This window comes from Chamaea fasciata, unplaced genomic scaffold (assembly GCF_029207755.1).
Source record: "Chamaea fasciata isolate MVZ Bird 193981 ecotype frontalis unplaced genomic scaffold, bChaFas1.0.hap1 SCAF_2, whole genome shotgun sequence".
Lineage (NCBI taxonomy): Eukaryota > Metazoa > Chordata > Aves > Passeriformes > Sylviidae > Chamaea > Chamaea fasciata.
The window spans coordinates 94,610,512-94,898,869 of NW_027094087.1; the positions used below are offsets into that span (position 1 = coordinate 94,610,512).

The 288,358-nt window shown below is 36.6% G+C and overlaps 2 protein-coding genes across 3 annotated transcripts; one reads left to right on the top strand and one right to left on the bottom strand.

Moving 5' to 3' along the window:
- Positions 1–60,965: 60,965 nt before the first annotated feature.
- On the bottom strand, positions 60,966–126,948 carry PUDP (pseudouridine 5'-phosphatase). Its single transcript, XM_066176789.1, has 4 exons — positions 126,658–126,948; positions 99,814–100,032; positions 89,582–89,811; positions 60,966–61,551 (listed from the first exon to the last, which is right to left on the bottom strand). The coding sequence occupies exons 1-4, from the start codon at positions 126,740–126,742 to the stop codon at positions 61,375–61,377; spliced, it is 711 nt and encodes a 236-aa protein (XP_066032886.1). The 5' UTR covers positions 126,743–126,948; the 3' UTR covers positions 60,966–61,374.
- On the top strand, positions 126,211–233,449 carry STS (steroid sulfatase). Of its 2 annotated transcripts, XM_066176787.1 has the most exons (11): positions 126,211–126,688; positions 127,531–127,711; positions 150,585–150,737; positions 152,449–152,570; positions 155,454–155,576; positions 161,221–161,644; positions 170,027–170,163; positions 192,565–192,702; positions 201,784–201,943; positions 204,513–204,634; positions 230,188–233,449. In XM_066176787.1, the coding sequence occupies exons 3-11, from the start codon at positions 150,592–150,594 to the stop codon at positions 230,568–230,570; spliced, it is 1,755 nt and encodes a 584-aa protein (XP_066032884.1). In that variant the 5' UTR covers positions 126,211–126,688; positions 127,531–127,711; positions 150,585–150,591; the 3' UTR covers positions 230,571–233,449. The 2 variants fall into 2 exon arrangements, with proteins under 2 accessions (XP_066032884.1, XP_066032885.1); XM_066176788.1 differs by lacking the exon at positions 192,565–192,702.
- Positions 233,450–288,358: the final 54,909 nt, after the last annotated feature.

The following is a 288,358-nucleotide window of genomic DNA, read 5'->3' on the forward strand; positions in this document are numbered from 1 at the left end:
TTCAACACAATAAGTCTTTCTCTTTGCTAATAGGCATTATTTAGTCAGAGAAGAATAATTTTTGTTTACTTATATGCCAATATGCTATTATATGCTAATATTTATTTTATATATATATATATATACTGCAAAGATTAAATGGGATACAGAAAGAAATGAAGATGTTTAGTGCAGCAGCCAGTACGAGATTTTGAAAAAAGTCGCAATGTAATAGGGAAAATGTAGGGGGTTTGTCCAGACAGAGCTTCTATCACATCTATAATACATTGTAAACTTTAGCCAGTTCAAGTGTGCAGACAGTGACTTAGAATGCACAGAACTGTCATTGAGATATCAGTGCACTGAATTCACATGACACAATCTTACAAGTGGCATGTGTCAGGAAAAAGATTGCTGACTTTTTTCTGCTGCAATATTTTCCATCAGAAAATGCCATTTAAGCAAAACCAATTCATTCTGCAAGACTATCTACTTCATTGACAATTATATCTAAGAACTATATAAATAATCCATTTCATAAGATCAAAGAAATAGATAATTTTGACTTCTATATTAATGTATACAATTATTTTGTCAATAAAACCAAAACAAAATATTTCAGCCTTACCAAAGCTAACTTATTTTAAATATACCTAAGCAGAACCTTTTAATAAAACCAAATGAAATGTTTTCAATTTTCCAGATTGCTACATTTGAATTCCATATTTTTAATTCCTTCAGGTTCAGCAAGTGTAACTGTAAGAAAACATTACTCTGTTGAACTATGTCTAGAGGAGAAAAAGTTAACCCTGCAAGAGACCAATGATAGGACCACAACTCTTTATAAGGTATTATAATGACTTGTGCTTCTTACTGTTTGATTTGCTTTGGAAAAGAGTTTCTTAAAAAGTGATAGGCCATATACACCAGAATTTCTCTTTAACATGTGACTTGTAAACTTCTTCAGGTCCTCCACAACTGAAAGGACCAAAATATTTTATCTTAGTTAAGAGATAAAGTTTAAACCGTAAAGTTAAGTCTATTTGTTAGTTAAGAAGTAAAATCTTTTGCCTCTTAGACTATGAATAAGAAGCACATGAAAACGCACTACAGAAAATTCCTGTGTTGCTGTTCTTCTGGTACTTAAAGAAAGTTTTAAGACCCATTAACTGTTTTTCAACCCTGGTGAAAAAGGTGATTGCTAGTTCCTTTTTCTTCCTCCCTCAGTGGATTGGGAGGCAATTTCAAAAGTTCTGTCCATAAATTACATCACATTTATAAATTTATTACTCTCAATCATCCTTCACAGAACCCATTGAATTAAAATATGAATCCCCTATATTTTAAATCATTGAATACTGAGTCAATATTTACTGAAGGCAACAGTGATGAATTCCATAAACTTCTACAGATTTTGCTGCTTTTTTTCAGAATGGGAGCTTTCATGTAAAAATAAATTCTCACGCTTTGGCTGTGAAAATAGCCTTCATTTCCTAAATCAGTAGATTTCTGTCTTGTTTGCTCTGCTGTCAAGACAGACTGAGCAACATAACACCTGCGTTAGTGTGGATGTCTTTCATCTGGATCGGATTTTAACTTCAAGGCTGGTACTGGAATCTTTAAATTATTAGAGCCCAATTTTCAGTTTGTAACAAAGTGCAGAGATATTGTAACCAAAATGACCGTTTAGTTTCCAGTTATTCCTGCTTCAGCAGAGCTAAATCTGATACTGCCTCCTTCCCAAAGCCACTGCAGGGAACAAGAGTCTCAGCACCTCCAGCAGCATTCAGGGAGCAGTTTTTTGCAGAGCTCATGATGCTCCTGCACTAGGGCCAGTCTGGCAGGGAGAGACCGAGTTCCTTCAGCCTTTTTGCTGCACAGGTCTGACAAGGGAATTACAGCCTTGTCCCAAGCTTAACAAGACAATTTAACAAATAGATTCCAGATGACCAAACCTGTATTTTTACACACAGCATCTGACACCTATATGGGATGTTATGCAATTCCCCTTTGACCAAACAATAAAATGTTCTCTTTCTTTTTGTTTTACACAGGTAAACAAACCATTTTTGAAAACCAAATCAAACTGAACTGGGTGATATTAATATTAATTTTGCCCTTCATTCTATGCAGTTCTTAACACTGGTTTTACAATGTTAAAAAATCATTGACTTCTCATGGAAAATACTGACTGACATTCAATTGTGGCAAACAATATGTCCTCTTATGAATTATAATGACAAACAGCTTCCACTCTACACTGGTGAAAACACTGATTGATATAATTTTGCTTATGTTTCACATTTGGGACAAAAATCTTTTTTATAGATTTTCTTATAAAAGCAGAGAGGCTATATTTACAAAGGTGAACATCTAATATTATTGGAAGACATCTCTGAAAGCACATAAAGTAGAAAGCTTTTGAAAAAATAATAAATGCCCCAATAAAATTGTAGAAGAACTTTCTGAGAAGACTGTAAAATCAAATTATGCTGAGATTGTCTCTTGGATTCCAAGTGGTGCAGGTAAGTATCTGAAGTGTGGTGCAGCGCCTCCGAAGCTAGTGTGTGCTTATGCTGTATGAATGCTTGGACCCCATTCATTCCCATTTTCCAGGACTGTTTGCATCTTGTGGATCTTAATTTTTTTAGGCACTACAAATTAACCTAGATTTCTGTGGACCAGTGGTGCAGGTGGACTTCAGCAAATGCTCCTGCTCTATGATGGAAACCATTCACCCCCATATTGCTGTGCACAGATAAGTCAGTTTTGCTGAAAACTGTGAGAGATGCCAGAGGCATTACTGTGGTAGAAAAAGCACTTGTAACACTAAAAATTTGAACAGGTTGAGATTTTATGTATAAATATTCATATAAAATATTGTGTCCCATATTAATAATATTAATATTATAATACTGATTATATTATTATTATCAATAATTTGATATGAATAATATTAACAATATTATTATAAAACTCATTTTTGCATAAATTTATGTTTTCAAGTAAAAGAAGGTATTTTTCTTTCAAGAATTTCAAAACTAGTTTTGAAAAACTGTTTTGTTACTGTGTTGGATTGACCTTGGTCAGTAGCCACATGTGGGTACGCAGCCACAATTTCACTCCTCTTCAACAGGACAGAGTAAGAAAAGAAAATGAAAAAGCTCGTGGTTTTGAGGCAAAGACAGAGAGAGATCCTGTAACAATTAGTGTCACAGATAAAACAGACTTGACTTGAGAAAATAATTTAATTTATTTTAAAGTAAAATAGATATGAATGGGGAGATACAAAGAAAAATTCCCTCCACCCTTTATTGTCAAGCTTTACTTCATTTCTTCATCCATAAGTCTCTGACCTTGTTCCATCCTGAGCAGCACAAAGGGAATGGGGATTGGGAGTTATGGTCAGCTCATAACAGTTTCTTTCTCAGTCCTTCCTCACACTCCCAGCTCCTGCATGAGCTCCTTTCCATGGTCTCCCCAGTGAGCTGCAGCTTCCTTCAGGGAATATTGATCTGCGAAAGCATGTGGTCCTCCACAGGCTGCAGCAGGAATATCAGCTTCACCATCCTCCTCCGTGGGCCACAGGGGCACAGCCTGCTTCACTTCAGCCACTCCATGGGCTGCAGGAATCCCTTGGATCTGGTGCGTGAAACACTTCCTTCCCTCCTTCTTTACTGACCTTGGTGTCTGTGGGATGATTTCTCATGCTTTTATTCTTTTCTCACTCCATTCCCTCACAGACTCTTCCATGAAGCACTTTGCCCTTCCTTCAATATGTTTCCTGAAAGCATCACCAGCACCACTGTTGGAACTGCCAGGAATGTCCAGCATGGGGCAGCCCCTGGCCTTCCTCATAGAGACCAGCACTGCAGTTCCCCCCTCTACTACAACTCCTGGACACCAATGCCCAAAACAAAATCTGACACCTCCTTCCTGAATAATGGAAAGTAGTTTTCAATCAGGGTTTTTTTCAGTTTTTCAGTTAAAACTTCCCTGAAAGGAGTGAGCTGCTTTTATATCATGCTGTAACTTCCTTCCTTACATTTTAATGTTCAAAAGATTGCTTTTTTCTTTTTCCATTTGCAAAATGAAAAAGCAGATTTTTCCTCTCTGTGATTAAAGGAATCGTAAAGTTATGGCTTAAACCCCCTTATGCATTCTATTCTGTATTCTGCAAATGTTTCTAATTAGTTCACTGGCTGAAGTGGCAAAATGCATTAAAAGACTGGGATTTTTGGTGTTTTGTTTTCTTAATTGGAGGTCAAAAATCCTCAGAACTGTAACAAAAAGAAATAGATGTAAGACACACCTATAAGGCACAAGAAATACACAGCTCATAGCCTTTGGAATATGTGGATGGGAAAAAAAAATTAAAATGTATTTTTAGAAGAAAGAGCCATTAGAGGCTGTTAGAAACAAGAATTTCACTCTGGCTTAATCAGCCAATAACATTATTCTAATAACACATAAGTGATTTTTTCTAAGTACAAGAATAATAAAAAAGCTAGGACAGAGCAGAAAATAAGGATAACCTGCTGTTCTGTTTATTTTTGTGACACTTATAACTCTAAAAGTGCCTCATTTTGTAGGGCTTAACTCACATACACACTGTTTTACCATTTAGGCAATTAAGAAAATTAATTTCAGAAGAGAATAACCCACAAAATAACTCTTTTCTCAAGAATAGAAAAGAGAAAATATCTATGCAGAAGGAACAGAGAGAGACTAATGGAGGAAGTTTTAAAATTATGAATAAAAAAGAATTCATCTTTCTGTGTCCTGTGCCTGATGGTGCGTTTCAGACTGATTTTAGAGGTGAAGAGCTGCAGTAATTGACCATGAAATCCTGAAGAAAAGTCGAATCAGTTTTTCTTTTAACCGTGTGTCAAATAGAATCAGTTCCTAATTACAGACCAGGTAAGAAAGTTGCTGTTGCAACAGTATATGCAGAGCCATTAATTTGGGAAGATATGGTAGCATTTTTTCTGTACTTTTAGTGTGTCTGGAAGATTGCACAGAGGAACTGTAGTCTATAACTACAGCCTCTGCTATAATAATGCAGCTAATTAATAGCAATCCATTATGTCATTTATACTATATAAAGCTTAACTTTTCTTTCAGGAGCCAGATGCACTGTTCAATAATCACTCAGAGCACAAGAGTTTTACACTTTTAAACCTTAGTGCCTAAGTTCTAGCTGATCAGCATTGTATGACTTCAACATCTGTGCACTCCAACTGGTTCCAAATGCCTTTTTTAAAAAGTTGTGGGGTTTTAATTTGATTTTATTTCATTGGAGTCATAGAGGCAATTTAGCATCCACCTTACGCTGCTATTTTTAGTCTCACTTTAGATTAAAACTTACCTTATTCATTCAAGCAAATCTACATCACTGGATTGATTAAAAATTGGATTAGTGACAGTAGCTACAGTTTCACTGGTAATGCTGAAAGACTAGAATGGTACAAAGGGCAAAATTTGCAAAGCAGACTTGGATGTGTATTTGTCTTGTTAGGTGCCACTAGCAATTAAAAAATCCAACTTTTTTACCCACTACAATCCCAAATTTCTCTTTGTGCAGGGAACAGTTGAACAGATTTTTTTGGTTAGTTACAGCTAAGCTTTTGACTTATTTAGAAAATTATTTCACTTACCCATATGCTCTGGTTCAGTAGGCATGCTCAGAGCTTCTAAATCTACATAAATAATGTTAATAAACTACTTCTTAATAAATAATTAGGGTCTGAATGATGCCTTAAGCTTTAGCTTTAGCTTTCATATTTGCAGATTCTATGTTACCTAGGGATGTAACTTTGAGCCTCATATTAAGTGTCAGTAAGCTTTCTTCACAGGGTAGGTAGACTAAACAAATTCCTTTTTGCTGAACACCAAGGACAACTCTCAGGCCCGAAAAACATAAAAAATGGTGGACTGAAGGGAGGAACAAGAAGGATAAGACCTCACAACCTGAAGCTGTAATTGGACAATTAAACCCCAATATGCAAATGGACCAAAACTGATAAAAATGTAAGACCTCGTGACCGGGTGGGTTTTTTGGGTGTAGTGTTGGTAGTGGACTCGGGGTGCAGCCTTGGTCAGGCTTCAGTCCTGTTCAAGGTGGATCCTGGAGGCCTTTCAAGAAATACCTGTTTTATTCTCTAGCTCTGTCCAGTCTCTGTTTCAGGTCAGCCTTCTAGGCAACAGTTTCTGGTGACCCAGATGAGACAGTGAAGCATCTGAAAAACCCCCCCTAGACTACAAGAACACCTAGCCCCTGCCGGTACCCTGAGAGGGTGGTGGCCCCAGCTGTGGCCCAGGAGGTACCAGAACCCAAGAATCCAAACCTCCGTGGACCTGACAGAGGCGCATGAGTAATTGAATAAAAACGTATTCTGTTTAACAGCCAGGTGCTGTTGGCATGAGGCCAGCAGTGGCACAGGGACTGAGTCCCTGCCTTGGAGTTGGATCTGGGTGCTGTTGGTGTGAGGCCAGCAGTGGCAAAGAGTAAGTCCCTGCCTTGGGCTCTGAAAGGTGAGAGTTCAAATCCTGTGTTTGATTCCTTCTCTCTCTCCTAATTATTTTTCCACTCATAACTGCTGAGGTATGGAGTGTGCATTTTCCTGTGAATGTTGTAATAATAACATCCCAAAAGATAGCCCCTTGGCATTAGTTTTAAGAAACTAGACTGATCTGACTGGAAGAGATTCCTTGTTCTTTAAATCTAAACTCACTAAACTCTCAGAAAAAATCTGGCTGACTTATGAACTAGATGATGACCAGAAATGGCCTGCATTTGGGAGTCTTGATAAGAATATCAAGTTGAATCTCTCGCATACGCGAAGATCGGTATTTCGATGAGCTAGAATATGCAAGGCTTTTTATGGTATTAGTTTGTCACCAAGAGCCAGAGAAAAAGAGGCATATATTTGTCTTAAAGAAAAAACAGAGGAGAAGTAAGAAAGATGATAACTTGATCCAAAATAGTGAATGTGGAAAAGAAAAGGCAAAGTTTGACCTCATAGCCCCTAATCTGAGAGGGGGCCCGAATCTGAGCGGAGCCCCGCCACTCCCGGGGGCTCCTCCACCCCTAGTCCTGCCCCTGCCAGAGCCACTTCTGCTGGGGCCAGCCCCGCCACCCCCAGTCCTTCCCCCGCCGGCACCGTCACCGTCCACGTCACAACAAGCGGGGGGAGATGGGCTTTGGCGGCTACCGCCACCAGCCCCGATAGAGCCGCTCCCCCCCAACCCCGCCACAGCCTGTAGTCAGAGTGAACGGGCCGCTGCTGCTGCAGCCTCTAGCTGGGTTAGCCCCCTCCCCTCCCCTCCCCGGCTGCCACCCCCACGCAGCTCGGTGCCGCAGCCACCGGAGAAAGGGGGAGCGGAGTAGGGCGTGTCCCTAGTGCGCTCTAAACCAGTGAAGGAGAAGAGGGGAGGAGACAGCCAGCGTGTGCAGCCTACGGCACCATCCCCAGAAGAGAAGGAGGAGGAGCCGGGAAGCAAGGCTTTCTACAAAGGGGGCAGGGAAGGAACCTCCCATGCGAGGAGTAGTTCTTCCTCTGCTCCCAAGCATGTGAGTTTCCCTAGCAACCCCGAATGCCAGGGAGCTGCCTCAGATGAGGTCATAGAAGCCCCTGGGCGCACAGCCCGGGACCAGCGGCGTTGTAAATCCTGTATGGCCCTTCCTGTAATCAAGACTAGGCGAAACAGATTATATGCTACAGCTGCAACAGAAACGACAGAGTCAGACAGCTCCGGAGGAGAGGATGGGACAGATGCCGAAAAGGAGGATAAGTTTGATCAGATGCCTGCCTCAGGCAGGCGGAAAAGAGGCAAAATAGAGAGACAAGCTATCAGAGAACGTAGTCTGATTGCCGGACGTACCAGGGCAAAAAAGACAGAACCAGTTTTGCAAGCTCCATTGAGGCAAGCTGTCGGTAACCAGGAACCAATGTACGTGAAAGTTCCATACTCCCTTATCGAGTTAGAGCAGTTGAAAACTACTGTAAGGAAATATAAAGAGAATCCAGATAAAGTAGCACTGTTAGTAGAAAAGGCAATTAACTCGCAAAACCCTGACTAGGCTGATCTGAACGCTATGTTAGACACATTACTTGACCCTACTGAGAGAGTGGTGAACAAAGCCATCATTACTTCAGTTGAGGCGGGCATTGCAAATGGATCAATCCAAGGTACTGTCCCACAGATATTTCCACTCAAAAATCCAGGATGAGATTCAAATACACCAGAACAATTAGCAAGGTTGAAACGATATCAAGGCCTAGTGGTATAAGAGTTAAAACATGGTGTCCCTAAAGCTATAAATTGGTCAAAGATTTACGAAGTAAAGCAAAATTATGATGAATCACCCATTGATTTTTTAAACAGGCTAAGAGTAACTGCCATCAAATATACAGATTTAGATCCAGAATCAACTGATGGCAAAGCACATCTGTTGTTTTTGTTCATGGGTCAAGCCTCAAATGACATAAGAAGAAAAATGCAAAAAATAGAAGGAGTTCGAGACATAGATAAAATGCTAGAAGTTGCCTGGAAAGTGTTTCGAGATAGAAGTTCGCATGAAAAGGTTAAAACCCATCCTAGTAAGAAAGCAACTCAAGAGAAACCATCCAAGAAAACTTCCCCTACAGAGAAGGACCAGTGTGCATACTGCAAAAAGTGGGGACATTGGAAGAATGAATGTCCAGCACTGAAAGAAAAATCCCCAGTTCCCCAACTTGCAGTGGTGCAAAACTCAAACAACTCGGGTTCTGAGTGACAGGGACCGAAAGTTTCTTCCCCAGCAGAACCTTTGGTTGTAGCTAAGCTGGAGAAACAAAACATTGAATTTCTGGTAGATACTGGAGCTGCCTATTCTGTGTTAAATGCCTTAGAAAGGAAACTGAGTCATGATACTGTACAGGTTGTTTGGGCTACCAGGGTAGCCGAGACACAGCCTTTCTTTCAACCCTTAAAATTTAAGCTGGGGAAGCACTGAGTAACCCACCAATTTCTTTACATGCCTAACTCCCCTCAGCCATTACTGAGAAAAGACTTGCTAAAGAAATTGGAAGCAGAGATTAAATTTTAAAAAAAAAGAGGTGTACAAGTTATAATTTCTGAATCTAAATTTGTCCAAGTTGCTGCACTTTTTCTACAGGAAAAATTTGATGAAATCCCAACTGACGTTGGAAATGTGGTAGATCTGATAGAATGGGCCAGTGATATCCCAGGAAGATCCAAACGAGCAGAACCAGTGAGTATTGCACTCAAACCAGGAGCCACACCAGTAAAGCAAAAACAATACCCTTTGAAATTAGAAAATCGTAAAGGATTAGCACCTGTAATTGAGAAATTCCTGCAACATGGTTTATTAATGCAATGTGAGTCCAAATTCAACACCCCAATTTTAGCAGTTAAGAAAGCAGATAGCAAGAGTTATCAATTAGTACAAGATTTAAGAGCAATTAACAAAATTACTGAGGGCATACACCCAGTGGTAGCCAACCCATACACCCTTCTGACCAGACTGACTGATGAATTAAGATGGTTTACTGTTGTATATCTGAAAAATCTCTTTTTCTGCATTCCTGTGCATAAAGGCAGCCAAGAGCTCTTTGCTTTTGAGTGGGAGAATCCTAAGACAAGGAGGAAAACTCAGCTCACTTGGACAGTTTTACCCCAAGGTTTCCACAATAGTCCAACAATATTTGGAAACCAACTAGCAAAGAAATTAGAAGACTAGAGAAAACAGGAGCCAGAAAGAATTATTCTTCAATATGTGGATGACATCCTGATTGCAACCAAAACTGGAAATGATTGCATTAAACTTACTGTAAGTTTATTAAACTTCTTGGGACTGAGTGAGTACAAAGTTTCTAAAGACAAAGCACAAATTGCCAAAGAAACTGTAATTTACTTGGGGCTTGAGGTCTTCCGTGGACACCGATGGCTCAGCAAAGAACAGAAAGAAGCCATCTGTCGACTCCCAGAGCCCCATACTGTGAGAGAGATGCAAGCTTTCCTGAGAATGGTGAGTTGGTGTCACTTGTAGATAGCTAATTATGGACTGCTGGTAAAACCACTGTATGGGGCACTAAAAGCAGCTGAAAGAAGAATCATCGTATGGACTGAAAACACTAGAGCCGCATTTAAACAGCTAAAACACTCCCTAATGTCAGCTCCAGCACTGGGACTACCAGACTTAACAAAGCCTTTTGAACTTTTTACATATAAAAGACTGAATATGGCTTTGAGGGTACTTGCACAGCACCTGAAGAATCAACGGAGGGCTGTGGCCTACTTTTCCAAACAGCTAGACAATGTTTCCCAGGGCTGGCCAAAACGCCTGAAGGCTGTGGCAGCTACAGTCCTTCTGGTTCAGGAAGCCCGAAAACTTACTCTTGGGCGACACATTATAGTGTATGTACCCCATGCCGTGGCAGCTGTATTAAAACAAAAAGAAAGGCACTAGCTATCCAGTAACCAAATGCTTAGCTATCAAGCACTGTTATTAAAACAAGATGATGTTATCCTGAAAACAACTTCTTTTGTTAACCCTGCCATGTTTTTGTCCTCCATTTTAATTGACAATGAGCCTGAGCATGACTGTTTACAAACAATGGAAGAGGTATATTCCAGTCGCCCTGGCCTGAAAGACACGCCCCTGGAAATTCCAGATTGGGAGTTTTTTACAGATGAGAGCAGTTTTATGAGAAATGGCAAAAGGATGACAGGTTATGCAGTTACCACACGAGATAAAGTAATCAAGGCAAAGGCCCTGCCAGCAGATGTTTCGTCACAGAAAGCCAAACTGTTCGCACTAACGAGGGCCTTAGACCTGAGCAAAGGGAAAAAGGTAAATATATGGACTGACTCTAAATATACATTTAGTGTTGTCCACACCCATAGAGCCATCTGGAAAGAGAGAAGACTTCTGAACGCTCAGGTTATCAAATCAAACATGCTGAACAAATACTTGCCCTCTTAGACAGCATTAAAAACCTATAGAAGTAACTAACATGCATTGCAGAAGTCACCGAAAAGGGAAAACCACTCCAGAATTGGGAAACCGCCTTGCTGACAAAGCAGCAAGAAGGATTGCAGAAAAAGGAATTCTCGTAGTAATTCCACAAAAAAAAGATGGATTTGTCGGGGTTTACCCCAAAATATGACCAAGCAGACCACAAGCTAATCAAGTTTCTTAAAGCTGAGATCACAGAAAGTGAGTGGGCTGTTACAGCAGAAAACCAAGTTGTAGTGCCACCCCCAATCCTGCGGGAACTAGCCCAAAGAGAACACGAAAACACACGCTTCAGAGTGGAAAACCTCCTAAAACATTTAAAGAAGGTAGTAATAAGAAAAGGAATAATTGACACTATTCAGTCAGTGGTGAGCAAATGTGAAATCTGCTGTAAAAACAACCCTGACACACAAAAAAAGAGTGGTATTAGAGGTAACTAAAGCAGGAGATCTTCCTGGAGATTACTGGCAAATAGATTTTTTGGAGTTACCACGCAAGGAAAGATACCAGTATATTCTAGTATTAGTTGACACATTCAGTGGATAGCTGGAGGCTTACCCCTGTCGCACTAACACAGCTAAAGAGGTGGTAAAAGTCTTGTTCAATCATATAATCCCAAGGTTTGGAGTTCCCTTAGGGATGTCATCAGATAGGGAGCCACACTTTTTTGCAACAGTAGTTAGGAAAGTTAGCCAGATTTTGGGAATTACCTGAGATTTGCATACACCTTATAGATCCCAAGCGAGTGGGAAGGTTGGACATATAAATGGGACTCTCAAAACACAAATTAGCAAAATTCGTCGGGATACTTCTCTGACATAGGTTCAGACCTTGCCTATAGCTTTACTAAGAATCCGCATACAACCAAGGCGGAGAGATAACATCAGTCCCTATGAGATACTATATGGCAGACCATATCAGGTCCCACGTATTCCAGGTGAAATTCATATAAAAAGAAAACTTGATTTACAGAGATAACTAATGGCTTTAAGTTCTACTTTGCAGAAGCTCCAGACGTACATCGTGCTATCCAGACCCATAGAACTTGACACACCTGCACATTCCTTCCAACCAAGAGATTGAGTCTATGTTAAGTGGTGAGACAATGATCCTCTACAAGCCAAGTGGAGAAGACCATTCCAAATTCTGCTGGCCACCCTCACCGCAGTCAAAATTGCTGGCAAAGGACCCTAGATTCACTACTCCAGAGTTAAGAGAGCTTCTGCTCCTGAAACAACTGTAAGAGCAGAGACTGATGCAGATGAAGACATGTTTTGAATGACTTCTCCACACCTAAAGAACTGTGCACCCTTATCAGAAAATACTACTATTAAATGTTTATTACTGTTTGTTTAAGGTTCATTAAAGTTAACTGTTTACTATTGTTAAATACTTATTTGTAGATAAGAGTAGAGACTCAAGAAGGGAAAGGCCTTGTTGAGCCTCTAAAGGGGGGAATGATGCCTTAAGCTTTAGCTTCAGCTTTCGTATTTGCAGATTCTATGTTACCTAGGGATGTAGCTTTGAGCCTCATATTAAGTGTCAGTAAGCTTTCTTCACAGGGTAGGTAGACTAAACAAATTCCTTTTTGCTGAACACCAAGGACAACTCTCAGGCCCGAAAAACATAAACAGTGGTGGATTGAAGGGAGGAGCAAGAAGGATAAGACCTCACAACCTGAAGCTATAATTGGACAATTAAACCCCAATATGCAAATGGACCAAAACTGATAAAAATGTAAGACCTTGTGACCGGGTGGGTTTTTTGGGTGTAGTGTTTGTAGTGGACTCGGGGTGCAGCCTTGGTCAGGCTTCGGTCCTGTTCAAGGTGGATCCTGGAGGCCTTTCAAGAAATACCTGTTTTATTCTCTAGCTCTGTCCAGTCTCTGTTTCAGGTCAGTCTTCTAGGCAACAGTATAAGAAATATGGAAGATCAGATAAAATTACTTTCTTTGATCTGAAGTATGAATTTGTACTTAAGTTTCTCTCATTCTCCTTCCTTGTATGCAGCACAGGCAGCAACTTATTTATTCTTTCTCTGGTCTGCTTTATGCATGCTAAAACACGAGGTTTGCCAGAAAATAAAAATGACTCTGTGGACAGATGATTAGCACAATCGCCAGGGCTCCAGATCCTCATTAATATCCTTCTTACTGCAGAGAAGTTTAACAAGAGAGATTGTGCCACACCACAATACACCTCAAAGAGACATACAGAATCAACTCATGCATAAAACCATGTTTCATACCACTAAAATAAAGCTTAAAATTAATAGAATATAGAAAAACAAAATTTTAATTAGGGGAAATGTCTGTCAAGACTATCCAGTGTCCAAAGTGGGAATATTGCTGTGCAGCCAGAAAGATGTCTTTCTAAAAGTTAGGTGTCAATTTGTTGGATTAATCAGTTTAATTGTGGTTGAAGTGGTCCATGATATTTCCTAGTAGCTGACCTCAGACAAATGACTCTCCAGTGAACATATGGATTTCCCTGAGCCTTACTCCTAGGTGTCTGCCTCCTTCTGCGTTTGTAAGGCATGTACCCCCATACATTTATGGACTTGTACACATCTGTACAGATATATCACCAGGTCCCTGAGGGCACTACCAGGCCTTATTCTGCCTGTCCAGCTCCACCTGCTCCCCACCCCACCCATGGGCCCAGGAGCCCCCTCTCAGCCCACATGGGGGTCAGCAGTCCCTGCCCAGCTAGGGTGTTATTCTCCGGTCCTCTCTCTGGCCCTGCCACTCAGAAGAACCCTGAGTTTTTTCTGCATGTAATTAATCTCATGGGTGGACTCTCAGGAGCCCACCTCCATTTGTCCCTTTCTGGTGTCCCTGGCTGACGTCTTACCCTGGTTCTTCCTTTGCTGTGCCTGAGGTTGTCAATGATCCTGTTGCTGGTACCTGGTGTTGGCCACCCTATGGGCCTGGCCGCCTTGGAGAAGGCACAACCTGTGATGTGGTCACCCTTTGCCCCTGTCCCTCAGAGACCATCTATCCTTTGCTGCACTCTTACACAGATACCTTTGAGCTAAATTAGGAGTTGTGTAATTCACTAGGCACATTATATTGTGATGCTTAGTAATCTTGGATTAAATTCCTGTTAGAATTATAGATCCAGATGTTTGCTGAAAAATCAAAGTTCCTCAGGAAGAGCAAAAGAAACCAAACTGAACATGAGTCTGGTCAAAGACAATAAACAGCTGGAAGCAGACTGGAATTAGATTCTTCATTAGGGAACAATTCACCTGTATGTCAGCAAATCCTTCTTTGGAGAAAAAACAAATCAGAAAAGTCCTTATTCTTGAACTGACAGCATGCCAGCTTAGTATCCCACGGAAATTGTTTGCATATTTGTGACATTTCTAAAAGGCAAAAGGTTGTAGGCTTCTTTCCAGGCTATACAGCAATGTCTGTTACATTCCCTCACTTTTAGTTATCTAAGTGTGAAACCATGTGTTTCAAAGGTAAACTGACAACCCACAACTTTTTGATTTTCGTTCATTTTCTACTGAAAAGAGCACTTAGACTCAAAACCTGTGCAAAGACTTATCTTGAGTAGCATTTGGGATGTGTGACCAGTTTACCATGCCCTGGGCTTCAGGACTTATGAACACTGTGCTAAGATCAAGAACAACAGTGGAGATCCTTATCTTTGGATAGCTGTCCCTGAAGCTTTGCAGTCAGCTCTGAAACCATTTTGTTCTTCTCTCAGGTATTGGTAGCCAATAATAGTTACTTCACACAACATTTAACTCTCCTCTCCTCTCCTCTCCTCTCCTCTCCTCTCCTCTCCTCTCCTCTCCTCTCCTCTCCTCTCCTCTCCTCTCCTCTCCTCTCCTCTCCTCTCCTCTCCTCTCCTCTCCTCTCCTCTCCTCTCCTCTCCTCTCCTCTCCTCTCCTCTCCTCTCCTCTCCTCTCCTCTCCTCTCCTCTCCTCTCCTCTCCTCTCCTCTCCTCTCCTCTCCTCTCCTCTCCTCTCCTCTCCTCTCCTCTCCTCTCCTCTCCTCTCCTCTCCTCTCCTCTCCTCTCCTCTCCTCTCCTCTCCTCTCTTTATTTTTTTTCACTTTTATGTGTGGCACTAGAAGGATTCTTTTGGCATTTTAAATTGGTTTGACCATTTTGGTCTGTTAAGTTTATATTTCATGAGAGGTGCATCCATTACAATAAAAGCAGCAGAACTGGCAGTTAAACAAGCAGCCTGTTCCTCTAGAATATTTGATGGTTCTGTTAGTAACTAAGACAACAACCTCACAAACTCTGTGGTAGCCTCACTCAAGTCACCTGAAGTGTCAAAAAATATCAATTAAAAGAAAAATTCCCTGTGGACTAAAATCTCAGACATTTTCAGCCATACAGGTACCTAAAGATCAAGTTTTACTACAATTCCTATAATCAGTGCCACCTAGTTCTGCTTGAAACCACATTTCTGCTGCTTGACATATGCAAAGCCAGTGCTGTTTCATGCCAGTAATTGGTTCAGAGTTTAGTTCAACCTGAAGCTCACACAATCCTTGAAACCATTTTTGCCAGCAGCCTGAATCAATGGCAAGTATTGAATACACCTAAAGACAGAATCTTCCTAAAGCACTGTCAGATATCTGATTGTGTTACCCTGGAAAAGTTATATATCTAAAACATAAAAATTTTCCACTGCAATTGTGGAAACAAGGAAAGCTTCCTGCCTAACTAAGAGCTAGTCAAATGATGGAACTCTTCTTTCTCTTCAACTCAATACTGGCTTGCATATGGTAACTGCCTTCTGAAAAATCTTGGCTAATATACATACCTTGTGGCAACAAGACATCTAGGTAATGGCAAAGCCAAAATGCCTTAAACGACCTGGACCTACAATATTATTTCCACTATTTTTTTTTTTCAGGTACATGTTTCACTCGATTTCTGAGCTTCACTTGGGAGCACAGGAAATTTTCATGTCCATTGAAGTTTCTGAACCTTGAGACCTTTGATACAATATACTCCAAAATTTGGTTCAGAATCCTGTTTTGTGACCTCCATTGATAATAAATTGTATTCTGACTGACAAAGGAAGCAGCTGCTGTTATGCCTTAAAACCAGACAGAAAGTCAGCCGCATAAAGTCACTTATTCCCTCCACCACCAGTGAGATGGAGGAGAGCATCGAAAAAGTGAGAAAACTCACGGGTTGAGGTAAAGACAGTTTAATAAGTCAAGAAAAAGCCACACAAGCCAGCATAGAAAAACAAGAAATTCATCCACCACTTCCCATTGACAGAGAGGTGTTCAGCCACCTCCAGGAAAGTCAGTTTCTGTTGCACATAATGGTGAATTGGGAAGACAAATGCCATCACTCAAAGCATGTTTCATCCCACTTAATTTTTCTTCACACGGATTTATATGGTGAGTATGGTGCCATATGGTATGGAATATCCCTTTAGTCTTTTAAGGCAAGCTGTCCTGGTTGTGTCCCCCCCTAGCTCCTTGTGCACCCCCAGCCCTCGCTGGTGGGGTGAGACGAGAGGTAAAAAAGGCTTTGATGCTTTGTAAGTGCTGCTCAGCAATAACAAAAGCATCCTTTTGCTATCAAAACTGTTTCCATAAAAATCAAAACCAGAGCTCCATACTAGCTGCTATGACTAAAATTAACTTCATCCCAATAAAAGTTAGCACAGTTACTTATGTTAACTGTTTTAAAAGCCTGCCATTCCACTTGTTGCAGTGAAGATAGGTCCACAGATCTTTTGGTTCTCCTCTACTCAAATATAAAATGTGTACATTCTGATGCCAAAAATATACTGCAGGCTGTTATGGGACTCCAGTTAGGTGAACAGAACACAGTGGCCCTTACTGTCACTTACTGGTGTTTGTTTGAAAATCTCCTAGCATTTTATAGGCCATAGAGAAAGTAATGAAACTTTTTTTCTGACAGATCTGCTGTCTTAGGGGATTCGTTGTTTAAAAGAAATGTTTGTCCTTTGTAAAAGGAATTATAATAATCCATCTTTTCTACTGTACTTTGACAATTAGTTTCAACATAGACGAAGAATAGAGACATGGCAGCAACTTGCAAGTTACTAAAATTTTTCTTTTCATTTAAACCTTGCATTTTTACATATCAGTCAGGAACTGCTGGTCAATTAATAGTTGCATATCAAGAAAAAAACATTTTAAGGAATGCTGGACACCAATAAAGTCATGGGTTGCATAAGTTTTCAGAAAAGGTTTGAATCAGAAGAAAATGCTGTTCTGCAAGCAAGTCTTAAAATAGTCTTAACTTGCCAGATGTCCTTAATGAATTGAGGATATTTAAAGCTCTTTTAGAAACCTAAGGGTATTTTTTCATCTAGGAGCTGGGTAAATTACAGAGTAGAATACTCTCAATTTACTAAATATCTGATAATTGTATCTCATCTGATTAAGCACCATTGTTTCATGGGTTTGTGTCCTATTTTCAATGTATAATATGATCAATGAATTCCTCTTTTAAAAATATTTGATACATTGAGGAAAAAAAATGAAAAATACCTTGCTTTAAAACTGGATGACAATACATACGTTTAAGAGACAGAGAATATCAGAAGAGAGGGTGGAGGAGTGGCAAAGTTGACAGGGAACAGTTTGGTTATTGTTATTGATGCTGTGCTTAATAGCACTCTAAGTTATTAAATTCTGACAGTGAAATATTCTGCCTGTAAGTCAGTCATGATTTTTAGCATGAACAAATATAAACAGGACAACATCTAATTTCAAAATTAGGTCAGTGCTATTTACCTGTAGGTGGCAGAAAATGGTATCATAAAACTTAGACTTTAGTTGACTTAGCATGATGACTTTCTTTGTGTTGAAATGTAATGAGTTTTGTGAGCTACTTGGATTTTAAAGTATTTGTACATAAGCTTTGTTTCCCTGTTTTTGTTTTGTCCTCAGAAAAAGTTTTATTGTGTATGTGAGTGTCTCCATATAAGTGAAGTCAGGCAGAAAGTACAAATCAGTGACTTTGAAACAGCAGCAGTCTCTCCTGAAAACAACAGGACCTGGGGACATGTAAGTCTCTAAAGACACACAATCACCTTCAAGCGCAGCACAGAATTCTTTAATGCTTGTTCACTGCAGTTAGACACTTCATGTGATGACTCAAAAAAATGATTTGGTGAACCGAGACATAGACTCACTAAATAGACTGGTAATGTCAGAAAATTTCTTATAGACTGTTAAGGTCAGAAAGCTGTAAGTTCTTAGGAGAATGTGTAAATTTGACTTGAAAGTTATTTGGCATGCTTCCTAGTACTATGCACTTCTGTAGGATATTAAAGAAATTAAAACTATGTAATTAATAAAATAGATTGTGAATTTTAAAAAATAAACCCACAGAATGGCCATTATTCTAGACACTATGAAATCAATGTAAACCATTCCAACACAAACCTGCCCCAAACCTTTCAAACTCAGAGTGTTTCTGGGTGTTCCCAGAGCATCCACTGAAATTTTACCTCCTCAATCAATTAAAGAATTATTAAAGGTGCAGTAATTATCTCTGTGCTTTCTGTTGCATATCAAGAGATTATACTCTTTAAAGCAAAATAGCCAAAAGGACACTTTGCTGTGTCAGGATAATAAAGTCTTCATTACATTCTAGCCCAATTTTTTCTTTTTTTTTCTCCTTTTTTTTTAATGGGGAAGATATAGCAATTTTTGCTAATGTTAATAGGCAGTGGAGAGACTTAAAATAAGCATTTACCCTAAGGACATGGATTAAAGAACAAGCTCATGCATTTTTTACCGTGGAGGATGTGTTCAGTTTGTGGGTCACTGATTCAGCAAGACTAAGATAGAAAGAGGAGACCTGAACAGCACATCTTTCAATAGGTAGAGAGAGAGGTTAAAGGTGAGCTGTAGCCTTTACAACACTAGCTCCTATACACAAATTGCATTAACAAAACTTCTTCCTGAAGCTGATGGCATTCAGTGTCATTTCTGTATCAGTGCATTCTCCTTCTCCTTCCAAAATAGCTGGAGTTTTAGTCTGTATCAACGAACCAAACTTTTAGTTTGTTTTTTTTTTAGCCCAAAGATGGTTTAAAAGGCTAACAAGAGGGAACAGTTGCCACATTGCTGCCAGGAATATTAATTTATTATGGCTGAAATCTGCACTGGGGCCTTCATGTCTTGGGCATGTTTCCCACATCTCCCTTCTAGGAGCAAGAGTAGGGCTTCACTCACAAGTATCTTAAAGACTTCTACAGATTTCAGTGAGGAAAAAGTTTAAACCTTTTCTTTTGGTCACCTTTTAGTTAAGCTTTTTTCTGACTTGGGAAATTGGCATTTCTTACCTTATCCAATAAATTCTTCAGTCTTCTGAAAAGCTGCTTGTGAAAATATGACCACAAGCTCTCCTCTTGTTCCTTTATGGCCTCATGTGATATAAGAGAAAGTCTGTGAATGATCTTGTGAGATATTCGTTTCTTAATAACTCTACTTCGGATGCAGACAGGCAATAAATAAAACTGAAATTTACCTATAGCTATTTAAGATTTCCAGAGCTTCTAAATCAAGACACATAATTATCCTTTAAAGAAAAAACTGATAATTTATTCACTATGATCTTTACTTTTTTTCAGAGGAGGAAAATGGCTAGAAAACCAGGGAAGACAAATCACAGAATCACAGAACCAGAGAATATTCTGAGTTGGAAGGGACTCACAAGGATCATCAAACTCCAACTCCTGGCCCTGAACAGGACCATCCCCAAGAATCACACCGTGTTCCCAAGTCCAAATGCCTCCTGAACTCCATCAGGCTTGGTGCTGTGACCACTTTCTTGGGGAGCCTGTTCCAGTGCCCAACCACCCTCTGGGTAAAAAACCTTTTCCTAATGTCCAGCCTAAACATTTTTTGACATAACCTCATGCCATTCTCTGATCACCACAGAGCAGAAATCAGTGTCTGCCCCTCCTCTTCCCCTCATGGGGAAGTTGTAACTGCAATGAGGTTACCCCTCAGTCTCCTCCAGGCTGAACAGACCAAGTGACCTCAGCCACTCCTCGTACAGCTTCACCTCCAGATCCTTTACCATCTTTGTTTCCCTCCTTTGGACTCTCTCCAATAGTTTAATGTCTTCCTTATACTGTGGCACCCCAAACTGCTCCCAGCACTGGAGGTGAGGCCACCCCAGTGCAGAGCAGAGGGGACAATCCCCTCCCTGCCCAGCTGGCCATGCTGGGCCTGATGATACCTGGGATCAGTTGGCCCTCCTGGCTGCCAGGGCACTGATAATTCATATTCTTCTGTTGACCAGGACCCCAGGTCCCTTTCTGCAGCACTGTTTTCCAGCCTCTCATTCTCCTGTTTGTCCACCCAGGGTTGCCCCATCCCTGGTACATAATCCAGCTCCTGTCTCTGTTAAACTTCATACAGCTGGTGATGGCCCATCTCTCTAATCAGTTGAGGTCTCTCTGCAGGGTCTCTATGCCTTCAAGGCAGTCAACACCTCCTCCCAATCTACTATCACCACCAAGCTTGGTATCCCATCAAGTCCTGAGCCCATGCCTCTTATGAACCTCGCTGTCTTTTCCTGATCTTCACATCATAATACTAGGGGTGCTAACTTACCACTTCCACAGTAGAAAACAGTGGTTCATGTGGCATTTTGGAAGTCATCACCTCAGCAGCACTGGAGATCTCTCTCCAGAACCACTACAACTGAGACTCTGAAGCCCCTTGAGTACAGTCATAAGTAAATTAGTGGTTGACAGAGCTTATACTGGAACACTGGTTAGAAAGACCCAAACCAAAGCACAACACCCTGCTGGTTATGAGGAATTCAAGCAATAGTTTTTGGGTACTCACAGATAAAAGAATAAGAAGTGAAATATTGAAGTAGTTGATTTTTGTAGCTGCAAAACATTGGATCTTATTCTTCTAGAACTGGAATTACTTTGATGAACAGAAGTTCAGCAATAAGCAATAATATTGCTAATTAAGCAATTTATTCTCATCTTCTCCACTTATTTAAATCAAAAGAGGTCCTTTGACCAATTTTTCTCACTGTCTTAATAATTTCTTTTAATATTAGTTTGTAAATAACTTTTTTATGAAGTAAATTAGTTTCAGTGTAAGTCATGCAAACAACCCAGTATCTCTTACAGCCCAGTTGGTAGCTGCCGTAAGGAAGAAATTGGTAGCAGCTGTAAGGAAGGAAAAGGCTTCAGAGACAAGACAAAGGTAATCTTAGTAATGGGTCTCCAGCATTCCATTCTAGTATCATAACAACTAAGTTGGAAGTGGAAGGGGAGATTAGCTCCGTAGTTCTGGTGTGACATGGAGTCTATAGCATTAAAACTTAATCATGCAGACCTAAACTTTTGCTTTTGCTAGATATGCCCAGAGGAAAAAAACCAAAACAAACAAACAACAACAAAAAAAACCCACAAAAAAACCCCTTGTCATAGACCATTAGATTTTAAATTATTTACTGATCAAGAAAGAAAGTTTGGAGTGAAGCAGAACTTCTTGGTTTCTTTCATTCTTTTTAGGTCTTCCTGAATAATTTTTACACAAACCTAACTTATATTGCCAGTAGTCTTCATTCTCATTATTCAGATGGGGGAAATGAATCCATTCGTTTCCTATATTAACTAACATTCATAAAATCTGATCTTTTTAGCTCAATTTTACTTAAATATTTATATCATTTCAACTTTTTTTCATAAGAAACCTCAAAGTACTGTGCTTCACATTTGGATTAGAAGGTGATGAATATTATGGTTTTCTTCTGTGTCTCCAGTCAATGAATTCCATTATTTTGTTTTAATCTCCAAAGATGTGATGACTTACCCACTTTCTCACGAAGTTAGGTAGTTAAATTCCGAAGGTCAGAGTAACCATGACCCTGCTCAGTCAACAACTGGAAAACACTAGATGAAACATTAAATGTGACTCAGTGTTCTTCCTATAAGGGGCTGTTGCCAAGAGCACAACCGTGGGTGTAGGTATTTGTTGTGTTCAGGCTTCAGTAAGCTTCATCATGATAATTAATTCATGAGATAGGGAAGGTATACATGATTAAGGTCATTCCATCACCAAACAAAAAGTGAGAAGTTATCTCTTAGCCCTGGTGTTCATGCTATTTATAAGTCCAAGTTCAGAGGGGAGTCTAGAAACCAAAGGCTGCTTTGATGATTTGTGCGACATGTCTTCAAATGAAGAAGCAAATATGATGGAAAGCTCCCTGGGGGGTTTCTTCTGCCTGCAGGCATAACCTCTTTTTTCCTTGGATTTAGTTTCAATTAACTCCTCGTCAGCTATGTGCTGAGCTCAGCAAGGCACCAGAGCAGTCAACAGTCTTCATAAATTGTGACAAAAAATATATTTGAATATAATCTGAATTATTCATTAGAGTCCATCATATCTTAGCCTTTCTTCCATGTTGTTTTGATAACCATGGGTATGATGATTCAGTATTACTTTGCATTTTTATATGGTTATTTATGGTCCCATACAGTGTCTGCAAAAGATACTTTCTCTAATGTGATCACATTTTGCATTCTTTTTTTCAGTCGCAGTGAATGGATCTCTAGATATTTGGTTTATATATTTTTATCGTCTACATTGTTTTACTTTCTAGCTTTCTTTAGGTTTTCTAAGTACCATCTAAATCAGTGTATCCTCAAGACAAGAGGTAAATCACTTATTACAGGTAGAGTCAGCAACTACATCTATATTTATTATTATAAAAGGGTTTGACCCAGATGACTAATTTAAATGCAGCCATAAAAAAATGTTTATCCAGAGGAAGATATACTTTAGAATGCATTTGAAAGCTGTCTGGAGCTGACTGACAAAAGGGACATCTTTAAATGTTACTTCTAGCTATGATTTGGTATTAAAACATGTTTTCTGTATTATACCTTGAAAGCCAGCCTCTGTTTTGATTTCATAGTTTTATTTGCTATGTCAGAAACTGCAATAAATGACACTGACTACGCTGAAGATTTCCAAAAAAAAAAACAACTCAGTGTTTCATCCAAGAACGTGATGATGAGACAAACTTTTTATAAACAAGCTCAAAACAAATCAGAAGGGTGTTAGCATACCTGGTGATCTGATCTTATCCTAGCTGCTTAATGGAGTGAGAACTCAAACAAGTACTCATACTATAGGAAAGATAGTTACTTGAAAAATTAGTACATAAGTCCTTTTATGGACCTGTCATGTTCCTACAGGCAATGTCCACTCATAAATTTTGCATGAATCTTCCAGAAGTCTGGTAAAAATCATTATGGAATTCCTCAGTATGTGTAGGCTTGGTTTTCTTTCATTGGTTAACACCTGGAAAGGTCCTAAGGAACCTAAGTGGTATTCAGCTTCTGCTTACACACCAGCAGGATACAGGGAAGTTACTGATCTAGTTGTAGAGGTATATTATACAGATAGTCCTATTCAGAAAGATCAAAATAGAAGATGGGAACAACATGTCTCCATTCAATGACATTTCATTTTAGTAAGGAGTCTAAAATACCACTTCCCTCCAGATATTATTCTTATTCAAATATTATTATTATATTCATTATACTCACTGTACAAGTTACTAAAAACCTAATAAAGTAACAAGATTAATAATTTCCAAGCTTGTTTGTTACTAGCTGTGCTTGTTACTGCTCAAAAGGTTGAGCACTCTATTTCAACTATTATGGAATGCAAAAACCTACAGACTGAATTTTTTACTGGTGGTGTGGTCTAAGTCCAGCTGGAAATTAGGCACAATGTGGCCACTCAGTCAACCCTCCTCTCTTGCCCCCACTCCAGTGGAATGGGGAGAAGAATCAAAAGTAAAACTTAGAGGTTCAGAAAAGAAGAGCTTAATAATTAAAAACAAAGTAAAACACAATAATAATTGTAAATAATAATAATGGACACAAACAAACAAGTGATGGACCATACAATCACTCACCACCCACTGACCAATGCCAGGCCTCTCCTTCCAAACCCACACCAGTCCCCCCTTCTGAGTAACTCCCCTGAGTTTATCTAATGGGTATGACATTCCATAATGTGGAGTATCCCTTTGGCCAGTTCAGATCACATGTCCCAGATGTGCTTCCTCTCAGTTTCTTTTGTGTATCTTCTCATTGGAACAGCATGAGACACACACATAAAAATGTCCTTGACTTAGGATAAACACAAATCAGCAAAACCCAAAAGATCGGTGTGTTATCAACATTATTCTCATTCTGAATCCAAAGCTCTGTATCAGCTACTGGGAAGAAATTAACTATCTCAGCCAAGATCAGGACAACTGGCTTTTGTCTAACATAGCAGTGAGGATATTGTGTGATGAAACGTGGCCTAAAAAAACACATAAAGCAAGAAATGAATATTACAGCTTGTCTTTGAGAATTTCTGCAGACCTGGTAATACCTCAGATGCCTGCAGAAGACGCCTTGAGGATGATGGCCATCGATTTCCTATTAAAGGGTTATTTTCTAAGAGATGTGTAATAACTCAATGCTATGATAAGGGGAAGGAAAGAGGCAGTGAAGCTTCAAGATACATTTACTAGCAGTCGTAGTACCTGCAGCAGCAACAAGGGAGAAAATAGATCAAATTGGCTACGACCAAGTACTACATCTACTAAAAGTGATAAGTATTGTTTGCCAAGTGGCAGAGCAGGATCTAGCTATTGCAGGACTATGGAAGTACTTTTTTTTTCTTCTTCTTTTTTTTTTTTTTCTTTTCCTTTTTTTTTTTGTTAGTCTGGTAATGCTCAGTATTTTCATTAAAATGCCTGGATAATGGAGAAAATTATGAGACAAAATGTTAAAATCACATTAATCAGAAAGGGAACTCAGGCTTTTTGGAAGACAGCCTCAGAGTTCAGAATGGTCCTTTGCAACTGATGGTCATCAGTTGTCTTGGTACCAGTGACATCACCAGACAGTACTTGCTAGGTAGGCAAACAAAGGGGAACAGGATTGCACTAAGAGGTAGATAATGAGCACTAGTAGCAATAGAAAAGCCTTTGATATGTATAATACATTAGTTTCATATAGCATTTATGAAAAGTTTAGAATGAAAATGGCATCATCAAAATGACACCAAAAACACTTCGAAAATTTGAATGTCAAGATAGGTTAAAGAAATTTGCCTCTGACCGAAAGACTGACTGAATTTTCTAATATAAGATGTTGCTATTAATGAGCATGATCAATTGTTCGTCGTGTCCCATGAGTGCAGTACATTAAGTATGCAGCTTCATTTACCGCAAAGAAATTTGGATGGATCAGGAAAACATGCTTCTTAATATAAGACTAGCCAGAACAGGTTGTTTAATAGGCTATAGAAACAGTATAATTTCAAGATTTAAAAGAAATCACAGAAGTTTCTGACATGGACAGGCTGGCTATATTTGAATTGCTGCAAAACAAGAAGGTAAATCACCTTTGAGGTGAGGTTTTTGCCTTAGTTTTGCTGGACACCCCTCCCCCCATTTCCATGATTTTTCTGTTTATAAAATTTAGTGCTTAAAAGAAAATTTTTTTTTCTGCCTAGCATTTCTGCCTAACATTCCACAAACCCATGATATTTTTTCATGTTCAAAACATCAAATCCAGTTTATCAAACAATTTGGGAACTATTAGTCTTATAGAAAATACCCACTGTCTTGCTTAGCTGCTCTTGACACAGCAGTAATAATGAAACCAATATGCTAAACCAGGTTTCTGCTAGATCAGCTACATGCAATCACTAATGCATAGAAAGATTCTAAACAAAATTATGAAAATAAATCATACAGATGATAAATTCTTGAAATGGGGCAAAAATTACATTACTAGTATAATAAATTCATTAATGAGGAACTCAGAGAAAAGATGATATAGGACTATGTGAAAAATCTTTAGAAAAATATTTTGAAACCCCATAAAAACTACAGCACAAATGATGTCAGCCTTTGAAACAACACCTGAGGAGGAATTATATAGCCAGACCATCATGTTTTCAGCTGGTTATCGACAAAATCTGAGGGACATATTCAAGAAGGAAATAAGCAAGCTTTAGAACTACATGCAACTCTTACTTAAACCATGGGTCATGGTAAAGCTCTTGGAGGAAGAAAATGTGGACAAAGAAACTGTGAGTCTTCCATAATGAAAGGAACAAAACGATCCAGCTTCTGAAAAAAACCCCACACTACAGGGGTTGGGCCAAGACAATGACTTAGAAAGGTACCCTGAGATAAAGCGTTAGAGAGGATCATTATGATTACAGGAAAAGAGAATGTCGTATCCACCTGTAAATCTTTACTTGAATAGGAGTTGACCAATAAAGCTGGCTATATCAGCTTAGTCATATAATAACTCGGCTGACCTTACTAGCTAAGAAGGGCTATTACTGTTTTGTCCAAGAAAATACTGGTGTTGCCTCTTTTCTAAGTTTCTATGAATCAAAGGGGAAAAAAGAATCAGATAAGTTACAGTACTTATATTTCGTATTGAAATCACAATGTGATTTTAGCCAGATTCCAAAATATTTGTAATATGAGGGTAATAAAAAAGTTTGCAGTCTACTCCTCTGATTATATAAGGCTAACTTATTCCTGAGGACCTATGCTATAACTCATGTTGGTAATATTAATTGCATAGAAATAGACTGATGAAAGAGAAGATAGTTGGAATGACTGTGAGAAGGCAAAAGCTGAAAGAAATAATCATAAATTCGGGGAAAACAATTTAAAAATTGCAAAATCTAAGTAGAAAATAGGTCTCAGAAGAATGCGATACTGACTATGTTAGACTCATATTTCTAGCTAAGTTCCTTCAGAAATGAGTATTCAGAAGTCTATTCAAAGTAATAATACTCAGGTAATATTGCTAAATATGAATCTTATGGAAGTTCGCATTACAATACTAACATATAAATCGGTCCCATTGTTTTTTTTAATTCAAGTTTTTCCTATTAATACAAATTTTAATACTCCTGTATTCTCAATCTTTTAAGTTTATCATTTAATATCACTGAAATTCAGTATGTAAATGAAAACTTTTAGTGACAGGAGAACAGATGAAGCCAACCAAACATGGACTTAGACCTTGAGGGAAAGAACTTGAAATTTTAAACTTCATCCTTCTATAGGGCCTTACATGTTCAAACTGTTGTATGGAATTCATTAGTGAAAAATGTCTCCTTTCATCATCTCATGCCAATTACTGAGAGAAGAAGCAAAATTTTAGTAGCACTAATGTACACTGCACAAGATAGTACCCTGCCATGTATTAATTAGCATGAGGGTAGGAAAGAAAACTGTCTTTAGGAATTATCCCAGGAGTGCAAAAGGAACAGGAAGGGATAATCCTGTTTCAAAGTACGTGAAGATAAGAAGAAAAAAAGCCAAACAAAATAAGCAAGTCTTAAGAAAAGAGCTGATGGCAATGTTTTGGTTTTGGTTTTTTTCTTTTTCAAATTTTCATAGTGAAAGGGGAAGTATCTTTTTAATGATGAATCTTTATTCATTCTGATTTATCGTGTTGCCTGTATTCATATAAAATAGTAACTGTCTGCACCTCAATTAAGTATTGTAACTAAGTCATCTTTGACTATAACCCTGTTTGTTCTCCATATTGAGCTTGTAAGTCATTTATGTTGAGCATTGTGCCTTCTTCAGATGCCCTGCAGGGTGAAGACTCATTTCTCAAACATTTCTTGGAATCAGTCTCTTCCCTTAGGCATTCTCCTACTGAAATTTTAATGTGATTTTCCACTGGTTTGTTCTGTTTTAGAAGTCTGTGGCAACATTTCCTATTTGTTTTAATCAATTTTCCCAGTGATTTTCTTTTTCAATGAGAAATGCAAAACTTCGCAATACTTTGAAGAACAACATCTGTTCATTTGCATGGAAAAAATTTATTTTGTCTGTTATTTTTCATTCCACTAGTAATTGACAAGTGAGGAAAATTGAAGTATCTTCTAGCAGAAGGAAAGGAAATAGGAATTATTTTTTCTCACATGTGTATAAAGTGAAAGATGTTGTATTTAAAAACTTTGAAACAAACAACCAAAGCTAAGATATTACAGAATTAAAGAATCACAGAATCACCAAGTTGGAAGAGACATTCAAGATTGTCAAGTCCAACCCATGCCCTAACACCTCGACTAAACCATGGCACCGAGTGCCACATCCCATCTTTTTTTAAACATATCCAGGGATAGTGACCCAACCACCTCCCTGGGCAGACAATTCCAGTACTTAATCACTCTTTCTGTGTACAACTTTTTCCTAACATCTAACCTATGTTTCCCGTGGTGCAGTAGGAGACTCTCTCGTTCTGTCAGTTGCTGCCTGGAGAAAGAGACCAACCCCCACCTGGCTACAGCCGCCTTTCAGGAAGTTATACAGAGTGATGAGGTCACCTCTTTTCTCCAGGCTAAACAACCCCAGCTCCCTCAGTAGTTCCTCACAGGGTTTGTGTTCCAAGCCCCTCACCAGCCTTGTTGCCTCCTCCGGACACACTCAGGTGTCTCAATGTCCTTCCAAAACTGAGGGGCCAGAGCTGGACACAGCACTCAAGGTGTGGCCTCACCAATGCCCAGTACAGGGGAGAAACTACCTCCCTGCTCCTGCTGGACACACCATTCCTGATCCAGGCCAGGATGCCACTGCCTGCCTTGGCCACCAGGGCACACTGCTGGATCATGTTCAGCTGCTGTCACCAGCACCCCCAGGTCCCTTTCTGCCTGGGCACTGTCCAGCCACAACATCCCCAGCCTATAACATTGCAGGGGGTTATTGTGGCCAAAATGCAGTAAAGAGTAAAAGCAAATATCATTGAGAAATATCCAGTTTTTTAAAAGCTTGGAAGGAGAAGAGCTAAACAGGTCTTATAATCAGGACTTTGAATTATTAAACTTCATCTTATTGAACTCTGCCCATTCATCCAACATTCCAGGTCTCTCTTCAGAGCCCTCCTACCTTCCAACAGATCAACACACACTCCCAGCTTAGTGTCATCTGCAAATTTACCAATGAAATATTCAATACCCTCATCCATGTAGTCAGTAAAAATATTGAACGGAACTGGCCCCAGCACAGACCCCTGAGGGACACCACTGGTGACTGGCCCCCAGCTGGATGCAGCACCACTCACCACCTCTCTCTGGGCCTGGCCACCCAGCCAGTTCTTAACCCAGCAAAGAGTGCTCCTGTCCAAGCCATGGGCTGCCAGCTTTTCCAGGAGTGTGCTGTGGGAGACAGTGCTAAAGGCCTTGCTGGAATCCAAATAGAAAACATCCACAGCCTTTCCCGCATCCACCAGGCAGGTCACCTGGCCACAAAAGGAGACCAGGTTGGTCAAACACGACCTACCCCTCCTAATCCCATGCTGGCTGGGTCTGATACCCTGGCCATCCTGTAGGTGCTGTGTGATGACACTCAATATAAACTGTTCCATTTCCTTACTGGGTACTGAGGTCAGGCTAACTGGCCTGTAGTTACCAGGATCCTCCTTCCTGCACTTTTTGTGAATGGGTGTCACACTGGCCAGCTTCCAGCCATCTGGAAGCTCACCAGTGAGCCAGGACTGTTGGTGAATGATGGAGAGTGGCTTGGCAAGCTCCTCTGCCAGCTCCCTCATCACCCTGGGATGGTCCCATCTGGCCTGTGACTGTTCAAAAATAATTTGCTCCAGAACAGGCATTTTCATTAAATAAAGATAAACATGGCTTACGTCCTTCAAAGCCACATGTGGAAAGTGCTGTTAAATTTTTCAATAACATGAAAGCTCAGTCCAGTAGGAAGCATCTTTTCTCCCATCACCTCTTTGAGGCTTGAAATCTTTATGGTATGGGATACTGCTTAAAAATGTAACTCACATCTGGCTTCCAAAGTTTTTAGGTGCATGAGGAAAGACAGAGTATCCTAGCAAAATTCAGAGTTGATTAAGAGAAGACTGCAGCCATGTGGAAAATCATATTACCACATGCGATTTAAAAACATAGATGAGGACTTAAACAAATATAACAATAATTTGATGTGGATTTACCCACAGATTCAAGGATATGCTTGAACACTGCAAACTAATTCAAGGCACTAATACTGTATGTATTAGTTATGCACATTCCTTCTTAACTGATTTGTCAAAAAGCTTCTTTCCTAGCAAAGAAACTGTTCTCTTATTTTTTAAGAGTCCTTTACAGCCTCCTTCATATCATATCTTTGTTAGCAAAAGGGTAAATTTGATGCCAATTGATCTGATACGTTTTTTTCCATAAGTATTTCATAATCTGTCATTTAAGGTCTTTCTAACACAAATATTTTGAAAACCAAAGAAAAAGCAAGCACAGAGAGTTCCCTGTAATGCCAGCATACATATCTATGATATTACACAAACTAATGATGAAAAGCAGATGTCATTAAATGGTGTGGATCGATATCTCAATGTATTTCAAATAACTGAATTTTGGATGAAGATCTCTGTGTTTTACAATAAGTCTACAGGGTATGAAAATAGCTGTGGTAATATTTTTTTTCCCACTGTTAATTATCTGGTTTTCCCAGGACAATCAAAAAATCATCCCCACTTAAAAAAAAAACAAGACATTACGTAGCAGAAGATTACAATGGATTTAGAATTCAATATTCAGTTTTTAAGTTTACTTTAGTGCACAAACCTTACACATTTTGACTTGACTAATTAAAGAAAAAAGCAAAATAAATTCCTGTAGGGATACTTTTCTTATTTCAGGTAGCAAATATATTTTATGAATTATTTTGAATGCAGCAGTAAAATCTCAAAAAAGTAACAACAAAAAAAGTCAATTTGCAAGTATTTTTCTCCATGTAAGTATTTGCAATTGTGAATAATTTGTGAATGTATTTTATTCTGGCATATTCAAAAACTAATTATGCACTTCTAAAATCTTAGGTTTGTAAGTTTCAATTTTCTGCCCATAAAATATACTGGTATACTGCTCTGAGTCCTCCTACTAGTGTAGCTAAATTATATTTTGCATGCATGTGAAAATACTTACTTTCAATATTTCAGTCACTTTGTCAACAGTGAAATTTAGAGCTCGGAAGGCTGCAAAAGAAACAAGCAAATGAATATATTTAGAGCACATCATCTTCTTTGTTTACATCATATATAGAGGTCTCACTTGTATCTTATAGATGCTGGTGGTATGGCAAAGCTCCAAATCATTTTCTTACCTGAAAGTGGACATTAAAATGTTTCAGTCATAATCAGGTGAAACACTGAAGACTTTTTCATTGCTCATATATTCATCGAACTGTACAATTTAACTCCCTTGTGGAGATGTTGTTGGTTTGTTGTTCGTTGGTTTGGGTTTTTGTGGTTTTTTTTCTTTTTTCTCCTTTGGTACTTAAAGGAAATTATTTCAAAGCAATGAAATAATAAAATAGATACATCTTTTCCTCTGGAATCTTCAGATTCGTTCATTTAAAAGCACATATATATATAAATGCTATGAGGATATGGACACTATTTTAAGAAGGCTCAAGAGACATATTTAGGACTTCATGTGACCATCAGTCTTACTGTCTGGAGTATTCAAAACGGACACCTTTATATTTTGAACTTGATTTTACTTTTGTTGTTTCCACATTGAATTTCTTGGACTGCAGCACTTATCCTATGTGGACAATTTAAAAAAAAAAAAAAAACCAGCTTAAAATAAATGCAAGGCACCCATAAACAGATACAACAGATGCCATCTGAAACATGCATCACCTGTATAAGAAGCTGTCAGACTGAGTATATCCATTGGAAAGTAGTATCATAAAAATCCACAACATTTTAATCACAAAGTCATTGAGATTTTGCATGCATCATCCTTGGTATTCCATCATCTGGAATAAAACCAGTGGAAAAATCCACAGACCTGGAAATCTTCAGTGTATTCTCTCTCACTGGAGACAGTAGCTAGCAGTGACTTTGCTTCAGTTCTGTGCTGTGCATTGTGCCAGGGTTTCTTTGCTCTGTTTATTAAGCTGGCCACATAGGCAATGCTAACTCTGGCATTGCAATTCTGTTTGCAATCAAAATTGGTTGTTCTAGTCAGAAAAGCCAAGCTGAGGAAGTGGCAGCATACTGATCATTTGTCAATAACTTTTCATCCAAACTTCCTCAGGGAATGTGAAGGAGGAAAGGGACTTTGATCAGAAAGACAGTTCCTGAATAGTTGAACCTGAAAAGCAAGTTTTCACTCAGCTCAGCCATGTCATCTCCTTTTAATCTGGGCGTGTGGTGGTTTCAATATGCTGGACTAAAAAGCAGTGGCAATAGAAAACTGAATGTGAAGATGCTGAATGTTGGGATGCTCAAAAGAACAAGATCCTTGTTGCAATTGAGTTTCTATGTCCTGTTACACCATATGCAATTATGCAGAGAACTAAGACATATCTCAAGATCCACTCAAGCTGTTCTAGGAAGAAGCAGTAGTTTATTTAGATTTATAAGTAACATGTTAATAAAGATATCTGGATGTCAGCTAGTTTGTTCCCTGGCCCAAAGGCAGGGTCTATTGAGAGGATGCAACAGGTGAAGCTGGTGTAGGCAGTACTGAGCTGCCATCTGCCCGACATGTCAACATCTGCTCTGATGTGAAGAGCTGAAACATAAAGGTCTTAAAAACAACAACAACAACAACAACAACAAACAACCTCCTTCCTGCTGTTCCTACATTTTGTTCTTTCTTGAGAAGCACAGTCCCTCATCTTATTGGTAAACCTTACTGTCACTGCAGTTCATTGTTAGTTACATCTGTGTTAGGAAATTAAATCCGGCAGAAGGACAGTCTGAAGTACAGGCGTGAGAGCATCTCATGTAGCGGTCAGCCTGCTTTCAGGCATGGCTGCAGCTTGTGCCGATAACCTCTGCCTGGCTGCTGTTCAAAAGATAGCACAAGCCAGAGATGCTTCCCAGTATGCAAACAGTAAAATCCAAGGAAACACAAGGGTTTAGTCACACAGACAAACTCTGCTGTGCCAGGGCCACAGAACAGGATCTGGTCATGTTTTTTTACATGAGTACAGTTATAGTCAGTAAGGAAATGAGCCAAAAATCTAATTTTCCTTCAACTTTTCTGATCTTTGGTGATCTGGGATTGATCATGTCTTACTTTTGGAGGTGATTTCCATATTTACTGTTGAAGAAACAGGGATACATCCTTGTCCCTCTATCAAAACATCTGGTATCACAGACATCGGTGGTCACAAATTTTCAGTACTTAGACCAGAAGAAAAGGAGGTTCACAGCAGAACCTGAAGCTGGGTCCATTTTTTTGGAATTCTCTACCAATACCGGAATCTCAGAACTGTACTTTATGTTACCTAACTAGTGTTTATTGTTTGATTCTGTCTTCATGGCATTTTGTTACAATGGTGATGTTGCATTTGTATCCCAAATCCCTTGCTACATTCTGAAATCTGTCAAATCAGTCATGTTTCCATATTCATAGCATGTTACAAACAACCTCGGTCAACTCAATGCATGAATTACATGCCAAAGCGGCAGAGTATAGTCACCATAACATAAACATAACATTGCTCATAAAATTGACTGTAAACTGGATGCAAGCATAGGGAGATGCTTATTAAAAGAAAATTATGCGTTGGGATAAGGAGATTGTTCATTACGTATATTATATGCAATAATTATGTTAACATTTGAATCTGTTCCAAGGAGTTCCATTTTACACTTGAAAAAAGTCCTTTAAGTCTGCCATAGCCCCTCTGAATTCTTCATAATGTTGACTTCTTTCTACTCAATAATGACATAAGACACACCACCATCAAAATACAATTATATAACATTCCTATGGCAAATGAAACAACTACTTGCATGGAAAATTAATATTAGGAGAATAACACATTTTTTGCCATCTTCTCATACAATTTTGCTGCTGGAAATCTCCAAGGAAAGGTACCACTGTGAGCTGGTGCAGCTTCTTGTGGCACAGAAAGAATTGTTCTTTGCAACAGAAGACGGCTTTGTTAAGTGGCCACTAGGTGCCTAATTAACATTTTCAGTCAGTACTGCTTTCTTAATCTGAGAGTCAAATCAGATTTCTATTCCAAGGCATTGCATCTAAAACAATAAATCAAACTGAAGGATTGCTTGGCCATCTTCCAATGGGCCGCTAAATGCTCATTCCTCCAAAAACTAGAGATCAGAATCACTACCAACATGAGGAAAAATAAGTATAAGCTTTGATCTGTGAGTATTTTTTTCTCTACCTATCTGAATTTTCCATTCTTTCTTACAGACATAGCCATTTTCAAATGTCTTGAAGTGCTGCTGAAGAACAAGCAACAGATAAAGACGCTAAGTAATCTTAATCTAAAAAAAAAAAAATCATTATTTTTCAGTCACTTCAAAACATTAGTCAGTCCTTGCACAAAACCCTCTGAACAGTAACTAACCAGACTTGGTATGTGCTGATTTAACAGCATTGTGCCAATTTGCACTGACATCTAATGCATTGCACTTAGCAAAATTTGGGGTGCATGCTGGCCCTGATGTTGAGTAGGCAAGTATTTGTCCCATGTAACAAACTCGTCTGACTCTATTTTTGTAGGTTTTGTGGGGGTTTTATTACCTAGTAGCCATGCACCTTAGAAACTCAGCCATTTACTTTAGCTTTTAGGAACAGCTTTTAGATTTGCTAGTCCCTAGAGTATCCAAAGTCTTCTAAATGAATCAAGCATTTGTGATAAATAAATAGCATTTTATGTCTGTGATAGATGAATTTTTCTCTCCAATAATGGTCTTCTGGCCAGTCTAGGAACTGAGAACTGCTGTTGAGTGAAAAATAAATATTGCAATACATTGTCTGAAGGGGGTTATATCAGAGAATGAAGTGAGGAAGGACCTTTACCATGTGTAGTCATACAACTGTAATTTTTTTTTTAATATTCTAATTGTGGGAGCTAATTTGGTTTTGAATCTTATTTGCATTTAAATACTAAGAATATTTTTCCTTACATAACTATCTTACTTGCACAAAATTCTACATTCCATAAAATATCTAAGGATAATATTAAAATCTTTAATTAATATAATAAAGCTCCACTGCCATGGATGAAGTCACAGTGGTTGACATCAGCTGAGAATCTATCACAGAAAGGAGATGTGGCTAATGGTTGTGAAATGCACTTCTTTTTGCAAATTGTGGAAGACAAAATGTGATATTTTTAGAAGCAATATTGTAAGAGACAATTTATGCATGCATGATATTAATGGCATAAGACATTAAGCTCTGAATGATTGCTTTTCCTTGCTTGCATACCAATGCACTATTTTATACTTAACTGATATAAGAGATGGCTATCTTCTTCCACTCCTTTATTTATGTAACATGTTTTCTCCTTTTTCTCTTTTGCACATTTTGTTTGTCTTGTTATTTTTAGGGTCTGAACATCTATTCTGGGTATAGGTTTTGCCTGTAGAATGAGTCATGCCCTACCTCCTTCTCTCATCCATACAAGCGCACATGCGGAACTGAAATGTCCCTTATGTCTTCAGAGCAGGAAGAGAGTCTCTTGGCAGCATGTAATTTATTTCATATAATAGAGCTCTTATCACAGGTGTGCAGTGAACAGCAGCTACTTTTGACTTGTGAGTTTGGTGAGTTTGAGACAAGTGAGTTTGGTTTTGGTTTTTTTTATTTAAAGTCCCAATGGAAATAATCACTACTAGATTCACACTTATGTCCTGCAGACTAATGCAAAACTGTTGGGTTCCTTATTGTTTAGTAAAACACATACTTATTTATTCTTATATGGTTTCCCCCTGTTTCTCATATTGTGATGTCAATATTCAGTGCATGGCCATATATTATTTTATAGACAGTGTGGTTTATGTCTCCATTGAGAACTTATCTTTCATGATTTTTGTTATAACAGTGAAGTTTTTGTTAACATTGTGCATTTCCTTTGTAGACAAATAATATTTCATTGAATTACATCTCTGTATTTCCTTTAATCTGAGATGCCTTCATGATGGCCATCAGTTATGGTAATTACATTATCTCTTGCAATTAGGATAGTGATCCTTTTGCTTCCTTGACACACGCTCACACATGTGATGCATATATGCATCGTACATACAGGGAAGTGGCAATTCCAAAAGAAAATTTCTTGGAATATATTGGATATATTTTATAAGTGTAGTTATTTTAATTAGCAATTTCGCCTTTTTTAAGAGATGTATTTACAGACAAAACTTCACATTAAAACTGGAGCTATTGAGAAGAATTAGAAAGTAGGTTTCTTTGTATAATTACATCAGCATAACCACTCTAAGCATAACTTGCTCTTTTTTAAAATTTCAGTCATGGTCACAATATGTAAGATAACCTTTTTTGTTCCACTTTCAACTCCCACACTTCACTCAATATTTCTTCTTAAATTGGATTAGAATGTCTTGAGTAGAAGCAATTACTTTGATTCCTTAAATTCTTTGTGAAAAAAAAAAAAAAGGTCTCTGAAACACAAGGAAGGAACAACATTCAGGATGGTTTTTCTTTGTTGTAAAATCTGCCAATCACTTTCCAGGGAAGAACTGGAAAGAAGAGGAGGACATGAGGAGGGAAATGAAGAAAGCATGTCAGAAACAGTACATGCATTTCTGTTTGTATTTTACATTTTTAACTTTATGGTCAAAAGCCCAAAACTATAACTATTTTAAAGCTGAATAATTTGTGATCTTAGTCTTTTTACTTTGTCTGCACAGATTTTAGTGAAGTAGGCTCTTTAGAACATTATGCTCAGCCTGTGTAAATTACGACAGTAATTCCACAGTGGATGTATGAAGTTTGTACGCAATTATATTTTTGGACCTTAGAGTCACAGACATACGCTGAAATAACAGACATGTAGGGAAATACAGCTTGGAGACTTCTTATAATACACATGTTTGTCCAGTGATTCTAACTGAACTTGAAACTAAGTTTGCATCAATTGCATACAGAAGGATCAAGAGAGAGATGTAGAAGGCAAAGCAAATGTATAATGCATATGCAGCAGTTCAATGCATAAAAGGAATCTAATGAATACTTTATAAGCCTAATTTATAAGTGCACCCTGACTCCCTTAGTGTGCATTGTTTAAATTAAAAGTTTGTACATCCTGGATGGCATTCTCGGATTGTATCAACGCCTCAAAGTTCTTTGTCTCATTCCTAGCAATGGAATGTGGGGTTTGTGCACATTTTGCAGAGCAAAATGAGCCCAAATACTATGATACGCAAAGAGAATGTGGCTGTGAACTTCAAGTGTATTGTCTCATTTCCTTCAATTCTTCTAATTGCTTAAAAATATAATACAAATGGGAATTTTTGTCAGCTTAGTTTTAACGCTACTGCTAAACACTTGATGTATAGGTTGCAGATGTCACACACAGCTAATGTAGGCCAAGACAGAGCAGTTGAGTTAAAAGGACTACATCAGTGAATGTATGATAATTTAGACCTACACTGCCTTCTCAAATAATAGTTCCTGCAAAATGACGAGAAGCTTCTTCAAGAAGCTTCTTGATTTCTCTAAGAAGCAACAGGATGAACATCTGTCTTTATGGAAGAGTGATACTTCCATAAGCTTAGCTTAAGACCACCCCCATTATGAGTGGCATGTTCTAAACCCAGAGTAAGTGAATTTTAAACTCCTCATCCAACAAAAAAAAGCTTAAGTAGTGCCTGGAAACTTACAGGTACAAAGCCTTTAGCTGGCATGATATTACATTAATCAGTTACATTAATTTTCAGGTCAAAAATAATTAACTATGTATTGAGAAGGATTCTCATCTTCTCAAGCTGAATCATTAACTACTGTCTTCACAAATGCATAAAATGCACCAAGACAAGGACACACAATATTATGGGCAAGTATATAGTTCTGTACATTTATCAAATGCCTGACTTTAGGTTTAGACATGTAATGAAGGAAAAAAAGGACCATGGAAATTCCAGACTATCACTGAAGGTAACTAGTGTGTTTACAATAGCACAAAACCCCCTCTGTTTCACTAACAAGATATTCTGTCAGCAAAAACGACCAACAGAAGGTATCTCTTTTGTGAATTGAAGAACACATCTTCCCAGATCTTTTCACACTGCAACAAGCAATTACAATTACTTTTAGATTTAATTTCTCTAAACCTGGCCATACCAAAACCCAATTTATTTTAGCTTTCCTGTCAAATTACTTTTTTAAATTTTCACAGTACTTTTTTTTTGCTATAAATTCTAAAATTAAATTTTCATCCTAAGAAAATTTCAAACCATAGTTATCTTTTTTGCATTAAAATTGTTTCATAGAAGGTTGTTTTATCCTGTTTTCCAGTGTCTACATCTTCAACCAAATTTGGCAACATGGCCTCTTCTCTGAGGAAACACTTAAGAATTAAATTCTTCATGGGTATGACACTACAAAATCAAGTTCATATAATTAAAATATAATATATTTGATTGTGAATCTGTAATATTTCAGTTGCATAAACCAGCAATAACACTGACCTTTTTTTTCTCTTTTTCATTTTTAAAAATTAAACAGTATTGCATTAAATTAGGGTGTGTTTACTTAGGAAATGTAATAACAGGAGCAGATATAATACTTTAATCACTGAAGCATTGTCTATCTGGCTAGTAGAAATTTAAGTGAAGACTTTGGCAAATCTGGGGTATCTCTCACCAGGAAGGGCAAATCTAGTGGTGGTGCCTCTGGAACGCTCCAAAAGAATTAGCAAAGTAATGCCTTTAGGCAAATGGAATAACAAACAATAGGCAAATGTAAAGAGATTTGATGCCAAATAGACACTGTGATGATGAGTATTAAAAGTCTCTAAAGAGAGGTATTTGACAGTAGTCTGTGAATGTTTTGTATAACACAGTGAATAAAATAATCAGAGCAGTGAGGCAATAAAGCTCCTACAGAGCAAAGGTAGAGCCTGAGTCCTCACACCTGTGCAAACTAAGTCACGCTATTCCCAACACACATTCAGATCTCCAATCTCTCAGCTTAGGGAGCTGGCAGCAATGAGGATCCTGTAACTGGTTTGGACCTGTGAATATTCAAGCTGCAAATTCAAACACTGAAAAACCATAGATCTTAGAAGATCCACTAGGGAGAGATATATTTTATGTTTCTACTGGTGAGATTAAAAGCTATACTTTCTACTTCATCAAAATGTGGAGAAAGATCCCTCAGCTGAATGTTTTTGAGTCCCTAACCCTTTGGAGGAAGATGACATTTTCTATGGAAATCTGTGCTACACTATTAGATTAAAATACATGAGGCAGGTACATACTGAAGGACATAATATATGCATGATGGAATAAAAGAGAAATGTCACTGTAGCACAAAGAGGTTACTAGAGGTTATTCTCTAAAAATCTTTTAATCTGGGGGAGGTGGAGAGAGAGGCAACTTTTATATCAAAAGGTCATTTTGGTCTAGAAGTCTAGGGCTATTCAGCTAGACAGTCTGTTTTTCTCTCTGTGTTTGTTCCATTCTTTCAAGTCTATGTCTTTAGCACTCAAGACCATCTGGAATGAAATGTTTACTTTTGAATGTCAAATAATTGCTTTTTCTCTCTTTCATAAACATGGAAATATGTATATGCAAAAATAGGTATAGTATGAAAACATGCATGCATTATATGCATGCATATATACAGAGAATCACTGAGGTTGGAAAAGACCCTTGAGATCGTTGAGTAAACCCAGAAATGCCAAGTCCACAACTAAATCATGTCCCTAAGTCCCACATGTCTTTGAAATACCTCCACGGGTGGCCATTCCACCACTGCCCTTGGCAGCCTGTTCAGGGCTTGACAACCCTTTCAGTGAAGAATTTTTTCCCAATATACAATCTAGACCTCCTCTGGCTCTGAGATTGTTTCTCTTGTGTTATCACTTATGACCTGGGACAAGAGATTGACCCCGACATTGATACATCCTCCTTTTACATAGTTTCAGGGAGCAAAAAGGTCTCCCCCAAGCCTTCTTTTCTCCAAGCTAAAACCCCCACTTCCTCTGCTGCTCCTTGTAAGATTTGTACTTCAGACCCTTCCCTACCTCCACTGCACTTTTCCGCACATGGTCCAGAGCCTCGACGTCTTTCTTGTAGTGAGAGGCCCAAAACTGAACACTGCACTCAAGGTGTGCCCCCAGCACTACTGAGAACAAGGGGATGATCACTGCCCTGGTCCGGCCAGCCACACAATTTCTGACACAGGCCAGGCTGCCTTTGGACTTCTTGTCCACCTCGACACATGCTGGGTCATGTTCAGCCACTGTCAAACAGCACCCCCAGGTCCTTTTCCACTGAGCATCTTTACAGACACTCTTCTCCAGCCTGTGGCATTGCATGGGGTTGCTGTGACTCAGTAGAAGGACCTGGCTCTTGGCCTTGTTGAGCCTCATGCAATTGGCCTCATCTTGCTGACTCATCCAGTCCAGATCCCTCTATAGAGCCCTCCTTCCCTCCAGCAGATCTACAAATATCCTGCCCAGCTTGGTGTCATCCAGATCATTCATGGGCATATTAGACAGGACTGGTCCCAACACGGAGCCTTGGGGAACATTCACCACCACTCTCTGGGCCTGAGCATCCAGCCAGTTTTTTACCCAGAAAAGGGTATGCCTGGCCAAGCTATGGGCTGCCAGCTTCTCCAGTGGAATGCCATGGGAAACAGGGTCAAAGGCCTTACTAAGTCTATGTAGATGACCTTTACAGCCTTCCCCTCACCTATTAAGTATGTCACCCTGTTGTAGAAGATCAGGTTGGTTAAGCAGGACCTGACTGTCTGAAACCCATGTACATGCCATGTGATGACACTCAAGATGATCTCCTCCATGACCTTCCCTGGCACCAAGGGCAGGCCTTTAGTACCCAGGATCCACCTTCAACCCTTATTGGAGGTTAGTGTCACAGTTTTTAACATCCAGTGAACAGAGATCTCCCTTGTCAAACAGAACTCCTGGTAAATAACGGAAAATGGCACAGTGGCACTTACACCAGCTTCCTCAGGACCTCAGGGTGGATGGATCCCATCCAGTCCCATAGAATTCTTGGATTATGGGGATTTCATGCTGGTCCCCATCCATCTCATTCCAGCTCAGGGGCAGGGTAACCCAAGGACAATTGGTCTTACTGTTAAAGATTGAGGTAAAGAAAGCATTAATTAACTCAAACCTTTTCCTCATTCTTTGGCTCTATGTTTTCCTCTACTACCAATAAAAGAGATTTTCCTTAGTCCCCCCTCCCTTTTTTTTTTTTTCTGATGCACTTACAGAAATGGTTTTTATTGCTTTTTATGCCAATAGAGAGATTAAGTTCTAGTTAAGCTTGGGCCCTTCTAATTTTCTCCTTGCACAACATCTCGATATCCTTGTAGTCCTTTCAAGTTGCCTGCCCCTTCTTCTAAAGATCATAAAACCTCTTTTTTTCCCCCTGAGTACATAGATAGTATTTATGTTGTACTTTGAATTGATTTAATTTATGAATTGTTATTTAATGTAATATTAACCTGACTAATTTGAATACAATACTGTGAATTTGATAATATTGAGAAACAGGAATCCACATCATCAAAATTTTAAATATCATTATGGATGAGCTATACAAAATATTTTCCTCTTTTCAACAACTATTGTATGACTTAATGCATTTTTTAATTATATCTACTGTAATAGAAATAAATAAGGGGTTTGGGAGATTTTTGCTTTTAAGCAAAATAAGAAAATTATCCCTGAAGTTTTTGCCTTCCCTCCCTCTGGTCGCACTTTTAAGTTTTTGTTAGTATCCTATTTAAAGCAAGAGCAAAAGGATTAATATTTTCAGAGTGCTTTTATGTAAGTGTTTGCATGAGATCACTATGGGGGCAACGCTTTCATTTACATTTTTATTTCTTTCTTATTTATTTTCTGAACTGAGAAATAATAATTTGTTTTTCCCTAGGAAGGCAAAGTTGATGGTTACATCACCACCACAGTTCTCAGCATTCTTGTGAGAAGGGGTTTGTCTGAAATTCCTATTTAGACAAAGAAACCCCACAAAACCCAAAACTATGAAAATTCATTTTCAAGGCATTTCCCGAGAGAGTAAGTTTGACATATTATACCTCTCTACCTTAGGAGATTTAAAGCTGAATCAGATTTGGAAAAGTGAGGTTGTATTTTATAGTGAAAATTTCACAATACAGCCATGTGTTCCTAAAGTCCTTAAAGAATGGTGGTTGTCCTGATAGCTATCTTATGGTTTCTAAAATATGATGAATTTTTGAGATTTATACATCTGGTACTAAAAATGCATGAAATGTTATGTCTGGATATTTTTTGTTAGAAGAAAACCCTTCACTTAGCAGAGCCAGACACGCTGTAAAACAATATTGCAACTCAATGTTTCAATGGCATGAAAGATTGGAAGCATTTTCCAGCTAGGACCTAACAGCTCCTAAAGCTTGTCTTCACAAAGTATAAGGCAATGTAAAATTACTATCTATGGTCTTCACATCCAAACTACTTTTTGATAGACAATTAAATGCTTCCCTGAATTAGGTCTTACATGAATTAAGCATTGATTGGAAACAACAATAACCACCATATAAAGAAAACCCAACCCAAAACCAACCCAAAAAACCTTCTAGTTTTGATTTCAACATTTGGAGAAATAACAAATTCACTACATCAATTGACAAGTTGTCCTACCAACAACATTCCATTCCAAACATGCATACTTTCTCATTTGAATTAATTTAGCTTGAAATTTAATGCTTCCAGATTACAAAAACCCTGCTAAATCGAAGATTTTCTGGAAATTTCCTTTATCACAGAGGTGGCACCAGAATCAAACTTAGAGGCTACTCTCTTCTTCTACTTGACATCCCATCTGCACAAGACTGGTTCTCATACAAGACTGGTGCACAGGGGAGAGCCTCAAGTACAGGTGCCTTTCTGTACATTGGGAGAGCTAATCTGGCAAGTGCCTTCCAGCCTGGGGACCAAGGATATTTCTGCTGGAAATGGGGACATGGTTCTCTCACATGTCACCAGAGAGAAGAGATCAGTGCTGCTCTTCTTCTTCTCCTCTTGAGGAAGCAGTAGACAACTACAACGGTGTGTTCCTACTTCTGGCTCAAAAGTGAACATGTCTAAAATTTACATGTCCAGACTGAGGATATTGTCTAGGTGAGTGGTAAAGGCTCTTGTGGCCAGCCTGGCTGTGTAAGCCCAGCTGTGAGAAAGAGCCTCAATGCTGACATGTATTTCTATATTCTCAGTAGCCAACCCTCACCCTGCTCAGGCAGAGTGGGACAGGTAGGATGAGTCCCTTTGCACTGCCTGTGCTTGCATGAGGGCTCTATGTGTCTGTGTGCATGACCTGTGCAACTGGCAGTTAACTGGACAATAATGTACTGAACAATGTGGCAAAGTCACAGGGGAACCCCGAAATAATGAAGGGGAGTTGGCAGAGCAAATGTAGGTCCAACCAATATGATTACTGCTACGTTTCTCCTTTTTTCTGTGTAAGATGAAAGGTTTTATACACTCTATATTGTTTACACTTTTAGATACATTCTCATTGGTACAAGGCACAGGGAAGAATGCAAACACTCATTGTTTAGTAAACTGTTTAAGGTAGCTACTATGCCCACACCAATTACTATACTTGTTAACTACTATGAAAGCCTTTGATGCTTGCAACACCTTAAGTGAAAATTTCTAATGCGACACACACTTGGCACTAATTTCTATCTGCGCCACAACCTTACACAGGCCTCAGGATGAGGCCCAGTCTGGATTATTCAATTATAGTCCATATCTGCTACAATGTGGTGTTCATGTGAGGTCTGTAGACACAGACCTGCTGGTTGGAATAGGGGGCATGCCTCCTGTCTGCAAGATTTGCCAACTCCACACCAATATGTTTGCTTCTGCACCAGAAACTCATTTCTGATCTCATTTTGGGATCATCCCATATGATCCCAAGTGTTTTCAAAGCTGTGGCTGACCAGGACAGTTCATTCTGTGCAAAAGGACTCTTTATGTTTAGGTGGCACTTAAGTGACTCTAGTCACTTTTGTTTCTGATTGGTGCAAAATTCTCTCACTTTTATCTCAAAGATACAGTCAATAAAACACAGAGCACATGCCCAGGGAGAGGTAGTCATATCCTGGACAGGGGTAAGTTTGGGATGGAGAAGTGCCTTGATATTACAATTAGGCTACAATGAACCAAGCTCATTGGAGGAGAGCAATTTTACCACAGCTGCTGGCTCACCAGCAGGCCATCTCCCCTGTCTGCCCTGGCTGACAGGTGCTGGGCCATTTCTCAGCTGCAAAGGAGCATCGAGTTTCCCTCCCTGCAGGGATTTCAACAGAGCTGGGCCACAGTGTCTCCACTATGCTGCCCTCTCTGTTCCATCTCCCTTAGCAGGTGCTATGGATGCAAATTATGGGTGTGAGGAATCATCATGGAATAGCTGTTGAGCATGCCAACTACATTCCATCCAGGGACCAGCAACTGTATTTTATCCTATAATTCCTGTATTATTATAACTTCTGTTAAGATGCAAATACAACTTCTCAGTTTCCTCTAATTTTATCCCTAGTCCAATACTAGGAATTTAACTTTTTTTTCTAAGTCTAATTTTATTAAGACAAGCTTATACTAAATAGGTTATTCTATTTTATCTTTTTTATATGTTGACACAACATTAATTTTTGTTCCAGATGTTTCCTGAACATCCTCCACGTTTCAATACTTTTGAAAATCAACCTTGACAGTGTAGAGAACTCCTCTGACACTTCTGTTATAATTCTTTGATGCAAATTACATAGACATGCTGGTGGTACATCCAAGTGAGAGGGAGAGGGAGAGTTTAACATCCTTCAGAGTATCTTTTGTAATGGATTTTTTTTTATAGTGAACTAAGAAGGGACTATATTATCTGGATGTTCCTGAAAAGATAACAGAGACACTGAAGGAAACCTTTTACTTTGTCCACTGATAATCATTGTGGATTCATTATATTTTATTTTATTCCACGTTCAAACACAGAGAAGCTATGCCCCAAACAGATAAAACTACCCGTATATTTTCTTTGCTTATTTGCTACCCTGGAAGCATTTTGTCCATAGCTTAGGACAGTGTGTTGAAACAGCTTTGCCGTGATGGGCTTGTTTGGGAGAATTCCCAGGAGGCCTTCTCATGCTCTACAGTCGCATTAACCCACAGAAATCACATAGCAGGAAAAGGCACAGAGATATTAATTTCACTAAGCAGCAGAAGGGTTGCAATTACATTTTACATTTCACTATGTCTTTACTTCTACATGGTGCTTGGTCACATTTACACTAGAATAAAGGTGAAAACGAAGAGGAATCAACAATCCAAAAAAAATCTACTTGATATATATCTTAACCCTACTCCATACACCTTAGACCTGATGTAGCCATTTCTCCCATCCTAGGTGTGGAAAGATAGCTCAAAAACATTGCTTCCACTTACCCTGGCTAGGAAAAGTGATTTTTTTTTTTCAGTCTGTAATGCTTGTTTAAAATTCTGAGATGCTAACTTCTTACTGTGCTGATCAGAGGGAGTACACTTAGTAATCCTGAGTTATTAAGCTTCATATTTGAAGGGATAAAAGAGAACAAGGGAGAAAGAGAAAAAGGGATAAAAGAGCAGTCTCTTCTCTTTGTAGATAGAAAGGACAGCTAGGGCTTTACATGTATTCTATTTAGGGCCTATTTCTTTGTTTGCTATTACAGGTTTATTTTACTTTATTTCCCCTTAATTTTAGATCTTAAACAGAAATTTTCATTTTTTAAATGTACAGCCATAATTGCAAAGTCAAATGGGCAAAATACCTTATTTTTGTAGATCTGACATCTTCTTTTCAACAGTCATTAAGCTGTGGAGTTACAATATTCCTGACACCAGTGGTCTTTTAAAAATAATTACAAATCCCTTACTTAAAGTATATTATAATAATATTAAAGCAAATTTCCTTTGAAAAGCTGAAATGCATCACTGATACTTTTCCAATATTTCAAATGCTGTTTGCACTCCAGCTTGTACGTTTTTAACTTATCACAATTATACTTTTTTGTTTGTGTTTTGTGATTAATTCCATCTGCAAAGCTCACGTCTGATGATTGTTTATGTCTGTAATCAGCTGTGCAATCAGACAACTAAAGGAGTTGAATAATTCAACTAGTTTGCATGCATTTCCTAAAAACCACTGCAAGTATGGGGAAGGGGTGGGGGAACAACACGACATCATCCTATCATTAGTAAATAATGATCGAAGGCTTCTCAGCTTTTCTCAGTGTTGGACTTTAGAAAGCGGTAAGGTTTTTGCAATGGTGATGATTCTTACTCCAAGCATTTTGAATGTCCAAACAGTTCTGCATTCCTGGGGCAGGGTGCTCTGGCACTAAAGGTGGTTCCTGGCACCAAAGGGGATTCAATGAGGTCTGAATTGCCATCTGGCCACTCTGCAACAATCACATGATCACAGATCATATGCACATTTTGCTCATGATCATTGATACCTTTTTCCTGTCTTTCCCTTGGGATAACATGATTAATGTCAGCTACTTTATGGAAGCTCTCCTAGCTTACAATAGTTTAGTTATTCATCCTGGTCCATGACTTTGCATTGGCTTTGCATTTCAGGAGTCCCAGTGAATTAGCTTTAATCTTCAAAATCAAAAGGGATTTTTTTTCAAATCACTAGCAATAACTGTGCCAGCATGCTGGGCTGTAAACTGAGAAATGCAAGGAAAAGATTCACTATAAAATTAAGATCTAGATGGTGTTTTCCCATAAAAATCTTCAATGAGGTGATAAATTTTACCTTTTGACAAATAAAACTCAGGTTGTTTTCCATTTAATTAGTAGAATGCACATTTGCCCTCTTCACATTTGAAGCAGCTTGTGTTTTCCTTGGGTATGTTTTAGGTTGGAGTCTGTTAACCAAAGATGTGTATTTAATAAATGCAAACAACCACGGGAACTTGGAATTCTTGGGATTTTTAGTTTTGAATGGATTGCATAAAAAATTATCAGACATTTCTTTGGATATTTTCTTTTAAGAAGAAAAGTTACTGAACAAAGCAGATAAGAACAACAAATTTTTGCTTTTTCTATGGGTACAAACCTCAACTATTAAGGTAACATTGATTTGGCAAGAACAGTTGAATTTTTTTGGTTATCAGGGCAAATGACATTAATTCAGATGTATGCATTTGAAGAGAGCATTTATCTTTTTTCTTTTTATGCAAACCTAACAGAACTTAAAAATACCATGCTAAGAATGACACATCATACATGAAACCCAGCAGGGAAGATGGTTTTAATCACCAATATTAGAGTCACATACGTGTTGATGACATCCTGTCTTCAAAGATGAACTCATATGAAGCATAGTGTTCAATCTTGCCAAACACGTTGATCTATTGTTAGTAATTTCAATATATATTATTCCTTACATTTAACTTGAAGCACACACTAAGCCCAAATGTTTATACCTGGCAGAGTGACAGGAAGAGGAAGGTAACAGGGGAGAGAGAGATGGGCTAAAAGGAGATTGCCTGCCTATACTTGTGTGATGTATAGCCCATTTAACGGAGGATTTTATGAGCTGCAATTACCCATGCTTCTCATGAGAGATATTTTTCCTTCATTCTAGTCATCCTAGTCAAGCAAAAAATGTGTATGGCACAATTTTAGTCTTATCACTGCCACCAAAACAGGTAGGAAGATGCTGTCATAATTTGTTATAAATCATTATAGTCTGCAGCATTTTTTAAAATTTTCTATAGAATTGTTCGCATCAATTAATTGCTGATGAACTTTGCCTAGCCTGATGACACAAAATGGATTGGATATTTAGCTATAGAACAAATTTAGTGCACAGAACTAATGGAAGTCTTCCAACAAAGCACAACCCTCCTAAAGCCAGATGTTTTTCTAGTCTCAAATGCTAATTTGTCCATATCAAGGTCTTAGAAACAGCACATATGAGAAAATAATTTTATTCTGTCCTGGTTCCAAACAAGGGTTAATTTTTGCAGTAGCCGGGTGGGGGTATGGCTGAGATCCACCTGGGGGCAGGAGAAAAGGACTCTCTTCCAGGGAGAAGGTGTTTCTTCCAGTTGAGAAAATGTGGCAGAGGGCAACATCTGATATTGTCTATTAACAGGGAGTTTTTCGGTGTGAAGAATTCCTTTTCTTATACCATTTGTTATTAATATTGTTGCTGTTACTGTTTGTTTTGTTGTCTCATTGCTGTTGCAATTCTTGTTTCAACACATGATCTTTACTTTTTGTGCCTCTAGTTCTCGTCTCCCACCCTCTGAAGGAGAAAGGGAGGGAAAAATTGGGTGGAGTGGTGACATGGGTTTAATGTGAGCACTAAATTGGAGAATACCATTCCTAAACCATGACCACTTGCATGTCTCTGAAGTGACTATTTTGTTTGGCAGTTACTTAACTCTTATAACCAAACACCAAAAATAAACCAAAAAACAGCAACAAAAACAAAAAGAAACAAAACCAAAACTGCCACAAAACCAAACAAACCAACTAAAACTCCTATTAAAAAAGACATTTTAATAACAATCAGATTTAAGGGATGGAAAAGTGTAAGCAGAAAACTTAGTAAATTAATGAATTTAGAATGCAGGATATTTTGTAAACATAACAGACAGAGTACAAGCAATAACTGTGAGAACTCTCAAAGGATGGTCTCAATCACCTTTGTAAAAACATCACAAATACTCAGTATGCATTCCTCCCATATAGGCTGTCTTAAATATGCAATTCAATTTTTGGTATGCTCAATATATCAATTAGAAGCAGATACAGTAGAATTACAGATTATTTACAAATTAGTTGTACTGGGTACTGATACCACCATAGGAGATTAGAGGTGGAGGTAGCTGTAAATCTTAGTCCACGACTGAGGTAAATGTTAATGCAGTTAGCTTGCTCTGCAAAGGATACTCCATGTTGGGTGCTGTTATTTGCTAAATATCAGTCTAGGTAGCCTGCACCTGGAAGTGGCAGCTACACTATCACTGGAAAAGGAAACAAAAACTTCCCTATGGGGTACTCACATTAAGTCCTTTAAGCAGTGAATCTTTGAAGCAAAGTTTATTGTAATAATTCCATTTTCTGGGGAAGGCTGGAAAGAAGTATCACAGAATCACACCATCACAGAATGATTAAGTTGGAAGAGACCCTCAAGATCATTGAGTCCAACCCAGCCCTAACACCTCAACTAAACCATGGCACCGAGTGCCACATCCCATCTTTTTTTAAACATATCCAGAGATGTTGACTCCACCGCCGCCCTGGGCAGACCATTTGAACACTTTATCACTCTTTCTGTGAAAAACTTTTTCCTAATATCCAACCTGCACTTCCCTTGGTGCAGCAGGAGACTATGTCCTCTCGTTCTGTCAGTTGCTGCCTGGAGAAAGAGACCAACCCCCACCTGGCTACAGACACCTTTCAGGAAGTTATAGAGAGTGATAAGGTCACCTCTGAGTCTCCTTTACTCCGGGATAAACAATCCCAGCTCCCTCAGTCGTTCCTCACAGGGTTTGTGTTCCAAGCCCCTCACCAGCCTTGTTGCCTCCTCTGGACACACTCAGTGTCTCAACATCCTTCCTAAACTGAGGGGTCAGAGCTGGACACAGCACTCAAGGTGTGGCCTCACCAGTGCCCAGTACAGGGGAGAAACTACCTCCCTGCTCCTGCTGGACACACTATTCTTGATCCAGGCCAGGATGCCATTGGCCCTCTTGGCCACCAGGGCATACTGCTGGCTCATGTTCAGTCAGATGTCACCTGTACCTCCAGGACCCTTTCTGCCTGGGCACTGTCCAGCCACAACATCCCCAGCATGTAACATTGCAGGTGGTTATTGTGGCCAAAATGCAGTAAAGAGTAAAAGTAAATATCATTGAGAAATATCCAGTTTTTTAAAAGCTTAGAAGAAGAACCAAAGAAATAATCAGAAATGTCCTCCACATCAATCAGCAGTGAACAGGCTGGCGCTGTGATCCATCCATCCATCCATCCATCCTTCCTTCCTTCCTTCCTTCCTTCCTCATCCTCTCAAAAAATTTCACACGGATGTGAATTTCACTAAGGATATAGCACTCTCTACTGAGGTTATAAAGGTTATTAATTTCCTATCAGATACAGAATTGGCCTTAAGAAGAGCACAGATGACAGCTGTGCGCCAGCTCCTTTCATCTAGATGTCAAAAAGGCTTTCGTACAAGAACAGGTTTGCAACCTACTCCTGATACAGCTGAGTCTTCACTAGAAAGCCAGAACTGAAAGGAGCCCTTTAGACAATTTCACAAGCCAAATTATTTCAACCAATAAAAATAACAATTATTTGATGAATGGCATGTATTTAGGACACATGGAAAGTGTTTAGGACACTTCAGACAAAAAATAAATAAATAAATAAATAAATAAATAATCAAATATGGATTTCAATCATAAGTGTGCTCCATAACATTGAATAAATCATTACTAAGAGTTACATAGGTTAAGGAGTTATGACAGGATGAAATTACATGATTAATAAATCTCCTCACAGTAAAATTTGCTGTAAAGAGGAGAAAAATCCAATCCACCATGTTTTCCTCTCTCATATTGCACTGAAAAACATAAAATCAGTTACCTAATATGTTTGGTCTGAAAATGCAAACGCAGTGGGTCTTGCAATGTTTCAGGTGCAGTCATCTGAAATAAGAACAATGTTGAGGGCTATAATGGGTCAGTTTACAAGGCTGCAGTCATAGGCTTCCAGGAAATCCATTTTGACTTAATCAGCTTTCCAATTTTTCAGGTAAAATGTAGCAGTTCTGGATCATATACACGAATGAGGACACAGTAATAAAAAGATTCAATACATTTTGCAGTTTTCACAATTTTAAATCAAGATGCTATTTTAGCAAGTATTAACACTTGCTTTCCCTCACGTTCCCTGTTTCTCCCCATTTTTTAGTACTATAATGAAAACTCTTCTCCCCCTACTTAAAAGCACATTATGATATCCATGTCTCTGCAGATATTCTGCAGCAAATTAAACACATGAAATGTTTCTATGTGACAAAACTACTGTTTGCTGAAATTACATTCTGCTACAGCAAAAAGACACTTCTCAAGGCACAGCACTATTAAATGTCTTTCAGCATCTTCCGAAAATGAAAAACATTCCCTAGTGTAGCACTTACCTTCTCTTTTTCAGTGCAACTACCATGGTCCAGTGCTTGACCATGTCTCAGCTGATTAACTCAGGAGCATGAGAAGAAGCAGCTGAGATAACCACTGAGAACAGAGGCTGTTCTGGTATGTCATAAAGTCACTTCTCTGCATTTCTGGCAAAGTGTACAGAGATTTTTCTGAAAGTTAAGCCTAACTGCATTTCACATATTTTTGTTTACCTCTAAAACTCATGTGCAATAGAAAAAACTGGAAACAGATAAAACTTGTGCATTTCTGAATTTGTTTGGCTAACAGCTAGAAGAGCTGAAGAACAGCTAGAACAGCTAGAAGACCATTTTCATGGTCTCAGTCAAAGAATTGGAGGAGGCTCAGAATGATTGAACTGTGTCTGTCTTCTTCTTTCCCCTACATGTTTCTACTACACTCCTTTGGAAAAAGTCATTGGGAATAAAACTATTTTGTAGAAAAACCATATTTACATTCTTCCCCAAACAAGCTGCATCATACTATGAGGAGCTGGTGACGAGTGTATTCTTTTATCAGTTGTAGATCTGCATGATCTCTTACTAAACACTTTCTTTTCACAAAAAGTAAAAGGGTTATCTGGACAAAGAACCTCTAGTTTGAAATTCCTAACGTTTTTCATTTTATCACATTGGAGGGTAAGATAGCAGTTTTACCTGCAGCCACGCAGTGATTTGAATTGGATACTATTACTATTAGACACATGGCCCACATTCTAGGTTTGTAGGTAGAAGTAACTAATTAAATTACTAGCAAGACATCAAGATGATACAGTGGGAACTGCTTTGTCAAATTTGCAAGAAACTTAGTTAATTTTGGTTCTCCAACTTCCAAAGGTCTCTAAATGAGGAAAATTTATTTCTGTCAAAGAGTAGTTAGTAACACCACCATAATACACTACTCAAGTAACCATGATAGCATGGATGAAATCAAAATCAATGTCCCCTTCTATAGGCAAATTGCTCTAGTTGCTATAGGGGCTGACTCTTACCTGTAGAAACCTGTGTTTCATAACAGAGTGCCTCTGCATAAGTTTTTGAGTTGAATTTTGCTCCTGTTAATGCAAAAAATTTGCCCGTCATAGTTACCACTTTTACAGTTTTGCTAATGACAAGTGGAAGACTTTACTGTTTCTCTTCTTTCGTTTCATTGGAGTGCTAGGTCCTAGATGGTTTATACCATGGGTCAAGTCCTTGCCTCCAGCTCCTTTCTTCTACCATTCTGTTCTTCTCCACTAAATAATGCCCTGTTACTTTTAAAATCACAGGAACTTTGGATATTAACAATGATCCTGTTAATATTTTATTTCATGTTCCAGTTTCATACTGCAGATATTCTGGGTAAAGAGCCACAAAGAGAGAAGAGAGCTGGAACGTTCTCTCTCTCTGCTGAAGCTTGTTTCAATCACCAGAGTGAGCAAGCACCTAATATTTTGAATATGATGGCTTAGAGCCCATAAATCAAAGGGTTGAAGAGTAGAAGAGACCAACAGACTTTCTTATGCTGACCCCTGCCCTCTAGTATATGCATATATATATAATTTTTTTATTTTTTATTTTTTTTTACACTGAGCTACCTGGTGTAAACACAGCCACTGGCACATGCAGTGGGCCCTCCTGCCGGAGATGGCTTCCTTGGCTCATGGACGGGGCTTGTTGGGGGTTGGGCTTCTTTCTCTTTTTTCACTTATAGAATTTTTTTCCCATAAATTGCTAGGAAACTAACTACTGAGTACTTATGGGTACTTAAGAAAAAACAAAAGAAGTTGCTAAGGTGGGGACAGGAGTGTAGCATCTGGCTACACTTTTTTTGTCTCTAGGAGTTTCTCTCAGAGGGGGAAGATACGGAGAGTTTGGGGGGGAGGGAAAGGACGAGGTGGGGGCAGCTGTGCTCTGTCACTCCCAGCATTGGAAAGAGGAGGGTCTAGCTGTTGTCTACTGCAGGGAGAATTCACTGTCACTGCCGGAGTCCAGTCCTAGAGACTTACCACCATATGCTCGTGTCCCCAGGAATCCTGAGCTCACCTTCTCCTGTCCCACCCCACCGCTTCTTTAGCGTTGCTCTGTGTCTTTGCTACACAGTAGCCCCGCACCCCCTGCTGTAGGGAGACAGACAGAGATTGGGCTAAAGGTAATCCTGCCTCTGATATATTGCATCTGTGTTAATTACCAAAGAGTGGGAACAGCCTTGCCCTCACAGCTGGGAGTGATAAAAGAGTGAGCTAGTTGGTTGTCAGTTAGTTGGAGTCTGCTAGCTGTGTTGTGGGGAGGAAGGGACAGGAGGTCGTGTGAGGGGCAGATCAGGTAAGCCACTGTACAAGGGAGAGACAGGGTTAGGCGGCTGTGCCGGGGGCAGGAAGCAGTGAGCTGGAACTGCAGCAGGAAGAGAGAAGAAGGAGAGAAAGAGACAGAGATGTGTGGAGCTGCCCATAGGATTGCTACATAGACAAGGTATGAAAGACTTCTAGATAACATGATGCTGATACTTGAGGCCATCTGAAGTTTTTATTGAAGCGCACTGAGTGCAGTGGCCATCTCGACTGTGGCGCCCTGCCCTGCTGGGACATTCTGAAGTCCCAGCTACCACTGTGGAGCTTCTGGCATGCCTCATCCACCAGCTCAGGATTTCTGCTCATTCCTGCTATTCCAGCTTGGTGCTTGTCAGAGTCCTGCAGAGGCACGGGGATCAGACTACCCCAGGGTTTGTGAAGCAAAGCCTCTCCTCCATCCCTTCCCGTCTTGGCCAAGAAGGCCCTCATGTGGTTTCTGGTTCTGTTTTGTTGTTAATGCCATAGTTATTGTTGTTTGTTTACCTTGTAATAATCACTAGTAAAGAACTGTTATTCCTATCTTCATATCTTTGCCAGAGAGACCCTTAATTTCAAAATTACAATAATTTGGAAGGAGGGGGTTTACAGTATCAATTCCAAGGGAAGCTCTTGCCCTCCCTTGAAGACACCTGTCTTCCTAAATCAGGACAATCCTTAGTTTGAGTCCTTGCCCTTCTGCTGTCCTTCATCATAATAAGGTAATTAGACCCGCAACTTAGACTTGTTGGCCAAAGGGAAGGTTAACATAAAGTGTTGATGAGAGTCATGTTTCTCCTGGGACAGAGAAGTGTTCTGAGAGAACTCCTTTTCCTCCATTCCACAATTTTCATTTATTTCCATTAGTTTGACAAAAAAAGCAGTCCTATTTCTCAGTGCCAAAACACAGTAAATTCAGCAAAGGTACAAACTGGTTAAATTAGGAATAAATGCATGGAAATAAATTGGGGGAAAAAAAGTTGCTATATTTTAATTGTTTAACATTATTATTAAAAAAAATAGTAATAAATTTTTTGATATGGCCTGTGGAATTTACTGCCCTGCCTAGCTAGCGTTTTTGGTGTCTAAATTTTCCTAGATTTAAAAAAAAAAAAAAAAAAAAAAAAAAAAAAAAAAAAAAAAAAAAAACCACCAAAAAAAAAAAAAAAAAAAAAAAAAAAACCCCACTAGATTTTGTATGGACAACCAGTATCTAGAGCTAGCAAGAAAGTGGCAAATTTCAAGCTTCATTGTCTAATTGTTAAAGATACATATCAATTTTAAAGCAGTAGAAAATAATTGCATTTTTTTCTTATTATGAATTTTCTTGCAATTTTTTTTTCTAATATGGATTCTACTGAAGATATTTTTTGGAATATATGCAACATGAGCGATTCTGGGCAGAGGCTTCATTGCTTTAAGTATAGCATTCTTTAGAAAGACATCTAATCCAAATGAGGAATGAATATCTGAGCTTTTTTTTATCTTTATTTGTAGAAGGCAAATGCCAAGCTTCACAGAAGTCAGACTGCATTTTAAAATTAATCCTGTTCCAGGGCAATGAATTTCTATTTGAATATATTCAATGAAACCCCATTTATGTAGATTTTTGCAACCTGGAAATTCTACCAAAATTAATCCCATTGAAGTTCCAGTAAAATGTAAATCCTAATTCACTTGTGAGGCAGAAAGGAGTTTAAGTTCCAGTACATTAGTTTGTACTTCACAAACTTGTATTTTTTTTTCTTTTTTCAATTTATTTCCTGACTGAATTTAGCTCCATTTTGCTGTGCTGATCCTATTTTCCAATGGTAAAAACTCGGTCATGAATTTTTGCCTTTATTTCCTGGAGGCTGGAATCCTTCTCAAGATATGCCTGAAGCACATGTTCTGTATTAAACCAAATAAAATTAAATGTATCCTTAAAATTAAGCTGGTGCTTATTCTTTGCTTAATAAAAATGAATTAAGCATGTGTTAACTATTTACTGGAATTGAAATCTGCTTGCTGAGTTAGAGGATAGACTTTTTGGATTAGTTTTTAACAGTCCTCTTCATAGAAACACAGATGGAGCATTCAAATGTCCTGATTGCTCACATGTTCTCATGATCTGTAGCCAGGATCTGGTATGGATTTTTTCAGTTCAGTCAGAACAGGACTTCATCTGGAAAGCAGCAGATGGAAGGAAGGGAGAGGATCCAAGTTTTTAATCCTTTTTTTCTTTTTTCTTTTTCTGAACAGATGTTGTTGAGATGATCGAGCTACAGAGCCACAAATCCAACCAAAAACTGGGTAAAGAAATATATACAAACATATGTTGATACTTGGTACATGATTAATCAGGCAGGCTACAGTCATCTACTGGTGACATGAATATCTCCCTCGAATATAATGAAAATGACAGGATTTTTAGAGCTACTGTAGAAGACGGATTTAATTTTTTGTGCTGTTTTGATTTCTCATTCAGTCAAGAAAAGCTAACAGTCAAAATTACTTTAGTAACAGTTAAATGGTTCAGCATAGGACCAGGAAGCTGGTGAACATCAAGCTGAAAAGTACATGGAAGAAATTTTACCAGAATGATGGGAAGGTTATGGCATATGGCTCAGGTTCACAGACTTCAGTTCAGGGCCATAATTTCACTGCCAACTGTCAGGTGGATTACTAAATAAATGGAAAAATAATTGTATGTGATAGGATTTGCTGATGACTTAAGGAGCAGTATTTTCCTGACTATTAACTTTCCTAAAGATAAGGCTATTAAATTAGAACTATGCTGGTCTTACATGGTGATCATAATGTAGTTCTGATTTTGTCAGGGAAAAATTTATTGCATCTGTCTTAAAAAACAAAAAAATTCATTATTTCAGTGACAGTTCCTTCAAAGTATAAATGAGACGTCTCACTTCTATTTTTTTGCAAAACTCACCAGTTAAATTTAATATATGCAAAACTTTGAAAAAGTTACTAATTACAGCTTATTAAAGCTTCTTCTACATAGTAACTTCCTTGTTGAGATTCAGTAATTATGAACGAAGGAGATCCCAACAGGCACCTGTTTTACACTTGAAAGCTCAGAATTACTGCTCTACAGTAAGACTTTGTGCTATGTAACATAAGTCAAAGGAGGAATTATACACCAATAGTTCTGTTATCTTGTCTGGGAAGACCAGAAATGGAGTTTAGGGTGTTGGATGGGACAGGTTGTTGTCTCTACACAGTTATGACAGCAATATCCATGGCCAGAAGAAACATAATATGGAGAATACTTAGACTGAATCAATATTTACTTTTTTTTTGGAAAAAATGCCTCCAGATCCTTAGAATGGAAAGCATTTAACTGCAAAGCATTATACTATATGTATAAAAAGTTTCTGGTATAATCTAGGTCATATCTAACTGACTGTATAAAATAAAATGTCCTTAAATTCTTGAGATATAAGCAGACTACTATAAAAGAAAATAATAAAAGTCTACATAAAAGATGTAAAATTTTGAGATTTTTATAAATGCAGAAGGAAGAAAATCTAAGCAAATTCACCGTAAATACTGAAGGGTCTTTAATTAATTTCTGTTCCTGACAAAACACCATTTAATCTAAAACAGTTAAACACCAGGAATGGCTATTTTTTGGGGGGGGAAGATCATATACAAACCTATAATATTAAAAAACCCAAGGTCAGAGCAGCCTTCTCATAATAAATAGAAATTATATGACTTAAAATATTTCAGGCCTCTCATCTTTATGGAGTTTGATATTTCACCAAGACTGTGAAGTACCTCATGGGTACTCATTAGAAATGTATGGATTTAAGTGCTGAAAACAATAATTAATTTTATAAAACTGTCATAAAACTACATAAGTACCATAGTTTTTTTTTAGAAAAGGTAAAAGACATTGCTTCCATCATGTCATACCTGTAATTGTGGACTCCACCAAAACATGTCTATGTATTCAGCGTTTTATAAAGAGGCCCTTACCCTTGTACTGACAAGATACCAGAAAGAGACAGAAGAATGACAGCTGACAACATAAACATTTAATGGAAATTATGATAGGCAGAAAAATAAATTTAAAGCATTTATCTTAACCAAATCTTCAATTTCTGCACTTTAAAAACATATAGCAAAACACTCTGTATGAAAATTGGCAAAAAACAAGGGTTTAAGGACAAGATAAAAATGGAAATTAAGGACAGCCTACAGAAAGCTATTTGAATAAAGGACTTAAGGCCATAACTTTATCAGAATTGAAGCACGGAGACAAGACACACTTATTTCACAAGAATGAAAGAGAAGGGTACATGACACATGGACCATAAGAAGGATATACAGAAATGAAAGAAATAAGATGCAAAGCATTTTGGCTAAATTCTAAGATCAGATAACTGTTGCAGTCTGTTCAAGTTGTAGTGTTACAGGACAGTTCTGTACCCCTAGTTTGGTCTGAGTTCGTGGCTTTGTCCCAAATGTTGTTTGCTCCTCAAGACCTGCAAGTTCCTGAAGTCAGTTCCCTTTTTCCTGAGTTTCTAAGCCACTCTTTTACTGGACCAATCTCTGTCAGAACCAGTTGTGGGAATTCCCCTAAACACCAGCATATCATTCATCCACATGATTTGTTTTCCTTTCACTGGTTTCCTATTAGTTTGAAACTCTCCCATGTTCTCCTCCCCTCTCTCCTTATTGGTCGGAAGTCGCTACTTGCCCCTAGAAACCCATCTGTTTATAATCTGCTGTGCCTGGTGCTTGGGGTCTGCCTGTTGCTAATGATTTGGGGGAATAAATCCATTTGGATCACACACAGCAGACCTTTTGCAGAGCATGTAAAAAGAGCTGCCAAGAAAGCTTTGATTACAATGCCTGCAAGGGACCCCAAATTTTGTTATGTTAATATTAAAGTCTCCTCTACAGTCGTTTATGGATTTTGTAGAAAGGCTTTGGATGGTGATTGAACAACAAGTGGAGAGTGGGTTGGTACAATTAGAAGTCATGACAGAGATGGCGCAGGCCAATGCAAATGACACTTTTAAACAGATCTTACTGACCTTGCCAATGGACTCACCACCAACCCTGGAAATGATGGTTGATGTGGGCACAAAAAGAGCTGTCATTCCGGAGCCACGGAAGAGAGGAGAAGAGAGTCTGTTTTATTTGCAGACAGGAGGGACACATTGCCAGGGTTTGCCCTCAAGGAGACAATCAGCATGATGGACAAAGTAACAAACAGGGTGGGGTGGGATGAGTCAATCTCCCAAAAAACTGAAGGGGGCGTGCAACCTGCCTCATGTGATGATAGAAATGGGGCAGGTCAAAAAAGGGCAGGGAGAGAACAAAGCAGTAAGGATAAAGTTTGGGAGCCACACCAACCATTTATGTTAACAACTGTAAAAAGGACATATTTTAAATCACGTCACTGGCAGCTGACTTTTGTCAAACCACTGGACATGGACTCTTTTCAAGGATTGGACTGTGGGTTCATTGTGGTCAGAGACACCAAGCACACGCCCTTGGAATTTGAGATTTCTCCTGTCATCAGAGCCAGGGGCACTCCTTCTCCTGGAGTGTTTTGTCCACCCACCCTATTTCCTCCCAGAGGGCCAGGTCATTGCCCAAGCCATCCCAATACCTATGAAACTCCCGGTAGGCAACTCGTCTCCAGACATCTACTGGGCAGAGGTGGTGGGGTAGGACAAACCAATCATAGGGTGTGGAATCTATCGAGGTGATGAGTATTGTCACTTAGATTGTTGGACACGAGGGCAGACATGATGCTCATTCCCTCTAGGTTATGGCTGTCACATTGGGAATTGCAACCTGTGCATGGCGAAGTACGGAGCATTGGGGGTGCTCAATTTGCGAAACAATCTAAGACTGTTGTACAAATTGAGGGGCCAGATGGGCAATTGGCAAGTATTTGCCCTTTTGTTTTGGATTATGTGGTTCCCTTACGAGGAAGGGACACCATGGCCCAATGGGGGGTGAAAATTGAGATCCCAGAAACCCCTAGGGATTTTCTAATAGTGGCCACTGAGGAGCGCCCTACTCAGAAATTAAAATGGAAAACTGATCTCCCAGTCTGGGTAGACCAGTGGTTGCTAGCTAAGGATAAATTTAAGGTGCTCAGTGAGCTTATGGAGGAGCAGTTGGCCAAAGGTCACATCATGCGAACTACTAGCCCTTGGAACTCCCCGGTTTTTGTTATTCGGAAGCTGGGGAAGGACAAGGGGTGGCTCCTGCATGACCTCAGAAAGATTTATGAGGCCATTGAGGATGTGGGGTCCCTCCAGCTAGGGATGCCCTCCCCTTTGATGCTCCCCGAAAATTGGAACCTGTTGTAATTCTCTAGGGGTATGGTTTCTCCCTTCTGATCCCCTGGAGTTTCCTTACCACATAGAAAGACCTTTCCTTCCTTTCTTGACCTAATTGGCTGAGTGCCAGCCATCCTCCCAGAGTGGGAGATTAGATAAGACCCCTGTACTTCCTTGTTCTCTCTCGGCCCCTGGAACCCTTCGAGAATAAACGCCTTGGAATAATCCTGCGGTAAGAGCCTCTTTTGGAATATTTTGTCCTGTCCCTTTGAGATATCCCTCCAAAACCTCTCAACAGCTAGTCCCAGGGAGGGCTGCGGGGGAATATTTCAGGAACCTAGCAGTCATAGACATCAGACTGTTTTCTCCAAACTCCCCTTGACCCAGCTGATGCCCCATGGTTTGCCCTCTTGATCCCTTCCATCAACCGAGAAGCCCCAATGAAATGCTACCATCGAACTGTATTGCCTCAGGGCATGAAGAACTGCCCCAGCATTTGCCAATGGAAAGTACAACAGAATCCCTGTTGCAAAGACGTGGGGGAAAAATAGAACAAAGACAACACATTTCAGGTGGAATAAATAGATGGGCAAGTATGGTGATGCCTTAAGATTTTAACCTTTAAATTCTTCAAATCCTGTGCTGCATTAGTGCATAACTCAAAACTTCATATAAAGTGTTAACTGCAGTCGTCACAGTGTGGTCAGACAAAACAATTCCTCTGGACCTGGAATCCAAGGACACCCTACAGCCACAGGCCATGAAAAGTATAAAAAAAGTGAACTTTGCGGGGGAGAGTGAGCTGGGAGAATACAACTTCATTACCAGAAGCTGTAATTGGACAGGTAACCCCTGATATAGACCAAATAGATCAAACTTATAGGTGTCTGGAAAACTCGTGACCATTGTCCATCTTGGGTGTAGCCTCTGGGAGGCTTTTGACTGCCCCAGGTTTGAAGGCAGTCAAACCTTTATTAAACACCCACTTTATTCTCTTAACTTTGTCTGGCCTCTGTTCTAGGTAGCCACTCCAAGGCATCAATGGGATGAGGAAAAGAATAAACATATTGATAGCAATACTGGTGTCAAAAACATTTTAATGGGATAAAAGGCAATCCAGGACAGATTTCTGTTTAAGATGTAAACAGTAAGTAATTCAAGTGGAAACAGAAGCTTCCAATGAAGTTACAATAAATCGTCTAAATAGTTCCATAATCCGAGAAAACATTATGATATGAATAGAATAAGGCTGGATTCACTTAACAGAATCTTTAACTGCTTTAATTTAGCATTTATCAAAAGGACAAACCATAAACATTCCATGTACTTTATCAAAGGTAATGTGTAAAAGACTGAGTGTTAACAGGATTTTTGTGCTCTAGTTTTGAGGAAGAGAGTAAAAGATGAAAAGCAATTATAAAATCAAAATAAAATTTCATTTCACTTTTAATTTTTCTCTAGTCAAGAACATGTTCATAGGCATTAGGCATCAATCATATGCTGGTAAACCAAACAGTTCTGGTCGGAAATCTTCCATGGACTTCAGCACCAGTGTTGCGTCCTTTTTAAATTCTGGTTTTAAGTTTTCATCTGGAATCATAACTGCTTGCATTCCTCCTTCCCGAGCTCCTTTGACTCCCTGAGGCGAATCTTCAAACACAAGACACTGAGAAACAAGGAGGTGAGGGGAAAAATATTATAATGTTATTATGAGCTTCTGATATCTTGTTTTAAAAGAGAGAATGATCCTGAATGAAACTTAGTAGGAAAACTAAATTTTGTTCTTGGCTTAGACACCCCTAATTAGAACAAGAGTAAATCTCCCAGTTTGAACATCTGCATGGTAATTAACCTTTAATTAATTTCAATTCAAAAAACATCAATACATTTACTTAAATCCCAGAAACTGGTTATCCAGATGTTCCCAAGTGCTTTTATAGGGATGTGTTTAATCACAAGCTTAAAGTAAAATTAAGCAAGTGCCTAAATACCTTTAAAAGCAAGCAATTTAACTTTTCCAAACCAACTTTACAACCTGCAAAATGGCAAAATCAGTGCTTTCACTCACAGGTATGGCATTTCCTACATACACAAGGTATGAGGAACAATAAACTACCTCGGTCAACAGTAGGACTTTGGATGAGTAGGGATAAACACTACTTATCAGAAGAGTGCTGTCAAAGTCATGCTCTATTTGCTTAATTCTTTCAAAGCAATGATGAGAAAGAAAACAAGCTATTATATCAGAAGGTTACATTAAGAGGAGGGAGACTCTAGTCAGATAGAACTTCCATGCCTTACAATAGTTTGAACCATTCCAGATTGCGGTTTGGAAGCAAAGCTGTTAAAAACAATCATACATTATTTATGTGGATTTTGTAATTTAATGTCAGAATATTGAATAATAAATCATTTACAAAAATCATATAATCTGAAATTTTATATAATGAAAGATAATGTTTCTGGAGCTCATTCCAGAATTTTTATAATGAAGCATCTCTTCTTGCCCCCTCCTGTCCATGACATGCAAATTCAGTTTGAATTTTTGGTCATGGATAACCCAAAGCAACTTTTGGCATCCAAGGACCTGAAAAATTCTGACCAATACTGTCACATGGTTTCTAACACTTGTCCTATTCATACTGCATTTATTATCAATATTATTAGCACTGCTACTACTACTGATGACAAAATCACTAGTAATTTTAGTAATTGAAAACAGATGTTCAGATGGTTAGGGCAGTTTTCCTCACATCTACCAATCACTGCTCTCAGGCACATCGTGTGATTCCTGAGGCTGTCCTGTGCAGGGCCAGGAGCTGGACTTTGATGATCTTTGTGAGTCCTTTCCAACTCAGAATATTCTATGATTCTATGAACATACAACATCATACTGCACCTTTTAGGTTCTCAAACACATAACTATTTCACTGCAGAACATAAAGGATGCACAGTGTTTGTTTCAGCCGTGCTCTAAGGGATCCAAGTTGCAACTGACAAAAACTTCATTACATTCAAAAAAAAAAAAATTGAAAGATGTATTAAATGTCTGCCCTATATATATCTATCTATCAGAAACTGTGGAAGGGGAAAAATGAAAGAACCCTCTTCTGATTTCCTTTCAAAATATTGATTCTTGCTTTTCAACATGTCAGTAACAACTTGGAGTCTGTCAACAGAAAAGTAAAAGGTGCTTTCTACCTTGCATGTAACAAAGTAAAACTTAGTTTATGATTTTTAGTGAGCTGAAGGAATCACACCAATCTCTTTTGCGCTCATTTCCTTCATACAGTCACGGCATTCCAGTTTGAATAATGTGATACTTTTAAATGTTGATCATTATTACTGTTATTAACTACAAATATGCAACCAGCTGATCCTGGAAAGCTTGATACAATTGCTATTAGAATGGAAGCATGGCTCTGCCTATAGGTTTCGTTCTTAACAATAGCTTAGTTAATGACCTTAAGCACTCTAAGGACAATAAATGAAACTCTGACAGGCTTTTGCTTTTTGAAGAATAAGCTTAAATGTTGCACAGAAGAGCATTATCAAGGCCTTTCAGAAACCTTTTCTGATCCAGCTCATACAAAAGAATGTACTTCATTGCTCTGCCTTGAAAGACCTAATTGACTTCCATGATGTCACTAAGCTTACTGTACAAGAGGAACCAATGATTATGGAAAGCAATATGCATAATGGAAAGCTTAACTAATTCTCTGGAACAAGACACAATTAAAACTCTTAATTACCAAAAAAAACCCAGGCAAATGACCCATAATTACAGTGTCTTGCATGTTACAGGAAATAAGTATACTAGGTCTTTCTTAAGTCTTTCTTTCTACTGAAACTTATTGTCCACAGCACAGTCACATTTTTAATGGATGACGGAAGGTTTACAGAGGTTCACACACAAAACAGATTTATTAATACATAGAGATTTTATAAAATCTTCACTGTCCTGGACCACCCACACACTAAATTTAGAGATTTGAAAGCAGCCAAGTTCTTTCCCATTTTGCATAAGTATTGCAACATCAGCATCACTCCAACTGAGAGACAGATGAGATTTATACAGACTTCAGCTGAGATTCTGGCTGCTTCTGTGCATTATTTCGAAAACTTGTGTCACTGATCAATACTATTCCTATGAGAGCTCTCAAAAGGTCATACTAATATAAGACAGTTGTCACTTTGGAATGAACTAAACACTTAAAAAAGTATAGCAAAGTATATTAATTTATATTTTACTCTATGAATCTAGAAAAAGAAAAATTAATCCCTTAACCAGAGGAAGAAATAATACTACTGCAGCATCTCATTACCTCATCCTCCTACATTAAATGTAAGAATATAAGAAAAGAGTGTTTGTTAGGCTCTTGGTATGTACAGCAGTCCCTCTCTATGCTATATACTACTAAAGTCTGGATGGAATAATTATGTGACTAACAGAGATATCTGTAAGTGTTATTGTGGTTAGTCATAACAAAGAAGGCTAGAAGGATAAAAGATTAAAATCAGTTTTAAAATTAAGGGTTTGGAAGACCTGTGAATGTAATATATATGCATAGGGAGTGCTTATCAAATAAGTATCCTTGACCACATATGACACTACTATATCAGCTCTAAAAGAGACTGAAGGATGAAACTAAAGATGCCATGATTTATATGCACAGAATTCATCCGCAAGTTTAACACTACCATCTATTGTTCTGTAAAGAAAGAATGAAAAGAAAGTTTTCATTATCTGTCCTCAAATGGCACAGAAACATTTGGTATCAGAATGTGACATATTATGTTTTGGGCTTCTTATGGATTGCATCTTATACTCTGTAACTTCTTTATTTTTAATTGATGTTTTCCCCTTTCATAATCTAATCAACTGCTCAAAAGTGTGATGGGTGATTTGTAAAATTTGCACTGTAGAAATATTTGGTACCCTTATACATTAATTTATGTATATATGCTCAATACAGTCTTCTCTAAGTGTTTAAGGACTAATTTAAATATCATCGTATCTCTAAAAAAAGCCCCAAGACAGACTACAGGAAGAAATTCACCAGGTGCAGCCAGGTCACACAGATATCAGAGTGACACTTGACTTCTGTAAACCAGAAGGTGCTCTGACCTTTCATTTCTACAGATAACTCACTGACTGTTCACTGCTGGAAATATTTTTACTTTTATCTTTGTGAAAAAGTAGCCCATACTATATGGTTAAAATTCAAAACAAAGCAGCATGTAAGAAGTAAATTTTCAGTCTGAAAGATATTACTACTGCAATCATGGTTTGTGGTTTGTTCAACAACTTTTGTAAGTTTTCCTTGCTAAATTTTTTTTTAAATTTTCAATATAATTCCAGTACTAACCAACTGTGTTAGTCATGTAAGTGACCCAGAAATTTTCAAGAACCATATTATAATTCAGAATACAACACAGATCCACCATTTCCCATACAGAATGTTGAGATGCTTAAAATGTCCTGTTCGTCATTTGTGAGAGATGGTGGAAATTCACAAAAAGAGAGAGGAAACAACAATTTAACATCATAACAACAGATGCTGGGCCGTTTTTTAGCTCAACATGTGTTTTCTTATTTCCTATGTTTTGATTTTCCAAATACCTGTGAACAAGACGAATATTGACCCATTTTACCATCAGAGTTACTTAAGCATTACTGAATGAATCCATTTTAAGCAGCTGCAACATTTTCAATTTTGGTCTCCTACTGTGTTAATTCTCTGATGAATTAAGAAAAAACAATAATGAAATAATGTGATTAATGTTTCTCTCCTAATCTTTGGATTTATACTCCTTCCAGAAATAGTTGGGAAAAATTCCAATAGTGAATACAATAATGAATCACATTTCATTTTATTTTAAGGATGTGCCAATTTGACCAGCCAGGGATAATAGAATCATATTAAATATTCCGTTAAGAAAGTAATGCAGCTTACAGCTTCAAAACTTAGTTTCATTAAGGAAAATGAGGAGTAAGCCAAGATGTTTTTAAATGCTATAGCAAATGAATAAACTGGAAACTTGAAATCAAATGAATTAAGCACCAGAATATTCAGCACACTAACTACAGCTACCATTCTTTATGAGTCAATGATTCATATTAAGAACTGTTTGGAAATTACATGCACATATGCTTTTTAATTCAGATTTTTATTAACTCACTACTAGGAGTATATTGCAGACCAATATAAAAATCAGATTATTTACTAACTAACAAAACAAAAAATCATTAGCACAATTTCAATAAAGAAAAAAGAAAAAAACAAGTGTTACATCTGCACATAATTAGATCACTCTGGGTTTCTAGCTCTTACATAAATGCAACTTTACATTTCAGACCACACTAGCAGTTCCTCTCTCACCAACCAGTTCACAGAATGTTATCTCAAGGAAGGCCAGAAGGAATAAAATGGTTTGGATCCTTGGAGAAGGAGGAGGAGAAATATCATATTTCTTGCTTGTTTTCAAGACTTGATCAAATGAAAGGAAGTGTTTCTGTGAGTGACAGCCAGCCCCAGACACAGTGGCTCTGTGAGGCAGGGAGAAGGTCACATTTACATGCGGGGTCACTCTGATCATTCCAGATGGCTGGAGCACTCTTTTCACAGAGCACTGTGTGTTTAGAGGACAGCACACTGGGAACTTTGTATGGTAACTTGTGTTACAGGCCTCAAGAAATTCTCAGGCGTTTCTGAAACAGTGTCCAATTATCCCGGTGGCAGAAATCTAACTCAATCAACTCCTGCTTGGATTAGCCATAGAAGGGTATTGTTCTTTTATGGACAACACAAGGCAAATGCTCAAGATGTTCTCTCCTGAGGCTACTCATATTGCATAATATGCTGGAGTTTTGTGTCACTTATCTCTAAAAGTGGCCTAAAAGGTAATTCTGTACAATGAAATGGTTAATTTGTGCTGCCTTCCCTTCCACAGAGAACTATCTTTATCAAACCCACTGACCTCCTTGACATGTAATACACAACATATTCAAGCAATGCACCTTGCACACAGAACTCAGAACTGTAGGACAAAATATACTGAGGGGGTGCCTGAAGGCCATTTAGAAACATCCTATTCAACACATGTCCAGCCAAAGCAGGCTGCTCAGGTCCTTGGCTAGGTAAGCTTTCAGCATTTTTGAGTATGCGGATTCCACAGACCTCCTGGACACCTGTTCCCCTACAGTGAAACCATATGGTGAAACCAGCTCTATGGTGAAAATGGTTATCCAAGATTCTAGGAGTTTCTTGTGTTCCACCTTCTGCCTGTTGCCTACTGCATGATCACTCTACACCTTGGAGAAGAGGCGAGGCCCATCTCATGAGCAAACACATCAGAGATACAAACCAGGTACACCCAAAGGAGGAACTGTTTTGATGCATCCTAACTCTAAGTCTCAAACTGAAACTGGAAGTAGGTACCAAAAGTATTTCTTGAATAAAAGCAATGAGCTTTTTGCCACAGGGAATGTGGACAAATCCACAGGGGCAGGCTGCCAGAGCAGGTACTCTTCTTGTTTGTTTTGGGTAACAGGACATCATCACTTGCCTACAACTGCCTCAGCAGGTGCTGCAGAAGGTACTTGATTTTCATGGAGCAAGCTAATTTTTAAAAAAATTATTTTTGCAATAGTTTGTTTTTGTTCTATAATGCCTCCTTGACCAGTGTTATTTTCCCACAAAGAAAGATCAACCGGCATAGTGAAATTTACATGAATTTTATCTAAACATTATTTAATGACTGTATGATCTTCGATAGAACCATTAATGATAGCCCACATATACTTCAGACATAATGTCATTTCCTAATTTCTTCAATAAAGAGAGAAAGGGTGAGAAGAGGCATTAACCTTTAAACAGGTTTTCATTGGGAGTGCAAAAACATCATGGAAAAGGTCCTTTTTTTTCCTGTTCAGTACAAGCTTTTCACTGAACTGTAGACAAGAGTGTCACCAGTCTGAAGTGACTTGGTGAGATACAGCTGCATTACACTTTAACTCTTCCTGGTCAGGAGAAAAAGAGCCTTTCTTTCAAAATTCAAAGCTGAAAGTTATTGTAGAAAATACTTAAGATTATTAGCATAAAACTCCAAGCACAAAGCCACAAAGTATCATCCTTAAATAAAACAAACAAAACACTAACAGAATTCTAATAATTTTTTCTATATATTTCAACTACAGGAAAAAAACCCCAAACCCAACATTAAAAATGGCAATTCTCCCTTCTCAATATGGATTTTCAGAGGAAAGCAGAAAAGAATGTACAAAACTAAGTTGGAAAAAATACTTACTCCTAAAGTTAGGAAGAATATAAATGTTCCTATTGAACAGTATCTGAACCATACAGATTCATCCTTTCAACCTACCATCTTATACCTGGCATGCCTAAAGCTGATTGTCCATGAAAACCTACAGAACAGCTGTGCAAATACTTATGAACTTGCTCTTTCAACAGTACCCCACCTGTGGGCATTGGGTTATGGCTAGGAATGTCATAACTTCATAATTTATTTTTGCAACAGCATTCTAAAAATACCACATCTGAAATGAAAAGCCTCATTACATTGATAACCAGATCTATTTAAGTAACTGTCCCTGTGATTTCAAAAGACGATTTCTCAGGCTCTTTGTTTGCAAAGCTGCTTTGACTCTGCAAGAAAATGAAACTCAGAACTCAGAATTTCTCACATGATTCCCTTTACCTGAGAAATTATTTGTGTGCTAAATACAATATTCCTGAAGAATGTGAAATCTACCACTGAAAGTAAAAGAATTAATTATAAAACTGATACTTCTACATACAATATGTATGATGTATCCTTTTTGAACTATGTATTATGAGAAATAATTCATTCAGTGGACCCATTCTCCTAACCCTGAATGAGGGATTAACTGTAAGTGCACTCAAGTTCTACTAGATCAATACAATGATTCTTGGTAAAACCAAAATTTTTAATAAGAATGTACTATGTATTAAGAGGAAAGTTTAGAAAAAATAATTATTTTTTTAAGATTACAGTAGAGAAGTTGTGTTTTTCACATTAATCTCTAGCTTGTTTTTATCTGCTTCTTTTGTTTATTTTAGGGAAGCAATAGTTACCTAGGTATTTCAAGCTATGAAAAATGCAGAGAAGGAAAGCAAATGAAGATCAAGCAGTGTCATGTGAATCAAAACAGACTGCTCCTCTAGAAAATTTCGATATACTGTACACTCCAAGCCAAACTATTTCTGTAAATAAGAAAATTAATATACACTTAAAATGAATTCACATGTAGAAAGTTATTTAAATCTTAATCTCAAAATATTCCAACATCCTTTTGTTGAAATTCCCCTAATATGATCTAGCTATTTTATATACCACTTAGAAACACCTTTCAAAATGCATTGATGACACACAGTTATCAAGTTGTGCCTATTTTTCTATTAGAACAGATCTACCCAATAAGAGAATGCTAACAGTCACTTCAACCAATGCTCTCAGTTCTTATTTTTACTCATGCATGCTTACAGGAAGAGTAACAGGTCATTTTCCATGAAAGGAATAAGGTGTGCATGCAAATCAATGTGTAAGAGTAAACAGTGAACAGAAATAGAAAAACATGCTTATTTAACTCTGTGTATGCATGCATGTGGATAAATACACGGTGTATATGGTCCCTATACAGATAGTTTCTCTTTGGCATAAGGCTTATTCAGTTTAAGATAGATCAGTAGCTAACAAAGCCACAACGCTGGCTTAACAGGAACATTACTTTGGGACTACCAGCCATGGTATCAGCAACTAGTTATTATGCTCGTCACACAACTTCTGTCACAACTTTTTTTGGGTACTCAGTTCTTCAAAGAAACAAGTTTATCAGTATCTGGGTTCTCATTAGTTTTCTTCTTCATTTTTATCTAAAAACACCTCCCATTCTGTATATTTCAACCACAATTAATGTTCAGATTCAACAGGGTATAAAGTTGACAGATGGCAGACTAATTCAAAAGGAAAACTACATATTTGCCTGTAAAACAACCTCTCATGGGCAAAGTCCTCAAAATACTTCATAAGGCCATATGCTTAAGTGAAAACTATTGTTCATCCAACACAATAATGATTTTATATTAAAAGTAAGAATCACTTAGTGAATCTGCTGAAGTACCCTGCATTTGCTGACCTTCACCAGTTAGAGTCTTTAGAAAGGGGAAGAAGGCTGATTTCCCATTTAAATTGTGTCCACGTCTCTGAGACTGTTTGAATCGTTATTTTAAAGCTTGCTACCACATTATTCTGCTATGCAATTATTAACTACTTATTGCTACGTAATGGACCCCACATAATATACACATATACAAAGAAAATAAACAAATTATATATAAGCATTGTATAGACTCAGAATCACATGATTCCAGAATGACTTGTTAGTGTATGGTGTTAATAAAGCCAAGGTTGTAGGTCTGATCCCTGTATGGGCCATTCACTGAAGAGGTGGACTCATGCTCCTTGTGGATCCCTTCCAACCCAGAATATTCTGTGATTCTGTGACTAAGACTGGAAGCAACCTCTGAAGGTCACCTCGGCCAACCTCCTGCTCAAGCAGGGACACCTACAGCCCAGGAAAAGATCCAGACAGTGTTTGAGTATCTTCAAGGAGTGAGACTCCACTACCTCTCTGGGTAACCTGCAAGAGTGCTCAGTCATCTTCATGGTGAAAAAGTGTTTCCTGATGCTCAGAGGTAATCTGTCTTTCAGTTTGGGTCCATTGCCTCTGGTTCTGCCACTGGGCACCACTAAGAAGTGCCTGGCTCTTTGCCTGGTTCCCTTCAGGTATTTACTTATATTAATGTTTCCCTGAGCCTTCTCTTCTCCAAGCTCACTTTGCCTTTCCTCAAATGCAGTATGGTGAAGTCCCTTAATTATCTTGGTGTCCCTTTGCTGGACTCCCTCCAGCAGCTCCATATATCTCCTGTACTAAGAAGTGCAGAATTGCACCCAGTATTTTCCAGGTATGGCCTCACCAGTGCTGAGTATAGGGGCAGGATCAATTCCCTCAATTTGCTGGCAAGACTCTTCCTCATCAGCCACCTTGGTTGCAATGGCACATTGCTGGCTCATGGTCAACTCACTGTCCACTAGACATCGTAATTACCTTTTTGTCTGACCACAGGAAACCAACTGGGTTTTCTTTTCTGTTCAAAAGTGTGCACCTAGATTCTTTGGTGCACAGACAGATGGCACTATAATGGAATTTCTAAATTTAAAGGTCTGAATGACAAATGTGCAAAAAATACAGACAAAATGTATTGCTAAGTGACCATTAGAAAGCCTATGATGAGAATATAAAACACTCCATTAGGAAGTGTCTCAGACACCCCAATACTGATACAAACACATTTCTTCACAGTTAAGTCAAAGACAAACTGTCTTCTCTGCAAATGCCTGCAGTCAAATTACAGGGAAGCACCTACATGAGAATTAATGTGTTTATAACACACACTTATTTGGAAAAAAATCCAAGTTGTCTCTGCGTAAACACAGTTCGTTCTGCTTTTCTTCTATTTAAAAACAAATTATGTGTATTTATATATTACTTAGACTACCATGGCATACTGGAAAGAGTGATTTTATATTGCTCTAGCCATCATAACACATGACTTGAAAGAAAGCACCTCTAATACAGTAATACAATCACTTCAGAAATAGAAGCCAAGATGTTGCCAAGAATCTGGATAAATTGAAAAGCAGCTGAGTGCTACAAGCAACATTTTACTGATAACTTGGAAGCTTCAGCACCCGGACATTATATAAAGATTCCCTAGGGAAACCAGACTGCAGCAGGTGTGTCAAGGTGAAAAAGTATCACTGCCACACAGTCCACTGAATTACATGTTCTGGCTACCAGTTAAGATACGCTGTAACTACAAAAAATAAAAGAGGATAGGCTGCCTGTCAGATGACCAAGCAAAAGAGAATCTCAAACTTTGTGATTCAGCACACAGGAAATTGCACAGGTGATTTTTTTTTTCCTTTTGCTTTTGTTTTCTTAGTAAGTTGTAGTGGTCTATTATATTCTATTTCTATTATACAAGTCTTTGCTAGTTGAATCCGGCTGCTTCTAGTGAGCTATAGGTAAGATGCATCATTGAATGGAAAAAACTGATTAAATCAAATAGCAAATATGTCTAAAGACTGAGGATTGAATATCTCATCCACACATAAAGACTGACTCTGGGATTTATGTTCTGAGTCTGCAGATCTTGAAGGTGTGGCTAAAAACACCTGTTTCATAGTCTTCAAAGTTTTGTACATTCTAGTCTTAGCAAGCAGAACAGCGTGAGAAAAGGCAACTAAAAATTCTTTTTTCTCTATTGACCCTGCATCTGCAGAAAAAAAACCCACTTCAAAACATTTAAAACCATAGAGAACAGTCTCCTCATTGAAAACAAAAGTAGGAATTTAACAGGTAGTTCTACCTACTAAATACCAAGATGATGGCTTAAAACTGGGAAGAAACAATTACTCTGTCTAGAAACACTGTTATTATATGCTCAACTAGGTCACCTTTTAACTTTGTTAGCAAAAGTAACAGGAAGAAAATCTTACAAAATTAAATGACAATTGTCCTTTTGAGCTAGTTCACATCTTGCAATGACAATTGTCTTTTTGAGCTAGTCAGTATCTTACACCTCGATGAAAAGCGAAGATGTTGCTCAGGACACTCAAAATGTTTTTCTCAATCAGCTGTTCTTGTGCTTTCCAGTGGTACTGCCACAGGCTTCCAGTCAGGGTTCTTTTCATGTTTTTCTACTTCCCTTATAAACTAAAAGAGTTTTTCTCTCTGCTTTGGTTGCCTTTCTGACTACCTTCCTTGAAGAAAAGAAGCACAACTCAGGTAGGCTGATCTTAATAAGAATCTTTCCTTCCTGTGGTTATGAAATATCATATAACTGCTAATTTCAAAGAACATGTTTGGAATATAAGCATTTAGAATTGTCAAGTTTCTACAGAAAAGGAATCTGTACATTTTCATATGCAGAAATACATACATATATGCACACACACATCAGTTTATATGATATGTACAGGGGGAAGAATGATAGGAAAAATAAGGGCAGGTGGGGGGAGCCTGAAACACCCTGGGCCAGCTACTCCCAGATACACACTCCATCAGCCTACCAGAAGCTCATTCCTGTGCTGCCTTATGAAGCAGGATGAGCCTCAGCAGCCCCGTGAGGCCCAGGTCCACCCATTCCTGGAGCCACAAGGCCAGACCCACACAGACTCACCAACAGGAGAAGCTCCATGGGTCAGGGCACCCTGTGGGAATGTGAGACAGAGGGGGCTGGTGGGGTATCAGTAGGGGCCATCTGTTCTTGGCCATACCTGCATCAGTCTGTGTAGTCTGTCCTGTCTCCTCCAATTAAACTCCATTTCTAACAGTTTTCGTGGACAAGGGCTTACTGTTGTGCACACACATGTGCATGGAAGTCCCAGTGCCCACAGTGCAGCAGTGCAGTGATGGGCAAGTGAGAATGTGAGGGCTAGCAAACAGCATGCTGAAGTAGCTAGTTAGTAGTAGAAGTGTCCTGAAAGCCAGGCATGACCCTATGGGCAAAAGCACAGTCAGTTCTGGCTCTTGGAGGGACAGGGTAGGCACAGGGCAGCCCTGGCCAGCTCCTGTAAAGACTGTGGCACCTGGGGTTGTCCAAGAGATCTGTCTGTGTGTGCACAGGAGAGACTCTGGTATGATGGAAGTGCGAGACTGGGATCCAGGGACAACTGAGTACCTAAATCCAGCTGATGGAAGGATCCTTATTGCAGGGTAAATATAGGGTAGACTCACCTCATATGTCTATGCATGAAAGTGATGTAACAGTCACTCTCTGTCTCCCACAAGATCAATCTAGGTATAGGTTTGAAAACACTCATTTAAATTCTCTAAAATTCCTAGGCTTATTCATAGCTGCAAAAGTTAATGGAAGGTGTCTACACCATGAACATGGGTACTTGTTGAAGAAGTACAGCATTTTAAATATTTGGCAATTAAGGTGATTTTGGTTTATGTTTTCCACACCAAACAAACACACAAACAAACAAAACCCACCCAAAAAAGCCATACAAACTGTATGGAAGACCCATAAACCAAGGCTTTGCAAATAAAATAAGAGCCATGGTCAATTGAAAAATACTGTCTGCTTTGTTGTATTTATAAAGAAATGCAAAAAGATGGTTGGCTTGTTTGGTTTTGTCAGGCAACACAAGCTTTTAATATCTCTAATCATTCAGACCTTTGACTAAGATTTATTAACCTGTCCAAACAAAAGCAATTTTACAGCATATACAACTGCAGTTCATTTTAGAACATTTATTGCTCTGTAAACAGAAAATCCAGATTCTGCTTAAACAATCTATTCCTTTCCTTCCTTTTCAAGCAAGAAGGAAGGCAGGGTAGTAGGAGAAATTCTAAGTGAAAAAAGAAAAAAGTATTTACAAACTTATTTGCTCAAATATATAAAAAGAATAAAGTTAGAGAAAATATCCCCCACCTTTGGGCAGTATGGAGAGGGGAAGGGGAAACAGAATAGGGGCAAAATAGGGGCACAGCTCCATGTTTACTTTGCATGTTTTCTGCTATGCAGCTCAGATCAAATGGCTCTGAGAGATGTTTAGAAAGGAGGCAGTTTATTAGGAGACTGAAACAGGAGCATGATGTCTACCTGGAACATGACCAGGTTATCCAGTCTCCCTTTATAGAGAGAGACACGTGATGCTAGGAATGGGTTATTGCTATTTGGGGATAGAGCCTCATCTAAATAGCCTGATAAAGGGTAGGCAGCCACAGCTCCATGCCTCCAGCCCAAACAGTAGCAAGGCTGAGCACGTGTCTTCCAGAAGGCACCAGTAAACACACACACACACACATACATATATATAGGTGTGTATATATTTATATATATACACACACACACATATATATGCACACATACATACATACATACATATATATATATATATATATATACACAAACACATAAGGCTAGATACACAGATCAATCCAGTTATACTCAGCACTCCCAAGGACCCTCAGGGTCATTCAGCTGCCTCTTCACTAGTGCTCACACGTGTGCACTCAGCCTGGCCACTGGTTCTGCAGAAGCCTGGGCTAGGCCCCTGTGACCTGCAGTCCCAGGCAGTGGGCTGGCACCTCATTTTGCCCACTTGCCAGCACCCAGCTCCATGCTCACTCCAGCTGCTGGCACCATGAACACATGGGCCTCTGCCTGGGTCTGGCTGCTGGCCACACACACAGAGACCACAGACCAGATGCCCTTCAGCCAGGAAGAGTTAAAATGGAATTTGCTAACACAGGATGGACTGCACTGGTAAAGAGCTGTGCATGGCCAGATAAATGTGTCACCTGTTTACACATCCAATGGTTTTTATCCTCTTATCCCTCTATTTCCCTATAATAAATCCCGATCAAATCCCAAATTCTTTTCTTCTGCATCACATATTGAGCACCACACCCTAGGCAGCATCTCCCCTCAGTCCAAAAGGATTGATCCAGCACTGATTTACCTTGATAGCATTTCTGGAACAGCCCTGGGAGGGCCCCAACAGTCTGTCCCTCCCTCTGAGTCCTTAATCTGAGTTTCTGTCTACCTTTGGGACTCTCTGGTGCCCTGACCATATGGAGATGGGCATCTGATGGGATGATGACTTCTGTGACAGATGTGGGAACTGTTGGGGAAATGTGATTTGGGATCCCCCACCTGTTGTCACCTCTCTCAGCTCTTTTGTGGGTCTGCAAACCAGCTTCTGCATCTGGTTGCAGATCTTCCTTAGGATCCATCCAATTCTATGCAAGTTTATGATTCCTAACATGCAAGGCCAGGAATCCAAGTACTTTCTTTTACAAGTCTTTATAACCAGGTCCTGACATGCCATACACTATGCTAAATACAGAAATCAATAGAAGAAAAAGTGATGCTCAAATCAGACATCCTATTTTTTTCTTTCTTCTCAATGCTGTTATTATTCCAATGTTCAGTTTGATCCTAAAGCAATACACTACAGCATGTCACAAGCATTATTATGTCTTTATACTGCCGAGTAACTGAAATCCTTCTATTAAAATACAGCATTCTGTGATGGATTTCTTCATCCTTGGACTGACATTGAGCCTGACGCTCTTACCAGTAATCACTTTACTTTACACAAAACCAGATCACATACTCAGACAGAGAATCTAAGGACTCAATTGACAGATTTTTAAAAATGGTGTGAAAGCTGGTGAGATTGAATTGTTCTAGCAAATAATAGACACATTTCAAAATTTCTGAGAAAAACTACACTGAAGGCCTTTTCTAAGTATTTGACTTATGGAACATTTCAATCAGCATTCATCAGCACTGTATTATTTAAACAAAATCAGAGAAACAAGGAAGTTACTGCACTAAATATTAATCATCTTAAAGAAAACTAAGTCACTTTGTCACTTACAAATATCAGCTGTAAAGAGGAGCTGTAAATATGAACATATCACTAAAACAGTCTTTTACCAGCCTACTCAAAGTCAACAATCATCTTTCAAGCATACTTGCTCTTCAACTGATTGCTAAGATGATAAGGAAAAAAAAAATCAATAGACAGGAGAAAGGAGCAAAAATAAATTGCCCAAACACTTTAGAATTACTAGTTAACGCAATACTAGAATTGAAGATAAAACTCTGACATCAGTGTTTCTAAAGAAAATTTCTTTACTTTGAGAGACATGCCAAAGTGCACATTTGCAGCTGACTCTTCTTCCCACTATCTTAATGAGATTTTAAATTTACACTCCAAATGTTTGAAGAGTTTTTTGTTGTAATGTTAGGTCTTTTGTTGTAATGCTAGGTAATCATCTACCAATCCTTCTGAGACAGAATGCTTAGCCTCAAAAAAGTAAATGCTTTTACTATTTCAGTATATACATCATTAACTTATAGACTATCTCCTCACTCTTCATCTATACTCCCTAAAAAATGCTTGAGAAAGCCGTAAGGACAAATGGGCTACTGCACACTATTAACTCTTTATTATTTATAATGAAGGTATATAGATTAGTTACTGCAGTTACAAATTTAAGTTTTCATTTTCACCTTCAAGGCCCTATATTATCTAACCCACAATTACTTATGTCTTGCTTTTATTTCCTTCTACTCCCTAGACATCTTCTATACTTTCACTTAATTGCATTCTTTATCTCTTTCTCCCACTTTCAGCTGTATGTCTTATATCATGCTGACCTCTGTGCCTTGTACAATCTTCATGCCTACATTCTTCATCCTTCTCCAGCAATATATTTAAAAATACACTCTTTCAGGAATCACTGGTACATGCTCTTCTTCCTCCCTTTCTTAATGTTGGGCTATTAACAGAAATTTGTCTTGCTTAAATTGCTTTTGCTCCTTGTTGGACCAGGGCAGCAGAGAACACAGCTGAAAACAGAGCTGTCTGATTTACTTCTTATTTCTATCACGAATGACCTCTGTTAACTCTAGCTCTGAAGAGAATTGAGGGAAAATACTTGCTTGACATCTAAAATAGGAAATTGGAATCTTATGCACTAAAAAAGCCACATTGTTCATTAAATAAATGCCAATTAGTGTACACTGTCTACAGTGGTTAGTTTCTACAAGCTACATCTGTACTTCTCATAGTCTTAGATGTTTACATTGATTTCATAGTGCTCCAACAATTGTAAAGAGCAGGGTCCATGCCTGTGATGAGCATACATGAATATGATGATTTTTATCCCTTCATGGTTTAATGTGTACTTAAATGTAAATATGATGACCACACTGAGCAGTGCACAAACATCAGGAAACATGGGAAGCATTCCCAGATGCAGTATTGGTCATAGTATCATAGAGTCATAGCATTATTCCTGACTTCTAGAACACCTGGCTACAGGAATTCCACCTTTCTAAACTTCAAACACCTACTCTACACAAACATACAAACTTCAAACACCAAACTCTACACCTACTCTACAACTCTTCATGGAATTATCATATGACCATTGTACTAGTTGTTATTATAATTCCAAAAATATTATCTTCTGAGGAACATCTTAAAAAAACTACAAATATTTTTTTCTGAAATTCAAAAAAAATTTTCCCAATGAAAATTTCTGGCCTGGAAATTTAAAAACTCACAACTGATATCAGTCTTCAAATTATATACTGTAGCTAATTTAAAGACTGCAAATGCATTCTACCTCAGATACATGATCATTTTTTATAAAATGAAAGGGTCTGTTTTAATTTGCTTGGGATAACTGCATTTTTGAAAGTGAAAAACAGTAAGTTACATACTATTATGCTTTTTGCCCATGGCACTTTTTTTGAATCAGTAATATTTTGAGTCTGTAATAGTTCTGAAGTTCAGGATGATAGGCAATCTCTAATGTCTCCAGTCTGAGCTACAGGCTGCAATAATATGTTTTGGAGACAAACTGAATAGAAGACTGTGACCAGGCGTCTGTTCAGGAGAAAGGATAATTTACTAATGGAGGAAAACATGTTCTGTATCAGAAGACATTTTCAGCAATGGATGAAATCTTATCGTCTTTGCTAGTCAGCAAAACCTTGAGGCTTTGAAGCAACTAACCTATGAAGTGAAGGAAATACTGACATCAAAAGCCATTTCAATTACCATGCCACTATCTTAGAAAGTAGTTGCAGTTGCATTTTAAAATAATTCTGGTGCTGTTCAGGGAAGTATTGACTAGTAATCCTAATCTCTATACTTGGTAAAATCTGCTGATAACAAAAAGTTTTGTAGGTCATCTGGGATAACATCTGTAAAAAGTTTGGAGCGACAAAGTAGTCTACTGGTCGGTCAAGTGTCAAATGAAATTAAATGGTCAAGAAATGTGGCAGTACACATTACCTGGAAGAAAATAAATGATATATACATTTTCTAACATTTGGTTTAAATACTGGACATCACTGTAAACAGCTCAGTGAAAACTCAGAACCTGGGAGACCAGTTCAATTAAAAACTTAAGAGCTTGGGTGATATTGTTTATATTCACAGACATACATAAAATGGTCTCATCTGGAATGCTCCATGTACCATGTCCCACAGACATTATTCTATGTTAAAATGTTTTTGATAGGAAGAGTCTGTAGAAATGCAATCAGAATGTTTTTGAAGCGGAAAAGACCCTAAGCAAACAATCGTATCACTGCCCCTATCCCCACAAAAAATTCCAAACACAACCCTTTCAGATGGTGAGGTTTTGAACAGACTCTAAAGAGCTTAATTTATGGAGCAAAAAAATAAAAAGGGATGTGACAAGCAGCACTTACAATACTGACTGGAAGATCAATTATTTCTTATCTTTCCCACTCATAACATATAAAAAGCTGACACTGGAACATATGCAACATAGACAGAATTCACTGTCCTGGGCACACATCAATATCAAGAAAAACCACAGATCCTGTGAACGGGTTACTATAGGCTATTTTTGTCTGTTTTCGTTAAAAACAACTTGATATGGGAGGAACAGAATTTTAGTGGATAAATTGACCCCCTCTATCTAAAAGGTGATTATTAAGCTGTGATTATTAGCTGTCGTCAGAGATGGTACCAAATAAGCTGGACACTGAATCTGAGCATGAACAGCAATTCCTTTTTTTAGTATCATTTAGACAAAAATGAAAACCTTTTTTTTTTTTTTTTTTTTTTTTTTTTTTTTTTTTTTTTTTTAAGGAATAGGAGGGCAGCATTTCTACCACCGCTTGGAATTGTATTCTACTTTAAATAAGAATCACTTCAGTTTTATTGGAGTTTAACTTGAACCACTTCCTTCTTAGCTTTGAATTATGCTATTATTCTAAGATAAAAAGATGCTGAAATGAAAATGTTAAGCATCCTTTTTTAGCAGACAAGTCTTTATGTCTTCAGTTCTTTTGTATACTACAAGGTCTTTTATCTTTATAACACCTATCACAATAATAATGAAAAAAAAAAAAACCTCCAATACTGCTTTATGGAGTACACTTTGTAATCACCTTCTAAGTACACTTATTTTGTGATGCAGCAATGAGTCTGAACAAAAAGCTTTGCCTTGTTTAGACTATAAATAATTTACCAGTGTTAATTGATGGTTCTATATGTAGACTTTCTGCAATCATGCCAAAAAGACAGACTCTTACAAATTCTTTATCACACAAAAGAATAATAAGAACCCTACCATGTAATACCAACTCTCTGAAAACTGGATACAACCACATCTCCACAAAGAACAAGCAATTTAAACAAAGAGCAAAAAAATAAATTCATCATTCCCTAGCCTTAGTGCATTAAAACAACATATAGCTGACTGTAGTCTTTCAAAGGTTTCCAGAGGTTTCTCCATGACAGTAATTTACAAAACAACCAAAAATGTTGCCAACAATGCAATTCCTTCTTTCAGTCATCATTCTTATTCCTGAAACCACTGCTTGTTACAACAAGCTCTAGGTGATTACAAAGGTAACTCCAGATACAGAGAGAATCAGTGCACTAGATCTTACTGAAAGAGGATTTATTCATTCTTGCTACAACTCAAAAGACATTAAAAACATTTTTTTGTGAAAATTCTTGTTAATTAAAATCTAATTATTCAACGACTGCAGTTTGGCATTGCTAAGAAAACGCTCAAGGTCTTGAAAGTAAGAAAAGATAACTCAGTGAGGAAGTTATCATAAAACAAGGATTTTCCCCCTCTTTTTTTCCTACTTACCATGCATAATTAATATGTGATAATACCCAAAATTAGTTCCCCTAAAACAATTAGCAACGTATCTCCAGTGACCTACTAATCTGAATATAATGCTTTTTGAATTTGGAGGTGCACCAGTCTCTTTGTGCTTACACACTCACCTCACGTAGAAGCAAAGAAGGCCGCAGAGCATAATTTATTATTCTGCATCACATTTCATCAAGTCCCTTAGCAGCTACTTGATACATTATCAAGACAAATGCAAGGGAAAAAAAGTATTCCTACCTCTCCACAGCCCCAAGTAGAGTACCCCAAAGACTAAGAACTAATTATAATCCTTCTTTCCTCTTCCAGTCATTAAGATACCTTTAGTGAAAGCAAGCCTTGACCAGGTTACTTTTTGTATGGAATTTCAATGACTTTTTTCATCTCCGTAAGAAAAATACATCCATAAATAAACATGCACTGCGGTAACAAGGGCAATGTCTGGAACACTTAAAAGTTAAATTACTTGCAAGCCATACAACATCTCATTTTTCTTCCACAAATATATAATAAAGATTGCCAGCATGGGGAGAGGTAGGTTGGGAGAGTGGGTGAGTGCACATGTGAACACACAAGTACACATGCTTCAGAAGAAAAGGGTGTAAGTAAATCAACCATAGGAACTGAGAACATGATAATGGGAAAAAAAAACCCTGAAAGCAAACCAACCAACCAACCAACCAACCAACCAACCAACCAACCAACCAACCAACCAACCATCTCCTTCTTTCAATTATGTTTTAGTGGCCTATTATGAATTTAGGGGAACTATGCCTCTCTATAGTAGTGCAGAGGACCAGATCTAAGCATGTTTTGTCACAAATATTCAGAGTTTTGCTACAAGATCAATATTTTGATCAGAGGAGACGGTCACCTGGAGGTGGAGCAGTGCTGTCCCGAGCCAACCTCCTGCTCCCCTTTAAGACTTGTGCTTAGTTCCCCCACCCCAACTCATTACCTTTGTGCAGTGGTGTGGTGGTGTGTTTGTGAGCCAGCACCTTCTGATGAGGTTTTTGTGGGAGATGTGAAATGTACTGTACAAAACTAAGGGCTTGTTAGCTGATGCTTTTTGTGGAAATGTATTGTAAGAATTTAAGGTTGTGTTAGCCAATACCTTTTGAGTGTAAACATTGGGCTGGTTGCCACAGTTAAGAAGACTGTGTAAGAAAACATATGAGCTCCCTGACATGTGATCCAGTGCCTTTGTTCCACCTGTCAAGAACCTATAACCAATATCACACCCTCTACCCACAGGTTGTGACAAGTAGATCTTCAAAAGTCCTAGATTGTGAGACATGGTGAAATACCTTTTGCTCTTTTCTCGACAGCTGAAAGGCAAGCTTCCTAACAAGAGACTTCATCATCCAGCCTGGGAGACACGAGTAAGGGCTACATGCTTAGACTATGTAGCAGCTGAGGAAGGTGCAGGATTAAGCCAACAGGCTGTTCAACAGTGTGTTGCAGCAGAAGTACATTCCACAGGAGTTCTGCATCTTTGCATCCCAAGCTGTAAAGCTTCTAGAAATAGATATAAACTATATTGTTCAATACCTAATTACTTTAAATTGCTTAGTACACAATTAAAAATTATGATTGATTAATAATATATTCCTTTAAATTTCTCCAGTGTTTGTCTGATACCAATAGCTTCTCCAGCAGGGAGAGGAACCCATAAAAAAAGTTATGCTGTTTATTATTTTGCAGTGCCCGATAATAGCAGGAATTCAAGAACTAGCCCAGCAACATATACTAAATAATCAAAAAATAACTTGCCATCTAGAAATGCCTTCAGTCACACCGCAGAACAAGAAAATTAAAGTCTTCAGGAAAAAGTTCTAGCCAAGAACCTTTCTGAGCAAAGAGCAGATGCATCATGTGGTAACTAGGACAATTCCCAAGGAAGCCCAGAGGTTGGGAGACTGAATTTCTCAGGTACAAAAGTGCACAAAAATATATTTTTCCTCCATTTTTTCAGGAAATAGTCCACACAGTGGACAAGGATAAAATTCTCTTCTGATCTGCTTTAAAAGGAAAGCCGAAGTTCCAGATTGCTGTTGTGTTCTCTATGGAGAATTTTTCTTGGCAGTGTAGAAATGTGCTGGAATTACTTTTCCAATTATGCTTTACAAAAGACTAACTGCTATATATTTTTAGTTCCTGATAAAAAGACACAAGCTGTTAAGACTGGGCAATTCTGGATGCATACATAAAAGCAAAAACCCCCATTTCTCCAAAAAGCTACAAAATCAGAAAAAGGGATGTTCCTTAGACTTGGCACCTCATCTTGGTTAGAAGGCAGACAAGCTGAAACATTCTGTTCCGAAGTCCATAGATACACTCTTTCAGATTTTACCTGCTATCCACTTTCAACACTTCAAGGCATGTTTTACATGACAGAACTAAACTAATCTGGGTACACACAGTTGCTGGGACATAGTTTATTTTCCTTTTAATCACTCTATGTACAATAAGAGTGAAACATATGTAATCTATATTTGTTAAGGGAGTGAACTCTGCTTTTGCTGCAAAACACTTAAGCAAGGTGTGTGTACTCAATGGTTTCAGCCTCTTGTGGCACCGAATCAGTTACCACCTCCCAGGGTGTACAATCCCCACCAGAACACACCTCTGCCATGGGAGAAACTTTGCTGTGTTTGAAACTGGTCACTGTATAGCACAGGATGCAAGGCTAACGGGAACACTGACAGAGTACAACCCTGCAGATGAGGCACAACAAGAAAACACACTCCAGAACCACTCAAATATCCCAGACCTTCATTCAGACTACTAACCACATGGCTACACTGGCCTTGGCATCAACAAATCAGACAAGGCAAGAAGTTATTTATTGACTCTAACCCATCAAATGCCTAATTAATGAATGAACTGTAATACATCAGTACAGACAAGAATTTCCAGTGGCTTCTGAAAAGAAAGACCAAATTCTGCTTTCTACCTCAAAATACATGTTCAGCCAGAAAGAGTTGTGGAGCAACACTGATACCTTTTCATAATAAGCAGCCACTGGCATGTGTTGTATCTGCCTCTGTCAGACCACACTGTCTGAGAACAACAGTGATCATCTACAAACTCTTTGTCATCTCTCTTTCTGAATGCAGCCTAGCACTTTATACTCTGACCATTACCATCACAGGTTATATCCACTGGAAAAAACAAATATCTAACACTATGCTAAAACAGCTGGTAAGAACTGTGAGTCCAAGGAAATAAGACAGCAGGGCTTAAGTAAATCAGAATGGTTTATACCATGAACAGCTATTTTGAAGTCTGTTTCAGATTAAAAAAAATTGGTAGTCTAGACCTATGCAAAGAAAGACTAGAGCCAAGCTTGAAGAAACAGCCATAAGCTGAAAAATGTCTGTGTTTTTACATTTACTGCCTTATTTCTAAAATAAAAAAAAAAAAAAAGTGAATTGTAAACATTCAGGAAAGAGTATAAGCCAATTAATTCATAAAATGGAAAAGGGACAGATTTATGGTGACTAAAACATTTGATCTGAACAGCAGGGATTCCAATTTACAGCTTAGTGCACCATCTAGAATGGCTGCTAATGTCTGTAATTTCTGTACTTTAAATAAAGTACTCATAATCCATTAAAACTCTGGGTATACACAAGGAATAACAGCAACATCACTAATTAAATACTTGCTTATCTGAAAACCATAGTGAGTAAAATATACATACTACATGCATACACTAAAAACGGAAGAGTTGAGTGGGGGAAAATAGAAAAAGTTAAAAAATGAAGGGGATAATACAAAAAAATGGTTTTTAGCATCCTTTTTTACAAAAACTAACAATAACAATGGTCACATTAAGTGCTAAATCAGCTTTCTTTATCCTGTTTTATTTGTACAACACAGGATAAAATTACAAAATATTTGAATGTCATAATATTCTGAATCTACTGTTCTTTCCTTATATCTCCTAGAGCAAAAAAGTCACAGAAAATTTCTCTTTGAACTTCTCTGTTCTATGACAAAATGCCCACCGAGACTCATAAATCCTAATGCCATTTAATCAGTCTGAAAAAATTTTAATGAGCTCTCTCTAGATTTGGTACAGAGATTATTTGTAACTATGGGATCAATTAATTAATTAGAAATGGAAGAAACTGCAAAGAAATAGTGTTTTAAATTAAGGCAATGATTTATATCACTTGGAACTTTTTAAATAGAACAGATTGATTCTTCGTAAGAGCGTTATGACCATTTGTATTACTACAATTTATCCCTCTGTATAAAAAGTAGATATAAATGGATTTATTTGCTTTTAAACTACTACTAATGTCCTTTATTTTACAGAAAAGCTACAGGCAAATCAAGCAAAATACTGGAAAGAAATGCCTTAGTCTTCAACCCCCTTAAGCAGGAAGTTAATTAATCTCTGCAGTTTTGATGACAGAAGTATATTGGAAATACGTATAAATGTTGGCATGCGGATGACAGAAACCCTCTGATTCAGAGCCATTTTTAAAATAAATTTATTTGCATACCATTTTTGTTATTATGAAACAAAACTTCTTCAAGATAGCACTGTAAAGTTATAGTTGTTATATAAATATATATACATGTAAATTATAAAAATACACACACATGGCCTGGTTACTATAAACTCTTTTAAATCAAAAATAAATATTCTATTATTTCAAATTCCAAAAGCATGATTTTAAATAATGTGAGCTCTCTAAATTAAAGTAGAACAGAAAAATATTTTTCAGCAAAAGTTTTTTTTTTCTTTTTTTTTCCCCCCCTCAGGTCAAATCTGTGAAGTTCATCACTGAATCACAGGATGAGGGAGATTGGAAGTGACCTCCAGAGTTCATCTGGTCCAGTCTCCTCTGTTGCACAGGACTATGTCCAGACAGAGTTGAAAATCCCCACAATCTCCTGGGCAACCTTTGTGCTTGACCATCCTCACAGTAAAAAAACCCAATGTTTCCCTGTGCTGAGACAGACTACTGTATATGTCTGTGTCCACTGCCTCTGGTTCCATCACTGCGCACCACTGTCTCCTTCTTCATTACAATCTCTCTTCAGGTATTCATAGATATTAATAAGATCCTATTGAGCATTCAATAATTCACCCACACCACTAAAGAAGATGTTAAACCTGTAAAACCAGGTAAAACCAGATGTAAAACCCAGTATTCACCCCTGGAGCACACCACTAAGCACTAGCACCTAACTAGATTTGTGCCACTGATCACAACCCTCTGGGCCTGGCCACTAAGCCAGTTTTCAAACCATCTCACTGTCTGCTCATCCATATCATATGGGAGAGAGTGTCACAGGACACTGTAGTTCAGGCAGACAACAGCCACTGCTCTCACCATGTTCACCAAGACAGTCACTTCATCAAAGAAGTTAATCAGGTTTGTCAAGCATGACTTTCCCTTGATGAAGCCATGGTGACTCCTCCTGATGGTTTTTTCATCCTTACTGTGCCTGGAAATGATTTTCATGATAACTTGTTCCATGATCTTTTTGGATGAGGCTAAGAGTTCCCTGGGTCATCCTTCTTGCCTGGCTTCAACACAGGAGTGACGTTTGCTGTCTGCAGCCTTTGAGCATTTCTCCCAATGGCCATGACAGATCAAAGATTATGGAAAGGGGTCTTTCAATGACATCTTCCAGACCTCTCAGCACTTGAGAGTGCATCCCATTAGGGTCCTTGGATTTATTAATGCCCAGTTCGTTTAAGTATTCCCTGACTGTCACAACAGAGTCAAAGACAGGGATGTGACATACACACGCTTGAGGATCATGTGGCAACAGTGTCGTTTATTGTCTGGCAGCCCCTTTCACAGGGATTTTAAATTTCTCACACTTACAGACACGATTGGCCAAGGGTCTTAACTCTGCCTAGCTCACTGGCCAATGATAAGGGTGTATGTGTGCTTCACAGAGGTTGGCTAAGGTCCTCTGACTGGGTTTGAATCCTATCCTTGTCACATCTAGGGACTTGTTTACTTCGAGCTAGGCTGGTCGAGCTGGTATCTGTTAAGCCAAATCATTTATCCAGATATAGTCTAGCTATATCTGTTATACCTGACCAGAATCCAAACAGAAGTAATGCTATGAAAAGTGTTTTTCAATCATCTAAATAAAATGTATGAAAAAGAACACAGTGTTTTGAACATTGTAGCCTGAAATTTCTATAATATTCAAGAACACATTGTTTCTACACATGTACAGCCCCAGACAGTTTTCATACAAGTTGCATCTGTGCATTTGAGAGCAGAATTTGGACTATATTCTAAAAACTATATTTTATTAAAATACAGAATTTCTACTATTTAGTTTCCAGATCATATTTTGATTACCTGACTGATTTACTTAATTACTTACATGACTATGCATAGTTACTAGTGTTGGAAGTTCCCACGATGCTTCATGCAGCACAAGATAGGAGACCTAGGCTGAATTTTCAGGGTGTATCTTTTTTGAAATTCCTATGCTATCATTTTATCATTATGCTTATTGAGTTCTGAATTAACCAAAGACTGCAAATCAAAAGGTCAACATCTAAGAAATTTCAAGATGGATATTTATGACATCCTTCAATGACAGCAAAGCAGATAATCATATCTATCATATCCACATATATATCACTTAAATACAGGTCTACTTGCAGAAGTATGCCTACAGAGCAACTGCCACTGGCTGATACGACACTGAAGCTAAATTCTGGATTTGGTTTTCTATGCCTACATTGTATTTTTTGCTAAGAACAGCAACAAAGTTTTGAAGCAAACTTTAAAGTTCTCACTTTGTCCCTGATAGTTTGTTTCACTAGGTAGTTTTGGTATGTACCAGGTTGCTCTAGAAGGCAGCTCCAGTGAAAGTTCTCTGCAGGCACTCATCAAGCAACCTCCAACGTTTAAGAATACATAAAGTTCTAAAGAACCTTATTTCGGCCTGGGATCACAGTAAATCCAACCCAACAGAAAACATTCAAATAATATATGGCATAGGTGTATGGGCCTAAGCACTACCTATGATGTTCTAGCAATCTGTTTTGCTTGAGTCCAGTTATTTGCTTATGTGGACATTACCTTTACTTCCTTTACTTCCTGATACTTGGCTGCAACCCTGCATGTTAATGATTGCTGGCATGAAATCCAAACCTGCAGCTCTCTTGGTTCACTGCTTGGGACAAAACACTGCAGATGACACCATTACACTGCAACTGGTCACAAATGTCTTGGATAGTTTCTCATGTAATCTTTTCATTTCCTTCCTCTCGGGAATTCTGTGCATGTGTGAATTTCCCACACTTTAACATTTATGACTTTTGTACATGAAACCAAAAAAAAACAGTTCAGCTGAATTATCTGCACTAAGGGAATTTGATACTGTAAACTTACAAGTGAAAAATATGGATTCAAACACCTATGCCCTTCGTCATAGAAAAGATAACAAAATTAAAAATACAAAACTACTATATAACAATCTGTGACTTTAATTGTCTAACATACCCTTAAAGTTTAAAAATATTAAGTGTAATACAGATGCTACTATTTCTTCATAGAATTTTTTCAATGCTAAAACAACTAAAGGATACAAGTATCTACACAATGTCACTGGTTCACTACTTCACTAGTTTTGTTGCCTCCTTTTGGGTTGTTTATTAATGTTTTTGTTCTTTTTAAGTATTACCATCTTCTGGGTTTTCTAAAATAGAACCACATAAACTAAGAGTTTTGGGAAAGTGTCCTTCTGCTCCTCCCAAGAAATTATAGTTTTATTTGCCTTTAACACAGCTGACATTCAATTTCCTTGGTTATGTACATTTGGTGTATCATTTCTGAGCATGCAAGCTTACAAATTAAGTAGATTCACCTATACAGAAGATCAAGAGAAACTGCAACAGAAAAAAAATCAAACCAAACCAAAACCCAAACCCAGTTTGGTTAACTCTGTTCAACACTAAACCACACTTCATCAAAATTAATTCACTTTCTAATCCCAGTCAATGAAAATACCATTTAGACTCTAGGTGAGAACTTGAAGTATGAACAGTGAGGAATCTTAGCTAATGATTCCATATGTATTTGTGTAGCCTTTTTTTCCCAAGAATTCTACTGAGAGAGCAGTAATCATAGTCTAATCTACCTATTTTTTTTTCCTTAAAATTAGCATGTAACGCATTTTTCTGCAGTAATGAAAGTAACTCCAAAACTTCAGAACTTATGTTCCACTTGGGACAGAGAAGAAGTGAGAAAAATATTCTAAGGATAAAGGCAGTTTAATTTAAAATAAAAATGAAGACAATATTTTAACTAACTCTCAGTTTATGTGAAATATTCTTCCTACAGATTTCTATTTCAGAATAGTTTGTAAAGTTACATATAAGACAGGAAAACTAAACACATCTACTATTTGAGAAAGATTGCTCAAACTGATAGTTTTAAATTGGAAACAAGAACTATGATCTCAGAATTTTAGACTGGTAGTGGAAAGATGTTGCTTCAGAAAAATATATGTCCTCTTCACAAAGAACTATATTTAATGTTTTGACACTTAAGAGGTAAATCAGCCATGAATGTATGAAAAATAAACTGACCTATGTTTAAATAACTATTTCCAGACCCTGAATACTGAACTTAAGCTTGCAGATTTATTGCAGAAAATAATTAGTTTCCTATTACTGCATGCTGCCACACAGCAAATCAGGGCAATCTGCATAACAAACTCTAGAGGTAGTGGGGAGAAATCTCTCCCTTTGACAGCACAAACACCTTTGAAAACAGGAGTTGCTGATTTTTATAATGTTTATATTAATCTAAGTCTTTATCACCTTAAAAACAAAATTCAAATACAGCCCAAACAGAAAATTCCTGAATTTGTATCTTCCCCCTCTTACCTTCTCCGGTGATGCAGGAGGGTCAAACCTCTTTGCACAAAGTAAAAATGGATCAGGATGTGGTTTGCCACGCTTCAACTCAGGGTCATCTCCCAACACAATGTGATGAAAAAGACTAAATAATTCTTTGTGTTTTGTTGTTTTTTTCTGAAATGACTCTTTACTCGAGCTGGTGGCAACAGCTATGGGTATCTTGTGTTTGTGTAAATGATGGATCAGCTTATGGACCCCTGTAAGACAAATAAATACATTTTAGTTTTTATATATATGCATGTAAGTTGGTATATGTATTAATGTTTATACACAATTACAAAGCATTTAACACTACTTCAACAATGTTGAATCTTACTGAATGTAATAAACCTATTTCAAACAGTGAGTGTACAAGAAAATTCCTGCTATATTTCCTTCTACACTCAAAATTCATGGAACATTCTATGTAAGTTATATACATAGTTTTTCTGTTATCAAACAATGCTTTTCTCAAAATACGCCAAAAATGTGATTAACAACACTACATAATGAGACCCACTAGAAGCTCATTAAGCAATGTCTTCACATAATGTAAGTTTATTAGTTGAAACTCTAAGAGTTTGGGAGAACATTTTCTTTCATATGCAGTTATGCTCCTGGAAAAAAAAAATCAAAAAAGTACACCCTTGTCACTGGACTGCAGAGTTTTAATTTCTGAAGTAGGTATCCAGGGGGCTCAAACCAGCCTGTAAGAGAGCTCAGTTTCTCTCTTTTTGCAATTACTAAATCAAGTGTCACTGGGCAGAGGAGAGCAGCTGTCAGTCACAGTTAATACCAGAGCTTTATCTATTGATGCTGTGAACCCAGAGTAATGAACACCTAAGGCCTAATGGGTAGAAACTTGAATCTGATCCAGTCTTCTAGGGAAGGTTAATGCAGTGAACAGTGAAAACACAACCAGCCTGTGTAAGAGGGAAACATACTTTGTTCTTTGGTTCAAGTTTTGAGTTTTCTCTGAAGGAGTTTTAATGGCCCTTTGCTGAAGCATTCTAAATGCTGAAGACCTTTCCCAGACAAAACAATTAGCATTATCTAATGAAGAACAAGTGTGAATGTCTGGTCTTTATTAATTCACAAGAGAAAATCCTCCATACCTGTAAAATAATTTCAGCTGTGCTTTTTGTCATTAATCCCAACTGTACTGGGCACAGGATATTAGTTTCAGGTAGTTTAGGTTCAAGTAGACTCCAGATGACTTTTGGTTCTTTGTAACAACTTGAGCACAATTTTGTTTTCATCTTCCAACTATGTTAATTCTTATCCTTTTCATGTCTGGTTATACAAAAATAATCTTATTCTCTTGCTCCTGATTCACTGTCATCGTTATATCTGGTCTCTACCCCCTTAAACCATTCCTACTGCTCCTTTGCCACTTCACCACTTCTGATTTGTATTTCCCTTGTGATCCAACCATTCAGTTGTATAACCAACAGTGTTATCTGCTATACATTATTCCCAAGTATAGTCATATGCCCAACTCTGAGAAGTTATAAGTACTACTGATAATAAAGTGTGTAGATTAATGAATAGGTGCAGTAACTAATCTACCTGTCTGGAAACAGGACTTGTAGGTATGAATCCCTGCAGATTTCTCATTTATTCTCCAGAATCTAATCAAACAATTAATAACTCACATTTCCAGCTCCATGTTTATATTTGAAGATGGCCTTTAAACTTTAAATACATGCACTTCTCTAATGTTAGATTTTGAGATGGACAGACATAGCAAGTACTACTGCTCCTCTAAGGTAAAAACATCAGCCATTTAAAAGCTTTTCTATGCTCCCTTAAGAGGTTATACTAAGCAAGTGCACTTTTTCTCAAATGATGCTACTATGTCCTGAAATATGATGTTAAATACAAGCCAGCTTTTTAGTCCAGACAGTTTATATCTTCATTCTGAATCATGTGAAATAAGTCTATATTAAATTAATGGAAGCACTAAGATTCCTTAATGTAAAGCAGTAGGGTGTCTCTTCCCTAAAATAAAAAGCATTCATTCTAAGGAATTTAATAAACTGCAATGTTTAGCAAGGCTAGAACACATATGTGAATTGTTACTTATGTCCAAAGATAACACAAGCAGAAGACTCTTCCTATCTCCTTTCTTCCTATCTCCTACACCCTTGCTATGATATGGTTATTTTTCTCTAATAAATAACCATATGTTGTGCTCTCTTCAAATAGCTAATTTTCTTCAGTCCCACTTCATCACAGCTTCAGATCATCTCTCACTGGGTATGTTTATTCTATGTTTCTGTTGGAGGTAGCCAGCCACAGAAAAGCACTGTTGCAAAAAGGTTATTTCTTCAGGGTTTTCTCCTGCATTTCTTGAGCACATCATGATTTCAGTGTGTAAATGTGTATGCATGTGCTTTTGATTTCTCTTTTTGGCTTCCCTCACAACAATGGAGCTGCAATACAGTTGTCCCTAATATCTCCAGAGGGAAAAAAAAAAATTACATTATTAAGAGAATATGACACTTTAAAATATTATTTGCATACATGTAAATAGAGCAAGATGGGAAAAAAATGCAGGGGTCAAATCAGCTGCCCAGAAAAAGAATTAAACTGCACTTGGAAGAATACCTAGCATAACTTGACAAGCTCAAAACAGCACCAGCTGAAAAATATTTTCATTCCAGGTTTGCTTTCCTCTTTGTAAAAGCTATAGATCAGGAAAATCCATTTTTGTTTGCATCAATTACCACCAGTTTAGCTCCAGACACTTTGCCACCACATCAAATTACTGACACTGTTATTGTACTAATTCAGTACATAATTCTTCATTAAGAAGATAATATCTTCCTTAGTATCTTTCTAGTGCTTTTTTTTTTAAAGAAAACATCAACAGCAGGGAATTGAGGAACTGCTTGAAAGCTCTGTAAGAAACTTCCCTCAGCAAATAAAATGTCATTATATCTTCTATAGTTACAAAGATTTTTCAATGAAACGTCAATCAAAACCAACCAATTCAAAACTCAATGGCTTTGAAGAAGTATACTGAAAATTCCTGTGACTTCTCTAACTTCTAACTTACTTGTGGTTACCATGTTAGGGATCAAGGCCCCTCCATCCAAGAGGGACTCTTCTGCTAGACTTGTTGGGACTACCCTCCAACTCTCCTACTGAAAACTTAGTCATATAAAGCAAGAATAAAAATTAAAGATAAAAAAAAAAATAAGGACCTGTTTTTACAGCATAAGAATACGCTACAAATGTGGCACACAGGCAATAAATACCTTATGCAGAACCACATAAATTCATCAAGTAGTTATAAAAAAATTAGGAAAAAATATCCCACATTGCTATGGTTTATTCCCAAATGTACTCTTGTTTTCAGATAGTCAGAGGTAAGCACTGTACCTTTATGCTACCTCTTCAAATAAGGAGTTTTAGATCAACACAGAAGCTTAATATATACTAACTACAACAGTTGAGCACTAGTGACCATTGCACAGAAAAATAGGTGAAAAGAATTGTAAGCAGAGCTTCGTTACAGAAGCTGCAAAGAAGGACCAACTTTAAATGTCAGCATCTTTAAAATCCAATTAATCACAAATGTCAATGAAGTTATCAACTTTGAGAAAAAAAAAGAAACCAAATTAAACCAACAGAAAGGACCTATTTCTTCTGGGACCACAGACACATTTAAAAGAAAGAGATAGACTCTTTTGTTCTGAAAATTGTGGAAAAGCATATATATTTTATTTTTTTGAAAAATGAACTCTTATCCACCTATTATACTCCAGATGCTGTGTTGTTCTCTTTAGATTCAGCTGATATTGTGGTGACTAATATATTGCATTAACCAAGAAACTAAAAATAAGACTTATACTGAACAACAAAACCCTTGGGCTAACTGTCACATTTTCTTTCTAATTGACTAATACAAACATGTACACCAGGAGTTCAGGAAACCAAATAATGTTACACCAAAATGATCTAATGAGAATCCCTATCTAATTATCTACATGCTATTACAACACTGTTTTCTACATTATTCCTTTTAAGCTATCACATCTTATAATCAAATTACATTATTGATCATGAAGTGGAAATTAACAAGATGAAACTCCTGAAAACTAACTCAAATTGATGGAAAGCAAATGGAATTTTTATTTTCCTTTTAGCTTTATATAAACATGACCTCTGTTTCATGTGAACAGCACATACATTTTTGTTACATTTTATTTTATATCATTTAAAATTTTTGTACCATCTCTTTTCTTGTATTTATCTATCCCTGAACTGTTCTTAACTTGTATTGTTTCTGTATGTCCAGATTCAGATCTATTTCTTTTGAAATGCTTTCAGATAAAGAAGGAAAGACTATAAAGCTCTTCTATTTTTTTTCAAATGTTAGTCTCCAACCAAACTTTTGTCTATGAACATGCTACAGTAGTATATAAGAATGTTCTTCAAGATAAACAAGAAAGTGATCTCCATGACAAACTGGGAAAACCCAAGAGATAAGGAAGAGAATTATAGATGTTGCTTCAGGACTGAACCTCAATTTCAGTTTCCTCTGTCCCCCAACTGATTGTCTGGTGTGTTGCATATAGGTAAAACCTTACAAAGGGAAGGCCTTGTAAAAATCATGGCTCAAGTATGTTGCTTTGGCTAAGTAGAAAAGGACCATAGGAAAGAGATGCAACTGAATTAGGGGTAGAAAAACAAGTTATGTAACCACTGTGTGTTCACATCATGGTGTGCAGTGGTTGGTTGAATCATGTTTGTTATGGTTTCAAAGTATTTAGCTGATAACTGGGTAACTGCTTAAAAAGGCCTGGCTTTTGCAATGAAGCAGCTCTGCTTTGCACCTGCCTGGGGACTCCGCATCACTCCAGACCCTCACTCACCCACACTGGTGTTTATATTTCTGCTTGCAGTTGATTAATTTGAAGTCATAACACCATACAGACATCATACATAACATCATACAGATAATCACACAGCAAGCTCTGACAATACCTTAGCCTGAAAATCCACTATCTGATGGTCTTATACACACTGTCAAAGTCCTCCAGTCTTCCAGCTTCAGGAAAACAGCTGGTTTGTTACTGTCAGTACAGAGTGCAGGATCAAGGTCACATAAATACTCAGGCATTTAGAAAATTAAATTCTATTCCATCTTATCCTATCCTATTTCTGAATCTCATGAAACTATGGAAACACAACTGTCAGATCAACTTGCTTCTTTATTCGTTATGACATACTGTTTAAAAGTGCTTTTTGCAATGGTAAGTCATCCTTTCATGAAGCCACAAAAGTGGAGGTAGAAACTACCAGCCTACCCACCCCTCCTACCGCCCCTTTGGAAGGTCATGGCTATTAATAAGGAATTTTGTCTACTCATTTTATTGCTCCCCAAAAAGTATCAGAGATCCTTCTGGTCAGAGAGACTTCTTATTGATCAAATCATTACCCTCATTTTAATCTGGACATACTGACATATGCATGGCCATAGAAGGAATATAAGTACTAAATTTTACAATCAAAACCTGTATCAACTGTGTTGCTGATTTCCTGATAAAAGCATGTTTGGGATGCAGACCCTTAGGACTTGATGTAAAGACCAGATGTTTGATATCACCCAAACAGGAAGCATCATTCCGAGTTGCAGCTAACTGGCTGATCTCTAGGGGTTACAGGCTCACAGCCCAGCATGGACTTACTTTTACATCATTAAAACAAAAACAGCAAAAAAAGAAAAGATCATGGTAGGAAGTCTGTTTAACCGTCAAGGGCACAACACAAATCAAGGAAGCAGTAGTTAAGCAAACTAGACTGCTGGTTGAATGGAACTGTTGAAGAAAAAAAGAAATTTGGAGTGAGTTGTCATTGAAATTTGAAGTTTTCATTTCTTCTCTTTTTGTGCTTTCTGACTGGATTCATTTGGTACTAAAATTGAGGTATGAAATTATGTCCTCCTGGCTGCAAGGGACAGTCAACAGTACTTGAACTGGAAAATAGTTTGCATATCACATTCTGCATTGGCTGAAGAGGAGATGCAACAAGCAAATCTCAGTTATCAGGAAAACAACGCAGGAATGGAAAATGTCTGAAAGGCATACACAGCCACACGATCCTTAAAGATCCGTGCTTTGTGATAATGATGATGAGCCAAACCCAGAGACTACAGTGAAAGAATATCAGTATTTTCATAATCCTGACGTGATTATAGCAACTGTTGGCAGCTGTATAATTTGGAGTTCAGTTTTTCTCATGCAGTATATAGTCTAGGTTTATGCAAAAGCACACCTATACACATATAGGTAAGTATACATATGCATGGTTTTCTTCTGCTCTGCTTGTCATTCTCTCATCTTCTGACTATGCACTTCCTTGCAACATAGAAATGCTCAAAATGCATTTGCAGAAACAGAAAGCCTACTGCATTACTCTTGTAGATAGCAATGTCTATACTCTGACAGAAATATTTAGAAAAAGCAACACAGTGGCAGGCCTGTCATTTTCTAAAAGTGTCATCTTGGATTAATTTCTTTTTCCACAGAATCAAAACTGCCATTTTTTAAGTTTCTTTCAGAATTAAAAATAAATCTAACTGTGAAAAATTCTCAAATAGTAACCAGAAAATTCTGTGTTAAAAATGGATGGAGCCTCTTAGATGAAATTTGTATTTTGACCACAGCCTGATGTATTGAAGCTTGTCTGTCAGTCTGGCCATACTGAAATAGCCAAAATTCTGTTTTCAACCACTTATGTCTCAGAGGTGTTGTACACTAAGTGGTGTGCCTGTCATACAGCCTGTGCCATGGTTTAACCCCAGGTGGACACTAAGTACAATACAGCTTCTCACTTAGTGAGTGTGTCCTACCTGGTGGGTCAGGAAAAAAAAATCAGGAAAAAAAACAACTTGTGGGTTGAGATAAGAACAGATTAATAATTAAAACTAAGCAAGAATGATAACATTAATACTACCAGTTATAAAACAAAAGGGAGAGGAAGAGAGACAGATAAAATCTAGGAAGCGTGATACACAATACAATTGCTCACCACCTGTTGACTGATGCCCAGACCATCCTCCAGTCACAATTGGTCCCTCTCCTGGGTAACAACCCCACTTTATATACAGGGCATGATGTGCTGTAGTATGAAACATCCCTTTGGCCAGTTCAGATAAGCTGTCCTGGCCATGCTCCCTCCTGGCTTATTGTGCACATATTCACTGGAAGAGCATGAGCAAATGAAAAATCCTTGATTTGGGGTAAGCACTACTTAAATATCAGTGTGTTATCAACTTTATTCCTGTACTGAATCCAAAACACAACACTGCACCTGCCATGAAGAAGAAAATAAACTCTATCTCAGCCAGAACCAGGACAGGTTTATAACTTGTCAGATGAAGAATTGCTTTGCCAATTAAATATTAATTCAACCTCCACACTATCCTTAACCATCACTGACATACCTGTCATTTACTTGATTTAGGAATTTACAGAGGTATCATCTTTGGCAAGATCACATGCATAGCTCATCCAGAAACAAGTGGCACTTTTAGTCACTTTTTCAAACATCATAGGTCACTGTTTAGCAATGCTTTCCACCAAATCTAATTTCAATCCAGTATTTTGGACAACCTTTAGAAACTGATAGAAAAATAGAACTTCACCTGTCTATTAACTGTTAAAAGATGACCAAAGATACAGCACTTTAGATTCCTCTTACACTGTTAATATAACAATTAACTTTCACTTTCCTGTATTTACCTGTAACCATCTGAAAGATCAGTTTAGCCAGAGAACAATGTAAAGTCAAAACATTACCACAATCTTATATCTTGCACAACACATGAAAGAAGCCCATTCTTAATTTAAGAACATTAGAATAAATCTAATGTTTATTCTGTAGAATAAATCTACAATCCATTAATAAACAGTCTCAGGAGACACAAAAAGACAGAATCTGATTAAAAAATCTGGTTAACTGGAGAACAGTTCTTAAATAAACTGAATAGTAAGTAGCTGGAGACACTTTCCTTTAGCTTATCAGCTGTCATCAATCTGGTTTCCCAAAATTCATGGCAATCCAGCTTGTATCCTAGTTCACATTAATTCCACTTTAGAGTAGAGACTGAAAAAAGTTATCATGTGTATTTAGTTGAACTGAAAAGATAATGTGATGATGAAAATGTTTACTTGCTTTTCTTAGTATGAATTTTGCTTATTTTGCTGCCTTGAGAGGCTATCTAGAACAGAGGCTAGAGAGTCTTACAGGAATAAAGTAGGTTTTTATTAAAAAGGCCTTCAAAGGATACCCCTTGGGCAGTACAAGACCCTGGCCGAGGCTACACCCAAGATGGACACATTTTCACACCTTTTTAAGTTTTGCTCCATTTACATATTGGGGTTAATCGTCCGATTACAGCTTCAAGTTATGAAGTCTGCTCTCCCCAATTTGCTGATTTTTATACTTTTTGGGCCTGAAGCTGCAGCAATGTCCTTGGTTCTCAGGCTGGAAAAGGATTGTTCTGTCTAACTAAACTGTGAAGAGAACTTGCTAACATTTCATACGAAGTTTAGAGTTACATGCTAATGCAGTACAGAATCTGAAAAATATGAAATCTAAAACTTAAAGCACCAGTTTCATCGAAAAATAGTCCAGCTTCAGAGAGGCCAAAATTCACTTTTTGAAGGCAGGAACACAGAAAACTTAATGTTTCCTTTGGCTAATCTGTTCCATCACCTTTCTAACTCTGTTTAAGCCAGTTCAGCTATATTATCACAGTCTTCAGCAGGCATGGAATATCCACTTAACAGCATCAATTACTCATGTTGTCTCTTTACAGCAACTCCTCTCTGTGCCACCTAACATTTTACCCAGTCTGTTCATCTGGCATTTTCTAAACCCAGACAAGGGTTTTTTGATTGGCTTGCAAAAGATATGTTTGAAAAGTCAGTCCCAGAAGCTCAAGATGAAAAACAAAAAACACATCAATCCAACTTTCTTGGTTTTTTAGAAAGTTTAACAAGGCTTACAGTTTCAGCTGGATCTATAAGTGAGAGAGATGCAATTTGAAAAATCTTTCATATAAAAGTCATTAGTGAGATAACTAAGAGAGAGAACTAGGTTGGACACACAATATACTAAAGTTTTTTAAGCTGCTGAAAATCTCACTTTTTATTTTTGCTACTTGTTATTTATTCCTAATATATCACATATTTTTAACTTTCATCTTCTTAATGCATTATGGAACAAGGTAAAAAAAGTCAAAAAATTAAAATATTAATGCACTGTAGAAATTGTCAGAACAAACAAGCACATGTTCAAAGAGAAAAAAATGATAACTGTCAGACTTATACAGTGACATGCAGTTATTTCTAATTATTATTCTAATACTTTCTTAGTAGTCCTCTCCTGTTTGTTTGGGTTTTTTTCCCCATCATAAATTACTGATATTTGCTCCAGAAAGTTAAACATTGTACATAAAGTTAGCAGCATTCCTAGCTTTAGGTACTGATAGTGTTGCATGGCTGAAGATTTCTCTCTAAGCATTTCAAATCTAAATGTAATTAAATATGATAGAATGCATTCACACTATAAGTAAGATCCATCCTTCATCCCCTTATCTTGACTTACCTCGTTGAAGCTACTCACTTGAGCATCCTGCACAATCACTGGTAAAAGACACATATCTCTTCAGAAGGTAAGGAAACTCACCTTCTTAGGATAACCTGCAAAACCCTCCTTCTCCACTGACACACTCAGATACTGTACTTGAATTATAATTTTTGGGTTAGGCAAGATTAATCCCAACAAAAAGAACCCATGGGCCCACATACTTTTAGATGTGCAGGCAAATGCATCCGTGCTTAACAAAGTCAGACTATGCTCATAGCCAGGCAAAACACAGCTGACAAGAACAATTATAAAGAATGTCTAGTTTACCAAACAGAATTCATGCACATGTATCTAGTCTTTTTTGTTTTAAAAGAAACATGAAAAAAAGTGGTTTTGCCAAGGAAACAGGGGAAAAAAATTTGTCAACTTTAATAGGTAAAATATTCTTTTAAACAGGCAAATAAACAGGCAGATTTAGGTAAATTTTCTAAAACAAGAGCAATGAAACAATCTGTAAGAGCAACTGCTTTGTGGAAGGCAGATTACAAACTTCTACCTTGATTAGCATTTAAATAATTCCATAAAGAGTTTATAAATGCTGCAAAGAAACATACCTGGCATCAAATCAGCAGCAGGGAATAACTTCTCCAGCTTCTCTTTACTTTCATTGAATAACTCTTCTTTGGTTATTGGAAGATCCAGAGCATCTCGAATAAATGCTGCTGCTTCTGGGGCTTGTCTACCTAGAATCAAGGATTTCAAATCCCAGCTATAGGTCTTTCCATAACGCTCACAGATCTCACCATACACTACTGTATAGAAACCTTCAGTATCTGTAAAAAAAACAAAACAAAACAAAAATATATACATACATATATATATATATGTATATATGTATATATATATATGTATAAATTAACCTATGTACAAACAAGTAGGTAGCTGGTCCTGCTAAGAGAACACAGAAATGGTCAGAGCATGAAATGCCAGGGGCCAGAGGGCATGTAGTAAAGTGGATAAAATGCCTCCCTTTATTTGCAAGAGAGAACCAAGACTTCTATCATCACCTCAAAGGTACCCAGATTTTTCATGTTTTTTTTTCATTTCTGCATTAATAAAAGGTAACTTAGAGTCTCAACAAATAACTATCTGGACCTGTTCTTTCATCACCTTTCTTTATTATACAGGTTAGCAAGCAGTCTAAAGCAGTCCAAATTAAAATATTCTATTTATGTTTTTCATGTGAAAGAAAAGTAAGGACAGAAATCTGGTACTTGGGGGGATGCCATTACATATTCCATGTAAATTGTAAAAATAAAAAAGATTTAATTATTTAAGAGTGGCTTTGAAAGGAAGCTTCTAAGTGCCTTCAAAGATATTATGGTCATTATTACAGTGTTGCTGGCACCACTGCATTTACAAGAGATTACTCAAGCAAAACACACTTGTATTTCCAGGGAATTTCAGACAAGAATAAACTTCAGGCTGAACTTTGGCAATGATACTATCAGCTAATATGTCAAAGGTGGTTTTACATTTAAAGCTTTTTTTTTTTTTTTTTGTAATACAAACAAGCAATTCATCCTTTCCTCTACTGCTCCCCCTGCAAATTTTTGAAAAAGAGGGTCATTAACATTTAACACTTATTTGGAGACAAAGTGTCCTTCCAGCTCTTGTCTTCATTTCAGCAAAGATCTCAAACATTGGCTTTTCTACCAGTCTGTTTATCTCAAAAAGTAGTCTTCTCTGAAAAGTCAGCTACTACTGTTAACCATGCATAATTTCCTTCTCATGCATGTCTGTGCCTTCTGTAGTTCTAAAGATACGGGTTTTTTATCATCATGTTAGAAATGGAAGGCAAAAGCAAGGAAAGAAATAAGATGTTCTTATGAGATTTATTTAGAGAAACTAGGGACTTCACTTATGAACACATCCTTTGACATACAAAAATATTTTTAATGGACACATTAAAATAATGAAATTATTAATGTGGATACTGTGTCACTTTCTGAATACAAAAGAATTATGCAGGAGTGATTAACCTTTAAGCTTTAAAAAAGATACTATGAAGAAAACAGTCCGAAGAACGAAGCGCAGAGCCCATGACTTCAACACATGCCAAGACCTTCCCTGCAGTCTGACAAATGCTCCCTACTTCAACACAATAATCTGTAACCCTGAGACCAGCAGAGGATTAGATGGAAAGCAAAGGAGAAACACAGGGGCCATTTCACCATGGTGTGAACATAGAGCAGTGCAGAATACATTCCCTGCCACCTGCCAGAGTGCTCTAGTCCATGTCTCCTTTCAGTTACGAGAGGAGATGTTGGACCAAAAGATTAGATGAAGACCCAATATATTTGTCTGAAATGTTTAACAGAGCAGCAAAGGGTTCACAAAAACCTCTTACCTTAAAAACAGAGGTAAAAACCACGCCACCTGTACTACTCTTTATAAATGCTCCTTAAACAACTACACTTAAAGGAAAAGAATTACAAGTGATCTCGGAGACCCCTCAAATACACAGGAAAGGTATCACAACAAAAACACAGGCAAATGGGCTCTGAAAAGTGTTCAGCTGGCTAATACAAGAAAGGAGAAAGAAAAAAGAACAATAACAAAAATTCCTCCATTTTGCTTAAAAATGCCAGCTGGTACTCTCTGCAAGCTAGGAAGGTAAATGAAGAATACAATTTTTAATATTCACGGTTCTCATTTTCCTTTTTTTTTAAATAAACTAGTTTTTCTTCTATATCAGACTCACCAGGTGAAGGACATAAAATTCTTATCCTAAGCTTAAATTTGAAACTGAAAATCAATCCTCATCCTATTAAATAGTACATATCAAGCTAAGCAGAATTAAAACAAAGCAAGTCAAGTAAACAAAAAATTCTAGAACATGGAAATTTTTGTATAGGTATCTACAATAATTACATGTTAATCTATTTGAAGTGAAAGGTTCAACTTTATAGCTAAATATACTACTTTTAATAGTCTCCTGCATTTTAAATATTACATAGCTGACTTGTGAGTGAAATTTTATTTATTTTCCTTAAAAATGTCCAGACTGCAGACCTAAAAGCAGTCTTTTATGCAATGTTGCAGTTTGTCAATGGAAGAGCACTCATGAACAAGTTTGAGTCAAACCTAGTAAAACAGGTAATGGCTTATTTATTCATACTGTGTTAGAATGTAGCTTTCTAGGTGCTGAGAAACAAAACAAAACACAACCAAACAAAAAATTAGTCAACACATTTGAATCCTACTTTGAATTTAAATATATCTAAGTCCCACAAAGCAAAGTATATGCTCGAACAAGCAGGATGCCAGAGAGCCTTCTTTTCTTTCCTCCCCTGATTAATTATAGTTAAGAGACTTGGCTTACAAAACCTTCAACTGTTCTTTCAAAGAGATCATTTTTCACTCTTCCTTAAGTCACAGCATTTGGACTCTGGACATCAACACAGTTGCAATGCAAATTAACATAGTTTCAAGATTCATGACCTTTTGTAAGATTCTACATATTTATACTGCTTGAAAATCAACGTGATTTTAATTTTCATGAGTAGATGACAAAAGCATGGATATGGACATTTAACTTGCTCAAACAGATGTGCTTCACTACAGCACATGAATAAATGAAATCTGAGGAAAAAAATTATGCACACATACACTGTAAAATCTAACTGGAATTAAGAAGGTCACTGCTGAAAAGCTGCATTTACTACACACAGGTTTAACAGATGTTAAATGTTTCTTTTGGTTGAAGACAAAGGAAAATCTTTATGTTCCCCTAATAATTAAAGGGCAGTAAATAAATACTAAATAATGATACAACTTCAAGATTTCCTATTCCTATGGGAAAGCAGCAATCTCAAAAGAAAAAAAAAAAGGCTAGTTTTTTCATCATTGTAACAGGAAAGAAACCACCCACAGTTTAAATATATCAGTGAAGTATAAATTCATACTGATATAAATCTACTACACAAAATCTACTACACAAATCCATTGATGGAATGTAACAAGGAAGGAGAATTAGAAGTTCAACTCAAGTGCCTAATTCTAGGCACCTACTGGTATTTACTCTGGTATGTCCAAGACATCCACACACATCTAATGTTAAAAAGGCAATTTGGGCAAGACTCACACTTCACGGCATGAGCAGTCAGATGCCCTACAGCATCCCAAGTGTGTCACATTCACACACACATTTCAGCAAGTAAATCCAGCCCCAGCTGCTAGCCTCCATCAGGAATACAAACTGAGAACACAACAGGACATATGTGGCTATGGCCTGTTCTAATAACAGGAAGGAAAAGAAAGAATTCTTAGCTCCTGCAATTTCGAGTAAATGTGTAAGTTTTCAAAATACTCTTTTTATTTCTAGCTCTCATCTCTTGAAATATCTTTTACATGGACATCATAAGCCAACATACTGTCCATCTGCTTACTACATTTCACTGGGAAATGAGTAATATTCATTCCCTAGTCACATATCATCTTTTAGTCATTTTTGTAGTGACCCTTCTTCAGTATAAAACAACAGTCAGCTCCACTGGTGTTGTTTAGAGTGTGTAAAAACCAGCCACAATAAATACAAATAAAGTGACCAAAATGGCAAAGGCACTGGAATACTCAATTTTTGATCTGGCATAAAAATATGCTGACACGTATTCAGAAAGACCTGCAGGTCACCTGGCAACACAGCACAGTAAATAAATGGAGTGCATGATCTGCTCAAATCACTGCAGAGTCACAATTAGATGTGCAGATCTACCTAGGCTGGGGGTACAGCAAACATCAAAAAACTATGTAAGCTTCATCTTTACCACTTACACATAATGAGAGTTTAGGACAGAAAATTATGACTTCATGAATACAGAACATAATTTTTAGAAGGTTATACACCTTCTAATTGAGCATTATGTTACTGTTGTTCTAAAATAATCTCTAGTATATCAAGGAGATGAGATTAGTAGGCATGAAACCTCCTTTTAGCCATAACTCACCCTAATCAGTAGTTTTGAGTTCTTTGTTTGAATAACCCATCTCAATTTTGCATTAAGCTTCCCAGATGAAATGCACCTATGATAGTAGCCAAAACTATCTTAAACAGAGTTTTAATTGTGTGCACTCAATATATTTCAGTAATTCAAAACCAGACCCTGGACAACTAAACTGAACGATTTTTAAAATTTTTTTTTTTAAATTTTTTTATTTTTTTTTTTTTTTATTTTTTATTTTTTTTTTTGGTAAGGGATATCAAAGAGAAGAATTTTAAGTTAAGTAACAAGTTTCTTGTGTCTATACCTGTGAGGCAGATTCCTATTCACATGTAGAAGAGAATCATTTTCAGTATTCAATTTAGCCAAATTTAGACACAGTCAGTCATTTTTACCAACATTTTGGCCCAGGACTGAGAAAGACTCATTAGATTTTGTCACCAGCAACACTGAATGAACACATAGGTGACTATGATTTTGCTTTCCCACCAGTCTTTAACATTATTCACATGATCTCTTTGGAGTATGCAACGGTGTAAAAAACCATACAAATTACTGAAATGCTCAGCTGGGGTACAAGACAAATACAATTATAAACCAGTATATAATTATAGAAGTGCAATTTTTTCCTTTGCTTTTTGCAACTCATTCGGTGGCATTTAGCACAGTATAAACTGTTAATTTGCAAACAAATCTATCCAAGAGCTGAAATGCAGACAACTGGGACTAGATCAATCAAGATTAGGTATTTCCTCTACATATAGAGTAATAATAATGACATTCACATTTTCTCTCACTTCTCGATTAAGATACAGCACAGGCCTTTGTGTGTTTATTCTCCCATTGTATCAACTATATAGTGTATAAAACATGGGATTTGAACACAGGAGTAGCAACGCCAAAATAGTGACCTATTTCAATATCAGCAAAATCACGTACTCAGAGTTCTTCCTCCTCTCCGTCTTCCAAGCACACAAAAGACATGGCTGAGCAGCTCACTGACCAGTTGTGTCAAGTCTGTGAGACTCAGGAGTAACACAAATGCTACAGCACTGCATGAAAGCCAGGGAATGGATGTCTTTCAGCTGTGTCTCTGCACTCTAAAGAGATCCCTCATCAGTCTTGCCATTCTACAACCTCTCTCCCCACACACAGACCTGCTCTTAGCTCATTCAGTTACACAAATGAGCCAAGTCTTGAAATATGAGGATTTCAACAACTGAGGATGCGAATATCAAACAGTGAGCCATTCAACACATTTCCAAACGGTATATGGACTACCACAAATTTTAGGAAGCACCACTTCCTAAATCAGGATAAAAGCCACACAGATATCCACAAACTTGCAAGATTCTGCTGGTGGTTTTGGTAAGCAGAAAACGAGAAAAGAATGTGAAATCAATAGCCTCTGAACAGCAAACTTAGAATGGAACAAGGAACATCCCCTCAACACAAGAAGAAGTCCAGGTATTACTATCTGCAACTTATAAATTACAGCTCCACCTCAAAAAAGACCCAAAACCCCCACAAAACACAAAACCACAAAAATGGTAGCTGAGGGAGCATAGTCTATGTCACTGAATAAACATTTGTGCATAACTTATCCCCCATTCTTTTTTCTCCCTTATTTCTTTCAGAGAGAATCTGAGACTTTCCTCTTACAATATCAGCAGTCAAACAAGACAAACCAATATGAGCTATGCAAAACAGTAGCAAGTATACAATTGGCACCAAAACAGGTCTGAAATGGCAAAAGTTAAACCACCAGAATCACTTAAGAATTAGAGATGAAGCCTCCTGAGTTAGCTATGCAAACAGATTTTTAAAAGATTTGTTTTTAACAAAAAATCTTTAGTAGACAACTATCTTGCAATTTGTGTCAAAAGGTGAGTTTTGCACTGCCACCTCAACATTCTTCCATTCACACTTTGATTACTATGAAAGCTAGTTTAAAAATGCATGACTGTGGTTACCCATGATGGCTAAAAGGAAAAAAAAAACCCAGCAGTTTATCAGCTGACCTTGAAATCACTTACAGCAGCCCAGTAAAAGTAGGGATGAAGAAGGCAGGCAATAGAAATTACCTTTTACCTGTTAGAACACTAGCTCAGAAAACAAAACTCGGTCTTTCAATCCATCCTAAGGGCCTTAGGGCTGTTTGTCTAACATACTCTGACATTTTTTTATGCCATTGTGTTATATACATATATACACTTTTATACAGATAAACCATTTATATGCTTGTACAGATATATAAAAAAGCATACAGGCATTTATTTTTATATATTTACTTACATATGGTATATGCATAGAACTGTATTTTACAGGCAAAAGTGTCTCTTAAAGACTAAAGTTCAGGATGAGTACTAGCCAATGAATACAAATCAACCTGGAGCCTCTTTTCTTAATGACTCATTATTAAAGGAATGTGGTTCAAAACGATTAGCACTGAAAGTACACAAGGAAAAGGAATGTTCTATTCTTTACTGTAGTATTCTCCCATTCCTTCCATGAACTTGTTCAGGAAGAAAAACGGAATCTGAATTTATCATCTTACACACACCCACTTCACTATCACAGGAGAAAATAAGCACTGGTTTCACCCATGCTCAAGTGAAATATTTGAACCATGCCTAAATGTCATGCTGATGTACCCAACCAGACTAACTGAACCTAAAGGCAGTCTGGACCACCAAACCAAGGGAAATGCTGCTGCCATATTCATGTCTTATACCTTTCCTCTCATCTACTCTCATAACCAGAACAACTTAAATTCATCTTATTGTTCCCTGGAAGTTAAAGGAAGGTGAAGTATCTATTAAAATAAACATCAAGCACCAAATAATGGCTACTTCAAAATCATAAGCTACTTATAAAGAGCAATTTATTTGGTAAACCATTTTACATGATTGATAAATCATAACTTCCAAAGATAAAGAAAAAAATTATAATAATAGTTGAAAATTAAAATTACTGCTTCCAATTTAATAGAGTAATGATTTGTAAATCATTACACTTTTGATTAGCACTTTGAAAAACTCACTGAAAAGATCCATTATTCATTTTAGTAAGGAGCAGATATAACTCTATTCTGAATTTAATTTTTGCAAATCTACTTCTTATTTTCCCTTGTACTTGAATATTAATATAAGTACACTCCAAGGTAGATGAACATGTTACATTGTGATTAGTTTACTAAGTCCAGAGAAACATGCTGCTACTGGCTAATTCAGTGCTGTCAGTCTGTTTGCTCTTCTCTGAGAGATCCTACCATGAATTCAAGTTATTGCTAAAAGGTTTAAAAAGGAAGCAAATTTGATTCTCAAACAACAGCAGCTGCATGAAACTGTTCCCAAATGAGTATTACGTATTTGTCCCTCTGGGCTTATATTACTGGGAGAATTCTTCAATGGCAGCTACAGAGGAAGCCAATTTCTCATTTTATATGCAGAGAAACATGGTACTTCTATGGAGGAAGGAAGAAGCTTCTGAACAAATTCAAAAGGCTTTTATTTTACATTAATAGAGCATACATATCTTTATGCTATCTTGTATTCATATATACATCTTATCCTTCTATTTTAATGCCACGGTGAAGGGAAAGAAACAGATCATGAATAAAGCATGCAAACTCTTCCGATGTGGAGTTGTAGACAAATACTCTGGCACCAATGCAAATCAGCACATGAAAACGTAAAGAGAAGTCTGTATTTCAATCCCAGAGCATGAGGGAATCAAACTTTGAAATGCAAAAGCAACATACGTAACAATACAAAACATTCTTGTACTTATTAATCTTATAATCATCTATGTGACAGCATCTCTTCAGTTTAAAAAAAAAAAAGCTACTGATTTATAGAAACTGCCTGATATGCCTTCTTAGGCTCTTAACCACTGAAGACAGAACTATCCAAACAGCAATTGATATGGTGTCTGCTTGTTGGGTGGAAATCTATGGTTTACAGAGAGACAGCTTCTTAAAAGTGTATGGGGAGACTCAAGTCATGAGCTACTATACCATGGAAATTTATACAAGAATGTTCTCAACCAGAGAAGCAGTTACCAGCTCAGAATACCTTATCAGCTTATAGTACATTTACAAGGATGAACTTTACCAAGGGTGTACCTTCTCTTCTTCAGATGTTGCAGGTAACTCAGAGCAGCACTGGCACAAGGAATGCAAAAAAAGGTTTAAAAAGTTGTTTTGAAATGAGATGGTCCAAGGCACTTGTATAAAACCACTCCCACACAAGGTAGATAAAACCAGAAGAGTCATTGTGTTATCAAAGTCAGCAGAAGAATAGCTAATTGTATCTTCTTAATTAAGAGTCTGGTGGGTTGGGCCTGGTTGGGTCAGGTACTCACCCAAGACCCACGTGGCTCTGTCATTCTCCTCAGCTGGACAAGGGAATGAAAATATTACAAAAGGTTCATGGGTCAAGATGAGGGCAGGGAGAGATCACCCACCAGTCACCATCACAGGCAAAACAGACACAATTTGGGGAAATTAGAGTAGGAGAATAAGAAATAATACCAAATTTAAAAAAACCTTCCTCTACACCTCCCTTCTTCCTGGACTTAGCTTAATTCCTAACTTCTCTGCCTCCTCTCCTGCAGCAGCCCAGGTAAACAGAGAAGCGTTGTGGTCAGCTCATCACACACCTCAGCTGATCTTCCTTTGCAGGAGCAGGACTCCTCCAGCACCTGAGGCACATCCTCCCCCTCCTTCGTCACCAACCTCAATGTCTGCAGTTTTTTCTCACATATTCTAGCTCCTCTATCCTGGCTGCTGTTGTTCAGCAGGTGTTCTTCACCTTCCTAAATCTGTTATCCCAGAGGTGCTTCCACTGTCACTGATGAGCTCAGCCTTGGCCAGAGGCAGGTCCGTCTTGGATCTGGCTGGCATTGGTTCCATTGGACATCGGGGAAGCTTCTCGCTTCTCACAGAAGTCACCCCTGCAGCTCACCCTTCCACCCAACTCCTCTGCTACCAAAACCTTGCCACAAACAGCCAAATAAAAATGTATACTTTCTCTGGGAAGAGCTATCCATAAGAAACATAACCTTCCTTAAACAGATATCCCAGAGCTATTCTGTTTAACCCACAACCTAAAAGAGCAACAATGGAAAAAAAAAAAAAAAAAGTAGTTATGAAAGGGAGAAGAAGTCAGGAAACATTATTATCTTCCTCAAAAGAAACACAACAAAATGAGGCCATAAGGAAAAATTCTCTTCAGCACACCACAGGTCTCTCCTAATACCAATTTCCTTATTCTCAGAAAGCTTTCATCTTTCTAAGAATATATACAAATATTCTCAGAGAGATTTTACATATATATGTATATAAAGTTTTGATCAAGCTGCAAATTCAAGATGTTTGACTTTCAGTGTTACATATTTCTAAATCACTTTCTGTAATACTGTCAAAACATCTGTTTCCTCAACAGTGGAAACAGGTTAAAAGACAGAGTGACTTCAATAGAAAAAAAAAAAAAAAAATTACTTCTGTACTGCGGCCTTGTGTACTAAATTTAATGGTAGCAACGTGTCAAACATACTACCACAGAGAAGGCATATAGAACTACAGATGAATAAAGACAATCTCTTCTGTCCACTCAAGAGTGCCTAAAATTTTTGTGGTAAATCTGTTGATGGAGTGATTTCTCTGTGGTGATAACACCATGAGCAGAAAACCAAACATCATCAAATTGCTTGATTTTTCAAGAGCGAGGACACTTTATCATGGTTGACTATCTACATCCAAGAGCAAAGTGACAGAAATAATGCAGAAGATCTGGTCACAATAATTCTTTAATAGTTGTGTACCAATAACTCCTTATACTAACTATAATCTAAAATACACAACAAAGAATCAGACCTTTGAGATTTATGAGGCAAGTATGATAAAGCAAACTGAAAATTTTATGAGCTGCAATGACTATTTGAAAACTGTAGAAGAAAAATCAAACCCATTATATAGATACCAATAAAAGGAATTTCCAACACAACGTAACAAGGGACTTCCACAGAGGTGAGCCAGAGGCTTCTGTGAAGATACGTGACCACAGCCCTCACCTCCCATGTGGAACTGAGGATCAGAAGAGAGGGCTATTCTCACACAGTACTGAAAGGCCTCACATGACAGCAAGAGTTGTCCTTCCTGCCTCCAGACTCACCAGTAAGCCAGAGGCAGGCCCTAACTGTCTTAGATCAAACACAGCCTGCAGTCCAGAGAAGGATCACCCAAAGTTAGAACTGGCACAAATGATGGTCTTTTTGTTTCCCAGCACTATTGGTAAATGTTGCAATAGGACACGAAATAAAGATGCTCGACTCCAGTCAGAAGCCAGTAGAAATCAGAGGGCTTTATTTACAATTCATTCAGCCCTTTTATAGTATGCTGTGCTAAAAAGGCACATTATTGGTCCATAGGGCTGACACCTCTCCCATTGGCTAAGTAACAGAAATAGCAAACAGCACCTGTTGTTATGGGAAAAGAATATTGTTTACAGAAGGTTGTTTTGGGAAAAAGAAAACTGTCGAAAAGCTTCCCTTGGGAAGAGCTCAGCAATTCTCAGGCTCAGAAAATATCTAGCCCAAGGGAAAAAGCACTGAAATACTGGAAGACTGCAATTTGCTTTAGAACATAATCAGCTTGCTTATGATTGTCAGGATGAAATAAAACTTATACTTGGCCATAGAAACTTTTAACTAAGCCCCATTGAACTCAGTGAGAGACAGTACATAAACCATAGAATGGTTTGGGTTGAAAGGGACCTTTCAAATACAACCTATTCCAATCCCCCTGGCAAGGGGTAGGGACGCCTTTCACTAGATTAGTTGCTCACAGCCCCATCCAACACGCAGAGCTTTTGTGTTTCTGAGCTAAAATACCATTTGTACTCCAGAACCTGAACCACAGGCTGACAGATGCTGTGCCCTGAGAACACCTCATATGGAAAAAAGGAATGTCTATTCACAGGAAATTAGGCCACTCTCCTACTTAAGTGCAGTCCCACTGTATCAGTACTAGGTCTTTGTGACAATATACCCCAATAAACTGCCACTTACAGAGTTTAGTACACAATAACAGATTTTTAACAGCATTCATTTTCTTCATGAGTATTTACACACTAATTCTCAGTCCTGCTGCTGAAGAGCTGCATAGTTTTCCACCCAGTATGTATCTGAAATTTTGCTGAAAAGCTTTAGCCTCTCTGCATCCATGTTTTAGTCTACCTAGTAATACTAGTACAGAACTTATACTAGTTAGTTATTAGTATTAATTCTAACTATAGTTCTTTAGTTAGAACTATGACAAGTTTAGTTATTATATAACTAAAAATAGACTGAGCTAACTTCCATTAACTGGAAAAATCTTACCAGAATATTTTAAATTAGCCTTCTGTCATGAAAATTATTGCTCAAAATTTCTACCTCCCATCATATAAAATCTCTACTTAATATGGCAGATGCAATTGATCAGAAAGTCTGAAAAACAGCAGCAAATACAAGACATCAACTACAGGTCCTGTAAGACATGGAAGAAACACTTCAAATTTCAACATCTGATGCAAAATACCTGTGAAAGGATTTCAAAACACCTCAGTTAGAAACCACCCCAGGGACATTCATCTGCAAAAAAACTGTATCAACCTTTATGCTGCTGTAAGGATTTAAAAATTATGGTTGCCTGCCTCAAACACTGTTACCACTGAAGCACTTTGCCCATTGTGGCAAACTGTGTAAAGAAGCAATCACTCATCTGCAACCGAAGGTGTCTCCTCCAATATACCTGCATTGATTCCTGGAACTTGGACTGTAAATTAAGCCACCTGATGGGAACTGGAGAAAAGATAAAGGTGGTACTATTGTCTGGGTGTTATCTCAGACTAGAGGGAGGTAAAAACAACTGGGGGAGAAGAATGTATCACTGACAATGGACAAGGAAAACCAACTGAGCAACACTGCTAAAATCAGCTCAGACTTAATCCGGCAGGGGGAGATCAGAACCCACTGACTCAAAACCCAGAAAGACTGAGCATGGGATTAATTAGCATTAGAAGAGAGGGAATCATTGAACCAATAGAATAAGAGAACCATGTAGCCAACAAACATCAATTCCTTTGTTTTCTAAAACATATAAATAGTGAAAAATTTTCAACAACTTTGGGACACTCACCGCCAAGAAGCCCAGGGTGAAGAAGGACCTATGTGATGCTGCTGGATCCATGGGTGGTGACTATATTCTGCTTAATCTATCTGTCTGTCAGTCTTTCTGTCTCTCTCTCCTCTCTATTTTATCTTTTTACCTAACACTTAACTGTTAAATAAAATCTATTCTATTGATTTTGGCTTATGATCCTGCTTGCACCTTAATTCAGATAGAGGCATCTCTCAATAATCAGATCTTAACAACTGCACACAATTTTTTTATTGTAATAGAAGTGACACAGACAAAACTTAAACGTTTGGCACACGTCAGATACCTAAAGGCTGAAGTACTGGATCCAGTGCCCACTTCCAAGTAAAATATTTTAGCTTTTAAAGCTTTTCTAAGTGTCACTTTCTTGGCAAAGAGGAGATAATCAAGAAATCTTAACTCCCATTCTTGAGTCAAACTGACCTTGTATTATTTTAGCACATTATGACAACTTTAAAGTAGCATAAGGTCTTCAAACATCGAAATCCATTTAACCTAAATACTACTGTCTCTTGTTTAAAAAGGGAAAAATAATAAAACAGCATGAGAGATGTTTTATAAGACATAAAACTTATTCACACTACATTCCTGAAATAATACTGTAATTACAAAAAGGTTCAGAGAGAATATCACTAACATGTCAGTGAACCCAATTCACATGAGGACTACAGGAAAAATAGAAAGTTGGAACGAGACTCTCTGACAGTAGCTATTAGGGTTATATTTTTAGCTATCTCAGAGGGGAGAGGCTGAATCTTCTTTTGCTAGAGAATGGTTAAGAGCATAATGGAAATATTATGTTATGACTGTTTTGAGTGTGACAGCTTAGAGTTACAAGAAACACTGCTGTGTATCCTACTAAAAAATATGTGTTCAGAGACTCAAAGAGCACAAGAAATTTCAGTCTATCATTTCATTCTTCCATATGAGTAATGTGATTAAAATAAAAAGAGATACTGAGTACTGAACTAGAAGTCATTCCGCTTTCCCTCAATCTTTCTACTCTTCTTCCTCTGTTCTGCAAGCTGAGGTCAAAGTTTACATCTTGAGACACAAACAGTTTCAATCTCCGGTGGCTGAAATTTAGTAAGCCTGACACAGGAGTTACTACGCTGGGGTGTGCTTAGTTTTACTGTAACAGTGCTTGCAAAAGACAGGCTGGGAAATTATATGCTCAATAAGCAGATAGAAGAGATTTTTAAACTTTATTTACAGAAATAGCCTAAACTTCCTTCACTCTATCTAAACACTAAAGAGAGAAAAAAATCCAGTAGCCTTTCTCCCACAATCAGCAAAAGGAAAAGTGGCTGATTTATTTGCTGAATACATTCAACTGAGCCACTAAATTTAATGATTTTTAGATAAAAAGACCTATGCTTTTTGATGTATTAGGTTTTAAAACTGATAGAACATATCTTAAGCATATTGTTAGAGCTGCATAATCAGCTAAACAGGGTAGCTTACATGTTTCCTAAATGTAAGGAAAAAATAACTATGAGGTGTACAAGTTCAATAATAATAAAACAGCTGGTCAACCAAACACATTTCTTTTCTGCAAGATGTAAACACACTCTAGGCCACATCTTTTTAACAACATCTGGAAGGTACTTTTTCAAAGAGAATAAAAACTTTGCACAAAAATACAAACCTGTTAATCCTTTTAGAAATACCTTTTTTTCTTCTTTTTTTTTTTTTTTTCTGAAGATCAAATCTAACTATTAATAAAAGAATCCAGCTGTAGAGAACATTGCAATCAGAGAAAAGAGAACTACACCCTACTGACTAAGGCTCCTGTCTACACTCTCTAATACAAAGGGTTGCTTTAGTCATTGACCTTGTCACAAGCAAAGAGACTGGAGATTTTCTCCTTGTGTTAGGTTGACACAGATAACGGTGGTATTGCTACAGGGCTGTCAGCCTCTCATAATTTCCGTATTCTATACAACTTTAAAATTTTGCCACTAATAAAAAAGATTGAAATTAAAAAAAAAAAAAAATTAAAGCTATTTTCTTCAGGAGAGGGATTTCTTCTTGACAGTATTCTCTAACCTAATTATTAATTATAGAAAATCTAGCATGTCTCTCGAGAATTTAACTCCCTACACTGGACTCACAGAGGAGTTTAAGTAGCTCTTGAACTGGAAAGGAAGCATCTACACTGCCAGTACTAAAACCATTAAATTGCATCATCATCATTATTCTGTGAAAAAAGAATTTCCTTGGTAGTCGGCAATTGTTTCCAAGGCTCCACTATAGACTATTAAAATGGGTAATATATTTTCCAAAATTAGACTGCCATTAAGTACAGTTATAGAGTAGCTGTAATCATAAATAATTGTAAACAATTTTGTTGAATATATGATTTAGGCTTCTGGGCCTACATTACCAATATGACTTTTTTATAGCTTAAAGGAAGGGAGTAGCTACTGTTATTTAAACAGAACTATAGGACATTGAAACCAATTCCTTTACTTCTACCCATGGAAAGTGCAGTATCTGTAAGGTACTCCATACTGCACCTTTGATCCTACACCTCCTAGGTATTGGGCACCTTGTAACCAGTCATAAATACAATCTTTCTGAATTATATATTTATATGACGCTCGCCTCTAAGAGAAAGAATGGCATAAAGAACAAGGAGTTTGGGAAATGTTATTGATATGCCCTATCAAATCTGCTGCCAAGTCAAGACAACTCAGATAAAATGAGAATTTCAAGACGGTAGTGAGAATAATTTCTAGGAAAATCAGATCAAATCACAGCTGAACTTAAATTTACAGAGGTTTGGGGTTTTTTGTTTTTCTAAAGCAAGCCTGTTTTTAATTCACAACACAAGAACACTTTAAAGGAACAGGATGAAAGAAGAAAGGCACACATAGGATCCAACCCTGAAAGAATGAATGGGTACTGAAAGTATTTTTCACATTTTAAATCTCCTGAGCTATACTTAGGAATGTTAGACTATCAATGTAGTTTCTCATACACAGAATTAGAATGTAAAGCAGAGAGCTGAAGCCCACAGTTTCAGTACGTAAGATAGTATGAAGAGAAACATAAACTAAATAACTTCTGAAAAGTACCCAAAGGAAAATAAGTACTATGCCTTCTTTTTTGTTACATACAAATACAGAAATATCTGGGTCAAACAGGAATACTTACATTAGTCCCTGAAAGCTACAATTATAACAGAAGCAAGAAAAAACCCCACATTAATCTATTCCATGTTGATCTACAGAATTGGAAAAGGGAATGGGTTAAGACAGGAATAACTTCCACAGTTTTGTGATAAATTTAAGAATATTGTTTTTCTCCTCTTAATAGAAACTTCTAAGTTAGAACATAGAGCCACTTCTCAATTAACCAGGGGAATGAGGGGAGGAAAAACCATGCTAACACACAATTTAACAACTTGTATTATTGCCTATGGGAGAGGCAGGGGAAATAAAAGGATTTATGCCAAGAGCACTTTAACCAGTATAATGCAGACAGGTACCAGCTATGGATCCTGAAATGCCAACTCCTAAAGACAGGAGTTTTGATTAGGGAAAAACAAGACCCAGTTTAATGAACAGAAGCCCTATAATCCAGTTTTACTGTTAGCTCTCCACTATGTTAGGAGACTTCATCAAGAAATCTTTGACATATCTTTAAGGCATTTTTCTTTGACAACTTCAGAGTTACTGAAGAGCTGTTCATTATATTAATGAAAGAATCCTCTCCTTTCAATTTATATATATATAAATTGAAAGAATCCTCTCCTCTGTAGATACGCACACACATGAAAACTGTGTAACTCTATAGCTTTATACAGGAATTGTAGAGTTTTGTAGTGCACTGGAAAATTTCCAAGCATAGGGAGTATTATTTAAAAAGTTCTAGAGTATGTAAAAGAAACAGACACCTAGAACAAAAAATGAATTAACAATACAGAAAGTCTAACACTATAATGAATATATAATTCACTATAATTTCAAAGACCTTCTATTTATGGAAAGTATTTCATAGATACACTATTCATAAGCAACACTAACAACATATCCAAGGTATGACAGAGCAATCTTAGAAAAAAATAAACAATAAATATAAAATAAAAAAATAATTCTAATAAAATTAAAAAAAAAAAAATTCTAATGCTCCCAAGAAGCAAGCAAATCTAAGACATTCCCTGGGAGGCCAAGACGCCACATGAAAACTGTTGTATAAAGTGCATTTGCATACACTAGTAAGTATAAACTCTTAGACACTGTAAATGCTGCCATTAATAAGTGTAGTTACTCCTTGGGGTCCAATGTGTAGGTTTTGGAAATCACAGGCTATTTGTGCACCCTAGGACCTATGTCATATATATGTATGTCATATATGTCATAGGTGTCATATGTTGTCACCCTTCTCCACCATCCTGCTTTCCCTAGTAGAGGAATGGTCTGGAGAGCAGCAGTGGTGCCACAGCAGACTGCAGAAAGTTCTTCTTTGATTGCAGCTCAGGGTCCAGCCTGGGCAGGGGAGGCTGTGTGTGACAGCTCACAGCTACCCAGAAATTCTGCAGTGGTACAGAATGTGAGGTTATTGAAATATACAGATGTTTCTGAAGGTATGAAGAATAATGTAATAGGCAGCTAAATCATACATTTAAAAGTTCTTTAAAACTTTGAATACAATTAGCAAGTAAAACTGAAACTTTTTTTTAATCCCTAAAATAGAACTCTTATTTTTTAATTATTAAAAAAACACTACAGCTGGCACTTTATGAAAAGAGGTATAAAGATGCAAAACTAGTTTTTTTTAGCCTAAGAACCTAGAATTTTATCTTGTTACTACTGTTAAATCCACATACTAATTACCTGCTCTCTATAACAAGTTGCAAAAGAATGAAGGGGAATAGTTAATTTCATTTTTGAAAAAGGCAAAGCCATGATAAACAGCAAACCATGCAAAATCAACTGACACATTAAAAAATTGACATTTTACAACACACAAAACCAGAACAGCAACACTACTTCCTGCTCTTTACTCCTAGATGCCTTCATTCATGAAAAATGAAAACGTTCAAATTAGAAATAGTAGAAGGATAAATATAATAAAAATATGATCTACAACAATAATAACAGTGCAAGTTATTAGGCAGCAGAATAGCAATTAGATATACTACAATACCTTAGTGGCCCAAATACTTTCATTTTCCTGAGACATGTTCCCCGTGAAACGCAGTTTTTAATTTTTAAAGACTAGAAATTTATTACATGGTGATAAGTTCTTTATGGCTTCATCTCCCTTGAGCCATAAAGCAAAGAACATTTTGTTAGTCCAGTAATAATATAATGCTATAGAGAAGACTCAGTCTTAGCACAAAAAGATCCACCATTTCACACAGTGTAATTTTTTGTAATAATGATCTTGTAGCAGAATGCTGACTTTATCCAAGGTTATGTCACTTCACAGGCATGCATGAGCATACTCTTTTGCCCTGGAGAGACAGGTCAAAGGAGGTTTCTGTACATAAATTTCAAAATAAAGAAAAATATCTTTACCATAGAAAAAAATATTCAAATGCCTCAGTATACTTATGGTCTACCTTAAACCATTAATTTCTCATACTTCAAACCTTCTGTTACACTAATCCTAATTTTTTTCATTAAACGCACATTATCTTTCACTTCATTCTTCTAGTAATTTTTTTTCCTCTAGCTTAGACATGTTCTCAAATGACCAGTAGCAGTGTCAAACTCATAAAAGATCCCCACCCAAAAATATAATCCACTTATTACTGGTCAGTAATCAAACAAAGGTATATTCTATTAGTTTGAATATGTACTCTGTGTCAGTTTACACTGCACACAAGTGGGGCAATTAAAGCAGAACATAATTTTGAAGACACAGTGTTGCAAAAGATGTCCTGACATAAACAAGCTATTTTCTGTTAATGATGACAGTGTGAAAGAGAACCTGAGTAAACTCATATTAACGCACAGCAGACAATCCATGCCCAGGGCTGAGCGGCTTGGCAGCAGACCCAGCGTGCACGAGTGCAGCACGGGCAAGCACAGGGAGCTATACAGGCCTAGCACGAGCCCATCCTCTGGAGAGCAAAGGTGACACGGGCCTATTACAGCAGGGCAGCGAGCACCCATTAATGAGCTGCAAGAACGAGACACTGTAACACTGCCGATATTATATCATTACAAAGGTCATCAGTGAATTCACATAGATGTTAGACAGAAAGACTGGGCTGACAAATAATAAAGTGGGCTTTCCTCTCAAATGCCTCACATTACCCTGAGACAAACTGCATGTGAAACTTATCTAAAAGCCACACACAGGCAAAGGCAATTCAAAAACAAACAGCAGAGACAAAAGAAATGTTTGGAGTGCTAACCCATAAGTGGTGCTCTATAACAACTGAAGCACAGACTCAGACTGGCAGGGAATCTGAATTATTTATTCAAAGAAATGAGCTTTCTTTGTTTTATAACAAAGAAGGAGAGAAAAGTTTTATACACTTTTTCAAGGCGCAGTATTTCCTTACATGGTAATTCTCACTATGTGACCCATCCCATGTTGCCATATCAGCAAGACACTTTCTGAATGTCCTTCCGTGGGGCGATCACGCGCTGTTCACTCGTCTATCAGCCTCTGGCAGGCTCCTCTCCCTCGGGCTCTGTGTGTGGTACCTCCTCCGCCCAAGGTCAGGTGGAGACAAGGCTCTCTGTGCCACCATGTGCTTCTGCAGGTGTGTGCCACATTCTGTAATTCAGTTATATCCTATCTCTTACTACAGTGCCCAAAGGAAATCATTCGTGAAATAGAAGTAAACCTGTTTCATGAGACACAGTCTATTAGTACTTATTTGATGACTTTGACAAAAAATATGTCATATATCTCTAAAGAGAAGGAGGAAGAAAAATAATACATTTTAAGAAGAAACCAGCTATTATATATAACAATATCCTGGAAAAGTATTTGAGCAATGTACACTTAGACAAAAGTTTTTCCAAAATGCAGCATCAGATATACTGCCAATCTACTACTGAATATGGTGTTCATTGTAAGAGGAATAAAAAAAAAAATTACTAAAAGCTGCACAAGAACAGAAAACATACACAAAGACAGCAACAATTGATACTGTCAACAGGTATGCAATCCTTCAAGAAACAAAATATTCCAAAAAAAGAAAAGTTGAAAAAAGTTTTGAGCCATCAAAAAAAGAGAGACACAAAAGATACATTCTTTACCAGTTATTGAAGCAAAAGAAGCAAAAGCAGAGATTAAAAAATAAATACAGGATGGTTTTCTGCTACGGACCAAAAAAAATCTTGATGAAGGTTAACACTACCTCAACAAACCTTACATCAGAACAACAATTTTCGTATTATCAAAGGGGGGTGGAAAGGGATAAGTCAAGGTCAGAAGCCTCTGAGAGAACCACTGTAAGCCACAAAAATTATCTTGGTTATATAATTCTCTTTAGTCTTGTGAAAGAAATTAGTATCAATCCAAAGATGTATATAAACACGTAATAGGAGCAGCAACAAACACTAGCAGTACCTACTTCATGCCAGAGATGTCCATAATGAATGCAATAAAGTTGAAAGAAGATATTTGGCTTAATTGATTTTGTATTTTTAGTTAACATAGTTCCTGGTCTTAAATAGAGCAATTGTCACAGTGTGAAAATTATCATCTCCATTAAGGTCTGTTGCAAATATAAAAGAAAAATGTTAAAAATAGTAACAACCACAATCACCCCTCTTCCTCCTCCTCCATTTGAAGAATAAATACCAGTATTCAAGAGCAGGATTGTGCCTCAGAGAAAATATAACAGTAGAATTCAGAGACCAGAAACCGCCCTGCCCAAATTAAGATGTTCTGAAAAACTCCACTCTCAAGAGCTCAATTAGCCAACTCACAACAAAGCTACATGAATGAATTACAGCTACTCAGACTAAGAGCTGCAGAGCTGGGTCCAAGGTGGTACAGAGTGTAACTACTGCCAGTAGGTAGAACAATAAACCCAGGGTTGTTAATGCTATTTTTCTTCCTAAGTAAGAAGAAAATTGGAATACAGCAGCTAGAAATTGTGTTATTATAATGGAAAATTCTATGCACCTTTTTTTTTTTGTGTGTGTGTGTGTGTGTGTGTAATTCTGTTCCATTTATGACACCTTATTATTTACATTCAAAGCAAAATAATTGGAACTTTATATACAAAACAGTTTACATATGCAACAAATCCTTATCATCTACAAACAGATTTGAAAGTCTGCTTTTAGGCATAAGAAGGGACTAATTTTTATAAATGGTCAAACTGCTGTATGCATCTCTAAAATCACTAAACAGAACCTTTACACTCAGCATTTTCAAAACACACCTCTCCACTTACTACAAGCTCTCGATACAATTGCAAGTGTGTAGCAGTCAGAAAACAAAAGTCACATTATTAAAAGGGAAATAGGAAAACTCTTGAGATTAACTTGTTTGGCATGCAGTTTCTCTCTTTTTCTTTTCTTTTTTTTTTTTTACTTTATAACCAAATGCTTTGGGTCTGGGGTAACTAATAAATAAGCACCAGAAACACATTGCATTTGTGTGTAATTTCTGTGCAGTATTAAAATCAAATCATGGATCTTTCATCTTGGGAGCATGCCTTGGTTAATTACTCAAGAAGAAAAAATTATCATTCTTAATGCTGCCCATGGCATTTTGAAATGTGGTAGCCACTACAGATATCAAAAACCCCACAAAACCCCCCACCCAGTTTAATGCTGAACTTAGTTCTGATTCTGGATTATTCTAACAACAAACAACAAGCAACCATGTGGATGGGCAATTTGCAAATCAGTCAAGGGAATAACAGAAGTCAGACTTGGGGTTAGTATGTTTGTTATGTTCTTGCCAATTTTTTTCTTGCTGTTAAATTAAAATGTTAGCTTTCAAGCATATGACAAATCTTATTTACTGTATTTATGGTTAGTTAATTCTCAATGAGGAGCTGTTTTACTTAGGTCCAAGATTTGCTCATGAAGCATCTATAGGGTATTTTAATCTAATACTCTTAATCTCTTGCAACAAATTCGTTTTGCAACGAATTAGAAATACTAAACACAGGGGCAAGAGACTAGTTTCCCTTCCCTCTTTGTTCCTAAAATCAGATGGAAAGTGAGAATGACAAGGAATTAAGTTTCCACTATGAAAAAGCAGAAAATAGGCTTACAAAGATTGCCAGGTTATAGCCTAAGAAGATTAATTCCTGCACTTAAGGCATAACATGGACCAATCTAGAGAGGGCTGATGTTTAATTGAATTGGTGTTATTTGCTTGGATGCAGAAGAAATAGGAAGCTGTTTTAAATAAAAGCATGCACATAAGCCACCTCCAGTGTGGAACTCTCATCAGTTCTCTTTTAACAGTCATCTTCTAGGGAACTTGTGCAATAAAATGAATGTAAGAGTATGTTTTTGACTTCTGACCTCACGACAATGAGTAGGTAACACTGGGGAGAAAGAAAACATGCTGAAATTCTTGTGAATCTCACAACACCACAGCTAATTTAACTGCAAGCTAATTTCTTCTATATTATAGACCAGAGATGACCTGTCATGCCAGCCATGCAGGAGTGTCCTAGAAGTGGAACAAAACACAGTGGTCTACACACAAAGGAGACCACAGCTACAAAAGCAGCAACTTCTGATCCCAGTTGCCTTAACTACTTTTCATCCCTCTAGGAAAGGTCACAAGCTGGCATATCTGTGCCTGTACATCCCAACATGACTTTGAGTTATGGTGAAGGTATCTTGCAAAACTAAGCTGCTTTAGGAACCATCTCCCATACTTGAACACACTGACTTATCTCATGTAAAGATACTGTTTTCCAACACTAAGGGGCACTGGCAAGGATAAAAATTAACGTAAAACAATCCCTACTCCTAGCAGAAATTTAAACAAAAATAAATACATAACTAAACTTCCTATACTAAAGCGTCATGTTCTTTGCATGTTAATGTGGCTCTATATCAGCTTTAGGCGCACTGCTAAGAAACATCTTATCTTTGTAGCCATTTTCCTAAGTTCATTTGTCAGTTGGGAAAGGTTAATATTATACATGCAGCTTGTAGAGAATTTTAAATGTTTTCAGTCCCCTATAAGTTTAAGCAAAGATCAACAAAGGCAACATTCAATCCAATCCTATTTGTGTTTTGGTAGTAGGGTCACTATTGGCCACAATTATATAACAAAAACATTTGCCATAGCTTAAAAAGAAACCTATGCACTAGGTTTATAAGATAGATCCTGGGGGGCATTACTTTAGTTGTATATTTTGTACAAGTTAAATAGATTTTTCCTTCTCTATATTTAGCCTTGATTTTGTATGTTTTTACAATATGCTAAAATGCCAGGATCCAAACTGTACAACTAAAACAACAGGACTTATTTAGGTATCAAATGCCTCTAGTTTAGGTTGTTGTTGGTATTATTATTATTGTTATTATTATCTGCTAACCCTGTACTATGTGTTGGATAAGTGCACACATAAGTAGGTTTAATAATTTTAACTATACCACATACTAGCTGTTAGAACAGTACTCGTCTGCAAGAACAGACTACCACATTTAAAGAAAAAACAATCTACTATTCTGAGAATTTAATGTTATTACCTGTTGTAGAGAATCAAGTAGAAATTTAGCTTAAGAAATGTAAGGCTTTAATTGAATTGCTGAGGGGTTTTGTTGCATTTTTTTGTTGTTGTTTGAGGGTTTTTTTGAGAAAGTACAGCAAGTATAACAAATAATAAGATGCAGTTATTCCTTTTCCTCTGGTTTCTACTACACAGTGCACCACTAATGTTATAAGTGTATATTATGTAGCTGGCTTTTCGCATAACTATTATAATTGTACTGTATTATGTTTTTATTAATAAGAATTTAGAAGAGTAATGAATGTGTATTTTTGATTATACCAGAGGGGTAAGATTTTTTTTGTAACGCTTAAGCCACCAAGCCTGAAGCTATGGGAAGGGGGTCACCTTGTGACCTTTTTAAGAAAAAAACTGTTAACTTTCTGTTTTCTTATCCAACTGAAAAGAACCAGAAAACCTCAAAAGAAGATTTATATTCATGTTACCAGACTATGTAAAGACACCCACAAAATAAATCTACTAGATAAGATTATCAGAGATACTTAAAACAGATCAAAAAGGAATGTTTTATTACCATCTATTGAATATTCAATACGGTGCTCCTTAAAGATAGAAGTCCTAAAGGGTGAGGGGGGCGACAGGCAGACCTGGTGCCAAGTCCCCCCTCGGTCAAGAAGCTTAGTTTATTCTGTCTCCTATTTTGTCTATTTTTTATTTATATTAAATTTATAAAATTCTAAAAGAGAGTAGAACTTGTTTTTCACAACTAATCAACTATGCTAATTAACAAAGCTGCATGAAAGGATGAACAGTCACTGGAACAGGGTCCCCCAAGCAACCATCATGGCACCAAGGCTGTCAGAGTTCAAGGAGCATTTGAACAAGGTTCTTAGTACTCTGCTTTAGTTTTCAGAAGCCCTGCAAGGAGCTGGACTCAATGATCCTTGTGATTTGGGAAGAGATGGGATGGAGTTGGGCTGTGGGCTGCAGCACATGCCTGCAGATGCACATGGTGGCCCAAAGGAGCACATGGCAGCACGGGGCTGACCTGACCTTGGCAGGAGGTGTCACCCAGAGCTGACCTGACCTTGGCAGGAGGTGTCACGCACAGAGCCTGAGGGAGAGGAGCCTGCCAGCAGCTGCCAGAGGAGTGAACAGCGCGTGATCGCCCCATTAAAGGACATTCAGAAAGTGTGTTGCTGATGTGGCAACTTGGGATAGGTCATGTAGTGAGAATTACCATATAAGGAAATACTGTGCCCTGAAAAGTGTATAAAACCACCTCGACTCTTTGAACAAATTATTCAGATTCCCTGCTGGTCTGAGTCTGTGCCTCAGTCATTCACATTATGTGTCCTTTTAACCTGAGATATTCTGGTATTCTATGTATAGAATACATCCTAAGCAGGATGCAAATGATGTACATTAGCACAAAGTCTGTTTTTTTCTGTTACAGTGGGCATTTCCTACAAAAAAGAAGTCCTTCAATTAATTTTACCTATTAAAAAATGAGATATCTAGAGGTGGTGTCACATACTTCACTTACTGAGTGCATTGCTTTACAGTGCTAAATTCCTGGCAAATGGAAAAAAACTAGGCAAAACCCCTAAGATTTCATCCAAGAGCTCAAAGGGAAAGATAAGTTAATAATAAAAAATGAAGGGTATAGATTGCATTGATTAGAAATGCAATTAGAAAAAAAACAGTGTTAGATAACCTTTGAAACAATGATACAGGAGGACTCAATGAAAGGGTCGAAGTATTTCCACAGGCAGTTTATAGGCAGTAACTTCAGCATTAAAAGTAAGCCGATATATCAAGGTGGGACTCAAGGACAACTTAATCAGTCTCAATTATGTTAAGAGAGGGAGGGGGGAAATAAAGTATCAGTTGATCAGACTGAGCAACACTTTCACACATTAGATAGTAAAGTATAGGATGCAGTTTTTATAGAGTAACACTTAGATTGTTTCCAAAGTCAAGAAACTTGTGAACACCTCAGACCTGATTTAAGGATTTGACACACACAAAGCTTTTGGAAATCTTTCTATCAGATGGTATCCTTACTCAGAAGCAAGTATGTCAGTTATAGAAAGCAAGTTCATGGCATGTTACATCAGATGAATTTAATGCCCAATTTTCCTCACCATTGATCTATAAGATCAATTTATATTTGTTCAACAAAAAAAATTGTCATGTACACTTGCAGACACTACTTTGTTGGGAAATTTTTTTGCAAAACCTGAAGCTTCAGATTCTAAAAATTGCAACCAACAATGGGAGCACTTTACAAAGTTAGTAATAACAGATATAAAATACCAAAACTTTTATTTGTGCTCTTTGAAAGGAAGTGATTTTGGACTTATTTCTGGGTAATTGTTATTCATTTTAATGAATACATACGTATTCATTAAAATGAATAACAATTATTCATGTATGTTATGATGTATAACATACATGAATGTTATGTATGTCTGTTATTCAATTTAATTTTCAATTTCATATGAAAATTATGGGGTTCTTATGCAGGTTAACATCAGTATGACCACTTGTCTCATTCAGAAGTTTTATAGTAGATAGGTTGGGCAGAATTAATCTAATTTGTGCCTTTTATCACTCTTTCCCCCAAATTATTCCAAATTTCTTGAAACATTTAGGAATCTTGGGAAAGTCCAAGCAGTCTCCTGACTGCCTTTTTGCCTCCCAAGGGTCACTGCTCATCATTAAACAAATAGGTTCAGAAACGTTAAAGGTTTCATAATATTCAGAGGCTGAAATATACTCAAGTCCTCTGAAATGAAGTGCACATTATGAAAATTACCAAGGTAGTGTCACTTTTACTCCTCTGTACTAGAAGATACTTGAGTATTTAATTCCTTGCAGCTGAAAAATTTCTGAAATGCAATACACACTTTACATGTAATTTATTTTAAATAGAAAAAATCATATACATGTATCGTTACCAATACTGTCCTGTTAAGGTGAATATTGTCTGTGTGAAGCAGATCTCCAGCTTCTGACAAAGAGCAGTAGTAACTATAAAAATACTTACCTGAAACTTCTAAGAATTAAATTAAAATAACTGTTCTGCATTATAGGGATACACACACAGAAACCCGCTTTTTTACACACTCCTCCAAACGCGCTATCCCTGACTTTCAGCACCAACCTGCCCCTCAGCGCTCTCCCCAGCCTCACTCCGCCCTCCACCAGCCAGAACAGGTGTCCCGCCCGCGCTCAGCCCCGGGTCTGTTACTTTAAGGCGAAATCTACCCCGGAAAGGCAGCAAGTAGCGGAAGGAGGAGAAGGAATTAACTCGTTTCCTGTTGCTTTAATCCCTTCCACTCCGGTTTAAGCAGCGCCGCCCGGGGCGTTTTGGCTGCTCGCCCGGAGCGAGGAGGCCGTGAATGAGCAGCCACAGCCTGGGCCGCTCAGGCCGCGGGAGGTGGAGAGGGAAGGGAAGGGAAAGGAAAGGAAGGGAAAGAGGCTGCCCCCCGCCAGCTACGGCCCCTGGCTGTCCGGGCAGGCGGGCTGGGCCTCGCAGCGCGGTGGAGCCCACCGGCGCGGCTCGGGGCGGAGCGGGGGCCCGGCCGTGGAGGGGAGAGGGACTCAGGCTACGCACCCAGCAGCAGCCCGTCCATGTCAAAGATGAGGTGAGTGACCGGGCGCAGCGCGGCCGCCGAGGAGGAGGAGGAGGAAGCGGCCATGGCGAGGCAGAGCAGCCGGAGCGGAACAGGAGCCGAGGCAGATTCAGCCCGCCCGGTCACGGGCGGCGGTTTTTGGTAGCACCCCGGGGCGGGGCGGGCCAGCGGCACCTTTGGTCTGCCTTGAGCTACTTTTTTAAACAAAGTCCATTTCTCTCCTTGGGGCCTGTTATCTTGCAGAGCAGCACTTCTTGCCCAGTGAGGTTGTGGAGTCTCCCTCTCTGGACATATTCAAGAACCATCTGGATGCAATTCTGTGCAGTGTGCTCTAGGATGACCCTGCTGGAGCAGGGAGGTTGGACCAGATGACCCACGGTGGTCCCTTCCAACCCGACCTATTTTGTGATTCCTAAATCCCGTTTGGTGCTGCTGGCGGGAACGACAGAAGAGTTGCTCTCAAGTTGTCGCGTTAGACAATGTCTCTTCTGTGTGCCCGTGTAGAGATTTATAGGGGTAATATTACCACCAGACTATAGTTGAAGCGAAAAAGTGTAAGTCTATGTAAAACTGTGAGGGAAGAGTAAAGTAGTGGGGAGAAAAAGATCTGTGAGGAAGGAGTAAATCTCTTACAGGTTGCTGGTTGCAAGAATGGTTAATTGAAGGCTGATATGAGTGTTGTGTGTTCTTTTTCTGAAACATTCAAGAAGTTCTGAAGTTCAAGAAACGAGACTGTTCTTGAGTTGAAGCAGAATCTTCCTGCAGGGACACATCATCCTATTTTTACTGAGCAGTTGGGAGGGCAAGAGGGTGCTTACCTCATCAGTTTTCCCTTTTGTATTTTTTTCATGCAGGTAACTTTCCACTGGGCATCAAGATCATTGAAGCACCAGTTGCAAAAGGCAGACATGAAAAGAGCTGTATCAGGCTCCCAAGGTGACATACTGGCTTGAAGATGGGTACTGCTGTGCTGTTCTGTCTGAGGACAGGGGTTAGTTGCAGCTTCACATAGGGGACGTCCTTTCTCACTTGTAGGTAGGCCTTGCAGCAATTCTTTTTTCCTAACAGTGCCTTCATTTGAATTGGCAACACTTCACCATTTTAGCAATTTAGTGGAGGCTTTTAAAGCCTTAACTGTAGGTGTCACATAGCTATATTTGAATTTTAATTTAGCCTCTTTAAGCATCTTACCTACCCCCAAAACCTGTCCCTTGCAAGTACACTCACCCTACATTTGTGTGAAATGTAGACACAGAATTCTCCTCACACCTTCTCCTGTTTGGGAAAAAAGAAGATAAATAAAACATCCTTGGCCTCTACTTGTACCTTTTGAATAATAAAACTTGACTTTCAAACAAAGCTTTTTGAGTTTTGGGTTGGTTTTCTCTTTTTTTATCCCGTCTCATTCTCTAATGATAATGCTGCTTAGGCCCTGTCTGTGTAGGCTAGGAAAAGGATTGTGCGCAGTACCTTCAATGTCTTTTAAAAATTCCATGTGTAGTCATGAAATAGGTTCCTGTGTAGATTTAAGAAAATGGCTCCTGAGCTTTCAGATTTTTTTTTTTTTGTAACCTTACAATATATGAGTATTAAAAATGCCCACGGCTGTTTTGTTTCTGCAATAAACACTGTGCAACAAGTCAATATTCCAGTTTGTTTCCACCAAATGTTTATAGTTTCTTTTGTTGCACACTTAGGTGGAAGAATCAATAGAGGTAAAATCCTAAATACGGTATGTCAAAAAAAGTGTTAACCTCTTAAAAGGAATTTAAAAAATAGTAATTTCAATACTTATAATGGTAGTGTTGTGCTGTCCTCAGAAAGAATGTGATTCTGCTGTAAGATTATCCACTTGTGACAAATATTTAAAGAGGATGGGTAATGATATTGTATGACAGGAGTACATGAGGTAAATTTATCAACTTTCTAATTAACAAATATTCTAAGAAGCTGGTTTTTAATTGTATATATGGTGACAGAGTAAAACCTTTATTTGTTACTCAGAGGATGAAGCCTTTTCTTGTTACCTTGATTTATTGTTCTAATTAGAAAAACGTATTTGATCACAAGTTCCACTGCTTCTAGCCCCCTAAAAAGGGGAGAAAATCGCTATCTTTAGCATGTAAATTCCCATTCATCTGAGAAAACACAGGTTTTGCAAAACTTTTGAGTATTTAAAGTGGAAATAAGTCATAGGCAATATATATGAAAGTGGCCCACAAAATTAAAGTGTAATACAGAAGGTGAACATTTTTAGGGTTTAATGATCTGGCTTACAAATCCGATGGTACGCATTTCAAGACTGTCACATTGCTGACAGGCTGCTGATGACCTCAATTTTCTTTGCTTTGCTCTGGCTCATAACTGATAATCAGTGTGATGTTAGCTTACTTGATTCTTCTAAGCTGTGTTCAAACACAGGAAAATCTTCCCAATACAGACAACTGTTTAGGCTTATTCTGCATGACTAAGTCTTTTTACTGACAGAATGAAACAAAGTAAAAGTCCAAGCAACTTTTAATTCATGGTGGAGCATAGTTCACAGATAGATAGATACGTAAGTGAGATAAGGTGCTGATCTAAGTTTTGTTTGAGCTGTCTTAAATATCTATATCTAATGACTCACAAGTAGCATTTGGTTTTGTTGTTGGACTTTTTTTTTCTTTAGAGGGAGTGAAAATTTGATATTGAGAATTTGATACTGAGAATTGTGCAATTGATTTTTTTGCTTGCTACTATTTTTTATTACTTATTTGAAGTTGGCTTTGAGTTATGAGGACTTCAATAACTTTAGAGTTGTGGGAAGCATATTGTAGTTGAGGTGCAGTAACTATGAACACCAATAATTAATTACATTCCTACTAACCTGATGTATGCCTATTGAGAAGAATGAACTTGGATGTAGTAACTAAGGTGTAATTCTGCAACTAGACTTGAATTCTGGAGATTATGAAGAACACAGTTAACTTCATGTACATTTTAAAATTGCATTAAATGCTATCTGGGCATTCACCAAAGCAGATATATGGTGTTATATGTTACATATATATCTAGATGTCCAGATTTTAAACAACTGTAAATTAACTGCCTCTAGGTAGCCCTCCTTAACACCAAACAAATCTATTCTCTCTGGTTTCTTAATAATATGTTAAAATCTCATTGGTTTTATTGTTCTTGAGTGTGAGATAGTGAAAATACTCAGGTGCTGTGAGGTTATTAAGTATGCAGCACAATGTTTTATGTACTCGGTCCTCTTAACCTTTTTTTAATTACTATATATGTTGGAGTTTACTTTGAGGCTGGAAGTTTTGTACATCACTGAAATATATGTGACTGAGTTCTTTCCTGGAGAGTAAAAGGTTCAGAATATGCTTAAGTGTTTTCATAGGTAATACATTTGATTCCGTAATTGCAGTTTCCTATTCACTATTTCAAATTGTGCTCAAAGCATGGATTCACTTACCTGTTTTTATACCTTTTATGGGCTTATCATGCACTATGTATTTCACACAGAAATGACTGACTTTATTTTTCTTTTTCTGCAGGCACCTTGACAAAGAGGATAAACAGATTATAATCCATTTTGGTTTGAATATTAAAAAAGAATTGAAAGACTTGAATAAATCCAGTAATTTAAAAGCTTTCATAATGATTTACATAAACAGCTGTTAAACCCACTATTAGTAACAGGTTGTTTGGAATTACTTAGAATTAAATGTAAATTCAGGTATCAGCTAAGATTCTCAACAGTTGTTATGGTTAAGCCTATAAGCCTTTAGAAAATGAACCCCCTCTCAGTGCTGGATGTCACCAAACATGAGCTTTTCACCTTAAAATTATGAATTAGGTGAATTGTATTGTTTCAATTCATGTTTTTATAGGTACAGAATGAAAGATGACCACATGTCTTAAAGCAATTAAATAGTACCATGCAACTCCTGATCTAGGTCGTGCTTTATCGATTACATAAGTTAAAAATGTGTATATGCTCTTTTGATCAATCACATGTGTCTTCTCTCAGCCAAGCAGGCAGGGATGGGAGAGCCATCTGTTTTCTAGATTTTGATATTGACCACCAGGTACAAGTGTGTTAGTTACAAGGCAAGGAACATGATGTGTTAAGCTGCAGGAGAGTGATGTGTTTCTCACATGTGTTTATCTCAATAAATTTAGATGAGGCACTATAAAAAGATTCTTAAGCAGTGATGAGAGGTAAAATTCTAGAAAAGCTAACCAAGCACACAAGAGGAAACAAGGGAGGAATGCTTTGATATTTTTAGATGTCAATTGCTATATTTATTGATGGGATTCTACAACAGAACAAAGTTTCTGAAGCTGGGAAAGGAAGCCTTAATATCATGCTTTAGGGTTATTTTTCTTCTTTTGAGGTCACCATTTACTCTCCTTTTGGATTGTGACTTAGCTTGTTGACATACTTTTTGGTTTTCTAATAAAATATTGGCTGCACATGGACAAACTGTCCAGGTGATTGGCAGCATTATTGTAATGAAAGTCCCAAAGTTCCTAATATCTGGGTCCTGCTTAGCCTTAAACTATCAGAAAGATTAGGACAGAGGAGGTTGCATCCCCATATGACATGTTGTATCCTGCTTTATTTTTCCTGTAACATGAGTTTGCTGTGTAACTTTGATTTATTTATCTAACTTCCCATTGTTACAGGAATCTAAAGTATTTGTTATTAACTTGGTTTTATTTGTCTGCATTTGGATTTGATTACTTTTTTGTTCATTTTACTACAGTTTGATTGTTACAGGTTATAGAAAAAGATTTGTATTTGTGCTTTCATGTGGAATGCACATTCTGTGAACATTTCTGAGCAAGTCATCTATCACTTGGTTGCTGGCAGAAAAGGTGAAACTGAATGCAGTCACCCTTTCAGTGGTCCCTTTCAGTCTTGGGTTCTTAAGCTCAACCTTTTCAAAGGCTGTGGTAATTAGATCTTCAGATGGAGAAGAGAGAGAAGGAATTGTCATTCTCAGGGTCACAAGATCTCTAAGACACTGATCTGTAATGCTCCATGTTCGTGTTTTATATGCATGTTCCCTACTTGGGATGCAACAAGCTGGGGAGTTGAATCTCCAGAGCTCTGACATTGTGCGTACTCTGTGGCTGTGTGCCCTTAAAAGTTTGTATCTATCCAGAAGAGTTGAGTAGAAATGAATGAACTGGCTCACATTCAGCCCAGAATGTCTGCATGATCAGGGAGAACATGCTGACTGCCTGGAGAGTGCAGGGAGGCAGCTGGAGGCCAGCTATCATACAGTAGTTTGACCTTTCTTTCTTTCTTTCTTTGCAGTGATTCTGGTGGTCTCAGCTTCTAGAACTATCTAGGCAGAAAAGCAACAGTACTGTGCTGATACATGTGAAGTAGCATCTCTGATCAGGAAGCAGAAATGGTGGAGAGAGGAGAAGGGGCAATGCCAAGCAGAGTTAGCCAGCTTCTTGAGTCCCCATTGCAGCAGAATTGTGTTAGACATTCAGGCTGTTCCTCACTATGGAGTCAGGACTTTTGCTTGGCTGCCAGAGTTAGTGTGCCTCCCAGCCAAGTCATAATTCAATTTTTTGAATTCTCTTGCCCCAGAAGCCACTGCCCTGTTCTCCTATCCCCATGTACAGACACACAAACATACTGGAAGTATACCTCAGAACATGCTCTTGTGCACAGGCAATGGCAAATACATTTTGTGACCACTGCTGTGTAAGACACTGATTAATTTTTGGGTGAGGAAATAGTCCCATCACTAGGCTGTCCAATTATTTTAAGTTCTGCTTATGTTTACCTACCTTAAGGGTTCAGTGTATTGTAACAAAACAGATGAGGAAATGATGTAGCTTTATTTCTCATTTTAGACTTTCAATTGAAATATTCTTTGTAGAAGACCAGTAAGACCAGACACTTATTTTCATAAAACTATTATAAAGCAAGGAACACCAGTTGTAAATACTGATACAGTTAGATATTAGGGATACCTAGAAGAATGCAATGAAGTTCAAGGCTATCAGGCCCTGACTTTTTTTTCCCTAAGACAACTATCTTCACTTAATCAGGTAATCTCAAACATTTCACTTTGAGTTCTGTAAGCTGAATGATTGCTTACACTGACACTGCTTGAAAGTTCTAGATTTCCATTTCATGTTCTTATGTATAGGTAAGACCACAAGAGAAATTCAAGATCTAGATTAATTCTTTGCAATAGAGTTGTATAGGCTTAAAATATCTGTCCAGGCATTATGCCTAAAATTTTCTGAATCTTTCAGTGAATCTTTTGCTCTGCTAGGATATCCTGTGGTGTTCCTCTACTCTCTCTTTTTTTTTTTTTTTTTTTTTTTTTTTTTTTGCAAATTTCATTTCTTTAACCTATTATTGTAACTTAAGCTTTCTGAAGCTTTTAGCATTTTGATTGCTCCTAAGCATTTTAGGTTTTCTGTATCCTTAGAGAACTCCAGCATGCAGAGACATTTATTGTAGCTGTGGGGTTTATAAATGACAAATAGAAAGTCATATTTTGCTATTAGACTGCTTTTTTAGTGCCAGATAGATCAACACATTTGAATTAACATAACAGAATCACTGTCTTTGCCATACTTTGTTTTTTACTGTTGATAAGTTGGGTTTTTCCCCATGTTGTACCAAGCCAAAAGCTTAAAACTTGTTGTTATGTGTCCAATTTAAAATTTTCTTTATGGTTTACTTCTATGTGTAGTTTTACTAATTAGGAGGAGTCACTGTCATACTTCAGTGGAAGAGATCGGGAACAATATCTCTAGCCCATTAAGTGCTTATTACTTCTTCATACAGTTCAAAATCTCTTTATGCATTTTTAAGTATGAAAAACTACTATCTTGCAAGCCTAATGAGGCAGATATCTGCAAGAATCTGTGCTACAGAATGAGTTGTTGTATCCCTGTTTCAGAAATGTTGTATGTGTCATTTACACCAGTGACTGCTACAAGCAGAAGAGAGTAAGTATTATATTAATGACTGTGTTTGACAGCCTGATTCCATAATCTGTTTTTCACTGACTTTTCCTTTTCATGCCAATAATTTTGCTCTCATCTGGAAAAATTAGACTAACGCAATTTTCCAAAAGCTATTAACAAGACTTTTAATATTAAGAAAGCCGTATATCCTAATGCCTCATGCCAAAACGAAGCTGCTGTTGCGGTCATGAAATGTGGAATGGTTAGGGTGTAATCTGGAGTTGCAGAGCATGGAGGAAAGGCTTCAGGGGGCACAGAGCTTCACCCAGGATGTCGCATTCTTGTCACCAAGTTTCTACCAGCTTTAACTAGGGTGATGTTTGCACCAATAGTTTCTGAAGATCGTGGAAATAAAGTAAAACCTTGCTTGATTTCAATTTTTCGGTATTTGGATGATTGTTGATTCTTGAAGGACCTGACAGTGTGGGGACCTGTGTATCCATATGCTTTTTTTTGGCTTCATCACATCCAGGAAATAAAATAAATTATCTTATAGTTTTTCCCACCTGTTCAAGCCCATCTTTCTTTAAAAATCCTGTTTGTTTATGACTTGAAGTAGCTTATTTGATAATCAGAATCTATGGTTATGGGAGCTACAAAACCTGAATGTAAATCTTGCATGGCATAGCCAATACAGTCTTCCAGCTAAACTCCGATATGTAAGTCTTAACAAGAGTTAATTACAATCATTAAAAAAAACCTTTAGACCAAAACCTTTAGACATTGTTATAGAGTTCTATGTCTAAAAGCCTTTGGGACTTCCTCAAAACTGTATAAAGTCCTCTGCAATTCACAGATTTCACAAGTTCGTGTAATGATTTTCTATCAAGATACCTACATGTTTACAGAATTTTCAGAGGGAAGCTTGCCACTGGTTTTTTAGATTTAGCTGAAGAAAGAAGTTTTAGCATCTTTTTTCACTAAAGATTTGTTAATATTCTCTAGAATCCAATAATGCAATTTGTACAAAGTCCCTAGAACACCAAAATTGTTACCTCTAAATTCTGGGTAAATGTCTTTCAAAAATATCCTTTGAAATTAGCTATATTCCTTTGGTTTCATTTCTCATAATAAGAGAAGATAACAAATAGCCTTTGTTTCATTGTAGCTTTGCTGCTGATATCTTTCCTTTGAATCTAGGTAAAATACAAGTTTTTATTAGTAGATTTATGAGGAAGCAGGAGCATTTACATGTGCACCTACATCCAGACAGGCTAAGATAGCAGTGTATCATGTTATCTTTTTACCAAGACACTGTACTGTACATAGTAGGGGAACATTTATGGTGCGGTAAAGTTGGATCCTGAACTCCTAAAACTTTGGCAGAAATGTTTTGATGAACTGAAACAAAGGGTCTGCCTTGCTGCAGCTCTGCCTTACCGCTAAATTTCAGTAAATTGTCGTGCATCCTACTTCATCCTTTTCATCCCAAACACTAATTAAAAACATAATGTCCTTTACCAGTTCAATGAATTGAACTCTTACACATATGAACATCCATAAATAAATTGGTAGATACTGACTCCCATTTGTGACCAGAAGTCCAAAGTACCTTAAAAAAAGTGTTCCTAACATATTTCGAAAGAAAAAAAAATGAACTCTGTATTCATACCTCTGAGGAAGAAGAAATCCAAACCACAAAAACACCTATTGGCCAAAATGGGTAGTACAATCCATTAAGTAACAGATCATTGGAGAATACATTACTGGGTAATGTAGGACTCTATTGGCCATGGCTGAATGCAGCCTCCCTGTTGGCATTTCAGTTTTCACTCCTGCTCAGGCTTTGAAGTCAGCAAGTAATTGTCACTTAAGCACCCTTTAGGGATGTTTAATCAAAGACGAAAAAGAAACCCAAACAAACAAACCCGCTCTATTCAGTCTTCATCCTGTACTTAAATTTAGATATGAGAGGATGTTTATTTTTTCACTCATTAACTCATTGTAGTTTTTGCATACTGTTATGGTTAGAATGAATAGATCTTTATACAATGCATTTTGGTTTTTCATATCAAATGCCTTGAATTATCATGCTAATTAGCACAGACAAGTTTGCTTTTCATTCATTTTATCTGTATTTTGTCATACAAATCCTAGTTTTATCATTATTTTCTTCTAATTTACATAATCACAAGGTTTTGAATTAATGTAGCTTAATAATAGTTTGTTTTAATAAAATTTACTGTAAGTAGTTATTATGCATTTAAGAGTTGCAGTGTATGTACACAAGTAAAGGTGTTTTGCCAGTGGATGTTGCTTCTAATCTGTTGTATCTCTAGTACTGCTTCTTTTGTCCATATACAGGGGGTTTTTTAGTACCTTCTAAAATATTATTAATCTAAAAAGATCATTAATCAAAGGTATTAAAAGTAATTGGTTATTTATTTTATAGAGATTGACAAGATTTTTTAAAAAATGTCTTTATATTCACTTGTTAAAGCTTTGAATGAATGCGAGACAATAGTGCAGTTTGTCAAAGACTTAAGGTAGGGCTAACATTTCCTATTGGTATTTGAGATAGAGAAAAGTTGGTAATTTAAAATTCTTTCAAAGTTTTTAAAGTAGAATATTATTTTTAAATAGACAGAGGAAAAATGCAGAAGAAAGTTCAGGACAAGCTGTACTAATTTCCTGAACCTCAGAAAATTGTAATTTAAACTTTGCATTTAGGCATCTGTTCAAAAATCTTGGTTCAATTTGATTTCTCACAGTCATTGTGAGCTCTTAAGTTTTGCATGGAAAAAATGTAAAATTTCATACTTTGGTTGTAAGGCTTGGATTCCGTTAAGTTTCATCGGCAGTGGTTGTCACACATCTTTGGACATGCATCTTTCTCTCTCTGATCAAATTTCCCTGTGACAAATACATAAATTGGGGTGAGGAGGACAATAGCTGAGAAGGAGGTGATATGTCAGCTAGCTAGGACTTTTTGAAGTTTAATGAATGATTTTTCATGTTAGGGTCCTTGGGCTTTCCACAAGCAGTCATTTTCTGGGAGTACATATAGTTTCTAAGACAATGCATATTAAAGAAACCGGCATGGGCTATAGTGTATTTTATTTATAAAAAGAGAATCTCAAAATATTCTGTGCCTCCAATGGAAAAGTTTGAAAAACTCTGATCTGAAATTATACTTTAAAAGGTGTTTCAGTGCAGTTTGTCCAAAGTTGCTGTGTGGATATTCTGTAAGAATGTTCCCTATGTGTACAGAAGGCAGAAATATACTTGAGATTCTGGCATGGCCCTTGTTTTCCAAAAATGCAGTGCAAATTCACAAAAAAGTCTAACAGGAGACCTTGCTTAGGCATATCTATGTATTCATTATGAGAACATGCTGAGGTTGTTTTGTACTAGTGATGCAGTGTCTTACCAAGAAATCCTGTCAGTCTTGTATAAATTACTTTTTCAATGTTGTTCTTCTTCCCCTCCACCCTTGTGTTTCACTTCACATGGCTGGACTTTGTACCTATATACTGATAAGTGCACAGCCATCTTGTTTGCGTAGGAAAGGCAAAAACTGAAACAATTCCGTGCTGCAAGGTAAAACACCCTTTCTGCCCCAAAGTCTGTCATTTATATAGTTTAATTGTAAACATTGGGGTAATATGTAGTTGGACTTCATATTCTTTCACAGCTCAAAGAAATTCTTCATGGCAGGAAGTTAGCAATTATGAGAAATAATAACATATTCAGTGTTGTCTTCTGCATTAACTTAATATGATTTTTTTTTTTAAATGTAAAGGAGCTTGCTGAAACCATACACTCATGTCTATAAGATACTATCAAAAATACTGGCAAATTATTTTGTAACAGAATGCACTTTGCTATCAGCTATTGCAATGGAGTAGAACATTCCCTGCCCGAACAGATTAAAAAGAGTATAAGCATTACTTGAATTGTGAAAGCATTTTGAAGAAAATAGAAAGCACAGTCTTTATGAACGAGAAGATTTTCCAGCTATGCTGCGGCAGTTTTTTTCTTAGCACTTAAGCTCTAGTTGTTTAAAAAGTAATGTTACATGTGTATGTAATTTTGATTATGGAGTCTGTTTCAAGGATCAAATGGAAATGAATTGTTAAATACTTTGAAGGGGGATAGGTGCTGAAATAAGCTTGTAGTTTTGAAGTGACTGGTTCATGTGCAGTGCATGTAATCTGAAAAAGTACATTCGGTTCAAAGGTGGAAGCCTGCAAGACTTGACTGTAACTGTTAAAGGGATATTAAATAAATCTAATATTTTCCTTTGTAACCTCATACACATTCAGCTTGCAAACTGGGAGTAAACACAGCTACTGAGAGGAGAGTATCTGTAAGAGCAATCTCTGAGATAGAGGAGAATGGCAAAGAGTAATAGAGAAAGGGAAAAGGTAAGGAAAAAATCATCACTTCTGGATAGGTTCTGTCTGCCAGGCTTAAACAAAAAAAATTACATTTGAGCAACCATACTGAGACAAGAATAAGGAAGATGAAAGAGAAGCCTATATAACCAAAACAAGTGTTGGAACAGAATCTGACCATACATATTGTTTGCTATGCAGTTTTGTAATGACTCATTAATAATATGTATTCCATACATCCTGTTTTCTCACAAACATGTGTTTTGCTCTTGCCCTTAGGATGCTCTGTAGGTGGATTTTAGTAAGACTTGTGTTTAAGGCCCATCAGTCCAAGAGCTGGGGCTGCTCTAACGCAGGGAGAGCCCCAGTCACCAGTAGGGAGCACTGTGTACTGCTGGCCCGTGGAAAAGCCTGTGTTGAGGGAAGTCATGGAGGAGGCAGGCAGTGAGGCACAGCAGCATTGAGGGCAGTGACAATAGCAGCACCTGGGCAAGCAGAATTGGAGGAGTCGAGCCACTGCAACCTAAAGGTATTTAGCCTCAATTTACATCGATGGCACACTGATACGGGATTCTTGAGTGAGAAGGAATTTGAAATAGGGTAGGGCGTGGTTTAGAAAGATTAGGATTGCAGAAGAGTTTGTGGGGTGGCTTCTTGATTGTATGAGTGGAAGTTTGGGGATGAGGAGGAATGAAATAAAAGTAGTTTATGTGAGAAGTTTAGTTGAGAGGAGGACTACAGGACAATCGCGATGGCTTTTTAAAAAGTGCTTAACAGGAATCATGGCTATGGCACTCTAGGCTTCGAACACACAAATATGAACAGCTTCAGGTATGCAATGATACTGATTTGGGATTTTTTTGCATCCTGGACAAATGTTTCAAATTTGGTGCAAAAATGGCCTCTTCTTTTTGTCTACCATGCTAAAGAATCAGTTGACTAGCCATAATCATAAGGAAATCGTAGGGTACAGAGCTCAAACAGATTTGTTTTTCCCTGTTATTGTTTATATTCTGCACTGCTGACAGAACTGACTATTATGATGAAGAAAATTAAAAGCTATTGACATGGGTTAGTCACTTACAAGAGTAACTCTTAGCGTCACATCTCCAAGTCCTGTATTATTGTAATAGACAACTGGGTATGTTCTCTAGTATAGCAGATGTCTAATAATAGCAGCAAGGTATCATCCTGAAAAAAGGCATTTTGGACAAGGGAATTGATACGTTCTTTCTCACTGATGAACAGTATCCATCCTTCAAAAACATAAGGTTGAATTTTACCTAAAGGCACAAAGCAAAGGAAAACATATTTTCTTAAAAACTTATTTAAAAACATTCTCATGCAATTGGAAAAGCACATTATTTGCTTCAGAAGTACTGGCAGCATGCTCCAGACCAAGCCAAAAGATAATGAGACCCCTGGAGCTATTACTGAAAAACTTTCAACTGTTAATGGAAAAGCTAATGCTGGTGTACCACAAGCAAAGGTGTGCCATAAGAAAATAGAAAAATGTCTTTTCTGAATACCTTTTAGTTTATTTATCATCTTAAAAAGTCTTACAAAGTAAGGTGAAAATGAAATAAATTGCTGTAGTTTTGAGCTCCTGGTAATTCATTTTGTCTTGTTGGGATTTTGCCTCAGCTCCTATGTGCAAAAAATAGCCGTTCTGTTTTAACAACAAGAATTTACAAGTTTCCTAGAGTTCCTATGTAAGCAAGGAGTAAATGACCAGAGAAAAAGAAGGGGAGGAAGGAAGGGAAAGAGCAAGAGTTTCTAGTTACACAGGGCAGAACAAACCCAGGTACCTGGTAAAAAATTGCCGGTTTTCCTGTATTGCCATAATACAATACTTGCATTTCTACACTGTTTATTCAGGTGTTTTTATTTTCTGTCTGTCTCTAGGGATCCTCTTATCCTCCTCTTGTATCATAGTCTTATATAATTGTAATCATAGTCTTATATATTTTTAGTCTTAAAATTATTTGCTGTTTCAGGTATCCTTCATTTTAAGACATTCATTTTAATTTTTACATAATGCTATGATATTTAAAGTCTATGCCTCAAATATTTTGCCAAGCTAAGTATAGTCACTTTTTTTTGTTGATGGAAACGTCAGTTAATTCTTTTGTAGGATTATTGAAATTAGTCAATGATCAAATCTTTGGAATTGGAATACTGATTTGGTTAATATGTACCTATCTTGTTTTGTAAATGTCTTTGCCTTTTGTCTGCCACATTTTTTAGCAGACTCTTGATCTATGTAGTTTGCAATCAGACAGCTGTATAACCACTATGCAACTCATCATCCTTCTTTTGTTAATTGTAAAAAAATGTTCTTTCTAGGGTAAACATTTTCCTGGTTGGTAAGACCTCCTAATTTCATGATCCATACATATTGTTTTCAATTTTGTTTTGCAATGATTTTATTTTATTTTTAAGTTGTTTCATACTTTTATTGTTTAGTGAATAATACTAGTGGAGTATCTCTTCATTAAAGGTGGTTAGAAAATTAAGTACCGTCTTACTCCCCCCTTCACCCCTTTTCTGAAGCTCATTTTTCATTATGTTATTTGGGGGGAAAATAGAAATGCTGAATGGATAATTCAAAAGCTATTATCTTTGTTTTAATTTTACATTAGGTTCTAAAAATTGGGTAGTTTGAGAGTTAATCTTTTAACTCAAGTCAAAATAATGCAGTAAAAATATCTCTCAGCCTTAAAGAATAAAAAATGTGGTTTGTTTCCACCTAATAAGTGCATAACAGGCTATTTTTCATGTTTAAAAGTAAGTGAGAACAATTCCATTTTTAAATTGTCTCATTTAAAAAGGGAAAAACTTTTTTTGGTTTAAGCCCACTTTTTCTTCCTGCTTGAAGGACTTATGACAAAAAAATTCCAAACAATTTCATTCATAACCATTTGCGGAATGAGGGCAACATTCCATGAATATTAGTTGTAGGACAAGGAACATAAACCAGATTTTCTGGTTTTAGAAACCGTAGGGAAGGAGCTTGGTCTTTAATAAGCCACTACTTGTCTATTTTTTATTTCTCTTACCCGTGCAAATTAAGAGGAAGGCGAAGCTGTTTATGTCCTGTGAGCCTCCTGCTTATAGCAGCAGCACCATAAAGTTAGTTTGTCTCAAGTTATTTTTTGCCTACTAAGCTTTGCCATTTCTCTCCCTGGTTTTAGATCTAGATGGATTAAATAACAGCAAAGAGATTTTTGGCTCCTGGTAATCTATGAAAGTAATTTGCCATTGGATCCATTTATTTCTTTTCATTTAAATGTGATGGGTTGGCTCTGGCTAACAGCCAAGAGCTCCCTCAGTGCTCACTCCCTTCCTTCCTTTTCCAAGGATATGGGGAAAAATGAGTAGGAATGTGAGTGAGGAAACTGGTGGTGAAATAAAGACAGGAAAATCCCTGTCATAGGCAAAACCACTTGGGGAATACAAGATAATGTATTGACAGGTAGCATAAGCATTTAACTGGTTGGAGTATTGGGAAACAAAACACAAGAAGAAAAGAAGGACAAACATTTAATCTTACAGGAAAAACAGTTTTCCTCCCACGCTTCCTGGTTCAGGTTCAGATTCCTCTCTTTCACTTTCCTAATCTCCACACCTTCACTCCAGACATCTCCTCCTTCTGTGTTACTGCTGCAGGCTGTGCACAGTCCCTTCAGGGAGGCATTGGGTGGCACGCAAGGCTGTAGTCAGTGCTTGGCTCTTTCCCTATGCTACTCCTTGTTGCTCCATGGACCACGGTGCCTTTGGCCACGTTCCTGATCCAGTGTGGAATGCTTCCTACTGCTCTGGCCTTTTTGTTCTTTCCTCTTCTTCCTTCTCTCTCACTGCTCCTCACAGCCTTCTCTCTCTGTCCTTCCCACCCTGCCCCCCCCCCCCCCCCCCCCCCCATCCAGTATTTTTGCCCTTTCTTAAATATGTTTCCCTAATGGCTCAACTGTGATCTGCAGTGGGTCCGTTGCAGAGCTGGCTGGAGTTGTGTTCAGCACAGGGCAACTCCTGGTCTTTCCTCACAGAGACATCCCTTGGAGTGCTCCTCCACTGTCAAAACAACCTACCTCTTCTTCTACCTCTTATTTGACAGGACAAACATGTGCATCACTGTTCCATAGTTAGAATGAATGAATTTCCCATGGCTGGGTGGCGGTCAGGAGAACATGTACGATACTTGTACGTCTGAGTGGCATCATGACCGTGATGTTCACTGTCCATGTGGCTTGCTGAACAGTGCCCATGGACAGTAACAGACTTTTTCTTACTACGTGTCAGGAATTGAAGTTTTTTTTCTTCTCTGGCAGGGACCTCATGAGGAAAGGTAACAGGATCTAGTGATCGCTGGTGCATCACAGGCTGTTTTGGTTGCCTTGTGCGTGCCGCTTGCTCATAGGAAAGTAGGCAGGGAGTAGATGGGCTGAGCTCATACTCTCTTGTCTGGTGACCTCTGACAAGAGCTTCTTGATGTATCATCCTGCTTGAATAAATTCTGTTCTTTTAGAACTATGTCAAAATAAAGTTTATTTTTCCAATCAGATTTGTGACTGTAACCCAAACACATATTGGCTATAGCTGACTTCAGTTAGAGAGTTACTGGCATTCCTATAAAATAATCGTTTTGGATTGATCACTCTTGTCCCTCTTGTTTTAGAGTAATGAAAGAATAAAATATTTAAGATGGAATATTCATAATATTGCTAAACTGTCTGGAAAGGAAAAATACCTAAATGGATCCCTTGGAGGAAAATTTCGCCACTAATACTCATGAGGAATCATCCCCAGTTCTTAGATTTCTTATAAGAATTACAACTTACAGGATAAGAAAATGTTACATCAGTAAGGTTGATAGAGCACATCATACTAATTGAAAAACTTTGTGTTTGTTTATTACAAAAGGGGTTTCTTTTCATATTTCATCCTGAGACCCTACAGGCAACCCATCATCAGAGTGGGATTTATTTCCTGTAACTATGACTTTTGTATAAATCTAGTCTAAAGTAGGTTTTAAGGCTTTCTAGTCTGTGGAAAAAGGTCATGAGCATCCCTTCCAAAATTTCTTTATACCGGTCTTAAGAAGAAACTCTTAAGGTACCTGTATCTTCCTGTATTAATTAAAAAGAAAGCTTAGCTAATTAGCGCAGACTAAACGCCAAACTTAAAGGTGAAATATACACATGGATTGGTTTGCACCGTGAGTGCCTATTTGCTGTGGGCCCTATAGGTACTTTAATTTTACATGGGTAAAATCACTATTGGTCAAATTTAGCCTTGTCTTAATTTTTCTATCTGGTACAATCAGCAATATTGAGACTCCTGAAGTGTTATCATAATGAAAGTATAAATAACAATAGAACTGGTATAAAAATAACAACTCTTTGAAAAAACTAAATTCAAATGCCTTTTTTCTTTAAATGAAGCCTCATTTTGGAAATAGCATAACATGTTGGGTCAGTTTGTTGATGTGTTACTTGCTGGCCTTGTAGCCTTAAAAAAAATTAACTGGCCATTTCTCTGCACTTTTCTCTGGAAAACCACTCTGTCTATAAAAGTGATTGTAGGTAGAGGAATATAGTGTTATAAAATCCAAAGCTTTGATCTTGACAGACTCCAGAGGATTCCGTTAAGTAATTCAGGGGAGAGGGGTAGGTTTTAGTTGGGGTTAAGTTGTCAGGATTTTTTTTTTCTGTTTGGTTTTGTGTTTTCCTCTAATAGACATCCAAAGGCTACCATTTCAGGGAAAACAGTTTAGAAACTGCTCTCAGTTTGAAAGAAAATAAAATTCAGTGTTTAATGGTTGGTTGTGCTATTGCCCCGTCAGTGACATACAGCAGGCCTTTAATACCAACTTTCAGGTATGTTCACTATCCCAATGAGGGCAGTGTGTTGGTGAGGTTGAGTGTTTTAGTCCAATATAACTTGTAATTAGAACTTCTGTTTAATTTTTTTAAAAACACTGCAATGAATATGAGTGGAAACTCAAAGGAGACTCATTTGACTGCAGTTAGGCAAAGGTGAAGAGTTTATAACCAGTCAGTGAGATGAAGCTGTGGTTTCTATGTTGTCCAGTTCAAATGGATGTAACCAAACAAATAATATAATTTATGTGTAAGGCTTGCAATCTTGCAGAGTTTTATGGTCTTTATCTGCTTGCATAGCTCTAAAGTGCAAGATTTTAGGCACATAAGTTCTTCCACATGTCCATTTGACACTCTTGAAGAAGGCATTGTCAAAAATAGTCATTTCATTCAATATCTGTGTATATTAAAAAACCCTGACTCAATATCCTTAAAAATTATTAAGTAAGCTAAATATCATGGCTGAGTTTAGCTAAGCCCTCAAAGTATGTAAGAAAGATTTCTTTTAATTGTTTTGGATGCTTATGTCTAGTCTCCAGGAAATGACATTACATAGCCACTAGAATTTACTCGTTATTGGCTTTTTTTTTTTTCTTCAAGATTTTTCCTTCTGAGCATGATGCATAACTGGCAAATAAGGTCACTGCCTGTTTTATCTCGAGGATCTTTCTTATGTTACTGACCAGAGCCCATAACCAAAATCAACTTTTTTAATGAGCATTTGGCTAACAGAGTATATTGTGAAACAGTAGCAGGGTAAAAATATATATGCTCTAATATGTGTACCTAATCATATAGGATTTTTATTACAAATAAAATAATTACAATATATCACAAAAGATTATATTTTACTCCATTCGGGTTATAATTTGCTACCAGAAACAATGTTTATTTTTTATTAAAACTGCTTTTAAGTTCTGTAATTTAGTTGAGACAAAAGTAGAAGGTACATGAGAGATCATTTTAAAAAGATGCCTAAACTAAACTTAGATCTGATAGGGACTCTGTGGCTTCATCACTCTTTAATTCAGATGCAATCATTATTTGCACCTAAGAAACATGATTATTTGTTTTTATGTTGTTCCCAGCTTATATTAAGTGAAATTTCTTTCTTGCAATGAGGCAACTTTTAGTCAATTAAAAACAGATTTTCATATATGTTTATAGTTAAGATACACACTGAAATATAATAAAAAGTTTCAGAAAAGCAGTTATATTGCATGAAAGATTCAACAGATATTACCGACTTGTAAGGGAGGAAAGAATTGAGAGAATTTAACAAATCTTAGACTGATACCAGAAAACATTCAATTAAATATAACATTACTTTGCCATTTCTTAAAATTTGAAAGCTTACTCTTTTTTTGTTTCTCACTAAGCTTAAGAATTTTCTCTGCAGAATCTTATGGAGGGCAGGGTTTTCTCTAGTTTGTTTACATTGTGATTTTTTTATGACTAGAGAAATTTTTGGAGTTCAAGCATTCAGTTAAGCAAGGGGTTTTTTTTTCTTTTTTTGCATACTGCTTAAGGATAACACAGCATTTTTAATGAGGTCAATGTCTTTAAATGTTGCTTACAGTATCAGAAAATACTGCACCTTCAAGAATAAATTATATTAAGCATTTTCTCAAAGGGTTCTGTTGCATTAAAAGAGTAGTTTACAGATAAATTGCTTTATCAAAGCTAATAAAAATGCTGAGATGTTTCAGTTGGGAAGAGATATTTTAAAGACTTTCATTTAATTGTTCTTGTAAAGATGCATGTATCTGTAGTACTCAGATGGTTATCCAGCACATAGCTGGATAAACACATCATGTGACAGGTGAGCAACTGGCTCATGGGTCAGGTGCAAAGGGTTACAGGGGTGACATCAGACTGGTGACTAGTGGGGTTCCATGTGACTCCATCTTAGTCCCAGTACTCTTCAACATCTTCATAAACAATGTTGGACTGGAAAGTATGCTAAATAAGCTTGCCAATGATGCTCAATTGGGAGGAGCTGTTCACTTCTTTGAAGGCCGAGAAGCCCTGCAGAGACCTCAACAAATTAGAGGACAGGGTAATCAACAACCATATGAAGTTTAACAAGGGCATCTGCACCTGCGATGGTGCAACCTTGGATGTACAAACAGACTGGGGAAGGAGAGGCTGGAAAGCAATGCCAGGAAAGGGACCTGGGGGTCTTGGTCGATGGCAAGTTGAACACAAGCCAGCAGTGCCCTGCCAGCCAGGAGGGCCAGCCCTGTCCTGGGGGCATCAGGCCCAGCATGGCCAGCTGGGCAAGAGAGAGGATTGTCCCCTCTGCTCTGCGCTGGGGCGGCCTCACCTCCAGTGCTGGGGGCAGTTCTGGGTGCCACAGTATAAGGAAGACAAACTACTAGAGAGAGTCTGAAGGAGGGCAACAAAGATGGTGAAGAGCCTTGAGGGGAAGCCGTATGAGGAATGGCTAAGATCACTTGGTCTGTTCAGCCTGTAGAAGAGGAGACTGAGGGGAAATGTCATTGCAGTTACAACTTCCTCACGAGGGGTAGAGGAGGAGCAGACACTGATCTCTTCTCTCTGGTGATCAGTGACAGAACTCAAGAGAATGGCCTGAAGCTGTGTAGGGGGAGGTTTGTGTTGGATACTAGAAAATGTTCTTCACAAAGAGGGCAATTGGGCACTGGAACAGGCTCCCCAAGGAAATGGTCACAGCACCAAGCCTGATAGAGTTCAGGAAGTGTTTGGATAATACTCTTGGGCACATGGTGTGGCTCCTGGGGATGTGCTGTGTGGGGCCAGGAGTTGGACTTTGCTGATCCTTGTAGGTCCCCAACTTAGGATATGCTATAGTTCTATGACAGCCATATCTTGGGTCAGTTATCCTGATTTAAAAGAAAAAGAAGAAGAAGAAAAAAAAAAGACTACTCTTTGACCAGCATTTTTTAATGCAGAAAATTAAAACTTAAAGAAGTGTTTGGTGAAATAGTGGATTGTATCTGTTTAGGGCTTTTTTTTATTCATTTGTTCTTACATATTCACACTTTGGGTTTTTTCAATTCTAATTTGTATAGAGTATGTATAAATATGTATTAGAATCCCAAAAATACAATTTGGAGATATGGAGAAAAAGTAGGACATGTGTATGTGCCCCCACATACATGTGTATATGTGCATATTGACACATCTATGTGTGTATGTATGCATGTCTGTAGGTTCCTATACGGTGTTTAAACTATTGTCGGTTGAAATAGGATATGTCAAATACAAATTCTTATGTGGCTATTGTTGTAGATTAAGCACCTCTTGAATTTATTCAATTTATCAGCCACCTTAGAAAGGAAGAAGCTACTTTTAGTTGTATTATATCATGGAGAAAGTGAAGCAGAGGTTGTAACTTGCACTTATGTGCCCCACATGCAAAAAAGAAGGAAAAATGTTGCCAGATGAATGTGAAACAGAAGCCTTCCAAGCTGATGCCTACTAAAGGAACATCTAAAGAATGCTACGGAAGTAAAAAAATAAAATAAAATTGTTTCAATGCAAAAAAACCAAACCAAAGCAACCCAAAAGTTAATTAATCAAAAATAGACTGTAACAAATCCATGAAAGTTAAAAGATCCATGGAGAGATACTCATTACAATGTTCTCCTCTCCAAAATGATGACTGCTAAAAGGGTTTGCTAGTAAAAGAATTTTTTTGCCAGTTTGTTTTTTGTTTTTTTGTTTTTTTTTTTTTTAATCTTTTCTCAAGCATTTGAATTGGCTCTGAACGGAGAAGAAAGATAAGTTAGCTGGAAGCTTCTTTTGATTTTGTGTTACCATTTTTGTGTTAGATCTACACATGCCTGTGTTTTCACCAGGAGAAACCCTGGTGTAAATACAGCAGGCCCTCAGCATTCTCAGAGCTTCATTCTTCTCACGGCCTTTCGTTTTATCTCCTTTGAATTTCTTTGCTGTTGTCTGTTCCACTCAATTTCATCCATCTGATTTTTCTTGCGTTCTGTGCGCATCCTTTCAAGATGCATGAAAATCTGCTGCAGACAGAGACCAGAGAAATCATAGTTGTTTGGATTATTTTTTTTCCCCTGTTTTCTTGTTGATTTCAATTCCGGGACATTATATCAGGTGAAGGCAAATAGCTCAAATAGTGTGATAGTATCTACAGGCACTCCTTCAGAGTACAAAAGTATCCAGCAGTATTGTATCAGAGACAACCTTCAATAAGTCTACTTTTGGCTGATTTACAAAATGAGAAATGCAGGTAACAAATGAGGCTACCTTCTGCGGGTCTTGCAGGCTTCCATGCAACTCTCTACATAATGTCACCAACACATAATGTCCCCTTTTTCAACCTCCTCATTGCCATTGGCCTTCTAGACCTTTGCAGTCTGAACATAAGAGTAGGAACATAAGATCTGGCAGCAGTGTGTTCCTGTCCTCTTGGGTCAATTTGGGTGTTAATTGTTCTCTTGGAATGAGTGGGAAGCAAATCACATTTGTTTATCCTTTCAGAGAAGAAAGGTAAATCTGCACCGTGGTAGGGGCTATGCAGCTTCATTAGTATGGTTATTTGATGAAGGATGCATTAAATGCATCTTATGCAGAAACGCATTTACTCTTTTAGACTTACAGTTTGTGTATTTATTTTCTGTGTCTGAAATGAAGTAGATTACATTCCATGGAATAAACAAGATAACAGTACACTGCAGTGATAAGGCTGGGATCTTTAGAAGCTTCTGGCTGAAGTCTAAGCCACAACTATTGTCACCAAAGTGTTTATAAAATGTACCTTAAGCAGTAAAGAATAGCTAATATAAGTGTTTTATCTGTATGTGAACTAGCACTAAAAGAGTTAAAGCCCTCTTTGCACCTATACTTTCTGACAGAACAGCAATAATAAATTTGGGAATCAGAAGTCCCAGTCTGTTTCAGTTGATTCCTACTATTTTGATCTCTTCTCACTTATGTCAGTCCCAAATCTTATCTTCCCAGGTTCCTTCCAATCTGTTCTCCTCATTAACTATAATTACAACTCCTCAGCTCTTTCCTCACAGACATTCCCAGTTCTCTCTCACCTCTGTTCCTCAGTTTTGTTTTCCTGTTCACTGTCATCCCTTCCAGTTTCTTTATTCCTCTACCATTTCTCCTCATTTCTGCCTGCGATTCTCATTTCAGGTAATTCTCAACTTCCATTCTTGCTATTAAAGGCAAAGTTAACTTTTCTAGTTCTGTCTACTTTGTCTCCTCTAAAATAATTTTACCTACCTCATTTCTTTGTGAATCTGTCTCCCTTGATGTCTAGTCTCTGTGTACGAAGTCTTTCAGTTTTGACTTCTTTATCTTCTCTTCAGTTACTTTTATCTACCATAACTCATTGATTTACCAGATTTTTCTTTCTTGACTGGCTAGCCCTATTCTCTCTGGAAATTATTGTCTCTACCTCCTTTCCCCACTCTTTCACTTAAAATTTCTACCTTAGTCCTGGTTTCTTCCACTTCTTGTCCAAGGATAATGCAGAGTGCAGGTGTGGCTCATGCCTCACCTGCATTTGAAAAAGGCTACCTACATCCAGAAAATATGGGAATCTTACTAAGAGGCAGAAGAGAGTCTCTGTTCTTTTTGATGTGTATGTCTGGCACAGTCCATTACAGCCTGAAGGCACTCAGTTTCAGCCAGGGCATATTCAGTGCAGTTTAACACAGAGATATGACAAGTTCTGATTAAGGTAAAAAAGCATTCATATTGTGTATGTCTGCAAATACTCTGCTTTTACTATAAAAGTGTATAATGGTATGTTGTGTTGTGTACAATAAATACATCCTTCTTCCTGTTTTAGGTTGGATATGGCATGAGCATTGTTTATAGAACATTGTGATATGATATCAAATGTTTTAAATTGATTTTGCTATAGACCCTTGGATTTATAATGTTTGTGAAGACCCTTTTCTTAAACACTCCTTACAATAATTTCATAGTGCATCTCTTCACCCTCTTTTCCATTATATTTATTCCTTTCTGGAAACTTCGGCTGGGTTTTGTTTCTGGTGGGTTTTTTTTGGGTTTGTTTTGGTTTGGTTTGGTTTGGTTTGGTTTTTTTGTGGTTTTTTGTTTGTTTGTTTTGGTTTTTTGGGGTTTTGGTTTTGTTTTTTTGGTTTTTTTTTTTTTTTTTTTTTTTTGCATTGTTGAAGAGAAATTCAGTCATTTATTTTGGTAGTGGAATTGATTAACATTTTTTCTGCAGTGAGCCTTGGAAGTTTTGGTCCTAAATTATTTCAGTTTCTGTGTTCCTCAAATAACATTTGTAGCTAGAAAAAACAAAACAAAACCAAAAACAAGAACAAAGACAAATAAAAAACCACCCCAAGAAAAACCCAAACTCCATGTTAGGTATTATGATTTATTGCTATATAGTGCATGTATATATGCAAAATTGCCACTGAGATTGTACCTAGTTTTTATTTTTCTTCATTTAAAGGCTTCATCTGTGTAAAGTGAGTGGAAGGAAAAATTAGCCATATACTGAAATACGTATTTTTATTTTTAAGAAGTATGAAAGAGAAAATGTTTTAAAAAACTTTCAAGAAAAAAAAAAACCAACTAAAAGTATTCAATCTTTCTTTTTCTCTTTTACTATGCAAAGTGTAATAATAAGAATAAATTAGATTACCAATCTATTTATTGTATTTTCCACCTGTTCTTACACACCAGGAAGAAGATGGGGCTCCTTTTACTTCTAATAATTTGCCAGTGTGCCATAAACAGTATCAAAACACACAGTGTTTCAAAGCCCAATATAATTTTACTGATGGCTGATGATCTTGGTATTGGAGATCTGGGGTGTTACGGGAACAGAACCTTAAGGTAGGATGATAATTTGGTGGAGTCATAGCTTTATATTTAATTTTCAATGGATTTTAAAATTAAAAATGCCAGAACATTCAGAGGTTTGGTTAGGTTTTTAAAAGAGTAATCAAAGTTAATAACTTTTCCAGAGATTTGAATATTCAATCCTTATTTTCTTTTTTTTTTGACCAAAGACTTAGCTAATGTATTTATCCTGCTGAAGAGTTAAATTATTAACAGAGGATTGACCAACCAACCAAATAAGGGTAGCTCTGGAGAACTAAAGTATAATCAACACTTTTCTTCTAGAATACACATGACACAAGTACTATGAATTAAACATATTTTGAAACACTCATGATTTGGGACAAGATTGTTGTTAACTAGTTGGAAATAAAGAGCTGATATTTGCCATTAATTTATCTTCATTCAGTAGTAAATATAATAATTAAAACAAATGTTGATATACTTGAATTATGCATCAGTGTGCCCTGGGATGTTTCTTGCTACCACCTTAGATGTGGTGGTTGTGTAAACAGAGCAAGGGTTATCTAGCCATTGTGTTTCAGTGGTGCAAAGTCTTTGGCAAAGTTAAATAATACATTCAGACTAAAAGCATTGTTCTTCAAATGTTAAATGCTCTTGTTCCTGCTGATGTTACTTAGAAGTAAAATCATCTCATAACTCAGAAAAAAATAAAAAACAAATTTCAGTTCCTGGTTTTAAACAGGGAAAAATACATACAACGCTGATGTTTGGATCCCTCCCCTCACAGGCACCATAAATACCCCAAGATCTATACTCTTTGCTGGGAGAATTTGGAATTAGATTTTTGGAATGTGATGAATTTTCATCTTACTGCTTGTTATCAGTAGGTGACTTTACAGAGAGAAAATAATTCCATTGGAAAATTAATGTTTCTGACAATTCAGACTTAGATGCTGGGAGCACTAGTGTGCCTTGAGGTCACGGTCATTAATCTCCAGGGTCAGAGATCTATTAGAGCATGCTGCAGCTGCTGGCCAGTCTGCATTAGTAATTTTTATCTGTAGAGTCAAGGATACAGGATTTCTTCCTGCAGGAACCAATTTTAATCTGCATGATGAGCCTGGTCACAGAAAAGTTTCCCATACAGATATGGAAGCTAGGTTGTGCCCCTGGGTCTAATATAGCAGACATAATCATGTCAGACATGTAGATATTTTTCGTATAGAGCATAACACAGAGTCATAATCATTTGAATCTCTTCTAACAGCTTATAGCACCACACAACATTATCCCTACCCCAAAAAGCTTTTGCTGAGGAGAGACAAAAGAGACTCCAAATTGGGAGTAAGGAAGCACAACTTTTCTCTAGTCTCTCTTGCCCTCATTACTGAAGCAAAAAGATTGAAAAATTACAATTTTGGTCTAGGAACACATTAAAAAGGGTTGCAGTACTGTATGCCCAGGTGTTGCAGTTTAACGCTGGCCATGAAGAATAGAAGAAAGTGGGGGAAAATATTTTTGCTGCAATGTTACAGTATTTCTGTTCAGTATTGACGCATAATGTAAAAATGTTTGACGTGATATTAGGAATTGCAGCCCAGCACGCTTTTGATAATTTACATACAGAAAAATTTAAATGGATTTTCCTGATAGTTCTTGCCTCAGATGCTTTGTGCCCACCATGCCTATATCCAAATAATCATCTTTGTGTACTTTTTTTCACATGCTTGTGTTTTTCCAGAACCCCTAATATTGACAGGCTAGCAGAGGAAGGAGTGACACTTACTCAGCATATAGCAGCATCCCCACTTTGTACTCCAAGCAGGGCAGCTTTTCTCACAGGGAGATATCCTATAAGATCAGGTAAAATCCAATCACTTTATTTATATATAAATATAATATTTTGTTTACAATAAACTGTTTACAGGGTTTTTGTCTGAACTTTCTTGATTTGTTTACCATTACCAGGTTAAGTTATGGTAAATGATCAGTCCTTTCAGTGACTGATCAAGCTCAACAGAGTTGGTTCACATTTGAAGTATTTCATATGTATGGAGAAATTTCACATTTCAGAAGACTTGACAGAAAGATTAAGTTTTTTTAGTGAATAATTTTGTTTTAATTTTGTTTTGTTTTGTTTTGTTTTGTTTTGTTAAATACTGACAAAGCAATCTGAATGTGGTTATTCAATGCCAACCATGTCCTGGACTGCATCAGGCCCAGCATCGCCAGCCAGGCAACGGAGAGGATTGTCCTGGACTACTCTGTGCTAGGGTGGCCTCACCTCAAGTGCTGTGTGCACCAAACCTGACAGAGTTCAAGAAGTGTTTGGACAATACTCTGGGGCGCATGGCATGACTCATGGGAGTGTCCTGTGCAGGACTGGATGTTGAATTCAATGATCCCTGTAGGTCGCTTCCAACTAAGCATATCTTATGATTCTCTGTGATTCTGTAAAATTCCTCCACTATTCAATGACCCCAGGCTCTTTGCCTGTCTACACAGTTGCATTCAGGCTGCTCCCACTGTGTTGGTGGGCAGCCCAAATATTGAACGGCACTGAGATGCATCTAGAAAGACTCAGTGGAAGAACCCAATGTAAATAATTCTTCTCAGACATTTCTATTTCTACTAAACCTTTTTATTTAGACAAATTGTTGGGTTTGTGTTTTGGTTTTCTTTTTTTCTTGCAGCGGGGAGGTAGGGGCAGGACAGTTCATTAAGGTACTCAAGTTGCCCTCAAAACTGGGAAGAAGTGAGCAAAAAATCTCTCATGTATTTGAAATGCTATTTTTGTTCCATATCTACCCATACACAATGTTAAGTGTCCTGTGAATACCTGCATTTAATTTCTCTTACTTTTAAAGTACCTGATCCAAAGCCTATTTGAGTCAATGAAGATCAAGTCTGTTTATTTAGTGTGCTGGGTCTGAGCCTCTCAGTGCTTAGCCATGCAACTTTAACATTCCCTTAACATCATTTTTAGCAAGGATCATTATACATTAATCAGATCACTTGTTCATTAGTGATAAAACATCCTGTCCTTGCTTCTGGGAATGAAGCAAAGCAAGACTCTGGAGCCTACTTGATATGTTCTTGCTCACTCAAATCAAGTAACAAGCTTCTGCAAAAGTGCCAGCTAATATAACTTGCTAAATTTTCCATTACATTCATCTGCAGAGGAAAATTTTATATACCTGTTACAGATATATTGCTATTAATATTTACTGTAGATAAAGTCACAGGTCACTTTCCATTATGTTCCTTGTTCTTATTTCTGAAAAATTAGCACTTGAACTAATTTTTTTCTTCACTGATCAGCTCTCAGACATACTTAATAATTTCCATGTAGGTACAAAAATTGAACTTTGTCTTACTTAAGTTAAAAAATTTCTAAATATGGATTGCTTCCAAATATGAATGAAGAACTAGTAAAGGCTTATTTTAGAAGACACTAGAATCATGATGTGGAAAAAATGTTAGAAATATAAAATTCCTGCTAAAAGAGCTGAAGAAAAATATTCCAAAATGCAGTATTAGATGAGACACAAGCTCAGAGAAAGGTAATGATGAAAAAAAAAAGAAATCATGCTTCTGCAGTTTCATTCTGATAACTTCAAAGAATTACACTGATTTCAGTTAGAAGAGCTCTAAGTATGTTAATATAAATGTAAATTTAAAAATATAGATAAATATATGACTAAAGCTATCAGAAGCATTGATCAGCAAAACTATATGGGGTGAAAAACTGAAGTCAGCATTTGAAGGGTAGGTTAAGCTCTCTTTAATAAACCAGTCTAACAAGTTTTTCTCGTGTAACCACAAGAGATACCTGAGGGAGGATTCTGGTTGTCTACATCAGTCATGTAACTTGGAGACTGTAATCATCCAGTTGCATAATTTAAACTTCCTGAAGATACATCTGCACAGATTTGCATATATATTCTCTGTTCTTACTGTCTATTTTCAGTGCCAGCTCTCATCTGGAATCCTAGTAATCTAATTTTCATGAACCTGAGCTCTCAAGTTCCTCATCCTCAGAGCAGTTTATAAGCTCATTTGTGTTTCTCAGACTCTTAGTATATAGGAACGACTGAGCCTTATTTAGATGTTGTCTTGTTAGCTGGTACCTGATGCTCCTTTAGTGCGCTCACTCTGCGTACATTGGATGATGTGTCCTCATGCCACTGGAACACCCCATCAAAGCTGACAGCTCGAGCCACTCTATTTACAGGATCAGATTCTCTCTTGCTCTTTCTGACCTCATGATATTTACGTGCCCAGCAATAAGACTGCCCTATTTCAATATGCCTTCTCTCGAAAAACCTTAAAGGCTTATAGAAAAACACATATGAGGACAGGGGAAAATTCTCAAAGTAGAACTTGGGAATGATCTCACTTAGTCCTCATCTTCCTTCCCTCCCTATGTACAAGAAAAATAAATTATGCAAGCTCAACTTCTTTAAATTTTGCTATACCTTAGAAAATCTACAGAAGGGGCTGCAGCACTTTATGTGATGTCTGGCCCCATGGTTATAAGCTCAGAATTTTTTTCTCCATGTCTCAGTTTCTGGTGTCAATACAGAAAAGACCTCGCTCAAATGGATGATCATATCTTGCAACAGTGTCTGATTGTAATATATCATTTATGTGATACCACCTAAGGCAAAAAAGGGCATGCAGAGTTAATGAATGGAAATTCTTTCTTTGTATTATCCTGGTTTCATTCATTTTTATTGTATTTAGGAATGGCTGCCTTCTCACGAGTTGGTGTCTTCTTATTTTCTGCCTCTTCTGGGGGACTTTCTTCTGAAGAAATAACTTTTTCCAAACTCCTGAAGCAGAAAGGTTATGCAACAGCTCTAATAGGTAAAGTTGCAGACATGTGCAGCACTGTTTTCTTTCATTTCAATTTGAAGAACATTAGCTTCCTGTATTGGCTTTTAAGGGCCTGCATTAAGCTTTTCTCCCTCACAGCATAATTAATTTATTTTTCTGGAACAAAACTGAGCACATTCCCATGCCTATGTTAAACATTAGTCAGGTAAGTATGTCTAATTCACTTGTGTTGTTATAGTCTCATTTTGCAAGGTACTGAAGAAACATGATGAACAAACTGAAAAGTAGTCAAGCTTTTGAGAAGTTTTCAGTATAAATAGGAGTTTGATTACGTCAGAGAGACATTGAGGGATTGATGACAGGATACAAGTCAGCACTGGGGTTGTTTTTATTTCACCATTGTACAAATTCCCATAAAGTAAATAATATTGTACCTGGGCTACCGTCTTAGTCGTCAGACAGAAATGGACATTTCTAGGAAAACTTTCATATTATTTGTTAGATATTTAATATAAAAAATGTTTTTCTCTCTTATTATAAAGACAGTTCAGACAAATGATCACAGCATAAATATCCAGTGATGGGCTAAAGGACTCAGACTAGATTAATATTAAATAGAATTGGAGTTAATATCATAAAAGTAATACATTAAAGATTTCTGAATTCTTTATCTTATTTTGGCCACTGGCTTATTCTACATTGCTTATATTTTAGAAGATTTTTGTGAAGTTCAACTTGTATTACATAATGTGTTTCTGTACGGGAATTGCCAGGAAATGGTTGTGCAGGGAGCATTATACTGGAATATTACTAAATTAATTTAGATGAAGGATGCACGCAATTTGTTTTTTAAATTAAACAGAAACTTGCAATTTTGAGAGTAATTTTTGTTTAAAAAACCAGGCTATTTAACAGGGCTAACATTTCATGCCACTATTCAAAAAATGTCTGTATTACGTAGGTAAACCAGTGTCAGTGTTCTAACTAAAAATCCTACTTAGCTATATCCCGGCCTTATAAAGCATAAAATACCATGATGTCCTGGAAGAATAAAAATAGAAAACCAGAAATTCTTATCAGAAGTTTATTTAGTGTAGGTGTATTGGAACTGTAGTACAAAAATCCATTCATAATTTGTCATGTTGCTTGTAGACTTAATTCCTATTTCTCCATATTCAATTAAAGACTGGGTTTTCTCTGTTTGTAGCAAGCACAGTAATACAACTCATTTTCTGGGGCTGACCCAGTTAATGTTCTTTTTTTAACTGCTTTTGCTGCTATGTGACAACTTGCCACTTAGATCTCCAGAAGTTATCTCCATGATGCTTAATGAACAATTCTTCCAAGTGGCCTGAATGATAGCAATGAGACCATAAAATGCAGTATTACCATATCCTTAGAGTATAATGAAGGTTTCCAAAAATCAAGAAATGCGTTAAAATTAGGAGTAAAGCATATGTAAATGACAGAAAGAAAAATTATGTAGGTTTGAAGGCTAGATAGGCAGTCTGATTCACCACCAGTCCATTTTCTGCTTTTGCTGGTATTCTTCCCACATAATATTGGTCTAGATTAGGGAGTCTTTCTTGGTTCAATCTAACTCAGCAGTTCCCAAACAATTAATTGTCAAATCATGCACCAGTGATGGATTGGCATAAGGGTAATTTGGAGCCTTTCTGTTCCTCAAGCCTGTAGTGTCATTTCTATTTTTTTTTCCCAATCTCCTCTCTCTAAGGACATTATTTTTCTTCCCTAGGTGTGTGTTTGTTTCTTTTTTTTAAATTTTTTTTCTCCTCTGAATATATGCTTCCTTTTGTTTGATATATCCCAAAATATATTTTAGCTACAAATCTTCTTTATGTATGCACTTCTCTATTGCATTGTTTTCCTGTGTGACATAAAGAAGAAGACAACCAATAGATCTGTCAGGAAAGCACACAATCAGATCTGCAACAAAACAGATGCATAAAATACATAGTATTTCACCAAGGGGAAGAAATGCTGATGTTTTGTTGGAAATACTTATTCATAATGCAAAAATTCTCCTTAAATTTGATAGATAGTATTTTAACTACTGCTATACTCAATTGCAGTTGAATAAAGGTTAATTTTTCCTCACTATTGCTCTCTAGTGTGTTGTCCAGCATCCAGAGAAGTTTAAAATCCACCTATGTATCTTATCTCCAAAGCTGCATACTAATTGATAACTGATACTTATTTGTTTCAGAATGAAGTATTGAAATGTTTGGGCACATCACAGTAGTAAGGTGTCCAATTCAAGATTGACTGAGTCTATAGAGTGGAGTTAATACAACAGTTATTAATAAAACAGCTTAAAATCTTTACATGCTAATTCCATACACACATACACATTTATAATTTTTGCTCTGTACTTCAAAGAAATATATTTCCTTAAGAAAATAAAGTATTTCTGTTTGCATCTCACTCCACATCTTGTATCTTGCCAATTATCCGAAAAGCACAAAATCATTCCAAAATATATTTATTGTTATATAAAAATCAGTCTTCGTATTGCTCTCTTTTCCACTATCTGATGGAAAAATACAGGGGAAACATGGGTTTCTGTACTGTCCTCAGGATTCTGCGTTCTGAGAAATGGAGTTTCAAGTGAAATTTCTTGGCTGAATCAGACTTGCCTCTCACTTCCCCTTGCCTTTCATTGAATTACTTTCACTCTGCAGAAATCTTAATTGTGTCTGACGGAGAAGGAAAAAAGCCTAAGTCTCAAATTATTATGGTACTCGTAATTTACAATTAACAGCATAAATTTCACTCAAAAGCTTGGTAGAATCTGCTGAAATGCTTATGATGCTTGTGTGAAGTGTCCATTCTATGAAGGATCACTTAGCAAAGAGATGAGAGCATTTTACATTGCTCTCAGATTCAGAAGGGCTCCAGAATCTAAAGCACATTACATAATCTGTTCAAGCACTAGCCGAAGGCAGAGGTTATTGTCACAAGGAGTGAAACAAAACATGTATTGTGGACTCAGTCATCACTTGCTTTTCAGAGTAGTGCAGGATCTATCAAAACCTTCTACCTCCCTAGCCATTTGAGAATGGCAATTGTGTCATTCTGTCACAGATGCTGATATAATTTGAACTGGGGCTTCTGTTGCTTTTCCTGATAACCTGATCTCTGCTTTGTTTGGCTTAAGTTGCTTCTCAACAAATCTTTTTCTGAGGCCCAAGTTCTTGACATTGAACAATTTGTTGTGCTTGCTAAAGTCCTTTCGATAAAAGTAGGACCTATATTTCCCCCTGTCTTAATTTGTTATTGCAAGGTTTTTCTATCCTGGCTTATAGTTGAGATCCAGTTAAAAAAAACACTACATATCATTATAAGTGACCTTGAAAGTATACTTAATTTGTTTGAATTTCTCTTTCATATTTTCTTACTGAATTATAGGTGCTTTGGGAATAACATATAATAGCGGAAAAAATTAAAATTAAAGCCTGAAGATTATTTATGTACATGACTATAAGCTTCTACCTTCAAATTACTTACCCAACTTGATGACAGTTGTTTCATGCTCACTTTGTTATACATCTGGCTTTATGATTATTCCATTAAGACACTCATCCAAACCTAAGAGAAAAATTGAAGCATTTCTTTCCTAAAATCTGCATCTTTGCGTTCTGGGAATGAAAATCATAGTTCCAGCCTTACCTAGTCCTTTATAGCATCATTATAACTTCTGAAATTTCAGTACAATGGTGTGTACTGATTGTTTTTAATTGACCACAATAATTTTCACTGGACCATTAGAACCATTCTGTTCACAAAAAGCAGAATACAACCTCAGGTGAGAGGCCATCTGACAGGGAAAAGATCTGATGGAATGAGAAGGGTGTAGAGGCCTTCATTTCACTGGTGCGTAAGCAGACCTGAAAATGTTTTATACCTGCTTTGATGATATACAGAAGTTATTTTTAACCTAAGACCATCAAGAGACATTTGAGGACAACTGGACTCAACCTAGCACTCAGATTCAAGGTTTCTGCTTTTTCTCCACCTTTACTAACAGGTGAATTAGCAATAACCTATGAATAGCATTTACCTATGAATTTAGGCATATGACATTCTCATCCTATACCTCAGTTCTGTTATTTGTGGAAGAGAAATACGAACAGCCAGATCAATTTGTTAAATTTTTAAAAAGCAGAACTGATCCCCATGTTCACCCTCTTTGGTACTACAGTACCTGCATTTGTCACAGGCGAAGGAAAAAATGCAGGATGAATATGCTGTTCTGGAGACCCAGGAGATGTTCAGGACTGTTTGCATCAGGACCCTCTTACAGATGTGTAAAAGCTGGGATGGTTTGGAAAAGGGGAAAATTCTGTACATGCTTTTTTTCTCTGTTTTTGCATTTTCATGTTTTCATTTTCATGGCATTTACTGCCATGTGTATTCTGAAGTCCTGAAACAAATATCTCAAATTTCTTTGGGCTAAGTTATGGGAATGAGGACTTACTGGGTTTGCAGATTTGCCTGTTTATCTCTTTTACGATCACAACCTGTGAATTATGCTGGTCATGTTTATGTGTTTGAGTCAGAAAAATAAATAAAATTTGGCCCAGCAGTATATAATGTCATCTTTTTGTTAAGGCCAGCATTATTTTTTAAAATATTCAGCACATTTCTGGCTGAGAGCAAAGAGCATGGCTCTATCCATAATCTATCTCAATAAGCTTAACTGAATTTGAATCTTTTTTACAATTATTCATTTTGATTCAAATAACAGCTACCAATTAGATCTGTTGCACTAAGCAGTGCATAAGCATATGGTAAGAGGTTGTACCTGAGTCATAGAAAGAATTATCTAGATACTTACCATAATCAACATGAATATAGATTATATTAGTATAATGCAAATCAGGCTCACTGGTTTCTTGTGTCAGACAGTGTCCAACATTATTGCAGAATTAGAATGATTTTGTAGTGGGACAAAATGCTGGGAGAGATAGTATTTGACAGCAATTTACTTGTTATTGTTGGTTTTTATTTATGCATATGAAATATATAAATTCAAAATAATTGGCCTCAATATATATGTGTGCATTTTGAGGGATATTGGCAATTTCAGAGATTTTACAATAATTTAAAAAATAAATGCTTTAATAATTTCCCTATTCTTGATTTATTTTTTATTTATTCCTGGGTTTTTTTCTTCTTCTTTTGTCTTTTTTTTTCTTAACTAGTCAAATTATTTGCCAGAAAAATTTCAGAAAATGTATTTTGTAATTCCATATTAGTTATTCCTCTTCAATCAGTAGCTGCTACAAAACAGTAGCATTACAGTTGTCATTTTCTTATGACAACTACACTTGCTTAATTTGCAGAGATAACTGTCTGTTAGGGCTCCGTTGCTCTTCAGTGACCTGCTAGCCCACTCAGAATTTAATGTTCTTCAGCAGCAGCCATGCCATGCTATTTCAAACTGAGATGAAGAGGCAGACATAAAGAAAAAAAAATCTTTGATGAAGGCACAAAGGAATTTTAAATAGAAAATAGGGATCCACACAATAAATGCTGGGAGCAGGGGGATATCAGTCAGATAGTGACGGTTTCATGTTTGAAATAATGCACATTAAAAATAAGTTTGATGAATTTAACTACAAAAATACTCCCTGTCCTTCTCTCTTTGTAGGAAAGTGGCATCTTGGGATGAACTGTGAAAGCAGTAATGACTTCTGTCACCACCCCCTCAGTCATGGATTTGATTACTTTTATGGCCTTCCCGTGACCAATTTTAGAGACTGCAAACCTGGCCAAGGCAGTGTATTTTTAAAAGGAGTTCAGAAAGGCCTTGTCATCCCAATCCAAATTGCCGGAATTGCCCTTGTGTCTTTGGCAGTAGTGCAGTACATTGGCCTTCTCAAAGTACCCTTCCAAGCATTGGTTTACTTCTTGTTAATAATCACAGTTTTACTTGTGGTTTTGATTTTTTTCTTCTATCATTTTCGACACCTAAACTGCTTTTTAATGAGGAATCATCAGATTATCCAGCAGCCACTGTCCTATGAGAGCCTTACTCAGAGGCTGACAAAAGAAGCCATGCAGTTTATTGGAAGGTAGGTTTCTAACTGTGTTGTAATTTAATGTTGGCATTTCATAATGGCTTCTAAAAATTAGAAAAAGAAAGAGAGCTGGTGGGCACAAAGAATATGTCATTATTTATATATGATCATAATTTTTTTCCTTTCCACCTATGTATCCTAGTGATAAAAATGACTTGGTCATAAAAGATGACTGAAGTTAATCTTTTTGGTAGGAACGACTGTTTGGTTTCCTCCTATCAGGTATGTAATTAATTTCTCTATAAAAAGGGAAATGTTTACATTTGCAAGATTAATTTTTTTTTTTAACTTCAAAGTTCTTTAGGACTTTAATTCTTAAGAATTTCATGTAACTTGAAATATGAAAAATCTTTTGTGGTGTGACTTAATTCTGTGAAATCACAATGCTGAGTCATAATCCATTACTTTTCTGGAATGGGGAAATGTTCTTCATCATTGAGGTAATGCGTCATATGGCTTTTTTAAAAATATACTGGCATTTTTGATGACTCCACTTTTAAGACAGCAATTTTGAAAGGATTTTATTTTCAGAAATTAGGATGCTAGTTTCTGCATCTGGGGCAGAATAACCCCAGGCACCAGCACAGGCTGGGAGTGACCTGCTGGAAAGCAGCTGTGTGGAGAAGAACCTGGGGATGCTGGTGGGCAAACATCTGTCTATGAGCCAGCAGTGTCCCTTGGTAGCCAAGAAGGCCAATGTGATCCAGGGGTGCATTAGGAGGAGCTTTTCCAGCAGGTCAAGGGAGGTGATCCTGCCCCTCTGCTCAGCCCTGGTGAGGCACATCTGGAGTGCTGTGTGCAGTTCTGAACTCCCAAGGACAAGAGAGAAATTGAGTTCCTGGAGCTAGTCCAGTGGAGGGCAATTAAGGGACAGGAGCCTTTTATGAGGAAAGGCTGAGGTAGGTGGGCTTGTTCAGTCTCAAGAAGAGACGACTGAGAGAGAATCTCATCACTGTACATAAGTATTTGCAGGGAGAGTGTCAAGGATGGAGCCAGGCTCTGCTCGATAATGCCAAGCAATAAGACAAGAGGCAATGGACAGAAACTGATGCACAGGAATATGAGGAAGAACTTCTTTACTGTGCAGGTGACAGTGCCCTGGAACAGTTGCCCAGAGAGGTTTTGGAGTCTCCCTCACTGGAGATAGTTAAAAACTCCCTGGATATAATCCTGTGCCATGTGCTCTGGGATGACCCTCTTGAACAGGGAGGTTGGACCAGATGATCTCACTGTTGTCCCTTCCAACTTTACCCATTCTGTATTCTGTGATTCTGTGAAACAAACGGGTGTTTTGAAAACAATGTTTTTAATAGCCATCACATTGGGCCACCTAAACCTGGATTTACAAAACCATCCCAGGTCATGGTTCCTTCTTGCTATGTCAGTTGCTTTGCCCTAATTGTCACCAAATGGCTCTTAATAGGATTCAGTAAAAAAAGTATACATTTTTATACTCTAAAATAGAAATCAATATATTTGGAAAAAAAATATTTAATCAATTTAATTTCTGGGAAAAAAAGTGTATGTATTTTTTCTACCACTTTTGACACAAGTTGCAGCATTTTTAAAAATACTAAGTAAAAGTAAAATCATATTCTAAGATATAGAATTACTATTATCCTGAATTTCTATTCTACAGCCCTGAATTACTATTCTCTAAAGTATGTAGAATTAGTTTCTGTGAATATATGCATATGGTGTCATTGCTGTATAAAAACATATACCAAGAATCTGTAGTTAAATTTTCTAAACTTAATGACTCCACAAAGCAGCTGCTTCTTGCTGTTAACAAGAAAAAATGTTTATGTAAAATCTCGATCTCATATTGCAATTTTTTATCATTTCTATCCTTATGAATATCTGATGTGATCGTTTCTACACATTTTACTGAAAAAATGTTTTTATAACACATTTCCTTAAATGCCTAAGCCTTCCCAAGAATAAACATTCTTATAAGTATTTATAAATTAACTAAACCATCTTTGTGTCCTCTTGGAAATGGGAATAGATATAAAGATTCTTTCTCAGATATATTGTAACTAATTTAACAGTGAAGTACTTCATTATTACAAACACACAAACACATTTGAAAATTACTGAGAGATTACTTGCTTAGTGACCAAGCATTTGGTGATTTCAAAAGACTCTCAAGTACATAAACTATATGTTGGTATATTCTTCCATTATTTACTAGTATATAAAATGCCTTTAGTGATACTGTTTTGGGTATCTATGAATGTTTCACTGATTTCAGTGCCAAGAAAATAAGACGTTTGCCTCAAAATAGGTGAGTTCAATATGGAAATCCATGGTAGAAAACTAGCAACTCTTTAACTGTATTAATATGTGTAATGCACACATGTTACTATGTAGATTAGTGTTGTTGGTTTGACCCCAGTGTTTAGACCTGGCAAAATAATGTATCATCTAAGTCAGCATAGCTTTTTTGACCCAGCTGGAGGTAAGTGGCTTTACATCATTTAGACACTTGGCCCCAAATGTCAGTTTGCAGACAACAGTGATATTAAATTGAAGTCAAGGTTAATAGCACATATTCATAATTTACAACAAACTTTGTTACAGGAGTGCTGCAATTACAGTGAGAATTATAACCCAGACTCTTCATAGTCAATGTTATATTAGAGAATATCCAAACATGTTAAAGTATGAGAAGCAATTAGGGCATTTGAGCAATATTAACTGTGCCCTTTAATGATTCCACATGCGAAGTATATGACCATAAACCTTACTGCTGGAGATATGAGTAATTAGATTAATATTCACTGAACTGATCTGCCCCATGTATTAGTGTGAGCAGCAAAATCAATATTTGCTTTGACACTAGTTCTGACATGATAGAGTTCATTCCTATCAACTCCAGAGCACCAGTAGACCATTGCTTTTATGAATAATCTACTGGCTTTTGCCATTTGTAGGTGAATGGCCACTAAGAGGCAACCAGGTTGCAGAAGTGAAGGACCAGAAGGTTTTTGGAAGTCATGGTGCTTGACAGCATTCTTGTCATCCCAGTTCTTTCAGCCCTTTAGCCACGGGTTTGAACACTGAATTTGTCACAGTCTCCTTTTCTTTAGCTGTTATATTAAGTACCAAACTCAGTTATGTACACTGTTAATCCTTGTGCACAATTATACCAGAGTGCAAACAATCCTGAAGTTAAAGAATGGAAGCTTTCACCTTACCGGGTTCTGAATACACATTTCATCATCAAACTAAAAATCATCAGATATCATATATCTTTTAGTTGGTTAAAGATCTTTACAATACATTTATGATTAAGCTCCAATCTTCAACAGCACTGTTATTTCCTGCAGTGTTTTTTATGCTATATTTATATACAGTGTATATGAAGATATATTAATTTTCCTGTGTTTTATCTATGTAAGTTTATTATACCTATTGCCTATATTGCTCTATAAATTCTTGAGAATTCAAGTGATGGACATTCTCTTTTCTAGCTGTTTCTCAGTCATTTTCAGTTTTGTGACTTCTTACGAGGTATAAAGATCAAATTCTTCAGAAGGAATAAGCAAAGAAGGAGAAGTGGTGGGGTAGACCTTCATGTTAAGGACTGTTTTGATTATCCAGAGCTTAATAATGGTAGTGATAAGTTTGAGTGTTTATGGGTAAGAATCAGGGGATAGGCCAACCAGGTAGACACCATGGTGGGAGTATGTTATGGACCACCCAGACAGAATGAAGAGGAAGAAAAAATATTCTATTAGCAGCTGGGAGAAGTCTCACAATTCCTGCCTTTGTTCATGAAGGGGACTTCAGCTTACCAGAGCTGGAAATGCAGTGCAATGGACAGGAAACTGTGTGAGTGGTTCTTTGAGTGCATGGGAGACAACTTCCTGACATAGGTGATGAATTAGCCAACCTGGGGAGGGGCCATGCCAGACCTGTTGTCTGTGAACAGAGAAAGACTGTGGTGCTGTGGTGGCTGGAGGCTGTTTGGACACAGAGATCATAAAATGATAGAGTTTTTGATTCCTAGCAAAATAAGGAGAGGGGTCTTCAGAACTACTACCTCACAGTGCTGGATGCCTGTGATTCTATATAATCATTTGAATTTGTATTTTTAAGGTCTTATAATGTCTTCATAGTGTATAGGTATGTGCTGTTGTACTTACTTTGGTCTGGTTTTTGGAGAGGTGGTATTGTATTTTATCTTCCTTAGTCCAGTGCATGCATGTTACAAGTTTTGTTTGTTCCTTGAAAGACAGAAAGAGAGCAAATAAAAAATTGAATGCCCAAAAATGGCACTGGAGAAGAATGTATGTTATTACAAGTGTTAGATCTCGTGTGAAAACAGATAGTAGTTTAGTTGCTCACCCTAATTGTAAGTGGGCAGGTCAGCTCTGTTTATGTTAATTCTAATTTCTTTTTCCTGAGAGGAGGCGTGTTTACATGTTGTAAACCTATCAGAATGCTCTCTTGGTGTTGCAATATATTTGAAATTCAAGTGGATGCTAATTATTTCATGTTAAATTCAATGTGGTTGTCGCTCATAAATCTTCAGCATGCCCTTCAATGACCAACTGCACAGAAAATCCAATTTTGCAAAATACCAGAGTCCAGTTTCTAGCGTGTCAGAAATTAACAACACAAAAATACCATGCTGTGATATAGAATACCTCTCTGAGAAATTTCTATACCTGATCACAAGTAATAATAATGTTTCTTAAAAGTCTAATGAAATCTAGTTTCTGGAAAACAGTATTTAAATACAAGCATGATTATATTTAAAAGCTGTGGTGAAGGTGAATTTGAAGAACTTTATTGCCTAGTTTTACCAGTCATAGATTGCGTAATTTTAAAAATTTTAGTATAACAGTTAACAAATTTTAAATTTTCCCTTTATCTATTCTATTTTAGTCCTTGAAACACTTCTGCAACACCTATTCCAATTTTTTGTTATTGTCTCTAGGAGACTGGTTTAGAGTTTTTCATATATTACTGGGTCTTAAGATCTAGCAGTTGTCATGTGTACTGAAGTTACAGTTTTCAAATCAAGTGTTTTTTGAATCCTACAAGAATATTCCTTATAGTTTACAGTAAAATAAAAATTATAGAGAAGAGTTTGTGTATCTCTGCATACATATAATGTATATGTGCATAGATATTAAAAATGTAGTAACTTAAAAGCTATAACAACTCTACTGGATCTTCATGCCTTTTCTTTCAGACTTCTGATTATGCCTTTTGAGCAAGAAGGTAACAGGAAGAAGGTGTGGGTTCAAATAGGGCTTCACTAAACCTTTAGATCATCTAAGAATGATTAGGGACCTCACTAGTGCTGCAGTGAATGGCAGACTGAAGGTTTGTGCTTGGGATTGACATGACTCTGGTGCAGGCCTTTACACTTGGCCTTGTTGAACTTCATTAAATTCTCATGGGCCAAACTCTTGAGCTTGTCCAGGGGCCTCTGGGTGGTGTTCCTTCCTTGTAATATGTCAACTGTGCCACTCAAGTGCACAGAAAAGCAAACAATTGCCCAAGGAGTTTTCAAAGCAGCCAAGCATTTAGAGCAGATTTGCAGGAAAAAAGTTGAAAGACTTGTGTTTGAAGCACAAAGTCAGATTAGTTTTAATTGCTCTCTCACCCACTTTAAACCTGTGTTTTACAGCTCAAGCCTGAGCTGAATCCTTGAGTAGTATAAAGACAGCTCACAATAAAAAAGAAGAACCTGGCACTTTGCAATGCAGAGGAGCCACCAGCAATTTGATGCTTTAAGATGTTTTCAAGCTCCATTAAAAACACCTTGAAGAATATCTTATGTCAGATGTATGTAATGTCTCTAAGTACTCGATAAATTAAAAAAACTGTGTGACTTGTGGGGATAAAAAATCTCAAATCTTTTGAAATGGAGATTCTCTGTGTTTGGGCTGCGTAAAAGACAGCGGGAACATATTTTTGAAAGGAGCTGTTTTTTGAAGTGGTTCAGGAGTTAAGCTGTTATTGTCACATTTCTCTCCTGCCTACTAGCTGGTATTGTCATTCCATTTTCAAGGTCAGAGTAAAGGTATTCAGTTATGATTCTCCTCAAAGTGTTTTGGTAGGAGATAAATAGCTGCCTCTGATCTTTTATAGGATATTAATTGGTGAGACACTTCTCCACCTGACAGCAAGCTGTCAATGAAAAGCTGTCAATTTTAGTAGGAAAAGAGGGAATGATGTAGAGCCCTTCCATATCAATCGTTGATTTGATGACTCTTCATTAAAGTTAGATCTTTCTGCGAGTTCAGCAAACAACAAACAAAACAAACTTGAATTATTATGTCTTGAAAATATCATTTGTAATGGAAGATTTTAGCAAAGCAAGTAGGCAGTAACGAGAATGCAGTGTCTCAATGGCATTAAAAAAAGGTAGTTTGCATGAAAACTAAATTTAGCCTGCAGTGTTAAAAGTACAAAATAATTTTTGTGGCGTTTTACCCTAGAATTTGTATATTAATCTCAATTCAGTGAACTGTGTTTAAGGAAAAAGTTAATAATCTCAGGAACTAAAAAATGCAAATTGTAAAACAAAAAATCATCTGCCTTGCAGTAAAGTTCTCTAGTGTTAATCAGTATTACATTTATGTATATATTAAATATGTAACTTTTAAGTATACATCTTTTTTTTAACTTCAATTATACTTCAATATTTTCAGACTTTTTAATTGGCTCAGGAGTCTCCTGTTATTTGTTTCTACAATGGTGTAAAGTTCTCACATCTATGACCTTTCAAATAGCAACAAATAACTTTGTGGAAAGTGCACCTTTTGTGAAAAACATTGTCCTTAATTTTTTAGATCAAGTACTTTATATTAATAAGGTAATACAGGACTGATGCACAAATGTTTGAAAGAGAATTAAATTTTTTTATCCATTTTCCACAAGAAGAATGTTGTATTTTTTCTGGGTTTCCTTAAAAAAAAAAAAAAAAAAAAAAAAAAAGATTGATTTTTTAATGAAGATAAAATCCCTATCAGAAACACATATATCAAGTGAGTAATATGGATAAAAATTTCCCATTTTGTGTTTATCTACTGGTGTATATTCCAGTAGAAAAAAAGCTTTAAACATGCAACTTGTGAAAAAACAGATCTAACCAAGAAGAGAGGAAAAATGGATCATAAATGTACTAGATTAAACTTAATTATTTTTCTTTAAGAGGAAAGTTTGAATATCAGCTTAATTTCTTCTACTAAAAGACTTTGTTTTCAAGTTCTAAATTTTAGGAATTTTTTTGTTAATTTTGAAGAAATGTTTTTATGAACATGCCTGTATTGGGCTTCCCCTCTTTAAAGGGTGTATGAACCAACTGCTTGAGGAAATACATGGTCTCCCTTTGACGTTTATGTGAATCACAGGTACTATCCACTGCAGCTTGGTGAGGGAAAATATGATAAATAAAACTAAAAATAGTCTGCAATTAGTGTGCTTTGAGATCCAGACAAGTTTTGTGGGTACTGTTTTTGTGGTTCAGCTGAGATTTACAATATGCATAATGTACTGCAAATGCTGTTAGAGCATATAGCAGTAAATTTGGCTAGTACGGCACAATTTTAAGTAAAGTAGCATAAATAATGCATAAGGAGAAGTACTTGTTTGAGCTGTGCTTTCACAGCCTGCTGGAATTGATCATAAATATCGTGTTGACAGATCACATGAACAGCAAAATTTACAGAGAGTCTATTTATTGCACTCTTTCTTTAGTATCTGTGTAGGAAATAGAAGACAATGGAGACTGTTCATTACTTTAAGAAGAAAAATTTTTATATTAGCATGTCTTTGAGGTTATCTAGAGTCACATGTATACACATACAGAGCTTTAAAAGAAAAGAGATTTGGTTATATATCTTAGTCCAGAATAAAGACTCAGCTCTTCATAACAGTTTAGTTGATCAGCTTCCACGTGACTTTGTGAGGAAGGAAATTCATATAAATATGTAGTGCTGAGGGTATGTTTTTGAACAGCAATTGTGTTCAGGTTTTTAAAAACATACTTGTAAAATGAGGAGAGGTGTTTGTATTCAGAAACTGCTAGATTCCTGCCTTTAAAGAAGTCCTTTTTCAATATATATAGCAAATAGTATTTAGATAGATTTTTTAATTTATTTTTGCTTTCAATTCAGTAAAAGAGTGGCATTTTTACTGAGTGTGTGATTATTCAGAATTGCCCTGTAATCAATTACAGAATTACAGTATTCCTTTTCACCTTTTTTTATTTGTTTTGGTGTTTGTTTTTTTGTTTGTTTGTGGGGGGATAGGGAGCCTTTTTTTTAACTCTATTGAAGAAATACTTATTTGCAGAAATCTTATCATAAAATTTACTGAAGGTTTGTGGTTTTGGTTTTTTTTGTTTTCCAGGAATACTGATACACCATTTCTTCTTGTCCTCTCTTATCTTCATGTCCATACTGCTTTATATGCTTCAGAAAATTTCAAAGGAAAGAGCAAGCATGGTTTATATGGTGATGCAGTGGAGGAAATGGACTGGAGTGTAGGTATGTTACATGTGCTTCTAACAGCAGTGGAAGAAATTCATGATGACTTGTGTTCATCTTCACCAAACTGAGACCAGCAATTTGTGTCTACAGTGTATCTGTTATACTTGTCCTTTATACTTAGGAGAAATAAAGAGTAATTTAGAAAGCACAGTAATCTGAGTTTTTGCCATATCTACTTTATTGCCAAATTTATTGTGTCCTGCAAAAGCCCATTCCCTTCTTTGACTGTGAAGGTGGTCTATATAGCATGGACTTAGCAGAGATATGGGCATCTAACTGTGGACTTTTGAGGGTGAGTAGTTAAATCCAACCGTCTGAACTTCTGAGTGCATCTGGTCTATTCAGATTATCCTTATAAAACAATATATTAATTTAAAAAGTGACCATATGATATCAGGATCAAAATATTTTCAAATGAAGTATATAATATGCACTGTTGGCAAAATTAATTTGCTAATTATTTCAGTGAGTTCTCTGAATTACTGAAATCACTAAGATGAGGTCCACTTCTGTTTATGAAAAATCGTCAAAAACAATTAGTTTGCCTTTCAGGGCCTTCCATTCTCTCTGAGGCTGGAGAGGAATTGGTCCTTAAATCTTTCAACAGGCTTCCTTGTATCTCTATATGTATTGAAGTGTTTCTCTTATTCCAGAGATAATCACTTGTGAAAACAAGTAATAGTTCAAACTTGTAAATAATCATGTGGTAGAATAGCAGTATTATAAGTGCTAAAGTTGACTTTGTAGTCCTCCTTCCTCTTTACCCCAAGTTGATTCTCTTCTCAGTACAAGTCAATGCAAGTTGGCATTCTTCAAGAAAGCTTTCTGACTAAGTAGCTATTAACAGATATTTAGCTTGGGTGCATACATAAATTATGCCAGCATGTGCAGTTAAACATGTATTCTATGCATATTTTGCATCAAGAAGTCTAGTTGCAGAAACACTGGGCAAAAGGCAGCAGAGCATACTTAGTGATTTATAATGTACTTATGGCAGTGTTTACAGGAATGGGGAAAACCATTGTAGGAAACTGTGATGTGCTTAGGAAGGGTTTTAAAAGTAGGAGATAACAGAACAATACTCTTGTAAATCAGGTTTTGTAAAGAGAGAGCAGGTTTTGTTTTATTCTAGTTCTATCAACCCTGAATATTTACCGTGTCTATCGGCGGCCACCAGCATTTGGTCAATTGAGCACTTGCATTAGATAAAAGAATGCAAGTGTTTTAATTTCTGTTTGCATCCACATTGTAGCAATCTACTGGGCATTAGCTGGTTTTACTGTCTGTGTTTGATTTCCTGTTTCTTTTTCTGTTGTGCAATGTTTAGCTTATTCCAACCTAATTAGTTATTTGCTGCTGCCATTACATTTTGCTGTTTTCTTGCTGCCCCAGAGAGTGTCTCTAGGGTTTAAACAGCAAGTTGGAAAGCTGGGTAGCTGACATACTGCTGTTTCAGGCTATTTAGTGATGCAGAGGTGGTAACAGATTGAAAACCACTGCTCTTTTTCAGAATGACCACAGGCTCTTAGGACGTGTTAAACCAATTGTAGGACAGAAGCATGCTATTTAAAAAACTTGGGATAAATCAGAGATACAAATTTAATGGTGATAATATTGGAAATCAGAAAAAAATTTAGAGATAAACAAGATTGCTCAGGTATTGTCCTTTCCTATTCATTACAGGAGCATCAGGTACACTAGAGCTGGCTTAATCAGGAAACAGATCCACAACTGTCATTTACTAGCATAAAAGTTACAATTTTTCTCAGTTGGGATCTGGTTACTCAGTTTTTCTTATGTCTTGTAAGATCTTGCTGATGAGAGATGGCATATTTGCTCAAGGATGTATAAAATGTGTTTAGTTCCTCTGCTACTTTATCCTCCATTATTAGCCTGATGAAAAAGAAAGCTATGGCTGTCATTTCCAAATGAATCTGGAGGATTAATATAGCTTTTCTTTTTTTCAGTTGAAGTGAGTACTTACTTCCATTAACCTTCACTGAAAAGTCCAGTGTTAATGCATCAGCTATGTCAGAGAAAGTAGATTGATTCACTGTACTGCTGATGTCAGTAACAAGTATGTTCTTGGAAATGCCTCTAAAGATGCTACAGTAGAGAAGTTTTAAAAACTTGTCTAGAAAAGATGAAAAAGTTAATACTGTGAGCTTTTCAGAAATGGAGGTTTTATTATTCACTTGACAGAAATTAGTATTTATGTATATAGTAATGTAACTTGCAAAAGCAATAAGAACAAAATAGCCCAGATATAACAGGATGCTGCAAGAATTTCTAAGTAAAGAGAGCATAGCATATGAAGAAAACATGAACATATTGAAAACTACATTATAGAACAACATCAGAAATCTTTAACCTTTGGTAGGAAAAATACACCAACTTAAACTGTTCTAAAATAAATTTACAGTGTTTTCTGCTGACTGAGACATGTTGTGGAAGACCCTTGTGGATGACTTAAAAAAAAGGAGTAGAAAAAGTAGAAGTTGCAAGTAGAAGTACTGCCAGGCAACAGTGATGAAAAAGATGCAAAGATTGAACAATGGAATGCAATGGAAACATTTTTCCCCATTTGAGAGATCAGACAGAGTCAGAAAGACTTTAGGTGCCATTTTCAAGAGAGAAAACAAAAGCTTTTCTTGTAAGATGGAAAAGTCCACTCAAGACTCAGAATTCTAAATACAAAACAGTTCCATTGTCATTTGTTTATTAAGAATCAATACCAAATTAGACAATTATTCAATTGTAAGGCAATCATCATACTGGGAGGTGAAAACCCCAAAAGACACATTAATAAAATACCTCTTCCAGTGTTCAATGTTTATGACTTGTTAAACCAATACTGAAGAATATGATCACAATCCACATCAAAAATTCAAAATACAAAGCCTCCTGATAAGCTTTGGGACTATATATGTCTATTGCTTTTTCATTCTGATATGTGTATAACAGAATTCAGTGCTGAAAGCATTCCGTTATAATGTCACTGCATGTGACATGCCTTAGAGAATTATTCTCTGGCTAATAACATTAATTTTCTTTCAATGTAGGCTAAGCACCTTATTAATACTATTAATTATAATTCATATGAGAGCAGATGAAATAATCTTACAGTCTAATAATGGAAAAAGAATGATGAATGAATCGATGAATGCACTATCATCCTTTTCTTCCTCCCTCTGTTCCTATCTTTCATTCCTTCTTTCCAGATTGAGTATAGGAAGAAAAATGGATATGTTCAGAAATTGTTTTTGATGTAAATTGCATTACACTAATTTAATCGAAAACAGATTGTTGCAAAGAGTTTTGGAGCCCCCTGTAGAACTCCAGGCAAGCCGTGTGAAGACACACTAATCCAACACCACTTTTGCAAATGGCTGGATAATATTCTGTTAGCAGTAGCAGGACTATATATCAGCTCTTCTTCCTTTGTAGGATAATCCCAACTGAAGGGCTTAGATGTAAAAAAAGGCTCAGAAATTGTAGTCTGGCACAGATCAGGTAACTAAAGTGGGGGCCTTGCCTGGTTGCCTTTATTGTATGAATGCCTTGAAAGCTGAAAAAACTTAACTGACTCTCTCCCATGATCTTTTGACCTGTCTTCGGATCAAGTTAATATTCCAAGAAAATATTACAGTCATCCAATGTGGGAAAGGGAAAGGAACCTCAAAGCATCTTACGTGTAAATTTTATTTGAAATATATTAAAAGGTTTTATAGAATTTTATAGGAAGAGTATAGCTCAGTATGTTCCCAGTACCAGAGGAATAGAGAGCTACTGAACGGTGTCCAGCAAAGCGTTATAAGAGAGGCTAGAGCATTTTTTAAGAAAAAAACCTTGGAGAGCTGTGACTAAAGCCCCATTCAGCCAGGGAAAGGGAGTATCCTATTGACCTATATAAATTCCTGAAGGAAGGGTGCAAAGAGAATGGGCCTAGGCTCTTCTTGTTTGTGCCCAGTGGAAAGAGGAAATGGGCACAAATTGAAACATGTGAGGTTTCCTCTGAACATCAAGGAAAACTTTTCTACTCTGGGGATGATCACACACTAGCACAGGTTGCCATAGAGGTGGTGGAGTCTGGAGATGGTCCAGGGCTCCAAGTGGCCCTGTTTAAACAGCAGGCTTGGGCAAGGTAGCTTCCAAAGGTCCCTTCTTATATCTGTCATTCTTTGATTCTGCGAGATGCTGTAGAAAACAAAACAAAACAAAAACAATCTGTTCACTAAAGTCAAATCATATTTGAAACAAAATCAAAAGTAACCTTTGAAAGTCAGTGTAGAAGAACAAAGGAACTCTAAAGCAAACAGAAGCTAAATACTGTCATGATACTCTCATTTTCTCCTTCTCTCTATTGTGATCTCACCTGGAGTAATGCATTCAGGTCCAGAGGAGAACCAGAGAAATGGTCAGAGGTCTGGAAACACTCTTCTCTGACTAAAGGCTGGAAGAGCTGAGGTTCTTTAGCTTGGGGAGCTGAGACTGTTTAGCCTGGGGAGGGAAAGGTTCCAGGGTTATTGCTGTCTTTCACTATATAAAGGGGGCCTATTAAAAAAAGTGGAGAGGGACTTGTTTCCAATGCCTGTCTTGATAAGACAAGGGGCAATGGTTTTAAACTGTAAGAGGGCAGGGCAGGCATTAGAAAATAATTTTTTGTGATGAGGGCAGTGAGACACTGGACCAGATTGCCTAGAGTGTAAGTGTCCCGTCACTGGCAGTGTTCAGGGTCAGGTTGTACCGGGCTCTGAGCAATGTGGCAGGAGATTGGACTAGATGATTTTTGAAGGTCCTTTCCAACACAAACCATTTTTTGATCCTCTATTAGTGATTGAAAATTTTGAGGATGCTAATGACATCTTTAGTAGATTTTCCTTACAAGGAAATAATAACCCAAAACATTTTTTAACTAAAAGCAACTATGTAATTAAACTTTAGATATCTGAAGAAATTGAACCTTACATGAGGGACATTTATGACTTGTTGAAGCATTTTGCAATACTCTGCAACACAACTCTCTGGGGTGACATGTAGCCTTTACTGAAATGCAGCAAGGCAGATATAAAGAGTACTTCACTGAGGAAGGACAGCTGGGCTACAATCTAGTAGGACTAACTGAAAATCAGACCACTTTTCAACTGTTTTTCTTTGTTTCTGCTGTTATCTTTATTAAGAATTGTCTATAAATACATATCTGCACAAAGCAGTTTCAAAGAGGAAGAGAAGGGCAGAAGCTCCACCAATCCAGCTCCAGACTTTGTGAAAAGCATCTAATTTATTTATTCCCTAATGTGATTTCCTAGTATTGTAAAATAGATTGTATCAGTAATATGTGCAGGATTAAACTGTGGCTCCTAATCTCCATATCACCCAGTTGAGAGATGATGAAAACTAGATCCTTACATACCTTTTATCTGATGGATTTGTGCATGTTTGAATAGTTAATATGCTAAGTATGTGAACTTGATCACATCCTCTACTTTTAACCTTTATTCTACTCTGGAATGATGTAAATGAAGTGTCTAAGTGAAAACCATTCCAATTTAATATAAACTATTTTTAATGACCCCTGTGGCATCTTTCTCTGTTTTAGTAACAGATATACCACCACTTCATTAATAGATGAAAATAATGGTTTCAGAAACAAAACAAAAGTTACTTTGGAAAACTTAATATATTTAGGAGACAGAAAACTGAGTTATGCCTAAAAGACTTGTAGGAATTCTTGCTCTGATGAAAATAACATAGTCTAACACATTCACAAAGCAAAGAGAAAATGGAGTAATTTTTTTCACATTTTAAAGTAATTGTTTTAAACTTACAATCCTTTAAGCTCTTAAAGTTGACTTACTATTTTTATTTACATATTAATTAAAATTAATTTTAATATTTATTTCAAGCTCTTCTGGCCTGAACTTACATTCCTAGAGGTTGAGTGTTTGGGGTTTTGGGGGGGTTTGTCGGGTTTTTTTAATGTTCTTTCCAATACGGAACAGTAAGTATCTTCCTTCTGGTAAAAAGCATAGTACTAATAAATTTCATCAGAAATCAGTATTTCTTCTTTTGTATATAATTGTTACTGGTTGTTATTTTGAATTCTCATGTCTTTGTATCACTTTTCAGTGTTTGTATACTTTGAACCTCTATTTAGAAACTTACTCTGTAAGGAAAAGCCTAAAAATGTACCACGAATCTTCTGAGAATTCTGAATTATACTAAAAATCAAAATAAGCATTATTAATAATATGAGAAGAAAAAAAGGGAAAAATTCCTATTGCTTTGAGAAAAAAAAATGAATGAGTTATCCTTAATTTTATTTTTTCTCCAAGAAAAAATCCTGCGTACCAAGGTAAGCCTAATTTGTCATGGCTTTTCACTTCATGTAGTCATTGTAACAGTGCAACATTGATTTAAAAGATAAAGCAGAATGATGCCACATGATTTGAATCAGCAGATAAGCACTGAGTTTATCCAGCTACTATGAATCTGACATAATGTTGGCTGAGCCTGAAAATTCAAAAATAGAATTTAAAATCTGGAAATGGATGCCTGATGCTGATAGTGCTTTCCTTGACCTTGCTTTTCTGAATGCATATTCTGATACATCTCAAATCTGTAAGATTTAATATTAGACTGGTTTTCTTGTCATAAAAGATGTTCATCCAGCACCTCTGAGGAAGAAGGTATTCAGGTATTCTCTGTAGTCTGGTACCAGCACAGGTACTCTGTGACAAGGATAGAATTTTCCCACCGTCTTGCCACTCTCTTCTTATCCTAGCATTAAAAGACTGTTTCTTCAGCTAAGACAGTAGTTTTTGAAGCACATTCACTCTTTAGGTCACATTTGGGAAAATTGTCAATTTGGGTGCAGATTAAAAACATTTGTGGTTCTGCCTTTTATATATAGATGCTTTCCAGTTACAATCTGCTGCTCTAAAACCCAAACCCATTTCATATGTCACTAAGCAGCAATGACTTTCAGTCATAACTGAATGGGACCAAATTTAAGAGGTGACTAGGTGATGAAAGGCTGCTGTTTCCACTATGATAAGCGTCCTGATCTACCTAATCCTCCTTAAGTACAGTTTCCTTTTTCTATATCATATCTTTGTATACAGCAAAGCTCTTTCTCAGAACATTATTTACAAGATTACAAGGCACATCTTAAGTGGCCATTTCTGTAGCACTTTTTAATCAGTCATGTTCAAATAATGTCTTAGTACTCCACGATGGAAAAAATCAGTGTAATGTAGTTTGTGGTGAAAGTGCTGTGTGGTTCAAAATTTGCTACCAGCTGCTTAAGGAGTTTCATTTGCATCTGATATTACAGAAGTCAAATTGTCAGCACAACGTGTTGTGCACCGTGGATTTTTCTTTACAAAAATAAAACCATGTAATGTTCAAAAATGTAAAGGCTTTCTGTTAATTAGGAAGCTCTTAAAATTTAGTCTAATACAAAACCAGTGACATGACATCTAACATTGTGTTAGATCAAAATGCTGTAATCAGTGAAAAGAAATTAGCATTAATTTTAAACAAGCTATTTTCCATTAGTAAGAGAAAGCTCAAAGTCTATTTTAGATAAACTAGAAATAAGAGAGAATCCTGATGACTCCAAGCAATAAGGATAAATCCAGTTAAGGAGGATAGGAAGTTCTCTAATGAAATGTACAACCAACCTTTTGTTTAGCGTTTACCTCTGAAGTTTTATTTTACATATAAATGGTATGGTTGGATTTTACTCCTTGCTTAAGGTGGGTAGAGAAAACCATTATCAGTGAGATTAGGAACATAGCAAAGATTTAAGCCAAAATTGACCTACAAGAATACAGGTCAATATAGACACAGGTCTGAGTATGAATACTCAGATAGAGGTTGCAATAAAGAAACAAAATGGGGCTAACTTTATTCAAATTGTAGATAATCTTCAAACCACAGACTGGAAAAACAATATTAAGGAAGCTGCTAAAGGTTTTGTTCATCAAGTGCCTTTGCATAGCAACATTTTTTAGCACAGATACTGTGAAGTTTTAAGAAAAATTACTTTTACACTGTGCTAGAAAAACTCCACTGGAATTTAGTAAGCCTGTCATCCAGAGCAAGTGATCAGGATGGTAGACGTTACTTGCTTTGGCAGAAGTGTTGCTGTTGTCAGCCTTTAACCTTCAGCCCTTAATTAGGAACGTGACTTTTGCCATCTTTTTTCTTCAATAGTTGGACACTGAAAGCATTTTTGTGTGTAGGTATTAATAGAGCTTGTAATCATGGCTTTATAAAGAATGTGACTGTGCTAGCAGGAGAAGGACTTTGCTGGTAGTAGTTGCATGTCTATGAAAGAGGCCTAAACATGAAACTAAGGAACAGAGAAACTGAAAATGTCAAGGATTTTTAATCTGAGTGTTTAAACCTACTCATCCACACCTCTTCCTTGTACCTGCAGATAGTTTTGTGGTGGATTACCCAGTACCTTAACATAGCTGATACAGCCCATAAATGCATACAAACATGCAGAAGGCACAAATGAACATTGTAAGACTATGAAGTTGAGTACTCAACGATGGGAAAAAAAATCTTTTTTTCTGTGCTTGTGTCTTCTGGTACAGCTTTTTAACATATGCTTACATGCCATTTATTTTCCCATTGGAATCCTATCTCCTCATCACAAGAGTGCCTTCTTAATGAGCAGCTTCTCAACAGTAGGTGTATTCCTCATTGTTAAATATGAATTCTCATGTTTTATTTAACACATGCTATTGAAGTTCTGTTTTGAAGACATTCAAGAAGAGATTCTTTGACATCTCTCATCTTTTCTGTGTCAGTACTTTGCTACAGTGTATAACAGATTTGCAAATAAGCATTTTCACAAAGCCTTTGTAAGATAGGGGAATCTTATTAATCTGTTTCCCAGAAGGCAAACTGAGACACAGAGATGATGTTCAGTTTTACTTACTGAGATATACCTTTGTTGCTAGTCATCCACTAATCTAGATGTGGATCTATAGTAAAACATTAGGACTTTAATTCAGCTGGCATGGGATTTGGGAAGGGGGAAAGATAAGTAATTTTTTTCAGTCTTGATCCATGTTGAACACTGGAAATGGTTAGAATGTGTACCTGGACTCAGGAACTTAGGTTTTCTTCTGGTCCTGGTGATTCAGTGGTTTTTTTAAGGATAATTAAATATTTTTTTCAATATATGAACTATAATGATATGAACAGTTTCTGTGATGACTCAGGAAATATCTTCCAGCCTTCTACCATTTTTTCATAGCTGGCTGCATATCAATTAGCTGTAGAAAAAACCATAAAACTGATCATGTGCATTTCAGTTTCAGTGATGATACTGAGAATACTAGAGGTTATTTTAAAATAATCCATTATGATTTTTGGAGAGAGATATGAAACTTTTTCATGCTTCTTTAGAAACGTAATTGTTTAATTGTTTTGAGATTGTGCTGCTTAAAAAAAAGGTGAGCTAATTCTGAGTGAAAGCAGTAATCATAAAATAAAGCTTATGACAATATCGATTCCGTATTGTTCATCAACGGACTGATTCCTATTGGTGAATTTCCATGAAGAATTTCATACTGCTGAATCACAAGGCTCAAATTACAGGTGGTAGTAAGCTCTTATTGAAGAGGTTTGTAGAACCGCCTTTTTATTGACTCTGGCTGGTAATTTTTCAATGGTACATTTGACTGCTAAAACAACCACACAGTATAATAGGCAGGGTTGTAATACTATTAAAGATCATTATTTTCTAAGAAACAGTTATTTATATTACATTAAAGAAAGCTTTTTTATTGCTTTCTGTATAATAAAGAAATAATGAGATAAATAATGAATTTTTTAGGGCTAGGGGAAGCAGTAGAGTAATGATGAAGTAACTAGTGAAAGGCAGGCTGGTAAAGTGGTAATTTGGCTCTGCAGCTTTTTCCCTCACCACTTGATTGTAAAAAAAGGCATTTCTTTTTCAATCTAGGATGCTGTTTAAGAAAAACTGAAACTGAATCTTTATTTCTCTTTCCTATAATTCTTTTCTAATATTGATATTTGTGGGACAAAGATTGTGTATTTCTCAGTGTACTCAAGTTATTTTTTTACTGGTTTGAATGCTTTCTTTTTGTTTTTACTTTCTTTTGCCTTTGTATGCATACTTCTATTTTAAAATCATTCTCTCTTCCTACTCATGAAACTTTCTCTATGACATTTCCTTATGAAGAGCACATTTCAGTAACCCTGAGAACACTGAACTGATTTTGTATTACAGTAGTAAGCTCAATATCCAAAGGAACACCTGACCCCTAAGGGCTGAGTTGCTTACTTGGGATGAGCAAAAAAAGACTCCATGATAATCAAATTCTTGCCTTAGACCAGCATGAAGTTATATTCCACAGCTTTAGTGGATCTTGCAGCCTTATGATTCCACAAGAGGGGAGGCAGAGCATTCTTCTCTCCCTTACCTCCTTTTTTTCTAACCAGCTTCCAGAGAAAATAGAAAGAAGGAGAAAGAGAAGAAAAGAATCTTCCTTTTTCAGCAGGTGCCCTTTTAACAAACTATTGGTCTGCTATTCATTTCTTATTTAGAATAGCATTTGAAAACAAAGCAGGAATCAAGAAATAATACAAATGTAACTGTATTTTAATCTTAAAGAAAAGAATGGCATAGGCCAGAAAAGCAGCATAAACTTTGTCTGTGAATCCAAAGATACCTGAATCCCAGATGTTTGAAAGAAGTTAATAGTTCAGGATACCTCATTATTTCTGGTAAAGTCAAGGAAGATAATAGTTGTGCTAATGTGAAAAGTATAGCCAATGTATGGTATTTCAGTGTATAGTATATCACTGTGTAAATGGTGACAAAGTGCTTCTAATCAAAAGTTCAGTTGATTTTGACATCACAAAGCATGAATTAAGGAAGCAATAAATGAATACTTTTTATTTTTTTGTTTATAATTGAAACGCATATAATTTATCCTTTCCATTTGCAGATTGGACATGAGCCAACAGTGTGAATTTGCAGCCCAGAAAGCCAACCATGTTCTATACTGTATCTAAAGCAGCATGGCCAGCAAGGTGGTGGATCTGCCCCACTACTCTGCACTTGGTAGATCCCACCTGCAATGCTTCATCCAGCTCTGGGGTCATCAGCACAGGAAAGATGTGGGCCTCTCAGGGCTGGCCTAGAGGAGGTTGGTGAAGATAAGCAGAGGGCTGGAGCAACTCTCCTGTGAAGACAGACTGGGCTGACAAAGAGCCTGGAGAAGAGAAGGCTTTAGGGAGAATATATGAAGGAAAATAAATTATAAGAAAGACTGGAGAAAGACTTGATACCAATACTTGTAGTGATAGGACAAGGGACAAAAGTTTTAAACAGCAAAAGGGTAGATTTAGATTGGACATTGGGAAGAAATATTGAGCAATGAGGGTGGTAAGACACTGGAGCAGGTTGGCCAGAAAAGTTGTGAATGCTACATCATTAGAAGTGTTCAAAGCCAGATCTGAGTAACCTGATTTAGTGACAGATGTCCTTTCCTAAGGCAAAGTAGGTTGGACTAGATGATCTTTGAAGGTCCCTTCCAAACGAACATCAGGACAGAGTGAGACATAATGTAAGGAGCATATCCTACAGAACAAGGTATGAACATCCTTGAGCACATCCACTTTGCTTAATGAGCAAAGTGCTGCTATGACAGCTTTTTTACCAACATTTTTTTTAGTAAGGCACAAAATTGGCAGCTGTCCTTAAAAAAAAAAAAAAAAAAAAAAAAAAAAGCCTAAAACCTTTCTACAGCTTTCTACAGGACATATCCTAAATATTCTTGCCTGTTTAGAGCTGAGGTAGTCAAGCTCCATATCCTAAATTTTTCAGTCCAACTTTTGTGTGATTCTGCTGCAGTTTGCCAATCTTCTTGTGCAATAACCCCCAGGTGCTGCTTGTAAAAAACTAGATGGCCTAGTTAAAGAGAGCTTCGAGGACTTTCTTGGCAAAAAATACTAGACAATTATTTCACATTTACCTCTCAGAATGTAAACTAATTTTTGATGAGGCATTTAATTACTTCCCTTGTTATATATTAACTTTAGGATTTCATGGTAAAATAGTAGAAAATAATTGTTTTAAATAGGAGGAACTGGTATGTTAAATATATTATCAGGAAATGTATGCAAATACTCTATCCTAAATATGCTACCATATTTATTTGTTGAATCTTGATAACCACAGAGTCATTTCCTGTGTATAGCCAGTCATACTTTTCCAGTGCCTTCTAGAGCAGAAATCTATTTGCTGGACTGTAGTTACTTCTCTCTCCATGTGATACTGAAGCACCAGTGTATTACAGAGTTATTCATGTGGAATGTGAAGATTCCAAACATTTCCTGTTCAAAGACACCTTTTTATATACAAATTCCTGAATTTGATTTTATAAGTTCAGAAATGATTGTTCATAAAAACATACATTAATAGGGAGGAACTAACTCTACCTGCCTGTGTATTCATAGGAATAGTGCTATTCCCATAAGCAGGAGATGTGCTGCTTGGGGCTTTCAAGTGGTTATTTGCCATCTGTTCTTTGGAGAGTTTACCTTGGCAATAATTCCTCTCTTCCCCAAATAGTGTCTAATTACAGTTAGACTAATTTGTTCTGTGTTATCTATGTAAATATTTCAGCTGATCTCTGGTGTTTTTGTGAATAATCCTTCCTCATCTCACATTTAGTCTTCAGATTTATCCTAAAAAACACATCTCACTGTGATCCTTATATGTAAGGCAGAGCCCTTTCAGAATTCTGCTTTGCCTTCATACAGGAAAAATATACTGGTCCATTTTATGTAACTTCTCATTACAAACAAAATGACACATAGAATTCGCAGTGTTAAACCTTTTTAAACTGAGATTAATTAGTAATTTCATATGTAACAAACTCATTTTATTGTTTTATTATTATATGAGTGAAAATTAGAGAAAAGGCAAAAAAACTGAGCCTAATGATCTCAGGGCCCTCTCTGATCTCATGATTCCACCATGTCTTAGGGGCATCAAACACATCTTGGCTTAAGCAGAGTCCTCAAGTATTTCCAAACCAACCTAAAACAACAATGGCATATTTATTTTTTCAGGCCTCAGACCAGAAAAAGGCAGGTTTTCTTTTTCTTCTTCATAGGCATCTGCTGTGCTACTGAATACTACTCTGAAACTTCAACAAAAACTCTTTTTGAATAGGCTGTGAATATTTTTTCAAGAGCACTTAGATGAATTAAGGAATCAAAATGCCATTTCATGAGATAGTGAGTAATCTTTGTGAGCTAGTAATCTGTCATCAATGAAGATTACCTGAAAAATTATTTGCCTTCTCTTCAGAAAGGATCCTCTGGAATTTAAGTGAGCATATATTTGTCATGTGTAACACACATATATATACCATGGGAAAAAAGTGGCAGATCATAATTTGTAGCTCTCAATGTATTTGTTTGTATTTTTTTTCCTAAAATTTGAATGTCATTAGAGAAGACAGAGTGGAGTCTACATCATTAGTGGAAAAGTCCCTTGAGACAATTTTCATAGTCAGGTTTGCTTTCTTATTGGTAGTAACAGTGTCTATACAGAAATTTATTGTCAGGTACATTTTGGAAATGGGGATTTCACAGTGGGCTTTGAGTGTCTAGTAGCACTTGGACACAAAAATTAGAGAAGTAGGTGAATTAAGTGTGCATGATAATCGTATGTCAAGGAGAAAAAAAGGTGTATTGGGGGTGAGTTAATGCACTCCTACTTTAAGTTAGATTAGATTTGCACAATTAGAAAACCAGAAAATTAAATTTATTGAGATTTCATGGTGAATATAATTCAATCTTGATAAAATCCTCTTAACCATATGGCATATAATTTATAGCAAGTGTTTAAAACCTGTTTCCAAATTCAGCAAAGATTAAAACATTTGGCTGCTGAAAAACAATAGATACTTATGCTCTAACGTCAGCCAATTTTTCATGGTTTGAATTTTACTTAATAAAAGTTATAAAAATGAAATAAACAACTGGCAAATACTTTGAAGTTTTTAGAAAAGTGCAGAGGATAAAAATGGGTGGTTAATTTTTTTCCCTGCTTTAAATTCTTCATAATCCTTCATACATTAATCAGGTAAAATGTTGTCGTTATACATTTGGCTCTAGGACTATATACATATTCAGTTGAAAACCTAGTCTGAAATTAATATTGTAAGCTTTTTTTAAATGTTTAAAGTTTTGAAAACATAGAAAAGAATTTCCTTTGTCACTCCCCATTTATGAAATCAATCAAAATCGGCATATATTGGAATGATAAAATACCTGAAGCCTTAAATTCACCTGACAATCTAATTCAAGATTGAATAGCTTCCCTCAGTTGTCATTACAGTTTGCCAAGGTAACACCTAAAGAAGTCCCTTTCATAATTTGGAAGAACACATGTGAGACCTCAAAGTGGGAAATGAGACAATGTCTTTTTCATTATTCATCTTAGTTGTGTGTGTGAAATGGCATCTTAGATATGTGCAGAATGAAGATACAAATTTACCCAAAATTATCACAGCTGTCATGCAAAATGCAAATGCAGTGGACCCTCCTAAAATTGCATGACCATCTCTCATATTTCAGAATTTTAAGCAGGCTAAAAATCAAGATTTACATTAGAAATACACAGACTTACGTTCAACAGATGTAAGGTCCAAAAGTAAATTTCAAGGAATGCATTTATTAGCTAATTTAAATACTAATAAGGAAATAGCCACTGATGAGTTATACTTTTTGGCCTGTAATAATCCATCATTAGTGCTGCAGTATGGGAAACTTTTCCATCCTGCATTGTTTCTATTGCTGCTATACTTGTAGGTTTTCAGACATCTTAACTCTGTGCTTTATTATGCACGTGTTTAAACGTACCTAAAGTATCATTCCAACTTTGATATTTAAAAAAAATTTGAACCTATATGAATAGGAAAAATAAGAGATGTGGCACTCATCTTTAGGAAAAACCTTATGCATAAGTCAAAATTTGGTTGATTTATTCAAAGCTGCTAAGCAGTGTGTGTCCCTAATCTGCTATTCACTATGCTGAAAATTTATCCTGAGGGTCTGAAAGACACATTATACTAATAAAACTGTATAAACAGTCACAATTGAATTGCAAGTTTACAGCTACATGGCAATCCAAATCCAAATGAAAAGCAAGTTCACACTGATAGCTTTGCTGACTCCACATCAAAGTTGCCTTGGTTTCTGTTTAAAAGACTGTTCTTTTCTGAGCACTTCCACAGATTTACTTGTCCCACTCTGATTTTAGAGGAATCTAGCAGAAAGTGTTTGGTGTTCTACAGATTATCAGGACCTAATAACTTTTTATCTGATTTCTAGTGGTAGGTAGTTATATCTGAGGCAATTGCCTTACCTTACTTCACATTGAAAAGAATTCAGAATTTTTGGGGTCAAATTCTTCTGATGGGTGAGCTGCATATGAAAATCTGTACTATTTGCTTTGTGTACACTATATGTAAATCCCTCCCTCAAGGTATCTACAACATGCATAGCTGAAGCTGGATTGTGCCTGGACTAGACTTTCAGTGGAGGATTCATCAATCCTACCATGTTTAAAGCTGCGAACAGTGGCAAGTCTGAACTGTCTTCTGAGCTGGAAAAAGACTGTTAGCACAGCAGAAGAGACAAGAGAAACCCACTTCAGACCAGCTCTGCTGTGGTTCCTGACTGAATGCCCATCAGTAGTGTGAGTGCCTTAGTTGCATTCCCAGAATTCGTCCTTGAATTTAGACTTTGAAAGAAATTTAGGTCACAAAATCCAAGAGCGCTTTGCTATGGAAACATAAATATGTTAACTTTCCATGATTGGATTTACTGTAAATATGCATTCCTGATACAAATTAAAACCCTAATATAGATGAACTACTTCTCAGATGCTACTTTTTGGCCGAATTTCCTATTGACATTTAAGATCCCACTAAGGTATTATAGCAGGAGCTTAGCACATTTGAGATTCCAGCTTTGTACTTTTGGAGAAGACTTCATTGCATGGATTGTTTCCATGGTGTAACTTTAGAAATAGTAGTGCAGTAGTACTGATTCAAGGCTTTGTACTGAATGTGCACTCTACTTCCTTTCTGCAGGAAGAACCTTATACCTTTTGTAATTAGTTATGCATCTATTTTCTGTTCTAGTCAAAGAGTTGTACTACCTAGTATTCACTCTCACTTTTGAGGTTCATATGCTAATGTCCTCCTTATGAGAATCACTTGTCTTCCTAGGTGGATGTGTTCTGTTGACTAGCTAGATAATGTGCCATAGCATATCCTAGTGCTTTGTCCCAGCATTTCCACTCTACAGTGGTTGTATTGTAGCTCTGAATGTTAAACAAGTTGCATGAAGAGTGTATGTACTGTTCACCATATGTGCAGCCACTTCTTGTGTTGCTGTCAATGGTTTTATTATTTTCCATCTTTACCTCAAGTGTTGCACTCAATGACTAGGTCTGAAAGTGATAATTACTTCCCTACTGCAGAGACAAACTGATTTACATATTTATCAGAGGGAAACTGGATGGCTCTGAGCATACACAGGAACATTTGCATATTTATAACCTGAAATATCCAAAAGCTAAAATTAAGATAGGGATGTCTTGATCTTAGTTATAAGCTTGTTTTAATACAAAGGTTTTAGTCAGTGGCTTTTGTAATCAGATCAGTGCATTAGAGTGAAGTATCTTTTCTTCATCACAGAAAATCAACATAGAGATTAAAATGATTGTTAGCTTGTGAATGATGGTATGCAGAAGCTGCAGCATTAAGTTTTCATAAGGTGAAAATCTTAGCCTTTGAGCCCTGAAGAGATGATTAACTGTGGAAAAACCTTAAACTGCTGTAGCAGAAGGGGACCCCCAAGAGGTTTACTATGTAGTAAACCTATGGGTATATAGTTGAAAGATATCAATATATTTTCTGGTAGAAATATGGGTTTCCAAATGCTTATGCATGTAGCATTAATTTGTAGGATTTTATGCATCTATTCAAAGGCTTGCCACTTATAGAGGTGAATGCCTGGAGCTGACTACAGTTTGCGATTCTGGTTAATGATGCTATTCGAAACCAAACATGAGCAGCAATAGCAAATTCTGACCAGCAAATAAAAACAATAAAACCCCAACAATAATCAAACTACCTCTTCTAGGCAGTGATGTGATGGCTTATTTTCCCAGGCTGATCTATTGGAGTCTTTGTTTAAGAATTTTCTCAAGCTAGCTGTAAGTTTCTGGATACAAGAGAGGCATGTGAAAGTTTACTGGAGTTGGAAAAGAGTGTTACATTAACAGGAATTTCCTTTGCTGTCAACTGTCTTTTCCTGAGCAGGATCCTTAACCGTCATTCTGAAACATGTTTTGTCTTTGAATCTGGCAATCTGCTTTAAGGTTATCCTCACGAGTATAGAGACAATTTTTTCTAAAACCTAGATTACACAGAGGTGTTCTGTTTCCTCTAGCTTTTTATTCAAAATTCCAGCGATGCTCTAAATTATTTTGAATTAATACAAATAATATTTCTTTCTTATTGACTTGAAAAGACAGTTAAACTAATTTTTGAATAAAATGCGTTTTTTCATATGCTTGCTTGTCTAAACCTTTGAACGTTTTTCCAAATTACTAACACATTTATTAACACACTGTTGTTTTTCAGTGTTTGTACCTTGTTTATGATTGAATAGTCATTTTTTATAAGCCCTCTGTCTCTTCATGTAGATGCATACAGTAGGAGCTTTACATGAGTCAAAACTCAGTAATTACAATCATCATTAGCAAGGCTGGTTGAGCTACCATTCAGGCTGTGCTGGAGAAGTTGAATAGCAGCATGGTGCTGTGTTTCCTTCCAAAGAACAGAGTCAATTGCTCTTCTCACTTTCATGTGGCTATCACTCCACTGAAATTGGCATTTTCACATTCAGAATGAAACAATTCTTTTTAATTTTACACAGCTTGAACCAAGAATGGAGAGAAGAATATAGAGAGCACTCCTCAGTACGTTTCACAAGAAGTTTCATTTAAATTTTGGAACACTGATGCATTAATTAAAACAAGTAACATCTTAACACAGTCCTCAATCTGTTTTATATCTTAAAAATATGTAAATTAAAGAAAAATGTCCAATGATCTAACGCCTTTGTGTGCTACAATGTTAGTCACCTACATTGCAGAATATTTTCCTATAATTACAGTGGTAGGAGTAGCTTGATCTGAAATTCTAGTTGCTAAATGGCTGCAGACATTATGGAACTCTGTCAGCTAGATTGATTTTGATATTCAGAAATGTTGTCTTTCCAAATATGTTCTGTTCAAATCAGTAAAAATTTAACTGTTACTATCCACATAGATCAGTACAGCAGTTAATTTTTCAGAATATGGCTTTCAAGCAAGGTATTTTAATTTAAACTCTTTCCATTTTTATTGATAATTTCCTACTCTGGGGATAGTAAGCTATAGTTGCTTGAACAAAGCCATGTTTTGACCTATTCATCCTACAGTTTCATATTTTGTATAAACCCTTGACAGCCAAAAATTCTATTGAAATTTTATTGCTTTCTGAAGCCTGCAATAGAACTCACAGGGGACACTAAGCCAGCTGGAGTCCCATTCTTCTAACTCAAAAGTATATGACGTACGACGTATTTCCAATCATATTTTATTGGTGAAGCAATACAGTTTTACCATCATCTCTTACGCAGACATCATTTTTCTGTTCACCACACTCATTAAAGTCTGTTGCTCATGGAGGTGCATGTCTAGCACTTTGGGTACCATTCATCTTACTGTCCTTGATGTCTAATATGAAAGTATTTAGTTTTCAGTTATTTGCCTATCTTCTCTTTTTTAGTCAATAGGTAAGAAAGGTGTTTTTGCAGCTGTGGTTCACCTCTTCCAAGGCAGCTAAAATAACTGCCATTGCCTGGGAATATTTATATATCAATTTTAACTTAATTTTAAAGTCTCTGAAACATATAGAACTAGTGAGAGTGAGGCAGTTAAAATTAAAAAAAAAAAAAAAAAACCCGAAAAAATTAAAAGAAATGTTTGTCTTCATGATAGTATTTGCTTTCAAAATTCTTATAATATTGAATATAAAAGACAACTATCCACAGACATCCACAATGCATTCTTTTCCTTTTTCTGCACTGGTTACCATTTAGAAATACCGGTAAGTGAATGTATTTTTTGCGTTAACAGGTGTCACACCATTCAAATGCACTTAAATGTGACTTATCTCCTGGTACCACACACTTTGCTGTTTATTTACAGTTTTCATTCTAGTAGGTACAAGTGTTCAATATCAAAACAGAAATTGGAGGTTTGCTTGTGAGTGTGTTGTGAGTGCCATACTCTGACAATACCATTTTTTTAATTACCACTATTAGTCCATCTGTACTGAAAAATGTTGCTACTAAGATAAATTGTCATTTTAGCCTTCATTAATTAAACCTAATGTAGGCATTTTAAAACTCTGTCTTTAAAAACCCTTTCAAAGGAAAAGGAAGTTTTATCATTGAGTTCAACAAGTTTTGGATAAGAATTTCTATGCTTTTTATGTGGCTAGGTTTTTTTCTAAAATGGGAAGCATTTGAGTGTCAGAATTTAATTTTTTTTTCAGAGCAAGTCAAGTTACTCAGCCTTGTAAAGAAAGTCATAATATCTTACATTAAATTTTAATATAAATTTTTGATTGTAAGTTTGATTATCTGCGATAACGAGAAAATATTCATTGCTTCTCATATTTTCCCAAATTAATTGGGAAATCAAAGTGGCCATTATTGAATGATTGCCAATGCCTTTGATCACCAGAGATCATTCAATGTTATATACTGAGTGCCATTCTCATTTTATTTTCATTTTGTTTTATATACAAGATCAATTTGAAAGTTCAATTTCATCATGGAACATGATGTATGTAAAAAAAATACTGCTGTGCACATCACTGCACATATATTTTTTTGCACAGTACTGTTTATTATTATTGCCATTTTATCATAAAATCATAGCTTGATGTAAGTTGGGAGGGAACTCTGGAGGTCATGTGACCGAATGCCTATACATAATTTCCTAATTTATTTTTCTACTCTAATTTTTTATCATCATTGACACATTTCCAAGAGATATTGAAATCACTTAGCAAGTACATTCTCCAAACAATTTCAGAAGCCAATAGGAAATTGCTTCTTTCTTTTCTGGCACTAAGTCCACCTTATGCAGCAAGCGCATGTCTTGTCAGATGGATCTGCATGATTTTCCCTCAACCCACCAACTTAAAAATGTCAGCCTTTGTAACAGATTTTCTCAGCTCTGTTGGGAAATTTCAACTCCTACGAGGCTTCAAAATTTACATAAACAAATTCTCCTACTCTTGCATTTCATCTTTGCTCCTACTTTACAAACCAAACCAACAGGTATCCACTTAAATTTGGCGGCTGATGTTCCTTTAATCCTGACCCAGTCATTTGAAAAATTAAGACAGCCAACCTTTTTAAAAAGACAATTTAAGAATGATATAACATTAAGAGGCAACTAGAAATAATAGCAATAAAGAAGCATAATTACTCCTTATCCAGAAAAAGAGCATAGCAACAGAAACAGTGATTTGAAAACCATGTAGAAGGTTCTGTATTTCAAAGTTCTTGTCTCATCCTCATTGACAATATAATTGGGCATCAGATGGTGAATTAATTCTTAGTGGACAGGTTAGCAAATCAAAATTAACATTTAAATTGGACCATTCTTGGATGCTTAAGTAAAAGAATAAAGATGAAATGGTTGTGAAGACAGAATTATCTTTATATGTTCTGAGATCCCTAAAGGACAGGTTCACTGTGAGGCTGATGTAAAGAATTATATTCTTAAGCTTTGGTCATTTTCCAGGACCGATAATTTTAGATTCCTAATCAGTATAAAATTCACTGAAGCAAGTTACAAAGAGCAGCTTCACTCTCATTCATACAGAAACACATTTTAAAGAATTCAGTCTAAATAGGTTTCAGTGTAATTTATATAACTGCAAGGTCCTCACGGTGCCAAAGTAGTGTGAGGAGCCCTTTGTGAAAATGAAACATGAGTCCATGGTGTCTAAGAGGTACAAAACATATCCCTGTGGATACTTCTTTTTAATGTGTGCACCTGGGTGTGTTTATTACCTTGCACATTTTGAGTTTAGTTGATGTTTTTCTGTATGATGAGATATTAAGAACTAATTATTAGGTTTGATAATGAAACCACACATACTTCAAAGGTGCTTCATACATTCTCTTACTTTTTTTGGTTTTGTGTAACTCTAACACACTGAGATATTTGCTCTGCTGCCTCTATATGTTGCTAGGCAGCAAGGCTTTACCCCCAAACTGTGAGATCTGCTCTTCATGCTGAGACTCTTTCCTCAGTGTTATTGAATATCCTCAGTGGCTTGAATCTTCTTGTTAAGGGGTTTTCTTGATTGAGAGTAACTGCTTCCAAAAGTCACTTGCTGTCTGTGGATTAGCCCTTTTCTCTGATGTGCACAAATCCTCTCATATTGTACTTCAAGAAACCCTGCAGCAGCTGAGTCATAGTCCCTATTGCTCCAAGCCCTTTGTGATTGTGCCCTACTGTGTGCTGCATGTGCCAGTTGCTGTGTACAAGAGAGTTTATGTGAAAAGTGATCTCAAAAAGGCAATAGGACAAAAATATTTATGTGTGCCAAGGCTAATGAAAAAGTAATTCAAAGTCCCCAGTGTCCAGAGGGGGCAACAAGGCTGGTGAGGGACTTGGAACACAAGCCCTGTGAGGAACAACTGAGGGAGCTGGGGTTGTTTAGCCTGGAGAAAAGGAGACTCAGAGGTGACCTTATCACCTTCTACAACTTCCTGAAAGGTGGTTGTAGTGAGGTGGGGGTTGATCTCTTTATCCGGGCAACAGCTGACAGAGGACACAGTCTTAAGCTACCCCAAGGCAAGTTTAGGTTAGGCATCAGAAAGAATTCTTCACTGAAAGAGTGATTGGGCACTGAAATTATCTGGCCAGGGAGATGGTGGAGTCACCATCCTTGGGTGTGTTTAAAAAAAGACTGGACATTGCACTCAGTGCCATGGTTTAGTTGATGAGGAAGTGTTAGGTTAGGTCATAGGTTGGACTTGATGATCTCAAAGGTCTTTTCCAACCTAGTTGATTCTATGATTCTTAATCTTGTCCTTTGTGGTGTTTTTTTTTTGTTTGGTTGGTTTTTTTTGGTTTTTTTTTTGTTGTTGTTGTTTTTGGTTTTTTTTGTTTGTTTGGGGTTTTTTTTTGTTTTGTTTTGTTTTGTTTTGTTTTGTTTTGTTTTCCTTTTCTATTTCACCTAGGTCAAATTCTGGATGTACTGGAGAAGCATAATCTGAGTGATAAAACTCTTGTATACTTTACTTCTGACCAAGGGGCTCATCTTGAAGAAATTTCCAGCACTGGAGAAGTCCATGGAGGATACAATGGCATATATAAAGGTGAATATTGTCTTATTGTTCTTGAAAAATGCAAGAAGAAAGCATCTCCTTGGGTTTGCACCAAAACTGTAATGGACAATGTGGCCAAGGTCAAAAACTAATCAAAATAAAGTAAGAATGTTTGTTTTTATTCTTTTTAATGAAATTCAATGAGTCTTCTTGTCTCTTTATGAGACATTAATTTCTTTTCATTCTTTCAATAGGTAGAGGCGGTGTAATTTGTTTTCCACTCATATTTCAGGGGTCAAGATCAAATAAATCCACCAGTTTTTGGAAAGCCATTCACCCAACTTGAAACTTTTAGTTGTATAGATAACAAAGTAAATTTTCCTTAGGTGTTTTTTGTTGTTGTTGCGGGTTTTTTTTTGTTTTGTTTTTGTTTTTTAATATAGACAGTATCATAGAACTGCAAAATCTCATAGTAGTTGAGCCTGGAAGGCGTCTCCCAAGGTCTGCAGTTCCAGACCCTGCAGAGCAGGGTCAGCTGTAGCATGTTGCTCAGGATTGTATCCAGCCACGTTATGAAAATCTCCAGTGATGGAAACTTCACGGCCTCCTTGGGCAACTTTCTCTAGTGTTCGATCATGCCCACCATAAAAAAAAACAAACCACGTTTGCATATGTTTAAATGGAGTTTTCTGTGGTTTAGTTTTTGCCTCTTGCCTGTCAGTGACCCCCCACTGAAAAGAGTCTGGCTCTGTCCTCTTTTCTCAGGTAAATCCATGTAATCCCTACAGATGCATAAGATCCTGCTAAGCATTTTTTTCTCCAGGACTTACATCTCCCTCAGCCTCTCCTCATATATTGAATGCTCCAGCTGCTTAATCATTCATCACCTGTCTTTGAACTCATTCTAGTATGCCCATGTACCTTGTACTGGGGAGTTCTGTACTTGGACCTGGTGCTCCAGGTATGTCTCACCGGTGCTGAGCAGAGAACAGGACTTGCCAGAAGCATTCTTCCTCCTGCAGCTCAGAGTGATGTTGTCCTTCTTTGCCAGAAGGGCACATTGCTGGCCTGTGTTCAGCTGGTTGCTCATTAGAACCCTCCAGCTCCTCTCTGCAGAGCTGCTTTCCAGCCAGTCACTCCCCAGCCTTTGCTTTGATAGAGTTTACTGCTGTGAAGATGCAGGGCTTGGTATTTCCTTTGCTGAACTTAATGGGGTTCCTTTTAGCCCATTTCTCCAAGTCTATCAAAGTCCCTTTGGATGGTAACACAACCTTCCACTCTTGCCAGATTTATATCACCTGCAAAACTTAAGAAAGGAAAAAATTCAGGCATATAGAGTAAGCAATAACTATACAGAGAGGTTTCAAGCAAGAGGACCCCACAGTTTTTACTCAGCAAGTATCTGTCTGAGAAATGACCCTTATATTTTAAGAGAGCTTCAAAGGAAATGCTACATGTGAAAAACAAGGGATGCCAAAGTTATGAGGTCTATCAGATGGGTCCCCTTGGGCTAACACCAGAGTGAAATGTATCTTGAACATTAGCACATAGGCCTTGGATAGTGATTTAAGTAATTAAGGAACCATATGGTTACATATCTGTAGCTGTAGGCACAGCCTGAGGTGTTTTAGAAGCTCTAAAAAATATTTGCCTTCTAGAGTGCCAGACATAAGGTGCAGGATAAATTATAAGGGAGGAAAAAATACACTTGGGAATATGTCTTCTTGAGGGACTCTGATTAAGTGGAGCCTTTTCTCTCAAGCCTTGCAAAATTTTGTATTCATACTTACAATGCAGAAAAAAATTTGAAATTGATCTTACCTGGATTAAGAAGAAAATCTCATTGATAGGTTTAGTTGGGTAGTAATGGGGCTTATTTTTAGAAAAAAGGAAAAAATTTGTGGTTAACAGTTAACACCTGTGCTGTGCTGACAAATGGGTTACAAAATAATCACAGTGTAAGAAACAAAATTATTATTTGATGAGAGACAAATAAAATAAAAAGAAATTAAAAGACCCTGGCAATTAGATGAATATGCTTTTAACATTTTTAAATACAATTAATTCTGCTTTATATTCCACTCCCTCCATATCAAAATCATTCCTTAATTTAACTGGTATATTATGCATCATTTTCCAAAGGACTTAAATAGAAATGATCAATTAATTACATAACTAGCAATTTTCATACATAGGATTTTATTCATATTAAAAGTCACATGGGATGAAAAGTGTCTGTACATCTCTGGCAGAGTTAATGAGAACCAGACCTGTGAAACCCCAAGACTCAGGCACTGATAGAGAAATGTGCCTAAAAAAGCAGAAAGACAATCTTTATGGTCTTGTGCTTATGTGTGCACACACCAGGAATTTGCTTCCTGTGGTGTGTAGTATAAAAAAAACCTGTGAGACATACACATCTTTCCTCCCTCCCTGTCTCTGCTAGTCAATCTCCACTACTTATCTTTTTGTACCTGAGTGGTGTATGAATGCAAATATGAATCAAGCCACTTAACCCTCTTGTCAGAGCTGGAGAGGCATGCTCAGCAGTAATTGGTTCTGCCCTAAAATCAAAAGCTCTCAACCAATCTCCAAAACTCTAACTCGCTAATTTCTCTTGATACCTAGCCAAATAAGCACCAATAATAAAATTTAAGAGGGGTTTGGAAAGTTAAGCTAGTGCTGCAAAGCTCAATGCAAAAAGGGGAAATTGCTGTTTGAAGATTTTATTACTCTGGATTCTAACTACAGAACCATTCATCATAAATTTGGATACCCCTTGAAATTAGAAACCAGAGCTAACATAGTGTTTAACCAATTGCTGTTGTACACAGTCTGGTTTATTTCTGCAGCATTCCTTTTCAGAAGACATTATATAGTAATACTGAAGTGATGGATCAAAATCTCCTTCCAGTGACCTTTTTCTGACAGTTGGTTATCAGGATCTGTATGGTAAATAAAATCCCTAAGAAGATCCTAATCCTGGACAGTATGACCTTGGTTTAAGATGTGAATCCTGACAATTTAGATTCTACAAAGATTCTTAACATTAATTGTATAAATTTTTATCAGATAAAGATGAATTTCCACTTTGAGTCTTTCTAAAGTCTGAGCATAGCCTCTATTGCTTGTCCATGAGAATTCAGTGCTTTCATTTACTATTTTGAAACAGGACAGTTGCAAATTTCATGGAACATCTTGAAGTTTAATAACGTTTCCTCAATGGTATAGCGCAAAGGAGGGAAAAATTTTATATCTTCCCTAGCTTAGATTTGTTTTGTATACTTTTACAGTGCCTTTTGCAGAGGCAAAAATCAGAAAATTGTCTCTTCCATCCCTCTTATGCTTTTTTACTTGTCCCTAATTTCTTTTTATTTTCCCATGTGAATTACTTCCCTTTCAAAACTGAAGTAAATATACTGAAATAGTAAGGGGCTTAACACAGTGTAACATCAAGGTACCTTACTATTATTTTGGGGTATTTTTGCAAAGGGTTACAGGCTGTTTTCTCTTTTTGTTTCCTGACTGTTAGTTAGATTTTGATTCATGACAATCCTTTGTCTCCTAACCCATGATTAATGTTCCAGTAACTTTTCCTAAAGGTCTTTGTCAAAGGTCTTCCAAAGGTTTAAATCTAGATACAGCTTCTAAAACAAAAAATAGTGGCTGTTTTAGTAAGAGTTTCTTCGCAACAACTGAAGGCCTTCTTACCTGAACTCATGAAGTACTTCTTGGATTTGTACGAGATACTATTAATATTTTAATTAAATTAAAAATGTTAACAATTTATTAATATGTTAATATTAACATTTTTATATTGAAAAAAGGAAAGTAAAAGTGTAACTGAAGTATCTTCTTAAAACTTTCTATCTAATTTTTCCAGGGTTTTGTGGGGTTTTTTTCAGATCTGTAATATTTGTCAGTTGAAAGTATAAAACATTAAGGTATTGTTTGTGTATACAGTTTCCAGGATACCTACACTGACTTCTTCTAAGGTGTTTTTCACTAGCTGCCTCATTGAAGCATGTCCATTTGATCTAGTCACCATAGTTTTCCTTTAGGAGCAGATATAAAGTTAGTTTTTCCAAATATCTTGGTTTTCTACTTTCAAATAAGATGAGTGGAATAAATAAATGAATATAATTTCCTCTATATTAACATGATGTAGACTGATTTAAAGGAAACCATTATATTCTTCTTTGGTACCCTGAGATTCTGAATCTAAATATTTTGTGGTAATTTCTGTTTTGTTTCTTAGTGAGTAATTTCTTGAAATAGCCTCAGTGAACTATTTTATATATATATATATATATATATATATATATATATATATATATATATATACACACATAATTTATAGCGGTAGACAATGAAGGCAGTAAGAACTTTTCTCAACTCTTTTTCTCACTATAATATTTCACTGGTACATATGCAGACAGTACAAGTCCTCCCTTGCTATCACTTGTTGACATGTGTCCCACTTTGTCACATACAGGATTTTCTGTTCAATCTGCTTACATCTTACTGTCTTTTGGATATGTTCATTTTGCCTGTACCTCAGGCCTGCATTAGAAACCATCTTTCTTTGTACTTAGGAAGCACTTAGCACAATACGGACACTTGGTTACTGTCATGCTGCCAGAGTGGGTCATGAGTTCTGCTGCTAATGGAAGTGGAACCAAACACTGATAAAGCCAAACTGTGTGAAAAAACATTTATGTAAAGTGCTTTGTGCCTTAGAAATAGGTATCATCATAGTTATTTGTTAATATCCATTAAAAATAATAATTAATGTTTCCTGAGCATTTAAACCCTGATTTTTTAAAAAATCTACTACAGGTCTTTGAGACCAAAACAAGAAATGAATAACCAATATTTTTAAAAAAAAAATACTACTGTAAAACAAGTTTATATACTGCAGTGTTAAGTTCATTCAGCAGGGTTTCTTGAAGCTGTTAGTAAACCTTTTCCTCCCTGTAATCCACAAAGAAATCAAGCTGACCATTACTTTGACCCCAGGAATCATGCTGTGGCATATCTAGTGATATTTGTTGGAGTTTACTTTTGACTTGAAAGAAAGCAGTAGTTGATCTTTTTTTCAAATGTACTGTATTTTTATATTCTCTCTGAAGTGATCCAGATTTTTAAATAATCAACCCATCTTGTAATTTTGTCTGAAACAAAAATTATCTTCAGAGATCACTTCATTTGATTGGAAGAATTGTTAGATGAGAAACATCCAAATGAGCCATGTATATTCTGTTCACCTGTACAAGAATAGCTCAGATTAAAAATTAACAAAAACAGTACACAAAACAATTTAAAAATCAGTAAAATAAAGAGTAAACTTTTCGTTGAAAATAAATTGTTGTTCAACCATTTTATAAAATAAGGATTAGTAACCACTCTTGATCGTTGATATTTGTGTCATAAAGTCCAGTATAAATGGGTAGAATAATTAATATCTTTGTGTTTCTCTATCATTCAAGCAAATAAATTGGGTTTGGAAGCTTTGTTTTTAGAAGAATATATGAAGAAAAGGGTAGTATGGTTATAATCCAGGTGATTTAACAAAGTTATTTAAAATAGTTTTCATTATTCATCATTCATAATGTTAATAGTGATTTACTGCAGAGTTCCCCTTTATATATCATCCTTTGTAAAAGCTCTGTTGCCAGAGTTAAGTAATAGCAGTCAATTTAAACCGGGAGGTGGGGGGTGGGGGGTGAGGGAGTGGGAAGATATATCCTTTTAGCTTAGATTTGAAATGAGGTTAAAATGGAAATTTGACATCATGTTTTGGATGACTGCAGAGAGTTATGTCTTTCTTTTTCCTGCTCCTGCAGATTTTTCAGGAAAGGTGAATATAGGCTATTGTTCAATATAACACTGAAAGGTGCAACTACTCAGAAAGCGTAGATAGCTAAGCAGGAAAATACAGCCTGGTGTGTTTTGTGCTGTTTTAAAAACCTTTTAAGAAGAATTTAAGAGAACAAAAATAACACGAAGGTAGGTTGCCTAGTGTTTCCCAGGCATACAGGCAACTAGGTTGCAGACTTTTCTATGTTTCTATGTTGTCAAGTCTGAGCAAAATACAAAACTAATGAGCCAGGTGCTTAAATACCTAGATACTTTGTTTGAAAATAATGATATTTTGTAGATATTTTATTTCATTGCATTAGTTGTTTGCTACATGTTTCAAGCAACCTTGATTTATTTTTTCTTGAAGGAAAAAAAAAATGCAAGTATCTTGTACAGAGTTTAACAGCTAGAGTTTTAAAGATGATGAATGTCCAGGGATTTGTAATCGTGTAAAGACATAAAGCACCTGCAGTCACTAAGCACAATTCCAATAAAAATGAACGCCACGTGAGCAGAGATAACAGAAAACAGTCTTCTGCAATGACCCGTAATTCCTGCCCTGATTCCCTACTATTCCCAGTCTCCAGAGATGTAAAAAAATATAAGCTCCAATTAGCCTTTTGAAAGGAAAACAGCAGTTACTTCTTCATAGACATAAGTGAGGAGAAAGCCCTGCTGTGGAATTCATTTTACTTTTTCTACCTTACAGCAGAGCATCAGTTTGTGGACTGTTCTTTTGTGCTTGGGTAATGTGCAATTTTTCTGGCCTTTTCTGCTGATTCAAGAAAATTGTACTGTGAACCTAAGAGCTGTGAAAGTGACCCAATACCTAAGTTTTAAGAATTGTATCATGTGTGAGAATCAGATTTAGCACATACTTTGAAATCTCTCTGTCTTCAGATAACACAGGAGACTAAGTATAACAAGACTTTATTTAAACATCCAGTCTAGCTAGCACTCTTACTAGGTTGAGACAGGCATAGAGAAATAAAAGGAACATCATACCAAAAGCTGCCTAAGGTATAGATCAACTCTTAGTGTTGTATGCTGTTGATACCTTTCAGCCATAAAGCTGCTGTCATGTGTACACAGAATTAGGATCTGGCTTATTAACTAAATCACCTCCTTGACGTAGCTGTTCACTAAAAGTATGTTAATTTGAAGATATCTGTAATTTTATGGCCTTGCACTTGAATTTTTATTTGGATTTAACAACTCCCACTCAAGTGAATTTTCTGTGCACTATAGCTCAGTCAGGTTATTAATCTTTCCTGCTGTGTCGCACCTAATTCCCAACAAACTTTGAAAAACTTAATCACTGTTGTACAGGGATAGACTCATCTTTTCTACAGAAGATGGACGCAGCCTATTGACATCTACACTGATCTTGACCCAAGTGCATTAACAACTTATCAGCCTACTTTTGGGTGAACACTTCCTTCTGCTGACAGGGGTTCTACGTATCACCAAATAACACTTCATGAACTTATATCTATATTTTCTTTAGAGTTGTGTTTCGAAAATAATATTTTACTAGAATGTAAACAAAAATAAGACATGAATCTCATTCTTGAGTTTTAGAATAGGTAGTTACACCCTTCATCATGAGAATGGAATTACATTTAACTCAGCAATGACAGTAAACTTTTAAGTGTTCTAGAAGACACTCAACATCCTGTTGAGATCTATCTTGACACTGTTGTCAAAAAAAAATTTAAGCAATATTGTCACTTGACATAAGGCTGAATATTAGAAAGTCTAACTTTTCTAATGTCTGACTAGATGTGTTCCTGACTATTCAATATTATGAATTCTGATAAAGCCCATGGAAAAAAAAAAAAGTAAGCAAAAATCTGATATAAGAAAGAATTATGAGCTAATGGTCTTTCAGTCACAAGAAAATAGAAAGGTAAATTTATACTAAAAAGACTTGTCTGTCTTGATGTTACTGCATACCTTTACAAACAGTGAAAATCCTGTAGAAAACCAGGTGGAATCTGAACCCCTTTGCTGAAATGGGAAAGATCATCAAGAAGTCAGTAAAATAGACAGCACGTATAACAAGCCTGGGGTCAATACCAAAGGTACTGACATCTATGAGGTGTTCTGGGTGTTTAAGATGCTGATAAAAAAGAACTGTTGAAAGACTTTGATGTGGTTTTTTGTTTGTTTGTTTTTGTTTTATTTTGGGGGTTTTTTGTTTTGGTTTGGTTTGGGGTTTGTTTGTTTTTTAAGGGAGATACAGGAAAAAAAATAGTCCTCTAGTGGTTTTGACTGAACCATGAATTGCTATTTGATTCATTTAATGGCAGAAGTCCAACCCATATATTCCTGGTTTTCTAGACATTTTTATTGTATAAAATAATCTCAATTTATTTCCAAATGTCCCTGAACAGGTTTAACCCATCCAAAACCCATCTGTTTAATGGAGGTTTCTTTTTCAAATGATATATAAATTTCAAAGGTCACCCTGAAGTGCTCTACATAGACACAACTGTGCAGGACATTGGTAATACCACTTGTGATGCCTCTTCATACAGAGTCATGTCACTTATTTATTTAGTAATGGTGAACATGCTGTCATAGAATAAACCCATTGTCCTTCTGCAAAAGGTGTTGGGAGGATTGGGCAGTAGTTGGGAGGATGGATCTTGTAGAAACAGTAAAAGACTGTAAGTCACTGTTGAATGCAATCAGTAGATAATGCATTTGATGCAACTGTGTTGGTTTAGAATGCAAAAAGTTCTTCACAGCATCCTGAAAGCTATCATCACTGAAGTGAATTTCTTTCTAACACATTGAATTGGAGAATTCAGTAACATACTTAAATTCTATACAAAGTCATTAGGCACCATTTTTAATAAAAATATCATGTACCTTCTCTGGATTTATACCTGAGACATGTAGATATAACTAATTTTTTTTTGGATTCCTGTTTTTTGGTTATAGGTTCACATATCTATGGGGCAGACTATCTCGACCAGTTCTTATGTGAAGATTCTAGTGAAGGGCTTTTTAATCTTCTATAACATTTTTGTGTGTGTGTGTAATTTCAATGCATTTTATAAGCTCTGTCTAATACATATTCATAAATTTATAGTGAGAAAGTACTAAAGAAGGTAGAAAATCTAGAAAATTAAGAATAGGATAAATATTTTTGATAGGAAGGTTCTAACTAGACAGAATGTTTAATATTGGAAATTGAATCTTATGGGGTGGCATTATCTTAGAAGAAATTGATTTCTCAGCAAACGAAACTCATTTTTTCAGGTGGAAAATCAACAAACTGGGAAGGCGGTATTCGTGTGCCAGGTCTTCTCCGTTGGCCTGGAGTGGTACATGCTGGTGCCTCTATTGATGAGCCAACAAGCAACATGGATATATTCCCTACCATAGTTAAACTTGCAGATGCACAGTTACCCTCTGACAGGTATGCTCTGTAGTCATCTCTGCTTTAGAGAAAGTGTCATGAGTGTTTTATACATTCCGGTGATGTCTATTAAGATAGAGGTGAGAATGTAAATAAGGAACTAGGTTTTGCATTTGCAATATGATGTTGTCTCTTTTCATATTGACATACTGATAATGTTTTACAGAAATATTGTATGTAGATAAGCTTAACTCACAGAAAAAGCACCAAACACCGAAAAAAACCCCCAGAATATCATCAGAGCAATATACTGTCAAACTTTGAATTACTTACTAAAAGCAAAAATGAATGTATCAAAAAAGGTTCTGTTCTGATGAGTGAATTTGTTGGAAAAAGAAACTTTAAGTGTAAATTACTTCAAACTTCATGAGCTTGGCCTTGACCTGCTTAATATCACAAAACACATCAAAATGCCAGCTAGGCTTTTCGCACAGTTTTGTTTAGGATTTTTTGTTTTGTTTGGGTTTTCTCTTCTCTGTACCCAGTTGGTCAAAATAATGCCATACAGAGTTTTGCAGCCTCATAAGAAAAGCCACTGGACTTCCACAATTCATAAGATGCTTTCCTGATGCTGCTACATCCCCAGGCTTTATCCTGTTTGAGAGATACACAGTCTCAGTGGCAAGGTGCCTCTGCCTAAATGCTGTTGCTATCCAAATCAAGTGGAGAAACCTGTTGATATGCATATGCTTTGAACACAATTATGACTCACAAATCACTTCTGAGCACAAAGCATCAAGAATCCACATGGGAAAGCCCGGTGGTGAGCAGAGTCACTCTGCTAATTATTGTTCATTGAGTGTTTGAAGGAAATGGCAGGGCAGGAGAAGTCTAAGACATGAAAAATTAGTCAGGTTGGTCCTGAGAGATGCTCTAGAGACAGTAATTCTGTAGAACCTCAGAAGTTCTGATTGTTCTTTATGTGGTAGTTTTTATGCATTTTGTTTTCATATTGCTTAAGGGAATACTAAGTACTGATGTTTTCTTTGATCTCCTTTATAGAAATTCAAATATACTCGTGTAACTTCCACTTGTAGGTTGTTCCACTGTGCTTCTTCTGTGTTAGACTGATGCCATAAATACTGCTTCATCTTAGATCATGGACTAGCTTGAAGTATTTTTGTTCCAGCAGCTGGGTTCTTATAGCTCCACTGAATTCTTCATGAGAAATAAGAAAAAATAATATAATTAATATTCTGTCACTGTGAGGGAGTCGGTTAAAAAGGAACAGAAGACATGCTCCTAGTTAAAAAAGAGAAATTAGTAATAGGGAAGAAAAGTCTTGAATATTACTCTGAAATCAGCAGCTGCAGTAATGCTTGAGTACTGGAGACGTTTTTCTGGAGATGCCTTTTCCCCCATCAACAGGCTCTAAAACAGAAAGTGTTCAATAGACATGCATTGGTTAATGAGCAAGCTTGCAAGACAAGAGTCTGTTGCTTGGGCAAGAAAACGTGAAAAACTGAAAGTGGGAAAGACTGTTTCAACAGACCCCCACAGACAGGGATTCACTCAGATGGAAGTTATCAGACAAGATAATTTCAGAATTCCAGGAAGTTTTCCTGCCCATCCTTTGAGAAAAGTGCTACTCTGAATGGCTTTTTTGCATACAGTTGCTGACAAGAATTTAATCATCACACATAACTTATAAAAAGTAAACTTAGTACCTGTCTTGTAGTAGTTACACTAATGTGAAAAATATTTTATGGAATGGTATTGAAATGATCATGTATGTAAAGATACTGAAAATCAACATAGACCTTTTAAAACTACTTATAAGTTTCAAAAATTTTATGAGATGTTCCTCAAAATGCTTGACAAAGAGGTACTTGCTGATCTATATATCAGCAAAAAGTAATTTCTTATAAAACTTATGGAAAAATTTGTAATTCATACCAGGTCAAAAATGCAGACTGTGGTTTCTCCCCTACCAGCTAATGTCAGCAATTCAAAGGTTTAATTTAGGGAAACAGTTAAAAGTATTGCTTATTTTATAACTCAATTTTTATGTAAATGGACTGATTCCTTCAAAGCATGGTCAAATTGTCCAGCAGCATTTAGAGAATTTATATATATTTATGTGTATGTGTGTGTTTGTACTTTATAAATGCATATTTAAGCAGTTAATTTTCAAATCTGAAATTACCGTTCCGTCTTAAATTCTGGCATACATAATATGCTGGACAGAGATATTACCACTGCTTCTGAGGATACTAGAACAGAACAATGTATTTTCTCTCTTTGGCCAGACTACTCCCAAATACTCAAACAGGTATTTGTGAAGGACTGTTTTGAAGCAATTTATTCTCTTATATCTGTTCACTTTCTCAGAAGTGGGGGGAAAAAAAAAAAAAGGGTTGAGGGAAATATTCATAATGGCAAAATGTAAAATTGTGTAAAATTGTTTCCTTAGGGAAGAGCTGCTGAAGGTTTTTCTCAAAATTGACCAGTTGGAGGTGGTCGTTCACATTTGGGTTTTTTTAAGCAGCCAATGAGCAGAGTTATAATATCTTCTCAGCAAAGTGAAGTTTGAATTATTTTTCTGATTTTGAAATGATTTTTAACTCAGGATTATTGATGGACATGATCTGCTACCTTTACTTCAAGGAAAAGTTACTCAATCTGAGCATGAATTTCTCTTCCATTACTGCAATGCATATTTAAATGCAGTGCGCTGGCATCCAGGAAACAGTAAGTAAACTTGCCTGTTCACATTTTAAATATTTAATATAATTTTTATTGCAGCTTGAAAATAATCAGGAGGAAGCCTTGGGCTATAGTAAAAAAAGTTGTTTAAAATATCTAACCTTTTTACTTCTTTTTCACTTTTGTCTTTGCTGTTACATTCCTATTCACCATTTCACTGTTTGACATTATTTAGTTGTTATGTATTAATGTTAAACATGAATGCAATACTGAGATCTATAGTATCTGAAAATGCCCTTTTTTAAACCCTCATGAGAGAGAGGCTGTGCAACAGAATGAAGCAGACAATGTTGACTCTTACATTGTTGAAAAAATGCACAGGTAATAGGATGGTTTGCTGAATAACAGCACAAGTATGATGCCAGCCTGGCCATTTTTATTTTTCAGATAGCAAAACATAGAAGAATCACTGAGTCAAAGTCTTGACTATCCAAGAAATGAATATAATCTTGTAGAGTCTCTTTTCATGCTTTTTATGAATGACATAATTCTACTTTGTAGGCCAAGGGAAAAAGCATTTATCACTGATTTGCTCTTTTTTAACTTACATCTCACTGTTTCTGGTAGCACCTTCTACATTAACCAAAGCATATTTCCCTTTCTATAAAAATCTCTGTGCTGAATAAAGTTAAACACAGATTTGTCCCATCTCAGTTGACATTGGAAGTGATGACTTGTGTTACAGATACAAAATAATGATCCAAAACAAGCTTTGGCTTAGAATTTTTTTTATTTAAGTGTTTTGGGAAGGACTTGTTTAGTAGTTACTATGATAACTTAAAGTATTTGGAAACTCTGTCTTCTTGGTCATCTGTAGGGTGACTCTCTACCTTTCTTGGACTTCAAGCTAGGAAAAGGGAAAATATTACATATAATATTTATTTGGCATTACTGTGCATTTGATAAATGTCTTGCATTCGATAAATATTCATAAGGAAGAGCCAAGCAATCAATCTAGAACCATTTTGTATCTGGTGTTGGATGAAGTTATTCTGCATCATAATAAGAAAAGTGGGCAGAGAAACTTTTTCTCAAATATACACCTTTGCAAGATGATGTAACCCTGAGGAAAGAGTCATCTTTGTTATTCACTGAAAGGGAATGTGATGGGAAATGAATGTGAGCAACCATGGGGGAGTAGTCTACTGTATTTACTCAATGAGCAACAGCAATGTAGAATGTGATTCTTCCTTTCTACAAGGCATTCAAATTATAAAGCCCACTCAGAACCTGGCAATAGCATTTTCATAACAGTGGGATGGCTTTTGTACAGAAGGTTTTTGTGGTTTAATTCCAGACAGCAACAAAGCCTGACAGAGCTACTCTGTGGCTCTTTCTGGCATGGGGAAGAGAACTGGAAGGATAGAAGTGAGGAGATTCATTAGTTGAGATAAAGACAGTTTAATAGATAAAGCAAAGGCCATATGTGTCAGTCAAGCAAAACAATGTTATTTCCTATTAACAGGCAGGTGTTCAGCCATCTCCAGGAAAGCTGGCCTCCATTACACATAGCGGTGACTTGGGAAAATGAATGTCATCACTGAATATCACCCCTTCCTTCTTATTTCTGCAGGTCTCTGTGCTGAACATGATGTCATTTGGTCTAGGATATGCTCTGGGCCAGTTGGGGTCAGCTGTACCAGCAGTGCTCCCACTGTGGACCCCCAGCTCCTTGTGCACCCCCAGCCTGCTCACTGGTGGCATGGGGGGAGAGGCAGAAGAGCCTTGTCTGCTCAGTAGTAAATAAAACATCCCTGTTATCAGCACTGTTTTCAGCACAAATGTGAAACACAGCCCCAAAGTAGCTACTGTGAAGAAAATTGGTTCTATTCCAGATAAAAAAGCACAACAGGTTTTTGATATTCTGCCTTGTCAATTTACATTGTAGTGAGAATAGACAATAGCCAGGTATTCCTCTCTGTTGTCTTATGTACCAGTCTTCTGTGAGGGCTTCACACCATATTCAGCACTTCTGCACTTCTCTGGTAATAGGCCTTAACCCAATTGTCTAACTAGGAGTGCTCATTCATTCATTAAACATGTAATTCCTATTAATTTCAAAGATGCACTTTTTGAAGATCAAAGCAACAACAGCTTAGAAGAGAAAACTTACAACTGTTAAGGAAAATGTGATGGGTGTATTTATTGATTAAAGTGCAAGGTAATGGTACATATATTGTGTATATGCACTTATTAATGCATATATCGTGAGATTTCTTTTTATATTTATTTTCTGGGAAGTGTCAGTTTGCATGTCAGTGCAGCTTGCATTTTCCACTATGTTTTCTAGACACTCAAAGTGTAGGATTAGCTTTGATCCTCAGGAAAAATGCATATACCTATAATTGAGAGAAAAACTAAATTCTGCTTAGCTATTTGGTCCCTTTTTAACTGCATCACCCCACAGTTCCTTAAGTAACTTAATCTTTGCCATTATTAGGTTTCCAATGTTGTTCAATCCAGACCCCCTTTTTTTTGTTTAATTTCTGACTCTTAAATACATATATGAAACAGGCAGATGTAGTGTACATTAAATTTTTGGTAGCTGCACATCTTTCCCTTGCATGCAAGATTCCAGTCTGACTGAAGCAGGCATGTTTCTCACATCGTTCAGGGAAGGTCAGAAACTTCAGAGTGAACAATTACCATTTTGCATTTATATATTTAGAGGCTAAGAGTTCCTCATAACCAAATCAATACACATCTTCATTAAGTTATATTAGTTAGGTCAGTTGTTGCATTCACAATGTACTTTCCCCTTCAGCAGTCCTTTGAAGGAGCTTTTAGAGGATGTGTGCTATGCAATGATCTTCTCAAACAAGTCTTCAGAATTTAAACCCTGTGTTTTCTACAGAGTCATGAGGAAAATAATCTCTTGGTTTTTGGGTTTTTTTTTTTCTTTTCTTTGTCTTTCTCAGCTGCAGAAATAAGTTAACACCATTTTTTCTTCATGTCAGTTTGACCCACATTTTGCCTCATGCTGGAAAATAATGCACATAATTCTTCACATTCTGAATTTTTAAAAAATGAATGGAATATCAGGCAATTTTCTTTTGCTCTCACAGACTTTTGCATGCTGATATTTCACAGAATCACAGAGTTACAGAATAAGCTGAGTTGGAAGGAACCCACAAGGATCACTAAGTCCAACTTGCTGTAATTGCCTTGGAAACAACCAAGATACATAGTCCTAGTCCTTGAAGCATGATTTGCTGATAATTTGAAACCTTATAAATATATGTAATTCAATTTATCTGTTAAAAATACAGAGAGGAAGACATAAAAAAGTACAGTGATTTCCCATTATCAATACTTTTTCTGCACAGCTGCCCGGTATACTGTAGAAGTACCAATATATGAAAGCAACACCATTAGAAAAAAAACACTACATTTTCTTTCTTCATAACAGGGTGTAATTGCCTAGTTTTTTTAAAGCCTCGAGTAATTTTTTTAATCATTAAGCATATATATTGAAAATAAAACAGATGTAGCATCTGCCTTTACTTTCTTGAGCTGAGACACCCAAAATTTTGTATTGCTTTCTGTGATGTATGTCAGATGATACTTTGGCCTGTTTTAAGTGTGATCACGCATTCTTCTGCTTGAGCAAGTTGACCAGCACTTTTGTATTTGCTAACTTTATAATTTAGCATAACTGAGTACTGAAAAACTACCAAGAGCACTGTCTCCAGCCTATTACTGGCATATGAAGTACTATTAAAAATGCATTGCTATGACAACTTAATTATAAGGGGAGGATTAATCAGATACAGAGCTAATCTATAGTTGAATGAAACTGCATCTTTCAGGTTTCACTGATTGTGTGCAAAATTTTGATTTGATAAAGAGGAAATATATTTTAATGCGGTGTAATAACCATTGAGAAATATAATGCAATACAGTTGGCATTATAAAGAGATAATGATCTTCACAGAATTTTGGTACTACTGATGAAATAATATTTCTGATAAATGTTACAATGACTTTACTAGCAGCACTTTACCTTTTCTGTTTCAAAATGGATTTAGTTATTCAGTGGAATATGTCATTCAGTAAATGAAAAGAGATTTTCCATGGCAAGTTCAATTGAAGTAGACTAGACTGCAGTGCCAAACTAGCTTATTGTGCAAATATAATGACTTTTAAAGACAGTAGAAATACAATGAAAAGCTATATATAGAAATTTGCCACTTTGCCTCACTTAACAAACAAGATACATTTCAATTAGTGTTTATGTTGACTTCTTGAATGTTGTGATCTACCTCAGTTGCTGAAATTATTTCAATCAAATTCACCAATGCGGGATTCTTTCTGTAATATCACAGAATTCATAGCTATTCTGATTCCTGGCTGCTGCAATGTTCTCCAGCATTCAACAGTATTTCATGAGACATATTTTGTTCTATGGCTAGGGGTTATAGCCTTTCTAGTCATTAATTTAGCCGTTTTCTACATTTTCAGCTGTAAAACTTGAAGGTTAAAAACAAACAAAAAGAAAATGAGAGAGAAATATTTTTGTTTGCAGCTTTCAGACTGAATATATAGGATAAATTTACAGAATAGTGTTTTGGGTTTTTTAAGAGGTTCCTCCAGATTTAGTTTGACTCCAAGACATTGGAGTCATAATAAAGAGAGGGCAAAGTATGAAAATATGCTCAGAAGGGTCATTTTGTAGCAACTTGTGGTTTGGACAAGTGCAACCTTTCTTGTGAAATTGAGTTAAAATAAGACCTCTTTCTGAAGAAATTAAATATGAGAAATACCTTCCACTTTTCCTTACCTCTCAAAAGCCCAATGCATGCCCTAAAGGGTAGTGAGGGTTACCTTGTGAATAAGGGAGCTTGCATTATTTATGGAGCCATTCTTAGCTTAACTTTTTGTAATATCACATTCAGTGTTAATAGTTAAAAACTGTAAAATGAATTCATATGCTTATAGCACTGGCTCGTGAGCACAATATTGTACTAGAAAGTGTTAGAGTTTTTCCTATGTACTTAGTATTTTAAAGATCTCTCTTAATATTGCTTCCACTTTCTGAATATAAACAAGAAATTTCAAATCATTCATTCTCTAAAGCCTCATAAGCTTTTTGCTTTTTTAACTTTACTTTCTTATTAATATCAGAGGAAAAAATTCAGTGTGCTCTTTACCATAGCATGAACAAATGATACAACAGCTTCATTTGTAAGGTGTGGGATGTGCTTGTCATGCACAGAAGACTCATTGGCAGAACTCATGCCCTTGTCTAACTTTTTCTATTCTTTTTGCTTGCTTCCCTGAGGAGCTTTTTCAATTTACGTTTTATTTGCCTTCTCTGTGGGGGAAAAAGGACTTAGAAGTTGTTGTTACAGATTAGTAAAGGTTCACATTGATCCTGAGAATGCCAACAGTTATAGGTGCTTTCATTGCTTAACAGTACAAGGGAAGGCAAATTTAATAGAAGCTTGATCCAGAAATTTCCTCTTTTCCACAACTTCTTCAAAGGAGAGATACTACCATGTGACTTTCACTGCTGTCAAGGAAACATTTTGTTTCCTAACAAAGAAACATCTTTTTTTGTCAAATCTTATCACACCAACCTTGTATCTTTTCTCAGAAAATAATGGATGAGAAAGGATAAAGCTGAAAGAATGAACATCTAAAGGAATAAAACGTTCCTATTGTCACAAAAAATTCTAGATTTCTTGCTAGAAAGAAGAGAGTTTTTCTTTAGTTGTAGTAAAATTGATGCAGGAACATTTTTGTTTTAGAGGGTTATTCCCCCAGTGAAAGACCATGGTAAATGTCCCTTGATAGTGTCATTATACACACAGATTTTCAGTGATCATATCAGAGTGCCTTTTCTTCATATAAAAATAAAAACCATAACATACTGGTCTACTGAATTCAAAATATCTTGACCTAAATTAGTAATATTTTTAGTGAACACGGAGATGTTGACTGGTTTCAGTGATCATATAATGGCAAAGGCATTTAAAGCAGATAACTCAGTGCTATTTAAACTTCAGCTTTAGTGGTTTGCTGTCAGATATTTTGTCATGCACTTGTGACGTGTAGAAAAGAAAAATTTTAACACATTATTTCTGTACACTCCACAGCTAACACATAAATAGAAAAAGGTATCTGAGTTAGAGCAACTGTCTGATATATTTTAATTTATTTATAAATTTAGCAATTGCCAAAACAACAACCATATAAAAGATTAGGTAAAAATGCACTGCAGCTTTCAGAAAAAAAAAATAATTTCAGCACTCCAAGTAACTTTAAAAAGTGACTTTAACAATATCTGGAGTATTACATTTCCAAAAATATCTTCAGTTCAGTGTTGGATTTGAGCCTGCAGCATTTTGCATGTTACATTCAGAACATAGCGCTGATTCATCCGAATTTTAAGATCATATTCCAATGGCATATGTTGTCCTAAGCAATGTTCTTCAAGGGAAGTAGTTAATGCATGCACAACCCACGTGGATTATTCTGTGTGCCACAACCTCTAACACAATATTATTACTCCTAGAAAATAAAGGAAACTATCTGTTTATTAGAGAAATTCCCTGGAAACTTGACTGTCAATAGCGATGTGACTTCTCAGTATGGCATAAAAAGACCCTGCCATGAAAAGAGAAATAAATATAGAAGAAATCAGTGAAAGGTTGCAGGCTAGATGCACTTGGGCAAGAGTATGGTGGAGGCCAGATTACATCTATGGATAATGTGCACTCTGTACCCTGTAGTTACATCTAAATTTAAGTTCTGATCAGTACTTTCGACAGAAAACACAAGCAGAATTACTCAATAACCATTCTCAGTCTTAGAAAAGTTCACATCTCAGTAAAAAGAGAGGTCTTTCTGTTGCTTTGACAACATTTTATGTGGTCACAAAATATCAGAGGGTATGTAAAACACTGAATTTTTCAAGTATCTTTTCCTAAGGTGTCTATAGCTTCTATAGATTTCTATAATTTGTTACTTGTTGTATCATTCTAAGTACAGAAATTTTGTAGTGGATTTTTATGAAAGCTTTTTGAAACTGAATGAGACTACATTTCACTTGTAGTTTTTTATCGCAGCTCTTTCAATGGCCTTCTAGTAGAAAAGCAAATTAGGTGAAATAGTTTACAATTGTGACATTTTTCACATTTATTCAAAGTTTTACCCCCAGATTTATTGAAAATAATTCTTCAGATGCAGTTCACTCATATTCAGGAGAATTTTATGGTCTCATGGTTGTGGGACTCTAAGGTGAACATTTCTGAGACTCAGTTACTCAGTCCTTTCAAGACTGACATTTTGAAGCAAAATAGGTTTCTAGCATTCACAGTAAAAAGAGGAAGTTAGAGATCATGGTTCACTCACAACAATAAAAGTCAACAAGACTATAAAACCTCAAGAAAGATAATGATAATTTAGCACTTAGAATTAGCACTAATGCAATAAAGAAAGGGTGAACCATTTACTATGAGGAGATATTAGTCATCCTAAGATAATTTTGTCATTACTAGGTGTGTGCTAATTTTTAATGTACAACCTGTTACCTGTCTGTTGAACATAAATTGTTAAATGGTATTATGTCATGGAAGCAAGATTCTCAATTATCTCGCTCAGTGAGAAGAGTAGAGTCTTCAAGACTCCATAGAATCTTCAAGATTAACTTAATGATATTATCTGGGCTCTCTTCAATGCCATAGAATTTTTACATGCAGTCTTTCAGTCTGTAAGTCTTTCTGTATGGTCCTGTTTGGTGACAAATAGAAACTGAATTTCAGTCCTAAAAGCTTATAGTTACCTTAGCATTAGTTCATATTCTTGACTGCAAAGCTACTTAGCCACAAAACTTTATAGCTTGGACTCAAAATCAATGTCTTGATTACTGTGTTGTTGATAATTCCAGTTTGAATTCTCTACTCTAGCTCTTTACAGAATTGAAATTTTGGAAGGTTTTAGTTGATTCACATGAGGGGTTTTTGTTGTTGTTTTGGAGTATTTTTGTTTATTTTTTCTAACAAAGTTCCCCTCCCATCCCTACCCAATGCCAAGCTCCAAATATTTTATTATCTTCCAAAAGCCAGCATTGTTAATTAATCACTTGTTGAAGCTGCTAAAACAGTACCATGACACATAAGCACAAACTTAATTAGAGAGAGGTAATAATAAACTATGAAAGTATAAGACTGAAATACTAGACAAGGAAGTGTGAGTAAATAAATCTACCCAAGGGAAGAATTACTTATTCTCTGAAAATGGTGCCTCAAAACTCTGGAGTTTCTTTTGAATGTGCTTTTCTCTAATTCTAGGATGCTCTGGGAAACATTTAAATTAGGACTCATTAATTCTTCATGACCACGGTATCTTAGAACTGCAAATCCCTTAGTTCCATCAGGGTCTGAGTCCACTTTATCCCACAACTGGTCAAGGAGGCACTTTCATGCATTTTCTCTCTTTAATCTCTCAAATTATCCCTGTCTAGCAAATGGGGATTTGTTGCAACTACATTGCTGCTTGCTTTTGATCAGCTGTTACCTTTTTGTCTCAGACATGGTTATTTTACTGAGAAATTCTATTCCTGGCTACTGTAGGTAGACTGTGGGTTTTAAGGCATTGATATAAAAATGAAATTTGCTGGGCTGTAGGATATCCCTCTCTGTTTTATGCATCATATCTAAATTAGAAGCTAAACCATTTTTAAAAATATATATGTCTGCATCAGGTGCTCCATATGATACCATAGTATTATTGTCTGATTTCTCAAAGCCTAATACTCAAACACAATGTAGTTTCATACATATTATATAAAAGTTTAATAGTATGACTTGCACCCTATGACACATCACCCATCAGATGATACTGATAGTATATCAGAATAATACTGAATAATACTATATCAATAATATAAAAATATACATATATATAATATAATATTATATATATTATATATACATATACATAGATAGATAGATAGATAGATAGATAGATAGATAATAATAATAATATATAATACCATAGTACTATAATACTCTATAATACTGAATGGTGGATTGCTTGTACTATTTTTAGTTGACAATGATTTTTTGACTCTGAAAAACAATGTAATTGTTACTAGAACCAATTTTCAGCTGTAGCCAGAGGCTCTAAGACCACATACCCTTATGATTCAGGAACAACTGCAGCTCTTGAACATTCAGGTCAGTTTCCAAAAAGCAGCTTACAAGAAAGCCAGAGATTAAATAAAACTTATCATTTTTTCCAGAGAAAATTGGTTTTATCAGTGAGGACTACTTGTATGTATGCTGTGAAGGCATGAGCTTATGTGCACGTATGAGGAAAAGTACATGTTTCATAAAAGTGAAGACAATTTTGATGCCTTAAGCTTTAGCTTTAGCTTTCGTTTTTGCAGATTCTATGTTACCTAGGGATGTAGCTTTGAGCCTCATATTAAGTGTCAGTAAGCTTTCTTCACAGGGTAGGTAGACTAAACAAATTCCTTTTTGCTGAACACCAAGGACAACTCTCAGGCCCAAAAAACATAAACAATGGTGGACTGAAGGGAGGAACAAGAAGGATGGGACCTCACAACCTGAAGCTATAATTGGACAATTAAACCCCAATATGCAAATGGACCAAAACTGATAAAAATGTAAGACCTCGTGACCGGGCAGGTTTTTTTGGTGTATTGTTTTGTAGTGGACTCGGGGTGCAGCCTTGGTTGGGCTTCAGTCCTGTTCAAGGTGGATCCTGGAGGCCTTTCAATAAATAACTGTTTTATTCTCTAGCTCTGTCCAGTCTCTGTGTCAGGTCAGCCTTCTAGGCAAAAATTTGAATTATGCTGTGAGAGGGAAGTCTTGCCTGAAAGCTGGAAATTCGTTAAAAAACTTAAAAAACATATGGAAGCTTTTATCCTAACAGAGCTGATCAGAATAAGAAGACCAAAGGTAGAATCAAGGAAATAACGGAGAGAGAAAAAATTTTGCCATTATGTCATGCTGAAACTGAGGTTTTGTATAGCTGAGTTTTCTCAAAACAAATACAGAAAACATGTAAAAAAATTTTTAGAGTCCTGTTTGCAATGGTCACTTTTAAACTTTGAAGGAAAACTTTAGAACTTCATACATTATTTTGATTTTCATTCTCTAATTTTATGTTTTGAGTAAGGAAAAGATTAGCACTCTGATGCATTCTTTAGTGGCAGAAAATACATTTTGTGACTTGAAATAGGGATTATAATAAAATTAAATCCATTATGAAAAACTATTTATGATACTTGAAATATTTGGATTATGATATTTGAATTTCTCAAAATTAGCAGAAATTACCAGGTTTTTTACAGCTGTATTCTATTGAGTATCATACTTTGACAGCTTTGAGGTTTATCCTGAAAATCTCGCAAAATGCATTAATAAGCTTATTTTAGCACAAGGCTAAGTACTAAACACAAATGTCTCAGTTCAGTTTCACTGGTCAATGGAAACATAATCAGTTAGTGGGTAGAAAAGCAATTGGCAATTGCAAAAATTCATACAAGAATACACTATGTTTTCTCATATGCTTCAGTTCATGCAGCTCTGCTCTAGTCGAGCTGTTGGGTTATTTAGAAGTTCTGGTGATTTCAAGAATGCTGAGTAGCTCCAAATACCAGGACTGTGTTGTTGCTACAGAAGGCTGGCTTAGAAAACCTGGTATTTATGGAGAGGCTGTAATAATCAAGCAAAAGGTGCTGAGAAATGCTTTAACTGGATTTGAGAACATGATACTAAATAGATTATACAAAGCCTGTACTTCCTGATGATTATCAAAGACCTCACTTTTCCCCCTTTTATGTTGCCAAAATATTTGAGGTCTCCAGATAGTAAGTGTTTAATATCTACCAGTGCTTTTAAATGGTGATGACACATTGATTTTTAAAGAAAAAAAAAAAATCCAGACCAAGCCAAACCAAAAAAATAACCCTGAACTAAATTCTGAGAAATATATATGAATGTTTAACAACCAGCAGGTGGAACAAAAAAAAAACCATAAATGTGCCCCTTGTACTTCAGGAAATATTTTTGAGTACATATCTGTCAAAGCATTTAATCCATGGGAAGTGTTTGTATTTGGAAGATGAAAAATTTGGAAAAAATCAACATTTCTCTCTTTAACACTGCTTAAATGTGAAAAAGCTATATCTCCTAATCAAGAAAATTAAGTATAGATTATTTTGAATGTTTTAAAGTACTATTCCATTAGTGGGTATTTTTCAAACTAAGATGTTGGCAAATGATTACAAGGACAATGTCTACATGTCAAGCTTGATAAATCTGTATTATTGCCATAGCATGGACGGGTCAGAAGCAGGTTTCTACTCCATTAACATGTGAACCTTAGAGCTTGGCTAGCCTGTCAATACAGTCTCTGCCTGGACACACAAGAAGAGTTCTGTGATAATTATTCTTGGTCTTTTCTTACTAATTTCAGGAAATTTGTTTACTTTGCAGACCAAATTGACCTCAGGGTTTTTTGTTGGGTTTTTTTTTTTTTTTTTTTTTTTTTTTTTTTTTTTTTTTTTTTTTTGCCACACTGCATTGTTAGATTTTTGCATTTCAGTTCCTACCTACCCGAGAAAGCTGTGTGAAGATACATTGTGTCTCAGGGAGGTAGAGAAGAAGCTTTAGGAAGGCTTAAATCATCTGCATTCTCGAATATGTGGATAGCCATGTAATGTGTCTATATATGGGTATCTTACTCCTCCTGTAAATTTTGATCTGCTCCTGCAGAGCTAGTTGTGGAAGCAGATAACCTTTTTTTTATGCTTGACGTTTTGGTCTTTTTATGTTTGATACGTGAGTAGTGGTCCAAAGTTCTGAAGTTAAAACTAGACAGACCTATGAGATTCAGCAGGACAATCAAAGCTTTCAAAGTGAGGGTGGAGATCTGGATGGCAGGTAAATTGTTTAGCAGGTCCATCTGCCTGGCCTATCACTTGAATGCACTTTGGTTGGAATATTTCTTCTTCTCTAATACTAACTGAATTTCGGGTTCCTTTTTATGTCTACAAAGTCTAAGTGCCAAGACCTCAGTTAGGAATTCCCTCTGGGTATCAGTAAAAAGTTTAAGAGAGAGTTTAATCTAGGACATGTTCAGGGTAAATGGCAGCTAGTTAGAGACTTATTTGGAAATGTTACAAAAAATGTGTTTTAATTAATCACAAGATGAAATTGAGGTAAAATGTCTGTCAGCATGCAGTGCACTGTAGTATGAAGGAAGGATTACTGCAAACCACTGCTGAATGCTAAAAAAAGGTGGTTTACAGCTGAAAATCATTAATGTAATCCATTTTCTTTTCCATAGCAATGGATAAGGAATATGTGTAAGGTTATTTACCTTGTGAAGAATAACATAAAAATGCTTAGAAGGGACCACGGTAGTGAATAAAATAGAAAACCATTTCCTAGTCTTTCATCTTGCCATTGTCACAGATTTTATAAGGAATATTTTGACAAAGAAATGAGATAAAATTGAGAGATGGAGGCAGGGTTTGCAGAACTATGAATTAAAAATTTAATATAAGATTCAACAGTCCAAAAACAACTACCAGTATACAGATGTTTCTATTTCACAATATCATGTCATCACTCTTTAACTGTAGTGAGGAGGAAGGGCATATATAAAATTTATATCTGTCATGTAGTGCCAAAAGCATTTTCAGTTGTTCTGAGAAAGTACAATGTGTAACTGAATGACTTCAGACTGCAAACAGTTTTATATTCTCTTTATTTATATCAGTTCTCAAAATAAGGGGTTAGAGCCCTTAAAGCAAACCATAATGTATGGAAATAGACTCTGAGACCAATAAAAAGATGTAGAATTTCATTCTCAAGGATAAAGCTTTCATTGTTCTACTTGTCTTTGTAATTGTCTTGCTTAACATATCTTCTACCTCATAGTGCCACAAGAAGTAATAATAGGTATTGGATTAAATTTATGGCATAAATGCCTTCTTCAAAGATACTTTGAGGCTTGTTAGAATTATTACATTGAATTATATAGTTAGTAAAAAAGAAAAGATCAAGCCAAAGGCAACAAACATGGTTTCTACCACATCATTCACAGCAGTGGTCTACCAACTGTGTTCCAGAAACTGGAGAGAAAAAAACCCCTCCACTTTTTTTCCTTTTGCTACTCATGTATCACCAAAATCCCTCGTCCTTCGTCACCCATGAAAATTATTGCATAGAAGTTTTTAGTCATTTTAAGGAGAGATATCAAACACTGCCTGAAGTTATAGCACTTTTGGGTTTCTTTACACAAAGATCTGCAAGAAAATACAGAGAATGAAGGACAGTGGCTGGAGTTCCCGAGATCCCCTGCTGCATTCTTCTCATTTGAAATGAACTTGCTCCATAGATTATTACATCTCAGCTGAGTGCTGTGGGCACTGTGTAGGACTATCCTATGCTGATGAATCCATCCAGGAGGCCCAAGAGCTGGGAGGGGCTTTGTTCAAATGCTGCATCCAAGTCCACGCATCATATAGCTCAAAACCACCTGGATTTCCCTGGATATATGAAGTAGTATGCCATGTATACATATACATGTCTATGCCATAAGAAGAAAAGGCAATAAGATGTTACCACTGAGATGGTGAGTAACTGAGGAATGCGTGTTTGGAGGGAGAGGATGCTGCTAAGCAGACATGAGCTTAATCTTCAGAGAGGTAAGATGTGAATGCTGAACACTGATTTTTCTACAAGGTCCAGGGAAAAGGGCTGTTAGACTTGGTAAAACTTGATTCAGGTTTCTTCTTCCTATAGGCCTTGAGATAACATTAAATAAATTCCTCACAATATATCCATCAATATATATCAATGTTGCAAAGAAATAAAACAGTTTTTATTAACTGTTTTATTAAGCAATAGCACAGATGGACAAAATGTAATTTACTCATTATTTTTTGTCCAATAGTTTGAAGTAGGAGATTTGATGGAAGTTGAGCAGCATTTGCGGATCCTTGCTTAAACAATTAGTTAGGCACACAGCAGCTTCAGTCATAGAATACATTGTACTTTGCTAAATTTAAGCATGGGGTTATTATTCAGGGATTTTAACATTCACTTCAATGCACCACAACTGTACAAAAGGTGTAGAAATGGAATTTAGAATAGACAATGCAACAGGAAATTGAGGGATGGGGCAAACCAAATGAACTGTGAGACAGTCATCTACACCAAAATCCTTATTTAAACTCCAGAAAAAGTTTGTGAAGGATTTGTATCTGAAAAAGTTAGTGGATAAAACACCAAGTGAAAGGAGCATGCCAATAAAATGTCTCTGTCTTCTGCAATAAAGGAAATGAATGATAGTAGCACAAAAGGTACAATAGAAGACACCATACATCAAGAGAGCTCTTAGAAAATACATTGTGGAGAACAATTGTGCAGTGCCAGGGGGATGAATTAGATGACAAAAAGAAAATTCACTTGAAATACCCTGAAATGAGATTTTGTTCTTATTTTGTATAACTGGAACAGAAGAAACTGTATGTTTGTATGAGCAAGATACAGCATCTCGTAAGCAGTGTTGATGTAGATGTACTGTAGTTAGTGACTGTATTTCAAAGGTCATTGATTGATCATTAAGGATAAGTAAATTTTAAAAAGTATACAGAAGTAACATATATGAACAAGGAAGGCAAACTTCTGTTTTCTGGCTATGTCAGTGAATATATGGGTTTTACATGTACTTGAGAGGAGGAAATTTTGAACACCCTAAGGATGAACACTGTGGGACTTTCATAAACAACAGCACCTTGTAGATGTTTAAAATCAAAATTGACGGTAGACTAGAGAATACTGGAGAGAAAAGTTCAGCTTTCTAAGGGGGGTGACACTTCATCCTGAAGGTGAGTCCAACAGAGCTGTGAGTGACCCCTGCTCTGACAGTGACTTTACTGATAGGGAAATGTCTTCCAGCACCTGAGCAGAATGAGCAGAGCTGGCTGCTGGGAACAGATTCCACAGTAGCCCCAGTCCTGGCAAAGTGGTGAGTCAAGTTCAAGGCCCACCCAGGGAGTGCAGTCAGGAGCAGGAGGAAATGAGAGCACAGACAGAGCTGGAAGGAAGGCTGTAGCCTAGGGACATCCAGAGACAGGGCTGGAAACTGGCCACTGCTGCACCACTCAGGCAGGGACTGGTGGCCTTGGGCTGAAATGGTAATCCTGGTCTATGGGCAGGGTGCACTGATGAGGGTCCACTGGAGGGCTGGGCAGGGCCAGTGAGGCTTTTTGGTTGCCCTCAAGTCTGATAACACCTTGGTTTTTTAGCACACACTGAAGGTGGTTATGACAACATGTAGATGTCTAAAGTGTAGATGCCTACACCTGAACTAACCTGAGCCAGTTAATCTCATCAAAAGAGAAACAAGTATAACTCTTCTCATCCTAAACACATCTAACTAAGTTAAGAAGCAGATAAGTATAGGCTGGCAACATAATGACCCATAGCTTACATAAAGACCTGCATGTTCTTTGCAATGATCCAAAATTAGGTGAGGTGACCAGACTCTCAAATTGAATGCTAACCAGCAGCAAAGTGATGAGCAATAAATCCTATTTTAGTAACAGGAATTTAAAACTGGAGATGCCTTGCTACCTTTTTCACACTCTGAAAAATAGTATTATTGTGCTAAGTGACAGGAAGAACACTTTAGGAGTCTTTTGAAGTTGACTGGGAATTTTGGACTAAGGGAACTTATTTAGTGTAATTTTTTTTCTTTTAAATCATCAGAGATTCAAAAAAGGGCCTGTCTACAAATATAGATAAATAAGATAACCATTAAAATGTGCAATATAATGTAAAGAGTGAATTGGTTTTGGAACACAAAGCAGCATTTTATCCATGCATTAGTATCATGAAAGAACTAACAAGAATGGTCAGGAAGATATTGAAATGCAAATCCTGTCTTGAGTGGCACTGTCATAAATATCTTTAAAATCTAATTAAGGAAGTGCCACTCACTTTCCTTATTCAATTTTCCTTTTAACACAAGACTGAAATTGTCATTTACATTGTCTCAGAGTGCTATCAGCTTTCTGAGAATCTTTTTACTTTTTCTTGCAGGTGGTGTTGGTGACGGGGTGGCTCCTATTGAGGAAGTATAGGTGTCCCTTCACAATATCACTTTAAAAAACTTCACTAAGTCTCATTTAAACCTCATTCCTTGTCACCAGATTTGTCTTAATAGCAACACACAGTGGCAAAGTAATCTATCAAAGAAATTTCACAAAAACTTGTAACAAAAGGTAACAAGTTTCCATAGATACATAGACATATATTTTACTGATATTAGACATTTTAATGTTATAGTTTATAGCAAAGTTGTTTCTTGAGTTTTCCTCAAGAGTAAAAGACAAATGCTGCAGACCACTTTTCTGGATTTGAGTGCTGCCATTCATGAAAAACATTGAAATGTCAGTGTGATATGGATTAGTGTTTGTTCTCTATTGAAGGACTTAAATAGCATCAAGTATCTGATTCATAATATGTAGGTAATGGGAAAAAATTCACTTTTCCTTCAGTAATAACTCAGGAGTCTTCACATTACTTACAGCACATTTTTTTGGACAGAGAGCAGACCCTTTTTCCCCTCTGAACTGTGTCCTTTTTTTAACGTTTTCATTCTTTTCCTACCTCTTTATTCCCCTTTCTCTGCTTATTTCTAAGCTTTGAGTCTCACTGATAGTGTATCCCCTTTTGATCCTCTTAATTGATCAAACCCTTGTGTGTCTTTCCCTTCTGAAACTGCAGAAGCTGTAATGAACTCTGACCCTCATGAGGGTTTTTCTGTCATTTGCCTTTTGTTTTTCAGTCTCACAAGTTCCTTCACTTCCACTGTTCTCTCTAGAGAAACCTCCAATTTTAAAAGTGTGTTTGGAGTTGGGTTCTTTGTTGTTGTTGATGATGATAATTTTTTTAAGATCTTTATGGTTTCTTTCTTCACTCCTTATTTTCTTTTTGATTATATCAAAAAGAAATATATTTTTGTTCTGCATGAAATGATCTGAATCCCTTATTACTGTTTGTTGCTGTAGTTCACTGCCACCTTTTCATCAATTTGATTTTTGAAGATATTTTGTTTCCCTGCTTTCTAATTTGCTTTATGAGCATCATCTTCACTCTGTGTCTGCCCCCTTTGGTTTTTTTCCCCTCTCTCTACCTGATCTTCTCCATGTCATAGAGGTACCACAATCAAGGAAAGCTTCCAAAAATCTCAAATCTTCTCCCAAATCCTTTCTTTGTGTTCAATGTTTCAACCACAGCACTGGAGGAACCAAAACAAGCATCAAGTATCATTTACCTAAACTATCTCGTTAAGAATTTTAATTTGCTATCTTGAGCCTCATATCAGAGCAGCTGCAGTTGAATTTGGGTGACACAGTTATGGACATATTATTTGATAAGTGTGAAATAACATGACTGTCAAAGGAGAGAAGAGCATTTCTAGCATGAACAGACACCATGAAATGGTTTGTATCAAGCTCAGGAAAATTGACCTAATCATCTGATACACATTTCTGCTCACAGTATTTTAGGTAGGAAAGTGTTCCCTCTGACAAGCATGACAAATACTGTTACAGTATTTTCTTGCCTTTGCTCTGCTCTGTGTCAGTGGCAGCAGAGTTATTGTTAGGCTCAGGCAGAGCTATTTATACTCTGGGATTTGCAGTGCTCCATTCCCTACCAGCATTCCCCTACTTATTCTGGAAGAAAGAGAGCGAAAGAGAGGAATAAAGGGAATGAAAATAAATGAAATACTGTCCATTAAAAAAATACTTAGTCTACTGCTAATCATAGCAAGAGCATAAAACAAACCTATTATCATAGTTGTTTAAGCTGAAATGATGACCTTTTTTTTTTTTATTTTTTCCCTCTTTCTGCTTCTTGTCTTATTTCCACTCCCCTTGAATCTGGTTTAGATTGCAAGCTGAGGGGCAGGAATATGGCTGCAGCATGTAAGGCACAAGCCAGACTTCCTATACTCCAATTCAATGAACAAGTCCTTACTTAAAAAAACCCAAACAACAACAACAACAACAAAACCACAGGCAAACAAAACCACAAACAAAAAACCCCAAACTAACAACACCCCCTCCAAAAAAAAACCCCAAAAAACAAACAGCAAAAAGCTCCAGTAAAACCCCAAAAAGACCCAACAAACAAACCCTGAAAATTCCAAAATTATTTTGTATTAATTGAATGACAGTCCTAAGCAACCTTTTCTGAAAAATGATGCTGGTGTTTCCATCTAAGTTCTGTAGAAGGAACAGTTAAAACATATTCATCTCATCTGCACCCACAGGACATCTTTCTCTTTTACTGTTTCTCAGAGGAAGGAGATTCTAGAAGGTTATTGCACTTCTGAAAAGTAAAGCCTGTTTTTCACTGCAGCATGCACATACATTTTTAAGCTGAAAATTATGGGAGAGAGTCAGGATTCTTTCCTTTTTCCATCACTTACTGTCATCTAGAGAATGGCTGGAGATTTCTACATCCACTTTATACCCAACCAAAACAAGAAAATATTCCCGTTACTTGACTAAAACTCTTTTCAAATTCAGACATTTTTGCTGCCTGGAGAACTGTGAAATCAAGTTTTGCTTCTGCATACAGATCCAAACTGGAGAACTACTGGATTTCTCTGAAATACCATTACCTTGAACAAGTCCATGTGAAAGGGAAAATACACTTCTAGAAATGTTCTTAGGAACAAATTTGTAATCTGTACTAGAGTCCCTGCTGATCATCTGTAAGAGAACATCCTGTGCTATGTCCTTTTCATGCTAAGGTTTTTCACAGGATTTTGAAGGATTTTTGCATTGTTTTCTCAGTATCAGGAAAATTGCAAATTTAGGGTTTAACATAGTTAGTAATCTTTTACTAGTTTCATATTCTGGAAAATATATGCATTTTCAAATACTGGGATAAAAACTGCTGTCTTATATTTCAGATGCTAAACTACACATACATATTTACACTAAAAACAAATTTCAGTCATTCTGGTTGTTTTTTTTTAATATTTAGGACTGCCTGGTACTGATATTTTTTCACCAAATTACTAGCAAACATTCTTTTTCTTCAACTCAATTTTTTAAATCTCATAAAAGAAAGTCCTTTACTCTGTTTTCATTTATGCTTAACTGAATCAATTTTCAAAATTAATTTTTTTACCAAAAGATTGTCTAAGTACCTAGTAACTTTATAAAAATAAAGAAAAAATAAAATAATTTGACTAGCTAAGATATTTGTACAGAAGAATAATTCACCTTTTTCTTCAACTTTTTAAAGTTAAAAAAAAAATATTCAGGATTCTTTGACTCAACACAAAATTTCAGGCAACTGTAGTTACAAAATTTCTATTTTTTCTATTTAAAGTAACTTTGAACAGTTATTTCTTTGATTTTAGATGTACATCTGGTAGCTTAAAAATTAGGCATGGTAGTAATTTTCGTATTAATTAAAGATTTTGAGTACTTCACTAGCATTCCATGTGTCAACAGCTTATTTTTTTGACATCCAAATTTTGAAAACATTCTGAAGGAAATAATTTATGAAAAAATCCTGGGGATGGGTTTCGTTTTGGCTGACACCAACTTGTCTAAAAAATATTTGCAGAAATTGCTTAGGACTTCCATTGAATGTTTGTGCATATGTTTTGTTAGTATCAGAAAAATTGCTCTCTGAGTCTTACAGATCTGTTCTTTCCACTCAGAAAAATTGTGTCCACTTTATGAAAGAGGAAAATTATTGTCCTCAATTCATTTTCTGTTAGTAAAATGCATTCCTGAATTACCAGAAAAAGAATTGAAATACAAAACATAGTTCTGAATAGGTTTCTCATTGGCTTTTGCCGTCTTTGGTAAAGTGTTTCTGCTTTGTTCCCAACGTGTTCTTAACTGATTAACTGAAAGGGTGTTCTTAATCTCTTACTGATTCCCATGGAAAACCACTACATGAAAATCAAGACTATACTTTTCATAAGCAATAAAATAAGACTTTTCTGTTTTCAAGGGGGTTTTATATAGATTGAAATTGACCAGGTGGTTTGGTTTGGGGAGTCTTTTGTGTGGTTTTGTGGTGTTTTTTGGTTGGGTTTTTTGTTTTTCTTTGTTCATTTGTTTTGGGTTTTTGTTGTTTTTGTTTATTTGTTTGTTTTGGTTTTGGTTTTTTCTGGTTTGGTTTGGTTTAGGTTTCTTTTTTCTGTGTGTGTGCCAACATTATCTTCTGTCTTCAACATGCCATCAGCTGCTGCTTAGATGAACTGAAAATTACATGGACCATTCTGCAAATATTCTTCAAACAAATCTTTGGCAGGTGTCTGGATTATTGCCATATTACTACAAATGGAATTTTTATTCCAGAGCAACATGTATTCTTCCATGTTGCTATCACCTAAGCCATCCAAATATGAGGTGTAACATTGCATTATAGCATGTCCTACTTCAACAACATAATTTCTATACCCACAGATTCTTCCCGTTTAGGATTTTCTTCAACAAGAAAACACTGCAGATGATCCATCAATTCTTTTTGGAAGGTGATGATGAAGAATTCAGGAAAATAATTCTTTTTCATCTACTATAATTCGACAGATAATCTTTACTTTTGAACAGAATTCAGTGGAAGTTTCTCATACCACAACTCTTACTCTAGATAATGAATTCAGTCATGAGATTTCTGTCTTCAGCAGTCTGGGCATGTTTTCAGTGTGTCTTGTATTTTTCCTGCAGCAGTTGTTCAGTATGATTAGATATTAGAATTAGATATTCAGGAATGGGCAATCCTTTCTGGTTTAATGGATACTTAACACTGTAGATTTTATTCTAAATATTTTAAAATCACTGCTACTACTGTTTTTTTTCTTGTTTTCGCTCAAATACTGTAAGTTCTGCACGGTTCATTATGCAAGCCTCTTCTAGCAACAACTGGTTGTTGTAGACCAACATTGTGTCTTTGAATATCACTCATTTATTCACCACCTACACTGGGACATGATGATTTATATAACAGCATAAGATACCCAGACATTTAAAACAAAATCTTAAGAAAAAAATTTAAAAAAAGACATTTTCATTGTAAGAACAATAAAGTTACTAATTTTTAAATGCACATGGCATATTTTATAAGCTGTTTGAGGAATGCATATAGTCATAAAAATAATATGCACAGTTTCATACAGTAATCAAATAGTACTGTCTATCCTACATTGATCTATATATATTTCTACAAGAATTTCAAATGAAGCCTTTTCTACATTGTTAAATTATCTTAGAGCTGAATATATGTGTTATCTGCTATGAATAAGATTAGCAGAGAACCTAAAAATTCTGAATGAAAGTAAAGAAAGCAGTAAGAAAGGATTCAATCTAATAACAAGGGTTATCTGAAGACAGTAATTTTCAAGTGAGTTACAAGTTACATCTGCTACTGTGTAGAAATGTTGAAAAGCTTGAGTTAGAATGTGGCAGTTGACAATGGCTACAGAGCACACTTGAGACACAGAAAAGTCTGTCTCAATTCATGTTGGTCTGCTACACCCAAATGGTTCTCCTCAGAGGCATCTGAATTCAAGCAGGGGTTAGGTCCTCAATGTAAAGTGGAGAACAGCCCTGTTTAACTTGTTCTTCTACAGAAAGAAGCAACACAATATTATGAACAAAGGAAATGACAGTAGCTGTAAACCTATAAAGCTACTGTCGTAGATTAAATTCAGTGAAAATGAACCAGGCAATAAGACAACAATAGCTTCTATTCACATCAAGAACTGCTTATCAGAAAACACCAGTTAGCCATCAATGATTAAGAAGGGTGCTTTTGTAACAGAAATGGCATCCCTATCCAGTGTGTCACTTCATCTTGAATTTATTAATATATCTTACTGAGAGACTTTTATATAATCTCATGGCCTCTACCGGTCTGTTGGAGCTACTGTTGTCTGTATGAGAGGATAAATAGCTGGGTTAAGGATAATAAAAAGAATCTTCTAGGGAGATTGAACACTGAACAGCTATGTTCTTGGCAGATTTGCTTGGACTAATGTCAATCTATCTTAATTAGAAACTATTTAGAAGTACAGCTTCTGTAGTTTTGGTTTTTCTTAACATGTAAAGAGGTATTCTGAGAGTGAGCTTATTGGACAACTCAGACAACTGGAGAATTGCAGGAAAATGGGACTGAAATTATTTGTGAAGCTCAGGGACAGGACCTTTAAGGGTGCTGCAGGCTTAGAGCCTTCCTGCTGTTTCAAGGGGCCTGATATACTTGACTATGGGGAAGCCCTGACAGTTTTACTACTAACTTCACTGGGGAAGAGACATACAGTTATCTTTTTATATAACAAGGGTTTACTATCCAGATGCTTTGGAGAACACAGGTAGCGTTAATTACTGGGAGATTATTTTGATCCTTGTAGTTAACCTTCTGACAAAATGAGACTTTATATCAGCTGAGAGACTGGCAGAGAGCTCTCTCTTTTTAATATTACACCTTATACAGTTCATCAGCTTTACCAATTAGAAGTCTGACAGATCTTTGTCTCCTGGTATATTGCACTGGCTGCTTCACAGCCACAGCCACTGACAGATAGGCTTTAGTTTTTATAATGCCTAGGAAATCGGTGTTTAAAGTCTGCTGCTGCTTCTCCAGTACAACATGCAGTTCCAGAAGCACTGCTGCAGTGCAACAGATAAACATTGCACAGTAACAGGCTTTGCACTCCCAGAGCTCAGTGTTTTGCTCTGCATAATCATGACATTCTGTAGCTGCTTATCTGATAAAGTATCATCAGCTCTTCAAAACACTGGCAGTGTCACTCAGACATGAGACAATGTCACGCATGCCTGGTCCCCAAACCCACGCATGATTTTCCAACATGCTGTCTGCTCTGCATGTAACAAAACCTAAACAAGTCTGCATTTTGTGTGGGAAAAAAATCATGGTGCAACTTACTTATTTCTTTCTTTCCTCCATTTGTTACCTATCTGGGCTGTTTGTGCAAACTTCGATTAATTCAGAATTCCCAACTTTGTATTTCTATCTGTAAGCCTTGGAGCAGACCTGGTGCTACAATGCCCAACACCAAAAAAAGTGGCTGAAAATTTTCTTTTCACTGTGATTCACCACAAATGTACCATGAAAGATTGATGTGGGGTAAGACAGCCTGACCACAAAGTTCTCATGTTCATGGCCTTAATGGAATTTCTTTTACTGACATTCTAGAAGCCATATATTTTTTTTTCTGCTGATCTTCTGTCAAATTGTTATAGTGTTGTGAATCAAATTCTCAGGTGTGGCAAGTGTTGCATGGTCTACAATGGCACACAGTGCACTAATTAATCAAGCCCTTTGGCTTTTTACATTTCTCACCATCCATCTTGCCAATTAAATATGTCTAAGGAGCCTGAACCAATGCTTAATACAGAATTACATGCCTTCTCAGAATGTAAATTCTAAATCTCAGGAAACAAGAAGGCATATTTCTTGGAAATATTCTGTGCAAAAGTTTAAAGAAATTTAAGTGGCAGTATTTGATTTTGTTTATTTTAATTTTAAGAAAACAATAGATTCAAATGCCAGACCAATCTTTCAAAATGTTACTGGAGGTAGATGAAGGAATGCCATCTTATGTTACCTGGCCTTATCTTGCTTTGCCTTCCTTTAAATTTCATTTTTTTGTGGTAAGACTGTGCCATTGCATCTGTCACAGCCAGAACCTTTTAAAACCTGCCATGTCCTATTGTCTGTGCCAGCAAGTCACTCAGCCTTTAAAAGTCCTTCCCCTTTACTGACTTCCAAAATGCATTTAGAAGGTTCTCCCAGTCTAATATGTATAAGAGCCATCACCTAACCGACCTGGATTTAAGTGGAGAAGAAGCAAACTGGTAGTCCCCAGGCTCTGTCATTGAATTGGTTCCTAAAGGTAAAATCACTTCTAATGTGAAAAATGGTGTGGAATAGAAGAAGTTATAAAGAATCTTAAGGTCACCTACTGTCCTTTAGATCCACGCTATTGTCTAAACTGCAGCCTGTGACTCTTCAGTCTGCTGAAACATTTCTCTTTAAACCTGTTTTTATTCTTTAAAAGCTGAGTGTGATGTAATTACAGCGTGTAACCAGTTTATTTCTGCTCTACCCATCCCATATTTTCTAGTGCTTTCCATTTTGTTGTACTGATGAATTGATTAATAAACATTAACTACTGTAGCACATATAAATCTTTGAAAGTCTGTTACTAGGTTAAGCTTTCTGTGACCTTAACAAAATTCAACAAAATAACAAAAAGAGATTTTTTCCACTCAGTATTTAAGAACTTGAGGTAATTTAAAAAAAATCAAAATAAGGTGCTGAGAAATGTAAATTGCTGATGACTACATTTTTCCAGTGTTTTTATAGTCTTAAGTGGGCAGGTAATCTGATGTTATAGATCTCAGTTGTTTAGTAACCTACTTTTATTAGGAATAAAATACAGATTTTTCTTACTCTAATTAATTATTCTTTATTCCATTTCTTGAGAACTATATACCTTATTGGCTGTAGGAGAACAGTGTGCTTCCCTGGAAATTCTGTTCTGTCTGTTTCTGCCTTTTCTATCTGTTCTGTGATGCTTGAGGAAAATAGTAACTACTTTTTTGTTCACTGCTTTCTTGTTAAGTGTTTTCTGATCCTGCTCTGTTTGTGAGTGCTTCTTGAAAGAACCAACTGACATTTGCTTATTCTTATTCCAAGAAATAACTAGGTTTTTCAAACATTTAAAAGAAGTTACATGAGGATGGACAGTTCAGTTTTCTGTACACAGAAAATTAAGCTAAGAATGAACAGTCTATAAATGAAAAACTTTGATTCTCATTTTGCAGAGCAGAATGTCACCTACAAATTGTGCCACTGTAACTGTTATTTATAATTTATATTTGGAAAAATCATATAGAAGCATAAGACAGGAATTCAGCATCCATTATTTCATGCCTTTTTATGTCCTCCCATTTAATAAAATGAGTATTTAGATGTTTGCAATGAAAGCAGGGGGCAGAGGACAATGGATTAATACAACAAAGAGAGGAAGAGATGGAAAATGTAACAATGAAATTATTTTGATTAGCTAAAAGAGGGCCCAGCAGTGGGTAAATATGGCCAAGGGGCAAAAATACATTTTAATAAGCCTTGAAGAAGACTTAGTTTATATTTCTGCAAATCTTCTTAGCACTGTTTATGTAAAAAACAACATTATTTAAAGTATTCTATGATTTAGTTAATCAGAATTCTTCCAAGGGAATGAAATTGTCATAGTTGTTTCATAAATATGTGTAGCATGAAAATCACCATGTTTTTCTTATTTTTGCTTTGCTCAATCTTGTTTTACTCTTTCAGTGTACTGCCATTTCTGTTACAATCTCTGTACTGTCTTTTTACCAAAAGACTGACTTTCCATCTTGGTGGAATTTCCTAAAACCAGGGGACTTCCATTTGGTCATTTTATCACTTTATCACCAGCTGTTTTGTGGCTGTAATTTGCAGGTGAATCTGTCTGGAAAGTCTTCTTCTTCACTCCAAACTTCAGTCCTGAGGGCTCCAATGGTTGCTATGACTCTCACGTTTGCTTCTGCCATGGAGGATTCATTACACGACATGATCCCCCACTGCTCTTTGATCTGTCCAGAGACCCTGAAGAGAAAGTCCCACTGACTCCAGAGACTGAGAGCCGTTTCTACGAAGTCCTCAGGGTCATACACCAAGCAGTAGACAACCATACCAGATCCCTGCATGCTGTTCCTAACCAGCTGTCATGGGACAACCTTCTCTGGAAGCCATGGCTCCAGCTTTGCTGCTCATCTCTCTTTCAGTCTTGCTATTGTGACTATGAGTCAGGAGGGAGTCCACTGCAGGTGCATTTGGGATAAACAAGCTGCAATTCTCTTTCAGAAACTGACCAGCAGAGTGTGGGTGTCTGACTTGAACCTGTGGTACAAGCCTTCAGAAGGTTTTGTTGTGTTGGAGGAGAACCAGTCTTCAAACACATATTGCGGTAGAAGAAAACGTGCCAAGAGAGGGAAGGCAAGACACACCTTCTCTCCTCTGTCTTTATCACACAGCATGAAGGACATTGCTGTCCTCATCTACACATGGGTAGACTCATAGGCATTTTCTGGGGGAGATAATTTCTAGACCTTCAGCTTGAGCTTTTTTTACACAGCAAAGAGTTTACCTATCAGTTCTGTCAATCACAACTAATAAATGCACACTTTCCTGTCCTTTTTACTAAGTGTTACCCATTAGTAGGACATAGCACTGAGTAATTGAAAACAGAGAGACAATAGTGGAGAGGTCCTCCTGTGACAGTCATTTGCTAACTGATAGATAGGTTAAGAGCAGACTTGCAACAGATCTCTATCAACAACCATGAAAAATATGGAAAAAAGCTGACAGATTGCCAACAGTCTAACTTTGAATGTGCCATAAAAATGCACAGAGCTATGGTAGTGGGAGACCTTGTGTCCATATTAAAATGATGCTCCCCAGCATCCATGCTGTCCTATTGCATGGCAGCAACCTTGGTTTCAAAAAGACACCAATTGCACCAGGTGCGTGCTTGAATGTGTACCATAAGTCTCCTTATATATATATATATATATGCACAAGCTCAATTCATAACCCATAAATCCTTCAATCCCTGACATAGGCACACCATTTTGATCATATTACAATTGATAAAATAGAAGATTTGGTCCATACTTGATATTTGAGTTCCAAATTCACATGATAATTCAAATTTATCTTTCACTCATTTATCATACCTATTCTTCCATTGATGAAAGCAACCACAAATAAATAAAATTTGGTCTTCCTCTAAATATCTTTGCCATCTTTTAAGCTCTCTGAATAGGATCTATAATTTTCTGAAAATAAGCTTGGGCTTGAGTACTTAAAGCCAAATATAACTGTCTCTGAGTTCTTAGCAAGGTCTTGGGAAATCTACTGTCCTCAAGGGCTAAGTTTTGTATCCATTTTTATCTCCATCTTATTCAGGCACATTTTCTTTCCACTCTACAGGCAGACAAACTCTTTTCTTTGGCATATTGCAGACGAAAAGAAGATATCAGCAAAATACAAAAATGATTTGATGCCTGATAATAGAAGGTGACTTGCTCCTTATCAGAAAGCAGCAGTTAATTCCCACATTACAATGTATTAAAACCTGTTTGGGGCAAAAGTGATCTGTGATGATAGTAATGCAGCAGCTTCAGTCAGCCAGCATTAAGGTTGTGACCCAGTTCTTATGAGCTATTGAAGCCTTTCCTTTAAAAATACATTGTGATAAATGGTGTATTTCTCTGTCTGTAAACCTAGGCTTTATTTGATTTTTCCGTTACAGTTTCATTCAAAATTTCACTCTCCACAAATACCCAGAAGCCTGTCATGGGAAATGTATGTTTTCCTTGAAGCCCTATTTTTGATTCACCTTGTGTTTGTGATCTTAATTATGTCCTCAGCAAACTCTCTGTAGGAGGCAAAGCCCCATGACCAATATTTATCACTGAATGTACTACATAACCTTAGGAAGAAATATGACTCTCATTTGAATACAAATATTGTTCCATGAGAGTGGCTGCCTTTCAACGTTATGGCAGGATCTGTACATCCCAAATTTTTGGTCCTCACCATGTGGCCCTAGAACCCTTTGGGGCAAGGCACTGGTGCCAGCATGTCCCTCCTTGCAGCCAAAGGGCAGCCCAGCCTGTGGCCAGAGTGCCAGAACACCATGGTGTGGAGGGATGCTCTTCCCAAATCCCAGCTGCCACAGTGTACACAAAAGCTTTTCAAACAAGTACTCCATGAAGAAAATAGGAAAAAGATATGTCCTGTGTTCAGTATACAGTGCTAACTCAAACAAGGGGTTTGGTGTCATTAGATTTACTTTGTTTCCACAGTTTTTGGTCTGTGACCTTTACAGAGATCTCAATTTATATTCTCAAGGACACCCACACTGACTTTTTTAAATCAGGAAGATGCTGTGTTGCTATTATTTGTTTTTCTTTCTTTCTGCAGGTGCAAGAATTCTTTGTTCTGCTAGGCACGACTGTTTTTCTGTGTTGCTTAATCAAAGTATCATAATTGATGACTTTTCTATTGCTTTGATTTCTTCTGGCCTGAATGTCGTGTTTCTTTCATATCTCCCTTGGCTTTTGATGCCATCTTTCTAATCTCTTTTTGTAAAAAATCCACACCCCTGAAATCCTTTTCCATCTATTTCTTTAGCACTCAGTCCTGTTTGCTTGTCATATTGATTGTAATGGCCATTTTGCCCTAATCAATCAGAAAATGAAAAGTAGTCTTTGTCATAAAATTTGATTTGTAGGGCTCCTTGACTCTGATACCCTCCTGCTTATTTAAGGTCCAGAAAGAATTATGTATTAACTTTGTATTATGAAATGTAAATAATTAAAACATACATGAGATGCTCCAGATAATATAAAATATTTCTTGTTTGTGGCACAAACTTCATATTTTCCAAAATATAATTTAGTACAACATTTAATACTTTGACGTAAGCAGTAAAATCTGAAATCCATTCTTAGAATTGTTCCTTCAAAAAGGAGTCTGTGATGAACAGGGCAGTATTTTTCATACTCTATGTTAATACCATTTTATTTAATACCTAAAATAAACCTTTCCTGTATTGAAGATGTATTATACCTTTCAGTACTACACCTTTTGTTCTGAAGATGACATGTCAGATCAGAGTAACTAAAGTAGTCTTGTTTATCTGCAAAATAAAGTTTGAAGGACAGTATAACATTTGTGTAATGGTACTACCTGATCTAACAAGGAAAAGTTTTGGTTTTTAACAGCAGGTTATTGATGGGATATACATGATTCACAACTAACTAACAAGGAGGGCTTAAGGAGAATGTGCTGATCTGATACTTGGAAACTGATTTTCAATCTATCATTTAATGAGCACTGCTCTTGTAACATGGTGCCTGTTTGTAGGATATGTCAGTTTAAACTGTGAGTTCAGCTTCAGAGGGTAGTGTATTCCTCTACAATATTATTTAACAGTATCATATCCTAATTTGTGACAGAGTCCCTGTACAGCCCCAGAGCAAGTAATTTAACTCATTTCTCAGTTCCTCTGCTGCACTCAGGAAAGGAAAACAGTATTTCTCTAACTGCTGGGAATACTGAAAGAACAGAAAATGCTGAAAGTGATAAGCTGGTAAAGGCAAGTTTTTTGGTACCTTCTCTATAGATGACACAATTTAAAAGCTGGAAAACTAGATGTAAAAGATCCCCCTAAACCGGGGGAATGCAATACCCTTAACCTGAGGTTTGCAGGTGGGTTCTGTGTGTAGTTTAGTGCATGTGGAATTGTGATCTGGAGGAGAGAGAATAGATGGCTAAGAAAGATGCACACTTGGGATTCAGAGAAATTTACAAGACACATTTTTATAATTATATTTATTCTCTTTTTTAGCAGTCAAGAAACTACGTGGAATAATAAAAATTGTTTTTCCTCTCAGGGACTGGATGTCACAGGTTCTCAGCTCTTAAAAATAGAGGTGTCCTGACTTGCCTCCAATTATGATCAGAAAAACCAAAAGTAGAACAAATAAAGGGAAATAGCAGCTTTGGAAAAAGGTGTCAGATCACTTAAATCCAACTGAAAGTTTGCAGAGAACTAAGAGAATCTGGTCTATATACTTCAGAGCTCAGTGAGAATTATCACTTGCCAGAAATTGTTTATTTCACATGGTAGTAATGTGAGATCTGGGTGTTCAGATATATGTGGACAATGTAAGAAATTCACTTAAGATATCACTTGATACAGGAAAAAATGGAAAAAGAAAATGAGTGCAAGCATAGCTACAAAAAATCATATTTTCTATTAAAGTATGTTTATTAAAAATGTTTTATTTTTTGACATACATTACTAAAGTAGTTTTTGCTTACATTAGAACATAATAATTCTGTGCTTAAGACAGATCTTTTTAATCTTTTATGTCATTTCCCTTTCTGGCATTGCCTGTGCAGCATCCAAAATACACAATAAGGAGCAAGAGGCAGCCCATATACACTACAGGCTGTGTGGCCAGGCACATGGGCAGGAGGAAAGGCTTAGGCAAAGCTCTGCACTGGCAACCAGGGAGCAAACAGTATCTGGGGCTTATCTCCAGTCTGAACACAGAGATCTGGAAGTTGACCCTGAGATTAGCTCAGTTGGTTAAATTGGTCAGAGAACAGTAATAATAACACCAGGGTTTGGGGTTCAATCCCTATAGGGGCCATTCACTTATGAGCTGGACTTGATAATCCTTCTTGGTCCCTTCCAGCTAAGAATATTCTGTGATTCTGGGAAATTGCTGGAAATTGCTAGTTCCTCTGGGAGGTCCCCTGTGTGGCCAGCTGGACTGTCCTGTGTTCTGCAATAGGGTCCTTCTGTGTCAGGAAGTCAGGTGGAAATTAGTTTGGAACCCACAGGATATAGGACTTCTCACCACTGAATAATTATACCAAACAGACTGCTCCTGAATCATCATATATGAAGTGACAGATCTTAGTCTGACACTCTAAGGCAGCAACAGTCTCACACTTTTTTCACTGAAGGACCAGAAGACCTGAGCCAGGTTCAAGGGACTCCCAGTTTACAGGCTGCTAAAACTGCAAATAATTCAGAGGGTCCTGGAAACACCCTGGCAAATCATATGGCTTTTCCATGCTCTTCTTGGTAGCTTGTATTTACAACAAAACTAATAAGAATCTGCCTAAAACTTCACATGTACAGCAAAAAAAAGGATATTGCAAATTTTTCTTAAGACCTCCCCACAATAACCTCTGAGTTTGGTGCTGAGAACAATGAGATTTTGCAAACACAAGGCACAGCAACTGAAAGTTTCTTATACATATGGAAGATGCTGAATTTCAGACTCTGCCTGCTGGAGTTTGTGCTATACTGGTTAGTGAGATAAAGACTGGCTTGATTATCTCTAATTGCAATGTCAAGGTTATGAAACATTTCTGAACTTGGAAGATATGAATTATAGGAATTGCGATGCTTATGCAGCACCTCCTGAATGCCTAAAAAACATTCCTTTGATATAAATCATGGTAGGTTTCCTATGTAGATTTATGTTAGTCTTATGTATTAGAAAATGGTGTTGCAGGTATTTTCCTTGGAAAATAAAGCTGTATTTGAAGATAAAAATTTGTGCATGTGGGCATCAGCTCAGTTATAAAAACCATCCAACACTTTATTTCAGGGTTAATATCCAATAATATCCGTTATCCAGTAATAAAAGCTTTTTATGCAGATAATATTTTACTGTTCCTGATTTATGTGAAAAATACTGTGAAATAGTTTAAATTATAAGGCAGAGTTCTCCATTGTGACACATAAGAGAATTTTATATGAAGTTGCTTTGGGTAGCAATCTTTATTATAAAAGATTAGATACAAAGCATCTCAAAAGCCTTACGGACTCAGGTTGGGCTGCAAGGGAATAACTTTGGTTTAATATGGTCTCCTTGCTCACAAATGAATAACAAAGTAATGAAGAAAAAATCCTCAAACTTTAAGAATAGTTTGCCTGTGCTATTAGTGATAAAATGAATACTTGAAGTTTGTATTATGTGTGAGATTTTTTTTTCATTTTTTCCCTCATCTTTTATGTTACAGCTCCTCCAGCCAAGCAGACTAAATACTCAGATTTAGGAAAATGTGCTGATTGGTTTGTAAGTGTCATGAGAAACAGAGTCATTCAGTGATGTGTCATCACAGACTGAGTTTTTAAAAAGCATGTTATTCTGCAAAATGAGCTGCCTCGTACTCCATCCTTCTCCTCTTTGACATTTATAAAAATAAATGGAAATTCTCTCTGATGCTAAGGTTTATGCTACAAAATCACAACCTTCTTTGATTATCTTTCAAGAAAATTCAGCCACAGAAGATCAACCCCAGGAGCGAAGCACTTTGCCCTTTCTGGATTAATGACAATAATGAATGCTAGAGCTCCAGCAGCTGCAGTCATGTATACTAAATGAATGCTGCCAACACCCTGTGTTAAGCACTCAGTACCAGGCTGTGTAGAGAGTTTCCATCTTCACATATTAAACCTGGTTGGTTTCAGCTATCTCCTGTGTTTTTCCTATTGCTCTCCAGACCCGTTTTGGGGAATGTAGAAATCAAGATGTAAGGAAGTGCACAGGCTGGAAATCAATCAAACAAACAAACAAAAAAATGCTCTTCCTCTTCTGATTGAAACTGTGCCACTAAATGAGAAAAAATTTAAATCCAGAGAACTAAGAAGAGGGTAAATTTCCCTAGCGGTAAGGACACTCAACCTGGGCTGTGATGACAGCTTTACTAAGAAACTTCAAGACTGATTAAGTTTTTTAATCACATGAGGGATACATAGTGCCTCTGGAGCAGAGAGGGATATACCTTGTGGCTATGAAGTCACTTTCTGTCTCCGTTACTCACTACCTGACCTGGTGAGGGTAGAAGTCTTTGCTTCGGAGAGGCAAAGCTTGTACAAAAAAGGCAGAAAGTACAGTGTACTTCTCCTTGCCCACCCTCTTTTCACACCCAGCCAGATACTTAGGACTGCTTTGTTTTAGCTACATTTCCCATCTAGGAAAATGTTGAGGAGGGAAGGCTTGAAAGTATTGTCTGTCTTCTTTGATCCCAGGCTTAGAAATACTGTCCTTGTGCAGAAAGGACCTCATTCTTGCACTGCCAGTAGTGCTCTGAAAGTAGGATCAAAGTAGTTAGATGACATAGGAAGGATGTATTCCCTGCCTGCAGAAGAATTTAGAAACCATTGTAGATAGAAATATAGTTCTAGGTCTGAGATTTATTTAAGTTAAATAATGAAGATATCTATAACTGAGTTTGTCTCCATTTCTACCCAGGACAGACAAAAATGAGATGGATCAGTCCTTTGTGCAGATTCTATTAGTCATGTCTAATAATGCTCTCTCTCTTTTTTTCCCTCTTGTTTTTATTTTTTTCTTTTTTTTCCTTAGATAAAAGAAAAAAAAAAATACATGGATACATGTCATAAAAAATGACACAGATATGTTTAAACGGCTGAAATATTTAAACAGTTTAAACATTTATTAAAATGCCATGACACCTGTTTATTGGGAGTAGAATCCTACTTCTTTCTCCTGGAGTATTTGTAATATTTTTTAAGTAGGGAGACATGTATGAAATTTAAATAGATCATCATAGTCAGAATTTTACATCCAAGTGCCTATCTTTTCACTGAAAGCACTTTTTTTTAAAGGATAAATATCTTTTTTTACTTGTTTGTTTCCTTGGGATTTATTTGCATGGATCTTCAGTTCTTTTCGTCTCTATGATTCTCTGCAAGTAAGAGAAGAAATATCTTACTGGAAGTATTTTTTAAAAAATGTCATCATTATTGAGGTCAGACAATTTGTTTTTAAGATCATATTAGTCAATTTTATGCCACTTTATTTTCCTGTGGTGAGATATTTCAATTAGAATAGAGTTTTTCTAAGAGTAACTTAAGATCTTTTCCAATTTCCAATTTCTTTTACCATCAATTATGATTGTTTGGAAAGGAGTTGAATTAAAGAATACTGCTGAACTTCTGGAAAAAATGTCATGACATTTAAAATACAGCTTTCCTCCTCTACTGTGGTGGATATTTAAGTGTTAAAACATTTACATTGTTATATGAATATGACACATTTTCCAACTTCTTGTATCTTCAGAAGTACTTTGCAGCCAAGCAAACATATAAACTGCACTGAATTATGCATGAAAAAATATTTTAGGGCTCCATCTGCTAGGCATTTTTTATAGTTTTTTCCTTAAGTTAAAAATGTTTGCGCTGCATTATATTAGGTATATAACTAGTTGCAGTACCTTAATGGATTTTATTTCCTAGCATTCTGTACTATCACATGACTAAACGCATACCTTGTAAGAATACAAGCAGAAAGAACCTAGTTCAGCAGGGCATTTAAACAAGGTTTGCAATTTCCACTGTGTTCAGGAATTTTGCAGATTGAGACCATTGAAGAGAAGATTAATTAATGTATCATATTTTGCTTTTATTATCAATATCTTCAATTTTCTCTAAACAAAAACATTTTGCATGTTTTAATTGCCAGTTGTTTCCTACCTTTCCCATTCCATAATTTTAGCCTACGTCCATCAGATATTTGTAAGCTTCCTCCAACCTTGCTTTTTTTCTGAAAATGCAATGCAAGTTAATATTTTTTCTGAGCTCTACATCCAATTGCTTCTGTTACTAGGATACTGTTTACCATAAAGATCATGCTGTAGAATGTACTGGATAAAAAGGAATAAAAAACTAACAGAACAATGAAAAGCTTCTTTAGAGGATAAATCCAAAGGCATTGATGATCAACTACTATCCAACTATAAAATGTAGCTTTTTACATGGGTCACAAGAAGCAGCACTAAATCTGTTAGATTCCATTGTTAAAACAGGACAAAATTATTTAAATGAGAGGTGAAAAAAGCATTTTATACATGGTGATAGAAATTAGCTAAGCCCAGCTACTGTTATTTTGGCTTATGACTCCACAGATACAAAATGCTGTTGAAAGGACATCAAATAAACTAACAATCAGAAAAAATGGATTCAAGTATAAAATACATGAATTTTTCAAGTAATCACAGACTGATACAAAAAAAAAAAGTGCACCAGCTCTGCTTATACTTGGATGTATATTTTATATTGATGTATACTTGGAAGTGTGTTTGGCAAGTTGTGGCACTCTGGTGAAGTTTCTACTGATTGGTCTCACCTTTGTGCCTAGCAAATTCATGAAGCAGATCCTCCTGGAAACTATGCTAAGGCACATGGAAATTAGGGAGGTGATTGGTGATAGCTGAGGTCTTGACTAAGGACAAATCCTGTCTGACAAGTTTGGTGGCTGCCTAGGACAGGGTTGCGTCATTGGTGGTCGAGGGAGTAGTGACTGATACCATCTACCTGGACTTGTGCAAAACATTTGACACTGTCCCCCATAACATCCTGGTCTCCATACTGGGGAGATGTGGATTTGACAGATGGGTCACTTGGCAGACTAGGGATTGGCTGGGTGGTTGCACTCAAATGACTGTGGTCAATGGCTCCATGTCCAGGTGGAGACCAGTGATGAGTGGTGTTCCCCACGGCCTGGTGTTCAGACCAGCTCTGTTTAACACCTTTATTGGCATCATGGACTTGAGTTCAGGCCTGAGTGCACTCTCACCAGGCCTGCCAAAAAAGAGCAAGCTGTCAGGTGGGGTTGTTTTTTGGGGGGATTTTTTTTTTTTTTTAGAAAGACATTAATAGAAACTACTTCAGATTTGTTGGAATAGATGCTATGATCCCAGACTGAAAATGTAATCTATACACATGTTTCTGATTCTGTTAAAACCACATCTGTGCTTAGGGATATGTAAGTTTGTTTTGGTATGAATTACTAAGGCAATAATTGTGCATTCTCATTTCTCTTCCCCACTGTAACTCTGCTCTCTACCTACTTCCATTACAATGTAATATCATGTTACTGTCAAATAACATGTCAAATATAATGCCAAATTGCTACTACTACTATATAAAACTCTAAAACTTCTTAAAATGTTGCTTCCAAAGGAATAACATCACTTAGAATCATAAATTAATCCTTGTTTAGTTTTGTGCTTACAAGGTTAAACTGCAAACCAGCAGCTGGGTAAGCTCATTAAAAAAGTATCATTCTATCTACATTAGCTGCACCAAAATCTTAAGTACAGCCATATTCAAAACTGAAGTAATTTGACATTAGCAAAATTTCAGACTCAAACTCACACACTTCTCTTACCTTTCTGCATGAATACTATAAGTATACATTTCCTTGCACTTTTTTTATGAATTATTGGCACTGACTTACTCAGAAAATGCATCAAGATACAATATATCCAGGAACAATATCTGGACAGATAACTGTCTAAATGGGCTGTGATCCTGATTGCTTGTTTCTGTCTCTAGCAATTCATAATTCATAAAAGAACACAGTAGAGAAGTTAGCAATGAACCCTCCAAAAAAAAAAAACAAACAACCCCAAGCAAAAAAAACCAAACCAAACCAAACCAAACCAAAAAAAAAAAAAAAAAAAACCAAAAAAACAACAACAAAAAAAAACACCAAACCAAAATCCCCCCCAAAAAACAAGGAAAGAAAGAGATATTTCTAAAGATTTTAGTATATGGAACACAAAATAGTGAAAAAAAAAAAAGTTCAGAGTTGAAGCAGAAGACTCTCCAATCTTATGCATTATCAATTGCCTTAACAAAAGTGGCATGTACTTGTCAACATTAATTAATTTAAGGAGTATCAGATTATGGAGCGTACCCAATGCAACTGATTTTTTAGAAGTGATAATATGCAATTTTTAGTGGACTGTCTACAACTTTTACTAATCACCTTAGATGAAAATCAAGCCTAGTGATCACAGAGGAGTATGGTTTCTTTATCCATGTTTCAATATTAATTTACATTTAGTTTTGCATAATTCAAATTAATTAGAATAAATGTGCCTCAAATAGTTAAGAAGTCAGAAACCTGACTTCAGGAGTTAAATTTCAGTTTCACAGAAATGTTTTTTTGTATTCTTTTTCTATTTTTGTCCATCAAGTTTATGTGCTCTTCATTCCATTGCATTTTTGCTCATTTTCATCATCAAAGAGAAGCAGCATTTTCTAAAGAAGATATGAACACTGCTGCTAACTTTAAGAAGTGATTAATACAAGATATTCAGGGTGAAAATTCAATGAAGTGGAGGAATGAGGTTTAGGGAAAAGGTTCAATCACTGCTTCAGAAGATACACCAATGCAAATAAGTGAATCTGCATCTAAGTTCTTTTAACTGGTGGATACATCTAATAAAACACCCTTAAATAATTTAATTTCATGTAAGTGTCCTCTACTCTCCTTGCTTCACCTCGCCCTTTTATTCAGCAATTCTTTAATCAGGGAAAGTCCTGCTACACTTACAGCTGTATAGTGCTACTGATGACTTTTAAATCTCTCACTACCCTGGCATTAGAGGGAAATCTGAGGTGGAGAAGGCAAAGGACATGTGTGCAGAGGAGGGGATTGTGTGGGCATGGCTAGAGAGGGAGCCCACAAGCTGAGCGAGGAGAAGACTGAGACACAAGCGGAGATGTTGATGGTGAGGGAAAGAGCTGAAGGTATGATCAAAACACCAGAAAAAAATAACAAATGCACCAAAGATACAAAGCAATAGTATCAACAAAGGTACTCCTTTCATCAAAGCAGAGAAGAGAGTAATATCTCAGCCCTAAAAAGTAAACTGAAAATTTTGATTAGTCCTCTGAATGTCGGTTTTTGTAAATAACTTGGACTACATGGTTTCCCTGGCTACATAGGCTTCTTATCTCTCAAGGGTATGTGATGAAAATATAAATGGTTCATGATTAATGCAGTCAATGGTAGTAATTAAACACTAAAAAATTTTGGAGGAAAGGTTCTAGAACCTTCCATGCAAAAAGAATTATTTAGTTTATTTAAACTAATTTATTTTTAGGAGACCTTTGAAAGCAGGTACTGAAGCCATTGTGTGTTGCTACATTTTTAACTACATTGTCTGTCCTCAGCTTTTTTTCCGTGTCCTTGTATGAGTAAGATTAATAACACTGGCAGTTAAAAAGCCTTGATTTAACTTGCATAGATGTATCTGGAGATCCATGCCAGACCTGAGTTCATTTATGATGTTGCTTGACAGCCTGATCCTTTGAACTCAATCTGCACTTGATCTTGCACCTCTATGTTGCCATGGCTCCCAGATTAAATAATATAACTATTTTGCCCTAAAGGCACACCAACAACTAACATATTTGCAAAGAGGTCTTCTTGGTTGTGCTTTCAGGCCTGGAATACTGATGCACAAAATCTCTTCATGCACAAGCATGCACATCATTAAGTTTCCTTTATAAACCTTCAGAATACCCTTTGGAAAAAAAAAAAAAAAAAAAAAAAAAAAAAAAAAAAAGAGGATGTAACTGGAATTTCTAAAACTCTATTAAAATAATTGTTATGGTCTCCACCCTGTTAAACTTTATGATAATATTTTCCACAGTAGCTGTTAAATTGCTCCCTGCAATGTGCCAGAACAGGTGACATTGGCAATATGTTCTTCATTTTGCCACACCTTCAGTGGGTAAAAGTGATTCTAATAAGTCTTCACCAATAATTATGATCCCCTAAGAAAATACTGCCCCTCTCTTTCTGTAAGATGTAAGAATAGTAAAGGGCACACTTTTGTCACACCACGGGAAGTGCCCTTTGGAATATCAAAGGAATATCAAACAAAATACAATATCAAATAACAATACATGTCATGTGTTAGGAATCCAGGAGCATAAATATGTTCCTAATGTAAGCAGCTTTTCTTCAAGGAAAAGCATGGTAATTTAAGGTGTAGCAGCAAAACATTTTTCTATAAAAGGCTGGAGCTGCAGGAGGTGATGGAAAGCTTTGTGATGTCATGTAGTACATTTTAAATTATATTTCAAATGTTTACCACATTAGTTTAGGTTCAAACTGTGCAATATACAGTCATGGTGACAGAAAGTTCCCAGCAATCACAATATTTTCATAGAACTATCCGAAGTGAAGCAGACTGTTTATCTGAAATAGGGCATTTTGTTTTTGTTATGAAACTTCTTGTTGCATGATTGGAGAGGAAAACCAGATGAAATAAATTTAATTGGATTTTATTTCAAATATTAACTATTTTTATAAAATTATTTTTCTTGATCTATTCCTTTTTATTTCTTCCTTTTGTATTCTTCCTCTTTTTATTTAGAATTTCTTTTAAAATTATGAAAATTTGAACCTTCCCCCCCCACACTTTTTTTTTTAGAAAAACATGAACATGTTTTAATGAAAACTTTAAATTTTGACAAAAACACACTATCTTTCATTAAATATAAGAACAATTTTACTGCTAAGTCAGTGCTGTAATTCATCTGTTTTATGTGGGTTAATGGTCTTGTGTATGTCCTGAAAGCATTACTGCAAGATAAAACGAAGAATGTATGTCTGATGCCTACAATCAGGGATATGAATCCATGTTTCAACTGATAACTAGAAGGGCATCATTTTTCAATTACCAGATACTCCCAGCTATCTGTGACTTAACTCGGAGAGTTAGAGACCTTATGTTTTCTATAAAGTATAACATCCTGCTGTAGTTCAACGTTGCTTAAAAAGACATTTTTCAGCCAGTTTGTATTTTTCTTTTCCGAGGAATACAGTTTTGTCTTAACTAAAGGGTGACCTTTTTTTGTGATATTTATTAGTGCTCTGTTAGTATTTCCTGCCCTCTGCCACTGTGAAGTCTGTTCTTTTTAAAAGGCTTTGGAGCATGGATTATTTCAGTGTTCAAAACACATTATTGTTCCAGTCAATGTTTCAGTAGGTGCTCCGTTACTGCCAGAGCACAGATAGCTCCCATTCAGCTCAGTGTTAGATAACACAGATTCTTGAACCAGATTACAGAAACAGAGAAAAACCATATGGCTGAGAAATTAGTCTCTATCATATGTAGTACTTTTACCACGTTCATATCTTAGAATTTATAGGGTGTGCAGAGGCCTCTCACATAAAAGATCCAAGATAGGGAGCAACTGTATTCTTCATGCTGGTGGAGTTGGAGCTCACCAGATATAGTACTGGTTCCTAATGATGAGAAAGAAGGGACTCTGCTAGAATTGTTTCCCTGTGTTCCTGGTGGTTTTATCCTTGCCTTGAAAAGCAAGATAGTACTGAAATAATACTGAAATAATACTGAATAACACTGCAACAATGAAAATGAATTTCCAAATTAAACTCTAACTATTCTGTTTAACTATGATACATGTGATTTTTTAAAGAACATCTGAAATTCCATTCTTTATATGTCTACGTCACTTCCTTGCATCCACATTTTTTTGGCTGTTGATACAGTTTATTAAGTGTAATCTACTGGCCACATCAATAGTAATATACTTAGCATTAATCTTCTGTGTTGTGTTGCAAGAGCTTTGACTCTCCAGCCTCCTCACTAGAAGCTTGTTTGCTATCAATCAAGTCATCATGACATGCCACTGGAGTTTTTTTTTCTGTTGTTTATTGGTTTTGTTTTTTGTTTTTTTCTTTCCTTTAATTCAAACATGATGCAGAGCATCCCCTTATAAAAGCAGCAGTGGGAAGTCTGGAACTGTCAACCCCAGTGCCAGGATTTCCCCAAAAGAGGAGATCCTTTTTCAACACAGCTATAAAGCCTTAACAAAACAGATAATGAAGATCAAGTTGCAGATTAGGGCTGGGGGATTTTGGTTTTTTTTTTCAGTGGTTTGTTTGTCTTGGTTTCTTTTTTTTTTTTTTTTTTTTTTTTTAATAGAATAACTCGTCAGCCCTGTTCTACCTGGGACAACCGGAATTGCCAGCTCTGTCACTTTGGTAATCAGTAACTGGAGGCAAGTCTGCTTTTTCAGCCCAAAAGTCAATCTTCAATCTTGTGACTTCTAGTCTTTCAAACCATCACACCCTTCCCCTGTGCTTTGTCTTTTTTTCACTGCTCAGGAGCAGGCCACTTGTGGACACATTTCCCAGCAGAGCAGTATTTAGGGGCAAGGGCTGGGGGCCTTGCTCTCTCCCTGCCACCCTTATACTGAAGCAGGCAGCTGCAGGAATCTCTTGAGTCTTTCCCTTCCCAAAGTTTCAGTGTCCTCTGTTTCACCCATTCCTCACATGTTTCAAGAGAGACTCCATGTGACAGAGCAGAGGGATGGGAGGGAGGAAGGCAAAGGAGAAGGTGGCTTTAGGGTGATGGGATTTTTCTGGCTTGCCCTGCCAACTGTTTGTAAAAGGTTTCATCTGATACCTCTGACCCTCTCCCATGTCCATGCCTGTCTGCCACCTCCGCAGTGGAGGAGGAATACTTTGCAAGAGACCTTTCATTGACTATGTATCGCCTACAGACTGGAGAGAAACCAAAATATTTCTCACTGGCAGAGTTTTAATGTAGAGGAGGTTGGCATTTTCCCATCACAAGGAGCAAGCAGGTCAGCAGGAGATAGCCAAATGGCATTGCTCCTTGTAGTCACACCCCGAGAACTGGCAACTTTTAAGTGCTACCTTATACTAAACTGACCTGGATATATTACAGGGGATGTTTGTATTTCCTTTATAAAACTTTGATACTGTGTTTGAAGGGATACCAGTCAAGTTTATCAAAGTATGAAAGAAACCTGAAAATGAAGACGGGGAATTAGGAATTGGCTTAAATATAACCAGGAAGGAATAAAGAAAAACTATTTCCTAAGGAAGACCCCTCCCAAATGCTTTCTGAAACATAAGAGTTTAAAATGCTTGCTTTAGTTTCATCCCGAAAGACGAAAATTAATTCAGACAGTAAGGGGGGCAGCCCAGGCAGTGATGGGTCAGGATCCTTGTACAGCTATTCAGGCTTGTGTTTAACTCCTCTTTCCTCAGAAAGACAGGGTGGAATGGAACCTGTGTGAATGGGAACTTTATTACTAATTGTTTCTTACTTTGGTAGAGTAAATTCAGCCTATTACACTGGGATGACTCTGTTGTGACAGCTGTAATTGCACTGGTGCTAACACTAACATAGTGGGAAACTGGATTTTCTGATAAAAGATGCCAGACAGAAAAGAATAATTTCCCAGGTGTCTGAGAGCAGTCCATTACCCTTGGGGTGAAAATTTTATTTTAAGTTTGATCTCAGTAGGAAGGAAGCATTTGTATGACAAATTGAGGAAGCAGCAAGTAGAGAGGATTGAACACATACAGAATATTAAGAAATTTTCAAATAGATGGAGGCATGGAGCTTTATCTTTCAGTTGCATGGTTTGTCACTGGAAATGCCCTAACTAGACAACTGAGTGCACAACAGCTACTGTGATGTGTGTACGTACAAGGAGCTAGATTTCATATAAAACCAGAGCAAAATGAGAAGAATTTAAAAACCCAGACTCTTGAATGGTAGCCTAGAAATGGATGGCAGACTGCAGATGGGAGAGTGTGCTAAAACAGAATGCTTGGATACTGCTGGTGCTTCCAATGGTTTTGTCCAATTTAAACACCTGTGTTGCCCGTTTGCTGAACAGTAGGAGCTGCCTGTGATGTTACTGCTCAGATTTCCAATGTATCCTCTGGAGCTAATCAGAATTCACTGCAGAGACATGATTTTCCTGCACTGCCATGTTTCCTTCTGACTAAAAAACCTGTTGTTTTTTTACAAGAAACCCTTCTAAGGATCTCCAAATAAGAAAATGGATTTTTCTAATAGTGCGGATTTGTTGGAATGATTAAAAAAAAAGAAAAAATGGTGCCATGTGATGTTGGCTGACATGGTTTTACTGAGAAGGAAGTGGGTTGACGTCAGAAGTTAGTATAATGAATTGTTACATTCATACTATGGTGGCTACATGTCTGCCTATCATCATGCTACAAAAAAAAAGACAAAAATCTGGCATTACTATTGCTCAAAATAAAATGTAACATGTTTCAATTTCCCTCCTGAAGACATTCTACCCTGTGTGCAAAATGTGGGTTTTCTTGGGGGTATGTGTAATGGGGGGGGTTGTTTCTTTTTCATTGCTGCTGGGTTTTTTTCAGTCGAGGGAGCACTCATCTGCAATGAATGTGATTTTTGACTTCTGCTTGAATTGCAAATTACAAGACTCAGATTATGAGATATCTGGTAGTTTTTCCATGCCATTGAGACCTCTGTCTCTTTGTTTACTTACATAGTAAATTAATACTGAATTCTATGATAGATATACAAAACCCAAATAACCTTGAAGTGAGGAATTTCCTCTAATTATATCAGAGATATCCATATTCCCAAACTAGATGATAAAATGCAGTATGCTAACTTGCAATAGAAACTCAAGGAAAGCTTCTGATGAATGAATATCAACTGCAAATATGTGGAGATGACTTAAAAAGCACCAATTAAATCTTTTTAATGATTTTTTCAATAGCTATTAATATTAGTCTGCATAGAATTCCTCATCAAATCATGGTAACACAATAACCCATACCATATAATCTTTACAAGACACCAAAAGAATCCCAGAATCCTGTGGCCTTTTGGAGACAGATGCAGTAAAAAATCAATAGTTTGTTGTTTTACATTTTTAGCTCTCACTCTCACTAATCTTCCTTGGTTTCTGTGTTAATATATTATGTTTTCTGCTATAGCAGATCTGGTTTTGTGTTTACAGCACTCATAGAAAGTTATAATGGAGTTTCCTTATTTGAAGGAAAATATGAATGTAAAACAGTAAATACATCCACTGCAGCATATCAATTTTGAGTTATTCTTTTGGTAATATTTGTATACATTTTAGAGTGGTAGTAAGAAGAGAAAACTCTATTAAAAACCAGTCTTCATTCTGGTAATTTTACAGAGCACAGTGTCAGTCATACAGCACAAAAGAAGAGCTGTACCGAGGAAACTATGTAGTGATGGAAGTCTCCTGTTTGGCATGTTTTTCTGTTGAGGAGAGAGGACCCTAATACCTTGGAGAGTTTTAGGCACTTAGAAGTCAGTTAATTTCAATTTAATCATAATTTCATCAATTTTAGTCCATGGAACTTTAGCATCTGAATCGCTTTGGCGATGTGAGGGAAAGAGACTCAGCGTATTTAATGACTGTGTTCAGCCACACAGATTAACACCTATAAAACTTCTCTGGGCTAAACTTACTCAACTGCAAAGGAGTCATAATTTTGCTTTATGGCATTACTTTAGAAGTTACTTTTCTTAATTAAACAGACAACTTCATTAAGTCATAGGGTTTTTTTATTTTTTTTAATCATATATGATTTAATGATTCTATCACAGAATCACAGAACAGTTGAGATGGGAAGTGGCCTCCAGAATTCATCTGGTCCAACCCCCTGATCAAGCCAAGCCACCTAGAGCCAGTTCCTAAGAACCAGGTAATATGTTATTTGAATATATCCAAGGATGGAGAGTCCACAATCTCCGTGGGCAATCTGTGCCAAGGCTCATATTTTTCACAGGAAAAAAATCCTGATGCTCAGAGAGAACCTCCCGTGTTTCACTTCATGCCTGCTGCCTCTAGCTCTGTCACTGGGTATCACTGAAAAAAGCCTGTATGCCTTACACATATATTCTTATATACAGAAATGTACATTTAAAAGACAAATATATGCCTATAATTATTAATCCCAGATTTATGCCTCTTGCTGCCTATCTTGTTTCGGTGTATCATGGAATGGATACAATTTTCTTAAATGGATATTTTAGAGTTTTTGTTATGGGAAATATAATTAAAAGTTGTTCTGATTTTTATTCTTACATGTTTCATATCTCCTGTTTTATCGAAGTAATTATTCCAGTAAAATAATAATTCTGGTTCTGCAGATGAGTCCTCGAATTTGAGCTGTTTCCCCACAAATGAAAACTATATACACACTTCTATTCCAGAGCTGAGAGTGCTGAAATAGGTTCCAACTGACATAAAGTATCACCTGTACTCGAAGACTTCTGTTTGGTTCCTGGATAAGAAAGCCTTATTAAAGCTGGATGTTTAATGAAGCTTTTTAATTCCTATAGAAAGTGGAATGAGAGAGAGTCAGATGCTTCTAAAGGACTGCACATAATGTGTTTCCCTTCCTTGAATACCAAAACTGTAAACTTTAGCTACAACCAGATTCAATCTCTTCATAGTTTTTGCTTCATGTTCATATGACTATACCAGTTTGATTCTTGCTAGGACATAACTATAGGTACTTTCCCTTCATTTTACCATGTCCTAATCTCTGCAGGCATTTGTGCCTCCTTTTATGATAATGGTCTCTGCATGCACTTTGGACTGTGCTGGGTTTTATGGAACAAATTGTTGGCTCAAACACGCACAGCAGACTTTCCATACAATGTCAATCGATATGTAGCATGTTTTTCATAAGCTTCATTCATCCTATGGATCAATTTGTACATTGCACCTTATGACTTTAGGATGTTAGATTTAAAATTTCCCTTCAGATTTCTCTTCTGCTTTTCATTGGTCACATAGCTGAAGAAAGAACTGTAGCACGTAGTAAATAGCAACAGCTGCAATAGCAACAGCAGCAGCAACAATGCAATTTTCTTGTCTGTGCCTATGATGATATATAAGATTGCTACTTGCAAAGTGCCAGCTGCTCGCACTTCTTTTCTTCTTGACTAAAAGTGAATGAAAAAGAAATTAACAGGTTATTTCTGTGACACACCACTTACTTCATAGATATTTCAGCAAACATAAGGGCACATTCCATAGCTGAATATATTTTACCCTTGGATACATTCAATTTGTATTCATTTTAGAATTTACTCTGTTAATTAGAAAAGGTTATAAGATTAATAAGTAGTCATTGCTAATATATGCAATGGAATATAAGCTTCAGTTGATGTTTTTTTTCCCCAAAAGAGCCATTAGAGATTATTTCATACAAATCATAGTGAGCAGTATACACCATCTTTCAAAGCTGGTCTTTTTGTTGCTTTGTAATCTCTGAATAATTTCTAAAATCCTTGCTAGAAAAGCCAACAAAAATCCAGCAAGCCATACCCTACCAAAAAAAAAAAAAGATACCTTGAAATTTCATATACTCTTATTTTAGAGTTGATTTTCAAGGAATTCTTTGTAGATGTATAATGACAGATAGCTTAGAAACACACAGAGAACACTATAGCCCTTGAAATTACTCTTATTTTTTAGGAAAATGTAGTATTAACTACAGTCTGGGGTTTTTTCCCAGTTTCAGGGCATTAGACTGACCCCTGGCATGTGTTCCAACCCCAGCCTACATCATGTTTTAGATTCATGATGATGACAATGGCCCAGAAGGGCAAGGTTCCCTCTGTAGTTCAGCAAGATCAATGTGCCCAAATTTCAGCTGACAAAAAAGAAGGTCAGCCAGTGTCCTCTTCTTTGTGGCCACCCAGAGAGGGATTCACTACAGAACAGTGTCAGGATGGCCTCTAGATGGGTGATTTCCTGATCAGAACACTCGGATGTAAAAAAAGGCTCTTAAGATACAGAATTTTTTGAAGCTGAGAGGTGAATCATCCACTACAGATGATCTCATCTCCACTGCGGGTGAAGAAGAAAGAATAAAATTTCATCATCCAACCTCTTACTTTTGCTATGGATGGAAGAGACAGGTTGGATTTTAGCTAGACCTGGAATCTTCTCACATGTCAGTTGTAGTTCAGTCACTTTAATTTATCATGACATTTTCTTTGGCTGACACTGTGGGAAAAAAAAATTCAGTTTTTTTAGATGTTTATGAACACAGATGCAGAAAAGAGCTCAGAACTTCATCAGCTCTCTCTGCTACTTGTAAATTACCTAGAGATTTCTTCTGACATTTTTTTAAAGAGAAAACAGTTATCTGAATCTATCCTTTCCCACCAAACGTTTATTTCAATATACAGACATCTTTTAGACTAAAAAAACCCCAAACAAGCAACAAAACAAAACAAAACAAAACAAAACAAAACAAAAAAAAAAAAAAAACACAAAAAAAAAAAAAAAAAAAGAAAAAAAAAAAGAAAAAAGAAATATTCCCATACAGACACCTAATTGTAGGTGTCAATAATCTGAAAGCCAACTCACAGGTCAGCTGTTTCAGAAAATAAAATATATACTGATACATCCTTTTATACTCTCCCACATAGTTTTGGCAAATTTGTTACTGTTGAGAGAGAGTCTAAAGGGAATGTCAAGAACTGTGAGTTTTGCAAAACTGAAAAGTAAACTTCAGATGAATTTTTCAGTTTTTATAATTTTTGGAATTTTTTGAGTGGTTGCAATAAGTGACTTGCAAATATCATGCAAACTAGGATTTTAGCTGCAAAAAATGTTATTTCAAATGTTATTTGCAACAAAAGCCTGTGGGACTCTTTAGAAATTATATTCAAACAAAAAATTCACTCCTGATCCTTTAAATGCTTTGAATCATAGAGTTAACTTGGTGAAGGAAATTAACATTAAAAAATAACAAAGCTGAACAAATATTTATGTAATAAATGGAATTTGATAAATAATTTAGCTCCTGTAATTGGTATACCCTATATTTCATTAGTAAATATAAGGAGTATTGAAGGCAAGAGAAAAATTCTGCTCAAGGCAATTGAAACATTGAGTGGTACAATAATTAAATTAATATCAGAAACAATTTTAGTTGCCCACTGAACCACCCTTTATTCTGTTCATTGACTTTTTCTTTCCTGAAAATAAAACCATAATTTTTTCTTTAGTTTTTGGTGCAAATTATTGTAGTGAAATATAAGCTCAGAAATGTATGAACACATTTTCAGGAATTCAGTCAATGATCCACATACACGTCCTTTTAAATAAAATACTGTCCATCTTTTGGAGGCATAAAAACCTATGTGCACTGTGATCCCTTAAGTGTGCCCACAACTTCATGTGTAAAAATAGTCTTTATTAAAAACATACCATAGTTCTTTATTATACTGTAACCTCTTACTGCTTTATATAAATACAGATTGTAGAACTGTTATATTAGAAATTAAATATTAATACACAATATGCTTTCAAAACATAAGCTTCAAAATGCAGTTCATATTTTACTTTTAGTGCTCTGCTGAAAATCCTTGTGAGTTTTCAAAATAAATCTGAACAACCACTGGACATTTTCATTTATGAGTTGAGGCTCTCCACATCAGTCTGTGATGACATAACAATTAACAGACAGATTCTGCAATATAGTTTAAAAGCATCCAAACCTACTGTGATCTGGTTTATCCCTCTGTTGTGCTGTGTCACTGGGTATATTTAATGATCAAGGACAAGGGGCTTTTTACCTGGGGACTAAACTTACACAGATTTTAGTGAATGCTTACAAAAATGATCAGTTAAAAGAGCTTTTGTGCAATGTTTACAAAGTTATTTGTATGTTTGATTACAATATGGTTACATGGTCATTTAAATAAAAACTTTCCATTTTGTGCTGAACATGTATTAAATGAGTTAATTAGAACATCAGCTTGTTTGTAGCAGGTGCAAGATAAACTAAGACTATGAATTATTTCTTCCGTTTCTAAATTATATTTGCTTATTCTAAAATTCTGTGTGAAAAAAGAAGACATTGAGATCTCATGCAGGTTTCAGGAGGACACTGGAGAATATAAATCTGGTTAATCATCAGGTTTGATCAGAGTGTCTGGTCAGGTGAAGAATGTTTTCACTGCAGTGATTGACCCACTTTTTCACAAATAGCAATGCAGAACAGCATTATCAGGTGTCCATTTTTCCAGATGTTAAAGGTAAGTATCACCACAAAATGTGCAGTTAAAAGGATTAAATTATCATCCCATATTATTTAAAAAAAAACAGCAAGCCAACAATAGCTTCCTGAATGGCTTGAAAATTAGCATGTTTAACAAAAGCTCTCATATTAGAGCTCTGAAAACAGAGGTTTGAGTTAATGGAAGAACTGCCTGTACCTGCACAGGAATGTGCCAATGTCATGGGTTTTGTAAAGAGCATATTATTCTATTCCAGCTGGGTAGAGCAGAATTGTTTATCTTTGCTCAAATGGGTCAGTGTCACTTATCAGATGGTGGAGTGCTACTTATCTCTCTTCATTTTTTCACTCCTTCCATGGGAATGTCTTCTGCTAATGGACCATTAAGAGCTCATCAATGACAATACACATTACAGTGCACTATTGTAAGCAGCTCCACACAGGGAGGAGGAGCCAAACCATCTTAACCTAAATAAAAAGGAGCCACAGTCCCACTCGGGATCCAGTTTTTCCATCGGATCCCTGGAGGAAGACTGGACCCATCTCACCATTACTAGACCCTTTTTCTTCAACAGGACCATCTCTATTCCAACAGAACCACATCTACCAGTCCGAGAGGGCTTACTTTGGACTGCTTCCAACACCCTGACCAACAGGGTGTCAGGTTGTATTTCTGACTCTGTCAGGGTTTTCTAAGATTTCTTGTTTGTTTATTTGTCTGCCTATTCTTCTGTACTACAACATCTCTATTTTTATATCCCTAGTAAAGAACTGCTATACCTATTCCCAAAATCTTTGCCTGACAGCCTTTTAATTGCAAATTTATGATAATTTGGAAAAGGGGGGGAGGGGCTTACATTTTAAGGGAAACTCCAACCCTCCCTGGCAGATACCTGTCTATCTAAACCGAGACAGCCGATCATTTTCAGTGCTTAAGAAGCACAGACAAAGGAATTCAATCCTCACAACATAATCCTCCTTTTTGGAAATTATGCATACAAGTTGTGTCACCTGAAAAAGCTGCTTTCTCTCTGGTTTAAAAAATTTATATATTTTTAAATACACCTCTAGGGAAGAACAGCCAATCTGAGATATTACAAAGAGTACGTGAGCTCACTTCCCTTCTTCCACTGACAGGAAAAAGGGAAAATACAGCAGAAACTAGGATTATGACACTTGCTCCTCTATCATCTGTCTGTCTGACAGCAATAGGAGAGATCCTTAACAACACAGCTCAAATGGAGAGACTAAAAAAGCAGAGTGAGAACTGAGACTCAGAGCAGCATTCCAGCCTTAGGAATGATGTTAAGGAGTCCCAGAAGCCACATGAGAAACAGAGTTAAGGGAGGAACAGAGTTACTGGGTTCACTCTAAGAAGAACAATATTGATTCAGAGATTTAAGGCCAGAATTAACTGTTGGGCTAGGAGTGAACAACAGTGTGTTCATTAAAGATTTCTGTCTCTCTTGGTCACATACACATACACACTTTTCAATTTAGGAACCAATTATTTTTATTTAATTTTTATGTTTGTTTTGCTCTTTCCCCAGCAGATATTTAAGGTAATTAAACATGGGAATTTGATCTTTCTTGATTCCTAATGTCTCATATTTTCATGTGATTACAGAAGAGTTGTGATTGAAGAGAATTCCTCCCTGGCAAAGATACAAAAACAAAAAAAGAAAAAAGCATTACCTCTCCCTTTATAATAGAAAACAAAACCACTGCATATACATTTACATGTATAAAATTTTTCTGCCAGAGGGACTTAAAATTATCATTAATTCTTCCCTTTAATTCTGTAAAATCTTCCCATGCCAACACTTTACAGACTTGTAAGTAGAAACTGACAGCAAAGGCGTGACCTGGTCCAGCATGAAGCAGTATGGTCTGGCAGGTGTACTTCTTCTAGAGAATCTATAAATGTCAAGACTGTTAACTATTTCACTGTTCATCAAACCATGTCAGGAAAGTGAGAGAGATTGTTCTCTGAAGAGGTGCTCAATCAGCTGTGACTGACAGCTCCTTTTTGTGCCATGAATTTATAGCTTTGGGGAGTGTGTTTATTTACCTTTTTTTTTTCTTTTTCCCTAGCATTCCAGAGCCCAGCAGGACTCTGCAAGGCATCTGGCAGGACATGCCTCTGTTGTTACGAGACCAGGTTTCAGATACCCTCAACCAAGTTGTTTCCCACTTGAGTTTGGTCGCAGATGTGTGGTGCCCCTTAGAAGACACAGATCTGGAGCTGTTCTCTGTTCAGCTGAGGCAGCTCTCAGATGGCTGGGGAGCTCAAGCCCACCCTTGCAGTTTTTGACATAGACACACTTCTTTTGGGGAAAGGCCTGCCAGGTAGGAAGCTTAATGAGATATACAGTTGTCTGGTATCAGTGTCAGATATTCCAGCTTATGACAAGTCAAGTCTGAAGAGCCAAAATAGGGCTTATAAACATTTTTCAGATACTACTGCTGTCCTCATACAGACCTTCTGACAAGGGTAGTCTTTGAAGAATAATAATGTCCTGTTGCCCTCATTTAATGATTGTGCTAAATCAAAGTGCTAATATCTGAAAAATACTTTGAAAATGTGACTCTCAAATAGTTGGAGAACAGTCTAATGAACAAGTGGTTGTAGATCATCTAAGGACTAGAAAATCTCTACACAAGTCTCCTAGGATGCTTTATGGAGGAAAATGTTCAAATGTCCCATCAAAAACACATAATGTGTTCTGAATAAAGTTCTACTAATGACTGTTGTGTATGCACATACCCATACAAAAAAGCTTAGTTCTCTAGTTAGAAAATGCATGTTGGAAGATGGCAATCTTTTGTGATGAGGAATTGTGGGTTTGATTCTTTACATGAGACTGCTGACCAAAGAGGTCCAGTTCTGAGCTGTTTGATCACAATGCTACTGTATAGGTTTGTTTACCACAGTAACCATCCTCAAACAAATAAATCTGGTTGACAAAAGAAATATCAAGATGTTCAAGCATTAAATTTGTGTTTCCTTAAGAAGAGAGAGTTAGATGTAAACTCTGGACCAAACAGCTGTGGCCAATGAAAAACATCTGCACCTGGTATGACATAAGTAGGGTAGAGCTGCTGAAATGTCTCAGGGATGAGATAGTGTCCAGTTGGGCAGAGCAAACATCATATGGTAGAAGAAGGGAGACTTTTAAGGACAGACCAATGACAGTAACAATTTACAAAAGTTCTCTTTTTCTTTGTTCTTAAATGTTTTGATACTCCCCCAGGCATTCCTTTGTTCCTGAGCAAACAGCACATCCATATACAAAGAGGTCTGAGCTGTACCCACAGATGAAGGAGCAAAGTCATTCTATCTCCATCCACACTGCTGGAAGTGCCCTGTTCTTCCTTCCAGCCCTGGATCAGGAAACTGCACCATTCAATTTTAAATGGAGCAAATGCGTGCACTTTTTTTGGAGAGCTCTTCACAGCCTTCTTTGAATTTTATCAAGGAGATTTCACATTGACCAGAATTCCCATGATGTCTTTACTCCACCCTCCCCCACAATGACTCCTGTGACACACCTTTTGCATAGTACCACCCAGAAAAAACAACCCCCTTATGCAATTGAAAGTATTGTTTCATCTTCAGTTTCTTGCTTTGCCAGAGGCCATGAGAGCTTATTATGAGCAGGTGGTGGTAGCCAAAGTCCTAGACTTTGCTTTATTATTTGTGTGCTTTTACAACCTTCCTATGTGACAGTCTCATTCAGCCAGTGCTACAGGCAATCTCTGTCTGTACTTAAAATATCTCTAACAGCTACTTGTAGGGAACAATCGCAGGGGAAGGAAAAAAAAGTGTACAAAGGCAAAAGGCAACTTAGAAAGGAATTGGAGCCAGAGGAATTCATGGCTGAGGTTCTTTTATTACCTAAAAGGACACATATTTTGCAGAGCATGCAGAGTCTGCTTTTACTGATTCTATTTTTGTTGATATTTTGTCCATTGTCATTGTTTGCTCAAAATAATTTCTCAAGAGATACCTGGTTTCAACTGGCAGCAAATTTTAGCAAAGTAGCTCTGAAACTGAAAAATTGGATTATTCTTTACAGAAGACAACTACTTTATAAAGCACATGAAATATCTGTGAATCTTGGCATTATATATTGGGTAGTGTGACAAGTTCCTATAAACTCACAGACACAACCAAGAAATAGTGCTAAGAAAATATTTTTCTCTCTCTTCAAACCTTCAGCTGGAAAGACTTGGGGGGTAGTATCTTTTATGTCTTTTTCTGGTACTCACTGGAATGTACACATTTAAAATTTCTTTTATGTCCTTTTTTCCCAAAGTCCTTGTAGTGCTTATTATCTCACTAAGTTCCCTTATCCCCTTCCTGCCACCCTGTCACCACTTCAAAAATCACTAAGCTAGGGCTGAGAAAAATCATTTGCTCTGTGTAATCCCAAAATGAACACCTTAAACTGGCAAACAGAAACCCATTTATAACCTCTTTACAAACTCTCCCTCCATCTGTTTCCATTATTTTCTCTAGATTTTCTGTGCTATAGGTGCTTATAAGTATTTTTGCTGAGTGATTAGGCAGAAAGTGCAGCATAGTCCAGTTTGTCATTGGACACCCCATCAGGACTGTCTCACAGCCTGCCTGTTTCTGATACTTACCTAAATCCCAGTTAATTTCTTCCTTTCCTCATACTCATGCTGCAGCTTTGAGATCATAATAGAAACAAGTTTCAGGATGTCCTAGTTTCTTCAGGGATAAAATTTAGTATTTTCTTCATCCCAGAAGTGTAGCATGATGAGTATATTATAAGATTCATGTTGTCTCAATTTTCAAGGTGTTTTTATTTGCTCATCGTATTGGCTCCCTGAGGAAATTTAAGTGTATTAGAAAGGAAGACCTACTCAGGAATGTAGAAAATAATGTGGTGTTCCTCATACCCAGTATAAGAAAATATTTCATTGTATCCAATGTGCAAAGAGATGATCATCATTTTCCCAGCCTTTTTACTCTCATGTTACAAGGCAAGAATAGCAGAAATATGTGCATCTTGCCCCTTATACCAGTGCAAGAGTGCCCACACATGCCCACATATTTTTCTCATCTTTTCCTTATATATCTTATCTGAATTATAAGAGGCTTTTGCTTTCTCTGTCCCTCAGTTTATTCTGAACAAATATTTGTCTACCCTTTCATGAAATCCTCCGGTAACTGGGATTTTAAAACCTGCCTGAGTACTCCTTTCTGGTGCTTCACCTAATATTCTTAACTCAGGTAATTTCCCTCTAATTCCAAAGAGAATTTAAAGAATGAAAGAAAACACCTACACAGACTTCATTGCTTCCAAGTAATTTTTACCTTACTCATCTTTGGCAAGATTCTTTTAGCCTACATTTAGAATGTCCATAAAAAAAAAAAAAATATTTAAAGTTCTGCTGACTCTCATTGGCTTCTTCTACACTCAGTGGAGAAAATGAGACATTTCTAGACTTCTATTCTTCTGGCCTATTTTAGCTAATCAATAAGGTTAATCATGACCTGGAATTTCCTACTTCACTCACTTAGCTAGAGAGGGACCTCAAATAAATAAACACATAGAGCTAGAGCTTTACATTTACTCTGGCAAGTTCTACCTAGAAGAGAACTCAAAGAACAGTGATACTACTTATGAATTTCTCAATTAAAACAAATCTTACCTATAGTATCCAGAATAAGCCAATAGCACCACAATAGCTGCTCAAACATACAAGATTAATCTGATATCTCACAGTCAGTTCACGTATGAAAAAAAAACCCCAAAAATGAAGAGGAGTAAAAAATAAATGGGCATAAATTAAAGATGTCCAAGGGTTTTTTAAAAGCTGTATCAGGACATTAACTATGACCAGGATGGAGAGTAGATGCATGAAAATGGGAAAAAGTGAATGAAAATTATCCTGATTCATGTAACAAATGAAATAATAATCTGCTTTTAAAGAACCTAGAATTTAATTTAAAAGTGAATGAAACTAAATAAATGGACTTCAAGCTGTTAAAATAAATGTGGAGTAAACTTTCCAAACAATAGTGTTTTCAGAGACACAATAGTGAGTGCCTCTAAAATGAATGTCTACACCCTTGGATTTGCCCTTTGTCTCTACTCATCTTACTGTGCAGCAGTAGCACAAGAAGTTCAAGCCATCAGAAAGTAATGTGAAGACTTCAATCAAAAAACCCCTTAGGGGACATTCAAGACAATGAAAGAAATAAGGGAAAGGAAAACACTTGATTGTAAGTTTCCCTTTCATGCTGAGATAAATTTGCTCGCATTTTTGCAAAAACACAAAGTAAATTTTAAAATAGTCACAGTTGCCAGTCATGAAGTTAAGCATCCAGAGTTTTTCTTCTTTTTCGTTAAAAGAAGAAATTCCTAGAGTTTATACCTATTTTTTTCAAATTCCTCTTTTTCCCAGAAGCCTATCTTATTTAATGCAAAAGAGACAAATTATGCAAAGAATTAGCAAATTTTCAACATTTTCTTTTTATGCCTTGTGCAAACGATTCTGCCAAATGAGGAGGAGGCTAGAGGCTGCTTCCAGCAAACATTTCCATTGCCATTTTCAATACACCCATTGTAACAAGGTTTGAGAATAAGATGTGGAAAGCCCATTCAAGCATCTTCAGAAAAGCTTACAAGAACGTATTTTTTCACAGAATAAAATGTAAAATTAAAAGCACTAATCAAGATAAATAGTCAAATGCTTGCAAAACGTTACACACAGACATCTGACCCAGGCTAAGTCTACAACTACTTTTTCCTTTTTGTGGGTATGAGGTTTGAGCCAAAGACATCTGGGGAGCACTGGGCTAGGGTAATTTTTACCTAAAATAAAAATATGTAAACATGAAAGAAGACAGAAAGTAAATACTATATACACCTTAGCAGAACTTGTTGCTTATTGTTTCTTGTTGAGTTACTAAGAGTGGACACTTTTTAAAGTAAAAGCCTGGCTGCATATTTTTGCAGCTCACTGTGCTGAGAGGCACTGAGGCATCCTTGAGGCTGACTACTGGGAGTTCTGGAATACAAAAATAACTGGAGAAGTGTGCATTTGATTTACAAAAATAAACACCTCAGTAACTTCTGAACTGTGAATCAACAAATGAACACTACTTATCTGTAAAAGATTGAGTTCTAAATGAAAAAAAAACTTGCTTAATTTGTCTGAATTTGTGATCACCCAGAAGAAATTTGCATTGCAGATAAGTGACACTTTGAAAGGGTCATATCAATTCTTGTGTGTGTTTCAACACTGCTGAAGCTTAATTTATGTACTGTCATTGGAGAGAGGGAAGTATAATGGATTTTTAATTATTTCAAGTTTCAAAGAGCAGATGGGAGGTAGTCCAGTTTCCAGACAAAGCAGGAACAGAATTAAGAGTTATAAAGAGCAAGTTACACAGTCATGTCCTATTAAAATTTTCTTGGGAATGTGACATTCCTATTTTTTTAAATTTTTACATGAATTTCTTGATTCATTCCCAGGGTACAATGCTTTATCACATTTTTTAAATGGTTAACAAGGTTGCATGCACCAAATTAACTCTGGTTTATTTATATTCCCACATACCTCCTCACTTTTGGATAAGTATGTTGATGTACCCTACAAAGGCAACAAAGCTCTGCTATTACATTTAATATTTGGGGGTTTTTTTCCCAGTTCCTTGACTAAAGAAAGTAGAGAGTTATTCACTTATTTGGAAAAGTTCTTCATTCTCAGGTCATGAAATAAGGTACCTCATTAATGGGATTTTCAAGCTTAAGTTCTTTTAGCAACTGCTAGCACTTAGGATGAAAATTTAAAGAGCCAATTGAGTCTGGTTTTGTATTGCTGTGGTTTTGAATCTTAAACATTTTTGTTCAGTAATAGCTGATTGATTACAAGGCAGATAGCCTTTTCTATACGTCTTTTTATTTCTTTCTCTTCCCTAATAACATGATCCAGCCACTAAGAAAGGTCAGAAAAAATCTTAATAATTTTGATATGGATTTAAACCATCACAACACACAGAACATTTTTCCTCCCTAAACCTACCAGGGCTTTATCACTAAAACTAATATTTAGTATACTCACTGCTCCCCAAAGGCACATTTTTCCAAGTCTTCCATGTTTCATTTTTTTCTCTTTTCATCCTACTTGCCACTGAAAGAACATTTGACATGGGCTTTCATTAAAACAGGTAAAATTCTAAATGTTCTTTTTTAGTTCCATTCATCTAAATATAGAAAATTTTGATTATTAGACAGAGTTGGGTTGAACTCTTTGAATAGTTTGAATTTCAGAAGATATCTGGAGATCTTACAAGAAAATACTTTCTTAGGAAATCTAGATTTGTTCTGCTTTTGGTTCTGAAATACTGCAGCAAATCCTGTTGGTGTTTTATCATTTCTAGTTCCATCTGGAACCCATAAGGCAAATTTGCATACATAAAAATAAAATGTTATTTGAATATTTTAGACCTTCATTAAAGGCTTGGTCTAATTTCAGGTCTAATCACAGACGAAACTCTAGTGGTGTTGGGGGACACTTAAATTTGGACTAATTCATATCTAATTTTCATCATCTGGAATTCTGCTTTCTCTTGGGAAAAGTCAATAATTAATAACTCTGCTGCTTTTTCTCAAGATTATTGGAAAGTGAAACTAGAAGTAAATGGATTGGATTCAAATACTTGTTAAGCCTTTTAATAGGCTTTGAAGGACTACAAGGAAGGGAAGGTAAGAATTCAAAGTCAAAAAGTTTGCATGCACCTATTGCTGATAATTTGAATGATTTAGTGCAGAAACTTTTCCAGTAGAACATAAGACTGGTTGTGGACTCTCCAAATGAGTCTCTATGTGGCAGTGACAGCTATGCTTCAACCATAAAGGAAATAAAATATGTTTTTATTACTGTGTTAAAATTTTTGAAATAGATTGCTTTCATTGTGTTTTAGAACATTACTTCATTGTGTTTCACAGCAGAAAAATTCACACTGGGACCTTTTGAACACCCCTGGTGTCTGGAGAGCTCAGGCACAATTTAGAGGGCTTGCAATTGAGCTGTCTGGGAATCCACAAAAGGAAACCCACTACTTCCATTATTTTGAGTTATTAGTGTTTGATTCCTTTATTTTTCTAATACATACACAGTGTGTAACAGTTGATTTCTTTTCTCAAATTAGAGTTAACAGTAAATGATAGCAGTTTCACCAGAAATGTTCATATACCACAGAGATTATGGCCACATCTGCTATCAATAACATAAAGTAATATCTGGGACACTCCAGAGGCTACTAAAAGTGGAAACAACATCTACAGTATCGAGTTCTCAAACCAGAAAATTATGAAATGGCAACATCATAAAATCCACCTCTGTGAGTAATGGCAGACATGGATACAAGTCTCAGGCTCAGCCTTAAATATAATCTATTACTTCTGCTCCTGCCATTCCCTGGTGACTGCTGCTGCACTCTGCAGGATGGAGAATGCAAGCTACCAGCAATGTGTGTTTGCTACTGTTGGTAGACTGTCTGTGAGAACTGCATACCAAAAGGGAAATCAGACATATGCCATCCTTCCTGGGGAAGTTTTCCAGGAGGTATTTCAACCTGCTTCGAGGGAAAAGTGTGAGATGACATCTCTCTATTCAGGAAATAGTGCTGGAAGTTGGGCCTGGTGAAGTCCTTTGGAAATAAAGAAAAGAAAAATAGTTAGCTTCTTCTAGGGTTCAAGGTTTTAGCAGATAAGTGTGGTGAAGAGTAACTAATAATACCATATATTTCAAAAATTATCTTTCAATCAAAAGAAATATTTTTTTTATCAAGCAAAACCACAGAACCTGAAGGTGCACGTATTTATCCTTACTTCTGAACATTTTTGTAATTTTCTGCAACATCACAGGTAAAAAAAGATGCTTCATGTGGTTGGTGATTGCCCAGTCCTGTTAGTTGAAGTCCTGCTGTTACTAAATGCATCCAGCATTTATCTTGTGGGTGCATAGAGACTAGAAAAATAAGGACCAGAATAACACAGTCAGTATGGACTGTTAAAAACAGTAGCACCTCCCAGCACATTACAGCTAACCCAGCTTTAGAGAGGTGAATTTTTTTTTCCTTATACAAATACTTGTTGCTACAGAAATAAAGCCAGGAGAGATCTGTGAAATACATTGCCATCAGCACAAGTTTTAAAATAAAAGCACTTATGAGCAAGTTCTCTCAAGTCCTGACTTCAAAACCCTGAACTTCTGTGATGCAAAAAATAAAAAGGACAGACATTTAAAAATGGTGCCACAAAAGTGTGCAGAGAGATACCATAGGTGCTGAATACTGTTCCCAGTGCAGCAACTTAACTGGCTTGCAAACATGCAGTTGTCCTATAAGGAGTTGCCAGTGAGAATGAGTGATGAGAATAAGTAATGAAAATGAAGAATGAAGAATTTAATCAAGATTAAGCTGGTTTTTGGAGAAACATAAGTGTGGTGGACATACATTTTCACCTGATTACAGTTTGCTTTTCTGATCTGGTCTTTTCCAGGCAATATGTGACCACTTGGGTATCGTTCTATCAGGAGTTAGGTTCTCCTTCTTGTAAATTTTGGTTGGAAAAAGGCTTTTGGTGTGGGTTCCACACCCTTTATATATACTTGTTTTACTGGATGATGCGTACTGAATACTTCTGCCAGTTATCTTCAGAAATCATCCAGTCTGATCCTGATAATCTCTCCTTTAGAAGCCAGTACAGTTCCACTAACAGGCCTAGTTCTAGCAAATCATTGTCATCTCCTCTGGTTTTATCACTGTCATGACAAGTGCAATTCTTCTCTTTTCAGCAGATCGACAAGGTTCATTCTCCTTTAACCAGTCTCAACCTAGTTATGGTACTTTAACTAGTAGCTCAGGGTTTTCTTACTGACATCCAGTAAATTGATAAGAGTTAAATCAAGTTGCAGATGAAACTCTAATGCCTGTTAGATCCACAGATTTGCTATCAATCATAACAGGGTTAAGACTTCCTAAATAAAAAGTAAAAAAGAAAAGAAAAGAAAAGAAAAAGAAAAAAAAAAAAAAAAAAAAAAAAAAAAAAAAAAAAAAAAAAAGCTTGCGGAAATATGTCAAGTAAAAAATATGTTTTCATTTTCATTTTGTCATCACTGGGATATTAACCAAAGGCACTCAAGATCCTTATGACATATGATTGACAAAGTTTTTGCCTTTCTGCCTGCACTCAGGAAAAACCCAAACACCACAACTGAATGTGTTAAGTTTGCTTTTTGGCAAAATCTACACCATGATCTGAAAGAGCATTTATAATAAAACCAAGATGATTTTCTGACCAAGGTCCATATCCCTGCCTGGATTTATTTATTATTCTGATCAGGACATAGGAACAAACATCAGGACCAAGAAGCTATCACATCAAAGTTGTTTTCAGTGTGTTGCAATTACAAATTCAAAGAGTGAAGGTATTACAGCAGAATATATTTAGTCATTTCTATATCATGGCATGAACAGTGAACACACTTTAAAAATCACCTGACTAAAACCTAGAAGATCTGACAATCTACAAAAATATTTACAAACAAAAATACAGACATTACAACTTGTTATCAAAGTCTCATGAAGAGAAATTTTCAGGAAATTGTTTAACACCAGAAACATGGTAAAGCATGCTGAAAGGTGGGATTAAATTGATTAAAGCATTTTAGAGACCATTTTGTTTTTCTCTACTTCACTGGGGTGAACTTAATTTGTACCACATCTGTAACATGGGTAGCCCTTTCATTTTACACCACTGTATGAGTGAAGCTGCCGTAGAAAGAGAGAGAATGCAAAGAGATGACCCTCCTTGCAGCTCAGAAGGCAGAGAGATTCCCACTCTGCGGTGGTGTACAAGCTCTAAAACCTGCCATCTCTGCTGCTGTCAGAAGGCTGATGACCCTTCTGTCAGTAAGATCTGTTTCTGTTTCCCCCGAGAAAACTTTATACTCGGGGGAAAACAAAAAGAGCCATAGGGTAAATTTCCAGGTGTTCTGGCTTTTCTGTCTGTTGGAGTGGTGCTCTCAGTGGACTGGAAGCCATGTAGATCCTGTTTTATTGAGATTAGAGTGTAACACTGACCAAAGGATCCCATAGAGGTGGCAACAGAATTTTTTCTCTATAGGAACTCCATAAAAAACACATGGCTCTGTATAATGAAAATTAAAGTTACATGTCAGTGAAAAATATTTAATGCAGAAAGTCTCTAAAAAGTTTCTTAGAATTAGGAAGAAATGCATTTTCATTGCTTTAACATAATCTGACAATAAAATTTTGTCTTAAACTGAAAATTAGGAAAATTTAATCAGAAGATAATAACAGAAATCTGGTTCTTGAAAGTCAACTATGATTGAATAGATGTTAGGGAGCAAATTCTTTGACAAAAACCTCTGACAGCGAATCATTATTTTCCTTAAAAGTTTCTTCTTTCAAAGCAAGGTCAGTGCAGGAGGATATGTGAAAACAAATAAAAAGAATGAGCGTTAATTTGACATTCTTTGCTACAAAATTAACAATATGCGTTTATGTCAAGGTTATAACAGCACAAATATAATACACTACACAGGCATCTTTGTTCATTTCATGATAAACTTTGGAGCAAAAGTGTCCACCCCCTAGACCATAAACTGCAGCCTTGAGTAGCATTTATGTATTTTAGATTGTGGAATGGATAGGAATATAGGGTAATGCATAGCCTTATATACATACCGAAGCAGGTAGACAGTGGTTATTTTGTTAACATTGTAGAAGTTAAAAATAATTAAAATTTGTCATCAGCCTAATATGTACTCATATTCAAGTGATACAAAGAAAAGGAGTAAGCATTTTACTTTACCATAAGTTCTCTTGAGAATTATATTGGCAAAAATTCATATACATGTGTAATTCCTTCTAAATATGGAGATTGAAATCTTTGTTCTGTGAAATCATTGAATCATAGAATTATTAGGGCTGGGAGGGACCTTAAAGATCCTTTAGTTTCAGCTCAGCTGCTGTGGGGAGGAAACCCACTAAGACTGGGTTGCTCAGAGCCACATCTTGCCTGGCCTTGAACACCTCCAGGGATGGGGTATCCATAATGTTTCTGGGCCACTTGTTCCAGTGCCTCACTCCCTAAGTAAAGAATTTCTTCTTAATATCTAATATTAGCCTGCCCTCATTCACCTTAAAACCATTCTCTCTTGCTGTATCACTACCTGCCTTTGTGAAAAGCTCCTCTCCTAAAATCAGTAACTATTTTTCATTTATAACTCTGTGTATATACAAATGAATAAATCAGGTCAACTTTTACCCATAGACTTAATCAGTACCCTGAAAAAAATAAAAATGTTCTTAATAATATATAGAATTGGAATTATGCATTTTTGGAGATTTTTGTACTACTGTAAATTCTATAAAGGGTAATGTAATTATTAGTCCTCTTAACATTAAAAAATTGTGAATGAATGCCGCAAACAAGATTTGGCAAGAATTCTCCTTCTCGTGGATTGAATCAGTTCCTCTTTGTCCCATTAGCTCTTTTGATTGAACAAGTGAACACATGTTTTCTGACAGTATCATGCAAAAAATTTCATTCCATCACTGGTAAATAGGTTGTTACCTTAAAAAAGGTTCCTAAAAAACAAAAACAAAACAAAACAAACCCCAAAAAATACAACAAAAAACAAACAAACAAACAAACAACAAAAAAGATAGCAAATAAGTAGTTTGAATCCTTTAAAATTGCATGCCTGACAAATACATCTTTATCTGGTGCAAAACAAAATGATAAATAATTTATTTCACTAAATATTATGGCATCATATTATACAGAAAATGTTAGAATGAATAGTTAAATAAATGCTACTAATGAATAAAGATATAAGTTGTTGACCCACTGAAGTAGCACATCCACATAGTTGTGAAGTCTTTTGGCATTGAAATTTTGTCTATCACACTGAGTGGCATCACCTCACCTTAAGGTGTCTCTGGTATAACTGTAACATTTATTCAAGGATATCTAGACCTTAAATTTATTCCATTGAACTTATTCAATGGCATCTGTGGCCTCCAGGGGTTTATTCATTCCCCAGTAAAGCTGGATGTAGATTTCATCAGATAACTGCATCCTAACCTCACGTGGCTAGTTAGTTTGCTGTAAAGGAGACCTTCGTGTGTTAGTGACTGGTAAAGGTCTTTGTAAATGGACCTACCATTCTTATTGTAGGAATCAGAAGATCTTATAAGAAAGGAAAAGTGGGATGCAGAGAACACCAGATTTCTTTTTTTTTAAGCTTTTTGACAGTAGCCAAGCATCATTTCATAGTATTAGTCATCTTGAGAGTGACAGTTGAAAAAAAATGAAAATACATGTCTCTTTTCTTTAGCAGTAGTATACATTGATGTATTAAAGTAGGTCAACACCAGAATTCACACTTCATACTGATGAATATAAGAAAGAGAATAAAATGAACTCTGGAACTTGAATGACTGACAAAAAAATTTTCAACTGAGAAAATAAGGAGAAGTTTCAGTGTAAGGGTGTATAAAATAACTATTATGTAAAACTCTTTTAAGGTACTCTTAAGGTTTCTTGAAAAGCTTTACTGGTGAACTTTCTTTTCTCTTAGGTAGTGACAATACAAAATTTAGGAGAATGCTTTATATCTTACATAAGACAAAATGGATCTTGTCAGCCAAAGCCATGTGAGGCCAGGAGTATAAAGGTATATCTCATAAAAAACAAGCAATTATCTTTTGTATTTGCTGCTTTGTACTTGAAATAAAGGATAATGCTAGATTAGAACATTACATTTTTAAACAAATACAAAAATTAACCTGTTTAAAAGGAAGGCAAATAGAATGGATTTATCAAATGAATAAATGCTTCCTGCAGGAAGCATTTTACTGAAATTTGTGTAGTATTCCTCTCTTTAAACATCCTTTTTCTGAGAATGTAAAGAAATTTAACAATGTGAATGAAAAGAAATCAGTAACAAAGAAAAAATAATATGAAAAAAGAAAACGATTTCAAAAAGAATTACTAACATATCTAGAACACAGGGTATCTAGTGCTAGAACACAATCACATATTGTACATATTTAATGTAGAATTTAATATAGGTAGGTATGTTTCTGTGTATGCATACTTATTCTTCCTTAGATGAACCACACAAATTTAATCCTTTTAAACTGTATGAAAGACAGATAATGGAAACAAGAAAGGAAATGTATACATTCATAGAAGTAAATGAAGCAATGACTAGAACATAATGAGGCACTAAGTCATAATTCTTTTTGCTGAGACAAAAGTTTTCCCAATGGAGAGAAAACATCTGGTGCTTAAGAATCAGGGTTCTTGATTTTAGCATCTCTTCAGACATTCAGTGATCTTTTGGCATCTCTAAATGACAGAAAATTATCAGAAGAGACAGACTGACTATCCAGAATCAATATATACTGTGAGCAATGAAAGCTGCCACAAAGGAGATAGATGCATGCCTGCTTACAGAGAAACCAAAGAAAACTAGATTGAAGAAATAATGTTTGCATTTACTTTATGATCACATCTGCATTTTGCCCATTCATGCAAAATATCCTTCTGGCATCCTGTTCAGACTCTAACTTGAAAAGCATTGATTATTTTGCGTTAGAAGTTAGGTTTCATAGTTAGAAATAATAATTTGCATTCCAAGGAAAGAAGACTCAATGAAAGTGTAACTACACAGGACAGATCTACAGTTTGGTTCTCATCTCTGGTATGAACAGAGCATCAGAGAGAAAGAGGGAAAAGAAGATTTCTTCGTCCAGAAAGTTGTCTCCAATTACGATTATTAAAGATTGCTTATGAAGAATCATTTGTGCACTATATGGTTATGTCTACACCATCTAATTGCAAAATAAGATTATTGTGCTATTGTTCTGTTTGGTTGCTTCCCATTATAGGAACAATATCAAAATAGGGAGAGCTTTTTCTTTATCTGAGATGGTTATGAAAGGGAAAAAATCCCAGTATAAAGAAATGATGCAAGTTCTTCACAACTGTGGGCTAGAGGTAGTCTAGGAAATTGCAAGTCATTCAGACTGTTGACATCTGATCCAATGACCCATGAAATAGTCCAAATCTGTGCTAGTAAGATCCTGTATTCCCCAAAAGTGGGTAGCCATAACCAAGCTATGAGTGGGCTGTGGTCCATTCCTGCTATGAACCATGACTGGAAGTTGTTTAGGAGACCACTAGTGGACAGTGTCTTCCAGAACCAGAATGGACCCAGATTCCTGAGCTTGGGGAGGAAACTCTTCCAGGGTCTGTTCACATAGACATACCCAGAGGCAGCTTTCAAGACTTGTGAGTCTGCTCTGTTTGCTTTGTCAAAGTCTCCCAATCAGCTGCTGATGTCTTTTATCTTTCTCCGTACATCTGTCTTGCACAAAATCTTTGTGGATTCCTTCTACATTTCTTCAGCTGTTCTGCAAGTTTTTTTACTGTTCCTGTTGCTTTCCCACTCTCTGCTACTGCTTATCATCATTTGCCACTCATTTTTGGGTTCCATTCTTGGCAGAACTGCACCATGTTGGGATCCTGGATGATCCCAAGACACTCCAGTCACTACACAAGTAGTCAGTAGTCCAGAGCCGTTTCTGGCCTTGTATGAAACAATGTAGTTTTCATCTATTAGCTGAAACTATTGGCAAAATTTTATGTTGTATCACACTTCATGTCAAGACTAGCAGGGAGGCACATGACTGAAAACCACTATCCTAGGAAAGTATTAAAAAATTAACATTGTGATTTGAAGCATTCTAAATAAACAAGCAAGCGTAACAAGCTGAGTGCCTTAACAGTCCTATGAAAATAAAAATAGGACTAAGCCCTTCCCGTGTCACGTGGTTTTTGGCAGGAGATATGGCCCTAAGTCAGCTCAGCCATAAACACTGGGTTGATGAGCCTTAGATCTTATTTATGGGCTTTCCCAGCAGGGTGACTCATCAGGATCTAAGTCGTTCTTTTTGATCTCAATAGATTTGCTCTGTCTTTAAACTGTTAGATTGCCATTTTATGTTATGTCCTTACGTGAGTTAGAAACAGTAGCAGAGAAAAACAACCAAATCTTAAAAAAAGCCTATCAGGTTGAACCAGTGAACCTAAACTATACTGGGGATGCTGTTGAAATAAACTGGCATCTTTGCTCTGCCTTCTGCAAAATTGAAGGCTTAAAATGAAAATGTCTTCTTCAAATAACACACAAAATAATTTCCATGAAATGACATGTTTTTTCTTATCCACATAAGCCCATCTGTGCAATACAGAATATGACAGAAATAGAAATTGTAAGGCAAAGGGGTAAAGCTATCTATCCACCACATCAATGTTCATGTAGTAGGTCAACTGAAGTGGCAAATGAGCAATATAAAGCTTTGGCTATTGACTTGGTGAGTAGGGTGGAACATATTCTGTCTCTTGGCTGGTCCATTTCTGTACTGGTTTTGAAATAGTGTCACAGCTGAGTGATGGTCTTGGTTAACCTGTACTGTGGACTTTGCCTGTGGTTTCCTTAACATAGTTTATCCCACAGCATGCCAATATCGACATAAGCAAATAAAGATAGAGAGGACCCTTCAAAGCAGCTTTCTTCAACTAATTGCAATTAATTCCATACAGCCATCAGAAATCTGTCCACTGAGCTTCTTACAGCATAGACTGGCAGCAGGCTGTCATGTCTGTGGTTATCCAGGCTCATATCCATAGAGAAGCTTGAGGAGCTCTTTTTTGTTAAATCATAATTGTTTGCAGAATGATTTTGTACATGGCAAACTCCATAAATCCAATACTTCTCTTTCCTTTGATATTTAGCTTTTGAACCCATTATGGAACTAGTCTCTGGCTTTCACTCATTTCAGGACTAGCACAAGAATCCCTTCATATGTGTTCTACAAGTGGCTGAAATTGGAAGAAGGGCAAACAGCAAATTTGCAATAAAGTTTTTGGCTCCAATTGTCCATTTGGCTCTGCAGGTCAAAATAAAATATTTTTCCCTCTGTGTTAAAAAATGTTCTTTGACCTGTAGGGGACACAGAATTGCAGTTCCAAGAGTAATACTATGTGTCAGCAGCCACTTACCAATTCGTAGCACAGACCACTGAGTTGTTAGAATTGGGTGTTCTGATCAAACTGATGATCTCGTTTGCTGAGGTCTCTTCCTCACACATTGAGTATGTATGATCATGTCTTAACCGTTTAGACACACATACAAGGGAGTGCTGAAGTCTGCTCCTACTGTAATAAAGGCATACACTTGGAATTTTACTTGAAATAAGCACCTCCTTTTCAGTCTGAAAACTGAATGAAAAACTGTATTTTTTTTCTTTTTTATCCTGCTGTGCTTAGTTACTATGCCAAGCACCTATTCACAATCCCCTGTACTTTACTATGACAACAGAGAGAGACCTTCCATTTAAATGACACGACTTCCTAGGAAAGTTGTTTTATCTCATAATTTGAGTGCCTTCAAGCCCCATGAAAGATCCACAGTTTGTACAATTTAACTTCTTCAAGAGACTTTGTGACCTTGAGGCAGATATTCAATGCTATGTGTTGTTGTGCTAGAATTGCAGCCAATTTAAAATGCCTTAAATTCTAAGGATAAAAGGAAGTATGATATTTCAGTAGTGCTATAGTGGTTTAGATATTTATAGCTAAATATAATGAGGATAGATTGGTTTGTTTTTTGTTTTTTTTTACCAGGTAACTGAATATTTGTTTCTTTAACTTAATTGTTGTTCCCATCAACTCTTGTTTTAGCAAAACAAATGTAACTTGATAACTGAACAAAACAATGGTGAGACAATAATGTGGAATTTATTGCCATTTTCTGAGTAATGAATTACATTCCTCAATGCCAGAACAATATACAGTCTAAAGACCAGGAGTGTATTTTTCTTCTAAAAACCTCACAGAATCCAGGGACCTAATGTGAAATATCAGAGTAAGCTATATGTTTTGATTATATCTATATCTTTATCTTCTGTCTTTTTAAATAGCAGATATGATCACATTGAATAATACCTTGTGCCTTAGAAACCCATCTATGAATTTATTTATGGATGAATATGCTTACCTAGCTATCAGTCAGTTATTTCCTTATTAACCACTACATGATAAAACTTTCAATTTATTTCACTTCTAATGAAAATATCCATAAGTTTATAATCTCATGCTAAAAAAATCCAGAAATGCATTTCTGTATAATCACAGAATAAGCTGAATTGGAAGAAACCCTCAAGTCTCGTGGAGTCCAACTCCTGTCCCTGCACAAGACCATCCCCAAGAATCACAGCATGTGCCCAAGAGCATTGTTCAAATGCCTCTTGAACCTGTCAGGCTTGGTGCTGTGACCACTTCCCTGGGGAGCCTGTTCCGGTGCTCAGCCACCCTCTGGGTGGAAAACCTTTTTCTAATGTCCAACCTAAACATCCCCTGACAAAACTCCAGGACATTCCCTTGGGTCAACTGTCACTGGTCACCAGAGAGAAGAGATCAGTGTCTGCTCCTCCTCTTCCCCTCACAAGGAAGTTGTAACTGCAATGAGGTCTCCCGTCAGTCTCCTCTTTACCGGGCTGAAAGACAAAGTGACCTCAGCCACTCTTCCTCTAAGCTTTCTTAAGGCACATGGGGAACTGGGAGGTAATTTGAGACAGCTAGCCCCATGTCACCATGGACAAGTCCTGTCTTACCAATCTAGAGGCCTTCTGTGATGGGGTGACTGCATCAGTGGACAGGGGAAGGGCTACAGATATGATTTATCTGAACTTCTGTAAAGCCTTTGACAGAGTACCCCAGAAAATCTTGCTTTCTAAATTGCTTCCTTTCTTTGTAAATTCTCTCCTGAATTTAGATGATTTTAAATGTGTATGTGGAAGACATATTTATTTTCTAGAATTTCAGGCTCTGCTGAAGAATTAAAACTCCACTTCCAAGATATATTTTCTGTCATAGTGTTCTCTTGCATTTCAAGCTAAACTTGCCTTGGCCAGAGGCTTATTTGTCTCTCCTTAAGTGAACTTCATGTTGTATCCTGGATAGCATTTTACATCAACCAAAAGGTTGACACATATAGACAAAAATAAAATCATTCACTAGGTGACCTCAAAACTTCCCAAAATTCTTTCAGCAACCCATTTGTTCACTGAACAAAGGTACTTTAAACATTTCCTATTCTTGTCTAAATGAACTCGGAGGAAGAGAGTAGTTACTTTTTTTTCAGAAAAAAAAATCTTTTTGTCATTTAGGCCTCTTTTCATAATTAGTGGTGAGTACTTTTGGAAGATATGTCACTTCTGAGCCTCACTGCTGTTGTTATAAATGTTTCTGCCCCTTGGCTGCCACTGGAAGCAGATGGTAGGCTGACAAGATCTATTTAAGTTCTGAGTGCCTTGAAGGAAGTAAAAGCAGTAAAGGAAGGTAATTTGAAGCATGGGGAGTATAAATCACACCTTCATCAGCATAATTGTAAAACTAGGCTTTGATCCTGGAAGAGAAACTTCTCACACAGAAATCTGTACCTGATACCATCAGGTGTGGTGGTACTCTGTCAAAAAGCCTCCAGTGCAGATCCTTTCAAAATACCCCAAATGTTCCAAGCCTTTATCCTTCCTGAGATTCAAGAATGTCTGTGTAGCATCAACAGTCCCTTCAGCCCAGTATGACAGTTTTGACAATGATCATAATCTGATGACTAGAGAAAAGCATAAGAACAGGGGAATAATATATAGGGGTTTTCCCCCCAGTACTTGACCAATAATCACTTATTTTCTTGGATTCCACTAAATGTTTAGGTATTTCCTAATACTGACAGATTTCTATTCATAGGTCCAGAGGAACCACTGCAACCACCTCTTAGAAGACCACCTTTATCATCTATTTTTAGGGCTGTTGGACAGACGGTGATCACCACATGCCAGTGAAATGCAATTGTCTTTGAGATGCCCAGATCTCCTTCTTGTATATCCTTTGGACACAAGAAGAAACCAGCTTTGGCTGGGTTTCAAGCATAGGTACTTCAATTAGGTATCTGAGGATATGAATTTTGTAACTGACGTTTGCTTTTAGAAGACAGAGTACTGCCAAGTATTAAGTTGTCTGTCAGGGGCAATTTACAAAAGAGATAGGAATAATATTATTTAGTGTTATAAAAGTTGGGTATATGCCACAGAAAGACCTTACCAAGATATGCAAATTTTCTCAAGGTAATGACAAGCAGCAATAGAAGCCAGTTTCACATTTGAAGGTGTCACTACCAACAGACTTGCTCAGGTCTGATATCAGAAATCCAGAACAATTTACCTGAATTTTCCAGCATTCAATGCTGGAACAGCTTTTTGCCTTTTTCAGAAATTTTTTAATTAGCTTAAAAGCTAACATATTCATCAACAGCAGAAAAATCCAAAAAGATAAATGGGACAATACTAACTAATTCCTCATGCAACTATGAATTTATAAAATTTCCCTCGAAGTGTAATATTGTCAGTTCTTGCTGGGTATCACAGCCCAGTTTGAGCCAAACTGCTGTTATGGTATGAGTTACTTCTGCCCATAGTTTTTTACACATGCTTTAGTCATGCTGTACCTTTAGCCATTCCTTAGTCATCTACTCCTGCATGCTGACCATGCTAGGTAGCCCAGCAGAGACAAAATAAAAAGAGATTTTTATTTTGCACCTGGACAAATGTGGAATTCTGAATCCAAAATACAGTCTGCTGCCTCATCTAATACCCTGGTTTTGAACAAATGAAACACACACTGACAAGATTCTTGATTTCTTTCTAAATTCTCACCACTGAACCTTAGTGCCAGACCATTATTTGAAGGTACATGGGCACTTATCCCACATACATTTAGACATTGTTGATGGATTAGGTTTCTCCATGAAGTTGCAATTAGAAATTTTTCATTGTGTCATGGTAGGGCTCTTTATTTTTTAATGACAGCATCGCCTGTTAATCACAATAAAAATCAAAATATATAAACCAGATGCTTTTTATTATCTATTGCTTTCCTCACCTTTCTCCTCTAGTCAAAAACAACACTGTCTTTTTTTGGATTGTCTCTGGAATTGTTGATGAAGAGAGCAGAGGAAGCCTGGAAGTTTTGTTCTCGTAGTAGATTGCAAATATCAGCCTACACAAGATACTCTGCTTTGATGCTATTTATTCATTACCCTCCAGTTAAGAACACAAGCATGTTTTATTAATTAATTTTTTATAGAGTTTGAAAACTGGATACACTTATTATTATCATGAAAAAGTGTTAATAATATTTGGGGAAAATTAAATAATCATTGTCATTAATAGTTACTTAAAAATTGAGAAAAAGTAGCAACTTGCTTACATTACACTATGCCTATATTTTAATTTTTGCCCTAAAAAGGGCAAAACCTAACCTGAGGCTAAACATATTCTGGCAAAGTAAAGGATGTAAATCTCTAACAAAAATAGAGAATGAAGCTGTTTCTTGATTTTTATATATATAAATATTTTCTGCCTAGATATATAACTCATAATAACTATGAAAAAGATAAAATTCTGCCTTTTTTAACCATGAAATAAGAAAAATTTTTAATGATGATTTTAATGAGACTATTAAAAAACTATTCAAAATAGAGCAAACAATTTTAAAGAAGATAAAATAGTACGAAGTTTCAGAAGATAAAAAAAAGTTTAGAAATATTTAATAGGTACATTACTTTCTATTACATAAGCATACACGTACATTTATAAGCCAATTTTATGTTACTTGCCAGCTTGACCAGTTACCTGGAGACCTTGTTAAAAGATGGAAGAAACCTGGGTCAAAGAACTCATTCAATTACTGCAATAGTTTCACTTCCTGCAGAAGAAAAAATATTTTACATGCTTTTAATTAATTTAAAAGGTCAAAAAATCTAAGACTACATCTAACATTGGTTGATAAAGAAAGGTCAAAAATGTGTAACGTCAAGGTACATATCCACTTAAAAGACTCTATTTTAGTAAAATACCCTGAGAGTGGTGTATGTGACATGACTATACTCTTTAGGGGGAAGAGTTAGAACAAGACTTCTCTTCATCAAGGTGTCCATATGACTCCAAGTAGAAAGGATCTCCACAAATGTAGGAGAAGGGAATACAGGTGGCCTTGCCCCTGATAAGTAACAGCTGTGTTAATTACCCAATATAACCTCACCCCTGAGGAGTCACAGCTATATCCAATAAAGATAAGTGTGATAAGAGGGATAAAAGGGGGTTAGCTGGTGAAGGCAAAGAACATAGAGAATCATGAATGTTAGGGCCTTGGGGAGAGAGAATCCCTGCTATGAGGTCAGTCTGGCTCTGGAGTTGGAACCCGCAGTCACAGTCTAGCTTGGTAAGGTAAATGCCTGCATTCAGGGTCTGCAAACTAACTCATGCAGTCATGGTTTAGCAGGAAATAACCAGCAGTCAGAGGCTGCAAGGGAAACCTACAGGAGGAGCTTGCTGTAACCAGAGTCCGTGAATAGTTGGAGTCAGGATGGCTGAGCTGTAAAGAGGAATAAACCAGGGCCCTTTTCATGCTGAGATAAATGTGAGCTGTGTCTTGGCTCGTTTCTACCCTCTAACAAGAGGGCTGCTGCAATGCAACTACAGCTCTAGCGTCACTCCCTTAGATGTGCGCACTTCATACTTTGCTGCTTGCTGCAAGCATGATGTGGATTAATCTTCAAAGTGTAGGTTGTGTGGCCTTGTTCAGGGAAGGAAAAACCTTGCTGGACAAGTTCTGCTCTTTGTTTTTTGAATAGGGAGTAGGACGGAAAGGCATATGAAAGTCAAAATCTGGATATAATTAAGCTTTCAAATATGAATTTGTCCTGTGGAATTTAGCCTTTTAGAGTGAGTGATCTGGATGTAACTGGACTAAAACATTTCTTTGAGGATGTTTCTCACTTGAAAGTCAAAGTATTTTGTTGCAGTCACTACATGAGTGAACCATTGAAAAGCTCAAATTAACCATGAAAAGAGTTAGGAATAAATGGCAGAAAAAATTTGAGTGACACAGTGCATTGCTTCACCTGGTCAAAGTGCTGTTTAGTTAAATAGAACTTGACAGTCTGGGAAAAATATATTGAGAATGAGGTAAAGTTCTTGAGACTGGAAAGAGCTAGTTTGATTGGTAAAATGTATGTGATTCTAAATGGCTTCAGAAATAATTTTCTGGTAGTTTTTGTTGAGAAATTTTAATTGGAAGGCTGAGTAAAGTATCATGCAGATTTTTGGTTTGAACTGCAAATTTTGACTGCATTGGAAACAGGAGTAAAAATAAAAACTACTCTTTAGAACTACTTACCTCTCTAGCTGTCAATTAAGCTGGTAAATTGTATCTTATTTTAATCCTAGTTTTCAGGTCAGAAGACTACATGACCATCTACTTAAAACACTTAAAATCATCATTTATTAAAAATATCTTGTCTCTTACATCTTCTCAATGTTTTTGAAGTCTAAATAGCTTCCACCATGTGCATGTAACTCCTTACATCTTCCCATCATATGCACCACCTTCCTGTATGTCTGGGATGATTTTATGATACGGTATCCCCTACATTTCCTTCATAAGACAAAGTCTGCATTTATTTGGAGTATTAATACTGATGAGATTTTTTCAGTTTCCAAGTCTCATTATATTATTCTTTAAAATATCAGCCAGAACCATGCTTATTGCACAGTAAACATCTGAAATATAATTAGGAGACTATTCCATAGCTCTCCCCTTCTCATTGTCATGGTTGATTATCTGAAAGGAAAAATTGTCTGGATGGGAGAACTGGCTTAAATGAAGTCAACAGAACACATTCTTTTAACATGACTATTACCAAATTTTCCACAGACTAAACTGTGGGGTAAGATGAGATTTTTTTTTAAGCAACCTAGACCCCCAACCTGCTTGCTTTTCACTAATCACCAAACCAGTTCTGACAACTTTGAAAATCACAACTGACACACAAACCTGGCAAACTCATATAATCACATTGAAGTGAATTTCTTCCAGTGAGGAAAAATCCAAGCCCAAGTTAAAAGCTAAAAAAAATCTGTCAGTTCTCAATACTAACTTTTAGACCCACTCTCTAATTCTGAGGCCTAGACATCTCCAATTGCTGTCATGAAAATTTGTCCCAGCTAGGTAAACTAGATCCTGTTAAGGTAACAAAATTAAAGTATTTCCAAATAAATGCCTCTTCCTTGCACCTCAGCATGTTATTGATCCACAGAAAGCATCCATTACACTCAGGGATTATAGCCTGGAATTTCACAAATATTTTCTTCGGAAAATGGAGACAAGGAAGCCTGGGAATCTTCTACACCTCAAAGTATAAAGCACTAGATTTGAATACAGGGAAAAGCATGTACAACTCCTTCTTTTACTAGATTTTTAGCTTTCCCTTCACTGGATACTACTGAAAATCACAAGCTGGACTCTAAATAGAGTGAAAGGTTGCTGTTAATTCTACATTCTTCCTTTGAAGGCATTCCACTCCCCAAGAAAGCACAAAATATTGAACCTGCTGGACATCAAGAACATGTGCAAGACTGACTAGACCAACAATTAGGGCATTTATCTGTCAAGAGAAGTTCAAAGTTTCTGGTTTATAGTCTCAGACTTTTATTGTTCATCTGTACAGTCATTCAGAGCTAGAGATAATAGAGCAGGACTTGCTTAACCCAGGAGAAAGTATAACAATTTTACAGTCCCTAGCAAGTTAATATTAGCAAACTGTGAGCACAGAAAATGTTTATGATATTAAATCCATTGTTCAGTTAATGATCTTTGTTGGCAGCAGACCCAGAATGAGGAATGCTTAATGGGTGTAGGTAACTCCTGCTGACCAGCTCTGTGAAAGACGTGGTGATGACAGCCCTTAAGTGAAAATAGACATATGCCTAATTTTCAGGATCTAAAATGCCTAAAGGGAAACAACACCGGGGAGGATAATTCTCATAATTATGCACCCGTTATGTGAACTATGCATAAGTAAACCTGAGAGACATAAAAGCACTTATTAGGAAGATTCTGTGAATAAATAGTAGCAATGGTCATGGTTAAATGCCTCCCCCCCCCCCCCCCTTTATTCCTTTATTCCATTATTCTACCAGAAGGTACCTAATGATGTATATTTTGTGTTTTGCTAAGACACTTTACTGTACAATTGCTACTCTATGTTTCAACATCATAATAATTGGAGCCAGTCTTAAACTCAGTGTCCTTTATGATGTCCTAGACGTCCTACTATTTAAAATGTCATACTAAATCAATTTCATAAAATAAGAATAAGAGAATCACAGATTCACAGAGTACTTTGTGTTGGAAAGGACCCTCAAAGATCATCTATTTCAACTCTCCTGACATGAGCAGGGACATTTTTCACTAGATCAGATTGTTTGAAGGCCACATCCAACCTGCCTTTAAAACACTTCCATGGAGGAAGCATCCACAGCTTCTCTTGGCAAAATGGCCCAATATTAAGATACCTTTACCATAGAAAGTCTCTTTTCTTACATCCCATCTAAACCTATCCTTTTTCAAATTAAAATCCTTACCCTTTGTCCTGTAACTAGAGATCCTGATAAAAATACTACATCCATCTTTCTTAAAAGCTGTCTTTTAGAAATAAAACATGTCAATTAGGTGTCACTAAGCTTCCTTTTTTCCAGACTAAACAAATCCACCTCTCTCAGCTATTCTTCATGGCCCTCCTCTGGACCTACTTTAACAAGCCCACACCTTTCCTGTGCTGAGGACTTAGAGCTGAATGCAGAACTCCAGGAGGAATCTCACTATAGCAGAGTAAAAGTGCAGAATCCCCTCCCTCACACTGCTGGCCATGCTGCTTTCGATGCAGCCCAGGCTACAGCTGACTTTTTGGGCTGCAAGCACATATTGCTGTCTCATGCCCCAGTTTTCATCCACCAATATCTCCAAGTCCTTGTCTGTAGGACTGTTCACAATCCATTTATCTCCCAGCTTGTATTAATATTGGGGATTGCACTCCACTGAGGTGTAGATCTTTGAACCTGGTCTTGTTGACGTTCATGAGGCTTACACGGACTCATTCCTCAAGCCTTTCAAGGTGCCTCTGGATGACATCTCATCCTTCAAGTGTATCAGCTGCCCATGCAGCCATCTGCTAACTTGCCAAGGGTGGACTCAATACTACACTCATGTCATTAATAAAGATACTGATCCACATCAATCCCAATACTGCTCCCTAAGGAACACCACTTCTTACTGATATCTGTTTGGACACTGAGCCATTGATTGAAACTCTGATGTGGCCATCCGGCCAATTTCTAATTCTTAACCTCTGTTTCTGATAAAGATTTTGAGCGACTTTGGAACGTGGGTATGGAGAGGGAAATCTATGTAATCAAGATTAATAATCCTTACACTTTAAACACTTGAGTTCAAAATGTAATCTGCACTCAAATATTTGCTGAAAGCGATCACAAAATTGTGATGCAACCATAGATGTGACGTTTTGCAAGAAATGTGTCAGCATCATCATTCAAATGCATGTTTAAAATTAACTGGCCTTGTACATTTTTATAATGTTTGTACGTATGTCTGCATTTTGTGGTTTCCATCTTTATGTGTGTCCTGGTTTCAGCTAGGGTAGAGTTCATTTCTCAGTAGCTATTATAATGCTGTATTTGGTATTCAGAATGAGAGATGATAGCACACTGATGTTTTGGTCTTTTGCTGAGTTGTGTTTGTAATAAGTCAAGGACTTTGTCTCATGCTCTGCCAGTGAGAAGATGGCAAAAGGAACTGGGAGGGACCATAGCTTGGACAGGCGACCTAAACTAACCAAAGACATGTCCCACACCATGGAATGTCATGCTCAGTAAATAAACTGTGGGGAGATACTCAGAATGGAGGCTGATTTGGGTTTGCGAAGGCAGGTCTGTCACCAGCAAGTTTATCAGCACGTGATAAACAACTGTACTGTACTTGGTTTTCCCCTTATTATTATCATTAATGGCATTGTTATTACCATTTACCAGTATTACTGTATTTTTTACTTTATTTTAGATTATTAAGATGCTCTTATCTCAATCTGCAAGTTTAACATTGATTCTCCTCCCCATATCACTGTGTTGGATGGGAGAGAGGCAGGATGAGCAAGTGGCTGTGTGGTACCTAATTTCCAGCTGGGCTTAAACCACAACAATGTAGTCAAGAGGTCATATAATAGGATCTTGAAGTTTAGATGCAAAACTGATGTTTAGGCTCTTAAGAATAAGACTTGATTTCAAGGAACATTCATAAACACAAACCAGTAAGATATGCTGGCTCCTCACACAAAAATATGTAGAAATTTAATAAGCATTTAATGTAAAGTAAGTTTTAGAAATTTTTTTCTAGAACTCCAAAATGAGCTATGGACCAAAATTGCCTTTCCTGCCTAAATTTTGGAACCACTGAGTTAAGAAAATCAAAGATAGGTAATGCCTTTGAAAGGATACTTGTGCACTGTGAAAAAAGTTGTAATAGCAAGATCATATACTATATTTAGAGTGGAATATCTTTATTTTCCACACTTTACAATCAGCATATGTTTCTATCCCTTATTTATTAAAGGGAACCATAACCCTTTATGGTTCCTTAAACAAAGTTTGCTTCTGGATTTTTCTTCAGCATTAATTGCCACTGGATTTGGGAATGTAAAACTTTTTAAATGTATTACCCTAACTCTTCTGTCAAAGCAGTTGCATTTCGGACTGGAAGAGAAGAACAGGTAAGATAAGTGTGAAAATGTTGTACAAGATCAGGTCCCTAATTTGACATTTCTAGTATCTGTTATTTAGAGAACGTTTATCACTGAATGGCACTTATGTCCAAAACTTAGCTCTTACCCATTGCTGTTTATTACTGTTACTGAGTAGCAGGTCCATCAATTACATACCAGATCATCAAGCTGAGCATTCAGAAAATAAGAAACAAATAATAGTGATCATCTGTGAAGAAGTAGATAAACTGACTTTACATAGGAATTTTCCATAGAATCGTTTGTTTGCTTTGACTAATGAGACCTTTTCTCTCTGCTTGCAATCACATTAGTCACTCAGTATGCTCTTTCTAAATTCAGCAACAAGAAAGAATCCTACAATCAACAGCTTTCTTTACCACAAATATTGACTTTTTGACACAGGAGATCTACTCTGCACGTCCAATGAAGGAAAGAGAAAATAAAAAGTAGAAGGCAATAACATAAAGGGAGGTCATGTAGAGGAAACCTCTATTCTGTTATATTTAAGAGATCATAATGTCTTGAGAGATTACAACAGCGTGATGGCTGAAATCTCTACTCTGATATGCTTTGCATGGGTAAACGACATTTCTAAATATACCTAAAAAGCAAGCTGGAAAAACATAGCTGTGATCAAAACAATAGCCATTTTTAGGCAGGGAACCTAGGAGATATGAGTCACCTTTAACAGGTTTCTATAGTCTCTTTTATTTAGTCATACTGGAGAAGTTGGAATCTAGATTGAGTGCCTTATTTTAAGTCCTTGAAGAGGAACAAAAAAAAAATTAAAAATATTTTTATCCTATATTTTGATAATGCCATTGTTATAAAGTCATTGTTATGAATATGTCTTTTGATTTTTCCATTTATGCTATTATTTCTACTGTTTGTTAGGCAAAGTTGTAAACTTGGGTATACTGTTAATTATTAACAATTTGCTCATAAGTATAATTTTCTTACTGTCTTTCTTATTTTCACTTCCTTACCATGCATACTGCAAGAAAAGTCATGGACATCCTTTGATACTTCTCATTTTTGAAAATCTGATATATTTGTACAATCTTCTGTTACAGAGCTGATGGGACTGAACATATCTAAAAAAGAAACATCTAAATAATACAGGACGTTCTAGCACATACTTGTCTCCCACAGCGGGTCTCTAATCTTATTTGCCAAAAACTTTCACACTCTTGTCCAAATGATGAGCACCGTTGCAGAGCTTGGCCTCACCAGGCAAAAATACATACAGAGAAGGAAAAGGGAAGATGTCTGATATGAAATGGGAGGGTACTGGGGAGTAAGAGGAAAGATAACGAGATCGTGGCAAACTAAGGCAAATATCCCACAGAAAAAATGAATGTTGCGTTGCAAGGAGACAATTCTTTGCCTGCAATCATTTATCTTTATGTATGTTTAGACATGCTTTTGCAGGTGAAAAGGAGCCCATCCTACTTAAATCTTGAGCTAAGTGGAAGTGGTGTGGGTGCACTGCTGCATAGCCAAGCCTGAGTAAACACATTGTCTCATCAGCAGGATTTAGAACTACACTAAACCAGGTGCTATAGTAACTGCATGGTGTAAACACTTAAGCAAGCATTTTGTACAACAACACAGGGACTCAGTTACTGAAATTTGCACACGCAGCTCACATTTATCTTCTCATAAATTTATTTGTGTTGTTAATATTTTACCTACTGGTGAGAATTGCATACAACAGTATATATATTACATATGTGTATATTACATACACTCAGTTACCTAAGGTTCACGGGTCTTGATTTCAATGCCTTCCTATACAACTGATTTTTCAAGTGGTCTTGGCCAATTCACCATGTTTGGGTTCCTCTAGAAAACGGAGAAAATAATTTTATTCTGCAACTCTAGGTAGGAAGAACAGTGAGGGTTTGTGAAGTACAATCTTTTAATAGTTGCAACATGCTGCGGTTTTGATTTTTTTTTTTCCCAAGAAAAGAGTAGAATCCAGGGGTTTTTGTGAGTCACTTAGAAGTTAGATGCAGTATCTTACTAAATTGGATGTAATTGGTGCACATCTGTCCTTTTAAGACTCAAAAGAACATTGTGCTGTCAGACACAGTCTGTGATTTGTCAGCTAAACTAATTTTGTCTCTCATTAATGGATTTTTTTTTCAGTTGTTAAGTTAAACTCCCTAATTGCTATCTTCATTGTTTTTTCCAGGGAAAAAAACTAATATTAAAATAATCTTGGTCATTTCCTCATATATAATCTTTTTTATTGGCAAATAAAAAAGATTTCTTTTCATCTACTCATTTAACAATGTCTTTTTTCTTCTACAGATCCATTTTCTTTCTTTTGTCACTTCCCCTTTTACCCTATGTTTTATTCTCTATACATGCACTCCAGCTAAGACTTCTTCATCTTTGTTACTAGGTTATCCATCACAGCTGCCAGTGATTCCACCTTTTTTTGGCAGTTGGCCTCCATCCCTTTATTCTATTATTAGATACTTTTGCCTTTGCAAGTGCTAGGCACTCTCCGCATCTAATATACACTAGTGTACTTAGCAAAAGAAAACATTATTATGCCTGAAATTATTTTCCTGCAAAACAGAATAATCATCATTAAATCCAGAAATTCCTTTTTATTTCCATGGCTGAATTTCTCCCATAATGTGAGATACATACATACATACATACATACATACACATATATATATATATATATATATATATTGCAGTCTATTTTTTGAGAAAATTAAAAATATCAAAGCATAAGAACAGAGAAAACAGGACAACCTTAGCCATGTAGGCATAGTTACCTTCGGACAAATAGTTATTTGTAATCCCTCACAAAGAATAACTATTCCCTTTGTCATCCACTCTGATCTTGTCATTCTTTGTCATCCACTCTGATCTTGTCATTAAATAATGAACACAAAATCAAACTCTTCAGCAGGATTCATAGAAGGAAGTTATTCTAGAACAAAGTGGAAGTAATAGAGATTTTTTTTTTTTGGACAACTAGACACTCAAATTGTAATCATTTGACAGCATAACACCATTGAAAAGCTGTAATAACTCAGAATCTGCTTTGCTGCCAGTGGCTACCTGTCCATTAATAAATTGCACCACAGGTTAAAACTCTGCTTTCTCCAACTCTGCCACCCTTGGAAAAAGCCTCTAATATCAAGAACAGTTCCATTCACTTGAATCCTTTTGGCTATCATCCTCAAGAAGCTGACATCTCTAACAGAGTTCATCCTACCCAATAAATGAAATATGCACTTTATCACCTGCCAGCAGACCTCAGGACCTTTGTTACTCATCCATATACATCAGGACAAAACAGGGAATAATGCCCAGTTGTCTTAGGAGAAATCTGTCTTGGGTGACCATTTTGTTCTCTAGATCTAAAGGAGGAGTAAATAAAGGGAAATTGCTTGGTTATTTAGGAGAAAAATATTGTGAAGCTCTGCTAATTTATAGGCTCTAGCTTTTCATTGAGATAATCTAAGAAAATGGGTGTCAAAGATCTTATTTCCATAATTTATGTATCTTAAACACTTCCCTCTAGCTTCTCACAACTCCTTATCATCAGTTTTAGTTCAAGTCTGGCATTGTTCAGGATGCTGCTGCTTAAACAGAGAAGAAAATTCCTTTTTTACTTCTGCAAGTTTTTCCTCTTGTCCACTGGTGAAGCACCAGGGAAGATATAATTGCATTTAGTGTTCTGCCTCTGATTTACTTAACTGCATCCATGTGTTCATTAACTTTATGAATATTTTTAAACAGCAACCAAGGAAAGAAAAGCTGCCAAGAATTTGGCCAATAACTTCCCTTTTTCATCAAAGTAATTTTTTTCCTGGAAAATGTTATTTGTCATTCTTTTATGAATTTAGGGTCCCCAAGGAATATACTATCAAACTATGGGTACCAAGAGTTTTTTCAGCATAGCCTGATATAGATTTGCTTATAAGAAGAAACAAAAGACGTGTTCTCTAAAATGTCTGCATAATCTTAAATATGAGGAATGCTAAAATGGAAACAAACCTTTAGAGTTATTCCTGGGCATCTCTACTTACTCTCTCCTAACCCATGTAGTTCTCGTGGCTGCTTCATCATATTACTTATTTGATTATCTCAAGTATTTACAAGAATTCAGGTTAAAATAGTTTTAAGTTCATCCAGGATTACAGAAGGATTCCTCAATATGTTATTATTAAAATATGTTCCATATTTCTCAGTTTAGACATGGTTAGGTGTTTAAGCAACCTATTGAATTAACATACTACCTGTCTTCTCCCTTCCTGCATTATCTGATTTGTATTGAGAAATATTTCTTGGTTTCATAACAATTCACAAACTACATCTCATAAAAAAATCAATAAGATAAAATAGCTGATCATATTAAAATTTACATAACTGTAGATAAAGTATTAAATCACTGATAATATTATAATATTAAAGTAATTTGATGAGATTATTTTTAAGAATGCTTTCCAATGTTGATTGACTTAGGATTTGGAATATCCATTTTGGTTCACATTTCTTTCAGATTTATTGGATCAATCTGCCACAGAATGCTTTAAGACCAAAGATATTTAAAACCTGTCATTTCCAAAAGGATTTTTGGTTTGCAGAGCCTGGGTGTCTGTGAAAGTTTAGCTTGATAAGACCTAAAAGTTAGCTTTATAACACACTTCTCTGTTAAAATAACCTTTGGGGTGCTGAGAAGTTGGCCATGTCTTTGCAGTAAAACTGCCTATACACTCTCATCATAGCTATTAGAATATATTTCAGTGGTATTTCATTGCCAAGGAAAAATTGACTTTTATGAAAAGTAATAGAAAACAGTCACAAGGAACTCCATCAGACTGGTTAAAATTAATCATGCATGAAGCATCCTTCCAGATTCCATGTGTTTCTTGTATATTCCAATATTATTATCAAGGTTTCCCAGATCCAGTGAAAGGAAATCAACAATTCATTAAACTTGTAATCTGGTAATTGGAACGATGGGCAACACTTCTCTCATGTTTCTTTGAGAAAAGAAAGTGCAGGTTCAGTCACTGCAGCACCTTTGCACTGAGTCAACACAGAGCACTAATGCATGGGCTGAAGAGGTTCTGATGAGAAGGACATGTGCATACAGAATGTGTAAATGAAGGTTCATTCTCTTCGTTTGTGGCTCTTGTCTGTGTACCAGATTTTTTTGAATGCTTTCTCAGAAGTCAATAAATGGGGTTGGGTTTCGTTTGATGTAGTATCCATACAGATAACATCCCTGAAATTCTGACAGTTCATTAACTGCCCTTTAAGACTCATGCAAAAGTGTTCCCCCCCCCCCCCCCCGCTTCTTTTACATGTTTGCATGCCAAAATAATGTATATCTTTATTATTTAAGGCTTTACTGCAGCAGTGTAAATCTCCTGGTTAACAAATACATGCAACTGCTCAGTTGTCTCATTCAGGAATTCTTTAAGCAGCAGCTTTAAGTTAAACAAGAAGCTAAAATCTATACATAACTTACACAGTTTTTTGGCACAGAGAAATTAGCATTGCCACTGTCCTTGGAAATTTTCTGAGACCTCTCACTGTGCCATTTTTACGGAGTTCTAAATTGCTCATAAATTCTTCTTTTTTGCTCTATGTTTTTAAAGTAGGTTCCACTGTCTGTTAAAGCAGATAGATTGGAACATGTGGACATTTTTATTTTAATCTGGTAAGTAATACAAGGAAAGTAAATTCTTGCACGTGACCTACTGCTATGATTTGCCTTGATGATGAGACCTTCTGATGGATGGATGAAAGCAAATTGTTCTTATTTTCTTTTTGTACTGAGAAAGCTAACCAAATTTTTAACAAATGTAAACTGCTAAAGTATTTTATTTTTTTTCTCATTTTCTGATGTGGAAAATTAGGCCACAAGAAAGCAGACTTCAATTCATTTCAATATGCAGCATGAAGCAACCTTCTGAAAGTAATATCTCCTTTTTAATAATTGAGCTCAGTAGTGAAAAGCTGATGTCTACTTTTAGAAATCTGACTTGTACCCCCGAAGCAGCTTTGCAATCTCTGTTTGAAAACATGAAAACATTTCCAGATGAAGATTCCTGAGTAGTCTAACCCTTTGTGAGACAGCCATGTCTCTGACCACCATTTAGAACAGTTACATTTTAAAGTGTCACTACTTCTTAAAAGGGGCAGCTACTGAAAAGACATTTTTTCCCAGCTTGGAAGATTTATTCTTGTCCTTCACTGAAAAATTAGAAAAGAACTAATTAAATATTATCAAACACTACTATCCCACTTCCAGAGAGCTGTTTCAAATTGTTTCTCTGTTCCTCAGATGTGAGGCAGAAAGCAAACATTGCTTTCAGATCAGACTGATGTAGCCTACAAGGATTGATTTTTCTGGAAAAAAAAACTCTTTTTTTGCAGTGATAGATTTCCTAGAGTCATCTGTGGACCTGACTGTGAAGCAGATGGTATTTTCTTTCCAGGGCACATTTTGCTCT

Bases quoted from the DNA above. Each gene is read 5' to 3' on its own strand.
- PUDP (XM_066176789.1), bottom strand. From the start codon at position 126,742: ATGGCCGCTTCCTCCTCCTCCTCCTCGGCGGCCGCGCTGCGCCCGGTC. The intron at 89,812-99,813 runs GTATGTTTCTTT...TTTGTCTTACAG, and splicing joins TGCTGCTGATTTGATGCCAG to GGGTCCATAAGCTGATCCAT. The intron at 61,552-89,581 runs GTAAGAGGGGGA...CTTGTTTCTCAG, and splicing joins CTCCTGCATCACCGGAGAAG to TGTCTTGTGTTTGAAGATTC.
- STS (XM_066176787.1), top strand. From the start codon at position 150,592: ATGGGGCTCCTTTTACTTCTAATAATTTGCCAGTGTGCCATAAACAGT. The intron at 152,571-155,453 runs GTAAAATCCAAT...TATTGTATTTAG, and splicing joins GAGATATCCTATAAGATCAG to GAATGGCTGCCTTCTCACGA. The intron at 192,703-201,783 runs GTGAATATTGTC...TCATTTTTTCAG, and splicing joins ATACAATGGCATATATAAAG to GTGGAAAATCAACAAACTGG.